Below are 243,793 nucleotides of genomic sequence, written 5' to 3'. Positions count from 1 at the left end.
GAGACAGGTGCAGGAGCCGTGTTGTCCCAGAGAGACCCAGAGACTCAAAAGCTGCATCCCTGCGCCTTTTTCTCTCGCCGTTTGTCCCCTGCTGAAAAGAATTACGACGTGGGAAACAGAGAGTTGCTGGCTGTAGTGTGGGCTCTTCAGGAGTGGAGGCACTGGTTGGAGGGCACGAAACACCCCTTCATTATCTGGACCGACCACAAGAACCTCGCCTATCTCTGTTCTGCACGATGCCTCAACTCTCGTCAGGCCCGGTGGGCCTTGTTCCTCAGCAGGTTTCACTTCACCCTTTCGTACCGCCCTGGTTCCCGGAACACCAAGCCAGATGTCCTATCTCGTGTGGAGTCCCCTTCTCGTGATGTTCCTGAACCAGATCGGATTCTTTCCCCTGAATGTATCGTTGGTGCTGCTGTTTGGGAGATCGAGCAGACCATCTGAGACGCTCAGAGACTCCAGCCCGACCCTGGTACCGGACCTCCTAACCGCCTCTTCGTCCCGGACTCGGTCCGCTCTCCTGTGCTCCAGTGGGCCCACTCCTCCAAACTCACCTGCCATCCAGGGTTTCAGAGGACCCTTGGCTTCCTCCAGCAGAGCTTCTGGTGGCCTGGCATGACTAAGGACGCCCGTGAGTTTGTGGCTGCCTGCTCAGTCTGTGCCCGGGGTAAATCATCCCATCAACCTCCAGCTGGCTTGTTGCGCCCCCTATCCACCCCCAGTCGTCCCTGGTCCCACATCGCCTTGGACTTTGTTACTGGCTTACCTCCTTCAGATGGAAATACAGTCATCCTCACCATAATCGACCGGTTCTCTAAGAGCGTCCATTATATCCCTCTCCCCAAACTCCCCACTGCCCTGGAAACAGCTCATCTATTGGTTCTTCACGTCGTCAGACTCCATGGTATCCCCTGTGACCTCGTTTCAGACCGAGGACCCCAGTTTGTTTCACGAGTTTGGAAGGAGTTTTGTAAGGAGCTCGGCGCAACAGTTAGTCTGTCCTCAGGTTACCACCCCCAGAGCAACGGCCAGACTGAGCGGGCCAATCAGAGCCTGGAGGCGGCCCTGCGCTGCGTGGCCGCTCATCACCCGGTCACCTGGAGCTCACATCTCCCCTGGGTCGAGTATGCACACAACTCCCTCACCTGCGCCGCTACTGGTATGTCCCCGTTCATGTGCTGCTTTGGGTACCAGCCCCCCCTATTCCCAGAGCAGGAAGCCTCTGCGTCCGTCCAGTCCGTACAAGAGCATCTAAGGCGCGTAAGAGAGGTCTGGAGGACGGCACGAGCAGCGCTCTCACGCACGGCTGAGCGCAACAAACGACTGGCTGACGCTCATCGTAACCCTGCCCCTGAATATCGCCCGGGTCAGAAAGTCTGGCTCTCCTCCAAGGATTTAGCCCTCGAGACTGAATCCAGGAAATTGACTCCTCGCTTCGTGGGCCCCTTTGAAATCACCAAGGTCATCAACCCCTCCGCCGTCCAGCTCAAGCTCCCTGAGGCTATGAAGATCCACCCCACATTTCACGTGTCCCTGCTGAAACCAGTCGCGTCCAGTGATCTGAGCCCTCCAGCCGTCACCCCTCCACCCCCCCGGATCATCGACAACCATCCGGCTTTCACCGTATCTAAAATTCTGGACGTGCGACCACGGGGTCGCGGATACCAGTTTCTGGTGGACTGGGAGGGGTACGGTCCCGAAGAGAGGTCATGGATCTCCAGGAGCCTGATCCCGGACCACAGCCTCCTGGACAACTTTTACAGGGAGCATCCGGATAAACCCGGCAGGACGCCAGGAGGCGTCCATTGAGAGGGGGGTACTGTGGTGTTTCATGTTGTACATTTTGATTTATTTTGTTAACTTCCGGTTTCCGGAGTCACTCCTGCTGGCCGCTAACTTTCATTTGTGTTTCCTGAGGCAATTCCCCCTCCCCCCCGGGTGCTGTGGAGAGATCACACCTGCAGCGAGTTCTCATCAGAGGGACTACTTAAGATCGGCTGCAGCTCTCCACCAGCGCCTGAGTTTTGACTACCTTCCCTCGCGGTAACCTTTGCTCCAGGCTCACACACTCTCTTGAGAATCCTTCAGAGAAGTCTCCAGAGTTTACTATTTGATCTTTGAGTAATTTCCAGTGCTTGTGTTTTTGTGGACTTCTTCTAACGTGCCTCCTCCTTTCTTTTCCAGTGCCTCACTCCCCGCTCACTGCAGCCAGCTCCAGCACTCTCTCCCCCCGGACTCTTGGACTCACATTCCTGATTAGTTACCTGTGCTAATAAATACTGTTTAAACTGTTTCTCCGCCTCCGCATCCTGGGTTCTACTACACCACTCACACAACACCAAGAGTGGCAAGAATGGGCAAAATAGAGGAAACAAGTGGTATTTCATGGCAAAAGGTAGCTTAAATAGGTGAAAAGTAGTTAAAAAATTGTGAAAAAGGGCAAAAATTGAATAAAGGTGGCAAAAAGAAGTGGCTAAAATGAGCAAAACTTGGAAAAAATTGGAAGTGGGTGAAAATTTGGAGAAAAATTGTGGAAAAGGGCAAAAAAGGGGTAGAAGTGGTTAAAAAAATGGTAAAAAGTTGCAAAACAAGTGTCAAAAATGGGGAAAGAGTAGGGGAAAAGTGGTGTTTAATGGCAAAAGGTAGCTAAAATGTGATAAAAGTTGCAAAAAGAAGTGGCTTAAAAGGGCAAAAACTAGGAAAAAGTTGCATTTAATGACAAAAGGCAAATTAAGTGGTAGCTTAAAGGTAGCTTAAATGGATAAAAACTGGCGAAAAATGGTGAAAAAGGGTAAAATAAAGTTTTCCTTTTTTTAGTTTTTCTTGGGGAATAATGTTTAAAATCAAGACATTAAAGAGCCACATGTTGAGTATCACTGCTTTTAACATTGAACCTAAATGATGGTTTAAATGCAGACAAGGACCTTAAAAGCACACAGATTTATCCTCATGTGTACCCGCTCTGTGGATCCAAAGTCTACATCCAAACAAATAGGCTGCTTTGCAAACATGCTCTCTGAGCTGTTGTGTTGCTTCTCTCTGCAGGATTGTTGCCTTTAAAGTTTTTGCAATAATTCAAATATAAAAATGTTTTCTAAAACAGTGATCTTGGTTCTGCGTCATGTTTCTGCTTGTTTAAAGTGTTGGAGGATTGTCTTTGTTCTGTATAGTACTCCTGAATAAGAGTTTTCCAGGAGTTCAAGTTTGAGTCGATAAATCTGAGTCAGCAGCAGGGATGGATGCCAGACACCCCGGGCGAAGCAAAGGTTATCGTCCTAACTCAAATGTTTAGAGAAGTTCGTGTTTGATCAGACAGACGGCACGCTCTCATTTCACTCCGGTGGTGTTTTCTTATGGGCTGCAGTCATGAGGCTGAAGATCTGCTTGGTTTTCCTCCTCTTAGCGGTGCTCCTCGTACCGGCTGAAGTACGTATTCACTGTGTTATTAGAAATATGTGTGCAGGAATGTGCTGATGTTTAGGAGTGGAAAGACTGATCATGCACTTTGCAGTAAATAAAAAACATGTACTTATCGTTCATGTTGGTTTTGAAAAGTCTTCATTTTTATCATTATAATGTTTGATAGATATAGAAGGAATTCTACCATACAGCTGCACAGATTTGTTTTATTCTGACCTGTGTATTAATAACACTTCAGCTGAAACCTAAAAAGCACAAGAAGCATCGCCACGGTCATCGGCATCATGATCACGAGCACCACGGTCCCGGGCATCACGACAAGAAGAAGAAAGGCCGCTTCGAAGACATCATTCAAGGTAACTGCAGGCTTTTATTTCCAGGGTAAAGGTTTACAGTAAGGCAGAGATAACCCTCAGACCCGGGACAGGTCTGTGGGTTGTTATGAATGTTATTCATAACAATTTATTAAACTGCAGGATACTCTCAAGTCAATTATGGCAGGGGTTCTCAACCTTTTCAGCCCACCGCCCCCAAAATAAAGGTGCACGAGACAGGGGACCCCCACTGTACCTGAAGGTGGTTGAACACAGCCAAGAACATTCTAGCACAGTCATGTGGAGACAAGGCTGTCCATAAGGGGGGGGATGGCTTTCTGGCACACAGCCAAACATGGAGGTCAACAAACCATGGTCCATTTTAAAGTTAAGCTGTGGTATCCATATTTCATTTCTAACCTGAAAAATAACCACTCTTATAAAAAAAAAAAAAAAATCAAAAAATCAAAATGGCGGCATCCAAGGAGGGGACCCTCCCCATGTATGAATAGATCGCTTATTCTGAGTTAATATATAAAAAAAACCACACATTTTTTTCAGGTGGATAAACACTAATTAGGATAGACCTACCTATAGACATCATGTTTCGTTTTACCAAGTTTGTTTGTTTGACTAAATGCTACTGGGCTAAATTTTACACACTGCACCTTTAAGTGGCAAGAATTGGTTTAGAAGTGGCAAAAACAGGCAGAAAAAAGTGGTGGAAAGAGTTTAAAACTACAGAAATAGGTGTTAAATGACAGAAATTCGTTAAAATTGGTGGGAAAAAAAAATTATGAAAATGGGTCAAAATTTTACAAAATTGGTGTAAAGTGGCAACAGTGTCTTTTAAAATATATTCTTAGTTTTTTAAGGCATCTGGAGACCCTGTCTCAGTATCTCATGACCCCCAAGGGGGTCCCGACCCCAAAGTTGAGAACCACTGAACTATGGTAAAAACCTATGCTTTAACAAAACAAAATATATATATATTTTTAATCACGATTCAAATTTATATTTACAAACTCAGACGCATATGCTTTATTTAATCAGCTAAATGCAGAATCTAAGCTTTTTCAAGACATTTAACATGAAAGTTAGTGGTTATTTTAGTTCAGTCATTTTGCTCTTACTGCTGTTATTCATATTTGGCGGTGTGGCTGTTCTGGGACGCCCTGAGCTGAAGTGAAAGACATGAAGCAGAAACACGTTCCTGCCCCTCCTACGCCATTAAGGAAAGCATAAGGCAAGGAGAAAACCCCATCGGTAACCAAAGATGCAGGTTAAGGCCCCGTCCACACGGAGACAACAACGATATATTGCTGTTTCGTTTTGAAAAGGTTTTCTGTAAATACGGGACCATTTCAGGAAATATCCGTGTAACCACGGAACCTCTGAAAACAATTGGAAACGCTGTAGTATATATGCCAAGCCTGTTTGTGGCGCTGTATTGCTGCCATGGAAATGCACCAAAAGAGAGAAGAACATCACAGAAAACTGCCCCAAATTTTCTTCTAGTTGCCCTTCTGGTTGTTCTCCGCGGTGGATTTAAGAACATCTGGTATATGCTGTTCATGGTGGTGGTAATGGAGTGTCAGATTTTACTGTCAAAGCCATAACAAGCTCAGTAGCTTCTGCAGCACCAACACAACCCTGTAGTCCGCCATTGTTGTTTTGGTTTGATATGAGCATGCAGGATAAGTTGGCTATGGTTTATGTGACGTAATCTTTTCAAGAAAGATGTGGTTGGCCGTCCACATGGAGACAAAACGGTAGTCGTTTACAGATTTATGCACTCTGACTTGGACCCGGTTTCAAAAAGTGTTGTTTACAGTCACCCAAACACAGTTTCCATGTGGATGAAACGCCAATACGGCAAAACACTTTTGCGTATACTCCTGCTTTTGATTCCATGTGGCATGGACAACATTTTGATTTCAGAGGTGGGGTGGACACAACTGGTTTGACTACAGGGGGTATGATCAATAGACCTCATTTACATAAAATTATACCTAATTTTGGAGTAAAAATAAACTATAATGAGCTATAATAAGATATAAAAATAAGATTATCATTACCCTAACATTTGTCACAGTGCTCAATCTCATGACTAACATACCTTTGTTCTTTCAGCCTCACCTGTGAGACTCCAGCCTCTCTTGCTCTACCTCCTCCTGTATCTCCTCCTCCATCTCCTCCTCTACCTCCTCCATCTCCTCCAGCCTCTCTTGCTCTACCTCCTCCTGTATCTCCTCCTCCATCTCCTCCTCTACCTCCTCCATCTCCTCCAGCCTCTCTTGCTCTACCTCCTCCTGTATCTCCTCCTCTACCTCCTCCATCTCCTCCAGTCTCTCCTCCTCTACCTCCTCCTGTATCTCCTCCTCTACCTCCTCCATCTCCTCCTCTACCTCCTCCATCTCCTCCAGCTTCTCTTGCTCTACCTCCTCCTGTATCTTCTTCTGCATTTCTATTATCTGTCACCTGACAAAGATATATTGATGGATGACATATGAACAGTGGGACAATTTGGGATGCAACAATCATTGATTTTGATGGTGTAGTCTGAAGAAAAAACTCAGTTTCTCAATTATTATGTCTAATTTATTCACAAACAATATGGATGTATAAAATCACATTTATAATCCAAGGTTTTATTGTATTTTTCCCACAAACTTTCATTGTTAGTGTTTTTAAACAGTTGCTGCCTTTCAAAACACAAATAATTCATGAAAAAATAAAAATCAAAAAGTGTATCTCTTTGGCTTTAAATATACGCTTTTTTAAAATCTCTGTGTTGTTGAGGCTCTACAGTAATAATAATAATAATAATGGCAAACATAGGTTAAAGTGGCAATAAACTAAGTTAAAGGGGGCAAAATGGTCAACAAGTGGCAAAAAAGGGTGAAAAATGGCAAAGCAGGCATAAAAGTGTTAAGAAAAGTGACAAAAATGTGGATAAAAAGTGACAAAAGGGCAGAAAACTGGCAAAAACATGACCAAAAAATGAGTGAAAAGTGACTAAAACAGTCAGCAAAAGGTGGGAGAATGGGAAAAAGCAGCAGAGTGTCAAAAAAGAGAAAGAGTGGCAAAAGGCAGCTTAGATGGGTGAAAAGTGGCAAAAATAGCAACAAAGAGGATAAAAGAGTAAAAAACGGGAAAAGGGGCAATAAGATAATGGTAAATAAAAAGTGGCAAAAAGAAGTGACAAAAATGGGCTTAAAGCAGTAAAAATTGATTAAAAGTGGCAAAAAATGCAAATAAGGGCAATGAAAATATCCAGTAATAAAATAAAGGTTGACAATGAAAGCCAACTGTTTAAGTGCTGGAAACAAACTGATTAATGTGACTTGCAGTGGATAATTTCTGAGGTCAAAGTTTGTCTTCATAAGGGTTTTCTGGAGGTATAATTGTTCAAATTAATCCACAATAAACAAAAACCCTTAGCTAAGATTTCAATGCATTTATTTTAACCCTCAGGAGGGGCAAGATACACAGTTACACTCCGATTGTCCGTAACCAAAAATGGACACCAGAAATAAATAGAAATAAAATAATATGCATTTACTTTTTTAAACTTCTTTTGCACTAATATTTTAATATAGATATAGACCTGATTTATATAAAAGAAACAAAAAAAGAAATATTTTTTATAAACTACATGCAAATTGAATTTCCCTGAAGTGGCTCCTCCTGGCCTTGAATATGTTGCTAATGAGCAGCCTAGCTGTTGGTGCCAACTGCTAATTAGCTTGGTGTTTTGTATAGATGGAGGTTGGTTGTGTTGTTTTTGCACAGGTTGCATGTTTCATGATTTCTGTCATAACTTCCTGGTATTTAAATAAACACAGAATAATCCTGTATCTTTGCTTTCAGTCTTGCTGGTAGATTTTCTCATCCATGTTACTGGTAGCTTGTTACTGTGTGTAGTTAATTACTCATTCTGTGGTAAACTAGCAGTAAGTTTATGATTTGTCTCTGAGTAACCATGGCGATGTTTGCTTACCTAATGGCCTATATAATTATATTGATATGAATCTGTCTTGCTAACACCAGTGGATATCTCGCCGCTAAATCAGAAATATGAGCGGGCTTTATGTGTTATGACAGAAAGACATCATTGCCTTGTCCCTGTGCTTTCAGACGTCTGTGCGATCTCTGACGGAGCTGGCCAGGATGAAGAGGAGGAGGATGATGATAAAAATGAATGGCTGTATGATATCCAGGAGCCTACAGGTGAGAGAAAAGACTCATTCAGCTCATTCACATTGTTGTCTGTGAAGGCTTTGCCATGCCCTCTTTAATTTCATCTCCATCTTTCTCTCTCAGGCGTGTGTAACCAAAACCCCTGCCACAACTACGGGGTGTGTAAGCAGAAAGACGGACAAACTAGGAAATTCAAATGTGACTGCCAAGAACCGTTCAAGGGGAAGAAATGCAAGACAGGTTTGTTTAAAAAAAAATACTTAATCAGGTCTCCCTAAAATAAAGAGCTACAAAAACACTTCCATTGGTGCAGGAGTTTGCACAAATAATGCACATGAGAAATAATCTTGTGGTTTGCCCTCTCAGGTCCGAAGATTTGTAGGAGGGGGATGTGTGGGCATGGAGAGTGCGTGCTGACCTCGACCCCCCCGTACTATGAGTGCAAATGCAGAGCGCCTTTCCAGCCGCCAGACTGCAGAACATGTAAGTTCTCAACTAAACTCATTGAAGCACAAATTTCTGCATTTCCTAAAACGGTTTTCCTCTGCAGATTCAGTGTGTGAGCCGAACCCGTGTCAGAACGGAGGAACGTGCACCAGGGATGGGAACAACTTTGACTGCCAGTGTCCTCCAGGGTACAGAGGACGATTCTGCCAAGTTGGTAAATCCTGCTCACATTTTTTTTTCCTTTAGAGATTTGGGGATTTTTTTGTCTTTGTCATAAAATAGGCCAGCAGATAGAGTGGGAAACTGAGACCAGGAGGGGGCATAACATCCAAAGGTCCCTTCAGTGACGACCTTATGTCCTTCCTCTTAAGATCTTAACACACTGGGTCCGTTATGTTCGGATGTGTTTTATTCGGATCCGTAATCCGAAAAAACGTCAGGCACTCAGACCTTGCACACTGGGTCTGATGCATTTTTATTTGCCTTCAACTCAAAAATTCGTAGACTGTGGGGAATAGTTTCGTATTGTGATCATGTGGCTCTGTCACGCCTTTAAAATCCCACTGGATCCATCCTGACAGAAAGCTTCATACAGCACCCGCTCATGCATCAAAGCACTGAGCCAAGTTGGAGAAATGAAGAGTAACTTTTTAATTCAGCCTCTGCTATGACCTGTGAGTCGGCTACGAACTTCTGCTTTTGTCTGTTATATTTCCATATCTGATATCCACATAATAGAGTGGTGCAGTCGTGACGTAACTTTGTAGGCAATCCGGAAGTTCCCGTAGCATGGGTTCCCTCGGCGTCGAGCCTATGGGATTTTTCAGTGGGTTTTTGGATTATTGCTGAAAATAAGCTCCGTGTCCAATTGAAGTTTATAAAACTTACACGTTTTGTTCATACAGATAATCTTCATAAACTGATATTATAAGCATCATATCTAGATCGTTAATCCGTCTAAAGTGAAAAGCTAACGTCATGCTATATTGAACTACAACACGGTCGACTAAATTTAACGTCATCACATGCGGATACAACTGAACGGCAGGTTCAGTTGCTGCACTTCGGATGATGACGTATGTAGTCCTTGTTAGCTATCTTTTAGCAACCACCTTTATTAAGACATGAAAAGAAACACAATTCAAAAGTGGGGCACGTTTAAGATGTGTTTTATGTCGTAGGATAACATGCTAAACTCTCTAGAGCTTGTGTTCACCACAGACTTTATTTCAGGCATTTAACCGAAAACTCATTCAAAATTCCCAGAAACTTTCAGACGAGGGAACCAGAAGTGCTAAAATGCTAACTCACTTCCGCGTTTTAGGACTCATTCCTGCACCACTCTATACACCGGTGTAGGCATAGATATCTATAATAAAGGCTAGGTGTCTCGTCTGCACTGCCCGCCAATGGAGTCGCACGTCCGCACTGGCGGCCATCTTGCCACAGCCAGCTCGCTCACCCATAACATTGTGTAGTAGTGGTGCATGTACTTTTTAAATAACCATAACTTGCTCAATTTTCTACCTATTTTCAAATGGTTTGGTTTGTTACAAACGTCAGAGGTGTAGTTATAACACTGCACTTATGGATAATTATGTTACACTTATGGTCAAAAGTTTGGGATCACCTACTTATTTCCCCATTGGACTTCAGATAGGTGCAATGAATATACACACACACAAGGTATTTGTGTCAAATCAATATATGAGCTACTAAAACTCAGCGTACAGAATGGCAACATGAGATATGTATATATACTTTTATAATAGGAATATTACTAATATGATAAAATAATTTTAATTATTACTTGTTTAGTTTAAACAAGTAATAATTCTAAATATTGTATTATATTAGTGATATTTTATAAATGTGACATTTATTTGCAATAAAAAATAGGTACAAGATTTCTCTTTACAAATATACATCAAGAAATGCTGCATGTTGAAATCCCCACCCTCTAGAGAGAACTAGACTACTGTGGAGGTATACACATGGAGGACAAACGATTATCCTTAATATAGTCTAGTATTGTAATATCTTACAGACGTTAATAACGTTAGAAACCAAACCGTTTGTAAATCTGTTAAGATTTCAGCGAGATAAGAGTATTTACATTTGTGCAGATCACTCACCTTCCCTCAGGTGCCACATATTCCGCCAGAGAGCTTGCCTGTGTTAAGATGGCCGCCGGTGATGATGTCAGAGACTCCGCCATAAGACATCTAGCCTTTATTATAGCTATCTATGGGTGTAGGTACCAGATGTGCTCGGGTTGCCAGATCGGCTCGGGGTCCTGTGCCTGTCAATGACGTCACACTACGGCAACTCCACTCGGACAAACTACAAACTACAGATGTGCTCGGTTTAAAGCATTGCGCCCCATTTAATAAAAGTCAGATGTGCTCGGTTTAAAGCCCCTTACTGTTGTCTTTATTTCTGTTTGTTCATTCACTTCACCTCGAACCTTTGTCTCCATGTAGTACAGAGAATAACAACTGACTGTACTGTAATTTTGAGATGGCTTTAATTGTATATGTTAACTTTTGTAAATGAAAAAGAAAAAAAAATTCACCTCGAACCTTTGTCTCCATGTAGTACAGAGAATAACAACTTACTCTACTGTAATTTTGAGATGGCTTTAATTGTATATGTTAACTTTTCTAAATGAAAAAGAAAAAAGATGTACTCAGGATCTCTATTTATCAATAGATATTTTTGCTTTTATTCCTTTTTTCAAGTAGTGAGAGATTTCTTCGTAAAATTCATCCATGTTTTCTCCGAAGAACTACAAACTGTTTTGTAATTCATCTGGACCAACCACAATCTTCTGCATCATCCTGCCAACTTCCAGCCAATCATATAGCGTGACGTCATCAACAGGCGCAGCACCCCGAGCTGATCTGACCAGCCGAGCACATCTGGTACCTACACCAGCAAACTACTATTTGCAGTGAGGTTTAGGTGCGAGAGAGGGAGAGAAAGGGAGAGAGAGGGAGGGGCTGGGCAGGGGTGAGCAAGCAAGAGAGAATAAAGCAACAGGGGTTGATCTGAATTATCAATCAACCATCTGTTATATTTCCATGGTTGATATCCACATGATAAAAAAGCAAACTGGTGTTCAAAGTGAGATTTGGTGTAAGAGAGAGAATGGGGAGAGAGAGGAGGGGTTGGGCGGGGGAGGAAGCAGTGGGAACTGTTTTGAATCATCAGTCACGCATTTAAATGACTTGGACTGATGCAAAATTTTGCATAAAATCAAGCAACAAAAATCTGACAGATGAAAATTTTGGCGTCAGTGTGCAAACATGGTTAGAACAACATGAGCTCAATTTTCTTTTATGATGTACTTTCTTTTATAACGTCTGTTGATTTTGTCCTTTTCGGATGAAATCAACGGACCCAGTGTGCAAAGGCTCTAACAACAGCCCATACATCATCTGCAGGAATGTTATTTTGTCAGCTCTCTATGAACTTTAAAATAACTTAAATTTGGATCAGATGAAGTTCCACTGTAACCTTGCAAGCAGATGGATACACTCATTTCAGTGTTTTTCACTGGCAAATCCATCTTGCAAAGCTCCCGTCTGAATTGTTTGGGCCTGGTTAGAAAGTGACAGGACCAATCAGCGATGAGGGGCAGTACTTTCAGGCACGGCGGGGTCGTGACGTAAGCAAGCAGCAACAAGAGGCCGGTGCATTAATGCGGAACAGATTAGCGTGGATGCTGCAAAAGTGCCAGTTTTATCAGAACTTGACAACATTTCTTCATTAAAAGAAAAACAAAGTACAGCAGTTAGTTGTTTTCTTTTCAAAAACGACAAAAATCGTATACTGACGTGTACAGTCAACATGCTTTGGGTTACTCCTCGGTAGCTGTGCAACCGCATGCGCACCTCTGTCGCAGCTATGTCACGTGTTTTGTTGCTCTGATTAGCTCATAAAGATGTGACAGACAGAACATTCATCCAATCACACTCCAGGTTTTTTCTTTCAAATCCTCTGCTCTTTCCCAAATGCTTAGTATTGAAGGTTTTTCAGATGGATGTTGAAACAAATCCATCTGGAGTGTCAGGTTACCTCCTCTGAGGGTTTAATTCATGAAGTACCCCTTGCAGAATTTGCCAAAACTGATATCAGTCTTGTCCTTGTCTCATTCTAAAATTTTGTGCTAAGATTCAAGGCTCTACGAAAGTTTTAAGACTGGAGATAACTTCCTGTTGTGTGGTGTTTTTTTTTTTTTTTTTTTTTACTTCCCACAAAAGTAATAAATCCTTGCAAATGTAATAGTAATAACAATTGGAAAATCACATGAAATTCGTGTATGGGCCTTCATTTACATAAAAGGCAGGTCGTCACTGAAGACATACTCTTAATGCAAGGTGTGAACACAAACACCAATGTCTGGTCTGATTACTGAGCACAGATGTTGAAACCAAGCAGTATCTCAGACTGTTTTTTTTTTTGTCTCAGGCCCTGATGACTGCTTCGTGGACGATGGCGAGTCTTATCGAGGGAACGTGAGTGAGACCGACGACGGAGATGAATGTCTCCACTGGAACAATCACTTCATCCTGGACAGCGGCGTCAATCCCTTCAACTCCTTCGAGGACAAAGATGGACTCGGCCCTCATAACTTCTGCAGGTCAGGAGGAAATAAGACTCAAAAAATAAGAAATCAGAGTGAAAAATCTACAACATGGTGCTTAATCAGACATTTACTCTGACTCAGGAACCCGGACGGAGAGAACATGCCGTGGTGTTTCTTCAGGAGAGGATGCCGCCTACTGTGGGACTATTGCAAAGTCACCAAGTGCAGCGATACAACAGGTGGGCTTTAAAACCACAGACACCTTTGTTACCTTATTAACTGAAAAGAGAAACCCAAAGATTAGCTGTCAATAAAGTGATGGAATCGAGAAAGGATAAAAACAACAAAATAAATCACTTTAAAGTAGTCATTGACAGTGTTGGGTGAAAAGCAGTACAAAGTACCTGTCTGTAGCACAGTGGTGTTAGCGTTACTGCAGCTAACTTAATAATTATATAACTATTACTGTAAAAAAAAAAAGTCTCAGTACTGGCATTACTGTAAATCCTCCTACTACCTGTAAAACTCAACCGTCCCTTATAATGCAACACTTGTGGATTCAGGTGAGTGACACATTTGCTTGAGTCCGAGGAGGAGTGGACAGGAACACTACTTTGAATTTGTTGCATAAAAGGACAAGAATGTGATGGTGAAGTTTAAACTGAATCAAATCTCCACTACCGTGAACTCTACATCAAAACTTTCTAATCACCTGCAAATGCAGCAACACAAAGCTAGAAGCTAGAGATGCCCAGAGCCAGAGTGAGGCTCGAGATACCTGCATGACACCAACACGTACCAACAACAGCAACAAGTAACCACAACAGCCGGGATCAATAGGTTTGAAATCGTGAACTCGGTTGGGGGTCAGGAAGTTGTGGACAGCCATGAGGAATGAATGGAAATGGAGGAAAGTTAGTACTTCACAGCTCTAAATGGTTCTGAACACTGCAATTATCAGAAAATTTTAACTTACGTTCTACAAACATACATCCTAGCATCGTCATCCAATGAAGGGGGACCAGAGTCTGGGGGAGCTGAGAGGCTAGCGGAGCTCCTTCTACATATGAAACAGGGGTGTTGAACCCAATTACAGCAGGGGCCAGATTCTGGATTCAGGTATAACCTGAGGGCCTAACAGGGTCACCTTTTTAACCGTAAACTGTCAACCTCATTTTCACAGTAATAAAGGATGAAAAAAAAACCCAAAACAAAACAAAACAAAACAAAACTTTGCACTGATGATAAATGATTTTGAGGTTAAAAAGGTAAAAAAGATAAGTTTAAAGCTTCATAATCTGAGAAAAGTTAATTTATTGGTTAACCCCTTAACACCTGTTGTCACATATTTGATACATACTTTTATGAAACCTCTTTGTAATCAATATATTCAATAAATTACTCAAAAAAACTTATGAATACAATCTGATAAATGATAAAAATGCCCCCAAGTGGATTATCAGTTAACCAAAAACACCTAATGAATAAAATGAGATACTAAAAATGTAATTGTTAAATTTTATGGAAATTTTGAGTTTTTAAAAATTTAAGTAGAAAGTTAAATGAACATTTCAGTTCCAAAAAAAAAAAAAAAAGATTTTCTGGCTATTATTTGTGTTGTCAGGCGTTAGGGGGTTAAAAAAGGTCAAAACATGAAATTGAAATTGAAAAATAATGGTTTTTTTTACAGGCAAATATATTAGAAAGAAAGTCAAAAGTATGAGTTTAAAAGGTCAAAATATGAAATAAAACTTGTAATCATGAAATGAAAAGTCAAAATATGATTCAAAATTCTAAATTGTGAGTCTAAAAGGTCAAACTATGGGATTATGAAGTCAAGGTAAGAAATTGAAAATACGAGATAAAACAAAATAATTACTTGAAAAGGTCAAAACATGACTTAAAATTTTAAATAATGAATCTAAAAGCTTTAAATATATAATATTAACATGTTAATGCTTGTGATAAATCTGGAAAGCTTAACGCATTAAAAAAAATAAATAACGCAATTTAATCATATGACTAAGTTTGACCACAACTTTTTCCCGTAGTCCTCCTGCGCAGATGTTAACGTCCCTAGGGTGAAAAGATTAAAAGCTAATGTTTGCAAACAACAACACAGGCTCAAGCCATGATAGCTAATGTTTTAATATTAGCAAAGGCACAAACAACAGGGGATCAAGCCATGATAGCTAATGTTGCTAATGTTAGCAAAGACACCAACAACAACAGTGGGTCAAGTCATGATAGCTAATGTTGCTAATGTTAGCAAAGACACCAACAACAACAGTGGGTCAAGTCATGATAGCTAATGTTGACTGTTGCTGATTTTCTTGTGTTGACTTTGTTGTTTTTATAGTTTGTTTAATGTGATTTTATCTTTCTGCTTTGTACAGTGTCTTTGAGATTTATGAAAAGCGCTTAATAAATAAAATGTATTATTATTTTTATCAAGCATTATAGCTAATGTTAGCAAAGATGTTCACAACAGCAGGGGATCAAGCATGACAGCTAATGTTGCTAATGTTATCAAAGAAGCTAACAACAATGCTGGATCAAGCCATGATAACTAATGTTGCTAATGTTAGCAAAGACACTAACAACAGCAGGGTATCAAGCATGATAGCTAATGTTGCTAATGTTAGCAAGGACGCTAACAACAGCAGGGTATCAAGCATGATAGCTAATGTTGCTAATGTTAGCAAAGATGCTAACAACAATAGGGGATCAAGCCATGAGAGCTAATGTTGCTAATGTTAGCAAAATTGCTAACAACAATGCAGGATCAAGCCGTGATAGCTAATGTTGCTAATGTAAGCAAAGATGCTAACAACAGCAGGGGATCAAGCATGATAGCTAATGTTGCTAATGTCAGCAAAGATGCTAACAACAGCAGGGGATCAAGCCATGAGAGCTAATTTTGCTAATGTTAGCAAAGACACTAACAACAGCAGGGTATCAAGCATGATAGCTAATGTTGCTAATGTTAGCAAAGATGCTAACAACAATAGGGGATCAAGCCATGAGAGCTAATGTTGCTAATGTTAGCAAAATTGCTAACAACAATGCAGGATCAAGCCGTGATAGCTAATGTTGCTAATGTAAGCAAAGATGCTAACAACAGCAGGGGATCAAGCATGATAGCTAATGTTGCTAATGTCGGCAAAGATGCTAACAACAGCAGGGGATCAAGCATTATGGCTAATGCTGCTAATGTTAGCAAAGACGCTAACAACAGCAGGGGATCAAGCCATGAGAGCTTATGTTGCTAATGTTAGCAAAGATGCTAACAACTATAGGGGATCAAGCATGATAGCTAATGTTGCTAATGTTATCATAGAAGCTAACAACAATGCTGGATCAAGCCATGATAACTAATGTTGCTAATGTTAGCAAAGACACTTACAACAGCAGGGGATCAAGCCATGATAGCTAATATTGCTAATGTTAGCAAAGATGCTAACAACAGCAGGGGATCAAGCATTATAGCTAATGTTGCTAATATTACTAAAGACGCTAACAACAATAGGGGATCAAGCATGATAGCTCATGTTGCTAATGTTAGCAAAGATGCTAACAACTACACAGGATCAAACCATAACGCCAAGCTACACCAGCGCAGACCAGCAGACCTGGATTTGTCCCCAAACAACAACATCTAAGCTAACTTCTGCAGTTGCTAATGGGTCGCCAGAGACTGCAGACCATGGACATCGTTGACAACAAGGAGCTTCAAGACATCATCTGTGTCGCCTCGATGACCCGTCCTTCAGAACACCTACGAGAACTACTGTCACAAGAATCCCTGAACTGTATGACAGCTTAAAAGGCAACTAAAGCGGAGCAGCTGGCCTGAGCTACATTTATTACACTGACCAGAGACCACTGGACATCAGTCAGCAGCTTCAGCTACCTCGAGGTAACAGCACACCTGATCATTCACTTTACAGCACAAGTTACTTTCTACCTGATGTGTTTGTCTGCTGGGCTCTACTGCAGTTTATAAATATTATTGATCAGTGAATGAAGACACTCTGATTTACAAACCACAAATAAGTTAAGAAACTCTAGTTTGTTTAATATTTCTTCATTTAAACACCATACTTCTACTAATTTATCTCAAACAAAAATGCAAGTAAATGGTAGTATTCTAAATGTTAATTTATAGATAATAATACATTTTTAGTAAAAAGTTGTGCATGGATAACCTGACACACCAGATGATGGATGTGTTTCACACATCATCTTCCTTTCCACCATCCTTTTGTCATTATTTAATCCACATTTTGGAAGCCAAACTGGTACCAAATGAAGAGCCATTTGGGAGCCAAATATCCAGCTCTACCGATCTGGGTCAAGTTATCTGATCTCTAAAGAAAAGAGACGGATTTCCCAAGGGACTGAGCAATTAACAAAATTATATATAATGAAGGTAAAGTAGCCCGCTTCAGGCTAATAAAACTAAAAGGGCCAGGTCAAGACCAGATATAGTCCAGAGTTGATATCATCCAAGCTAGCGCTGGCCATCAGTTCCACCAACCGGCCAAGAGCGGTGCAAAAGGCTGACTTGACAAGCAATAAAGTACAGAAAAAAAAACTTGTGTTGCAAACGGCTCCTGTGTTCTAAAAACGTGTGTCACTGGAAAAAAAAAGGTTTGGGAAACGTGGTGTAAACCATGACAAAACTGGACAGAACTTTTATTTTTGCCTGAATATTTCACTACCTTTAGAACACAAAAGTAGTCTAAGAATGCATTTTTTTTTTATTTTTACACTTTTAATGCTTGGCATCATCTAAACAGCTCAAACATAGCCTTTCGGTAGTTTTTCTATGCAGAAATCATCTCTTGCACTCCACAGGGGGTCCTCCACTGCTGTGCGACGTCATCTGTAAAGATCCTAGTGGCTTGTTGCAGCAGACATGGTGGAGGAAATGTTTTCTACTGTGCGCTACTACTCCTACTCGCGCTCCCTTTTACCCTCACCCTTGAACAAGACGCCAAGATACTTGAACTCCTTCACTTGAGGCGGAGATTAACCTCACCTGGAGGGATCAATCTGCCATTTTCCAGCAGAGAACCATGGCATCAGACTTGAAGGCTTGGAGACCACTTTGCATGCAGCCGCAACCCCATCCCTGTGCCTGCTGGAGGACCTCAGCTGAAGAAGCGAACAGAACCACACCTTCTGAAAAAAGCAGGGATGAAATTCTGAGGTCTACGAAATGGAAACCCTCTTTCCCTTGGCTGCGCCTCGAGATCCCGTCCATTGAATAACAAAAGAATCAGAAATAAGGGGCAGTCTGACTGTTTGGAGAATGTGGGCACAGGGACTTGCAGCGATGAATGTGGATGTGTAATGATCCTACGTTTATAGAGCGTAGAATAATATTCACAGCATCAACTTCATACACACTATAAAAAGAGAGGTTCATATTCAACATTAGATGCCTTCCTTTCTAATAAACATGCATGCAAATCGACACAGACGGACACATCAGTTATAAGATAGTAAAAGATAGTAGGACAAAGTAGAAGTAAGATATTACTCGGTTCTACGTCATAAGCTGACTTTGGGGGACCTCTAATGGTAAAGACTGAAATTGGATGAACAAGCATTCATTGTTCTTTTATAGATCATTCCCTCTTTAGAGCAGCCTGATAACTGGAGAAAAAAAGTCTAGAATAAGACCTCCATGGATAATGAAGCCCCTGGCACAGTGGGTATTCTGGGTGTGGGGGGGGCTGTCCAGGTCCTGCTCACATTTGCTCTTTCGGAGCTACCAGCTGCTCAGGTTCCAGTGTGGGAACTGACTCTGTGTTTCTAAACAGCAGAGGTATGACAGAGATGACGACTGTGGGGACAGGTCTGACGAGGCCAGCTGTGCAGGAATAGGAAAATCATTTGCTCATTCATGAGGTCCACCATAGACGATGGTGGATGTTCTGCAGACAGGAAAAGCTGACTCTGGTCTTGCTCATGTTCACTCTTTTGTAGCTGCTCCAACCAGCGTCCCTGACTGCCCTGGGTTTACATGTACAAATGGACGCTGTATTCCTAAAGAGTGGAGGTGTGACAGCGAGGACGACTGTGTGGATGGGTCTGACGAGGCCAACTGTGCAGGTATAGGAGCAACCTTTGCTCAATCATGAGGACCACCATAGGTGACTGTGGATGCTCTTCCAAAAGGGAAGGTTGACTCTGGTCTTGCTCGTGTTTGCTCAGTCATAGACACCAGCTGCTATGGGTTCCAGTGTGGGAACGGACGCTGTATTACTAAGCAGCAGAGGTGTAACGGAAATGATGACTGTGGGGACGGGTCAGATGAGGTCAACTGTGCAGGTATAGGAAAATCCTTTACGCAATCATAAGGTCCAACATAGACAATGGTGGAAAGGCTAAACTCTGGTCTTGCTCATGTTTTGTAGTTGATCCATCCAGGGTACCTGACTGCACTGGGTTTATGTGTAAAAACAGACACTGTGTTTACATACAGTGGAGATGCAGCGACTGTGAGGACGGGGCTGACGAGGCAAACTGTACAGGTATAGGAACAACCTTTGCTTAACCATGAGGCCCCCACAGATAACGGTGGACTTTCAGCTTTTCAGGAAAGGCTGACTCTGGTCTTGCTCATGTTCACTCTTTTATAGCTGCTCTAACCAGGATCCCTCGCTGCTCTGGGTTCCAGTGTGGGAACACAAAGTGTATTCCTAAACGGTGGAAATGTGATGGAGATGACGACTGTGGGGATGGGTCTGACGAGGCCAGTTGTGCAGGTATAGGAAAATCCTTTGCTCATTCATGAGGTCCACCATAGATTAGAAAAGTGGATGTTCCACTGACAAAGGAAGCTGACGCCAGTCTTGTTCATGTTTGCTCTTTTGTAGCTGTTCCAACCAGCGTCCCTGACTGCCCTGGATTTAGATGTGCAAGTGGACGCTGTATTCCTAAACAGTGGTGGTGTGACGGAGATATCGATTGTGGGGAGCTATCCGACGAGACCAACTGTGGAGGTATAGGAACAACCTTTGCTCAATCTTGAGGACCACCATAGGTGATGGTGGATGCTCTTCCAAAAGGGAATGCTGACTCTGGTCTTGCTCATGTTTGCTCTTCCATAGCTATCACCTGCATTCGAATGTTCAATTGTGGGAACAGAACCTGTATGCCTAAAGAGTGGAGATGTGATGGAAAAGACAACTGTGGGGACGGGTCTGATGAGGTCAACTGTGGAGGTATTGGAAAACCTTTTGCTCAATCATGAAGACCACCATAGATGATGGTGGACTTTCAGCATTCAGTAAAGGCTGACTCCGGTCTTGCTCGTGTTTGCTCTTTTGTAGCTATCAGCTGCTCTGAGTACCAGTGTGGGAACGGACGCTGTATTCCTAAACAATGGAGATGTGATGGTGATAATGACTGTGAGGACGGGGCTGACGAGGCCAACTGTAGAGGTACAGGAAACTCCTTTGCTCAATCAGGCTGACCACCATAGGTGATGGTGGATGCTCTTACGACCTGGACTGCTGACTCTGGTCTTGCTCATTTTTGCTCTTTCATAGCCAGCCGCTGCTCTGGGTTCCAGTGTGGGAATGGACGCTGTATTCCTAAACAACAGAGGTGTGACAGAGCTGAAGACTGTGGGGATGGATCTGATGAGGCCAACTGTGCAGGTATAGGAAAATCCTTTGCTAAGTCATAAGGACCACCATAGATGATTGTGGATAGGCTAACTCTGGTCTTGCTCATGTTTGCTCTTCCATAGCTTTCAGCTGCTTTGGGTTCCAGTGTGGGAACAGACGCTGTATTTCCAAACTTTCCAGGTGTGACGGATTCGATGACTGTGGGGACGGGTCTGACGAGGCGTACTGTGCAGGTATAGGTACAACCTTTGCTCAATCATGAGGACCATAATAGGTGATAGTGGATGTTCTTCCAAAAGGGAAGACTGACTCTGGTCTTGCTCGTGTTTATCCTTTTGTAGTGCCTCCAACCGGGCTCCCTGACTGCTCTGAGTTCCAGTGTGGGAACAGACATTGTATTCCTAAACAGTGGAGGTGTGATGGGGATGACGACTGTGGGGACGGGTCTGATGAGGCCAGCTGTGCAGGTATTGGCTACTCCTTTGCTCAATTATGGGGTCCACCATAGACAATGGTGGCTGTTCTACAGACAGGAAAGGCTGACTCCGGTCTCACTCGTGTTCACTCTTTTGTAGCTGCTCCAACCAGCATCCCTGACTGCTCTGGGTTCCAGTGTGGGAACAGACGTTGTATTCCTAAACACTGGAGATGTGACAGAGATGACGACTGTGGGGACGGGTCTGACGAGGCCAGCTGTGCAGGTATAGGAGCAACCTTTGCTAAGTCATAAGCACCACGATAGGTGACGGTGTATGCTCTTCCAAAAGGGAAGGCTGACTCTGGTCTTGCTCATGTTTGCTCTTTCATAGCTTTCGGCTGCTCTGGCTTCCAGTGTGGGAACGAATTCTGTATTCCTAAACAGCAGTGGTGTGATGGAGCTGAGGACTGTTTGGACGGGTCTGATGAGGCTAACTGTCCAGGTATATGAAAGTCCGTTACTCAATCATGAGGTCCACCATAGACAATGGTGGATAGGCTAACTCTGGTCTTGCTCATGTTTTGTAACTTCTACATCCAGGGTCCCTGACTGCTTTGGGTTTATATATAAAAACTGGTGCGGTCAATTGATTAAAAGACTTAATCAAGTCTTAAGTTTCAGTAATTTTTTACATTTTTCAATGTTCTTTTTATCCAGTGTTTATTTTCATTATTTTAACTTTGTGTACAGCACTTTGAAAGTGCCTTTTATTTATTATTTTCAATAAATTAACATTTAGAATACTACCATTTACTTGCATTTTTGTTTGAGATAAATTAGTAGAAGTATGGTGTTTAAATGAAGAAATATTAAACAGAGTTTCTAAACTTATTTGTGGTTTGAAAATCAGAGTGTCTTCATTCACTGATCAATAATATTTATAAACTGCAGTAGAGCCCAGCAGACAAACACATCAGGTAGAAAATAAGTTGTGCTGTAAAGTGAATGATCAGGTGTGCTGTTACCTCGAGGTACCTGAAGCTGCTGACTGATGTCCAGTGGTCTCTGGTCAGTGTAATAAATGTAGCTCGGGCCAGCTGCTCCACTTGAGTTGCCTTTTTAGCTGTCATACAGTTCAGGGATTCTTGTGACAGTAGTTCTCATAGGTGTTCTGGGGTACAGGTCATCGAGGCGACCCCGAGGATGTCTTGAAGCCACTTATCTGGTGACCCTTTAGCGATCGCATTAGTTAGCTTAGATGTTGTCGTTTTGGGGACAAATCTGGGTCTGCTGGACTGCGCAGGTGTAGCTTGGCGTTATGGCTTGATACCCAGTATTCTGACTGTAACATTATAATTGTGACTTGATTCCCAGAATTCCGAGTGCACCATCATAATCCTAACTTTATTCCCAGAATCCTGACTTCACCATCATGGATTTGACTTTATCCCCAGAATTCCAAGGGTACCATCATAATCCTAACTTAATTCCCAGAATTCTAAGTTTACCTCTGCAATTCTGACTTCATTCCCAGAATTCCAAGTGCACCATCATAATCCTAACTTTATTCCCTGAATCCTGACTTTATTTCCATAATTCTGACTGTTCCATTATAATTCTGACTTTATTCCCAGAATTCCGAGTGCACTATCATAATCCTAACTGTATTCCTAGAATTCTGACTGTACCACCATAAATCTGACTTTATTACAGGAATTCTGACTGTACCACCATAACTCTGACTTTATTACAGGAATTCTGACTGTACCACCATAACTCTGACTTTATTCCTAGAATTCCGAGTGCACTATCATAATCCTAACTGTATTCCTAGAATTCTGACTGTACCACCATAAATCTGACTTTATTACAGGAATTCTGACTGTACCACCATAACTCTGACTTTATTACAGGAATTCTGACTGTACCACCATAACTCTGACTTTATTCCTAGAATTCCAACTTTATCTTTTTAATTTAAGATTTCGCTGGTACTAAATGCTTCTGATCTGAATTTTCCCAGCCCAGTCTTACAGTGATTCAGGTGAGTTTTAAGGAGACTTACTGAGGTGAACCTAATATAAAAAGACTGGACTGTGACAACACGGAGACACCGACCGTATGAAGGCGGGATGGTGTGAGCAGGGGCGGATACGCAGTAAACAAACATCCAGTATGAAACAGGCCGATTACTATTAACAAATACCATATGCCACAAAAATACAATACAAAAATACAGAAATACCCCTTTAATCTTCTCAACAGCTGATCACTTTGTTTGACTTCCTGATGAAAATGAGAAACCTCTTCACTGTCTTCATCTTCTCCAGCATCTCACTCACCTCCACTGTTGTCTTTTTTTTGTTTCCAGATGCATCATCCACTGACGACGACCAAGATCCCCCCTGCCCCACAGCTCCACCGCCCCAACCCACCCGTCCTCAACCAACAGACGCCAAACCCCCGACCACCGAAAGACCCAGCCAGGAGGCGCCCACTTCTGCTGCACCCACTGTTCCTGTGACCGACCCAATAACTCTGCAGTTCACCACGTGTGGTAAACCGCAGCCGAAAAAACCCATCACCAGGATCTTCGGGGGTCTGAAGGTCGCTCCGGGTGCGATTCCTTGGCAGGTTTCTCTGCAGGTGAGACCGCGGGGCTCCAACCAGGCCTTCCAACACATCTGTGGAGGCGTCATCATCGATAGCTGCTGGGTGCTGACGGCCGCACACTGCATGTAAGTACAAAAGCACCCATTAAATAACAACTCAACATAATTATTTATTTATCATTGTTGTAAATGTAGTAGTTGGAGTCAGGCAGGTCCACAGCAGCAGGTCACCCGTCCTGCTCCAGGCGGTTTAACATTCCACGCTGTTTGTGTTGAACAGCTTACCGAGGAAGGACATGCGTGTGTTGATGGGGTCGCTGTCTCTGGATACCACTCAACCTACGGAACAAATCATTAACGTCCAGGAGGTCATTGTCCATGAGAACTACAGAGAGACGCCTACAGCCGTCTACAACGACATCGGTGACATAGTCCTGTCATTCTCTCTCTCTTTTTTATATGAAACAACTATGGTTATTAGATTTATTACAAAGGTCTAAATTGGACCAGATCCTAGGATGTTTTAAAACATGAATTTTTATGTTGATATGATTCTAGTGAAAATCAAATCATGTCAACACCATAGCAACAAAACAGAAGACCTGCACTCCCCATATCAGTCAGTTATTTAATTATAAAAAATGTAGACTTACTTTGTACAACATGGACAATGTGCAGGGATTTGCAGAGATTTTTAAATGCTGCTGATGATTTTGTCCAAAGAAATTAAAACTGGACAATGTTGCACAATTGCACAAATTTCAGTATTGTGTAACATATTCTTCATGTCTGATGAAATTTACACACAGCTTAGACCAGTGATAGTCAATGTGTGGCTCTTTGGTGATTATTTGTGGTTCTTTTGGGTCTTAATTTTGCCAATTTTCATCCATCTAAGCTACCTTTTACCATTAAATACCACTTTTTTCCTACTTTTTTGTCCAATTTTTCCACTTTTGTTCCAATTGTTGCCACTTTAATCTCATTTATGCCCATTTAAGCTACCTTTTGCCATTAAATACCACTTTTTTGCCCATTTTAGAAACTTTTTTTTCCAATTTTTGGCACTTTTATCCCATTTTTTAAATACATTTAAGCTAACCATTTGCCATCAAATACCACTTTTTTCTCTACTTTTTCCCATTTTGACACTTTTTGTAACTATTTACCCATTTTTTTTTACCACTTTTATCCTATTTTTGCCCTTTTCACTGTTTTTTCTCCTCATTTTCACCAAATTAATTTACCTTTTTTCATTAAAATACCACTTTATACTAGTTTTTGCCCATTTTTGCCCACCATCTTTTTGCCACTTTTATCCCTTCTTTGTCCATTTAAGCTACCTTTTGCCATTAAATACATTTTTTTCCAATTTCTGGCCCTTTTATCTCATTTTTTACCACTTTTTAAAAATTTTTCCCACTTTCATCCCATTTTTTCCCCCATTTTTTTTGCCCAATTTGCCACTTTTTTTCCCCAGTTTTTGGCACTTTTATCCCATTTTTTTTTTTACCCATTTGAGCTACCTTTTGCCTTTAAATACCACTTTCTCTACTTTTTTTTCCCCAATTTTTGACACTTATTTTGCAGCTTCTCACCCATTTTTTTAATCACTTTTATCCCATTTTTGCCCTTTTTCATTTTTTTCTTCCCATTTTCACTCAATTAATTTACCTTTTGTCATTAAATACCACTTTTTCAAAATTTTTTGCCCATTTTAGCCACTTCTTTTTGCCACTTTTATCCCATTTTTGCCCTTTTTCAACATTTTTTCATCACTTTTCACCCATTTAAGCTGCCTTTTGCCACTAAATACCACTTGTTTCCTCTTTTTTGCCCATTTCTGCCACTCTTGACTGCTTTTCGCCCATTTTAGTCACTTTTCACTTATTTTTTTGCCATGTTTTTGGACCATTTTTTACTACGTGTAACTCATTTTTTTTGGCACTTCTCACCCATTGCTACTTTCTGACCCTTTTTTCTCTCAAACAACAGCAAAAATTGAATAAAGGGAAACAGTCTGATATTAGGTTGTCACTGAAGATGTGTTGTTAATGTAGAGTATGGATGCACAGGCTAAAGTTGCATCACTTTGTACTCAAATTCTTAAAAAGGCATTGTTAATCCCTGCATCCCCACAATGCATTGCCTTGAAAACTTCTAGACAGTGTGCATGAGTCGCCTGCAAAACACATAAAATCCACAAAATGCACAAAAATATGGACCATGCTGACTTTGAGCTCGTGTTCTGGAAACATGAATGAATTTCATACATCTTCTGGTACCATGACCTTTATTGTATCTGTTTCAGCTCTGCTGAAGCTGAGGGGTTCCAATGGCGTTTGTGCGAAGGAGACTCAGTTCGTGAAGGCAGCATGTTTGCCTAACGGCCCACTGCCTGATGGGATGGAGTGTACCATTTCTGGATGGGGAGACACAGAGAACTGTAAGACCACTTCTCAGAAACACTGCCAAAAAAGCTAAGCTGTCACTTTCCTTTTAGATATCTAAGCTGCAGAAGCCTGAAACGTGTGTGAGTTTTAATGAGGATTTGCACTGTTAAATGTCATTTTTCTGCAGCTACTTTTGGAACCAACCACCTCCTAGAAGCCAACGTGCTGTTGATAAATCAGGAGAAATGCTCTGAACCAGTCATTTACGGCAGAGTTCTGGATAATTCTATGATCTGTGCTGGTCACCTGCAGGGAGGAGTGGATTCCTGCCAGGTGAGTACAGGGAACACGCTGATGAGTGAATACTAACTCTAAAATAGTTAGCATGTCTGACCAAGGCAGAAACTTCTGACCAAAGTCGGCAGAGGCCTGTTTGTCTGAGGGAGATTCAAAGCCAAAGAAACAATGAAACCAATAAAAGTTGGGGCACTGAGTAAAGGGAGCCTGGATAATCCAGGTCTGGGAGCCTTAATAAACCAGGTCTGGGAGGCTCGATAATCCAGGTCTGGGAGGCTCGACAATCTAGGTCTTGGAGGGTAAATAATCCAGGTCTGGGAAGATCGATAATCCAGATCTGGAAGGTTAAATAATCCAGGTCTGGGAGGCTCAATAATCCAGGTCTAGGAGTCTCAATAATCCAGGTCTGGGAGGCTCAATAATCCAGGTCTGGGAGCCTTGATAATCCAGATCTTGGAGGCTCAATAATTCAGGTCTGGGAGGCTCAATAATCCAGGTCTTGGAGGCTCAATAATCCAGGTCTGGGAGCCTTAATAAACCAGGTCTGGAAGGTTCAATAATCCAGGTCTGGGAGGCCTAATAATCTAGGTCTTGGAGGCTCAACAATCTAGGTCTTGGAGGCTCAATAATCCAGGTCTGGGAGGCTCGATAATCCAGGTCTGGAAGGCTCAATAGCCCAGGTCTGGGAGGCTTAATAATCAAGGCCTGGGAGGCTCAACAATCTAGGTCTGGAAGGTTCAATAATCCAGGTGCAGGAGGCCCAATAATCCATGTCTGGGAGGATCAATAATCCAAGTCTGAAAGGCTTAATAATCCAGGTCTGGCTCAATGAGGACCTGTAATTAATCATGTTGACACCACACATCTGAGGATTATTTAGACTCATAATCTGCTGTGACGAGCCTCAAATGTGGTCTCTAAAATAGTTAGCATGTCTGACCAAGGCAGACACTTCTGACCAGAGTCGGCAGAGGCCTGTTTGTCTGAGGGAGATTCAAAGCCAAAGAAACAATGAAACCAATAAAAGTTGGAGCGCTGAGTAAAGGGAGCCTGGATAATCCAGGTCTGGGAGCCTTAATAAACCAGGTCTGGGAGGCTCGATAAACCAGGTCTGGGAGGCTCGACAATCTAGGTCTTGGAGGGTAAATAATCCAGGTCTGGGAAGATCGATAATCCAGATCTGGAAGGTTCAATAATCCAGGTCTGGGAGGCTCAATAATCCAGGTCTAGGAGTCTCAATAATCCAGGTCTGGGAGGCTCAATAATCCAGGTCTTGGAGGCTCAATAATCCAGGTCTGGGAGCCTTGATAATCCAGATCTTGGAGGCTCAATAATTCAGGTCTGGGAGGCTCAATAATCCAGGTCTTGGAGGCTCAATAATCCAGGTCTGGGAGCCTTAATAAACCAGGTCTGGGAGCATTAATAATCCAGGTCTGGGAGGCTTAATAATCTAGGTCTTGGAGGCTCATCAATCTAGGTCTGGAAGGTTCAATAATCCAGGTGCAGGAGGCCCAATAATCCATGTCTGGGAGGATCAATAATCCAAGTCTGAAAGGCTTAATAATCCAGGTCTGGCTCAATGAGGACCTGTAAATAATCATGTTGACACCACACATCTGAGGATTATTTAGACTCATAATCTGCTGTGACGAGCCTCAAATGTTGTCGACAATGGTCCCATATCACCTGGTGTGGATCCAGCCTTATATGGGGTCAGTTTGTGAGTTTGCATCTGTTTTTGTCTTTCAGGGCGACTCTGGAGGACCTCTGTCCTGTAATGACAACAACTCTCACATTATCTACGGTCTGGTGAGTTGGGGCGATGAGTGCGGACTGAAGAACAAACCCGGGGTGTACACCAGAGTCACCCACTTCATGGACTGGATCAGGTCAAAAATTCGAGCAGCACAAGCGTAAAACAACCTTTATTCTCTAAACATGGCTGCAGGAGCCTAAATCTGGTTTATGGAGCAGGAGTTGGATTTTTAAAGACTTTTTGATTCTAATTCTGCCGTTACATCCCTCAGACATTTGTGTTACTGAGGATGGAATGTGTAATCTCATCTCAGATTTGATCTGCTAGAATGACAAAACATGTTTTTACATGTATTCAGGACCAAAGCTTTAATTAAAGATACACGACAGTCCATAAAGAGTAAATGTCTTCTGTTCTTATTAACGAAGCTAACACGATCATCTGTGATGGGAAATGTTGTGGAATAGGAGTGAAATGGTTAAAAATGCTTTATTTGTTGGAGATTTATGCACATCAGTAAGACAGTATCATTTCAAAATTTCAATCTCTTTCATTATGAATTCACACGTTCACGTCTGTTTGAACACTGGAAAAAATTACAGCAAATTCATTTTGCTTGAACATTTATGCTCAAAGTTCTGATTTTGGGGGGAAATATTCCTTACAAAATCAACACAAATTACCTCAAATTTAAAAGAAATTGTCTGAAAATTTTATGAGAATTTGTAAATGTGTTTAAAGGATCCCATTAAACAGGCATCCAAATTTCTTCAAATAAATAAATTATCAGAATGCCTAAATATACCCATGAAAACTTCACCAACGTTCCATGTCAATTCCTGAATATTCCCGAGCAAAGTCCAAAAAAAAAAAAAGAACCAAAATCTCCCTAAAATGTCTTTTAAAATACACAAAATGTACAATACAGACCCCAAAAATTCCATGAAATTGATGGAATATTAACCACAACATCCAAACAAATTCCTGCAAATACTTGTCAAAGTTTTAAGAACGGCATCCCCCAATATTCCCAGTTAAATTCCTGAAATTTACAAATACATTTCCCAAATTTTAATTAAAATGCCTGAAATTTTCAAAGCAAATACCCTAAAACATCTTTTCCCAGATTCCAATGAAAAACTAAAAAATTTAAAAGTAAAATTTTTCCAAAGCTTCCTGTGAAACTCTCTAAAACATGCAAATAAATTCCCCAAATTTCCATGGAAATCTAGAAATTTTCAAGAAAAGTCCTAAAAATATATAAAAAATTCCCCAATTTTTTTTTAAGATACCCCAAAACTGCACAAATGCATTCCCCAAAATTCCATGAATATTATGGAATATTAAGCCAAACATCCAAACAAATTGCCTTAAATTTCTGTTAATATTCCTCAAAATTCCTCTAAATTTGCCAACAAAATTCCCAAATTAAAATGCCCATTAATATGCCTGAAAATTTCAAAGCAAAGCAATGAAACATCTAAATAAATTTCCCAGATTCCAGTGAAATGCTTAAAAAATTTAAAAGTAAGTTTTCCCAAAAACTTCCAGTGAAACTCTCTGGAACGTGCAAAAAAATCCTAAATCCTAAATCGTATCTTCAAATTCCAAAAATGTATAAATGCATTCCCCATAATTTCATGAAAATTATGGATAATTCCCTTCTAATAAATGCCCTGAAATTTTTGTAAAAATTCTTGAAACCTTCTGAGGACATCCCTCAAAGTCCCTCAGTTAAAATTTACAAGTTAAACTAAACTAAATGAACATGAAAATATATAAAAATTATCAAGCAAAAAATCCAAATCAAATTTCCAAAAATTAGAAATAAATTTGCTTCAAGATGCCAAAAAAAATTTAGAAGCAAATTTCCCCAGTTAAAATACTCTCATATTTCAGCATTTCCATGATAATATTTAAACTTCAGAGGAAATTCTGGACAATTATCTCAAAATTCCAACAGCAGAAATGATTTCGATGTTGTAGGAAAGCCAAATGAACATCCTCATGGACATGCAGGGTCTAAGGATCGCTAGAAGGTTTGGTCATGTTTTAGATATTTTGGTGAAAAATTCTACGTATTGTTCCTTTAAAAAGGGTTGAATCTTAACACATCCTGGGAAGGGTCTGGTCTGTACCTGATTCTTTCTGCTCCACATAGGGACCGTTGGATATTTAGTGGTTATTTTTATTCACAGAGGAAGACCAGATCCTCCTCCTCTCCAGCTTTTTTGCACCACGCTGTCAACGCTGAAGTTATTTGACCTCCCTCTGTGTTTTCGGAGCTGCAGGGCAGAAACTCTGCAGGCCGCTGACATGTGACGAAGGCACGCATGTCCTCTGTGGTCTGCTGAGCTGTGTGGACAGAAATTTACACTCGGGTCATTTCCTCTGTGATCCACATGGAGTTGGAGAGAAGAGGAGAGCTGCTGAGAGACAGGACCCACTTTACTGCAGAGCAAAAGGCTGAGGATGAAACTGACTCCAGGTTTGGGGGCGACGAAAGTCTGGAGTGAAATCAGGGCATGGACACGAGCCATAAAGATGAAACTGGCTCTTTAAATGAATAAAATAGGAGAATATCCATGTATCTCTGTCTGATTCTGCTGTCACAATCTCTGTTAGACTTATAGAGAAGGAAGGTGCTCTTACTAAATCCTTGACTTATCTCCCACCAAGAGTTGAATCCATTCTTATTAGATCAGTGATACTCAACGTGTGGCTCATCTGTGATGATCTGTGGCTCTATCATGTCTTCATTTGAATCATTATTCCCCCAGAAAACCTTCAAAAGGAAAATTTGACCTCAGAAATGTAATTATCTTTGCATGTCACATTAATCAGTTTGTTTCCCACTCTTACACAGAAGGCTTTAATTGTCAACCTCTATTTTTTGTCTGCATATTCCCATAACCCTTATTTGCAATTCTTTGTTACTTTAATTCCACTTTTACTGCTTTTAGCACATTTTTTACACTTTTATCCTGCTTTTTTGCCATTTTTTGCCTCTATTTTTGCCTTTTTTTGCCAAGTTTTGCCCATTGAAACAGGCTTTTGCAATTGAATGCCACTAATTTCCCATTTTGTCACTCTTTCCCCCCTTTTTCTGATTTTTGCCCATTTTAGTCACTTTTCACTTGTGTTTCTCTACTTTTTGCCACTTTTGGACCATTTTTGCCACCTGTAACTCATTTTTTGCCACTTTTCTCCCAGTGTTTGCCGCTTCAAGCCCATTTCTGCCACTTCCTGTTGTCACTTTTTTCCCCTTTTTGCCCCTTTTTCACACCTTTTTTCTGATTTTTGGCCTTTTTTTTATCACTTTTTACTCATTTATTGTAACATTGTTGCCAATTTTAACTCATTATTTGGTCACTTCCCACCCATTGTTGCCACCCTTTGTGACACTTTCATCCTGCTTTTTGCAATTTTTTGCCCCTTTTTGCCACTTCTTGCCCATTTACTATAAGCTGCCTTTTGCAATTCAGTGCCAATTTTTCCCAGCTTTTTTCTGATTTTTGCCCATTTTAGTCACTTTTCACTCATTTTTTGCAACGTTTTGTAGTAACACAAATGCTAAATTAGACGACACATAACAGTAAAAGTTAAGGAGAAAGTGACTCTCACGGTGTGCGACGCCATTTTGCTATCACGTCATTCCGACTGACTCAGGCTGCTTGGATCCCACTCAAAATCCCGAGTCGGAGTCCCGAGCTCAAGGGCCGTTCTATTGCACTTTTCCAAATCGGAGGTCAGATTTATCTGAGTTCCAAGTACTGTCGAACGCAGCAGTAGTGTCTCGCGACCCCAAAGGGGGTCCCGACCCCAGTGTTGAGAACCACTGGTGTAGGTGATCAGGTGCTGATACAGGTGGCTGTGGCTGATTGGATCATTGAAGAGGAAGGTGCTGCTGCTGATTGGTCTGACCACTCCCCCAGCCTCTAAATCTCAGCTGCTGCTCTCCTCTTCACCAGCCTCTTCCAAAGAAGCCAGCAACTCTAGCTTTTATGACTTTGTGAGTTTTGTGACTTGAGTATTTAGACGTGGAAATTAGCTTTGGTAACTTGGTACTTAGATTGTGATTGGTAAATTTGTGAAGATTTGTGTTAACCATTTAGCTCCTGGCAGCAGTGAGTAACCACTTTTGTTCATTTGTTTGTTACTCTTCCTAAGACTATTAAACTGCTGCTTAACTTTGCTTCACTTGTAATACTGGCTATCATGTGAGTGGGATGAGTGAGGCCACACGTTATGTTCTGTCCAGGTTCCCCTAGACTGGGACGGTGCCATCGTAGACTCTTTATGCAACCTCTGCAGTGCTGCCATTGGTCTCCCTCTGTCTAAAGCAGGGCTGTCAAACTCAAGGCCTGCGGGCTAAATCCGGCCAGTGGTGCAGTTATACCCGGCCCACCAGATCATATGATATTTTTATTAGAACTGTCCCACCAGTATGAGGTCTGCAGGTTTTCTCCAGTATGAAAATGGAAAACTTAATCTTGATGATTTATAATATCCTTGTTGAGTCATAAAAATTAGGAAGAAATGAGTGTTTTCTCTAAATTTTCAATTTTGCATTTCAAAGTTATGACTAAAAGTTATGGTTTTGACTTTTTATTTTATATTTTAACCTTTACATCTCATAACTTTGACTTTTATCTCATATTGTTACCTTCATAATTTAACATTTTAAATCCTATTTTGACCTTTTAAAGTCATAATTTTGAATTTATCTCATGTTTTGACCTTTTTCAACTCCTAACTTTAACTTTAATCTAATTTCTTAACCTTTGAAACTCATGATTTTTATTTTTATCTCAATTTTTTGACCTTTCAAAATCATGATTTTTAATTTTATTTCATATTTTGACATTCGAAACTCATGATTTTGATGTTTACCTCATATTTTGACTGTTAAAAATCATGATTTTGACTTTTATCTCATGTTTTGACCTTTTTCAACTCCTAACTAACTTTTATCTCTTTTTTAACCTTAAAAACATGTTTTTTAAATTTTATCTCAGTTTTTTTTACCTTTAAAAATCATAATTTTGACTTTTATCCCATGTTTGACCTTTTTCAACACCTAACTTTAAATTTTTTCTCATTTTTTACCTTAAGAACTCATGATTTTGATGTTTACCTCATATTTTGACTGTTAAAAATCATGATTTTGAATTTTATCTCACATTTTGACCTTTTTCAACCCCTAACTTTATATGATTTTTAATTTCATTTCATAAGTTGACACGTGAAACTCATGACTTCGATGTTTACCTCATATTTTGACCGTTAAAAATCGTGATTTTGAATTTTATCTCAGTTTTTGACTTTTTAAATTCATGGTTTCAGTATTCTATCTCATATTTTACCTTTTAAAAACATTAGTTTGACTTTAAATGTCATGTTTGTACCTTTTAAACTTCTTAGTTTGACTTTTTATCTCAGATTTTGAATTTTTAACTTATCATGTTCACCTTTTAATCACAAAATCATTTATCACCTATAATTAATTTCTGGTGAAAATAAGGTTGACATTTATGGTTAAACATCGACCCTGGTAGGCCCTCAGATTAGACCCAAGTTCATGCTGTGATTAAGTCTGACACCCCTGGTCTAAAGTCTGGACACGTCCCTGCTCTAAAACACAGATGATGATAATTGTCTTCATCCCGGTGTTTCTTTAATTGATGATTGGTCAGTAGTGTATTATATAACAGCCACACATCATTTACAGTGTGCAAAAAGAGGAATTAAACATGCAAAGTGTTTGACATGAAGTCTTTGTACATAAAAAGGAAGCTGAGGCCGTCTTTGCTGCTCTTTAAATCCGGTCTCAGGGGTCTTTAATGTAAAACAATGTCAGTGGCTGCCTGTTCAGTCCGTTCACATCGATGCAGGGGTTCAGCATGGGGAACAGCGGCTCTGCACACTGCACACAGAAGGAGTGAAGCAGACTCATCGAATCAGCGTCATAGAATGACAGCTCCCCCTTCTGGAGGTTCACCAGTATGCCCAGCTTCCTCACTCTCCTTCCCACTGACAGCTGCTTCTCCTGGGTGTCATGGCATGCCAGGTACTGGCCGTCCCCGTGGTAGATGCACCAGGATGTGCTGTTTAAGTTAAGAGTTGATGAACTCTGATTGGTGCTCTCTTTTCTGACATCCACCCCCGTGGTCACCCCGATCAGCCAGTACGGTTTCTCCTGAACTATGACCTCCCAGTAATGTTGACCAGTAGTGAAGCTCTCCTGGGCGAGGACGCTGTACTGGGAGTCATAAGGCCGGAGGCTCATAGCTTCACCGCCCGGCTGTCTCCTCCAGAACACCCGCCTCATGTCACCGGATATTTCCAATTTAGGATGAGCCGTGCTGCAGTCCAGAGATGGAGAACTCAGATCTGCAAATAAAACCCCACATTCAAACAGAGATAAAAACATCATCATGAATCAGAGATAACAAGAGCTCATTTTAGATTAAATACGGGCCGATTCTTCACTAACATGACCACATTCGAGGGAAGTGTTGGGACAGAGCCACAGAGAGGTCGTCCACCAGCTTCTCCACAGTTCTCATCTTCTCAGGGTCACACAGGGATTGGTCTACTTCCTGGATCGGGGCTAAATCTAAAGGGTCGCTGCAGAAACAGAATCAGCGACATTCATTGCAAATCTACAGACAAAAAAATAAACAATGCAAAGTGATGCAAATAAAACAAAATCCCTGCAGACAGAATAGAACGCTAATTCAATAACTGAAACCATTAGAATGCAAAAATCTTCTAAAATAAAATGCAAAAATAAAAACAGACATTGCACTCACCAAAGTTTCTGAGCTGTGATTTGCTGTCGAACACAAACAGGTCATACATTATTGTAAATACTGCATCCAAAATGAACAATGAAGCTGCATTTATCAGAAGAAAGTCAAGAATCTGCATGATTGCAACAACCCACTTTACATTTACACCAATAGTTTTCAAGGGTTCTAGCCTCGAGACCCAGTCCTGTATCCTAAACTATAATCAGGCCTTATCTACTTCTACACACCACTTTTAATTTATCTGTATAAAGATGAATTGATTCAGTATTTGAACTACTCTGTTTTTTTTCCTAATATAGTAGGTCAGGGTCAGGTATGGGAGCATATGTCAGCACTTCGTGGCTCCACATTTTCTCCCAGCTCACCCCTCCACAATGCACCAGACCTGCATCACGGCCTGGCCCGCCAAGCTGGATCTTGTCTGGGACCCCAGGTGCCCATAGAAGCTCAGCTGCTGTTCTCGCTGTGTCATATCTTTAGATTCCCTTTTCATAAACAGAACAAGACAAGGTTCAAACCTAGTCTATGGTTGACCACAATTATCTGGGATGCCTGTTGTAATGCCGGACAGGGGAGAAGAGTAGCTCCGCCTACTCCCTTGAACAAAGTAGACACGCCATATACACTGTTTCATATATTCATCACATGAATTTATTTCACATTCATCTTCTGGGAAAGCTCCCATAGAAAGCATTTGGGAAAAAGAAGGACTTTTAAAAACATTCTTGGAAGGTGATTGGATGACCATTCTGTCTGTCACATTCATGACCAACCAATAAGAGTGACAACACAAAATGATGTTGAGCCACCAGGCTATCGCTGCTGTGGATTGTTGATGGTGTAGCTTTTGATGGATAACATTAATGCTGAGGCCGTTTGGGGGACGTGCATAATCATCTTTGCCAAGACAAGTTTCCGTTGCGGTTCTTTGTTCTTGTTTCAAAAAGAAATGTGGTCCAGTTCTGATACATCCGAGCTAATGGCCACCGCAGCAGCAGCCACTGGATACAGCGGCTAACCCCTCCTTAATGATCATGAACCCATGCTGAAGCAGAGTGGGACGAGAGCTAAAAACATCTTCTCCTTCATGAAAAGCTGTCAGTGTTACTCTCTGCCCTTGTTTTAATGAAGACACATCGTCCAGTTCTGACAACACTGCCGCTGTGGCTACGTCTGAGCTAATCACTCCACTAGCAGCTGTTGTAAACAACCACTCACACGACGACTAACTCTTTCCCTGTAACTCTCACAAACTCATGCTGAAGAAGGCTGGCAGAAGAGTGAAAATATCTTTCAAATCATGAAATGCTTTTAATATTGTTTTTATTCTTTATTTCATTCAGAAACTTGGTCCAGTTCTAGTAAAACTAACTCCATGCTAAAGCTACATCTGAAGTAATCACCGCAGTGCAGGCAGCTATTACAGTCAACTTTGGGTTCAACTAAACCTCACCCCTGAATGTCAATGAAGTATAGGCACTCAGTTCATCAGTCACACACACACCTGTGTACTGCTGACCTCGGCTGATTTTACCTGCAGGAATCTGAGCTGGTTTGTTTCTTGCAGCAGAGATCTGCTGGAGGCTCTGAGCCGGTCGATCTCTTTAATGTGAGCCTCCATGATTCCCCTCTGAGCCTCCAGCCACTCCGTCATGTACGTCTCCTCAGCATCGATGATCTGCATCATCAGACGCTCGTCTCCATCCAGAACCACACGGATCCTGCTGTACTTATCAGACACTCTCTCCCTGAAGTCTGCGGCAGACTTCTAGGAAATGAAAAGAAAATAACTGGTAAAAAGCAGACAAAACCGGATAATTAAACATATTCTACATTGGCTGTACCACTGTTTCTGTGTAGAGAGACTCCAGGTCTTCGATGGCGTGCTCAGCTTCTCCTCTTCTCTTCAGCAGCTCTGTCATGTTTCTCTCCAACATGCTCTAGACACCGAAATACAACACGCCTCCAAATAAACACACGGGCAGAGAAATAGAACGACAATGTTGGAGAAAAATCAACCATACATGCCGGTAAATGATGAATATTCACCTTAAATCAGAGATGTATTATATATATATATAGTTTTGAAGATATCAATTTTAATACCACAGTATAAATGTAATGCAGACCCAGATCTAGTTTTTAGACCAATATCAGCCAAAATATTTCAGATAATATAATCTGTCCCTTTACTTCACAGTGAAAAACCTTTTATTCTAAATGTGGAATCATCAATTTTATTTTCTCTATTCAATTTTAGTGGCATTTATATTATTAATGAAAGTAAAACTTATAGCTGTTTGATACCTTGGAAAAAAATCTGAAGAACTAGGCACCCACTACCAGGCAATTTCTTGCTTTTAATGATAAAAACAGCAGAGAAACTACATCTAAATCATCTACAAAACTATTGCAAAGATTTCAGAACTGAACCATTCTGTGTTTTGTGCAATTTAGGGGAAGACCTGCAAATGAGAAAATCACTGAGAATGCTGCACAAATTGCAAACATTGCCAATATGTTTGTGCAAATTAGACAGTGATGAGTTAAGGCTGTGTGCAGGAGTTTGCCCTCAAACAAACAAAAATCATCTGCAATTGTATGAATAAAAAAAAAAACAACATAGGCAATGTTTGTGCAGTTTAGACAGTGTGCAGGAGTCTGCTTGCAAAGCAAAGAAACAAACATTAGCAATGCTGCAGGCTGCACAGTTGTGCAGTGGTTAGTACTGTCAACTCACAGGAAGAAGGTTCCTGGTCTGAACCATGGACTGTAGAAAGAATTAGACAAAGCCTGTTGCCTGTTGTCTGCTTACAATTTGCAGACTCAAACAGCCCTTGAAGCCAATCTGCGGCGGCTTCTGTATTGAAATCACTGTCTCAACTGAACTTTGGATCAACTAACCGCGACTTCCTGTCAGCTAGCTAGCTAACATTCTGGTTGACAGCTTCTGCCCGTCGAGCTATTTGTCAATCAAATGAGATGCGCCAATCAGTCTGCGGTGAGGTTTTTCCTAAATATAATCTAAACCATTGTGGTACAAAAAAATTAATCCCCCTGTACAGTGAGAGCACATGAGGACACTAGCTAATGAGACGCGCTTGGTATTTTGAACCAGGCTGTAAATCAGTTTATTTCTAGTGTAAAAACCGGCTGTTTAACAGGTCTCCAAATGGGACTACCAGTGTTCCTGCAGCCAACCTCAAGTAAACACTCGTTGTATTGCAATTGCAATTGTATTGTCTGCATTTGCTTCATTTTTCAAGACTAGAGGTTCCTGCTTGGTCTGAACCCCAGTTGGACAGTCTTTTTATGTGGAGTCTGCAGGTTCAACCTGTGCATGTATGGGTTCTCCCCTCCCAGAGTCTAAATACGTATTCATGAGGTTGATTGGCGACTCTAAATTGGCCTGTATGTGTGATTGCAAGACCGCCTGATCATCTTGATATATCTCAACATGCCTCAACATGCCTCTAGTGGTGAGTCCAGGGTGTACCCCATCCCTTGTCCAATGACAGACATGACTGGCTGCAGACCCCTGCGACTCTGACTGAGATTGGTGGTGTAGATCCTGAATGGATGGAAAGCAATGTTTGCTAAGTGGGAAGAAGTGGCAACAAAGAAAAAAACATAGTGTCAAGGTCGTTACACACTGAGTCCATTATTTTTGGATGCGTTTGTATTTGCCTTCACTGCAAAAATTTGTAGAATGTTGGAAATTGTTTTGTACTGCAAGACTCTGTCACTCCTTTAAAATCCCACCAGATCCATTCTGACAGAAAGCCTCATACAACACCTGATCATGCGTCATAGCGCTGATCCAAATTAGAGAAACAGGGAGAGCAACTTTTTAATTCAGTCTCTGTCATGACCTGTAAGTAGGTTACAACTTATGCCTTATCTGTCATATTTCCATGGCTGATATCCTCATAATGACTGAGCAAAGTTTGGTGTTTGAAGTGAGGTTTCAGTGCGTGAGAGAAGAACAGAGAGAGGAGGGGTCCGGCGGGTATGAGCAAGCTAGGAGGAAGCAGCGGGCACTGCTTTGAATCATCAGTCACCCATTTAAATGACTTGAACTCATGCGAAATTTTGCATAAAACCGAGCCTGTTCCAAAAGAAATATGATGGACCAAAATGTCAGTGTGAGTGTGCAAATGTCATTAGAACAACATGAGCTCGATTTTATTTTTTAACGTGTGAAAAATTAGGACAAAATAATCGCACCCAGTGTGCAAAGGCCTTAAGTGTGAGGGATAACCTTTTCATCTTTGGAGTTTTAAAACAAAAAAACTTCCTATCACCTTGGTGATGTGCATATAATCCCCCCTAGAACTGGCAAGAAGCTGGTTTTACTCCTCGCCAGTTTCATACACTTTTCTTAATGTTGCCAATAAATAGTTTAAACGGTTCACCCTCTTTCGATTAAAATATGGCAGAATATTCCTACGTTTCTGTGCTTTGTTTTTACCACTTTTGGTACTCCCACAACCCAATGTGGAAAGCATCAAGCAGGAACAGCACGCATTCCTGCCTTTCCTGATCCTACAAGAAAAGCCAGAGGAGGCCAAAATGACATCGATTAAGACAAAGCAAAATAAAGAAGTAGCTTGGGTGGAGGAGTGTTAAACAAATGGGCTTGCAGAGGGAGCGGCGGAGCGTAGAGCAGTTTAGATGTGGCAGCATGAATGGAATCAGTCAGTAGTGTGCTTAGAAATGAACACTGAACGAAGAACTTGAGCTAAGTTTTATGCTTAATATATGGAAATGTTGCCAATGCTACAGTTAAAAAGTATTAGGTGCCTGTAGGACTTCAGCGTATCAAAAAGGTTTCAGTATGGTTTGAGTTTTACTAGAATCATTGCAAAGTTTAGAATCATAAGATTGTGAAAACCATTTGTTAATTCTTTATGAGAAAAGAGCGTCATATCGCCCAGCCCTACCTTGAAGTCGCTGCAGGCCTCGTGCAGCTGCAGCGCTCGGTGGTTCTTGTGGGAGCCGACCAGCACGCACAGACAGCACACGGAGACTCTGTCCTCCAAGCAGAAGAGTTTGAGCTCGTCTCGATGCTCCCTGCACTTCAGAGACAGAGGATCCTGGGTCACCTCCACCACCGTGTGCTCCCTTAGAGCCGACCTCAGCTGGTGCTGCAGGGCGTGGGCGTGGCACAGAGAGGCGTCACACGTCAGGCATGTCCTGATGGCCACAGACGGGCTCTCGATGCAGTGATCGCAGAGAATGGGAGAGGACTCACTCTGTGTCTGTGCTGCTGATGGTCTGTTTGACAGGAAGTCCTTCACTCTGGTCTGAAGATCGCTGTTTATCTGCAGAGAGGATTGTCAACACTGTTTATACTTTAATATCCATGACACCATGTAAACAATGCTCTCTCTTGTATTCTATTGATTGGTAGTATAAAAAAACTATATTTCAGAAATCTGCATTTCATAGGATTGTGGTAGAAAAGGAACTGCAGGAAACCTCCAGCTCACTGTATAAACTGCTCAAAAACACTGGACAGTTTTTTGGTGGCAAATGTTCCTGATGTGTTTGAACATTTTAGGCAGTGTGCTGCAGTTAGCCTTGAAGTTAGCTTTGTTTGTTGTTGGGAGACAACTCCTTCACTCAGTCTGAATTACACAAAACCATCGACCATGTCTGACTACAAGAACACTGTCAGAATTTTTTTGCAATTGGAGCAATGTTTCCAGAGTTTGTTTGCCTTTTTCATAATTTAAAACAATATATTTCCAGATATTGGCTGCCCATGACTTACATTTTAATGCCATAGTATCAAACATGTACCAGTATATGATGAGATAGTATCATTTCACAGTTTTAAATCCTGAAATCATGACATCCCTACCTGTAGCTTGAGGTCAGAGGGTAGAAGGATTTGACACTCGGGGCAGAAGAGAGGGCCCTGACGGTCCGACTCATCTGTCTCCCACACGGTCTGGATGCAGCTGAGGCAGAAGTCGTGACCACACGGCAGCGTGACAGGATCTGTGAAGACGTCCTGGCAGACGGGACACTTCAGAGATTCCTCCACAGTCCCCATGGCTCCTTTCTCTCTCATGGTGCAGCTGCTCGGCGAGCTTGGAGCTCCTGGCCTCCAGCTCATCAATGTTTCACAGCAGCTCCTGGGCCCTGGAGTCAGATTACTAAAGAGGAGTTGATGTTTTCCAGCAGCGTTTCAGGCCATTGACTCTCAGGAGAACAAACAATGAAGGGAACATTTCCAACACACTGGATTAAAAGATTTAAAATACCAGCTCTATGCAGAGCCATGAAAAATTCAAACACAATGAAATGAGGATCTTTCCATGCTGTATATACTGCATACTATCAAACAACAGCTACAGCCATACCTGTATAAAACATGATCATACTTCAGCAGATCGCCGCCTGATGCTACAGTGGTTTAAATTCTTCTTTATTCTCTAAACCAGTGTTACTCAACCCTGCTCAACCAAAGAGCCAAATTGTTAAAAAATACCTTTGCAAGAGCCAAAATCTAAGAGGTGATAAGTGGCAAAAACAGCTTGAAGTAGCAATAACAATAAATTATAGGGGGCAAAAATGGTCAAGAAGCAACAAATATGGGTGAAAATTGGCAAAAATGGGGAGGAAAAGGTGGAAAAAGGGGTCAGATAGTAGCAAAAATGGATGAGAAGTGACAAAAAATGAGTTACAGGTAGCAAAAAATGGTCCAAAAATGGCAAAAACATGGCAAAAAATGAGTGAAAAGTGACTGAAATGGGCAAAAAGCAGCCAAGAGTGGCAAGAATGGGCAAAATAGAGGAAACAAGTGGTATTTCATGGCAAAAGGTAGCTTAAATAGGTGAAAAGTGGTTAAAAAATTGTGAAAAAGGGCAAAAATTGGATAAAAGTGGCAAAAAGAAGTGGCTAGAATGGGCAAAACTAGGAAAAAAGTGGTATTTAATGGCAAAAGGTTAATTAAGTGGGTAAAATGGGGAAAAAACTGTGAAAAGGTCGTAAAAAAATGGGATAAAAGTAGTAAAGAACTGGTAAAAAGTTGCAAAAATGTGTCAAAATGGGCAAAAAATAGGAAACAAGTGGTATTAAATGGCAAAAGGTGGCTTAGATGGGCAAAAAGTGGGATAAGCGTTGTAAAAATTGGAAACAAAAGTAGCTAAAATGGGCAAAAACTAGGAAAAAAGTGGTGTTTAATGGCAAAAGGTAAATTAAGTGGGTAAAATGGGGAAAAACTGAGAAAAGGGCCAAAAAAAGGGATAAAAGTGGTAAAAAAAATGGGGAAAAAGTTGCAAAAAAGTGTCAAAAATGGGAAAAAATGTCAGAAATAGGTGATATTTAATGGCAAAAGGTAGCTTAAATGGGCAAAAATGGGATAAAAGTGGTATTTAATGGCAAAACGTATCTTAAATGGATGAAAAGTGGCAAGAAATTGTGAAAAAGGGCAAAAAGTTTCCCTTTTTTAAGATTTTCTGGGGCAGTAATATTTCAAATAAAGACACAAGGCTACGTTCACACTGCAGGGATTAATGCTCAATTCTGAGCTTTTCTCAGATCTGATTGTTTTTGTTTGCCTGTTCACACTGAAGTCAACTTCCAAAAGATCAGATACATATCTGATTCAGAACCACACATGAAAGTGGCCTAAATCTGATTCGAAAAGGTCAGATTCAATGTGACCTGCGTTGTTCTCACTGTCAGAAAGGTATGTCAGGTACGAGTCACATGTGGCTCCAGAGCCATATGTTGAGTATCGCTGCTCTACACTCACTACCCCTCCCTGACAAAGTTAATACAGAATTTTACAAGTGTTTGGAAATGTTTAAAACATTAAACAACTGAAATATCACACTGGCATGAGTATTCAGACCCTTTACTCAGTACTTTCGTGATCCAATGGCAGTGGTTTCAGCCTCCGTCAGGATGGATGGGTTAGAAAGGCTCTGAATCCTCAGGTCACTATGATAATTCATTTATTTATTTATATATTTACAGATGTAAAATATGTAAAGATGTCTACACCCCCACAGCATGATGCTGCCACCACCATGCTTCACTGTTAGGATGGTTTTGATTACTATGACTTTTTTGTCATTATTATTATTTTTTTAATGATTAAAGACTTTTTAGCTTATAATATTATTTTTAGTTAGTTATTATGACTCTATTCCTCATAATTTCAATTTTTACGTCTCATAATAACGACTTTTTAGTTCGTTATATTTTTTTATCTCATAATAATGGTTTTTAATCATTACTTTGACATCTTTAAATCTCATATTTAAGACTCTTTTCTTCATAATTTTGACTTTTAAATCTCATTACAATGACTCTTTCCTCATAATTTTGATTTTTAAAAATCTTATCATTATGGTTTTTCCCCCATAGTTTCGAATTTTCAAATCTCACGAGGATGATTTTTCCTCTGCATAATTTCAGCTTTTAGAGCTCATAATCATGGCTGTTTCCCTCAAAATTTCAACTTTTAAAAAATATCATAACTGTGATTTTTTTCCTGACATAATTTTGAGTTCACTATCCTGATTATCTGACTTATTTCCTTGAATTTTGACTTTTTAATCTTATCACCCTAACCTAACCCTCATAAACTATGACTTAGTAGCTATTACATCATTTTGACTTTCAATCTCATACTTTTGCATAATTTTACTTTTTGATATAATACCGACTTCTTATGATAACAACTGTCTATCTCAGAACCTCGACCCTTTACTTCATAATTATGACTTAACTCCAAATTTTTTTTTTTTTTTTAATTTCAGAATTATAAAATTTGATCATATCATTTAAAAAATTTCAAGATTTCAAGTTTGTTCTTTCTCATTATTTCAACTTTAGATTCTTTTTATAATGATCTAGATTTTTCTTTTATAAGTGGCGGAAATGGGCTTCCACAGTTTTCTTTACTAAATATGTTAATAAACTCAGAAACGTCATTGTTGTGATGATTTCCCCTCCATCCATACGCTCGTCCTTCTCACTGCTACCTATGCTGCATTCAGGTGCTCCTCGGAGGCTCCGTTCCGTTCCTTCCAAGTAGTGAAATCGTTCTCCCACAAGCTGCGGGGCTTCTTACGGGAACAAAATGTTCGCCAAAGAAAAACAAACAACCGCGGACGTTTTCGTTTCTATTTTGATTATTTTACGTGGACAATAACTCGCATTTCCATAATAATTTAATACAATAATTTACAAATGAGAAAACATGTATTGAATGCTTTAACTTTTGAAAAACAAACAAACAAACAAAAAACTATAAACATCTGGTAGAGAACCAAAATATACGTTTATGTGCCTTTGGTTGTCGACAGTCAACTCGGGAATTTTTCCCTCAAACTTCCAGAGTTGTTTTTCCAGCTTTAGAGAGAATCCAAACTTAGTTTTCCATGAGGAAACTCAATAATCCGGCGTTTCTATCAACACCTAAATACAGCGAGTGTGTCCTATTTGACGCTCTCTACGTACGTAAACACCGTAGAACTGCATCCACGTATGAAGAAAACTTCCGTATACTTTGTTCGTGGATAGCTGACATACGGCACTTCCCACTCAACGTGGGCTGTGGATGTGGCAGCAGCGCGGCAACAGTCCGGCTGAAGACGTGTGTCCTCGGCGCTCTCACTGGTCCAGCCGAGCTAGTTTATAGATTTTAACTTTAACAGGTAAGGAGACGTTTAACACGGAATATTCAGCCGTAAATAGCAGCTTTGCGTGTCAGAGTTAGCTCACAGATGCTAATGCTAGCTAACGTCAGTTAGCTCTGGGTACGTTTTGACAGCAGTGATGAAGCTCCAGTCTGTTAGCTTTAGTTATTAACTTAAACACTTCACATATGACATAGTTAATCTGAATAAACAACACATGACGGCTGTGTTTTAATGCTACTACGGAGATAACCTGTGCTAATCTCAACGTCATGTTTACTAGGTCAGTGTGTCAGACACCAAAACAAAGGTGATAACCTCAGAGGAGATGATGCAAGAGTTCAAAATGAGACACATATGTTATTAATATGAGCAATACTTGGAGCTTTTCATGTAATATCTAATGTTCTTTGCATGTCAGATTAAAAAAAACAGTCATATAGCCTGTCAGACAGATAGATGATTAATGCTGAAAGAAGTCCGATTTTCATCTCTTCCATCTGCATGTATAACACAGACATGAAATACAAAAATAAGGCATTTTGGCAATAAGTGAAAGCATATTTTTAAGCAGGTATATATACTATACACTAAGGCTGAGCAATTTTTTGAAATTTAGACAATATATTGCAATATGTCCTTCTGCAGGTTGAAGTTGAAGGACATATTGTGTTTCTTTAACCTGAAATATGTGTCCAAAAAACAGTTTAACCCTTTACCTACTGAGTCTAAAAGTGGTCATTTGGACATGTTTTGTTATTCTGGCTTTTAAAATAGTCAGGAAATGCCCTAAGTCTGAGAGCTTTGCTCCCTTTTCCCAGGAGTACTTGAACTTGACTTTTCAACATCTGGTTAATGATTATTGCACATTATATGGAATTGTCAGCAGTTTAAAAGAAGAAAAACACAAAAACAGATTTGTTTTTCATGGCTTCAATGAGTAGAAATGTTGTTATTGCTCATGAAGTTTTGATTTAACATTTGAAATGTGAACCTATACATGTTTAGAACAATCACTAGTCATTTTTTGAGTCTAGGACTCTGGGTGTGCAAAACAGTGCAAAAGATAACTATATACATAGGTGACAGCTAGTGCACATAAAGGTGGAAAAATGCATTCTCAACATTCTCAGTAACATATTGTTATTGCACATGACAGACATGCACAAATGCCACTATCTAACGCTATTTTTTGAAAAGAAAACACCACTCTCACTCGCTCTCCTTTTACTCTCTTCCTTCACTCTCCTTTCTCACTTGTCTTCTGCCAAAGCTGCCGTTTTCGTGGTGCTGTTTGACATTACCATAATTTATATATCACACATCATATATTGCTGAAAAGCACAGATTCTCAGCTCTCTGTCAGCGGTGGAAATTTTTAGATTGAGAAAACTTTCAAGGAGTTACAGTGTTGAGAATCCGTGTAGCGGTCTTGCGATACTTCTGGTATTTTGCTATGAATGCCCACGTCATATGGTTGTGAGCACTGTTATGAACCATATATGTGCGCATGCCCACAATTCTCAGCTTTCCAACACCGTTGAAATTTTTCTGATCGGACAAACTTTGACAGAGTTACGGTTAGAATACTCCAGACATATAAAACACAGCGCCGGTGCCGGCTCAGTAGGTAAAGGGTTAGTGTGTTTTTTTGCAGCAGATACTATGCTCCACATGTCGTGCAGATATTTCAAATACTATTTTTAGGTATGTACCAAAAACATCCTACTTGTCTCATTTTTGTATGCTTTTCTTCATCAAAATGAGTGAAAAAACAGGTTGTTCCCTTCAATACAACAATTCATACTGCAATTCATATGTGTCAAATTAATCAGAATTAGATGCTTTAAATCTTTAAGCCCTATTATGTATCTGTACAAACTCAATGTTTTAAAGTTGTTACTTGGAATAAAAACACAATACAGTCATTTGCTTTATTCTCAACCTATATACAACTGAATACAACACAGAAACAAGGTATTTAATGCTCAAACTTGTTTCCTCCTGAAATGTGCACACATGCTAAATTTCATGCCTGGAATATGTTCTAAAAAGTTGGGACAGGAGCAAATAAACACAAGGAAAGTTGTGGAATGGCCCATAAACACCTGGAACATTCCACAGGGAATGGTAGTGGTATTTAACAGTCATATTGTTCAGCTTTATTTCACTAATTATTAAACACTGATCATTTAATAAAAAGTGCGAGTATATTTAAAAAAAAAAACAAAAAACAATGTAGTCAGGACACGATTGTAACCACATCTACACTCCTAAATGCATTTGGTTGCTGCCTGGTGATTGGCTGATTAGATATGTGCATAAATGAGCAGTTAAATAGGTAAATAAAAAAGTGATTGGTGAATGTATAAAATCAAAAGTGGGATTCTTAATCAGTACTGGTTGAAGACTGGCGCATGAAAAAGCAGAACCTGCTATACTTATCTAAATAAATAAATGCAAATGATGACAGAAAGGCAAAAAAGGATGAATACATTTGGACTCATGAAAAGAAAATGTGGAAAAAGCAGAGAATATTTTAATGTTCTTAGTGCTGGTGACTGTTGTGGATTGTACAGCTGTGAAAGCGTCTATTTTTATTGGTGCCGCTGCGGTAAATGGACACTCTCACCTCCACCTCTGAGAAAACGCTGTCATTGGAGGTTATTGTTCTGTCACAGTAACAGGACACGTATGTTCTTCATCACAGGTGTCCACAGGTGTCTGTGCCATGTTTGCCCGGCTGGCCCTCTGCTCCCGACTGCCATCCAGAAACAGGCGGACCAATGTCTGTCCAGTCTCTATCAGAACTTTCTCCCAGGCCAAATGTGAGTACTACAACATCTTTGACCTAAATAATGCAAAAAAACCTCTTCTGTTGCTTCACATACCTTAGACCAGTGGTTCTCAACCTTGGGGTAGGGACCCCATTCGGGGTCGCGAGACACTGAGAGGTAGTCACCAGATGCCTTAAAAAACTAGGTATTTTTGTAAATAACACTGTTTGTACACCAATTTTACCAAATTTTAACCAATGTTCATCACTTTTTAACACAAATTTTGCCAATTTTAGCACATTTTTGCCACTTAAAACCCATTTGTGTCAATTTTATACCTTTTCCAACACATTTTTCTGCCTGTTTTTGTCACTTCTAAACCAAATCTTGCCACTTTATGTCTATAATTGCCTCATTATTGCCACTGTCAACCACTTTTTACATCCCTTTTTGCCCATTTTAACCACCATTATCCTATTTTTGCCTGTTTATACCAATTTTTCATCCCAGTCCACCTAATTCCCCCCAATTTTTTGTACATTAAAGCCATTTTAGCCATTTTTTAATCCCCTTTTACCACTTTTTGTGCCTATTTTTGACAATTTAATGTATTTTGAGTTATTTTTTACCAATTTTATCTAAAATTTGCCACTTTTAACCCATTTATGTTCTTTGAAAAATCAGATGTTAACACCTTTTCCACATTTTTTGCCATTATTAACTAATTGAAGCAATCTTTCCCCCATTTTAAATGTTGCTAACAAAAGTTATTTTCATTTTAAGAAGGCTATTTACTACACAACTGAACAGAGAGATATTTTTTTCTTTGATATGGGTGGTTATTATTTAGGTTAGATATTAAGTATGGTTTTCACAGCTTAGCTTCACAATGCTCCATGATTTTGCTGACCTCCATTGGCCCCCAGTTTGGTTCCAGAAACCCTCCCTTTTAACCCTGGATGGCCTTGTCGGCACATGACTATTCTTGATGTTGCATGGTTGTGTTCAACCACCTTCAGGTACAGTGGGGGTCCCGGTCTCTGGCATCTTTATTTTGGGGGTCGTGGGCTGAAAAGGAGGAGAACCACTGCCTTAGACTAGAGATATGCTTGGTGATAACCTTGCAGACGTGAATGCATGATGGCTGCAGTTGCAGTATGCACGTTGTTTGGTTGTTCTCATGTTTGCTTTTCAGTCCATAACAGGTTCTTTTTTCTGTGGCTAAGTTTATGTTATAGTCTCTACAGTTCTACCCAAAGTTCCTTATTTTCTTTCATGATAAAGCAGGATTGTATCCAAACAGAATGTAAATTACTCTTATTTTAAGACAGTATAGAAACCCAAAATGAAACAAAAACAGTTATCAATGGGGCACATGTAGCGGTGTGGTTGCGCCCCGTGTATTTGGGCAGCCCAGGTTCAATTCTCCTTTCTGTTTCCCATTCTATTAACTGTCCTGTCTCTAAAGGAAAAGCAATAATAAGACCCAAAAGACTTAATTTCAAACAAAACTGCATAGGCAAAGTTGTCAATTTCAAAATGCAGCAGAAGGGAGGACTGATGGAAATTAACAAAAGAAAATCTGAGACTAATTTAAAGTCTTCAATTGTTTGTGTGACAGCCCTACTTATTATCATTATTATTATAATTATTATTATTTTTATTATTATTATTATTATAAATTATTATTATTATAATTCGTTATCTATTTCTTGGGCTTTTTGCCATTATTTAGATAAGGCATTAGATAGAGATGCTACCTCTGAAGTAGGATTGGGTAGATAGTCAGAAACTGGGTGGCGAATGACACATTGGAAAGGAAATCCTTATGTGTCTACTTTTACCTTTCGCTAACATTATGTAATCATTCAAAAATTCCTGTTGTTTTTTTCCTTTAAACCTGGCAAAATCTGAATTTTAATTTTGAACTTTTGTTTTTGCTGCTCATACGTTTGGTTTCTCTTTGGCGCTTTTTGTGCTTAATACTTGTAAAGAGCTGCTACCTAAGTAAAATTAAGTACAGTTTGCTTTAAACATGCTAATGATGTGTTCTAAACCTTTCTGCTTTTATTATTTTATATGATTATTTTCTGCAGTCTCTCTCCCACGGCCCCATGGGAAGTCTTTTGCCCACCGCAGTGAGTTGAAACAGGCCAAACGTATCGTGGTGAAGCTGGGGAGCGCTGTGGTGACCCGGGGAGATGAGTGCGGGCTGGCGCTGGGACGCCTGGCCTCTATAGTCGAGCAGGTAACACCATGTTTTTTCAGCTGATGTAGATGAGAGAGTGTCTGTGTTTTAAAGGAATGTGTGTGATTTTATAGACGGTGTTATGTTGGTAAAAACAAGACCAAAGGAACTGATCTGGACTTGAATGATAAGTTTGGTGTTTGTGTTTCCAGGTGGCCGTGCTGCAGAATCAAGGCAGAGAGATGATGATCGTGACGAGCGGAGCTGTGGCGTTTGGGAAGCAGAGACTGAGACATGAGATCCTGCTGTCTCAGAGCGTCAGACAAGCCCTGCATTCAGGACAGAACCAGCTCAAAGAAATGGTGAAAAAACAGCTTTGAACTCAAGATTTTTGACTAATCTTTGAGAAATGTTCTCACACAAGAGACAGTCTGTTGACTTTCTTGTCATAGTCTTTTGTTTTTTGGTGAAATCTCTCCTTTTTAGTCAGTACCCGTTTTGGAGGCGAGGGCGTGTGCAGCTGCAGGACAGAGCGGTCTGATGGCGTTATACGAGGCCATGTTCACCCAGTACAGCACCTGCACTGCACAGGTACAATACCCCTCTGTCTAACACCATAAAAACACGGCCTACATGTGTTAAATATCACGTCTACATGTCTGTCTGCAGATTCTGGTCACAAACCTGGACTTTCATGATGAGCAGAAGCGTCGAAACCTGAACAGCACGCTGCACGAGCTGCTGAGGATGAACATCGTTCCCATCATCAACACCAACGACGCCGTCGTCCCTCCGCCTGTTCCCAACAGTGACCTGCAGGGGGTCAATGTGAGTACTGTGTGAAGTGCATGCTGGGAATCCTGAATGTGGTCCAGTTTTTGGGTGGTAGTTACCTTAAATGAAAGTTTAAATCCCTCTCTTTTCTTACATTTCAATGCTATTTTTGTTGTATTTTGAATTTTCATTTTAGTGCCAGGCTAAGTGTTATTTCAGCAGTGGTCATCTGTTTATTGTCCCAGGCTTCCTTGTTATATCTCTGAAATATTGGAGCATGTGTTGTTTACCTTTTATGGAATAAGACTAGAGGGCTAGCAGTTCTGTCTAACCTATTTAACAGAAGATTACGCTGTTTTCCTTTTGATTTTAGTGACATTTCTGTGCGTTTTAGGTCATAAGCATCAAAGATAACGACAGCTTGGCGGCACGGCTCGCCGTAGAAATGAAAGCAGACCTTCTGATCGCCCTGTCTGATGTTGAAGGTAATAAAGTAATGGTTCATTTCATACCTAACTATCCATCCATAGTGTAGAATGTGTTATATTTACTAATTTAATACTAATCAGTTCTAACAAGTCTCAAATCAAGCCAAGACCCCTGACATGAGCAGGTAAAGACTCGAGCTTTAAGTTGTTTAGTGTGTTACCAGTCGTATATTTTAACATTGTAAAGAGAAGGAGAAATGAGAGGTCAGGACCTGCAGTGCCTCATAGTTTTCAATTAAAGCTGCTCCTTTCCTAAACGTATATCACCCTCCAGGCCTGGTCACATCAGTCAGAGGCAGCTGATCCTGGATATCAAGCATGTTTGATTTTTATGATTAGAGACCAGGGAGGCTCCAGCTCCACCAGGAGCAATAAAAACAATCACATTGACACACTCTTGAGGATAATTTGGACAGATAATCAGCTGCAAGAAATGGGCTCATGCCCTGATTATTGCTGGGGTGAAGGCTTAGCTGCAGGCTGGGGTGAAGGCTTAGCTGCAGGCTGGGGTGAAGGCTTAGCTACAGGCTGAGCTGCAGGCAGAGCTGTAGGCAGAGCTGCAGGCTGAGCTACAGGCTGAGCTGCAGGCTGAGCTACAGGCTGAGCTGCAGGCTGAGCTGCAGGCTGAGCTGCAGGCTGAGCTACAGGCTGAGCTGCAGGCTGAGCTGCAGGCTGAGCTGCAGGCTGAGCTGCAGGCTGAGCTGCATGCTGAGCTGCAGGCTTACCTGTAGGCTGAGCTACAGGCTGAGCTGCAAGCTTACCTACAGGCTGAGCTACAGGCTGAGCTACAGGCTGAGCTACAGGCTGAGCTACAGGCTGAGCTGCAGGCTGTACTGTTCCAGAAGAAGTTGGAGAAATTAAAAATGCATTCCAAACAATAACGCAGGTCTGAGGAGGTTAAACTGGTATTTTGTTACAAGAGTACTGCACCTTCTGTAAATTAAGGAACTGTAGTATGATTAATTGCTCAACCTTAGTCATCACACTTGTTAAGCAAAACACCACAAAGGATGTAGAACCATTTTTAAAACAGTGTTTTCTCAGATAGCAACTGAGCAGTGGCACTTTCAAAATAAAGTACCATTTCTGCACCATTTTGTTCATTAATGTCTTATTTTTGTGAGTTTCTGTTAAAAGAGACTTTCTGTAGAGTGCCCAGCCTCTTGCTTATTAATCTTTTCCGTGGCACCCATACTGAGGTTTGGCTTTTTAATGGACTGAATAAATAAGTCTGGGTTGACAGGTTTAGCTGGGTTGGTATTAACAGAGACTCCAGTTCTCTATGCACTGGTTACAGGTCTGAAAAAAAATCTTGGTGCTGTTTAGTGCATGCTCTCTCACTCTTTCTCTGCATGTTTCCTGTGTCTCTTCTTCTGTCCTGTCCCTGTTGAATGTTAAAGATGAAAAATAAATGGATCTTTTTCACAGGTTTGTACGACAGCCCCCCAGGAACAGACGACGCTAAGCTCATCGACATTTTTTATCCTGGAGACCAGCAGTCCATCACGTACGGCACAAAGTCCAGAGTCGGCATCGGAGGCATGGAGGCCAAGGTCAGCCTGACGGACGGCGATCAATCTCAGAGTAAACAGGGAAAGGTCAGTTTGATGATGATTTTAACCTTCTAATGTGGTCTGACCCAGGTGAAAGCAGCGCTGTGGGCGCTGCAGGGTGGAACGTCTGTTGTCATCGCTAATGGCACGCATCCTAAAGTCACCGGTCACGTCATCACCGACATCGTGGAGGGGAAGAAAGTCGGCACGTTCTTCTCTGAAGTTAAACCTGCAGGTACACGCTGCTTCTGTCTGATGTGAATATTACACTGCTTTAGTTTTGTGTCTTTATGAGTTTGTGTATTTTTGTCATCACCAGGTCCGACTGTTGAGCAGCAAACTGAGATGGCGCGACATGCAGGCCGGACTCTAGCCTCACTGCATCCTGAACAGGTGAGTTTCCAGTTCTTTCTAAATGATCCCTGAAGATTATCAGTACTCAGTATAATGATTTAATTAACTCATGTGATTTAAATATTTGAGTTTTATTTCAGTCCTGTCATATTTAGATTAATTGAGCTTAATATTAACATTAGAGTAGGACATTCTTTTGGCTACACCGGGCAAATTAGATAAATTGCAAACAGGCAAACATTGGATTATTTTAAAATCAGCAAGTAAGGAATAGCTGTATTTTTAGCAGCCTAATTCTGGCATTTTTCGTCATATTTGTGGATGTCTTTTGTGTTTGTTTATCCAGAGAGGGGAGATAATCTGCTGTCTTTCTGAGCTGCTAACAGAAAAGAAAGACGAGATCCTCAGCGCCAACAAGAGAGACATGGAGCTCGCTGCAGCGTCAGGTACTGACCAAAAAGACTCACACATTCAGAAACTGGCACATCTAGGAGTCCTGAATCATCTTTTTTTAAGCTGCAGTCTGTTTACATCTTAGCACTGGTGTGAAAAAGCCCTGTCACTATATGAAATCCTAGAAGTGTGATGAGATTCACTTTAATGTCCCTGTAAGGATCTTTGGCTCAGTTGCATTTTTAACTTTCACACCTACCCCTTGATTTCCACTGCTGATTTCTTGCTTCTTTAAATAGAATTACAAAGGAATGAGGACCCTCTAGTCCCTAACATGAATGTGCAAAATGTAGAGCTGCTACCGTCTTTTGCTTCTTTCACCATAGCATAAATCGAAAGTCTACTTTGCTATTCCTTTTACAGTGAGTTTATGGACTTTGTCAGGTTTGAGCAGACAACGATCCTCCCAGTGTTGGCCAGCTTTTATTATCTGTTTTGCATGACACATTGCCAAAAGTAAGAGAATCTGGCAAATTTTAGATCATAACAAAAGTGGGAAATGTTAGCAGGGGATTAAAAAAGTTGGGGTGAAACCTGAATGGTCATTTGAAACTTTAACAGGATAAGCAGAGTGTTCGCTTTAGTTCTTCAGTGTTCTATGTGTATTCTGCGTCCTCACAGGTCGCTTGTCCCAGCCGATGATAAACCGTCTCAGTCTGTCCACTGCCAAGCTAAACAGCCTTGCCATCGGCCTGCGTCAACTCGCCGTGTCCTCCAGAGACAGCGTGGGTCGAGTCCTGAGGAGGACCAGGGTGGCTAACAACCTGGAGCTGGAGCAGATCACCGTCCCCATCGGAGTCCTGCTGGTCATCTTTGAGTCCCGCCCCGACTGTCTCCCACAGGTCAGTCAACACAAATTTCCCTGCTTGTGGATTTGATGCAGATTTAAGTAAAGGATCATCAGGACATTTTCCATTTTCAGAAAATGTATGGGCCACACACTGAGCGATTAGTTCTGCAGTCTTTATATACTTAAAGTAGAGGACACCTCAGAGGAAATTATCCACATTATATCATGGCCATTGGCTAAAGAAAACATGACTTTTTATAGGCTGGAGTCTTTTCTGGTCAAACATGTGAGGCTTAATCAAAAACTAGAGATTCACAATGTTATAAGCATAACATTGGTATCAGAAGATAAAAGCCTAGGCAGAAATTTCTGCAGCTATTTACAGTCAACAAATCTCGGGATGTGCACAGTTTTCTAGCTAAACGGTTAAGACTGAACCCCTCAGTAGTAATGCTAATTTCCCATAGGCCGAGCCTATATTACAGTAGGCCATGCTAGAAAATGAACCTTGAAACTAACACAGATAGATTCCTGCAAGAGTGATCTAAACCAGTGATACTAAACGTGTGGCTCTTGAGCCACATGTGGCTTAGTGTTAATTTCGTTGACTAAAATTTGACTAAAACGACTCGTCGACAGCCTTTTTCCATGACAAAAATAGATCTGTGATGACTAAAACTGACTAAAAGTAAGTTTAGTTTTCGTCAAGATGACTAAAACTAGACTAACATGTAAAGTAGTTTTCGATGGACATTCAAAATCCATGGTATTTCTCTACTGATGGTAAATCTTGCAATCACAACGCATCTGTATCTATTCTGCCTCTCAGCTGTAGAAAGCAGGGACCCCAGGTTTGGCAGAGGGCAGAGAACACACTACCATGATTTGGTACCAGATTTAGGCAGGAAGATAAATGCTTGGACTAAAAGTAAAGACTTAAACGTGAGGAATTTTTATGGACTTAAAGTAGACTAAAGTGTTTTGAGTTTCCGTCGACTGAAACTATACTAAAACCAAAAGGATAGAAATGACTAAAATGTGACTAAAACTACAAAAAAAATTTGTCTTAAGACTAAAATTAAAAATAGCTGCCAAAATTAACACTGATGCTCTTTTATGATGATTTGTGGCTCTCTTATGTCTTAATTTAATATATTTTACCCCAGAAAACCATAAAAAGGGAAACTTTGACCTCAGAAATTTTCCAGTGCAAGTCCTATTAATCAGTTTGTTGCCCACAAATATCCATTGGCTTTATGTGCCAACTATTTATTTTTTTTCTGAGTATTTCCATTGCCCTTATTTGCAATTTTTGCCCTTTTTTTCCATGTTTTGCCAATATTAATCCATTTTTACTGCTTTAAGCCCAATTTAAGCACTTCTTTTTTCCACTTTTAACCCATTTTTGCCACTTTTATCCTGCTTTTTGCCATTTTCTCTCTTTATTTAGCAATTTTTTACTAAATTTACTTTTTCCCATTTTTGCCACTCTTTGCTGCCCTTTTTGCCACACTTTGCTGCCCTTTGCCCATTTGTTGCACCTTTTTTTGCTGCTTTTTGCCCATTTTAGTCACTTTTCATTCATTTTTGCCATGTTTTTGCTGCTGTTTGACCTGTAGCGCCACCTTTAACTCTTTATTTGGCCACTTCTCCCCATTTTAGCCACTTTCTGCCCCTTTTTGCCACTTTATACCTACTTTGACCCTTTTTAACCATTTGTGCTACTTTTTTTGCTGCATTTTAAACTTTTCTGCCACCTTTAAGTTGTTTTTATTGCCACTTTTACCCATTTTTGCAGCCTTTCACCACTTAGATTGTGGCTCTTGCAAAGGTATTTTTCAAAAATCTGACTCTTTGAGCAGGGTTGAGTAACACTGATCTAAACTATAGCTTTCCCTTCACTCTTTTTAAGGCTAGCAATTTTCTTTTTTTTAATAATCCCGTTGTGTAAAAGCCTAGAGGACAATACTGAGGAGTAGAATATTTAGAATTTGACACTAAAACCCCCAAAAGTCCTCCCACTTCAGGTTCAGCTGTCCTACTCCAGAAAGGACTATGTAGGTGAGCTCTGATCCCAATTCTGGACATTTTCATACTAAATATTGGAAGACAGTGCTCTCTGGTGGCAAGGTGTCATGACTGTGACAACCAACCCTGCTCTCCCCTATGACCTTGCTAACCAGCCCTGTCATCGTATAGTTGATCATTTTGAATCTGTAAATGCCAGTGTCATGTTTTGTATTTCATGTTTCAGGTGTCGGCACTGGCCATCGCCAGTGGAAATGCTTTGCTGCTGAAGGGCGGAAAAGAAGCTTCAAACACCAATAAAATCCTCCACCAACTCACTCAGGAAGCTCTTTCCATTCATGGTGTCACGGACGCCATTCAGCTGGTAAAACTGCAATCAAACGGTGTGATGTTTCCCACTTTTACAGCTTAAATTAAAATATTGATTAAAAATGTCTGTCACAGGTGAGCACACGTGAAGAAGTGGAGGATCTGTGCAGGCTGGATAAGTTGATTGATCTTATTATTCCACGCGGCTCGTCTCAGCTGGTCAGAAACATTCAGAGAGCGGCGAAGGGAATTCCTGTTCTCGGTCACAGCGAGGGCGTTTGCCACGTTTATATCGACCAGGACGCCAGCATCGACAAAGCTATTGATGTTGGTATGTAAAAAGAATGTTGTTTTCATTTTGATTCTTAAATTTTTATTCCCTTATATGGTCCAAGAGGTGTGTTTTTTACCATAATCTCAAAGTATACACAGAACTGACATCTACATAAGTGCATCTTTGGTTTATTTTAGTCAAAGACTCCAAGTGTGACTACCCTGCAGCCTGCAACGCCATGGAGACTCTCCTTATTCATAGAGATTTACTGAGAACGCCCATATTTGACCAGATCATCGACATGCTGAGAACAGAACATGTAAGAAACACAAATACACTATTGGTTCTTACAGAGGTGCTACATAATGATTTCATTTATTAGAGGAAAAAAGCTTTCCAAACCTGGCCCCATGTGAAATGATCATTTCTCCCCTTGTTAAATCATGAATTTAAAAAAATCTGCGAAGAAGAGTGTGCCACAATTCCTCCACAATCAGTTATCACAAATGCCTGCTTGCAGTTGTTGCTGCCAAGGATGGAACAACCAGTTATTAGGTTTAGAGAGCAATGACTTTGTCACATGGGGCAAGGTAGGTTTGGATGTTTTCCCTTATATGCAAAAAAAAAAAAACAAAACCAAAACAAAACAAAACATCAGGAAGAGGGCAAATGCTTTTTCACAGCACTGTATGCCTTGGGAGGTATTCAACCATCAGGTCATAGTTCTAGTTAAGAGCAGAGTTTTCTTGTTTCCCTCAGGTGAAGATTCACGCAGGCCCAAGGTTTGCGTCCTATCTAACCTTCAGCCCTTCTGAGGTGAAGTCTTTGAGGACTGAGTATGGAGATCTGGAGTGCTGCATCGAGGTGGTGGACAGCATGCAAGACGCCGTTGACCACATCCACAAATATGGCAGCTCCCACACGGATGTCATCGTGACTGAAAACGAGGAGACAGCCGAGCAGTTCCTGCAGCAGGTGGACAGTGCCTGTGTTTTCTGGAACTCCAGCTCTCGCTTTGCAGATGGATACCGCTTCGGATTAGGTATGTACAGAATCAGACATGGCTGCTCTTATAAATCAGGAATGTAAATCCATCAGATTTGTGAAAGGATATAGAGAGGGAAAGGATGGGGGAGCTGGTGGAGTTATCAAGACTGAAAAAAATCTTTCTAGGTATCAGTAGGATGCTTTTTTGTACTGGGATTGTCATGATACGCTGTAAAGGTGGTTTCACATTAGGGACCTGAATCTGAGTATGCTTGGTCCTAAAGGCTGGCTCCAGCTTTCCTCCCTCATTTTATCGTAAATATGCTTTTGATGGAAATGCTGATATACTATTAAGATGTAAAACTTTGTGGGGTACTAGTTAGATTGGAATAACAACTGGGGGCTAAGACCAGCCTGCAAGCAACAAGCAGTGGAGAGAATGTTTATAAAGGATGACATCATCTTCAGAGGCAGAGGATGGAGTGTTTTATAAACTTGAAAGGATGACATCATCCTCAAAGGCAGGGGATGGAGTGTTTTATAAACTGTAAAGGATGACGGTTTAATGGCAGAGGATGGATTGATTAATAAAATTTTTAGGATGACATCATTTTCAAAAGCAAAGGGTGTAATGTTTTATAAACTTCAAAGGATGACATCATCTTCAAAGGTAAAGGATAGAATGTTTTTTTAGACATTTAAGGATGACATCATTTTCAGAAGAAAGGGATGGAATGTTTTCTTGCCATTAAAGGATGCCATCATCTTCAAATAAAAGGGATGGAATGTTTTATAGACTGTAAAGGATGACATGATCTTCAAAGGCAGAGGGTGGATTGTTTTATAAACTTTAAAGGATGACATCATCTTCAAAGGGAGAGGATATAATGTTTTATAGACCATAAAGGATGACATCATCTTCAAAGGGAGAGAATATAATGTTTTATAGACCATAAAGGATGACATCGTCTTCAAAGGGAGAGGATGGGATATTTCATAAACTTTAAAGGATGACATCATCTTCAAAGGTAAAGGCTGAATGTTTTATAGACACTTAAAAATGAAATCATCATCTTCAGAAGAAAAGGATGGAATGTTTTATAGACTGTAAAGGATGACATGATCTTCAAAGGCAGAGGATGGAATGATTTATAGACACTAAAGGATGACATCATCTTCAAAGGCAGAGGACAGAATGCTGGTGAAGCTGGGGATGTTGGGGGCGTTTCCCCTTCATTTTTGCCAAATAGTAGGACATGGTTGGCAACTTTTGTTAAACAGCCAGGGTTTCCTTTGCCTCACTTTTTCAAAGCTTGCCAACAAAGGAAAGTGAATATAAGCGACAGATTGTTGGTATATATGTTTGAGAAACACATTTTTTTCTTTATTGCCTGAATGTGTCGCCACTTTCAGGACTTAAACGTGGCTCAATATTGCATTTTTTTCCACAATTTGAAAAGTTGGCACAGTCATGAATTGCTCAAGCTTTGGCATCTTGATAGCATTTTCCTAGTTCTTTGCACACCTCAAGCTCAATTTGCTGGTTTTGAAAGACAGATGTAAACCATTTTGTCTGTTTCCATGCTTCACTCCCACTTCATTTTCTAGGAAATAAAAATAAACACTCATCTGTAAATGGCTCTCATCACCATTTCCTTTAAAATGTGTCCAAAAATTTAATTTCTTGTCTTTTCCAGGGGCTGAGGTCGGAATTAGCACAGCAAGGATCCATGCCAGAGGCCCCGTGGGTTTGGAGGGGCTCCTGACCACTAAATGGGTCCTTCGAGGGGACGGACACACGGTGGCAGATTTCTCTGAGCAGGGAAGCATGAAATACCTTCATGAAAACATCCCTGTTCCCCAGGGTAGCTTCAGTTAGGAGCCCGACTGAAGAAACATCATCATGAGTGATATCTGCAGAGTTTAATTTACAGTTTAGCACTTCAGCTTCGTAGCTGCTGCTTCATCACAATCCACTTCATCTGCATGCAGGACAGACGCTCAATAACCGGACATGAAGTTCATGTTTTTGTGAACAAATTTATCAAACAGGAACTCAAAGATTCATGCCAAATCGTGAAAATAGAGATTGTTACAGGACTGAGAGAGAACGAATCATGGAAACTAAACAGTTAAATAACCTTTCTCTGTTATGTGTGTGTGAAAACAAAACTCTTTCCTCGTTAAGGTCATTTTTATGAAACTATCATTGTCCAGCTGTGGTTTTCTAACTTATTTTTCTACATTTAAAAACTCTCCTTCTGTCTTTTTGTAATTTACTGTAAAAGGTGTTGTGCAGGACCTTGGTTCATTTATTTTTGGCTGGATCCTTTCCTCTTTGCACACAAGAGAAATAAATATACTGTACAGTTCTTTAAACAGGATTTTGTGTTTTTATGTCACCAACTGGAAACCAGAAAATATGCATCACATGACTGGTTAAATCTTTTTACAGTAGAAACTTTTCTTACTGTAGGGACAGACGGCGGTCTGTCCCTACAGTTGAGATGGTGTTTTTTAGACTTAATAAAACCCAAACCGATTTAATTCAATTTCTAAATTATTAGATTATTGATTTTTATTAACAGGAATAAAGCTGATTAAAAGATTGGAGTCCTTTAAAACGGAAAAAATATTGATTCATATTCATTTTATTTCAGTTTTTCCTGTATGGACATTTTTCGTCACTTAACAGTTTATAGGGAACTTTTTGTTACTGAGGTCTATGAGTTTAAAACTGTTTTAAAACTAAATAAAGTTGCTCAATTATAGTGGTTTAAATAAAAGTAAAAACCGCAGTTATGTTGTCATTTAGAGTAGTAGGATACCACTGTCAATAAGTTCATGGTGTGTTTAAACGACATCCTGACGTTTTACACTCAATATTATTTTGTTAGTTTTGTGTTTTTATAGCCAGTGCAAGAATAACTGAATGAGTGGTGTGGACAAATAAATCCATAAGACCTTCTTTGTCATCACTCCCCCCAAAAAACGCCTTTCTTTGTCAGGGAAAACGGAGAACCCAAAGTCACATCATCGAATGTCCCACTCCGCTTAAACGCATCACTAATGACGCAGCGTGGTGGGCGGGACTTGGCAGGCAGTGTTGGTTAGCCCGGACACCGGGTAAACGGAGCTGTCAGAGCCGAACGGCAACGATGGCTGGGAACAAGTCCTACACTATAGTGGAATATTTCGGCGGAGATGACGGCTACCGCTGCGGCTACTGTAAGAACCAAACCGGGAACTTTTCTCACGGTAAGTGACTGATTGAAGAACCAACGAAACGAGGCTAATCAGGCTGGTCGGTGACCTAGCTTATGCTAACGATTTAGCGCCGTCTAGTTGCTGGGAAAGTGAACGGTGTTACGGTGTAAAGTGTGACCGTGTCAACTTGTGACTTTCAGCCGAACGTTTTTACCAGTTGATAATATTAAGCGTCCTTGCGAATTTCTTATTTGTCCTAATTGTAGTTAAAGATTAATCTGAGGAATATTTTTGACATTATCGTATATACGAAACTCAAACGAGTCTTTTTACGGACTTTATCAGTCTTTAATATCGGTAGTTCCTCGACATATTCGGCTGAAAGGCACCAGATACCACGGTCACTGTTTACACCGACACACTAGATCTGTAGTCTGCTAGCTAATTTTGAAACTATAATCCTAATGTCAACGAGTTTGAGTCACTTTAATTCGCCGTTTATTTACTGTATATAGGTGATTACACATTCGGCCTCACGTTAGTTAGCATTAGCCTGAGGTTATCTGAGGCTAGTCTCAGGTTATTATTAACTCTGGTCTTAGCCGTTAGCATCTTCCAGCCAGTTCTCCTTCATGGTTGTAAACAAACCCTGAATTTCTGACAATAATATTACTTTATATTATTGATAAAGCTTTATGCCGCTGATTTCTCTACCATAATAATAAAATAAAGCTGACTGTCCTGTTTTCAGCTCAGCTTTTCACGTATTACATCCTGTGTTAGCATCGAGCTAACTAGTAGTGAAGCAGACAGGATCAGAGCTCTTCTCTGCTCTTTAAATCCTCCTGTTGCATCAAGGGGTGCATAACTTTGTCAAAGTGTCATTGGTCCAGAAACCTGTTTAGAAATGGCATGCACACACCTGTTTGCTAAAGGTGACGTAAGTCAGGCTCAGTACAGGTGCATCTCAAAAAAACTGGAATATCATGCATAAGTTCATTCTTCCCCTGTGATTTAGTTTATTTATTTATTTATAAAGTTTATTTGTTAGGGACAATGCAAATTACATTGTAAAACTTCAGCCTGTTACAAACAAGCTAAAAGTAACTGATGTTACACATCTAGAGATTATAGCTATAGCTAGTTTCCATCTCCTGTCCCTAGTTAGGCGTTTAGAAAATGAAAAGGAAAGAAGGTAGAAGTAAAGATTTACATATAAATTGTGTAAAGACAGTTACAATTGATTAAAAGAGCAAAGTTAAAAGACAAAATAGTAAAATTTTACATCATAGTTACATAAAATTACAGCAAAACATAGAGTAGGCTATTTAAAAGTGCTCACATCTCTGATTTTGTTTGAGCCACTCTTTAACATTTTTGTTAAAAGTCTTTGTGTCTTGTGTCAATTTCATATCAGTCGGTAGTGCATTCCACATTTGAGAGCCTGGTATAGAAAATGCTGACTGCCCCAGGGAGGTCTTACGGTGGGCAATTTCACAGTTACCACTGGCTGAGCCCCTGGTGGTTCTGCCAACAGTTTGCCTTTTAAAAAGTTTACATAACATTTCTGGCGCTGAATTTTGTAAAAATTTAAAAACCAGTTTCAAAGAGGAGAATTTTATAAAATTATCAAAGCCAAGCAAATTATACTGCTTTAATGTGTGACAGTGGTGCCACCTCCTGGGTTTTTTAGCCATTATTTTTATTGTTAGGTTATACAAAGATGAAACAGGCTTAAACACGGTCAAGGAGGCTTGGCTCCACACTGTGACACAATAAGACGTGTGAAAAAATCATTACATGCATATACAGCTGTGCTGCTTTTATTGGTATATGGTGCCTTGTTAATTTGAAGCATTTGAGATTTCTTTTTACTGTCTTTGTGACCTGTTTGACATGTTTGTCAAATTTAAGTCTGGAATCAAGTTCAAGAAGTTAATCTTCTGTATATTTTAGATTCATCAATGATTACACTTTCTCTAAGTATTATAATATCATAGAACACCAATCAAAAATATGACTTATAATACAGAAATGCTGCACCTCTTGAAAAATCTGAATTGAAGCACTCAGTGTTTAGTTGGAGCTTCTTATGCATGAATTCCTGCATCTCCTGCGGGTTTTTATTTCAGAAAAAAGTTGTGTTTTCTTTTAATGTTAGAAAGCGGCTTGTTGCTGAAACTTTTTTACCTGTTTTAGATTATGGTGATCTGTTGTACATGCACGCCTCTGCACAGTGTCTCCATATGATTGATACAGTCTAGCATGCATCCTTGAGGTTCATTACAAACTGTAAAGCTCTGATTCACCATTGTCAGTTATACTCTTGGGTTGGATGGCCTGCTTTGGCAACCCAGAGGCTCATTCATTGGTACACCTTTATTTATAAGGCAATTCTTCATCTGCTTGCCCTCTATCTATGTGTTTTTATCATGCAGAGAAGTACTGGACAGTATTCTTTGCGTTCTCAGGACCTCTTTATGCTCTCTGTCCCAAATGCTTGGACAGAAATTGGGAAAAGGGCTTTTGGGTACTCTGCGCCCTCAGCCTGGAATCAGTTGCAGAATGACTTAAAGCTCAAGGAACTGGTGTCCTTAAATGTTTTTAAATCTAAAATGAAAGACATGGAACCAGATTCTTTAGGATGTCGATGTTTTAACTCGGCTGTTTGAACAATTGATTCCTGGATATGACTTATAGATGGTTTTAATCCAAAACATTGTGCTTTGTAAATTGTACTTTGTCAGTCTTTGTATTTCCGTCTGTCTTGGCCTGGTCTCCCTTGAAAAAGAGGTTTTTAATCTCAATGGGACCAACCTGGTTAAACAAAGGTTAAATAAATAAATAAATCTCTGCTTGTGTCAGTCTCTGGTCCTGCTGGACTGTTGTGGAGCCCAGGTTGCTCTGATAGCAGCCCTCAGCTGGTCTGGATTGTTGAGTCTGGTGTCTCTCATCTTCCTCCAGAGATCCTCTGCGGCCGTGGCTCTCAACTGGCGGGTCAGGACTAGAACCCGACCGATATGGGATTTTTGAGGCCGATGCCGGTACTGATATAGGGGGCTAAAAAAAGCCAATATCCGATATATCGGCTGATATCCGATATATTGGCCGATATATGAAATAAGAACATTGATATACAAAGGATATGTACTGTACATGAACACAAATGTGGACATGTAAATTTACAGTTGCATTTATCTTTGTTTGTTTATTTCACAAAGACACAACTTAGACGACAATAAAACGCTGTATAATAGTCTTTTATGTTGGCTGTGGACCATATTAGACAGGAAAATGATAAATGGAGAGCCATTTTTACATCGTTGTGGCGAATATGCACATAGAATATGTTTACAATGTGTTTCTGTATAACCCTGAGGAAGGCCACAAGCTTAAATGCGCCTGTTTTATAAAGTTGTTCCCTAAAGATCTACTATTAGTGAAACTTTCTGTGTCCACACTGGTAGAATATGTCACAGGAAAGATAAACACCATATGAATGCTTTTCTGGTTTGTGCTTTTCAAAGTAAAAGCCCGGTTTGGCATTTCTATAGAGAAACTCTGTTCACTTGTACAGAATGCTTTTATTTTGAAAAATTACCAACACACTTCCTCTGTACACTGAATCAAGTCACTTTTATAAGGGGGGTTTATTGAGGTAAAACTTATGAAGGAGGACAGGGCTTTGAGAGCAGGGAGATGTGGCTGACAGGCAGAAAACTCGCGCCCTGTGTGAAAGCCGCATTGGCAGGAACCGGAACTGACGCGCGGCTTGTGCGGCACACGCAAGCAGCAAAACAAGCCGAGTGAGTCCGACTGCAGCAGGGATTGGGCTGCCTGTGAGTGCTTAGGGACGTGGACGGCAGCCCCCGCTGCTCAGTGTGAAGAGCATGAACGATAAGTGCTTTCACGTCAAAGTCTCCAAAAGTCTCCAATATCACCAGAAAAAGTCGCTAGATTTGTTGCTAGTCGCTTTTTTAAAAAAGAGTCGCTAGAGGAGTCTGAAAACTCGCTAAATGTAGCGACAAAGTTGCTAAGTTGGCAACACTGAGTGGGGGAGAGCTGCTGCTGCTATCTGCATCTGATATGAGGGGGAGGAGGAGCCAGGTACTCGGGCTGAGTTCTGCACGGATAGACAGAGCGACAGGAGCAAAAAGAGAGAGAGGCAAAATCCCCACGTAGCAAAAAAAGTTTATCAGCTACATATTGGCTGATGTTGATTAATCTGTGAAACGCTATAATCGGCCTGATTAATCGGCCCGCCAATGAATCGGTCGGGCTCTAAATTGGCAAAAATTGACACATAATGATGGGGAAAGAGAGTATGTAAAAATGTTTCAGTTTTGTCCCTTTTCTTTTTTATATGAGGTGTTCTGGTCCAATAATGCTCCAAACTGCAACATGTTCAATTTAATAAACATGCGTAGTTGAAAACTTTTTTGAAACTTGGGTCGCGATCCGTCATAAGACAGACTGGTGGGTCCCAAGGCCAGACAAGTTGCGAACCACTGCTCTGTGGGGTTCAGGTCAGTGTTTTGCCTATTTTTTTGACTAATTGTTTTTGTTATAGTTTTCGTTAATAGCCTTTTTTCCCCTGATGAAAATGAGACAGTAACTAATAAAAACAAGTTCACATGGACAGAAACTAAAACGAAGTTAATTGACACTTTAGTCAACAAATAAAAACAAGACGAAAATGTCTGACAGAGACTTTATCCAATCAGACCTAATTTCGTCATGTAGAAAGTAGGGGCAGGTTAGGCATATATCCAATCACAGCTACTTTGGCTGTGTGGTGGCGGGGTAAAGGCCCATTTATGCTCAACGTTAAATATGGATACGGATATGGTTGGAGCCTTCTGTCGGTGCGCCGCATTCATTTCGTCTGTATTTCTGCACGTTTCCATACAGCTCACGGATATGGGCCAAACGGATCAGTACCACTGGAAACCGAGGGGGCAGTATTGCTGTCACTACCCAATATGTAGCTCTAGTGAGACACGAAGAAGAAATAACAACGGCATAACTTTTTCAGGAAAAGTTGCGAGTTGGTCAGAAACACTGCCTCCGTTTTTGTCTTTTATCGAAGAGGTACATTATCCATTCCTTCTCCACAGTCACCATGTTTGTTTTTGAGTTTGTTGTTGTCATAAACTTTTGACTCTGGGCTGTCCCCCTCTGGTGGATGTATTGGTGAACATCCATGCCAACGTAAAGGACGCATGGAAGTATGTGAGCAGTGACGGTAACATCGTTTGAAAAGGACGTATACATTTTCGTACGTAAAGGGAGTATAAATGGGACTTTAGTTGGGGAGAGATCCAACCAGCCGGCAAAATTTACAAGAGCTGTGAAAAAATATCGATACGGCAATATATCGCGATACTTTGACATCCGATACAATATCGATACTTCAACTCTTAATATCGATTTTTTGGTAAAAAATAAAAATTCATATTTTAGCTGAGTTATTAGTAAAATACGACTTGCTCACACGTTTGTGTGAGCACAAACAGCGAGTTAAAGAAAGGAAATACCGTTTGCAAGCTCGGTCTTGCTGCCGTGAAATATAGTGGGAACACCACCAACGTATTGTGTGATTATATATACATCATCTCTACATTTTTCTTAGTTAACTGTGTAGAATATCGCAATATATCACAATATTGTGATATCCTGATATATCGTGATACCATCGTATCATCATATCGTGACCCAAGTATTGTGATGCATATCGTATCGTGAGGTTCTTGCCAATACTCACCTCTAAAATTTACTGTAAATTTTGTCGACTAAAATGTTGGGAAGTTTCGTCAACTAAAACACTTTAGATGACTAAATTATGACTAAAACTAAAAGATATTTTTGGCAAAAGACTATAACTAAAACTAAATTAAAAAGTGCTGTCAAACACTGGTTCAGGTCGGACCAGTCGGCTGGCCAATCACAGTAGTACCAGGGTCAGTAAACCAGTTTCTGGTAGTTCTGGTTTCACTGTGGACAGGTGAAAAGGAATTCAGTGTCTCCATAAAGCTTCTCCTATTCAGTGTCTCCATAAAGCTTCTCAGCAGATAGAAGCATGAAGGGCTCTAAAAACTCCTGGTAGACGGCTGACAGCGTGGACTCAGGACTTGATAAAGACCAGTGGAACAATAGCAGCGGATGACATGGACCCAAAACCACTGACTGTGGAGACTGGACTTTATCATTGCATGGACCCCATAAACAAATAAAACTGCAGTGAAACTTGTGCCTAACGGTGAAAGGTTGTTTTTTTTTGGCTGCAGATGCAGCAGTAATGTGCTGTCAGGCTGTTTTTTCTGTAGTCCCCCCCCCCCCACACACACACACACACACTCTCTCTTCATTCACAGGCACCTAGGTTTCAGTGTCAGAAAGTGTACATTCTTCGACTTCTTTCCAATGCTGTTGTGGTTCACTACCAAAAAAACACCTGTGATCTGCCGGCTCACTGATAGATGTTTTTATTCATACGGAGAATGAAAAAATGCGATTATTTAGGTTCCTCATTTTTTCTGTTGTTCAACAAACAGCAAGAAATCACTCTATATATTAAAAAAGTACAACATTAGAAAAAATAAACTAGGGCTAAATTTAGAAAAAATATCTGTAATTACTGCAATTTTGGCTCACACAGCAAATTTGATATCAATTGCTTTATTGAAGGGGATGATCATTTTTCATATTATTCACATTTTGATGAAAAAAAACAAATGCATGCGTACGAAAAGTAAGATTTTCGTAAAAAAAAAATTAAAGGTTACTTGAAGGTTTGAAGGCTTTTTTGCCCATTTTGCCACCGTTTTGCCACTTTTAGGCCATTTTATGCCAACTGTAAATCATTTTTTTGTCACTTCTCACTCATTTTTTGCTACTTTCTGACCCGTTTCCTCCCCATTTTCACCCATTTTTGTTGCCTTTTGAGCATTTTTCCATGTTTAACTTATTGTTAAAGCTACTTCAAGCTGTTTTTGCCACTTTTCACCACTTAGATTATGGCTCTTGCAAAGGTATTTTTCAGCATTTTGGCTCTTTGGTTGAGCAGGGTTGAGTAACACTGGTATAAAGCATGAAAAAAGAAAACAAGGTTGTATCAAACTGATATTTTTAAACTTGTCTGGTTAAAGAAATATTGCACTGTCTGCAATTTGAAAATTACAGCATGCCATATTGCGATTTAATCTAATTTGCGATTAATTGCCCAGCCCTATGCACAACGTTCTATAAATCTAAATTATTCTGGGTTTTGGCGTACGTGCAATTTCAGTGTGGATTCTACACTCTAGGGACGGGTGGCAATGTGGTAATGTTGTATCCCGGTTATTAAAATAAAGCCATGGTATTGCTTTGATTAACATCATGAAGAAGGTGCTGCATAATGAGTGCACAATGAGACGCTGATGATGTTGTCTGTGGTTCAGGATTGGCCCCACACTAAGAACACCAGACTTAAAGTCCATACCCTGGACCCGTCTGTGGTGGTGATCCACTGACTCCAGTCTCAGTCCAGTCCTTGTGAAACTCCTCTAAGTTCTTGTATCTGCTTTGTTTGACAATCCTCTGAAGGCTGAGCCCATCCCTGTTGGTTGGTCTCCTTTTCTTACCACTTTTCCCTTCAGTCAGCTTTCATGAATCTGCTCTGATGCAGACTCTGAGAACAGCCTGGCCTTTCAGCAGGGACTTCCTGTGGCTTACCCTCTGTGTGGAGGGTGTCAGTGATTGTTTTCTGCGCTATAGTCCAGTCAGCAGTCTTCCCCATGGTTGTGGTTGTGTACTGAACCAGAGTGAGAGAATGAAGGCTCAGGAAAGCTTTGCAGACTGGAATTTTCCACAAAATTCAAATATTTAGAGATAATGGATATTTGATATTTGTGAGCTGTAAGCTGAAATCATCAATATTAAAACTAAAAGTCTTGGAATATTTCATTTTGTAATGATGAATGTAAATTATATGGAAGTTTAACATCTTGAATGAATCAGAAAAAAATCATATTCTGTTTTGTTAGACGCTCCTGTTTGTGTTTTGTATTTGTGGGCAATGGCAGGTGTTTTTGATAAATTTATCTCATTAACCCGATAATAGAAGCCTTTCTTTTTATCGGCATAAGGATTTCATAGATTTGATACTTCTAACCCCAGTTTTAAAAGGAACCCTACATGATCAGAAAAGTTCATCTTGTTGGATAGATATTTGCATCTCTCATATACATAATGAACTAAAAAACTCACAACATATCTGCATTTTGAGTCATTTGAGGTCATAAATTCACCAGGAAACCGCCATGTTTTGGTCCCGTTTGGTCCGCGCTGGCGCTGTGACATCACAGTTCCGTGGTGATCCTATGCAGTAACCTGTTTCAGACTGGCAGCCAGTGTTAGGGCTGCATCTCAGAAACACAGCACATCTCACGCAGGGAAAATTCAAAAATTAGAGGTCTCTTCTATATTATATTTGCACCACGAGCAGTTATCTGTTCATCTAGACAGGAAAATGATCAATACAGAGCCATGTTTACCTTGTTGTAGCAAACATGTACGTCCACATGGGTAGAAAATGTTTGAAATCTGTTTCTTGATGAACCAGATGAAGGCCACGAGCTAAAATGCATCTGTTTAATTAAGTTGTTCTCCCAACTTCTCTTCTTTATGAGGCTTTCTGTTTCCACACGGTTCAGGTAAAGATAAACACAATATGAAAGGACTTCTGGTTTGCGCCTTTCAAAGTAAAAGTCCGCTTTAGCATTTCTTTGAAGAAACTCCATTCTATGTACATAATACTTTTATTTTGAAAAGCTCCCGGCACACTTCCACTATACACTCAATATAGTCATTTGACGGAGGTTTACTGAGGTAAAACTTAGGAGGAATGACAGAACTTTGACAGCAGGGAGACAAAAACAACACGCAGCACTCATGTCAGCAACAGCTACAAGCAGGAACACCGTCTGAAAAACGGTTACTGCTTAGCAATGGAGAGGAGCGCTGTGGAACTGTGACGTCATACTCCTTGACGCAGATGAAAACATGGCGGTCTCCTGGTGAGTTTATGAGCTGAAATGTACTTAAAATGAGATATGTGGGGTAGTTAGTGAGTTTTTTAGTTTAATATACATTTGAGACGTACAAATATCTGTCCAACAAGACGAACTTGTCTGATCATGCAGGGTTCCTTTTAAAAAAGCTGGGGCGCTGTGTAACTATAAATAAAAACAGAGTACGGTGATTTGCGAATTTTTTTATTCACAAAAGAACACAAACCACATATCAGATGTTGAAACTGAGACATTTTACCATTTTATGAAAAATATAAGCTCAAATTGAATCTGATGGCAGCAACAGATCTCAAAAAAGTAGGGACAGGGCAAAAGAAGGCTGAAAAAAGTAAGTTGTACTAAAGAAAACCACCAGGAGGAGCGTCATCCAACCATGCATCCATCCATCCATCCATCCATCTATCCATCCATCCATGCATCCGTCTAACCGCCCGTCCGTCCGTCCGTCCATCCACGCATCCATCCATCCATCCAGCTGTCTGTCTGTCCGTCTGTCCATCCGTCCATCCACGCATCCATCCATCCATGCATCCGTCTAACCGCCCGTCCCTCCATCCATCATCCATCTATCCATCCATCCATCCAACCAACCAACCATCCATCAGTCTATCCATCCATCCATCCATCCATCCATCCATCCATCCATCTATCCATCCATCCATCCATCCAACCAATCAACCATCTATCCAACCATCCATCCATGCGTCCATCCATCCAACCTTCTCTCTGTCCGTCCGTCTGTCCATCCGGCCATCCATCCATCCAACCAACAACCAACCAACCAACCATCCATCCATCATCCATCCATCCGTCCATCCATCTGTCCATTCTTCATCCAGCTATCCATCCAACCAACAATCCATGCATCTATTCATCCATCCATCTATCCTTCATCCAAACATCCATCCAACAAACCATCTGTCCGTCCCTCTGTCCATCCAACCAACCAACTAACCAACCATCCAATTGACCAGACAGCCATCCATCCATCCATCCATGTATCCAACCAACCATCCATCAGTCTGTCCGTCCGTTCGTCCGTCCGTCCATTTATCCAACCAACCATCCATCCGTCGGTTTGTCTGTCAGTCCATCCATCCATCCATCCATTCATCCATCCATCCATCCAACCAACCAACCAACCAACCAACCAACCATCCATCCATCCTTCATCCATCCCACCAACCCACCAAGCAACGGTCCGTTCGTCCATCCATCTAACTGTCCGTCCATCCATCTATCCAACCAACCAACTAACCTGGCTGAACCTAAAACATGTCAGGACGTGGTTGTAGATTTAACCCCCTTGATCCTATCCAATCAATCTCCTACTTTTCCGTTGCTCTTCTTTGAGCTCCTGCCAGATATCTGAGCTCCTCACCCTATCTCTGAGGCCGAGCCCAGACATCCTACTGAGGAAACCTCATTTCACTCGCTTAGGGTCATACTTTTATGATCAATAGTATTGAACAGGAATTAAAGCCTGGGTCCTCCGAGGTTGCCGTAGCTGCATTTTTAGCCATCCTGTTTTGATGCAGAGCTATAAAAAAGCCATGAGCGAAGATGGGAAGGGATTTTCTGTGTGGGACGGATTGGTGTCATTAAGAGGAGGTGAGTAGGGGCGAGACAGGTTGACTATAATTAGTGTTTACACCACTTCCTGAAGCAGCCAGGAAGCTGCAGACGGGAGCTGTCCACTTCACTAAGTTGAGAGTTAATCTGGATGTGTTACATCATGTGGGCATGCTGGATTCAGGGAAGACTGAGTAAATCTCTGAGGTGTTTAAAGGAAATGTGCAATTCTGTTGATCCTGGGCTAAAAAATCCATTCGACCTGCAAACACCAATAGAGAAATAAACTCAGGGGCTGTTCAGGGAATTTATTATCACAAATTAACAATGCATTCTGGGCATTCACATACCAAGTAACTGCACTTTTGCACATGCATCCATACTGTGCATTAACAGTACATCTCCCGTGACTACCTGATACTTATTTGTCAGGGTGCAGATAGTGCTTAGGTCGCTCTCCATGAATGCAGACGGCGAGCTCAAGTCCAGCCTGTGGCTCCCTTCTCACACCTCTTCCCTGTTCTCTTGTGCCTGTTTCCAACTATCCACTGTCCTTCTTTCTAAATAAAGGCATAAAAAGCCCCAAAATAAATCTGCCCTCCCTCTTATTTTAACAATAGCCAACCTCATTTCTGTGGCTCTCTTACTGTAGCTTGGCATCCCTACATGCTCTGCAGTGAAGATGCTGATAAGGATGAATGAGGACCGATTAGCCACAAGATAAGAGGCTAGCGGTGCCTCTTTAACAGCTTTTCTCCCTCATGTCGTTTTAAACATGCTTTTAAAGGACATGAGGATATCCTATTTAGCTAATCAATCGTACCAGCTAGATTAGAATGACGATTCAATATGAGAAGTTACAAGGAAGTCATGCTGTGTGTCCTTCATGGATGAGCTGGTTCTGACCACTTTTGTAAAGTTTTCTTAAACATAAAAAACCCAGAATGGTACCAGATTAAGAGCCAATTGGAAGCACAAGACCAGCTCTTATAACTGAGCTGAGATAAATGATCCAGATCTCCAAAATGAGCTACCATTCCCATCACTCTGATTGAGGCTGGATTGACATGCCTCTGTTTTCTCCCTCAGAATACAGCTGATCATGTCAGTTAAAGGGGACATATTATGCAAAAGTACACATTTTCAGGCTTTTCTAACAAGACAGTGTGCCCCTGGCCTGTCTACAATCCCCTCAAGTACCAGAAAAATCCATTCCCTTCCCCCCTCTCTTTCTCCAGCTTTCAGAAAATGTGTGCTGAAACAAGCTGTTTTCAGATTTTCCCCTCATGATGTCAGCATGCAGCTGAGAGGAGGATCACGAGAGCCACAACCATTAAGCCACATCCATTTCCTGACAGGGGCGTGGTCGGGCTGGAGTCTAACAGCTCAGTAACATTTAAAGCCACAGACACAGAAACAGCTTGTTCTGAAACAGAGGGGTTTATAGACATTCAAAAATCCAATACTGGAGTGTTTTTTCAACAACAGACTTCACAGGCATGTTTTGGGGACCTCTGAGACCGATATAAACTTGTCTTAAAAGGGTAAAATATGTCCCCTTTAACCCTTTACCTACTGAGCCGGCGCGGGTGTCCAGAGTATTATTACTGTAACTCTGTAAAAGTTTGTCCGATCAGAAAAATTCCAACGGTGTTGGAAAGCTGAGAATTGTGGGCGTGCGCACATATATGGTTCATCATGGTACTCGCAACCATATGACGTGGGCATTCATAGCAAAACACCAGAAGTATCACAAGACCGCTACACAGTTTCTCAACACTGTAACTCCTCGAGAGTTTGCTCAATCTAAAATATTCCAACGCTGACAGAGAGCTGAGAATCTGTGCTTTCCGGCAATATATGATGTGTGGTATATACAGTGCTTAACAAATTTATTAGACCACCCTAACCCTAACCAAAGTAAAGTTTATGCCACAGCTGCCCTAAATTAACAGCATTGGTAATTACCAAATTAATTTTTATGTTTCTGCAATGGTTAATGCACCAATATGTAGAAGCTCTTTAACCCAAATGATATTTTTAATGCTGAAACATAATTATTATTGTTATCCATGAATATTCAAATTTACTGATTTACAAAAAAAACTGAAAAAATAGTAAAGCACATTAATATTTCTTGATTAATATGTCAAATTATAGTTACTTACTTGCATTCCTGAACAGAAAAATGAGTTTTAGTGGTTGAATGTTATGCTTGATTCATTTCTGACTTCTCAGAGAAGCCCAGTGAGCCGGCTCAAATTTGGGTGAATTCAGTTTGAAATTCCTCATTCCTGTTCAAAATGATAAAACATGGAGAGCTGACTGAAAATGAAAGAGTCATTAAAGCACTTCATGATGCTGGATGGTCTCTGAGACAAACATGACAGGTGGTCTAATACATTTGTTAAGAACTGTATATTACGGTAATGTCCAACAGCACCGCGAAAACGGCAGCTTTGGCAGAAGACGAGTGAGAAAGGAGAGTGAAGGAAGAGAGTAAAAGGAGAGCGAGTGAGAGTGGTGTTTTGTTTTCAAAAAATAGAGTTAGATATTGGCATTTGTGCGTGTCTGTCATGTGCAATAACAATATGTTACTGAGAATGTTGAGAATGCATTTTTCCACCTTTATTTGCACTAATTTTCACCTATGTATATAGTTATCTTTTGCACTGTGTTTTGCACACCCAGAGTCCTAGACTGAAAAAATGACTGCTGATTGTTCTAAACATGTATAGGTTCACATTTCAAATGTCAAATCAAAACTTCATGAGCAATAACAACATTTCTTCTGATAAAAGCCATGAAAAACAAATCTGTTTTTGTGTTTTTCTTCTTTTAAACTGCTGACAATTCCATATAATGTGCAATAATCATTAACCAGATGTTGAAAAGTCAAGTTCAAGTACTTGTGGGAAAGGGGACCAAAGCTCTCAGACTTAGGGCATTTCTTGACTATTTTACAGCCAGAATAACAAAAGATGTCCAAATCGCCATTATTAGACTCAGTAGGTAAAGGGTTAATGGGGGAAGGTCTTTAACACATTCCAGTATGCATTGTGCCAACCAATCCAAGCTGGATTAAGACCCCCCAGACCACCTCTGTATGCAGTCTGAGCTGCTGGATATCAAACCGGTGCTTCCACACAGAGCATGAAGGATATCATCTTGGTGTACGAATGTCCAAGTCAAAACTAAATTCCTGTTAATGCACTGTGTAAACGGGGTCAGAGGTACCTCCGTTCTCACAGTACACCTTCTTAAATCTACATGTAATGAATTTTTCTCAATTTGACAGTGTTTCCATCCTGTATGTCCTGTATTCTGCTGGTTTAAACCATTTCTAGATAAATACACGGAAATCTGTCTTTTTAACATCAATGAATGCATTCTAAAAGTTTAGACTTCAGCTAAAGGGAGCATCTCAGGGGTTTTCTTTGTATTATTTTCCACGCAGATGTTTGGTAACATCATGTTTTCTTCTCTGTGATTGGTTCACTGATGTTATCAACAATGTTGCTGCTGAGTAAATACAACCACACACATGTCAGAGTCAAACATCTGCCCATGTGTGTGTGTTCTTCACACCTGAGTGAGGCTGAAAAGGTGGATCAGGTGTGAGTGATGGCGACGCTCTCATTTATGATGACAGCAGATGTTTCACTCGCAGCTAGGGTTGGGCATCTTAGGTATGAGGCCGATATGATGTGCATCTCGATACAATGTCTCCGATCCAATATATTAAAGATACATATGTGGCATTTTGCGATGGGATAAGATACGATTCACACCCAAATCATGATACAGAGCAATTCAGCACGATCTAATTCAACACAGTTCATGTGGTGATGTAAAAGAAGATGCTGTGCAATTCTATGAGCTTGATAATTTATTTACCAAATAAAACCAAGAGCTTTCACTAACTGGCTTTTCTCTTAGAGCCTGAGTGTCTGTTTAAGTTTACAGTGCAGTGCCATTTCTGAACACATGACTCACATATTTAAGTATGCTCAAGATATAAAGGAAAATGTAAGTGCAGTATAAAATATATGTATATAAAAAAAACAATTTGCACTCTTTTAACAGAAAGAAGGCTCACCAGTGAGCAGCTGAAAGTGATTTCTTTCATGAACTATGAAAATAAGTTCTACAAAAGTGTCTTTTAGCGCTGAATACACATTCAAAACATTACATCAAATAACGTTAACTAGTATTAGCAGTGTTATGCTGCTTTTACTTTAAAACATTACTGTCACTCTAAAAACAATAACAGCCATGACAGTAAAATAGCTTCACTGTGGTAAGAATTTTAAAACAGAAAAAATATCTTAAAACAAATAACTTGGTCAGGAGAACACCTTGTGGCCTTTTAAAACAGTGCACATTGGTCAGTCACCTTCAGTTCATTCCTCTCTGGATCAAATCCAAATGCCCCACTTAAAGGTTTTTCTTCAGAAATATTAACTGATCGACATGATCAGGGTGAAGCAAGCTGCACTGTGCTGTAACTATGTCACCAGCTGTGCTAAAAACTCTTTCAGATGGTACACTTGTTACTGGGATGGACAGATATCTCTTTGCATAAGCTGATAGTCGTGGAAGATCTACTTGCAGTCGCCACCATTGCAACACATCCCCACCCAAACATAAAGAATCTCTCTCTCTGTATTTTAAGATTTCATCCTTAGCTCTCTCCCTTGTGGTCTTTGCCGGTGGTCTTGAAGTCAGGAAATCTCCAAACATCTGGTCCATGGCTGTCTTTTTCTTTGGAGGGACATCATCCAGAGGGACAGAGGAGAGGCTCATCAGCTGTGCTGAAAAATGATTTCTTTCATTAACACAATCTGAAAATCACTTGTAATATGCAGGACGTTTATTTATTACAATATAAAAGTTGCATCCTCACTAACATGCTTTTGAAAATTTCTGGCATTGTCTCCATTCAAACCAACCTCTCTCGTCCTCTTTGGAGGGACTCTGGTCACCTTCTGTTTCAGCTGCCTGGTTCTCCTCCAGTGTGTCTGTTGCCTGGTCTTCATTCTGTGTGTCTGTGTCACTGCCTCCTTCCTTAATAAATGCAGCCAGAGAAATCAATTAGATTTTGTTTTAATTTAAACAACTAAAAAGCTTAGGTGTGTTATTTATTACATTTAAGATTTGCATTATCAATATATATATAACCCCTTGTTTTAACAAACGGCAACTACTAAGCAAAATGCATGAGGTTACAAAGGTAATGCAAAAACAGCTGGAAAAAAAATATGTAAAATTACACATAAGCAAACATTTTTAGTTCTAAACTGAGAATAGTGTCAGCTGGAATGGCTGTCTTACTTTAAATGTTCTTACCTCGCCATTCATCTGTGCCACCTCTATTGTTATCTTCATGAATACCATATCCTTGGCATCACTGTCATCCAGAAAAGCCAGGTCTTTAAAACGAGGATCAAGTGCTGAGGAGCAGTGGAGAAGGTCTTGAGGATATGTATAGCGACCATCAAAGTCCTGCCTGAATCTTTCCTTCATCTGGGAAATAACTTGTAGATCACTCTCATCCGGTTGGAAATGGCTCTGTAGTTTGGCTTGGATTGGAGAGATCATGGAGATGGTGGGATTTTTTTTCCTCACTGAGGAGTGTGGTTGCCACTTTCAGAGGGAACATCAATTTGATGATCTCAGGGATCAGTGTCATGTCATCTTCTGTCAAACTGACCATAGCTTCTCCCCTCTTTATCTTCCTTGACAGCAGCGTGTTCAGCACAGCAGGCTGCTGCTCCCAGAAACGCTCCAACATATCAAGGGTACTATTCCATCTTGTGGGAACATCATGGATGAGCTTGTGGTTGGGCAGGTGTAACTGGGTCTGTATTTCATGCAGAACTTCAGATGCTTTGGGGCTTTTGTGGAAAAAGGAGACAAGCCTCCTAACTTTAACCACCAGCTCTGACACACTGTCCACCTTCAAGGTTTTTTGAGAGGCCAAGTTCAGTGTGTGAGCATGCATGTCACATGTGGGTCCATCTTAGCACCAGCCAGGATCATATTTCTGGCATTATCCATGACTAACGCAGGGCTCTTCTCTTCAATCTTCCACTCGCGGCAAACATCCTGCAGTAAAACTGCAAGATTATTCCCTGTGTGAGTCTCGTTAAACACTCTGGTCTGCAGAACGTGGTTTTTTAAAACCCATCCGTCATCTATGTAGTGTGCTGTGACTGTTACATATGATGCTGTGGTGCAGGATGTCCACTGTTACAGCAACTCTTTGAGCTTTGCTCAGTGACTCCGCTATCTCTCTTTTAACCTTGTCTTACAGGGCAGGGATCTGTTTTTCGGAGAACAGCTTTCGGTTTGGTATTTTATAACGAGGCTCCAAGACATGGAGGAGGTGTTTGAAACCTTCGTTCTCTGTGACGCTGTAAGGCTGAATATCTTTGCATATGAAGAAAGCTATAGCATCAGTTATTGCTGTTGAGCACGTGGAGTTGTTAGCAAGCGGAGCATTGGAAAAACTTGAAATACTTTGCTCACCATTTTTGGAGCTAGCAGCTGCTGGCGAGCAGGGGAGGCGGGGCGCTAGCAGACGCCTCCACGACAACACCGTGGCGCCGTTTCAAGTGAGTTATTGGATTAGTCGTACTGCCTGTGTATTTTACAGCAGTGTGGCACATTTTGCAAATTGCATCTGTCTTGTCAAGTCTTCCGTCTCTCTGGTAAAATCCGCAGTGTTGCCAAACTTTAGATTTAAAACTCAGAGGAGGATAAATTTGCTCATGGTCCGCCATGTTTGTTTACCTTACTCCTCACATTGCCCTGACTACAAATATTCATCCGCGGCACATGTATCACGGTGCATCCGCAGAGCTGATACTTTAGTTTGTAGTGTACACATCCGCAAGGCCGCTCCGTTATGTGGGTCGAATAAATAATCCACCCAAAATGGGTTGGTATCAGTTATTAATAAATGTAAAAATGAAAATTCTGTATTAAATGGATCGTACTGTATCGATACAAATATTTAATAACCAAAGCATCTCGATATGCTTCCAAAATAGCATTCACTCTCAGCTGCTCTACCAGTGCACTCGCATCGTGCACGCGCACAACCGTGTATCGATACATATCGGTTAATCTTCTCATCCCTACTCGCAGCAGAATAACATGGCATGAGTTATTATTTACCCTAAGACCCTGTTGCACATTAGAGGACATTCTGGCTTTCTGGCACTTTTGTAATAAAGAATTTTTGGTCTGGTGTGAGCGAGGCTGTCTCTGAATGCTCTCCGTCACCCTCTGTGTCTCTGTGGACTAAACATGGTCCTTCTGGGACACAAAAATTCACTCCCAGTTACAGACTGGTGAACCAGTTGGAGATTCCTCTCTGCTGTTTGGCTGTAAACTGATAGTGGTGGTGTCATAGAGGCTGTAGTGTGTACATGTTTGTGTGTGTGTGTAGGTATATGTGTATGTTTATGGTTGCAGAGGAGAAGGTCAGAAGTCGACTGTTGGAGCTCAGATCTCACTTCTGGGAAGGACGACAATCTGAGCTGCTGTAGGGACAGATAATGAGTGTTTTCATCGGGGGCTTAAAGAGCCGTGGGAGCATTCTTTAGGGGTCACTGTGATGAAGGCTAAAACTCAGACCGGACACAGTGAACGGCTCCTGAACATAAACCTTTATGTAGACCCGTCCAGTCTGCTTTTCTGTTTAAATGGAGTTTGGAAATGAGAAATTACTGCTCCTTTTATTGAGGAATCTTTTAAAGATGTCTTGACGCTGTGTTAGGGGTTGAGCAGTGTTGATTTTTCTTGGCTGATGCACTAAAAATGAGCCACTAGTATCTGTACTAGGTGGACTGTGGAGAGTGAAAACAGAGCCAGAATGGAAGACACAGCTCACAGCAGAGCCACAGTAGTTCCCTTTTATTTTAGTCATTTTATCAGCAGTCTATGAAATAAAATTCTCATAAGGATAACCAGCCAAATTCTGACTCTCAGCCCTGATAAACAGTCAAACCTTACACTGTCCACTAGGGCTGAACAATTTGGGAAAATAATCTAATTGCGATTTTTTCACCCAACATTGCTATTGCAATTTAACGTGATTATTCTTCAGGTTCCTAATCTTATAAACCATTCTATATTATAACACACAACGCTGTTTCCCCCAGAAATTTATATCCAGTCTCCAAAAATCTAGAAATAAATGTTCAAAAATTCTAAGAAGGTAACTAAAAATTATAAACCTGCCCCCCCAAAAAAAAAACCCAAATCAGATTCCCAAAGATTTACAAATAAATTCCTCAAATTTTCATAAAGATACTAAATAACAATCAATGAAAATGAAAAACGAAATTACCTAAAAGTTTCAAGCTAATTCTCCCGGATATTTGAATCAAAGCCCCCAAAATTTACAAATGTTAAAAATTTCCATTAAAAAAAAAAGAAATTTCTAACAAATTTCCAAAGAAATTCAAATCAAATTCCCCATAATTTTCAAATAAATTTATCAAATTTTCAAGAAGATACTTTAAATTTCAAAGCAAATTTCCCCCTCAAAATTCAAATCAAATTCCTAAAAATGTCAAAATACATTTCTCATTTCACTTTCCGCAAAAATATCAAAAAATTTTTGAGCAAAAATCCCCCCAAAATCCAAATCAATCAAACAAAAATGTCTTATTGCAATCATTTTGTCCTATATTGCAAATTTGATATGAATTGTAATGAAGGGAGTGATGATTTTATGGAGTTCTTCTTTTGAAGAAGACAACAATATACAAAAACAAGGAAAGTAGGAACCTCTGTCAGTTATTCTAGAAAATACTGGCACTTGAATGTTTGCATGATGTGTGGAGCAAAACACCTCTGCTTAAAAATGTATTAAACTGGTATTTCAAAAACACACGTCAGGTCAAAGAAGTACTGCACCCTCTGTGATTAGAAAATTGCTAAATGTCACATTTAATCTACATTTCGATTAATTGCCCAGACATGCACAGTCTCTTAAGTGAAAACTGATGTATGAAGTCACTTACAAGTTTGACCTCATGGATGCTCCTTTCTCTGCAGGAATGTGGTCTCACACCATGACCGTTCAGGATTACCAAGACCTCATCGACCGAGGATGGAGAAGGTAAGGGGTTGCCCTCTCACAGGGTCACTGAACACTCAGGCCTCTCTTTAAACCTCCGTATGTAGGTGGGTATGTTGTAGTTTTGTTGCTCAGCTCGGGTCTGAAGAAAACAGAGAGCTCCAGCCACACTTACAGTTTGTAGAACAACTTTATTAGAATGTCATTAGGCCAGGGGTGTCAAGCTCGATCACAGCAGGGGCCAGATTCTGAATTTAGGTCTAACCTGAGGGCCTAACAGGGTCCACATTCAGCCATAAACTGTCAACCTCATTTTCACCATTGATAAATTATAGGCAAAAAAGAAAGAAAATTGAGATTAAAAAGGTCAAAATGATAAGCTCAAACAATGAGATAAAAATAAAAAAATGTATGTGTTCAAAATGTCAAAATACATTATTAAAAGTCAAAAAAATGTTTTTAAAAAGCAAATATATGAGATAGAAAGTCAAAATCATGAAATTAAAATGTCAAAATATCGGTTCAAATTATACATTTTGAGTCTAAAAAGTAAAAATATGAGATTAAAAGTAAAAACATGAGATGAAATTGGAACTATTTAGTTAAAAAGGTCAAAATATGATTTATAATGTAACAGTTTTAATCCAGAAAGGTTGAAATATGCGATATAAGTGAAAACTATCAATTTAAAAGGTTAAGATATTAAATAAAAAGTCAAAATCAAAGGTTTAAGTCATAATTCTGAGATGCAAAATTGAAAATATGAAATGAAAACACATTTTTTTTTTCCCCCACATTCCTGTCTTTTTATCCGACACATTTTTACTTTTTAGTTGTTCCATTTTTATGACTTCACAAGGATATTTTTAATCATTGGGGTTAAATTTACATTTTTATTGTGGAGGGAATCTGTAGACCTTATACTGGTGGGCCAGTTCTAATAAAAATATGATACCATCATCTGGGCTGGGTATAACTGTTCCACAGGCCGGATTTGGCCCCCGGGCCTTGAGTTTGACACCCCTGCATTAGACTGTAGGATAAGCTACAAGTGTTTCTGGAGCTTTCTGTTCCCTTTAGGCTTTGCTCCCCCTCCATGCACGTGGAAAGTTGGTGAAGTTGTGACAGAAATACCTACTTTAAATTTCAGCATTTGAGTAAAATTCTAGATTTTATGTTAGAGATATGCACAGAGAAAGATTGCAGTGCAATGGATTTTTTAATTGGCTGATCTGTACTGCCAATATATTCAGCTGACAGGCAGATTTTTAAGGCTGAAATATCAGTTGGCATAAACTTTCATATTCCGATAATATCATGTACCCCTTAGTGACCTAATGCCTTGGAAGTGATGCAGCGGGCTGCAGAAAGACATGGGTGTTGTCTCTTTCTTGTTTTCCTCTCTCTTACTTGCATTGACAGGGATGAGGAATGAGGAAAAAGAGAGATGACAAGACACCAGGAGTCCCTGACAGGAAGAATCTTGAATTTCTTTTACTTTCCTCTAGAGTTCGACTGATACTGCCAAAACCAAAACTGATTATTTGTAGTTGTCAGACCCATACGCGTTTATCATGATATGCGAAATGCACTTAACCCTTTACCTACTGAGCTGGCACTGGCGCTCTGTTTTATATGTCTAGAGTATTATTACCGTAACTCTGTCAGAGTTTGTCCGATCAGAAAAATTCCAACAATGTTGGAAAGCTGAGAATTGTGGGCATGTGCACTTATATGGTTCATTACAGTACTCCCAACCATATGACATGGGCGTTCATAGCAAAACACCCTAGCAAAACACCAGAAGTATCACGAGACTGCTACACAGATTCTCAACACTGTAACTCCTTAGAAGTTTGCTCAATCTAAAAAATTCCAACGCTGACAGAGAGCTGAGAATCTGTGCTTTCTGGCAATATATGATGTGTGGTATATATATTACAGTAATGTCCAACAGCACCGTGAAAACAGCAGCTTTGGCAGAAGACGAGTGAGAAAGGAGAGTGAAGGAAGAGAGTAAAAGGAGAGCGAGTGAGAGTGGTGTTTTGTTTTCAAAAAATAGCGTTAGATAGTGGCATTTGTGTGTGTCTGTCATGTGCAATAACAATATGTTACTGAGAATGTTGAGAATGCATTTTTCCACCTTTATTTGCACTAATTGTTGCCTATGTATCTGGTTATCTTTTGCACTGTTTTGCACACCCAGAGTCCTAGACTCCAAAAATGACTGCTGATTGTTCTAAACATGTATAGGTTCACATTTCAAATGTCAAATCAAAACTTCATGAGCAATAAGAAAATTTCTTCTGATAAAAGCCATGAAAAACAAATCTGTTTTTGTGTTTTTCTTCTTTTAAACTGCTGACAATTCCATATAATGTGCAATAATCATTAACCAGATGTTGAAAAGTCAAGTTCAAGTACTCGTGGGAAAAGGGAGCAAAGCTCTCAGACTTAGGGCATTTCCTGACTATTTTACAGCCAGAATAACAAAAGATGTCCAAATCAACATTTTTAGACTCAGGAGGTAAAGGGTCAAAATAGCACAAATAAAAATGCATAATCAAAAAATCAAGGATAATAAACAATTTAGCTATAACTCTGTCTGCTGGAAAACAGGAAGTGATGTCATACGCTCACTGTGTCATTGATACCCAGGCTTAAGTGTTGATTGGCCGGTACCCATGTGACATCTAGCCAATCAGATCGTGTTGTATACTCCAATGTAGAACCATAAAAGACGCTTTATTGTTGCAGATCTTTGGTGGTGTATTCAAGTGAAGCTAATCTATTTTCTGTGTTTCTTTGCAGAAGTGGGAAATACGTCTACAAGCCCATCATGAACAAAACCTGCTGTCCACAGTACACCATCAGGTAATCCGCCTCTCAGGAGGCTAGATGATTTTAAACCCTAGAAACACTAAAGACAGACAGACAGGAGGGTCGAATATGATTAGGATGTGTTTAGTCATCTAAACATACAAGGTTTGTATGGAAAGCAGGGTTATGATTGGAGATCTTGCTTATTTCCAAACCTGTACTTTTGCACTCTCTATCCAGATGTCATGCTCTGAAGTTCCAACCTTCCAAATCCCACAAAAAAGTCCTGAAGAAAATGAGCAAGTTTATTTCTAAAGGAGAGTTACCAAAAGGACAGGAAGATGGTGAGTACTGTAGTTAAAAAGGTGTACGTGTTGCTGATAAATTGTGTGCATTTGTGTCTTTTTTAAGCCAGAACATTTATTTACAGGGAGGAAAAAGGCAACATACTTAGTTTGATGATTATGTGTGAAAAAAATCTGAAACCAAATCTGGTTTTATCCCTAGGGTGTAAATTATTCTCAGAATGTCACCTAAACACTCTCAGACTCTCCTGGCATCTTAGTAAACTCCTACCCCAGTTCCTCCGACAGAATTCTCCAAAGTGTGACAGGGTTGATTTGGAAATGCCTCACCACCTCCTATCTGAATTAGAGATTCCCTGTTTTCCTCGTAGGTGAGCCGATGGACTCGGTGTGTGAAGACGCCGGTCCACGAGAGCCCAGTAAAGTGTGCCACTCAGAGCTGAAGTGTGCTTCCATCACAGACATTGAGAAAGAAGCAGCAGAGAGTCCGTCGATCACAGAGACTCAGAAAGACGTCACTGATGCTGCACCGACCAGCTCAGAAACTTCCAGAAAGGATCCGGCATCTGTACCTGATGGAAGAACAGTGGCCTCTGCGCCTAAACCAGGTGAGAAAGCTGAGGAGTTTCCATACTGACGGCTGATTTCACTCAGTTAGCCAAACAGCTATTCTTATTGTCGACTGGCCAATGACTATTGAGGCAAACATTCGACTTTTCAGATTGATTTTCCCACGTCTGCCTGATAGCTCTTACTGAGGTAATATGCTAAGAATCTAAATTCAAGCTATATTTTTGTCTTGGATTTAAACACAAGCAGTGATGATGTGGGTTGAATGATTTTCTTTTTGTGTAGTCTGGAAATGTAAGAGTAGAAGAAGAAAAGATGAAAAGTAGAGAAAGTAGAGAGAAGATGCAATGTTTTAGGAGAAAGGAGGTGAGAGGGTTCAAATGTAAATAAGAGAAAAAAAAATCACTGCGTGGCTTTAACTTTAACATTTTTAGATATGGCTATTTCCCAAATTTCACATGTAATCTTTATGTTATAGAAGCAGCGTTGAGTTTGTGATCAGCTGAAAGCAAGTGAGGAGTGTCACACACCCACTGACACTTGCTGTGTGAAAGAGAGGAAAAAGGGACTGACACAGAAAAGATGATCAGGGGAATCTTCCATCCAGACTCAAGCTGAGCTCCTGTGTCTGCTTGTAGCTCGATGCTAATGAGTTAAAACAGTGGGGTTAGCCCTGAAGTTAGCTTCAGCAGATGCATCAGTCTCCCCTCTTCTTCTTGACTTTTGCCAGGGCTCCTGAGCAGGAAGTTGAACACTTTAACCTGCAGCGTTGGGGCTAAATGCTCATGAGTTTATACAGTTTAGGACTCAGTGATGTTGCATCGGACTTACCATGAGGATTTGTTTTATTTCTGTGCAGGGTCGTTGATTTGCATGCAAACCTTGCAAAGCCGATAAATTGGACAGACTCCATGTCTGTCATCAGGCAAATTCATCTTGCAAAATTCTCGTCTGCAATGCCTGTGGCGAACCAGCTGCTGTTTGGACCGATCAGCATCATTTGAGGAGAACGAGGTGATAGATACAGGTGGGGTTTAGATGTACTCTGAGCCAACAGCAACTTCCCATAAAGAGCAGGAAGCAGCATTGAAAGCTTTTCAGGGCAGAAAAGATGTCTACCTTTCTGCCGACCTTCTTCAGCGTGAGTTATGGGGGAAGGGAAGCAGGGATGTAGAGTGGGTTTGTATACACAACGTGAGCTGGTGGGTTGCTAGAGGCAGTGAGATCAGAACTGGACCGCATTTCTTTATGAATACAAGAGCAGAGCTGTAAGCTCCTCTTGGTGGAGAAGATGTTTTTGCTCTTCTCCCGACCAACTGTAGCGTTTAATCCACATCATCATCCACAGTTCTTAAACTTTGGTAGCGTTTTTTGCGCATTCGTGCCACAACATCATGTTTTGTCGCTCTGATTGGCCTGTGATGAATTTGACAGGCAGAATGTTCCACCAGTCCCCTTCTGAGATTTGTTTTTAAAGTCCTGCCATTCAACACTTTCTGTGGGAGCTTTCTCAGATGAATGTGAAAAATATCCATGCTATGAATTTATGATTCAGTCTGTCTTGTGTGTCAGGTTATTGCATGCAACTCAGAACAAAGATTGTGTGGAGGTGAGATGAATAATTTTGGAAAACATACAGTGTACATGCTCGGTAAAGCCGTCAGCGATAATAAATGCTTTCAGTGAGTCAAAGACTCTTTGGATTCCTTCTTAGAAACAGCATATTAGCTCTAATTTTGCCCAAAGATACGCAACACATTTCTGTTCCTCTGTGCCAGCAATAACCAAAACAAAAACACAAGGCATTGTGTTTTTAGGATGTCTGTCTTGGCCATTCTTGTAAACGCAGTGTTTAAAAACACACTGACTGATTTCCTTTAGACTTTGCACAAACGCGGAGGATATACTGGTTAGATTTGTGAGTGATTATCATGTTTACATTTTTATTGCCAAGGCCTTGGGTCTGCTGTATCATTATTTTATTTCTAGTCATGTATTAGTTAAAATTCTTGTATTAACGGATTCTTATGGTATGTTTTTTAATGACTGTAGCTGTTTTACCAGAACAGTTTAGAAATTTGCACCTCAGTGAGACTTTGCTTCTTAATAAATAAAGGTTAAATGTAGAAACACAGTTGGGATAGCTAAAAAGATTAAACTTCTTCTGTTAGTCTTTCATCAGTGCAGCTCTGTTTTTGACCACAGTGTGGCACTGTTGACTGTGTTTCAGACTGCACCACCTGCTAGAGCAGCGTCCTTCCTGTGAACGAGGCTCTTTCTGCTGCTTTGTCCAGCGTGTCTGCTTTGAGCTTATCTTTCATTTTCTCTTGTTACTGTCCAGAACAGGAAATCCTCACAGCCAAGCCTGAGTGATGAATAAACAACACTCCCAGAGAAGAGATGATAAACTCCTATTAGACACAGGAAGCACCTCCTTAACAACTTCTCATGTTTCAAAACTCAACAAATATTTAATGAGCGTGGGCTTTACTGAACTAATTACTTAGAAGACAAGAGGAACTCTGGAGCAGGAAGGATGGGTGTCAGACTCGCACATTATCCTGAAATACAGCTGTCAGGGGAGAGGAGTACGGCAGATAGAACTGTACTTAGGTACCACTTTAGTAGAAATCAGACGATTGCACAAGTACATCAGCAATGTTTTGGTGCTTCGATTGTACAGAATAGAGGGTGTCTTCTCCTCTCATCTCCCTGTAATTCTCCCTGTGAATTATTGGACCATTCCTTTTTCTGTCTAGCTGGCTGCACTAATTTCAGACCTTAACCAACTCTAATGCCAGTGCACAATTGATCCAAAAGTTTCTAATTTTTATGCTGCATTTCTAACCAGTCTGTCCTAAACTCAGCCAGGCAAAACTGGACAAGAGCAGCAGAGAACGTTTAAGAAGAATTCTGGATTTTCAAATCTCCAGATGTAGATTTTCCACAATTTTTTTTATTGATAAAATGTATTAGCGCCCAGGTGTAGCTGCCGGGTGTGAGCTGTGAAAGTGTGCAGCATCCACTTGGAGATGCTTACTGGTATGCTTGCTCTCATTGCGCACGGTGAAATGGACTTACAGCACCACTTTCTGCAGGCTGTCAAAAAAGCCTATTTCCCCAGGATGGTCCAAGATGGCTAGTGCTTGTTCTGGAGTCAACAAATGACGTGGAAAGTAAATCAGGCCTAAAGTCGTCTCGTGTTTTACCAGATTTACTCTTGCTGCAGCTTTCAGTTAAAATAAGACTGAAGACTGAAGTAGATTTTAAAGTTTTAAAGTTCAGAGATTATTTTGTTTTGAAATAAGTGGTCTTGAAATTTTGACATTCTCAGCAAGTAGAAGGTAAATGATGGTCCAGAACAATGTTGGCAATGGCATCACCTCTTGGGTCTGGAGGTTTCTGTTGGTGTTGGTGCAGGACAATCAAGCTGCAGAAACAAACATGAAGGTATAACTTTGACTGTCAGAGGCTGCAGCCCTTCTTCAGGAGGTGAACAAAGAGGAAGCACAGAGGATTTATAATCTACTGGTCCTCCACTCCCCCCTAATTCACCTCCAACACAAAACACCTGGACAGAAATCTTCCTCCAGCTTTATGATGGAGAGCTTTATGGCTTTGGGCAGGTTCCAGTTTGGGCTTTAGAAAACATGGCTCCATCTGCAGAGCAGAGTTCACTAAGGCAGTGGTTCTCAACCTTTCAGCTCGTGACCCCCCAAAATAAAGGTGCCAGAGACCGGGGACCCCGGCTGTACCTGAAGGTGGTTGAACAGCCATGCACAATTGAGAATAGTCACGTGCGGTCAAGGCTGCCCATAAGGGGGCATAAATGAGAGAGCTTTCTGGAGCCCAGCCAGACTTGGGACCCATTTAACTCAGCAAAATCATGGTCCATTGTAAAGTTAAGCTATGATATCCATATTTCATATTTAACCTGAATAAAAACCACACTTAACAAAGAGCCAAAAATATATTTTTAAATCATTTGTGTAGTAAAAAGCCTTCTTAAAAATGTAAAACCCTTTTGTTAAAAAAAAGAATTGAAATGGTTTAAAAAAAGCTACAGTGGGTTAATAAGGGCAAAAAAGGGTGGAAAAGCTGGTGAAATTGGATTTTAAAAGTAGCAGAAATGGGTTAAAGTGGCAACAGTGGACATAAATAGTGGTATAAGAGAGTTAAAATGTGGCTGAAATGGGTGTAATTGGCAAAAATGTGTGGAAATTTGGTGAAATGGGATGAAGTATTGATATAAACTGGCAAGAAAAAATTAACTGATAAAGAAAAAATAGGCACACATTGACAGAAATTGGTTAAACTACCAAAATTGGGAATTTTATTTAGTGAAATCTGGTTACAATAGGAGAAATTGGGTGTCAAAAGTGGTTAAAAGGGGTTAATAGTGGCAATAATGGGTAAACAGAGGCAACATTAATCTTAAGTGGCAAGAACTGGTGTAGAAGTGGCAAAAACAGGCAGAAAAAAAGTGGTAGAAAGAGTTTAAAACTGACAAAAAAAAGTGTTAAATGGCAAAAATGTGTTAAAATTGGTGGGGAGAAAAATGATGAAAAGGGGTAAAAATATTGACAAAATTGGTGTAAAGTGGCAACAGTGTAATTTAAAAGTTTTTTTGGGGGCATTTGGAGACCCCCTCTCAGTGTCTCACGACCCCAATGGGGGTCCTGACCCCAAGGTTGAGAACCACTGCAGTAAGGTATCACACAGGCTCCTCTTCCATAATCATTCCAGGTGATTACCTGCACTGTGCAGCAGCTGCAGATGACACCCTCACCAGCGAGTCAGCTGTAGAGTGTGGCTGCTTGGGCTGCACTCATAGAGGACCTGGTCTGATGAGAGAGGGAGACTTACAGCCCGTTATTATAATGCGCCGGATCTACAAAATAAAATGACTGTTTTAACCTAGGCCTTTGCATCACTATCCATAACACCACATAGTGGTAAACGGTTAACAGCATAAATTTACAGCTTACATCTGCCTGCATCAGCACAAATACTTATTCTAATAAAGACGACAGACAGCACATCTCTCACTTACATTTTTGTGGTTCATAGGGTGACTATGAACCTTTCTGTCTTGTCTTTTTATATCTCTGTCCTGCAGGTTTAAATGTTGTGTCTGTGTGTGTTTGGTAAGCAGAGAGGGAGAGTGTCTTAGTTTTTATGAAGTGTTAACTGCAGGAGTGGAAACACATGTCGTCCACAGGAACTGATCCATCAGACTTTATCTTCACCGTGGCTGTACGCGCTGTCCTCCAGAGTACCTGCGTTTGTGTTCGGAGAGAGTGTAATAAAGAAGAAGAGAGGCAGGTGGACAAGGCGATAAAGGTTTGATGGCTTTGAGTCGGTGTGATGAACACAGCACAGACTTCTTTGTGTTTGTTTGGACAGAGAGAAACCGTCACGCTGCTCCTTACGGCGTCTATATGAATCAGAGGGTTCAAGGTCCAGGAATCTCTCTTTACATCATAAGTCATTATTTTAATGAATGAAAGAGGCCTGTATTTTCCTCTGGGGGGTTTCTCTTGCACCTAGAGCATAAAAACATAAATGACAACAAAAAGCCTCAACATCTACACAGGACAGTATATGACAACATAAATAAACCATTAAACTAGAAAAACAGTAGGTAAATTTTTACTTCTCACAGGGTGAAATCTGCCACTGAGAATAGAAAAACTATCAGGATTCAGCTGCAGATGAACACTGCCAGAACCTCCCCCCACAAGGATCCCTCTCCCCCTCTTCCCCCCCGTGACGTCGACTCCAGGAGAAAGTAAAGAAAGTGAGCTGATGGTGGTGGCTGGCACTAGGACAAGCAGGAAATGGTTGTCGTTTCCTTATTGCTCCAAACAGGATGTGGGCGTGTAAACTGTTGACATGGGACGCCCGGAGAGCTGCGGGGCTTGGCAGGAGCTCAGGAGAGGAGGAGGGGGGAGGAAGACTGGGATTCAGGAGAGATTCAGTTGCCTCGTTTGTCTTGTAGAGAGAAAAAAAGAGGAAGTGTACCAGTGTGTGCTCAGTGAGTTATAAAGTTAGGTATGGTCTGCAGAGCTGCTCACAAAGATCTGGACGGAATTAAAAACATTTCTGTTCTTACAGCTTGGAAAGGTTTTGGCCCTATCAAATATAGAAATAAAGAACATTGTGTCGTCTGAAGCACCTGTTGTTGAAGAACATGTCAGACTATCAGAAAAATATTGACGTTTTCAGGCAAGCCAGCCATTCTTTTTGTGTTTACTGGGATAAATTCAGACTTTTATGACAGGTTTAGTTTATAAGCTTCTATTATGATCAAGATATAATGCTGATTTATGCAGCATGCCATATATGAACATAGATACATGAACAAGAGTTGCAAACTGCTTGATTTTGAAACAGCTTTGCTGTTTTATGCTTCATCTGCTTCTGCAATTGATTAAGGTCCATGATAATGCATTAGTTTTTTAAGTGGAAATTAATCTTACTATTATTGGCCCTTTCAGCACACTTTGGTTAATCCATGTCAGCATCTCCCTGCAGCCACAGTGATGCAAAATAAGTCCAGCACTGTCCTTAATGTCTCATTTCACTTTAAAAACTCACGGACAGCTCAGAGGACAAGAGAGAAGTAATCCAACATTTACCTTTTTACTGTCCATTTATTTGCTTTCCAATCCATAGCAAATTCCTTTCTCCATGGTTAAGTCCTGTTGGAATCTTCACAAGACTGTCTGCTGAATGTTTGATAAAGCTGACTGAACAGTCTACTGACTGAATAAACAGCTTGACCTCCATGAAAATGTTCTAATCTAGCTAACATAGATAAGGCTAAAGCTAACCAAGCTAAGGCAGCAACATGAGCTACATAGCTAATGTAGCTAAAATTTTACACCTTTTATAGTTTCACAAAAATCATAAACCTTTATTTAATTAATGTAAAATAGCTTTGTACAGTTGCAAGAAAAAGTATGTGAACCCTTTGGGATTTCTTGGATTTCTGCATAAATTGGTCATGAAATGTGTTCTGATCTTCATCTAAGTCACAACAATGGACAAACACAGTCTGCTTAAACTAATACCACACTAAAATTGAATGTTTTCATGTTTTTATTGAACAAACCATGTAAACATTGACAGTGCAGTGTGGAAAAAGTATGTGAACCTTTGGATTTAATAACTGGTTGACCCTCCTTTGGCAGCAATAACCTCAACCAAACGTTTCATGTAGTTGCAGATCAGGTCAGGAGGAATTTTGGACCATTCCTCCTACGGCTGGGCAATATATCGATTAAATCGATAAATCGGGTTTTTAGAAAATCGAGATTTTGAAAATTGAAAATCGAGATACTGCTGTTGTACTGAAGTAAAAGCTACTGTAAGAAGCTTTAATTTTATGTTAGTTCTGGCAATCCTGTAAACAAAATGATCCATTTTTTTTCTTACATATTTATAATGTGTAATCACAGTGTTCCCAAATAAAGAAAACATCCTGCTCAGTTTTAATAATCAGATTCATTCTGAATACTTTCAGTAGAAATTGAAATCAAAAGAAGTTTTGGTCTGCTTGCCAACATTTTTATCTGATGCTGGTTCTGTAGCAGAGATGACAAGGAATCAAATACAGAAATAATCAGTATTCCTCTGATGCTCTTGTTTACTGGCATACATCATGGAGAGACTTTAGCATTACTTTCTGTCTGCTTCTTAGGCAGTTAAAAACTTTCAGAGTCTGAATGTTCATGTAAATAACCCTCCATAGTGCACTTTTAAAGAAAAGTTTACAGCTCACACTTTGACCTTTAAAGGAACATTCAGTTCAATTTTGTTACAAATAAACATTATAAAAACATTATTATTATTGTTGTTATTGTTGTTGATAAAAATAAAAGAAACTGGTTCCAATATTTTTTCTTTTTCATTTGAAAACAAGCAAACAAAAAAAATTGATTAAAATTGTAAATTGAGTTTGGTGTGAAAAAAATCGGAGATTCAATTTTTTAACCATATCGCCCAGCCCTAATTCCTCTTTACAAACCTGTTTCAGTTCAGCAATATTCTTGGGATTTCTGGTATGAATCACTCTCTTGAGGTCATGCCACAGCATCTCAATCAGGTTGAGGTCAGGACTCTGACTGGGCCACTCCAGAAGGCGTATGTTCTTCTGTTTTTCCGTCAATGACAGCAATCCGTCCAGGCCCTGAGGCAGCAAAGCAGCCCCAAACCATGATGGCCCCTCCACCATATTTCACAGTTGGGATGAGGTTTTGACGTTGGTGTGCTGTGCCTTTTTTTCTCCACACATAGCGTTGTGTGTTCCTTCCAAACAACTCAATTTTGGTTTCATCTGTCCACAGAATATTTTGCCAGCAGTGCTGTGGAACATCCAGTTGCTCTTTTGCAATCTTCAAACGTGCAGCAATGTTTTTTTTGGACAGCAGTGGCTTCCTCCGTGGTGTCCTCCCATGAACTCCATTCTTGTTTCATGTTTTACTTATTGTAGATTTGTCAAAACAAATGTTAGCATGTGCCAGAGATTTCTGTAAGTCTTTAGCTGACACTCTAGGATTCTTCTTCACCTCATTGAGCATTCTGCGCTGTGCTCTTGCAGTCATCTTTACAGGACGACCACGCCTAGGGAGAGCAGCAACAGTGCTGAACTTTCTCTATTTGTTCACTGTCTTACCGTGGACACATGAACATCAAGGCTTTTAGAGATACTTTTATAACCCTTTCCAGCTTCATGCAAGTCAACAATTCTTGATCGTAGGTCTTCTGAGAGCTCTTTTGTGCCAGCCATGGTTCACATCAGGCAGTGCTTCTTGAGAACAGCAAACTCAAAACTGGTGTGTGTTTTTTATAGGGCAGGACAGCTTTAACCAACACATCCAATCTCATCACATTGATTGGACTCCAGGTTGGCTGACTCCAATCCTGGCTCCAATTAGCTCTTGGAGAAGTCATTAGCCTAGGGGTTCACATACTTTTTCCACCCTGCACTGTCAATGTTTACATGGTTTGTTCAATAAAAACATGAAAACATTCAATTTTAGTGTGGTATTAGTTTAAGCAGACTGTGTTTGTCCATTGTTGTGACTTAGATGAAGATCGGAACACATTTTATGAGCAACTTACGCAGAAATCCAAGAAATCCCAAGGGTTCACATACTTTTTCTCGCAACTGTAGCTAATGTAGCTTAAGTTTTACACTTTTTAAAGTTTCACAAATCCCATAAACCTATGTTTAAGTTATGTTGAATAGCGGCGTAGCTAATGTAGCGTAAGATTTGACACCTTTTATAGTTTCACAAATCTCATAAACCTATATTTAATATATGTAAAATTGCTACGTAGCTAGGGTAGGGTTACAATACAACACCATGCACAGACTCCTGATGGTAACTCATCACTATGTCAACATTGCATCTCATCCTGTGGTACAGGCAACAAGTCACTGGTTGGTCAGTGGATCACAGAGCTAGTATGGCGCCACTGACAACATAAACCTTACTTCCTAATGTGCTCATCCATCATAGATGCAAAAATAAATCATAGAGTAATTTCAAAATGCACAGCAAATCAACCTCAGAGGCAAAATAGTTTGTTCTTTACCTACTCTCCCAATGTGAACTGGTAGTTCTCCAATGATCTTGTGATCTCTGGTCTCCAGTGCTCCAGAAATGCTTCCACTGGGCTGGGCTGTGTGCTGCTGGTCTGAGCAAACTGTTAAGTGCTGGAATGTGGCACAGGTGGAGTATGTGGAACTTGAGGGTTAGGGCACACTCAAACGAGCCCAGTTATCCATACCGTGCTGAAGCATGATTGTACCCTATTGGCCTGCACGATGAAGAAGTACACAGACAACATGCTGCTTGCCTTCGTCCCTACTTTTTAGAAACATCTACTGTTTCAAAAATAGGTTCTGTAGAGTTGATTATTCTGTCTTCTCTCTGCTGCAGGTTTGGGAGCTGACGCGAGCAGGCCGCTGTGTCGGAAGGCCAAAGAGCTGAGGAAGGAGCGTCGTCTTCAGAAAGAGCAGGCGAGACAACACAATGACGGAGCCTCGCCTATCGTCTCTCCGACCCCCACCACCCCCGCCCAGACCAGCCAGGCCAAACCTCTGGAGGATTTCATTAATGAGTCGTTGCCTGAGAACTCCTCTCATTGCCTTGAGGTGAGCAGAAACCCAGAGGAGGGACTTCTTTCTTCCTTTTCTGTGTGACTTGGACAATCATTAGCCTATTGTGATGTTTCCAGTCGTCATTAAGATGCGGTGTTTTTGGTGGAGCATTCGGTCTCCACAGTGTTTGGATTCAGTTAGCTTAAAAATTACATTTCATGGGGCCCTCTTCCAGTGACTTCACTGTGTGTTCATGTGTGCGTGGAGCAGAAATGTGGAAAAAACCACCTATTCCCAGTTTAAGTTCAACCAAACGGCAGGAACACCACAGACCGGGTCTTATTACCTCGATGATGACATGAAAACCGCAGCTTCCACCTCTGCCGGGACGAGACTGAATGAAGTTTTGGTGGGAGAAAGGGGGTGAGTTATGAAGAAAGATCTCTGAGGTTTAGCTGGACCAATGATGTCATCTCTGGTCTCAACCCAGATTTGAGCCAGATGCAGCGATGAACCCGACCGCGTCTGTCTCTTATCTACAAACCCCTGCAGACTAGAACAGCAGGACCCCCTCCCAGACGGCTCTTCACAATCCAATTAATTTGTTTCCTAGCAATTATCGACCATTTTCACTAAGTGGGCATGAACACAAGGTCGATGTCTGCAGAGGAAGGTTAATTATATCTTTACAAGGCGAGTAATTGAGGGACGCCTCCATTTAGACCATTTAGCTGTTTGTTACACATCACAGGCAGCATCAGAAAAAAGCCGAGGTCATTGATCTCATCCTGACTTTAGGACCCACTGAGCTGCAGGCCTGATGAGTTTTCACACCAGAACTAGAATATGGAGCAAGGCTGTCACAATTTTAGATCATTTAAAAAACCTCATGATAGATAAAAAGATCATGGCAATGTAAGATTAAAACACTAGTTCTGGGATGGGAAGGAGCCTAAGTTCACTGTTAATAAATATTCATGCTTTAGCAGAACATCAGTTAAAATTAGGGCTGAATGATTCGGGGAAATAATCTAATTCAGTTTTTCCCCATTATTGTGATTATGGAAGCCCATTTCCCCCAGTTAAAAAAAAAATAAGATAGGAAAAGGAAAAAATAAAAATTGTTAAGTCATAATAATGAGATACTAAGTCATAATTATGAGAAACTATCTCATTATTATGACTTAGTAAGTATCACATAATTATGGCTTTTGCAAAAATCCCCCAAAAATTCAAATCAATCTAACAAAAATGTCTTATTGCAATTATTTTGTCCTATATTGCAAATTTGATATAAATTTTAATAACGGGAATAATGATTTTTATGGATTTCTTATTTTGAAGAAGACAAAAATGTACAAAAACAAGGAAAGTTGGAACTTTTGTCAATTATTCTAGAAAATATCGGCACTTGAATGTTTTCATAATGTGTAGAGCAAAACACCTCTGTCTCAAAAAAATGTATTAAACTGGTATTTCAAAACACATTTCAGGTCAAAGAATTAATGCACCCTCTGCGATTTAAAAATGGCAGTAGGTCACATTGCGATTTAATCTACATTTCGATTAATTTTCCAGCCCAAGCAGGATACCATAATAACTAATACCATAATCACTGATAACCAGGTGGCAGACTCATGATACTGTTAATGGATTATATTGTAATTTCAATGCTATTGTCCAGCATAATCACAATGACACATTATTATCAACTCCTGCAGCTCTGGTGACAGCCTTAGTAGATATCAGTGTTTACCCTGCAGCATTTAAATTCAGTCCAGCTGGATTTCATCAGAAAACACATCTGCAGAAGATGACATGCTTTTCCTAAGCAGGTCATGTAGGATATTATTAAAAATAAATATCAACAGGAAATGGAAACAGAGATGTTTTGTTCTGTTTTTGGATGGACACGAGCTCAAAGGAACATCCTCTGAAACTCCTCGGCTGGTTCTGTCTCTGCATGAAAACGAGATTCTAAAATCTTTACATGCATTTTTAAGACCCAGTGATAAAGAAGAGAAGATCACTGTTTAGATGTATGAAATCAGTGAAGGAGCCCTGCTCTGGTATTAAAGTCAGCCACCAGGGGTCAGCGTGAGACCGTGACTCTCAGCCCCTCAGGGCCTCTGGGAAGTGTGGAACTGTTTAACACCAACTTTCCTCCTCTTGCCACACTCTTCACCCATTCCTAGAGGGTTTTCTCCCCAGCCTCCGTTTGATTCCATGAAATTATTCAGCGGTAGCTCATCTCAGCTTTTATATCTGTTTAAAACTCTGTACTTTAAAGTCTTTTCGATCAGATAAAGCTTCTGTAATCATTCTTTTTAATGAAGCCAGGAGCATCATGAGGCTTTATTTGAACGGGGGTCTCAAAGAGGTCAAGTATCAGCTGTTGGTGTTGAATTTCACGACTGTTTGGAGAATTTTAAGAACTTCATTTCCACGCCGTCCTCATCTGCGGCAGTGTTGGTTCACCAAAATGATCCCAGCCTATCAAAATATATCTTCAGACTTAGAACAAAATTAAAACGGCTGAACTTCAGCGCTGTCCTTTTATGAAAGAGGCCCGACGTGTCTGTTTGAAGAAAGGATTTAGATGCCAAGCGGTCATATGAGAGAAACACGCTCGGGTCCAAATCAAACAAACCGCCGGATCGACTCCTCTGCCCTGTCCGTCCAGGGGATTGTTCAGGCTCCGCCTCTGCAGCCAACAAAAGCTTCAGAACGTACGGACGGTTAATTAAAGAGGCCCAGGGATGTGGAGGTTGGATTCTTCTTTAGTTAGTGTGAATTATCAACATGCAGACTCAGAATTTCTCCTTCTATTAGACTTATCGCAGTTTGATGCAGCACTGCAGTGTACATATCTTTGCATGGGTTTATTGACTTATTTACAATTCGCATACTTTCTTCTTCACTTGGACATAAATTGTAGATTGTATAATCATTTTTAGTCCAATACTGCTCATGAAATTTCTTAAGGTTGTGCTTTAGACACTGTTGAATCTGTGGGATTGGACTAGACGTAAGGTGCGTCCGTGTGCGTCATGGAGATGGCTGGAAGATGGCCATCAGGACGCCAGAGCAGTACAGGGTCACGGTTGACTGGCATATGCTCCCATGCCTAACCTAAACTTGTAAACAATGGTTGCCTAGCTCGGATTTAGCTCAGATTTTTCACGAGACTTTTTTGTCTTTGTCAAGAATTCCGGCCATTTAGAACAACTACCGGACATTTGCTTTAAAGTTGTTTTGCTGCATTTAACAGCAGCAAAACCCATAAATCTGAGACTTTGTGATACAGCAGGTCTGCGCTAAATGGGACTAGGGTCACATTTTTATTTCCAAACCTGACCCGAAACCGAGACTGTAGAAACCGAGCCAGGGTAAACCAGAGTAACCGTTCCCCTCTTATTGCAGCCTCATGTGCGGACACATGGCCAGTAGGAGAGGAGTTTTCCATGCACATCCAACAAAGGTGGGCAGGTGCTGAGCCGTAAATGAGACAACTGAACAGAAAAATGTCTTGCACACTGCAGGACTACAAAATCTGATTATTTATTGCACCTAAGTAGTAACATTTGGAGCACTGCTGCTCTTCATCAGACTAAAGTGACAAGTGCATTGTGCCTCATTATATACAGGTGGATGTAATCACACTGACAATCACATAATTAAGTTTAAAGTGAGCTGAGTAAAATAAAATAGCAAAGGCTTTGGCCTACATCTTTTCAGCTATATTTGCATTAAATTAGTGTTCATTTATGATATTCTACATGTGTGATGAAGATTTGCATATTCAGTATGACCAAAACGATTTTGGAAAAAATCTTATTGCGTCCCCCCCCCCCCCCCCCAATATTGCGATTGAGATGTGATTATATCTCAAGTAACTCAAATTGTGTTTTCTGTTATACAAAAGCAAAAAATAACAATATCATAACCAACACATTATCAGATTAAACCAAGCCTGATCAATTTTGAAAAAAAAGATCTAATTGGGATGAATTCGACTTGTATTGCAAATTGGATATGAATAGTTGTATTAGAGGGAGTGAGTTTTTAAGTCACAGGTGTCAAACTCATGGCCTGGGGGCCAAATCCGGCCCACAAGATGATCTCATACTTCTGTTCTAACTGTCCCATCAGTCTGAGGTCTGCAGATTTCCTCAAATATAAAAATGTGAACTTATCCTGATGATTTAAGATATCCTTGTTAAGTCACAAAATCTGAAAAAGTAAGGAGTAAAAATATTTAGATAAGACGTCAGGAATGTGGGGAAAGAAATTAATTTGTGTTTTGATTTCACATTTTCAATTTAGCATTTCACAATTAGGACTCAAACTTAAGATTTTGACTTTAAATTTCATACTCATTTCAACGTATAATTTTGACTTCTCATATAATATTTTGAGCTTTAAGATTCATAATTCTAATTTTTAAGCGATATTTTGAACTTTTAACCAATTATTTTAACTCATGTTTTCAACTTCAAACATTGACTTCATAATCCCACAGTTTGACCTTTTAGACTAAAAATTTAAAATTTTGAATCATATTTTGAATTTTAATTTCATGATTACAAATTTTATTTCATATTTTGACCTTTTAAACTCATGATTTTGACTTCTTTCTAATATATTTGCCATAAAAAAAACATTATTTTTCAATTTCATGTTTTGACCTTTTTTGACTAATAAATGTACTTTTCTCAGATTGTGAGCCTTGAAACTCATCTTTTTAACTTTTTAAATGTCAAAATAGTTTATCATCAATTTTTAGTTCATGTTTTATTACTGGTGAAATGAGGTTGACAGTTTATGGTTGAAAAGGTGACCCTGTTAGGCCGTCAGGTTAGTCCTGAATCTCAGAATCTGGAGACTATTCTAAAAAAAAAGGCACTTGAATAATTGCACGGTATGTAATCCATGCTGCAAAAAAATAAGACAAAAAAACTTCAGGTTAAGAAAATATTGCACCTTCTGTGATTTGAAAATTGCAGCGGTCCATATTGCGATTTAATCTAATTTTCAATTAATTGCACAGCCCTAACCAAAACAAACTAAACCAAAAAGATGTCTGGTGTGGACAGGAAATACCTGTCCAGGTGTGGACTAGGCCTCAGATACACGGTGAAGCACTGGAACTGGGTTCATACATGAGTACGAGTCCCTGACAGTTAATAGGCTAATGATTGTTTCTGACTGTTGTTTCTAACTCTGTCAGTGAATGTTTTTAATCTTTTATCCTTTATAACACCTGAATGGAGGCTGACGTAACACACCCTCTTTGTTTAGTTTCTTTAGGCTCCAGCTTTGGTGAAATAAGATGATTTATAAAAGGAGAAAATAAAGCTTTTAAATGAGAAAGCCCTCTATTTTATTAGTAATGTGTTTTAAATATTAACTGGTGAATGAACCAGCCAGGAGAGGGTGTGTTTGTGTCAGCTCCTCTCTCATCTTTCACACCTTTTCTCTCTTTGATTTTTGAGAAAACCCTCTTTTTTAGAGCATTTTAATCACCACTTATTTCATCCTCTCTTCTTTCATCCGTTTTGATGTTAACCTTTTTCTGCACGTTATTCTTTTTGAAGGTGAGGCTAGTGCGCTCCAATCCCCCTAGCCCGCAGTTCAAAGCCTCTTTCGACGCCTCCTACCAGGTGTACAAACTCTACCAGATGGCCATTCACAAGGACCCTCCTGACAAACCCTCCGAGAGCCAGGTCAGAGGGTGGGGGGCGTAGGTCGACCTGGGGAGGGAGGGAGGGAGGGGGTCTGCAGGAGAACTCAGAGGGATTAATCCTGATCTTATGAAGGGTATTAGATTTTAGAGACATGCAGAACTAGTGATAGTTTAGGGCATTTGAACATGGAGGTGGATGGAACGTCTGCTGCTTCTGCTCACAGCCTCTAGTGCAGCGGTTCTCAACTTTTTCAGCCCGCGACCCCCAAAATAAAGGTGCCAAAGACCGGGGACCCCCACTGTGCCTGAGAATGGTTGAACACAGCCATGCACAATCAGGAAAACGCATATGCAGACAAGGCCACCCATAAGGGGGGATAAAGGGGAGATCTTTTTGGGGCCCAACCAGACTGGGGGCCCATGGAGTTAGCAAAATCATGGTCTATTGTAAAGTTAAGCTGTGAAAACCATATTTTATATTTAACCTGGATAATAACCTCTCTCATCAAAGTAACAAATATCATTTTTTTGCTGTAATATATAGTCATCTTAAAAATGTAAATCCATTTTCTTAAAAAAGGGTTTTAAAAATGAGTTAAAAATGTCAAAAAATGTGGTGGGATAGGCGGTGAAATGTAGTGTAAAAGTAGCAGAGATGGATTAGAAGTGCTAAAAATTAGATAAAAGTGGCAAAAAAAGCAAAAAATGGCAAAACAGGCTCAAAGTGGCAAAAAAACAGCACAAAAATTGGTAAAAGGGGATTAAGAAGTGGCAGAAGTAGGTGAAAAGTGGTAAAAATGTGTGGAAAATTTAGTGAAACTAGATTTAAAGTGAGATAAAGTGTTTTAAACTTGCAAAAATTGGCATTACAAATAGTGAAATGTGGTTAAAATGTGGTTACAATGGGCACAAATTGGCATAAAAAGTGGTTAAATGGGGTTAAAAGTGGCATTAATGGGTCAGCAGAGGCAAGAATAGCTGGAAAGTGTCCAGAATTGTTTAAAATTGACAAAAATGGTTTTAGAGTGGCAAAATGTGTTAAAATAGGCAAAAATTAGTAGGGAACAAGTGATGAAAATGGGTTTAAATTTGGCAAAATTGGTGTCAAGTTGCAAAAAGGGGTAAAAAGAGGCAAGAATTGGTCCAAATTGTGCTGAAATTGATGAAATGTGGCAAATACTGGTAACAAAATTGGGTGGCAGAAAATCTTTTCAAAAGTATTCATATTTTTCTAAGGCATCTGGTGACCCCCTTGAAGTGTCTCGCAACCCCCAATGAGGTCCCGACCCCCACATTGAGAACCACTGCTCTAGTGGACGCTTCAGATTTCAGCCAGAGTTAGCCGCTCAGTTTAAAGTCACGTTTCTGACATTGCACGCCCTGCTATGTTACTATCCTACCTGGGCATCCTACAGTGGAAAAATGGTTGTCTACTCCTAGTTTTAAGCACAAGTTTTTACTTATAAAAACAGGATTTTGAACTAGAAAAGCAGCCGAAGCAGCAGGGAGGAGAAACTAAATGTGTGTATGAGCTGAAAACAGTGATGGTGTTCGTCTTAAAGAGAGGCTGTAAAGGAGAGAGAGAGAGAGGAAATGGAGGGGAAAATGTTTCCATCCGCCGTGGTCGAGAGCAGTGTTTCTCCAGGTGTCTGACTTGGCCCTCGGTCGGGTCGTTAGTCTCGAGCTGTGTTGGGTTTGGGGGGGGGGCAGCTTGGCCCAGCTTGGCCCTCACACGTTCACCTTGTCGGTGCCCCCCTATACATCACCCTCAGGAAATTTCCCCAACTGTGGAGAGGAGCTGATCTGAATTTTGGTGACTTTATGGGTGCTGTTGTTTTGGAGAAGTCTGTGGTGTTAGAAGCAAGTTTGTGTCTCACTAGTAGAGATCACTGTGACCTTAAACCAACACTCATATTCAGCTGATTTTATTTACATCAGAGTTTGTCCAACAGCTCTCTTCTGCCTGATCTGCTCCTGACGGTTGTTCATGCCACACTAGCAGGCTGGGGTCACAGATACTGATGTTGAACCCATGCTTCGGTGCATCCCTACATGCTGGAACAGCTTTTTTTCCATAGTGTCACTACCTTTGCCACCATCAGTCTCTCTTATTTAAATCTGTGGTTCTCCACTGGCTGAGCCTTAGGACCCGCCATCAGCTGCTCAGGGAGAAGTTTCTACCTAAATCTCAGATATGTTTGTTTAATGAGAGCTGGCACAGTTTGAACCTCATATGATATTAGGCATGACAGATGCAACAGAAGGACAAAATAATCATGTTTTAAAGGCTTTTAGGGATTTTCTGATGTAGGTTTTGACTCCTGAAACACGTTCATGACTCTGTGACAAAGATATGCAGAACAGAGGTGGGAGAAAAACATTGATTCTTAGATGCATCGTGATGTGGAGGTGTAAGATTCTGAATCGATTTATAAATGTCCAATAAAAGATAATCGTAAGTAATTTAAATATTTAATACTGTGGAATAGAAGGAACAAAAAGGTGGAAGTCTGACAAGCAGCGCGTAACAGCAAGATTTAGATTACCAGGTGTTCATCTGTGGAAAAAAGACATTTTTATGTCTGTAATTTCAGATATGTTTCAATCTTCCATTAGAGGATAGTGGAAATTTAATTTATCTCTATTTTTATAAACACAAATGTAATGTTTTTATTATCAAATCATACACAGCAAAAACTGTATTGTTGAATTCTCAGTGATAAATATTTCAGTGTTGATTTTAACACTCAGAGTGTAATTTTAACTCCATTCAGAGCAAATAGCCTTCAGTGTTGGAGTTATTCGACAGTGTTGATCCTGCAGAGTTAGTCCAACTCTGTAGAGCACCAATTGATCCAAGCCCCGCCTACTGCAATTTCAAATCTGGGGGGCAGAGTTTTCCCATCATGCCCTTGTGCAGGGTGTTTAGATGTGTTTTAGATATTTTAGATGTATTCAGATGTTCTGCTGTGTTTAGATGTTGCCTGTTGTACAGGGATCACTGCTGGGATTCACATGCACATGTTTCTTGAATTATCTTGAGTTCTTAAGTTTTTGACATTTAACACTTGTGCACCATGAGTGTAGTTGTCTGCTAGGTTGGTCACCTCCTGACTGTGGTAATGGCACCCTCAAAATAATGGAGAGAGTGCAGTCTGTCAGCTCAGAGCATGTTCCAGCTCTGTGTCTGCCTCTTTGCTCCATGATTGCCATAAAATACCTCACAATGCTATAATTACACAATGCGAGGTGGCAATCAAAGGGATCAAGAGTACCTGATTTTCAATATTCATTTTATTACTAAACTTGCATGTCTTGTTTCTTGTAGTTAAAAGATAATATTGTATACCCACTGGAATTAATAGTAATCCACTCATCAGTGTTTTCATACCAGAGTTACGTGTAGTCCGGTAGAGATGATTGTTTTAACACTAACAACAGTGTAGAGTACTATCAACACTACTCAGTGTTCACCAGTGTAAATTTTTAACACCATACTGTGTTGGAGTAACATTTGTTCAGTGCCAAAAAAGTAACACTTAGAAGAGTGTTAAATTAACACTCAAAAGTGTGGACACATATAAACACTTTTCTAGTGTTAGATTTAACACTCTCAGTGTTAATCTGTAAGACCCTGTAATTTAAAATAAATTTCCCTTACTGGATGTGCACACCTTCAGTTTTTGTGCTGTGATATCAAACAGGTGGTTTGATTTTTACTGGAATCATAGTTAGCTCTGAAGTTTTGGTGTCTTTCTGGCTTTAGTTTGTGGGTGTATTTTGCTTCTTTTCCTTCCCAAGTCTGTGAAGTCATGTGCCATTGGGATGTGAAAGTTTAAAATCTCTGCGATAATTCTTTGTATAATTTTTTCTGCGACCCGTAGTCAAAGCTGGGCGGTGCACTAGCCTCATCCTCAAGTTCTCCTGACATCTTTTTATTTCTAAAACACATTCTCAGTCTCCTAGAGCCCCGCCGTTTGCTTGCATTCGTGTGTTCAGCCCTCCGATAAAAGCAGTGAATCAATGCTTAAAGTGAAAACAGGCGTGCTGTGTGAGCATGCTGCCCCGAGGACTAGGAGACTGAAGTGAACCCTGACATGCTCCGCTCTTGTATAACTCTGTTTACAACTTCTGTTGTTGGATCCTTCACCGTGCATTCCTGCAGAGCTCGCTCTGCTTCTTTTCTAACTCCTCACACTCCTTGTATTAATTGTCATCCCTTTGAAATCCCTCCCCCACCATATCGACCCCTCCTGCCCCCCCCCCCCATACCTGAAGGTGAGGCTAGTGCCGGTCAGCTTTGAGGACCCTCAGTTCACGGCGTCCTATGTGCAGTCGGCGGCGCTGTACGCCTGCTACCAGATGGCCGTTCATGGCGATGACCCCAGCGAGTGTAGTGAGAGCGAGGTACTGCATGATTACTCTACTGCACCTACTGTAGGGCTCTACTGCACATGCTCAGATCACCACTGTGTTTATTCTGCTTTTACTAACTTATGGATTTGTGGCTCTTTTATGTCCTAATTTGAAATATTATTCCCCCAAAAAAACCTTAAATAAAGGGAAACTTAGGCCTGAGAAATTATCCATTGAAAGTCACATTAATCAGTTTGTTTCCCACACTTATACAGTGGCTTTAATTATCAACTTTTAAATTTGTCTGTATATTTCCATTGCTCTTATTTGCAATTTTTTTGTCATTTATAATCCATTTTTACGGCTTTAAACCCAGTTTTGTCAATTCTTTTTGCCACCTTTTGTCCAGTTTTTGACTCTTTTATTCTGCTTTTTACTATTTGCATTTTTTTGCCCATTTTTGCCACTTTTCACCTGTTTAACCTGCCTTTTTCCATTAAATTCCACTTTTTTCCCCAAATTTTGCCACTTTTTGCTGCCTTTCACCCATTTTAGTAACTTTCCACTCACTTTTGTCATGTTTTTACCACTTTGTGACCATTTTTGCCCCCCCGTAGCTCATTTTTTGTCATTTCTCACCCAAATTTGACCACTTTTTGCCCTTTTTTGCCACTTTTCTCCCTCATTTTTGTCACTTTTCACACATTTAACCTGATTTTTGCCTTTAAATTCCACTTTTCCCCCCAAATTTCACCACTCTTTGCAGCCTTTCGCCCATTTAAGTAATTTTCCACTCATCTTTTGTCATGTTTTTACCACTTTGTGACCATTTTTGCCCCCTGTAGCTCATTTTTTGTCACATCTCACCCAAATTTGACCACTTTTTGCCCTTTTTTGCCACTTTTCACACATTTAACCTGCCTTTTGCTATTAAATTCCACTTTTTTTCCAAAGTTTTGCCACTCTTTGCAGCCTTTTGCCCATTTTAGTAACTTTCAACTCATTTTTTGACGTTTTTACCACTTTTTGCCCCCGTGGCTTATTTTTTGTCATTTCTCACCCAAATTTTACAACTTCCTGCCCTTTTTTTGCCACTTTTTCTCCCCCATTTTTTTCACTTTATTGTATGTATTTGGCATTTTATGCCGATTTTGCCCTTTTTTTTTTTACCCTTTTTTGCTGCTTTTAGACCATTTTGCCCCCTTTAACTTATTTTTATTGCAACTTTTCACCACTTAGATTGTGGCACCTGCAAAGGTATTTTTCAACAATTTGGCTCTTTGGTTGAGCAGGGTTGAGTAACACTGCTTTAACATCTTTGTTTATGATTGTGTGCCTCTTTTAAAATATCGTAACAGTAAAAAACAGAATTAAAACTCTAATCACAGAGACAATGAGGAATTTTTGAATCAGGGCTGACTAACTCAAACTATTAAACTTTTAATCATTTTTTATCTCAGAATGTCTGTAGTTAGTCACAGTTAATCTTCCATTAAGAGAAATTAATTTCATAAGCATTCAAAACAGTTTTTATTTTGGATTTTTGCTCTATCTTAAAGTAAGGGCAACTGACTTCCTTTGGATGCAGACCTGCTTTTATTTTAAAGAAAATAAGAACTTTGGGTAGATTGAAGACAATAACATGGATCTAACCACAGAAAGAGCAACCTGTGATGGATTGTGATGGTATGGGAACTATAAAATGTTAAATATTTGACCTGTCCGCTGAGCTGTCTGTGAGTTTTTAAATGAGACATTAAGGTCAGTGGTGAGCTTATTTGAAATCACTGTGGCTGCAGAGAGACGCTGACGTGGATAAATCAAAGTGAACTTATAAAGATAGACAAATGAGAATTATTGGATAAATATATAATTATGGAAATAAGTTAATCCCGTTTAGTGAATCAACTCTAAAAGCCTGAGTTTGAATTTACTAAAAAATGCCTAAACCTATGTTATATATTTTTTAGTTGAGCACTTAAATTTCCTAAAATATATCCAACAGTTCAAATCCAGAGGAATGTTTCTCATTCGTAGCTGTTTTTTGGACGTGTCTTTTCCTCCATAACAGCTACGGCATGTGGACATGAAAGCTGCCGCTCTGTTGCTGTATCACATTCACTTTTATGCTGCTCACTGTGATCACCATCAGCTGCACGCTCCGCCATTAAAACACCTGCTGTTTGTCTTGACTGGAGTGCATTTGGAGTTTGTTTTCATCAGGAGTTGAGTAGCAGGGCACTCTCCCATGATGCCCTGCTGCAGTTGAAGTCATCTTTTGTTATTGTTGATTGAGAGTCTTCTGGCAGTAGGATCAATCATAAAATTAGAACCGTAAGATAATGTAAATACAAGCTTTTCGAAATCTCCCAAAGGGTAAAAAGAAGAACTGTCAAAAGATCAGAAATTTTAATCACAATTCATCTCAGGATTTCTGTAGTTCATCGCAATTTATCACCCCCTCGTTGAAAATTCCTGACTTTGCATTTAAAATTGTTTTTGTGTCATTTTGTACTTTCCTGTCTTCTGTCTTATATGAACCTCCAATTTCCACATACAATGACCGCGCCGTGATCCGCCAGCGAATCGCACTGTGGAGCATATTAGAGCCTGACTAATGTGGGATTTTTGGGGTGGACATGTGAATTAACAGTTGCATTTATCATTGTTTATTCTCTACTCCTGCGTCTCTACTCCTCTGAGCAGTAGAGATGCAACTGGTCATCTACAACTCCCACAATGCTTTGCATGTCAAACAAATATGGCTGCCCACTGAAGAAAGTCAAAGTACATGATCAAAAATGGATTAAAAATGGATAAAAAGATGCTTATTATCAAATGTAACGCTGTGGATTTAATCTCAAAAGACCCCGAAAAAGTCACCAAAGTTCCGGGCTCACTACAACAGCGTCCTTTGGAGCTATAGAGACATCAATGGTAGCAAACGAACGGCAAAATGGTCAGCTTTCAGAGGAAATAAAGAGTAAGTTTCTATGACTTGTAGTTCAAAAGTTATCAACGTTTTTATAAACTGTGTCACGTATTGTTGTATAGGACAACACTGTCCTCAGAGACTCCAGATAGTCAGCAAAGTTCTGGGCTCACTAGCAAATGTTGACTTACGGTTCAAATGTTACTAAGTGATTTATAAAGGGATGTGCCCGCTGTACGTATCCATGCTGCGTGACCTCTAAGGGTTAATACATCTTGGCTGATATTGATTAATCTGTGATACGCTATAATCGGCCCGATTTATCTGCCCCCCGATCAATCGGGCAGTTTCTAGGCGCTCCAGTCTGGCAGCAGCACATCCCCCCACTCCGCTGCTGCTGAACTGCGTCAATACCTGTCGATCAGAAAGTTCCAAAAAGGAAGTCACAAGCATAAAATATTCAGTTCTTTCAAAATTCAACACAGTGCACGGACTCCCGATCGTAAATAATCACATATCAACATTACGTCTCATCCTGCAGCGAGAGCAAAGGGTCACCAGGCGGTCAGTGGGTCACAGAGCTACAGCGGCGCCATTGACGAGGAAAAGTGAACTTTTGAGGACATTTAGCCAAAGAGTTTTAAGTAAAACCACAGATCCTTTACTCACCCAATGGTGGAAGAAATAATCTCATGGACTTGTACCAGAAAGGATGATGACAGTATTCCAGCTCGCTCTGAGCAGTCAGGCTGAAGAAGCTGCTTCTTACATACAGCGAGTTTTTAATCCGATTAGGTCTCGTCATCCTGTGACGTGGCTGCAGGCCCTTGCCATAATGATGTAGCATGTCTCAGCATTTTGTACTGGTGTATGAACTGCAGCCAGCTTTTTAGATGAAGAAAAGGCATTAAAAATGTATTTACCTGAGGCAGCATTCCTCATAAGTTCTTTTATTCTTTCTGTTTAATCTTCTCGCCTCTTCTGCTGATATGGTGAACATGTTCAGCTATAATGCATACGTCATTGTGTCAGACTCTGCTGCATCCTTCTTCTTTTTAGTATAACCTCCTTTTTCCCATCTGACAGGGATGGTGGGCGTGTGAGCAACCAGCTGCACAGTAGACCGTTTTAGGCCTGATCCCAGGTCAGACAGATTACCTGTAGTAGCCAATGAGAGCGAGTCGGCTGGGAAGCTTCAGGCACTGGATGCTGCATGCTTTTACAGCTCAAACATGGCATTAACATGGCAAGGCTCTGCAGCCAGCGCCTTTTTCTCTAGTTCTAGGGAACTGAGCTCATATCTGTGGAATCTCCACTGTGAGGTCATTAACATGAGGTGTGTGGTCTCACCGTCTGGATGACTCGTGCTTTTGGACGACTAGAATGTTAAAAAAGATCTGTGGTCCTTCACATTTTAAAATTGCTTTCTATTTGAAAATGGTCTCATGTGTAGGCAGCCTTACCTGAGAGGCTCTTTTGTCCCTCAGGGCTGGAAAAAGAACCTCCCCCTCCTCCTCATTCTACCCCCCGTCTCCCCCCCGTCTCCCCCCGTCTCCCCCGTCCTCCTGCCAGCCAGCAGCGTCAGTAAATTACTGAATTCTCCAGCTCGTAAAGTTAGGTAATTAATAAATAATAAAAGCTGTCAGATTGGGCAGACTGGGGCAGATTCTTTCCTAGTGCCATAACAGCCCCCCCCCCCTTACGCCCAGTGTGGGTTTATAGGTGTGTATTTTTGTGTGCCTACCTCCAGCTCTGGTTCATAACTCCTCTGGGGTTTGATGGGTTCAGTACCAGAGGAATAACGTCTAAATAAAAAGAAAGCGTCTGAAGTTGTGCTCTCACTGCTCAGCTGCCAGAAAAATAAAGTTGTGTTGTTAATTGCTGTATTTTCCAGGTTGGACACAGAGCGAGTGTTGTGTGCTTTAATAGCACAGAGTCATTTTGTTTGGGGGTAAATTGCTCTTAATACGAGCCCATTTATTGTAATTCACTCTGACATTTCTACCTCTGAGTAAGGTAGTAACACACAACTGGACTCTGTATTGTTATTGCTCTTTATTTTACTATACCAGAGTCTGATTTATGACGATTATACGCAGCAGGGAGGTATGCACACATAGTATTACTCAGAGAACCTGCAGAGGTCATCATTAGAGAAAAATAGACCGTTGCCCAAACTCTCCGACCCCCCTGTCACTCACTTCAGTCAAACACAGCCAGAAAAAGTCCAGTTATTGTAAGCACAACTACAAAAGTACTTTTAAAATCAATGTGAACATGTTAGTCTGACTGAAACTGTACTAATCCAGATTACTCAAAGTCAAGCTAACAACCCTGATGATGTGGTTGGAGATCGATTCTCTTGATGCATGTATGCATGCAGTCAGAGCCACGCGTTTAGTGCAGAGGGAAAGTTATGTAAGGCATGTGACTTAAGGTTGTTTTTAAAACAATGGGAAAATACTACGTTACAGAGACAATCATGATCATCAATGGTCCAAAAACCAGCAACAAATGGAAAAAATGGGTCAAGAGGGGCAAAGTGGGCATAAAATGGCAAAAACTGGGTGAAAAGTTACAAAAATAGGCAGAAAAAGTGGCAGAATGAGGGCTTATAGTGGCTAAAATGGGTGGGAAGTGACAAAAAATGAGTTAAAGGTGGCAAAAATGGTCAGAAAATGGCATAGACATGGCAAAAATGAGTGCAACGTGAATAAAACAGGTAAAAAGCAGCAAAAAGGTGTGAGAATGGTCAAAAAAGGGAAAAATGTAGCATTAAAAGTGGGCAGTAAAAATGGATTAGAAGTGGCAAAAAATTGCAAGTAAGGGCAGTGAAAATATACAGACAAAAAAATAGGACTGACAAATAAAGCAAACTCTAAGTGTGCAAAACAAACTGATTAATGTGACTTGCAATGGATAATTTCTGAGGTCAAAGTTTCCCTTTTTTTAAGGTTTTCTGGGGTGATAATTTTTCAGATTAAGACATAAAAGAGCCACGCGTTGAGTATCACTGGTTTAGAAATGAAGTTACTCTCAGCTGTTTGCAGAATGAGCTCATTTAAACAGTTAGCTTTGCTGGGGTTGGTGTCAACACATGAGTTTGCAAAGCATGTGCTCTTATTTACAGATCCTTGTATGTCAGACTGCTGCAGAAAGCTCTGGAGGGGTTGGACTTCAGGATGGAAATTTGGATGCTGCTGCAGCATTTTATCAGTAAATCTGAGTTACTGAAATCACTCAGCACATTTCTGATTCATAAATGCTGAATTAAAAACAACCAAAAGCATGCTGCTGTTTACTCACTTTAATGATTTAGTCGTCCTGTCTGTCCGTCTCATGCCTGACTCACCTTTTCTCTTCCCAGCAGCTCCCTGCTCTACTCTGACATTCACATTAAAAAAACGATGCGGTCTGGTTCCTGTCGGTGCCTGCTGCTGCTGCTTGGGAAGTTTAGTCATTCAGTATCTGTGGAGGTTTTTATGAATCCATTAAAGTATTACCCAGAGACTGAATGGAGGATAGCGTCAGCCTGGACCACAGCCAGCCGTAGGAATGATTGTGTGTGGAATTACTCTGCTAAAACTGTGCTACCATTAGACAGTACCAGAGGAGAGCAGCTCTGTTTAGTAAAGGATGCATGCGTTTCCTGTCGTGCAGGCCTGGAAGAGAGCCAGACGTTAGCCCATCCTCGTCCAATCAGGGTTTCCTGACAGCTTATACTTTCTCTTCTTTAGACACATGCAGACATGTGTGTTCAAACACATACATGTAATGGTCTTAAGTGTTGTGCTGAACCATGACTCTGTGTTCCTGCACATGTGGCTTTAATTTAACACAAAACAAATCCTGTTAAACGTGTATTTACTCTCCGTGCTGGCTGGGACTTTAACCAAGACGTGTGATTGAAAAAAAGTGTTTGGAAAAAAGCAGAGAGGCGGTCGTAAAACTTTTCAGTAAAATGGAAAAAATGAACCAGGAAAAATAACTTTTGGCTCAGAGCTTTTTGGTACATGGTTTACAAAATAACGAGATTTTCAATAAAATGTTCCATTATGTTTATCATCCTTGATCGACTTCCTCTTTCTCTGAAATCAATCTGTGAGTCGTTGCTCATTCCCTAGAAGCTGCTTTGTTTTACAATCTGAAAGATGCAAGTCATCGATATGATTCTAGAAAAAATCACATGATGCCAATACCTGTTTGTTACCATGGCAACAAAAATGAAACTCGTTGAGTTGATGTTGTGGTCAACCTTACCCAAAGAAGACACTTTTCTCGGTTGAGATGCGGCTTAGGAAAGGGTAAAAAATACATCCCGTCGCCCAGACTCTCAGGATACCTTGTGATGGAGTCGCATGTGTTCCATGAACACTGTTTGACCATTTTTAAACTTAAAATCTAAAAGAAATACCAAAAAAAACTGACTTTCTGCAATGCATTTCAATGGACGTCCAGGCAGAGAATGTCCGAGCATATGGGAATTGCTATACGCACTGTGATTGGCTCATCGCGTTTGAGGGCAGGACTTAGCCATAGGTCAGTTGTCCAAAGAAACGTTGGCAATGTTACTAAATAGAAAAAGTTGCTTACAAACCTCTGTGCATTGTGTTGAACTAAAGGGTTGGCAACATTTCCACACAGCACTACTGCAGGCAACCTCCTATGCACTGTCCAACAAAAACAAAGGCAGTGTTCTGGTCAAGAAAACAACAGCAGATAATCTTCTACACACTCTCTCTGTTGTGTAGGGCTGGGCAATTAACCACAAATTAGATTAAATCGCAATATGGCCTGCTGCAATTTACAAATCACGGAAGTTGCAATATTTCTTTAACTTGAAATTTGTCAAAATACCAGTTTAATACATTCATTTTTTGCAGCAGAGATTTTATGCACATTATGCAATAATTCAAGTATCTGTTTTTTGAAAATTGGCTTTGTTTAAATAAAAAAAGTAACATAAAAACGATGATCTCCTTCAATAAAGCAATGGGCTATAAAGGAGCCAGCTTCACCTTCTCCACCCCAGCTGCCTCCTTTATAGCTTAAAGCTTGTTGCACCTTCATATTCAGATTCATGCTACTGTGGATTAATTGCTTCTAAAATAATTTCTTTGTTTTCAGTGCACATTGTCATTTATGCATCTATTCATATTAGGGCTGGGCAATTTATCAATTTAATTAGATTAAATCGCAATATGGCCTGCTGCAAAATTCTAATCGCAGACAGTGCAATATTTCTTTCACCTGAAATGTGTCAGAATACCAGATAGTTTTTTGCAGTAGATGTTTTATGCTCTACAACCCTGCTCAACCAAAGAGCCAAATTGTTGAAAAATACCTTTACAAGAGCCACAATCTAAGTGGTGAAAAGTGACAAAAACAGCATAAAGCAGCAATAAAAATAAGTTAAAGATGGCAAAAATGGTCAAAAGCAGCAAAAATGTGCAAAAAGGGGCGAAAATTAGGAGAAAGTCAGAAAATAGCAAAAATTGTCCAAAAGTGGCAAAAAAAAAAAAAAAAAAAAAAAAAATTAGTGAAAAGTGACTGAAATGGGCAAAAAGCTGTCACAAGTAGCAAAAATGGGAAAAAAAATCGGAAAGAAGTGGTATGTTATGGCAAAAGGTAGCTTAAATGGATAAAAAGTGGCGAAAAAATGGGGAAAAAAGGGCAAAAATGGGCAAAAAGTGGCAAAAAGAAGAGGTAAAAAAATTTGGGGAAAAAATGAAACAAATAGTATTTAATCGCAAAGGGTAGCTTAAATGGGTAAAAGTGGCAAAAAATGGTAAAAAAGGGCAAAAATTGGATTGAAGTTTAATAAATGGGGAAAAAGTAGCAAAATAAGTTGAAAAAATGGCCCCCAAAAAAAGAAAAAGTGTTTTTAATGGCAAAAGATAGCTGAAATGGGTGAAAAGTCGCAAAAATGGTGAAAATGGCGTAAAAGTTTTTTTAAGGTTTTCTGGGGGAATAATTTTTCAGATTAAAAAATAAAAGAGCCACATGTTTTTTACAAAAATCCTACTTTTCTCCCTCATGTGTGTGTTTTTCTTATTCAAAAAAAGCATAACAAGAAAAGATATGAATCAAAATGCCTTTTCTTTTTTAAAGTTATTTGTAGTTTTGTTTATCTAATATGGTGCTCTTTTTAATAAAGAGTGTTTTATTGCTTGTGTTTGCTAAACAACACATAAGATGGGGAACCTAAAAATAATCACACATTAAATCTCAATATTGGAAAAAATAATCACAATTAGATTATTATTATTATTTTTTTTTTGCCATGCACGCCCTGCTGACTAACCCAGGAAGAATCTTTAGAGCAGAGCCTCCTCCGCAAAGTTAAAATGTAGATCCATTTTGCAATAAAATGGTCAAATGTTTGATGGGTGTTCCTGACTGATTGTAGGTTATGATATAGAAAGATTTACTGCATGAATTTGTTGAAAAATGCTTAAGTTGAGGAGCCTAATAAGAATTGCACATTAAATCGCAATATTGAGGAAAAAAAATCGCAATAAGATTGTTTTTGCTACTGTTGTGCAATAATGTTGGTGACGTTTCTGCAGGAATAATATTGCAGACGAACTCCCACACAATGTCAAAGTTGCACAAAAAATTTTACAACATTTCCACACAGTGCAACTACAGATGAACTCCCTCATAGTCTAAATGCACGAACATGTTGTGGAGGTTTCAGGAGGGATAATAGTATTTTTTAGCATCTTCTGCACACACTTGCACACAGAAATGTTGGCAGCAACTCCACACAGAATAAAACGGCACTCTCCTGGACGTGCTGTCAATTGCACAAGATCAGAGTCTGAAAGTTTCTGTGAAATATAGTCAGAGTTTTTTTGTTTTTTCTAATGCATAATTTTTTCCTCTGTCATTTAAAATCACTGGATTTTCTTTAATATTTCATACTTTTTGACAATATCAGTTAAAAAATGGAATATTGAAAATTAAGAATGTATATTTTTGATGTTTTATCAGTGGGATATTTAACTCAGGCACCTTGTTGGTCAGAAGTTCATCAGTTTGAGTGCGATGCCCGCGATGACCAGAGGTCTAAGTAGCGGTTATGTTTAAGCAGATGTGGTTGTTTATGTGTGAGCGGGCTGCTCGCCCTCCTAATCGTACACAGATGGATGTTTACTGTTGGAAAGGGAGAGTTAGAGGAAGAGATGGGCTCCATGTGCTGTGGTAGAGAACGTTCCAGAAATTCTGCCTTATTTACACACGTATACGTCGTCGTTATATCAGAGAGAGGAAGCCTCGTGTGAATTAAGGCGTGTTTTCTGGCCGTCTGAGTGACTCTACCTGCAGACTTGCTGTGCTGCGGAGTCCGTGTGTTTGTGTTTGTGTGTTTGTGTGAGTGTGAGCCTGGCGGGCCGTGTGCCGGGTTGTTTGTCGGTGGTTAGAGCGGAGGGTGAACCCTGCCAGGCTCCAGGAGAGCGGCCTCTTCATGCCAGGCACAGTTGACACACAGTGGAAAGCTTTGCTGCTCGTTTCTCTGGGTTTGATTACCCAGCAGCCCCGTGATGACACACACATACAACAGAGTTTGTGTCCACATAAATCAGCAGAACCTTCGCTTAGAGCAGTCGTTTTTAAACGTCTTTGGCCCCAAGGAACGAGCAAGATCACGCCAAAATCTCAAGATAAACCAAATCCATCTCCATCAGCATCAGAGTTACTAAGAGTCACTCTGCTTCATCAGATTATTATCCTTTATATAAGGTAGACTTACTGTAAGCTACCTGAGAATGGGTGGAAGAACTGCATGTAAATAAAAACAGAAGTCAATGACTGTCAGATCTCATAAACCCATATTTTATTCACAATAGAACACAAACAACATATCAGATGTTGAAACTGAGACTTTTTACCATTTCATGGAAAATATTAGCTCATTTGAATTTGATGGCATCTCAAAAAAGTAGGGACAGGGCCATGTTTACTGTTGTGTATCTTCCCCTCTTCTTCAACGACAGTCTGTAAACGTCTGGGAAGTGAGGAGACCAGCTGATGGGCGAGGAATGCTGTCCCATTCTTGTCTGATGTAGCTGCTCAACAGTCCTGGCAAAGTCCAGTCTTTTCTGATGCTCCAAATGTTTCCCTTTGGTGAAAGGTCTGGACTGTAGTCAGACCAGTTCAGGACCCAGACTCTTTTTCCGTGAAGCCATGCTGTTGTGACAGATGTGGTATGTGGTTTAGCATTGTCTTGCTGAAATAGTCAAGGCCTTCCCTGACAGAGACGTTGTCTGGATGGGAGCATATGTTGCTCTAAAAGCTCTCTCTACTTTTCAGCATTGATAGTTCCTTTCCAGATGTTAGAGCTGCCCACGCCATAGGCACTAATGCAACCCCATACCATCAGAGATGCAGGCTTTAGAACTGAGCCAGGAGAACAAGCTGGATGCTCCCTCTCCTCTTTAGTCCACAGGACACGGTGTCTGTGGTTTCATCTGACCACAGAACAGTTTTCAATGTTTCCTCAGTCCATGTTAAATGAGCTTTGGTCCAAAGAAGACGGCGGTGTTTCTGGATCCTGTTCACATATGGCTTCTTCTCGCCATGATCCAGCTTTAACTGTCATTGGTGGATGGCACGGCCCTAGCAACACCCTTCATAAATGGAGGCTAATGCTGAAGTTTGGCTGTGATTCTCAATTTCAGAGTCATTTTTTAAAACCATAGATCGGCAGCATCGACCAATCAGTTGCAGGATTTTATCTCTAGCAGGGCTGTACAGTGCGACATATATGTCGTAAATGCTACGAGAAAATGGGTCTGTGCTAAGAGGTTTTCACTCCTCATCGCACAGGTGCTGTGACAAAGAGAGAGGTGTGTGCATGCCAGATGTGCAGATAAGACTTTCGGTTTGACTAGTTTCCCCAAAAACTTCACTCCACTTTGATTTGAGATTTGAAATTCATGCCCAGTCCATTTATTTCTTATTTCTGGTACATTTTGGACTCAAGCGGAATGTTTTTTCCTCTTGTCATGCACAATCGTGTGCGTCTGGAGCGCGAGCGGCCACGCTCCGCAATGGTGAGAGAGTGCCCTGCTGCAGCTCTTACAGACAGGGCAGGCTCAGTACAGATGTAGTACAGGTGTCATTATGTTGAAGAGGATTTTTCTCAGCTAATATCGTAGTTGCTGTTTGGTTACAGCGGAGTAATGTGATTAAGATGTAAACATTGGTGGGTGCTGTTCAGCTCCGTGTATGGCCGCCAATCTTTCTCTTCCCCTGTTATTTATATAAAGATAAATGTTACAGACCACCCTATCGATCTTATTGCTCATACAGTGTCATAATGGGGATTTCTGTTAAAAACAACACATGAAACCCTGTCTGGTAGAGATGGCAATTCAACCACTGCTCTGACACGATTTTGGAGATAAGGAAGCCATTATTTTATTCACTCTTTTAATCAAAATATGAATAATAACAATAACAGTATAATACGATGACATTTCTCCTTCCACACTGACGTTACATTAAGCCCTTACTAAGTCTTAACTGCTGCCTCCTGCGTGATTCCGATGTGATGAGAAAGGCAGCCTTGCCTGTGAGCCTGTGCTGAGGGCAACAGTCCCAGCCTTCACACTTACAGATCTCAGTACACGCTTACAGATCTGAGTACAAATCGTGCGTGGTACAACTGTTGCAAAAGTCACGTGTGTATGCAGCCAATTGAGAGGCCGATTCTGAACCAAAATGAACTAAGTCCACAATTACAAATTGGGCTACATGTTTGCAGATTAGTGCACACATTTGTGGATCTTTGTACAAATTTTTTAAAAACTTTGCACACATTTACAAATCTTTACACGGATTTGCAGATCTGTACACGCATTTGTGGATTCGTGCACGCATTTGTGGATTTGTGTGCAGATCTTTGTACGCATTTGCAAATACTTTTGCAACAATAATAGCTCCATAAACTGTGGCCCTTGATCCTTTTGAATTGGCCTGCAAGAAATCCATTAAAAAGGCCCACATAAGAACAAAAAACTTTATTGTATTTTTTAGTTTGACTAGGAATGCACAATATTGGGGTTTATGCAATATGGGGATATTTACAAATTGAATTTAGCTGATATCAATACCAATATCTAAATGACATAAATGTCATTTAGACCTAACACTTCAGTCCTTGAAACACAGTTTATGGATGAACAAAGAAACATACTTCAGTCTCTAGAGCTCACTAAAATTTAAGTAATAAGGATGAACACAACGAAGACTTCAGCTGTCCGTTGGTCCTGCCAAAAGCAGAAAAAAAAAGATGAATACAAACAAAAGGATTCCAGCAGCAAATAGTAGCTCAAACTGAGCTAGTTTGAGCCGATGTCTGATCTCAAAGTCTGATTTCCAAATCATACTGCTCTGATCATCTTCAAGCACCACACTTCTATAAAGTTAGTCAGCTTCCAGCAGGTTGCTCTTGTTTTGTGTCTGAATGTGGAGATGAACCATCAGTGTATCTCTTCTCTGTGATTGGCTGTTTGCTTTGGTAGACATTAATGAGAGCTGTAATTTCGGCTGTTTTGGTTTTGTTTTTCAAGTACTTTCGCTTACTAAGCATACATTTTGGTTACATGTTGGTTTTAGAGACGTAACAAACATTTTATATATTGTGCTAAAGTTTTTTTTTCTGTGCTACAAGGTTGTCAACCTCTGTAGCACCAGCGCTATGGGCAAAAAAAGTTAATGTACAGCCCTGTCTAGTCTCTGAGGTTAAATGCCCCAGTCTGACATCAACCCTCAGCACTCATTTTCCCTCCTATCTGAAGCCTGTTTCCTTCTCTCCTCTCTGTCTAATAAAAGGCAGAAGCCCCTAGAACGATGTTTAAATGATTAAACCCTCCTAATCATTAATGGTTCTTCACTTAATGTCTGTTGGAGTTTTGCACACAGCAGCCTGTCGTAGCCTCATAAATGATGTCATGAACATCTGCAGCTGTTCTGTCCGTAACCGTTTCATTATTTTTGTGAGTTTAAAGCAGATTTTAATCCGTGCCCCTCAGCTCTATCACACGTTGGGAGGCTGTGCTGTTGGTATTTAGTCGAGCGGTAGCTCAGAGCGGGAAATTACACTTCACTGTTTAGTTACACAGGTGGGAACCTGATCAGCATTTTTTATGGGTGAGTGAAGATCATGCGGACTAAACAGATGTGTTCAACACCCTCTCAGCATTAGTCATTTTAAGTTTTCATGCTGGTCTCAAAGCTGGTCTCCTGTTTAGCAGGTGTGTATTATTTTATTAACTTTAGGGCTCATTAAGCTTGAATTAAAGAGTGTTTATTAAAGATACAACTATACAGTCAGTACGTACCAGAGTTTTCAGCTCAGTTCACTTCTGCTCTGATGTCTGAGAGCTTTGTTTATTCAATTATTTATTCTTATCCATCCTAAGGTGGCTATCTGGTCCTGGATCTGAGTACTCTTGAGCCTAAAGTTCAGTTTGTTTTGGTCAGTGTGAACGCAAACGAACGGCGCCTGGGCACTAGGGGTGGGCAATTAATCCAAAATTAGATTAAATTGCAATATGGCCCGCTGCAATTTTCAAATCGCAGACGTTAAATATTTCTTTGACCTGAAATTTAGTCAAAATACCAGTTTTAACCTTTTTTTTCTGCAGCAAAATTTGTTATGCATGATATATCATTCTATCATTCAGGTGCCATTTTTTTTAGAATAGTCTGCAAAAAAATCCTATCTTCTTCATTTTTGTATTTTTTTCTTATTAAATAAAAGGATGGAGGATACGAGTCAAAATCATCAGAATTAGATTTTTCTAAAGAATTGTTCAGTCCTTGTTTAGGAATAAAAAATCTCAAGGAATAACCGCATATCAAATTGCAATTCAATATTGGGGAACAAATTGCAATTTGATTATTTTCCAAAATCGTTCAGCCCTACCAGGCACCGTGCCCTGGCCCACATCGAGGGGTGGTCTCAGGTGTGGCTCAAGTGGATTCTGGCACAGTTTTTTCCAGAAAAGTTTTGGCACTGTTTCTTTAAGGAAAACACAAACCCCTGCTATTCATGCAACATGTCCAGCAAAATTACAGGCAACCTCCTACAACTGAAAACATTGGCAATATTTCAGTCTGGAAATCAGTAGTGAATAATCCACACACTCTCTGATGCACAATAATATTGAAGATGTTTCTGCAGGACAAATATTGCAGACAAACTCCTGCTCAGTATCTAAATTGCACATAACACTGGCAACATTTTCAAACAGTAAACTTGCAGACAGACTCCTCTACAGTCTCTAGATCACACAAAAACACTGGCAGTGTTTCAGTTTAACAGTAATGGATAATCGTCTGCTCCACCTTAATTACACCAAATTGTTTGCAACAGCTCCAAACTGAAGAATTGCGAGAAAACTCCTACATATTGTCTAAAATGCTGAAGAACTTTTGCAATATTTCTGTATGGAAAAATGCTTTCCTTTCTCAGATGTCCATGAACTCTGATAATATTACTATCTGTTAAACTATCAGAGACAGGCTCTGCAGATGATGTTGAACAAAAGGCATTGACAACATCTTCATTCAGGAAAATTGCAGGTGACCTAATACAAACTGTATAAATTGGACAGAAACATCGGTAATGTTTCAGTCTGTCATCACATCTCTGCACAGTAGATACTGCAGACAAACTCCTGCTCAGTTACTTAGTTGCACGTAACATTTCCAGCATTTCCACACAGTAGAATTGCAGACAAACTCTTTCATAGGGTCAAAATTGCACAATAATATTGCCAGTATTACAGTATGTGTACCAATAGCAAAGAGAATCTTCTACACTCTCTCAATCACACAGAAATGTTGTCAACATCTCCATACCGTCAATCTCCTGGTCACAGTTTACATTGCACATAAACGTCACACTTACACTCTGAAACTTTTAGTGCAATTTAGATGCTGTTCAGGCTTTTGTTTGCAGTTTTTATGGACTACTTCCTGTCCAGTTTAATGAAATCGATGGCTGTTCTTCATTTGTGGTATTTTGAGATCAGCCATGCCTGTCATTGGCTGTTGCATCTCGAAATATAATCGTCAGTCATTTTGACCCCACTCTGTTAAGGATTACACCAATAATCAGTTGCATATAACTCAGTCTCAGTCGTCCAGGAAAGCTTTGTCAGGGTTCCTAAGTCTGATTCGGGCCACCCCCCCCCCCCCAGTAGTCAGGGCGTCACATCAGGCCTCAAACCCGTCCTAGAATCATCCAGCGTGTAGCCGACCTTTACCACTATTTAGTCATCTTTTTATGACAGGATTCCAGCTGCAGTGGGTGAGTTTGAAATGCAGAGAAACCTGTTAAGTTGAGGAGGAAGTAGATCAGAGCTGACAGGGCCTCATTCTTTCTCTCCTCTCTGCCCAAACATCCCCTGTGAAGATGAACGCCACATTAGTGTCAGCACGCTCAGACAGACAGAGAGGAACTGTTGGGGATGATTGGAGGCTACTGGCAGGATTTGAAGTCTCCTAATCCAGGAGCGTCCCACCCACCGAACCCTGCCGTCAGCAGTTGTCTCTGTTACCGGCGCTGCCGTTCAAAAACACTCAGATGGGTTAGTGGGAATTTCCAGTAAAGGAAAGCGGTTTTCATAAAAAGGAAGGACAGGTAGATCCCTCCCTCTGCGGGGCTGAACACAGCTGCTGTCTGTGTCTAACAGCATGATTTATCGGATTATTTACCGAGAGTCTTCAGGAGACGAGTCCTCCTCCAAAACAAGAGGAAAATGAAAACCTGATGAATGAAATGTCTGTTCATAGTCTGAATGTTTTAAAGAAACTGCAGCAGAAGAATCGAAAGGTTGTCTTCTTCTGTTTTTTTTAGCTTTTCATTCCTTTATACTAATTATAATCTTTTTTATCTCCTAAAATTCACATAGAGAAAGGCCGGTTAAACTCACAGAGGGCTTTCTGCCAGTCTGCTGGCCAACTAGTTGCTCACGTACAGCCGGCTCCTTCGTCGTTTACACAATGAAATAGTTTAGCCAACAAGTCAGGATTCGCTTTTCCTGTTCTTTTTAGAAGTTTTAGAACCCTTACCTTTACTCAAATCTTCTGCTGATGAGAGAGATGCCTTTCTTTCTGTCAGCCTTAGCCTGGAGAGACAGTTTCATCCTTTTGCACAGAGATGGCTGTTGCTCTTACAGCCCCGTGAGGCCCCCTGCAGCTCACCTTCAATGGGCCCTTATATAAAGATATAAATTTATATATATTTGAAATTTTATAATGTATTATAAGTCTGCTTCTCCTCCATGCTAACACAGCTGAAGAGGTGCAGAGATGAAACACTAATCCAAAATTCTGATGACACACAGATGACTTTGTGTTTCCAGGATGCTTTTCTCCTTTCGTTATGGGCATAATGCACACTCAGGCTCACTCACTTTTTCTCTCGCTCTCTCAGACTAGACCTTTTTAAAGTTATTAAACAGTTAGAACAGCTTTTTAAAAACTATGCCAACTGTAGGCATCGTGACGAGCACACAGCTCTGCTAAGTGAGAAGCAATTAAGCTGCAGCATGGCATACAAGAAACAACGGTGACAGCATGCAGAATGCAAAAAGGGGTTTCAATGTGCATGAGTGGAAATGTGGGTCTTTTGCTGCTGCACATACTAATAACACAGAAAAATAACAAGTATGCACTTTAAATCTGATAACCTGATTCAAGCCTATGAACAGCAGGGGGCGGCTCTACACCAAACTAGCACCTCTCAACTCCCAAACATGCATGAAGGCAGAATAAACTCTTATTTTAACAGTACAGACGCATCCATTGCACACCTACCCGTTAGACATTTACACCATGAGCTCAACGCCCCTGTTGTCTGGGCCTGTTAGTCCTCTGTAGATATCACCAAAGATGCTACAGCTAGCATCCGTCAGGATTGGAACATTTCCTGGAAAACTAAATTTCAAAAACTTCTCTCTTTTAGAAGTCCTTCCTCTCAGATAGTCTCAGTTATTTGGACGTGCTGCCTCTAACAGCTTATCCTAACTGTGTAAACAAAGTTTAGTCTGGTTTGTGTCTATAAAGTGGGCTGTCATTGGCTGGAGAGTTAAGGCGAGAGGTGGGGATTGGATGAGGCTGTAACTGCTGATTGATTGACAGATCTGTCAGCTGATCATTGTGCTTACGGGAGGCAGACTGCTCCAAACATGCAGAGCTGCTGTTGGTTGCTCTCTATATCGTCTCATGCATATGACACCCTGCCACTGTGCCACTCTTGTAAATGCCCAGTTCTCCAGGTATACTGTGTGCATCCCATAATATAGCCCTGCTATATGAGGGCCCAGCATCCTCACCTTTTTACATTTGAGAAGAGTTGACTTTTCGTGTCATTCGTCATGTCATTAGCACTTTGTCCTGGCTGATCTTTAGAATCAGAGCTAAAGTAGCTGTTTTTATATCACTACTATGAGTTTAGATATCAGATATCGGTAAGAATGCAACATCATGCATCACTTTTACAAACCAGCTATTGGCTGGCCATGAGTGCTTTTATATCAACTTGCTGTTTGACCCGAAATCAAACCCTGTATTTGTTCCTTTGTCTTGTCTAGAGCTCCTTGGTCCAATCTTAGGATGTGTACTGGTTGTAAAGAACCACTAGAACCAAAGTTTGCTGTGTTTGCACATCATAAATCAGCTGATTGAGACGTTTCTGTCCTGCAGTGAGGCTTCAGAGTGAGACATGCTGGGAAACAGATCAGTTTGTCTCTTCTGCATCTTATTCTGGAATAGTTTTACTTTGACCTGATATAGAAATGCTTATCCTTCTGCTCATCTGTAAACACTGCTTTCCACCGTGGCACTAAAATGAAAGCATTTAAGGAAAAATGAAGGGAATGGAAGACAGATTTAGAGTTTCCACGGGCCTAAAGCGATCCTGTAATGGATCTCTGCTGGTCATTTTAAAGTGTGCTCACAGATCGGCTATTTTGACACAGGATTATTAAAGCTGTCATTGTGTCCTCCTCACTCTGTGAGCCTCTCATGATGGGCTAAATGTTTTCATTTGTGTAAACACGCTCTTCCTCTTTCTGCCCCCGTGGTATCTGACACCTCAGAGGAGAGAAAACAGGGGGGCGAAATATTTAGGACAGAAATGGAGACGGGCATGGTTTTCATTTATGCTTTTCAATGAGAGAGAGGGACTAGGGCTGGGGGACATATCCAGGTTTCAGATACTGTAGGTCCACTAATCTTCACAGATAATACACAGTAGACTGTCTATGTTGATGCTGACTGAAAGAAGAGGCTGTTAAAAGAGTTTACAATCATGTTTGGTCCAAATGGGGAGCAGTTATATTTGCAGGAGAAATCAAAAGATACAGAAACCTACTTACATACCTTTTTTTGTTTTTAATTATCAGAGAATGCAGACAAATCCCCGCACAATATCTAAATAATGGGCTTTTTTTTTTTTTTTACTGAGAGCCACATCCATATAAATACCAGGATTATTGGGCCACTTTGAGATCCCTCACCTTTAGTGTGTAAAAGTTAAGATAAAGTTAATGATTAACCCTTAGGCATCCCTTTAAACGACTACACACATATGTCCCAAGGGGACATTGTCTGCACCTACTTCAAATGTTAATATTTATAATTTGTGTATATATATATATATATATATATATATATATATATATATATATATATATATATATATATTTTTTTTTTTTTAAACGTCTTGTTTTGTTTAATGTTATCACCTTCAGCTCTGATCATGACATGGCAAATTTTTGGTCATTTTCAGGATTTTTTGTGTTTTTAACCCTTCAAATGCCAGTTTATTCCATTTTCAATTCAGCAAAATGAGATATTTTCCATCCATCCAACCATTTTCTATATCGCTTATCCCGTCCGGGATCGCAGGGGGTGTGGGGGGTGGAGCCTATCCTTGTTGCCATTGGGCGAGAGGCGGGGTACACCCTGGACTGGTTGCCAGTCAATTGCAGGGCTGACATATAGAGAGAGACAACCACGCACGCTCACACTCACACCTAAGGGCAATTCAGAGACACCAGTTAACCTAATGAGCATGTTTTTGGTAGTGGGAGGAAGCCGGAGTACCCGGAGAGAACCAACGCATGCACGGGGAGAACATGCAAACTCCACACAGACTGGCTGGGAAGCCATTAGATATTTTCCATATTAAAAATCCTAAGTGGAATTTTTTTATAATTATTATCAAAGATGGTCATTAATCATCAGTTGCCACCAACATCAAGTTTTATGCATTTTCATTTTTTTGTGCAGTGAGAAATTGGTGGAAATTTTGCAAAAGATGGAACCCTAGGAAACTTTTTGACCCCTACTTTATATGGTTATATTCATATTTTTTTTTTTTTGTTTGTTTTTTAATTGATTGATTGATTTTTTGTAATCACCTCTAGATCTAATCATCATCGTTTGAAATACCTGATAAACCACAGGGGCCAAATCTGGCCTGTGGAACAATTAAATCTGGCCCGCAGGATTATCTCCTATTTCTGTTCTAACTGTCCCATCAGTCTGAGGTCTGCAGATTTCCCCAAGTATAAAAATGTGAATTTATCCTGATGATTTAAGATATCCTTATTAAGTTACAAAATCTGAAAAAGTAAGGAGTACAAATATTTAGAAGACGTCAGGAATATGGGAAAATAAATTAATTTTTGTTTTAATTTCATATTTTCAATTTAGCATCTCACAGTTAGGACTCAAACTTAGGATTTTGACTTTTAATTTCATACTTTGAGCATTTCAACTCACAATTTTGACTTCCTGTACAATAATTTGTTTTTTAAGTAATTATTTTGTATTTTATCTCATATTTTCAACTCCAAACTTTGACTTCATAATCCCGTAGTTTGTACTTTTACACTTAAAATTAAAAATTTAAAAATCGTATTTTGACTTTTAATTTCATGATTACAAATTCTACTTCATTTTTTGACATTTAAACTCATGATTTTGACTTTCTTTCTAATATATTCGCTATTAAAAAACATTATTTTTCAATTTCATTTTCATGTTTTGACCTTTTTGAAATAATAAATTTACTTTTCTCAGATTGTGAGCCTTTAAACTCATCTTTCTAACTTTTTAAATGTCAAGATTGTTTATCATCAGCGCTAAGGTTTTTTTTTTTTCATATTTTATTACTGATGAAATGAAGTTGACAGTTTATGGTTGAAAAGGTGGCTCTGTTAGGCCCTCAGGTTAGTCCTGAATCCAGAATCCGGCCCCTGCTGTGATTGAGTTTGACACCCCTGCTCTAAACTTTTGACTTCCTGTTTGGAGATTTCTGATCAATGGATTTTGATGTGGTTTGGCAGCGCCGGCACTGAACATAGACCTGCAGCAAATCCCCAATGAAGTATGTTGGAGATGCAATTTCTCATATCTAACATGCAAAACTCAAGTTTATATTCATATCAACACCTACAGACAGTATTTATTTCATTTCTTTATGCCTTTATTTCTCAGAGCTATGAAAAAAATCTCTCTGTAAGTGTGTCTTTTAAGTGCTCTACGGATACACGCTTGGCCCAAAAAGGATAATGGTGCCATCTAGTTTTTAGTGGTAAAAATTGCTAGTCTAATCTTCGCCTTTAAAATTGCGTCTCAGATAATGGCGGTAACAGTGATACATGGTATTGCAAATTTGCAGTTAAAATAAGCAAATATAATGGGTTTAAATGGGCATATAGATGTGAGTATTTTTCCTCTGCACAGTACCAAACAGGTCAATGTAATGATTTGCCTTAAAAAATTAAAAATGAGCAGAAATACACATCTTTGTGCAGGTTCAAGCCAGTCGCATCAGCAGAACACAACCTGGGTCAAGAATTCCAAAACAGAATGCAAAGAATGAGCCGAGGTATACCGAAGGGTTAAAGAATAAAAAACAGCCTGGATCACAGCTTTGCATTAATGGCTGACGAGGGAAACAGCCAATTATCGTTAAGGATTTTTTTTTTTGGGTTGGTCAGGATGAGAACGCCCGTTTAGCAGAGCGGGGCGACGCTGTAGGCTCTTCTCCACATTCAGACACAAACGTCAGGAGGCTCACAGACTTTAGAGGAGCGTTGGAGATGATGAGAAAGAAAGGATTTAGAAATTAGAGATGGAGCTGATAGAGGAAAAAAAGAGTGCAGAAATGTTTCTCATGTTTTACCCTTCAGTAAATGCATACCGTCTCTATCGCCCAGCCCTACTCAGAGCAGAGAAACCAGGGGGAGTAGTATATTTAGGACAGAAATGGAGACGTGCATGGTTTTCATTTATGCTTTTCAAAGAGCTGGTGACCCAGAGAACTAACTGTTTTTCTCTCTCTCTCCCCTCCCTCCACAGTTCCGGAGATTTCTCTGTGATTCTCCACTAGAGGTATGTATTTCCTTTGGCCTGCTGACAGTTTAATAAAACCTCTCTTTTCATCCATATGTATTACCTGTAATGACCGGCCCCGGCCCCGAGCAGGTCGTCCTGCTGAAATTACTGTCATGAAGAGGAGGATAATGGCCTGAATAATGTGCTGTATTTTAGTATTTAAATAAAAGCACTTAAAAAAGGAGGATAAATGGACACTAGCTTCAGTCATGGAGCACATACCTACACAAACACCTTCACTCCCTCGCTGTTTCAGCCCTGCAGCTGGATTCAGGGGGGTTAAGGGATTCAGGAAGGGAGTTTTTGTTTCATATTTCAGGGTTTTAATTTAGCCAGACTGAGAGGAAGGGGCTGTTCAGGGAGGGAAATGTGCAGTCCAGATTGTGTTTAGACTACGTTGGATACAAGGTCCCCAAACCAGGCCTTCCTTTGGCCTTGACAGAACGAGACATAACTACTCTGTAGTTTTAGTCGTGTGGTAAAGATGTAAGGACGATAAGTCTACTCTGTTGGCTCCTTTTAAGACCTACAGTAGCAGATAGTTAGAATAAAGTCTGTATTATGTATGTGAAGTAATTATTGCAGTCACACAGTCAATCCATCAAAGGTGCACGGTCCTCTTATTCTAACAGATTCGAACATTCATCATTTCTGTCCCTCCTCTTCCTGTGGTTCAGCATCCCTGCAGGCTGTCATTGTTATCGGCAGGCTCATGTTGTTATCAACACGCATTGAAAGGACATGCTGATATTATATTCAGGAAATAAATCTACTGGTTAGACTGGAATGACAACTCAAGATGAAGGTAGGTTTGGAGTCTCGATGTGTCATTCGCAAAAACAACTGGCTCCTGTTTGAGAGACAGCTTCCTTTTTTCAGTTTTTGTTGTTTTAAAGACCAAAAAAATGCTAAATGAAGAGCCGTCATGAAGCTGAAAGAACGGCTCATTCGGGAACGACAAACTGTCTTGTAGTGTGATATAATTAACGACGCGCCCAAGACTCCTTACGATTCCTCACGACCACGATTCAACAAGACTTAGCATGTCAGAATTTTTCATACATTGTCGTCTAGTTTGACACACTGACCTGACGTTAACGATGTGAATCCTGATGCCTAACAACAACAGAACATTTGCTCATTATCTTTGCATCATCATTTACTAGATTTACCACTTTTATCCCCTTTTATTCCCTGAAAGTAATGTATTTTATTTTATTTACATTATCACATGCATACCTTAAGAATTAAAATGAGTTGAAAATGGAAAAAATAGGTTGGAAAGGTGATGAAATGGGATTTTGAAACCAGCAAAAATGAGTTAGAAGCGGCAAAAATTTAGTAAAAGTTGCAAAAATAAGCACGAAATGGCAAAGATGGGTTAAAGGGGCAAAAACAGGCATAGAAATTAGTAGAGGGGGATTAAAAAGTGGCTGATATGAGTTTAAAGTGGAAAAAATGGATTGACTGAGGCAGAAAAATAGGCAGCAGTGGGTTAAACTGCCAAAGATGGCCATAATAAACACTGAAATTTGGTTAAAATGGGTTGAAATGGGCACAAGTGGGGAAAAAAGGTGATAAAAAGTGGCTAATAGAGGCAATAATGGGTCAACAGAGGCAGAAAGTGGCAACATTTGGTTTAAAAGTGGCAAAAACAGGCAGAAAAAATTGGTGGAAAGGGTTTAAAATGGACAAAAATGATTTTAATTGGTGGGAAAAAATGATTTAAAAAAAGGTGAAAATTTTGCAAAATTGAAGTTGAGTGGCAAATGTGTAATCTAAAAAAATATTATGGGTTTGTTTTAAGGCATCTGGAGACCCCTTCTCAGTGTCTCGTGACCCCCAATGGGGTCCCAACCCCAAGCCTAAGAACCACTGCACTAGAGGACCCTCCAATGTTACATCAGAGATTGCGATTAAGAAATAATGAGCTAAAAGCAAAAGTAGTTCATGTTAATTTTTATGTACTTTTTTAGTGCAAACAGCCACCTGCACCATTTAGAGGCCTTTAACAGCTATTCTGGTTCTGATGGTCACCTTTAAAACAAACGTGTTAAAAATTAAATATCAAACAAAAATAAATTTAATTGCCCTGCTTACGGCATTGATGGCATCATGTTTATAATAAACAAAATATTTTTAAAATGTTGGTACTATCTTGTTCCTACATGTTTTTACCTCAAAACACGAGGCAATCCCCGTCTTCTGAATCAAGAACAGAGCGTTTTTGTTCGCTATCGTCCCAGCCGTGGAGACAACTCTCTCTGCCCTGACAGAGGTGCCCGGGATGCACAGGTAACAGGAGGCTGTTATTTGGTGCTCCGGTGTCCAAACATGTTTGATATGTTTGGTTTTTATTAGTATCCTATCAAAAATCTGCTTCTATGACAGCTCTACCTGTGTTTTAGGTGAGTTGTAGTTGCAGCTTCTCATCAGTGAGCTGCAGCCTTCACTCAACACCAGTGGACCTGTCAGGTCAGCAACAATTAGAGCCAGGACGGGTCCCGTTTAAGAGGATTGAGGTCGACTGACACAGAGACACACAAACACGGGGACTCTGTGCGGCCCCTGGGCCCCCTCAGGTCCGCTCTAATGAACATCATTAGTGTTTATAGGAAACAACCTTTTAGCACCTCGCCAAGGCTAGCGGCCAGACACACCAGATTACTCCAGCTGCCTCAGAAACCGTCCCGACTTCACCGTCCTGTCCTCTCAGACCACTCTGAGGCCTCGTCCCCTTTAGTCCGGCCTCCTTTCAGTCCACTTGTTTTTTAATTTCTTGCTCTGATCTCCACTGTCCTCGCCGAGAATGTTCCCCATTTATACGTGTCTCTCTCTGCCTCTGCGTGTCGGCTCCATCTGTGTCCAATCAGAGCGCTATTAAAGCACACATTCACCCACATGGACCTGCATACTGTGTGGTTCATCAGCGCTCCTGTTAGGCTGCATTTGTACTAATGTATGCAAACAACATGAATACAAACCAGCGTGCAGCCAGTCAGGTTGTGTGACTTGTTTGTTTGCTGTGTTGCTCCATTTGAATAAAACTGCAGACGATTCGTGCTGAAGCTCAGAGCTAATGAACATCAGCTGTCCGCCTCCTCCATGTGTTTTTAGACAGTGAGTGGAACACATGGTGATGTGATAAACAGTGGGATGTCTGTACACATGTCGGGCAGCAGTCATGCAGGTGTTTGTCACTGCGTTTGACCTTGTTGAGGTCTGAGTGGGTGAGGAACTCGGTTTATGAGCTGGGTGGTTCATGGACTAGTTCTGTTTCTTTTTAGTCGTCTTTACAGCCTCTTGATGTGTATAACCGAGGGCCAAACGCTCATTAACGGGGCGTGGGACAATTAGTCACTAAGGTTTTTACAGCTCAACCCTCGGAGTGTTACAACGGTGTATAAGGGCTGCTCTAAAATCAATGATGTCTAAAGATCGGTTAATTAACGAGGAGAGACTTTAAATACTCTGGTTTAAAAAGCTGAAAATTTATAAGAACCAGACTGAGGATTGTCAGGATTATGAAGTCAACAATTGCTGATAACGTGGAAGAAAATCACACCAGACCAATGACCTTGTGTGGCTTACCCTCCTTGATTATGCTTTGATACAGCCTCTGAGAACAACCTGTCCTTACTCTAATGACACTCTGTGGCTTAACCTCTATTATTAAGGTTTGATACAGCCTCTGAAGGCAGACTGCTCTTTCACCAGTGACCTTGTGTGGCTTACTCTCCTTGATTATGCTTTGACTCAGCCTCTGAGAACAGCCTGCCCTCACTGTAATGACACTCTGTGGCCTACCCTCCATTACTTACCTGTGATACAGCCTCTGAGAACAGCCTGCCCATACTCTAATGACACTCTGTGGCTTACCCTCTATTATTAAGGTTTGATACAGCCTCTGAGAACAGACTGCCCTTTCACCAGTGACCTTCTGTGGCTTACTCTCCTTGAATCTGCTCTGATATGGCCTCTGAGAGTGGCCTGCCCTTTGCTCATGACCTTCTGTGGCTTACCCTCCTTGAATTTGCCCTGATAAAGCTACAGAGAACAACCTGCCCTTACACCATGACCTTCTGTGGCTTACCCTCCTTGAATTTGCCCTGATAAAGCTACAGAGAACAACCTGCCCTTACGCCATGACCTTCTGTGGCTTACCCTCATTGAATTTGCTTTGATTCTGCCTCTGAGAACAACCTGCTCTTTCACCATGGCCTTTTGTGGCTTACCCTCCTTGAATCATTTTGATGATTCTGAGAGCAGTCTGCCCTTTCATCAATGATCTTCTGTGGCTTACCTTTCTTGTGAAGGGTGTCATTGAATGCCTTCATTTATAAAGTCAGCAGTCTTCCCCATGGTTGTTGTGTGAAGTGGCCCAGTGTGAAAAGAATGAAGGCTAAGGAAACCTTTGTAAATTTGAATTTTCAACAATATTCTAATATTTGAGATGGTGGATTTTTGATTTTTGTTAGCTTTAGCCATAATCATCAAGATAAAAAAGTGTTTATTTCACTTTTTTAGATAAATCTAGAATACATGGAAATGTAACTTTCTGAAGTAAATTACTGTGAAAAAGTGAATTTGTCCTGATATTCTAAGTTTTTGAGATGCACCGGTACATGTCACTTAAAGAGCCAGCACTGCTTCTTCTCCTTCGTCTTCTATCGGCATTGGAAGACCTCAGCTGTCACCAGCATGGAGGCATAAAAATAAGAGTTAAAGGTTTGAAACTCTGTCTTCAGCTGCAGCTTGTGTGCGACTTTCTCTTCATGCATGTTTGCAGGTCTGTAAAGAGAGAGAGTTTGAACTCTTGTTAACATCTGTTATTGGTCAATAGCAGGATAATAACACCATGTTAGCGTCTCACATCAGCTGAGGTGAACTGAGGCAAAACAGAGAAAAAAGGGATTTTTAAAAACTCATTTTACATGAATTTAATCCCCAATAAAGTTATAAAAACCATAAAGAGCTGATGTTATTTAGTGAAACCCCGACAATGAAGCCTGTCTGACTACTCAACATTAAAACAATAGAACTATCAGCATCTATCTGTCTGTGAGGACCAGTCCTGGATGTTTGCTTATCCTGTTTGCCTCCTAATAATCAGACTCTCATGTGACCAGATCAGACTGATATATGCAGCAGGTTTGCTTCGATAAAGCAGACAGAGTCCATCAAAGATTGCTCTAACCCCCCCGTCCTTCATGGCACTCTGCTGCTCACATGTTCATGTGTTGAGGCCATATGTGAGCGATTTGGGGCAGCGGGGGAAGCTCTGGGGTGGTTTGAAGCGATCCAGAAAGTGTTTAGATTGTTGTCACGGTGGCAAGGACACGACCATTAAGCTGTCGTCTGAGGTGACGCGCAGGTCAGTCAGACAAGATCAGCCTTGAACAGCATACGAACTCATAAACAAACCGCCGCTATAACGGTGTCCATGTTCATAATTGTGCCAGCGTGTTGGCTCGGAGTGGGGTAAGAAAAATCTCACTCCCAGCCATCACCTCGCTCTCTTTTCCTTTCAAACGACACCGAGGGGCCTCCGACAAAGCCTGCAGTGTTGGTGAGGAGCCGGTGCCAAGAAATAACGGGCTGCCTTCTTATACGGACCGACACATGGAGAGGAGAGAGGGAGGCGGACTCCAGATGTGGAGCCTGTCACCCTTCAGCACCCCAAACTCCACATAACAGCTCTGTATTTTCTTTCTTCGTCCCTCCTGTATGCCCGCCTGTCAGCTTAGGTGAAGAACACACTAAACATCTCGACCTCCGATCAGATATCCTCTGATGTGGGGCTGCATTCAGATTAAATATCACCTATTCTAACAGAGGGCAGAGGAACAGATTCAAGAGAAAGTACTGACATTTGAGTAAAAAGACCCTCAGCATTATAATATAATTATCACATTTTCATCCAGTGGTCCAGTTTGGTACAAGAAAACCAGATTTCCCATTAATTTCTAAGTATGGGGATATTTTATGGCCAGATCATGATCTCGATTTTATCACAGTTTTATTTCATTAAATTTCCAGAACAAATTTGTGAATTAATGATCTGAAAAAAAAACAAACTTATTCCCCATATGATGATACGATTATCCCCATATGATATGATTATTTTTTATAATACCGTCTTTCCAGTCAAGTCTTTTTAGTTTTTTCTCTATCTTCTGCAGCGTGTCGGTCAATGCATGAAAAATTCAAAGGTTTCATTGTTTGAACCGTCAGGTAAAGGGGGTCTGGAGCTGAGTTTCCATTAGCCGGTGTTTGCCAGTCATTGGCCAGTTTCAAGAGTGGATGTCTGGCAAATAAAAATATAACCGGTCAAAATGTCCGGTAGAAAACATGCCAATGACCAGATAAGTAAATACTGAATACTTGCAGATTATATTTGTGTAACCTAGAAGATATGTTGCGAGAATCCTTGAATATATACTCAAAGTGGCCTAATCTTACAATACCTATGTCCTGCAGTGCTGGGGTTGTTTATCTCCTCAGACAGCAAGCACATGGCTAATTAAAAATATTTTTAAAAATCTATTTCAGTGTTTAACAGACAAATTTTGACAATGATTTTCATTTTAAAACATGCTGTCTATAAACAAAATTCCTTCATGTGTGGGAACTAAATGTTTTTTCTGTCTATTAAAGTACAGATATGTCTAAAACTTTAAATGAAAAAAATTGTCAACAAAGTGAGATTGTGATCTGGCCATTAAAAAAATAGCAGGATGGATGAGGACAGAAGACATAAAGGAAGAATAACTCCCGCCTTTTTCTCCTCTAATGATGCTGATTGATCCAGCCAGTCTCTCACCAGGAACAAGTGAATCAGCTTGAAGGGACGGGCTCACCTGATGGCAGTCATGAATCTGAACAATCCACTGACTTTGAATCAAGTCGCTCCAGAGGTTTTCTCTCAGTCCTCTGTCCAGAGGCTCAGGGTGAAGGTTAACAGATTGATCAGGGCACTGCTGTGTCTGCAGTGGAACAGGAGCCTTCTCTCTCATTATTCATCTGGATCTGGTTAGGTAGCACAGGTGCTGCTAGTTATCACAGCACAGAGAGCTGGGATGATGATCCATAGAGCCACAGGGCCCGGACTCTGACCACTTTAAATCTGATCAAACTACGCTCACAGGCGTCCTACTGAGACTCATCAATGCTCTGATGTGTTTTTGATGCAGCCTGTTTCAAACCAGTGAAGCCTCAGCTATGGTGACCATCAGTAATATCAAAATTTACCAAACTCTAATGATAAATATATTTCTAAAGTCTGATGTACATAAAGAAAAACTGGCACCCTTCTGTTTGGTACCAGACACGCCTATCAGACCAGGAGCAGAGCCGGACTCACTGCTTTCTGATTGGTTAAAACAATCTTTACTTCCTGTGGCAGCAGTAATGATGTACAAATGCTAAATGAACCAAATGTAAACAGCTGAACAGCTTTTTCCTCATTCTGTCTGAAAAGCTTTTAAAGAACACGGTGATGTTCTCTGTGGGAACAAACCTCAGGAGAGCTGCTTCCTTTAAATGACAGCTCAAGTCCACAGAGCTGTCCTTGAACGCATCAGTCTGTCCCACCATTCATCCATTCATCCATTCATCCAGCCTTCTTTCCTTCATTCCTTCCTTACTTCTTTCTTTCCCTCCTTTCTTCTTTCCTTCTTTCGTACTCCCCTACCTTCTTCCCTCCTTCCTTCTTTTCTACCAGTCCGCCTTCTTTCTTTTCATCCTTCCTTCCTACCCTTCTACCTCCCTTCCTTCCTTCTTTCCTACCCCTCTACATTCTATCCTTCCTACTGTCAACCTTCCTTATTTCCATCCTTCCTTTCCACCCTTTTACCTTCCCTCCTTGCTTCTTTCCTACCTGTCAACCTTTCTTCCTTCCTACCGTCAACCTTCCTTACTTCCATCCTTCCTTTCCACCCTTTAACCTTCCTTCCTTCCTTCCTTCCTTCTTTTCTACCCGTCAACCTCCCCTTCTCCATTCTTCCTTTCTACCCCTCTACCTTCTTTCCTTCCTTACTTCCTTCCTTCCTTTTCACCCTTTTACCTTACTTCCTTCCTTCCTACCATCAACCTTCCTTACTTCCATCCTTCCTTTCTACCCTTTAACCTTCCTTCCTACCCTTCTACCTTCCTACCATCAACTTTTCTTACTTCTATCCTTCCTTTCCACCCTTTTACCCTCCTTCCTTCCTACCCATCAACCTTCCTTCCTTCCTTATTTCCTACCTGTCAACCTTGCTTCCTTCTTTCCTTCCTACCCTTCTACCTACCTTTCTTCCTTCTTTCCTACCCATCAACCTTCTTCCTTCCTGCCTTTCAGCCCTTCTACCTTCATTCTTTCCCTTCTTTCTTCCTTTTTTCCTTCTTTCCCTCCTTCCTTTTTTCTTTCCCTCCTTTCTACCCTTCTACCCTCCTTCCTTCCTTCCTTCCTTCTTTCCTACCCATCAACCTTCCTTCTTTCCTTCCTGCCCTTCTACCTTCCTTTCTTCCCTCTTTCCTACCCATCAGCTTTCCGTCCTTCCTTCCTTGAGTTCTTCCCTTCTTCCTTTCTTTCTACCTTCCTTCTTTCCCTTCTTCCTTCCTTTTTTCCTTCATTCCGACCTTCCTTTTTTCTTTCCCTCCTTCCTACCTTCTACCTTCCATCCTTCCTTCTTTTCTTCCCGTCAACCTCCCCTTCTCCCTTCCTTCCTTCCTTCCTACCTTCTATCCTTCCTTGCTTCTTTCCTACCTGTAAACATTTCTTTCTCCCTTCCTACCCTTCTACCTTTCTTCCTTCCTATGTCAACCTTCCTAACTTCCATCCTTCCTTTCCACCCTTTTACCTTCCTTTCTTCCTTCTTTCCTACCCATCAACCTTCTTCCTTCCTGGAGTTCCTCCTTCCTTCCTTCTTTCCTTGCTTCCTACCATTCTACCTTCCTTCTTTCCCTTCTCCATTCCTTTTTTCCATCTTTCCTTCCTTCCTTTTGTCTTTCCTTCCTTCCTTTTTCCATTCTTTCATTCCTCTCTTTCCTTCCATCTTTGCAGGCGGCTGGAGCTTATCCCAGCTGGTAAAGGAGGGGTGTTACACCCCGAACTGGTGTCCTGTCACTTACAGGGCTCACATACAGAGACAAAAAAAATATTCCCTAACACTCTTATGGGCAATTTAGAACCACCATTTATCCTAACACTGTGGAGGAATTCAGAGAACCCTTGTATGCACAGGGAGAACATGAACTCCTCTTTTCCAGTGTACAGACCTTCTAAAAACGATTTATATTTAAATATCAGATGGTCTCTGATGACTATCTCAGTAATAGAGAGTTTTAAACAGCCCAGTACTCTGATAAACTGTCAGAGGATCATTGTTTTATGTAGTTTTATCAGACAGTTATTTCTATTGTCTACAGTAGAGCAAAGACATTAAAGATTTGAGTAAAAACTCATTATTTAAGAGTTGCATGCTCTCTTGTGTAATTAAACAACTTCTTTAAAGGTGCTGAGTCAACACATTTCACTTTACGGGTCTGACATGTCCAATATTAAATGTTGGGCCTCTTAGCCAGTCACTTTTTCAAACCTTGCCTCTCTAACAGAGTAATTGAATATTCCTGCTGTAGTATGGGGGGGGCCTTCACCTACACCCACATTCTTTAATGCCACATGTAGAGAGCAGACGCAGACGTATAGGAGCGTTTGGCAGCTCTCCACCACCGCCTGCTGAAATGGATTTTAGTCATGCAGGGTCCTTTATTAAAAAGTCCTCTCCTGGAGTGTTTCTGTGGCCACAAACCCCCCCCTCCGACCCCCCACACCTCCACCCTGCTGCTGCTCTTGCTCCACATTTGGGAGCCATTAGCAGGCTGAACTGGAGGCTACTGTACACCCCCACTCATAATGCTGCGTGAGGCCTGGCAGGGAGACCAGGGGCTCATAATCCACGTTCATACATGGACCAGAAATCATACTTCGACACGTTTAGACTAAACGGTAATACACCATAAATCTGGACTTTTTATCCACAGAGAAAGAACAGATGATGGTCACAACACTAGAATTATAAACTAAATCTAACCGTATTAGAGCCTGTTTGATATCACAGCAAAGAAAATAGAAGACTAGACTTCCAATATTGGACATTTTTTTGTTTTAATTATCAACTAGAGCTACCGCCTGACGTTTTTTTCTACCGCTTTGTTTTAATCCTGATAAATATCAAAGACTCTGCCTATTTCCAGCCCTACTGCATGTGTGTTCTTCTATTAAACCACACAGTTTCAGTCCTTTGTGATTTATAATTCCTCTTTATTACTCACCAGAGCTCTCATTGTTTTGAAGGCTGACCTCCTCCTCCTCCTCCTCCTCCTGCAGGCTGAATATTCTCCAGATGGGCCTGAGGTCGGGTACGGATCCTTCCACCAGCAGTACTGGCTGGACGGGCGCATCGTGGCGGTGGGAGTGATCGACATCCTGCCCACCTGTGTGTCCTCTGTCTACCTGTACTACCACCCAGACTTCGCCTCGCTGTCTTTGGGCTCCTACTCTGCTCTCAGGTGGGTTTTCAGGTCACACATGAACCCCTCTCTGCTTCTGTAAGCTGTCTGATGATGATGATGATGGTGGAGACAACTGGAGCGCCCATTCGTAGGGCTGGCTCAGGATGTCTGTCTACCTGGTGATGCCTGATAAAGCCTCAAACATTTGAAACTGATCCCAAAGCTTTGCTTAACAAAATCCTTCTTCTAAAAACAATAACCAAGGCACAGAGTGTATCGTAAGGAAAGATCGGTTTATTTCTAGAGCATCACTCAAACCACGGGCAATTAAGCTTGCTTTGCACAGACTACAACAAGGCATCGTTGTGAAGAAATAAGGCATTAAAAACTGAAATATCTTCAGATGAAACACAACAGCCATTGATTATACAACCTTTAAAATGTTGTAAGCAGCACTGCTTTAGCCCAAATCTGGTCTATCCTGCATGCTCATTATTTCCTCCTCATTCCTCAAATCTTTGCACATTATGGCTGGATCTAAACGAAAATAAAAAATGGCTGAGTAAAATCATTTTTGTGTCTTTTAAGATTTTTTTTAGCCTTTATAACTAAAGAGAGACAGGAAGTACTGGCAGAGGGTGTGAGGGTTAAAAGGCATTAGAACCTTGACCAGTGCACTGAAGTCTACAGCCTCTGTATTTGGCCTCCGTCTTCAACAGCTGAGAGACACTGGCATCCAAACGAGGTCTTTAAAGCTAACTGTGCAGCAAAATCATATGCATTATAAATAAAAAATGGATTTGTAATGATTTGAAATAATAGAAGAAGAGACAGGGGCATCATATGTGAATGTTGGCTAGTACACCTCAGTCATAGCATTCAGTAACAGCTACGTTGACCACTACGTGGAGCTGCAGCACCAAGCATTTTAATGTTTATCTCTTTAAAACATTCATATATGCTTGTGCGTCACTGCATAGCATCGCACTGTAGTCAGTAGCTGGGTTTCCATTACAGTTTTTCGAGAAATGAAAGTGATATTTTCTTAAATTTCAACTAAGTACAATTGTGCTTTGAATGTGTTTCCATTGAATTATGTTTCATGGGTTCAAATCTGGCCTAAGGGCATGCCCCCCCATCCCTGTTTCCGACTAGATCCACTGTCTTCATCTATCAAATAAAGGCACAAAAATCACAAAAATAAATCTTTAAAAAAAAATCACATTTTCTGTGGAAGCTTTCAGCTTCAGGAGTTTTGGGAGTGCGTTTTTTCTTGCGTGGGTTTTTCACGCATCACTACACAGCGTATTAGCATCAAACCCAGCAACAGACAGCATAGAAATATTCAGCTAAAACAGGGGTGTCAAACTCAGTCACAGAAGGGGCTGGATTCTTAATTAAGGTCCGACCTGAGGTCCTAACAGGGTCCAAATTTAACTGTCAACCTAGTTTTGTGCCGGTAATCAATTATGGGGAAAAATGTTAGCAATGGTGATAAATGATTTCCAGATTTAAAAAGTCAAAACGATTAGTTAAAAGGCTCAAAACCTGAAATAAAAAGTCAAACTTATTTGTTCAAAAGGTCAAAACATGAAATTAGATGATTTTGCCCCTGGGCCTTGAGTTTGACACCCCTGAGCTAAAATATCTCAGTCGCCCCCTTGTGGCTGGCTGCGATATAGGAATCAATCTCACTGTTAGAGCCTGAAAATGACCAACCTTTGAAAGAAAATACAAATATCTAAACACAAATATGTCAATTAGAGCAGGGGTTTTCAAAGTGTGGGCCAAAGTGGGCCTCCCCAGAACTTCAGGGGAGGTGCAGAGCCATAAACCACAAAAAGTGATTTTCTTTGCTAACTTCTGCTGTGCATGGAGCAAAATGAATAGACTGATAGTTACTTTAGGGCAGTGATACTCGACATGAGGCTCTTTGATGTCTTCATTTTGAATATTTTTCCCCCAGAAAACCTTAAAAAAGGGAAACTTTTTTGCCCCTTTATACCATTTTTTGACATTTTCATCCATCAAAGCATCTTTTTGTCATTAAATACCACTTTTCCCTACTTTTTGCCCATTTTTGCCACTTCTTTTTGCCACTTTTTTCCAATTTTTGCCCTGTCTCCCTGTTTGTTTGTTTGTTTGTTTTTTTTTGCCATTTTTCGCCCTTCAAAGCATCTTTTTGTCATTAAATACTACTTTTTCCTTCTTTTTGCCACTTTTTGCCAACTTTTGCAATTTTTCACCGTTTTTTATTTTATTAATTTTTTTTGCCATTTTCCACAAATTTAAACAGTCTTTTGTCATTAAATATTACTTTTTCCCTACCTTTTGCCCATTTTTGCCACTCTTGACTGCTTTTTTTTTTTTACTCATTTTTTTGCCTTATTTTTGCCACCTTTGGACCATTTTTTTGCCACTTGTTGCTCATTTTTTTGTCACTTCTCACCCATCTTTTTTTACATTTTATCCCCATCTTTGTCCATTTTCACCCGTTTTTGCTGCTTTTTGACCATTTTTCCCATCTTTAACTTATTTTTATTGCTACTTTAAGCTGTTTTTACCACTTTCTACCACTTAGATTGTGGCTCTTGTAAAGGTATTTTTCAACAGTTTGGCTGTTTGGTTGGGTAATGCTGCTTTAAGGATTATCAGAGCAGAATAATCAGGTAGTATTGGCAGTAAATTCATTACTGAAACCAAATAACTGATTACCTGGTAAAGACGGATGTTTAAGAACATTTGCAGACCAAAATATCAAAGATATAAAAATGTTAAAAATATTTAAAATTAGACATAAATGTTTGAAAATATGGTTACGTTTTTTTTTTTTTTTTTTAATTTGAATCTTTATGTGGGTGGGGGTCCACTGAATGAATAATTGTCTCTTAGGGTAGGCTCACTCTACCACACTTTAAAAAAAAACCTGAATTAGAGCATTTTAGAAATTTCTTTAGTTTAAATGAAAGTTCGGCCTTTGTAGTGCCTGTTTAGGGAAAACTGGTCCTTGTCCAAATGTAGTTGATGACCTCTGCTGTACTGGTTTCTTTAGGTGGCTGAGGGAGTTAGGCTGGGGAGCTGGTCTGTATGTCTGTGCTGTGCTGGTTGTCTTGCAGTGTTCTTTGTTTGATCCATTTCCTTATTTAAATGAAAATATTCAGATATGAGGATTATTTAGCATTCTTTAAAGAACAGACGGATCTGTCAGATGTAACACAGAGCTCCTCTAACAGAAGAATAGTCGGTGACTCCCATCTTTGTTCTCACTTTCATTCTTCCTCCCTCTGTTCCTGCCCTCCTCTTAACCTGCTCTCCCTCTGACTTTTGATCTGTTTGGCCCGCCCACTTTTTATCTTTCCTTAGAAGTGAATACGATAAGTGCCGTAATGCTGCAGGACAGGGAAAATTCTGCTTTCTCTCTTTCTTCCCCGTTGATTGGTCGAGGCAGCGCCGTGTTTGTGGTCGGGCTGACGACAGCACTCTGTGCCAAGATGAAACAGGAGAACGCACTCAGAGTCGAGGCGTTTCCTGTCAAACGTAACCCAATAATGTGAGAAAGACTTTTTAAAATATTTCTGTGCAGATGTGGGAGTCTGGGGGATCTGGGCTTCAAAGATGGTGTGTTCAGGTGTGAGTCTGAGAGTTATGAGGGTATGTGAGTGTGATTTAATGGTTGTGATGGAGGGAACGCCCTGGTCATCACACCCACGGCTCCTGATCCAGTTTTCCAGGACGAGTCCAGCAGTGAGACGGAGCACTAGGAGAGGAGGACTCAGTGAAAAGATCCTCCTTATTACAGACATTGGAGTCCAGCTCTTTGATCCAGTCTGGACCCTCCCAAGTCTGCTTGGCTGAGCTTAAACTTACTGTATGAAGCCACACTTTAAAGCTTGAGCCAACATTTATTAGAGCAGATGATGTTTCTCTTCTACAGAAGGCCAAACCGAGCTCTCCTTAAAAAAAAAAAAAAAAAAAAAAAAAGTCACAGAGGAGAGACGTGCACTTTAAACAGGTCACACATCCTGATTCCCTCCTTTTGACTAGATCAGCAAAGGCCCAGTTAAAGAACACTTCTTGAGATTATCTAACCAAATTATCCAACCTGAGATCATGAATAACAAACATGCTCAGTATTTATGACCAGAAATCCTGTTGTGTGTGGTGGGCACCGAGGACAGCTGAGGAGACATGAGCAAGATTTCAGGTACAATGGACAAATGTCAAATCAGAAAGCAAGCTGGCCAAAGGAGGAAGCACAACAAACACAGCCATGGCAACTAAAGGCTCATTTATGCTCTACCTTTGAAATGCCTTTCAATCACCAGTCATTTCTTGAGTCTAGGACTCTGGGTGTGCCATACACAGTGCAAAAGATAACTATATACGTAGACGACAATTAGTGCAAATAAAGGTGGAAAAATGCATTCTCAACATTCTCAGTAACATATTGTTATTGCACATGACAGACACACACAAATGCCACTACCTAACGCTATTTTTTGAAAACAAAACACCACTCTGGCTCGCTCTCCTTTTACTCTCATCCTTCACTCTCCTTTTTCACTCATCTTCTGCCGAAGCTGCCGTTTTCGCGGTGCTGTTCCACATTACCATAATATATATACCACACATCATATATTGTCGTAAAGCACGGATTCTCAGCTCTCTGTCAGCGTTGGAATTTTTTTAGATTGAGCAAACTTTCGAGGAGTTACAGTGTTGAGAATCACAATACTTCTGGTGTTTTGCTATGAACGCCTTATGGTTGCGAGTACCGTAATGAACCATATATGTGCGCATGCCCACAATTCTCAGCTTTCCAACACCGTTGGAATTTTTCTGATTGGACAAACTTTGACAGAGTTACAGTAATAATACTCCGGACATATGAAACACAGCGCCGTCGCTGGGTCAGTAGGTAAGGGTTAAAGTGGCAAAAAAGGGCACTTTGAGTGGTAAAAGGGGATTAAAAAAGTGGCTGAAATGGTGTTAAAATGGCAAAAATATTTGGAAATTTGGGGAAATGGGATGAAAAGTTGGTATAAATGGGCAAAAAAGGCTTAGCTGAGACAGAAATAAGCAGAAATGGGTTAAACAGGGAAAAATGGGCATAACAAATTGTGAAATGTGGCTTAAAAAGCAGTAAAGAGGGGTTAATATTGGCAATAATGGGTCAACAGAGCCAACAGTAGGCTGAGAGTGGCAAGACTTGGTTTAGAAGTGGCAAAAACAGAAAGAAAAAAGGGGTGGAAAGGATTTAAAATTGACAAAAGTGGCAACAATGTGCTAAATTGGCAAATTGATGGGAAAAAAGTGATGAAACTGTTTAACTTGGCAAAATTGCTGTAAAGTGGCAACAGTGTAATTTAAACAATATTCTTAGTTTTTTTAAGGCATCTGGAGACCCACTCTCAGTGTTTCGTGGCCCCTAATGGGGTCTCAACCCCAAAGTTGAGAACCCTTACACTAGTGTTTGTAGAGAGAGGCAGGTAAAATAAGATGTTTTTTTATTTCTTCTTGTCATTTCTGAGGATCTATACAGCTGAAGAACAAAATGAGCCGTGATTCAGAGCAAACAAACTATCCGTCTGAAATCTTTTTTTTACCTTTACCTTTTTTACCTACTCATAGCTGTACTCAGGATCAGATAGAGCTTGGTAAGCCGTGAGGAGGACCTGCGTGTGATTCTGCAGAGGGGACAGGAGAGGGAGGTGTTGAGAAGTTTCCATCAGGAGTTGAGCTCCTCTGCCTCAGGCTTTGAGGAGGAGGAGGAGAGAAGAGGCTGGTAATGAGGAGCCTGAGGCGCTGCATGAAGCAAACACAGCTGGCGTCCAACACGGATCACTTTCAGTAGAGGGATGTCCTGGTGGAGACGGGACTCTGATCTGAGTCTTTAGATATTCACTTTCACTGATAACGCTGCTGATCAGTAATCTGTTCATTTGCTCGGACGGTTTGTGCCACCAGACATTTTTATGGTACAAGATGCTAAAATATCAAATCAATACTGTTATTAAGTTAAGTGAAAATATATTCAAACAAAGTTGGTGCCATAGAACAGACCGATTAAAGGAGATACTGGATTCAGACAAAAATCTACGTCTTGCCACTGACCGAGGCTTTCAAAACAGTTGGTACACTCCTTTAGTTTTAAATCACGATGAATCTTCTGCATCTCCCGTGTCTCACCATGCATGCTCTACCTGGCTAACCCCCTCGTATTAATGAAATGTTCCTGCATGCATGCGCGGCTGCAGAAAGCACCTTGTGGTCTGCTCCGTTTTGGGCCCTTTGTGAGCACATCAGTATGAGGGAGCCGTGCCGGAGCAGAGGCCCTGATAATTGGCTTGTGCTGGAGTGTCAGATGGCTGAAGAGGGGATAATGGTGGACTCAAGCTGCTGCCATGGGGGAGGAGGTGGGGGTGTGAAGGGTGATTGGGGGGGGCTTTTTTGTGAATGGGCCCCTCGCCTCTCTTGACCCCCCCTCCCCCGATTCAAGCCTGCCGGGTGCTTTTGTGGAGAGGGGATGGGAACCCAGGAACCTGGCAGCGAGTGGGTGACCTTCCAGCACCTCGCTCTCTCTCCGTCCTTTTCTCTTTCTTGACCCTCCTCTTTTATATTCTCCTCCTGCTCTCCCCTCCTCCCCCCCCTCCTCGCTGGCCCAGCCCGCTTTGTCCCGTGTCTTATTTTTCAGTGCATCCATTTTATTTTAAGGCCTCTTTCTCTCCCTCTTAAGTTTTGGAAGAAAGAAAATTCTCCCCCTCGGTTTAAGCGGGTGAAACACGGAGGGTGGAAGGAAGAGAGAAACAAAAAGAGGGAAAAAAGCCGAGCTGGAATTTAGTTATGGAAAAGTGAAGGAAACGACGGAGAGAAAGGGAAAAATAGGCTTTTAGAAAAAAAAGGATGCAATTAAGGAAGAAACTATTGGGGAAAAATAAAGCCGGCCAGACATTTACTGTATTTGAAGAAGCAGCATAAATCTTCCAAGTCCTAAATCTTTATTTTACACGCTCTCTCTCTTTCTTCACCTCTGTCTTTCTGCTCCAGGCTGAATGTGGATGGAGAGAGGAGCCGCTTGTTTTTGTGTAATGAAATGAGACGGAGAAAAGCTGCTTCTTTCACAGTGGGTGTTTACTTCCTCCGCTCAGCCTCAGCCTCAGTCAGGACTGGTTCAACTCATTTTATTACTCAGTGCACTCATTTATTCACTGAATACACACCCACATGTTAGAGCACGGCATTTCAGACTGCAGATAAGATCCCTACATGTTTAATTTTCTACAAATTGTCCACACTTATTCTGGTTAATGTTTTTGGTGAGGATCAAACCTCCAAACTGCTGTGAACTCTTGGTTGTTGTTTGGTTGTTGCACTTGAAGTGCAGAAGTTCAATTGCATGCACATAATCCACAAAGTTTCAACTGTTAGACCATTTTTACAAGAGTTAGAAAATGTTAGGGGAGACGTTCAAAGTAAATGTTTGGAAAAATTCAGGTAGCTGTAACTTTGAGACGGGTATCTCTGCAGCTTAGAGACCTCTCAGATACAGACCTCTTGCCAGTGTTCTTTACGGGGGCTTTGTGTTTTTTTATTCCAAAAGTGGAGTCTGAGGTCTGTTAGTAGTTGCAAATCAATATACATAAAGTTTGGCGCTATCTCTTTGCACTATTCAAAACCCGATGTCTAACGTCAGTTTCCAAAAGGTACCAAGCACGCCAGCACCAGCAGTTCAAAGAGAACAAACATATGTCATATTGAACGGTTCAGAGAGTGTTTACCCAGGTCTAGGGCTGAAACGATTCCTCCAATTATTAGAGCGATTCGATTAAAAAAAATCCTCGAAGCAAATAATCTGCCACGAGGCTTTGCTTAAATCAGTCCTTAATTCATTTACGCCCATGCTGTAAGCCTGGTGACAGCACGGGCGCTTGGTGACAGCCTGCTGTGTTTCGCATGGACGACTTTTTCGCTGTTACTATAACCTAACATGCATGATGCAAGGCGTGAAATTCATGAGGGAAGAGAAGTTGATCCGGTGATGTTTACAGACACTCGTCCTGCGTTTTTACTTATTCACTGACTGTGGCTTCGGTCATGCTTCTGTACATTTTTGAAGGAAGTTAAAATGGAATAAAAATCAATCAGTTCATTCTGTAATTGATGTATTCTTTTGGTCTTCTTAACAGCAGAATGTTCCACATTTCTTGTTTTAACTTCTTAAATTTGAATATTTCCTTATTTTCTTAAACATTATTGCAAACAAATAAGTGGTTGTTGGTTTTGACCTGTTGCTCTGACAAAAGATGCAATTTCAAGACTTCACTTTGAGTTTTGTACAGTTTAATAGTTGTTTTTAGACCTCCAAAGTATTCATGACAGATTTGAAAAGTTTCTGGACAATTAAAAAAGTTTTCAGTCGCTCACCTGACTCTATGTAGACAGTTTAATTTGTCATGGCTGTTTTTTACATTCATCTGGGAATCTCCTAGACAAAATGTTTGGGAAGGGCAGCGAACACTCCATCTCTTTTATTATGGACCAATCAGAGCAACAAGACAAAATGAGGTAGTAGACATGCACAGCTCCAGTAACCTGAGCTTGGCAGACAGGTGCTGTCATATATTAATAACGGTGGAACTTGTTGGTGGATAAAACACATCCTGAGGCTGGTTGAGAGAAGTTCAAAAACATCTTTAACAAGAGAAGCTTCCAGTGTGGCTGTTTGCTCTGGTTTAGATACAGAGACGTAGTCCAGCTTGGATTAAACGGCCACTGTACTACAGATTTATCTGAGCTGTACGTTACACCAGTGGCAGCCATAACTACCAGCTTCCAGTACAACTGACCCCACCTGTAGCCAGCGCCTCGTAGAGTTTTGAATGGTGGATTTTCCTGACGGCAGACGTTGAGTCTGGCCAATCTGCTTTGCAACGTTCATCACTGGCTGCCTGAGCTACACGTGTCCCTACAGTGTTTCCCACCAGGACTGGCGGGAAATTTTGAACAGCTATGAACCCAAATCATATAAACCGTTTCTGTGTCTGAAAGCTTTTTCTTACAGTTTCTGGAATTGTGTTTCTTTCTTCTGCAGGGAGATCGCTTTCACTAGGCAGCTGCAGAAACAGTCTCCGAAGCTGTCCTACTACTACCTGGGCTTCTACATCCACTCCTGTCCCAAGATGCGCTACAAGGTAGGCTTTCATAGAGTGAAGGAGATATCAGTAAAAAGACAAAAAGCTTAATTTCACATACTGCATGCCAGCGTTTCCGCTAGACTTTTTTGTTCCCGGTCAAAATGACCGGCAGTCCTCAAGAATTCCGGCCATTTGAAACAACTATCAGACATTTGCTTTAATATTATTTTGCTGCATTAACAGCAGCAAAATGCATAAATATGATATATTGTGATACATCGATACATACAAGTCGGCGCTAAACGAGACTGAGGACACATTTTTATCTCCAGACCTGACTCAAAACCGAGCCAGTAGAAACCAAGCCAACAGTAAACCTGAGTAATTACTACCCTGTTATTACAGACACATGATTAGACCCTAGAACTGACTGCACAAAGACTTTCTCTGATTTTTCTTTGTGTTAGTGGTTTAAAGTTTCAAAATAAAGGCTACGCACTTTTCCTTACACACGCAGTCAGTTACACACAATATACACCTACGTTAAACTCATAAACGACAACGGTTAGCTTCACATTAGCACCATTAGCCTGTTAGCACATAATGAGTCTTACAGTCAGTTGCTAATGATGATATAACTGTAAGCTGGAAATCCCACCATCCTGGTTTATTTGGACTAGTCCCGAAAAGACAAAAACTCCAAAGTAGATAGCCCTCATCTCATTAATGGCTTATCCAAGTCTACTTCTGCTAATTAGCCAGCATAGACCTCTCTCTCTCTCTCTCTGCTGCTGCATCAGTGTTTATGACACTCAGCAGTTCCCTTCCTTTCAGCCTCTTCACTACTCGCTGCGATGATCAAAATCCTTCCATACCGCTGATGATATTAAACCTTTGGTTAACCAGGAAAACCTCACTTAGATTAAAATTCTGCTTTACAAGAAAGCTCTGGTCAAACTTTCCCTGCAGAGTCTCCAGCTGTACTGAGCATGCTCAGAGACATAGAAGTACTTCGATGTCATTGTGCATACATAATTAGCCATGTGCTTGTCGTCTGAGGAGATAAACAACCCCAGCAATGCAGGACAGTAGATGTAGTAAGATTAGGCAACTTTTAATGTATATTAACACATTCTCACAGCATATCTTCTAGGTTACACAAAATGTAATATTCAAGTATTCAGTATTTACTTATCTGGTCATTTGCATATTTTCTGTCAGACATTTTGACCGGTTATATTTTTATTTGCCGGACTTCCGCCCTTTTTACTGGCCAATGACCGGCAATTGCCAGCTAACGGAAACTCAGCTGCATGCTAAAGAAATGATCTATTTCATCAAAAATGACTAAGACAGATTTCGAGTTAAATACATTAATTACGGTGCTAATTCTGTTAGCACCTAAATGGAAGTTCCCCCTTTGTTTTAGCATCAAGCTAACATTTTAAGATTCCTTGCTCATGGAAGAGGAAATTATTAGCTCGAGTCAAACATTTCATTTTAATGTGTTTATGGTTTTAAAGGATTCACTCTGACTTCTCATTTTAAAAACCTCCTTCTCTCCATATGTGAGATTTAATCCACATATCCGTCTTGTGCCGTCTGTCATCATCTGCACATATGGTAAAGCTTTAAAGTCTGACTGGTTTATGAGCACATCATCGGGATGCTGCAGGTCCAGTTTCATGAAACGTTCCCTCTCTCCCTCTCCGTCTTCATCCTTCCCTCCTCAAATTGGCCTTCTCCTCTCAGACAAGTGACCACACTGGGCTGTTCCTGCCTTTACCTTGGCATGAACTCTTTTACTCCACTCTTGTTATTATAGGTGCAGATACCTCAACGTGGGGCTACCTGTGTGCTTTATGCTCCTGTTTTAAAATGAATCATGGCACCTGTGGAAATTTTTCTTGCTTTAAAGTCTGGAGTATTCTACTGTTGATTCACTTCAACATAGTGATGAATATTGAGTGGATATTTTAGAAGGAGAAAGGGGATTTGAAAGGTCAACACTATAGATTTTACGATTGCTTTAAACATGCTGATATCCACCATATCTCGCAACATCCTGCACAGACAAATACCTTTTAAACAGCTGGTTCATGCATGGAAAATCTACTATAGGACAGAGAAAAACAAGGAAAAAATAGCATGAGTGAATGTTTGGAGAAAAAATGGATATAGGGAGGTTCAGGCAGGAGGAGAGAAGGCGGCTGCTGAAGACATTAAAGGTTGAGAGAAAGGTCATGGTGTACACGCTCAGATATATGCATATTTTTACACGAAGCAGAGGATGAACTGTCTGAACCCGCTCAGAAATCTATCATGCATCTGCACCAACATGCGCACAGGAGCTGCTGCCTCCACAGTCCAGTCCAGGCCAAAGATGTGCAAAGCAGCAAGACTGATTCGGAGCATTGCAGGGGACAGTTGCTGGAGTGTGAACCGGGTTGTTGCAGCCTGAATCAGGCCTATCATGTGTTCCAACAACCAATCATGGCCTTCGAGCCCAGAGAGGAGGAAAGCTGGCAATTTAAATAGTTGAGTCTTCCCTCTTTTCCTTGCAGAGTGTGCATTGTACCTATATGCTTTTCTATTTATAGTGTTATCACCCAGAAAAATCACAGTCTCCGTGGTTCATATTTGCTCTGCTGATTCATAGGTTGTTTGTGGAAGATGTCACATCACAGCAGAGAACTCTAGATGGGGCATTTTGATAGTGCTTAGAGAAGTGCTATCAAAATGCCAAAGTTTTGTGCATTTCCCGACTGTGCCAACCTTTCGAACTGCAAAAGAAAACATTATTGAGCACCTTTTGAGGCAAAACGTGGTGACTCATTTGGGTAAAAAAGGCCCACAGAGGAACAGCAGCAGCCATGGATAAAAACCTCTGTCTAAGGCCTGGATGAATGTTGTCGTCCATGGTACGATTCAAAACAAGCAGTCCTATTTGGCTAGGTACAGTTTGTCACTGTAAAACCTGATCTTTCTTGACTTTCCAAAGCTGCTGTCCATCCAGCCTAACTCATTTTGATAGAGAATCCATCTCTTTTTAGAGAGCTGGATTGTTTGGCTCAGCTTAGTAAGGGAGCTGGGCTTTGGTTTCTCCTGGCTGGCTCGTCAAAAAGTGATCACAACCAAAAGACTCCAAAACAGCTCTTCATTTGGTACCAGTTTGACTTTTAAAATGTGGATCGAATAACAACAAAGATGGAAGAAAGGAAACTGGCTTTTAAACAGGAGCCAGCTACCATCTTCCATAGAAAAGAGCTGGCTCATAGAACTGGCTTATTCATGAACTTAAAAAGTCTGGAGGGGCGGAGTTAGACTATTAGTGTGGTTAGGCACAGTTTGTCAAGGTAAACCCTGAACAACCCACAGCCTCACTTGTTTTGATTGACACATCCATGTCTTTCAGAGATCAGTATTGTTCAGCTCAGCTCAGTAATAAGAGCTAGTCTTTTGGCTCTCCTGGCTGGCTCACCAAAAAGAAATCACAGCTGATGGTCCATCCTTTACAGAGTCTTTTGTCCATAGTCATCCTTTCTAATTTCAAAGCCCAGTGTCCCTACTCCTCCTTAACTCCCTTTTGTCAGTCTGCAGCAGCATGTTGCTCACTCACCTGCTGTTCCTTGTCTAAGTGAAGCATCTGATTGGATGAGTAGCTTCCTGTGTCTCCACTTTATGTCAAAAAGCTGCACAGGTTGTGGCACGAGTGCTTATCAGAATGAAAAAACAGGCATGCAGGGTCCGGAAGGGACGACACACTAGCCACCAAACTGTACACCCTGAGTTATATGCAGCTACCTGACAGGCATGAAAAGAGGAAGTGGAAAAAGTAAAGAGAGATGATTGCATTCTCTGGTTGCAGCGGGTGAACTGACAGTTGTTCAGGATGTTGCAGAGCGGCCTGCTGCAGTTGCAGATTTCAGTTTGTCTTTTCGCTGATTTGTGATCTAAACTGGGCGTAACACGCTTGCATTCTCACCAAACAATCTGAGATCCACAGCTCCATGAGGAGCCTTTCCAAGTCTATTAGTTTGGATCCGATTCTCCATTCATCTTTATTTTCTCTCATTCATCGTCTAATTCCTCTTTCTCTCCGTCGTCTCATTCAGAAGTTCCCAGAGAATGCTCTCGCTCTCAGACTGATGTCTTGTTGAGGATTATGGCAAAGTGCCACACCTTTCTCTCCTTTACATCTTGTTTTGTGCTCACTTTGAGGCCATGGATGTGAGCGTGTTTGCTCCGTTTATGTGTGTTGAATCTCGATCACGCCGTTTCCACGGCACCAAACCCCCCCCTGCAGAGGAATTTACCCCCCTGCCCCCCATATCTGTTTGTCACTGCAGCGTCTTGTTCACAGCCTCCCCACTTCTTCTCTTCGGGGGTTGAGACAGAAGAAGGGTGAGAAGGTTGCCCAGTTCCCACCTTTTCTCTCTCCCACTCCCACAGAAACACACCGGCGCTCCAACACGCTCTCAGCACATGCTCGCTGTCTCGCTGCATTGTCTGATTTGCATACGAGCCCTAGCAGTTCATTAATGCACAGACATACGGGGGGGATTGTTCTCCTGATGGGGAGCCTCTAAACAGCGCGGTGGTTTAAAGTTTCTGCTTCTCAATCCTGCTGCTCAGCCCCTTAAAGACCCAAACAGCAGCACTTGAACTCTGCTGGACACCACTCAAACCGCTTTAACGCCTCCTCCTCTATCTTTTTTATCCACCTGCCCCCCTCATCTCCCTTCAACACCTCAGGGAACTCTCTCTGAGAATGTACGTTTAAAAATATGTCTCTGAATCTCCATCTGGGCCTTCTGTGCTGCTGACATAATGATATCCACTCTCAGAATATCTGAAAAGCTTCTTTAAAGTTTGGAGATCAAATATGAGACATATCCTCTCAGTCATGAGAGCTGTTCTCGCCGTCATTGTATCGGATGTAGGATCAGCTGACTGGACTCAAAAGACTGAATCATCTCAAACCTGTTTCCTCTCTGTGGACTTCTCTCAATTGTTCCTTCAGAGTCTCGTTCCCTGAGGAGCAATGAGCTGCGTTATTTCAGTAACTGACACCAGGAGTGTTTTAAAGGCAGTTTATGGTGATTCTGTGTTCTCTCCATAGTTTATTAAAAGCTGCAGTAATGGTAAACCTGCTTAAATCTCTGCCTGAGCTCTTCCTTTGTCCGTCCTGTCCCTCGTTTCCTCTGTCTACACGTGAACAGAGAGTCTTCTTTCCTGTTCACAAATATAAATCATGGAAATGTCAGGATGCTTTAGGAGGAACTGGATGTGCGCTCAACTTGGTAAGTAAAAATCAAATGTTATCACCAGGACAGAAATGGCAGAAGAACCTCCCCAAACAAATACGTGGCATTTATTTCAGACAAAAGTGGAAAAATGTTCGCTCTTCAGGAATTAATGACCAGGAGACATTGTCTTTTCACTCCTCTGCTCTCTGTCTGTCTATAACAGATAACAACGCTGATGATAAACAGACAAAACCACGCACCACAGATCGGTGAGTTTAACAGGCCACTGGAGTCAGGGCCAACATCCTGCATCCTCCTCATCAGTTGGGTGCACGGCGGAGCGTGCAGCTGACTGAGCAGGAGAGAGAGAGCAGGGCAGTACAGGCAGAGAGGCACACAAAGAAACATGGAACCTGTTTCAGATTACTTGGAAACACTTAAAATCTTGATGAGAGTAGATCAACCAACCATCCGACCAATGGAGTAAAAGGTGTCAGCCCTACAGATCATACAGTATCCTACCCTATCCTGTCCCGCCCCATCCCACTGTACCTGTTTTTATACAAATGTATGCTTACAGTTGATTAAATGTCAAGTAAAAAGCATTCGGTCTTTCTTAAATTTGCAAAGCTGTGATCAACTATACCTCACCCACCTTCAGGTACATTAGGGGTCCCCAGTCTCTGGTACCTTTATTTTGGGGGTCCAGGCTGAAAAGTTTAGAAACCCCAATCTTTCCAGTCATAACATGTTGTAGGTAGAGTACAGAGGCCTAATCCGCATTTTCCCCTAAGTCCATGTCCACAGCATTCTGCCGATTCTTCTTCACTTCATGTCTCATCACCATTTGAGTTTATCCCGATATACCACAGTGAGTCCAAACTTTGGATTAAGGCTGAGTCTGTTTCCAGTGAAGCTGCTGCTGATGTGTCTTGCTGAGCAGAGCAGATCGGCCCAAACAGACAGTCGGAGAGTGGAATTCACAGATTATCTTGTCAATTTCAAAATTAAACACCCGTGCTGGCTGCTGATCATATAACCCATAGGGGGACTTCATCATGAGACTAAGGTAGGCAATTGCCTGGGGCCCTGGACTAGGAGGGACCTGCTAGTTCATAATATACATTACCCTTTCCCCAGCACTGGTCTGTACTGTAGCAGTTGGAAACTTTCAGGGGTTAAACAATCATTAAAAGTGTGAAATGTCAAGTAAGTCATGTTAGAGTCATGTTAAAGTCAGAGTTCAGAAAGTCATTTCATGATGATAAAATAAATAAATATGCAAATTTAATGTTACGTATCACTGATGTCATTTGGTTACCAAATGTTTATCTAGAGTTTTCAAATGGATATTTTGAAATGCACCCATTCACCCCAAAACATTGTTAAAATAACAATAATTAGGGGGTGGGGGGGGGGGGGGGGGGTGGGTATGCCTGTGTTCGCCTAGGGCCCCAACATTGCTAAATCCGACCCTGGTTCCCCTAAAACAATACTGTGAATAGAAAACATTTGGGAATTCTGAGTAAGGGAAAAACTATCTGTAGTGATTTTCCTAATTTTTCTGTTATCAATCATGTCATTTCCAGTTATTTTCCTGAGATCTTGACTTTTATTTCTTTACATTGAAATAACAGTGCTTGTGTTCTTGTGATTAAGAGGTTGGTTCTCTGTATCAGCAGATTAAAAAATGTAATGGACACTTGTACTCTCTGGGCTTCCATAGAAGAGTAGAGGCTTTCTCTTTAAGTTCGACTCTTTTTGTTTTTATTTTGGAGTCTGGTCTTTCCTGCCAGCTCCCAGCTCTGTGAGCTCCATGTGTGATGGGGTTTTAACTCCTCAGCTGTGCCAGATCCTGGACTCTGGGCCTGGATTTGGTCCTGCAGAGCCTCTTTAAGAGTCCTAGAAGACTTGGAGTGCAGCCATGAACAGGGGGCTGCCCGGCCGGTGTCAGACCCTCTCCTTTGTCCTCTGAGCTGGGACGGGGTGTCCCACTGAGCCATGCTGGTTTGGCTGGTGGGTCCAGGCTCAGACGTGACATCCTGCCCTCCTGGCTGTGGGCCCCGGGGCCTCGGAGCCCTCAGGTCCTCAGACCCTCCCTCCTCCTCTGATAATTGTCTGCAGAGAGCAGAAGGTGACGCTGTCGGAGGCTAAATGAGACCAGAGGTCCTGGCTCTTCTGCCACTCGTCTTGTTTTCCTGTTGACTCTAATGTGAGACTAAAAGTCGTCTGAATTAAACATTCGTGACTTCAGACTGGACTCACCAGGACTTTGTTCCTTTAAGAGCTCAAATCTTATGCCTGATAGGTCAGCAGAGGCTAAAGAGAACAGTCGTTTACTCACTAAGAAATGTAGAAACTGGTCTGAAACCTGAATATAGAGAAAGGCTCAGTAGTGATGCATGTTGTCTCCTGCAAGTGTTGATCAAAGATGTCTCTGAAATGTGCTTACTGTCTCCGCCTTTGGAGGAAATTTCTAGTGTCTGCATGTGGTCAGAGTTAGCTGAAACTCATTTCATCTAGTAATTCAGGATACTTCATCTCTCTATCATTGTTAGCCCAAAAGAACCTGCTTCACCAACATTCTGTACTCTGCCATTGAAGAGGATGTCATCTTAAGAGCTTATAGAACATTCCATCTTAACCTTTGAAGATGAGGTCATCTTAAAAACTCATAAAACATTCTATCTTTACTTTTGAAGATGAGGTCATCTTAAAAGCTCATAAAACATTCCATCTTTACTTTTGAAGATGAGGTCATCTTAAAAGCTCATAAAACATTCCATCTTTACTTTTGAAGATGAGGTCATCTTAAAAGCTCATAAAACATTCCATCTTAACCTTTGAAGATGAGGTCATCTTAAAAGCTCATAAAACATTCCATCTTAACCTTTGAAGATAAGGTCATCTTAAAAGCTCATAAAACATTCCATCTTTATTTTTGAAGATGAGGTCATCTTAAAAGCTTATCAAACATTCCTTTTTTAATAATAATAATAATAATAATAATAATAATAATAATAATCTATAATTATGTAACATTACGCACACATGAAGCAAATACTCGGAACTATTTCTTGAGTAAACCACTGGGCGGAGTGACACAGTGCAGCCATGTCTGGAGTGTAGTTCCGGCTCTGCATTTAGCTTTAAAACATCTCCGTCTCGTAATGTTTGATGGTGATGTCATCTAAAAAGCTTATAGAACATTCCTTCTTTACCTTTGGAGGTGATGTCACCTTTCATTCCATCCTTGCCTTCTGCATCCAGGTCAGTCTCAGCCTTGCCTTTTTCACTGTGAGGTCATGCTGTTGTAGCCTGTGCAGAATGTGGTTTGGCAACAAACAAAGTGTGCTAATTTAAACAAAGAGTTCACTGTAAATTTGTTAGACCAGGAAACCCTCTCTGAGATCATGATTATTTATCTGAATGTTCTTGCCATGACAGGCAGCAGCACAGTAAACAGACTTACAGACATGAAACATAAAAACATGTGGTGTTAAAATTACTGCAAACTCTGACGACCATAGAGATGTTCACATATGCAAAGACACTGACACAACACCTTAAAGTACTCCCAGTGACAAGACTGCACACATTTTTGTGGCTTTCTGAAAAAAATCATGTTGCTGCTTGTTAATAAATCCTGACTTTGAGCAGCAGACCTGAGTCTGCAGCATGCCATGGTTGAACCATCTTCACACACTGCACTTCAGCTCATGTTTTTCTCAACATATTTTGCTCTCTAGTCCTCCCATTCTCCCATTACTCCAGCTTCAGCAGCTCGCTAAGTGTTCCCAGGTTTTTATTTAATTTAATTTGGTACATTTCAGCTTCTTATTTGGACCAAAGGAGGTGTGACACTTCAACCACGCTGCAGGGACTTTTTATTTCCTTGCAGCAGAAGGCATGTAAACTCTTGTCTGTGTATGTTATTTTAATGAACTGTCGTGGCAGATTTTGACGATAACAAACCAGGTGGATGAACACTTGTCTTCACTGTTCTGCAGTACCTGGTTTTTGCAGATGAATTGTTTTAAAGAGCGGCGTGCACGCACAAAAACACTTAGAAAAAACAGACAGAACAGAGGAGGGAGAGAGTAACATGAAGTGGCTCTTACTCTTGTTGTTATTGTTCACAGTGAAAGAATGTCTCGCTCTGAGCCCAGGAAACCATTAAATTTTCCACAGAGAGAGAGAGAGAAGGAAGGAGTGAGCAGGGCGAGTGAAAGGAGGAGGAAGAGGGCAGATGGAGGGAAAGAAAGGAGTGAATAAATGTGTGCCAATTGAGAAAAGGAGGCAAGATGAAAAGGATTATTCGTTTCCCGGTGCTACTTCTCTGACTTTTAAAGAGCTCTTTGGAGGCAGCTGCACCTCCGCTGGCTTTCAGGCTGACTCCTCCTTGTCCACAAACAACAAACAGCATCGGAGAGCCGCTCGCCAGTCTGCACACGGCCGACACACAGCGTCAGAGTCCATGAATCCATCCAGGTGTCTGATGGTGTTATGTTAAAATTGGTTTCCATCTCGTTCTGCTGGTCTTATGTTTGTCTCAATTAGGGCTGAACAATTTGGGAAAATAATATAGTTGCACTTTTTTTCACCCAACATTGCGATTGCAATTTAACATGTGATTATTTCAGGTTCCTCATCTTATAAACCATTCTATATTACAACACACAAAGCTATTTCCCCCAGAAATGTACATCGAATCTCCCATAATCTACAAATAAATGTTCAAAAATTCTAAGAAAATAACAAAAATTTAAAAAGAATCAAATCTGATTCCCAAGAAAATTCAAACAAATTACTCAAATTTTCTTAAAAATACTGAAAAAAAAATCAAAGCAACCCCCCCCCCCCCCAAAAAAAAAAATTCAAATCTACTTCTTAAAAATTTACAAATAAATTTCTCAAATTTTCATGAATTAACTTATAGGTTTCAAAGCTAATTCCCCCAGAGATTGAATCAAATTTCCCCAAATTTACACATAAATGTTAAAAATTTCCATTGAAATACCTCAAATTTTCTAAAAAAAAAAAAAAAAAATCCAAATTTATCAGATTTTCAAGAAGATACTTTAAATTTTCCAAGAAAATCCCCCTCAAAAATTTATAATCAAATTCTCAAATATTTACAAATAGATTTAACAAATTTTCAAGAAGATACTATAATTTTCAAAGTAACCCCCCCCCCAAAGAAAATTCAAATCAAATTCCTAAAAATGTCAATATGAATTTCTCAAATTTCTGCAAAAATATAAAAAAAATTCTAAGCAAGAACCCCCCCAAAAATCAAATCAATCTAACAAAAATGTCTTATTGCAATTATTTTTGTCTTATATTGCAAATTTGATATGAATTGTAATGAAGGGAGTGATGATTTTATGGATTTCTTATTTTGAAGAAGACAAAAATATACAAGAACAAGGAAAGTGGGAACTTTTGTCAATTATTCTAGAAAATATTGGCACTTGAATGTTTGCATTATGTGTGGAGTAAAACACCTCTGCCTCAAAAATTGTCTTAAACTGGTCTTTCAAAACACATTTCAGGTCAAAGAAAAATTGCACCCACTGCGATTTGAAAATGGCAGATGGTCACATTGCGATTTAATCTACTTTTCGATGAATTGCCCAGCCCTAGTCTTAATCACTGAGTGCCTGCAAGCGTCTCTGTCACCTGCTGCAGCTTAGACCTCATGACGAGCCTCACACCCAAACCGTACCTGTGCTGCAGAATGAGTTAAATCAGCCCAGGTCTCACTGAATCATGTATAGTCTTTCCCCCAGGATGCAGCAGCAGGTCCTGACATGCTGAAGTGCTCAGAGCTGCAGTGATCAGGACTCTGCATGCATGTTATTTACCATGAAGAAGCTCGCTCAGGCAAAATCTGACGTGTAGATGTGTGACCTCACATTCTGTGTGTCACTAGTTTTACATCTGGGCAGATTAGGAGTGACACTGAGTGAGTCTGAGGCATGCAGAGGGGGAGTTTCCTACAGAAGCCCTCATCCCTGTGTACAGTACACTGAAATATCAGCACTCCAGTTTTTACTGCGAGAGTATGGAGAGAGAGACAGGACTTGGACACGCACAAGGGGTGCAACTGAACCACTTAGCCAACTGCACCCCGGGTGTGAAGAATCTTTAGAGAAAATGCTTGAAACAGGAAAATGGCCTGGATTTTAAAAGCAACAGAAATGGGTTAAAAGTGGCCAAATAAAAGGGGCAAAATGTGGCAAGAAAAAGTGATGAAAACAGGTTAAAATCTGGCAAATTTAGTGTTAAGTGGCAGAAAAAGAAGCAAAAATGGGCTCAAATTGTGCAATTTATTATTATTTGTGCTGTGGTATATAGCCATCTTAAAAATGAAAATCCTTTGTTTTTTTTTAAATCAGAAATAAAATGAGTAATAATAATGAATAATGGTGGAAAAGGTGTTGAAATGGGATTTTAAAAGCAACAGAAATGGGTTAAAAGTGGCAAAAATTTGATATTAGTAGCAAAAAATAGGGAAAACTTGGCAATTATGGGCATAAAAAGTGGTAAAAGGATTACATGCATTAATATTGGCCTAAAAGTGGCAGAAATGAGGGGAAAGGTGGTGAAATTGGATTAAAAAGTGGGAAAAATTGGTTTACACTGGCAAACTGGCGTGACATAATATCTTGAAGTTATATAGTGCCTTTCAAGAAACCCAAGGATGCTTTACAGGAACACATAGACATGGACAAACTATGTGAGGGGTAGGATGAGTGTAAGGGGTGGTTTAGCGAAGACTGTAGGCTGTGGTGAACAGGTGGTGCTTAAGAGGGACAATAACAGGACAACAGAGGCAATATAAAGTGGGAAAGTGGTGGAACGGGATAAAAAGTGACAAAAAATGTCTTGAAAGTGGAAAAAATGCACAGAAAATGTGTTGAAAGTTGATGAAGAAGTGGCAGAAATGGGAGTAATGTAGCAAAAATGTATAAAAAGGGACAAAATGTGGCAAGAAAAAGTGATGAAAACAGGTTAAAATTTGGCATTAAGTGGCAGAAAAAGAAGCAAAAATGGGCTCAAATTGTGCAAAAAATATTCTTAGTTTCTTAAAGGGATCTGGCAACCCCCTCCCAGTGTCTCACGACCCCAACGTTGAGAACTACTGCTCTAGATGTATCTGCGTATTACCACGGGCATGGGGAAATAATCTGTTGAAAAATAAAGGCATAAAGGCCAGGACAAAGGAGATGCCATCGAACTTGACCCAGGCTGCTGCCCCCGGTTGTGGCATGCCGGGGCCCCGTGTTGAATCATTTGCACCTACATGTCTAAAACTTCACACATCACATGACTGCAGACGTTTAATCCAGCACTGGTATCAGACTGGATCAGTGTTGGCTGATACCCAGACCCAGGTATGGTATTGTCGTCTGGATTACTTCATAGTGTACAAAGCAGAGTGTGAGGAACTGCAGGCTTTCAGGCCCAGGCAGAGTCCTGCATGCTTTTTTGTTTCCGTTCATCTTTCAGTGACTGTTTTTATAAAGACGCCTCCATGCTGGTGGGGACGAAGGATTGATGGAGACAGACAGACAGAGATCGGACTGAACAAACTCTCAGCTGATTTCATTCAGAGATAAAAGACGTTTTTGTGCATTTAGCTGAACATTTGCACATGAAGGAGGCCTTATTTTTGGGTGATGAACCATGTTCTTGAGTGTCATATCTGCACGCTTAAATGCTTTAATGCACGACGAGTAAAGTTACCGTTACCGTGCTGAGTTCAGTGTCCCATGTTAAAGCTGCATGTCTTTGAGTATTTGATTTTATAAAGTATTTTCTTCTCTGCCAGCAGCCTTACTTTCCAGCAGTCTTCATGTAACAAATGCTGTTCCCATCAAAATAAGATCAAACCCAAACAGGCCAGCTTTCATTCTTTCTGAGACATTTATAAGCCAAAGCAAACCCCCTTCTTCTGCCTCCAGCTCTCCCCCCTTCGTATTAATCGGAGCTTTTCTGACAGAAACAGTTCAGTCGACAGGAGACCACCAACACAGCAGCTCTCAGCAGAAACATTTGTTTAAAGGTTTTCATAATTTCTCTTCATTTTTGAGCCACATCGTGTCTTTTTTTTCACCTCCTGTGCTGCCACAGTTGTGTTTTTAACAAATCATTAACAGGCTGCAGCCCCCCCGCTCTCTGAGGAGCGCTGACAGGCCGAGGGTCTGAGGGGGGCAGAGATCAGGAGGTCGGGTCAGACGATTCAGTCTGACTGTGTGGATGGATGGATGGAAGGGGGTGGGGGGGGCGGAGCCTCATGATTGTGTGAAGGTCAGGAGGGTGAAAGCGAGAGTTAGTGATGGTGTCACGCTGAACTGATCCAGAACTCTCTACCTGCCAAAGCGATGTGTTTGCCTTCACATTTACTTCTCCAATATTTATTTTAAAAGCTGCAGCAGCCGAGGCGCTTCGTCTGAAACGCTGCTCTGTCTGCAGAGAGGGAGCACGCTCAGACCCTGTTTATACCTCACATTAATAGCCAGTTTATGCCGACTGGTAGTCCTCAATGCTAGGTGTGGCTGCACCTTCATGCACCTTTAAAGTGCAGCACCGCACTTTTAGGTATGGTTTCAGTTTAACTTAAAAACACATATTTAACAACAGCTGACAGCTCTATCACGGCTCCTGTACGGCACTAAAAGCCCACGAACGCTGCTGGCTGTGTGCTCGAGGTGGAACATGGTCTTCTTTCTGCTCTCTAGAAACAGCAGGGAGAAGTTATGGACGTCAGTTTCTCCAGCCTAACTCTGGTGATCGGCACATCTGAATGATTCTGTCTGATATTCACTAGCATATTCACGTTTGCAAAGAAAACCCACACTACCCGCCTGAAGAGTCCCTGCTGAACTGAACAAAGAAGCTGATGGACTAATAATTACAAACTAGCTACCAAAAAAAGGTTATGGTTTCAGGCTGAAGTCATCTTCAGGTAAACGTGGAAACATACTGGCATAATCCAAAGCACGTCCCAGCGAAAGCCCCCCTTTATTTTCTATGAACAAACCTCCACCAGCAGCAGCCGGCTGTGGCTAGCGAGTGTTTTCTGAGAGGTCATGAAGGAGAAATGTAGCGCCATCTACTGTCTGAGGTGGAGAATAAGTGGTAGGCCTCAGCCACTGTTGAAATATCTCCCAGTGAGGCGGGTTCATGGGCTCAAGCATGTGGGGTTTCTGATATGTAGCACCAGGCTGGCTGGGAGTTTGACCAGCGTCGCACTGCTGCCGGCGTGTGCTCAGGTTAACATTTGATGTGCATCAAATGACGTGATGCTATGGCAGCCCGAGAGGCACATCTTAGCTGTGGCACAGCTTGATTTTCAGTTTGTTTGCATGTTTACAAGGCTAGATAAGAACTTACTTTTTTAGCCTCACAAGGGGAAATGCCAGAATTTACTGCATAAAGTGGTGCAGACAATGCACGCCATTAGCGACAATTAGGATTGTCCCCATCAGCATTTTTGGCCTCTGATCCCGATCCGATTTTTTAATACTGAATATCTGCCGATACCGAGTCCCGATCCGATACTCATAATTACCCAGATAACAGTTTCAATTGTTCCTACTAGATATCTCAGACTTATTCCATTTAACTCAGTACAGCCAATATTGTTGTAAAAACATAAAATCACATTTCTGCTCAGAATGGTGTAATAGCTCTGTTTCTCTTTAACTATCTGTCAAAAAATAAACGTACATATTCACTTAGTGCAGTGTTTAGAATTCAGTCAGACGATCAAAATCCACTTAAAGTGGTCAGCTGAACGACCTGAGCAGTCAAAAAGGTGACCTCTAATAACCTCAGATTCACTTAGAGCTGGTGTAACAGAGTCAATAGTCACAATAACATATAAATTCAGTAAATGAATTTTAAATATTATAATTCCACTTAGAAGTTAACTTGCCTCTATTAGTCACAACAAAAACTGAACTAAAAATGAATTTAAAACATCCCAACTCCACTTTAAAGTGGTGTAAACAGTTTAACTTGAATAGGATCAAAAATGTATGAATCATACAGATTCAGAACGACAATCCTTATTAAAAAGTAGCAGCTTAATCTGAGATGTAAACCAAAACATTAACCCTGGAATAAAACCCAAATATCAAATACAAGGCCATTTTGTAATTCCAGTGCAATTTCTAAAGTGCAACTAGAGCTGCTACATCACTTTTATTTCTCAGACTCAGCAGTGACATGTGCAAACATCTGAGCTCCAAATGTCTGTAGTGAAGCTAACAGCAGTGAAGTTTCTCTAGTATGCTATCACATACTTTGTTGTACAACTCCAGTAAAGCAGTGAGTAATGTAATGTCGAGATGGCAGGGCATAGCGTGGGTCCAAATTCTCTACAACGGAGACGGGCTGGTTGTCCAAAGAGATGAACTCGACCACTTTTTCTGTTATCTTTTTTTGCCTTATCGCTCCCTTGAGGGTACTTGTCTGTTCTCTTAAAGTCCAGAGTGTGTATCTTCGGTGAAGCTGCTTGTTGCTCTTGTAAAGTTCTCGTATTCTGCTGCATGTTTTGATCTGAGATGACAGATCAAATTTGTAGTGTTAAACGCAGCTCTGCTGCTACCACCTCGAGAAACAGTTGTGTTACAGATGCTGCAAGTGGCCGTTGGACTGTTTCCACACTACTTACATTTTTAACACACAAAAGCTAATGATGCTAATGCTGCTTTGTTGCTACTGGCACGTTTGCGGCTTGTCGTAAATTGTACTCGATTTACAACTGACGTAAATGATCGGCTGGGCTGATCGGTTCAAATTGCCAATTGCCGATCAATTAAAAATACTTAGTATCGGCCCCGATCTGGAACGTGTGATCGGGATCAGGACATCCCTGGCGACAATAAGTAAATACAATAATGTAAACAAGAGCATGCAATTAAGGACAGTGACTAAATACAAAATATGAAATATAAGATATGACTGACATATCATAAATGGTATTGAAAAGCTGTTCTGAACAGGTTGGATATATTACAGATGCAGTACGAGTCACGGCTTCCAGACTTCCCGGTGAGCATCGCATCTTGCATGCAGAGAATCTAGAACAGTGTTACTCAGCCCTGCTCAACCAAAGAGCCAAATGGTTGGAAAATACCTTTGAGAGAGCCACAATCTAAGTGGTGAAAAGTGCTAACACGGCTTGAAGTAGCAATAAAAAATGGTGGCGTAAACTGTCAAAAAGCAGCAAAAATGGGTGAAAAGGGGCGAAAATGGGGAGAAAAAAATTAATACAGGGTCAGGAAGTAGCAAAATGGGTTCGGAGTGACAAAAAATAAGTTACAGGTGGCAAAAATGATCCAAAAGGGGAAATACATGGCAAAAAAATGCGAAAAGTGACTAAAATGAACAAAAACCAGTCAAAAGTGGCAAAAAAATCTCAAAAACTGCAAAAAATGGGATAAAAAGAACAAAAGAAGTGGCAAAAAATGGCCAAAAATAGAAAACAAGTGGTATTAAATGGCAAAAGGTAGCCTAAATGGTCAAAAGGGGCCAAAAAATTGTAAAAACCAGGCAAAAATAGGACAAAAGTGGCAGAAAGAAGTGGCAAAAATGGACAAAAAATAGGAAACAAGTGGTATTCAATGGCAAAAGGTAGCTTAAATGGATAAAAAGTGGCAAAAAATTGTGAAAAATGGGATAAAAGTGGCAGAAAGCAGTGGCAAAAATGGGCAACAAAATAGGAACAAATGGTATTTAATGGCAAAAAGGGGCAAAAACTGGTGAAAAAGGGTAAAAATGGGATAATAGTGGCAAAAAATGGAAAAGTGGCAAAAAGAAATAGCAAAAATGGGAATAAAGTAGAAAAAAGTAGTATTTAATGGCAAAGGTAGCTTATATAGGTGAAAAGTACTAAAAAAATGTGAAAAAGGCATAAGAGTTTCCTTTTTTTTTTAAGGTTTTCTGGGTGAATAACAAGGTAAATTTGGCTCTGTATTTATCATTTTCCTGTCTAGATGGAGAGATAACTGCTTGTGGTGCAAATATAAAACAGAAGAGACCTCAAATTTTAGAATTCTCCCTGCATGAAATGTACTGCGTTTCTTAGATGCAGCCCTAACACTGACTGCCAGTCTGAAACAGGTTACTGCATAGGAACTGTGATGTCACAGCACCAGCGCAGACCAAAACATGGCGGTCTCCTGGTGAATTTATAAACTCAAATGACTGAAAATGCAGATATCTTGTGAGTTTTTTAGTTCAGCATGTATAGGAGAGATACAAATATCTATCCAACAAGATGAACTTGTCTGATCATGCAGGGTTCCTTTTAAACCTTTTTGTTCATGTAGCCAGTATTTACAGCTGGTAGATTTTTAGAGCCAAAATATCAGTGCTAAATATTGGCAGAAATGTTCACATCTGCTGATACTGATACACCAATAATTATCGTGCGTCTCTAGTTTTCACACGATCACAGGTTGTTTTCAGAGCACTAAGATCAGTGCTTCTCAGATGATGCGAGGCGAGTCAAGACCACTTTGTCAAGAGACACACATAAATTGTGGTCATAAATGTTTTTTCTTTATTGGCAGTTGTAAATTTGCACGTATTGCTGTTATTCATATGTGGCTGTTCTAGGAAGGAGGAGCTGGGGTGGAGGAGGGTTGTCAAAAGTGGCTTGGAGAAGGTACAGCAAAGCATAGCCAGGTTAGAGCTGTTTAAATATGGCAGCATGAGTATGATTAGCCAATAGCGTGCTTAAAAGCAAATCAGCTGGCCTTCAGCTGATTTAGGCTTGAGTGAGATCAGCTGATCTCAGTTATATAGCAGTGCTGGACCCCGTGGCCTGCCTGAACTAATGCTATACACTCAATTCACTGTAACATGTTTTAAAAGGCACTTTTTATAGATGTAGATTTGGTGTGCCTTGAAATTTTAGCTTGATCTGAGTTGTGCCTTGGACATAAGTAGGTTGAAAACCACTAAATTAAATCACTGAAACTGACTTCTTCCTTCCTCAGAAGTGTCTGTAATGTCATTTTAATAATTCAATGTGCCTAAAATTCTGTTTTTTGCGAAAATCTAACCAAGAAAACATGAAAGACATAAAGAAATCCTGTCCTGGTGTTAGACTCAAATCCAGATGATGAGCCAGATCAGTCCCCCCCACTTCATTGCCATTGATAAAGCTGGTCCAGCGCTGCCCCTTTTTGGTTCTGGTCCTGGACTTCACTGTTTTTTAGTGAAAAGGAGAAAAGCCAGGTCAACAAACAGCAGCTGACATGGACCTGAAGCTGATATCATGACAGCCCCAGTCCAGGTTATCAGAATCTCTCTGGCTGAAGTAAATAAAGTGTTTGAACATCCTCAGTGTAAGGGCCGTGCTGGGAAGACCGTCTCATAAAACCGTGATACAGCGTGGGTGGAGGTCCTGCAGTCAGCGGTCTGAGGTGGCATTTTAAGACCCAGATTAGGCGCTGTGCAGTCAGTGAGCTGTGGTCTGTGTCAGACAGGCGTAACAGTTCGCTGCCCACAAAGACCGGAGCAGATAAAGAGATAAAAGTGCCCGCGAGCTGATGCCCATAAAAGCTCCGCCATTGGTTCTCAGGGCTTGGCCGAAACGCGATCCTAGAAAAATATTTTCTCCTCATTAACCTGTCAGCCGTGGAGCCGTGACGCATAGCTGGGAGAGGGAGGGAGGCAGGGTGGGTGTTTTATCTGAAGGTCGTCCTGTGGTAATGTGTGGAGGTGGGTGAAAGGTTCTGGAGGGCCCCGAGTGTTTAAACGGCAGCAGTTAGAGTAAATCACTTAGACCCCCAGACGTGTTCAGGGCTCTGACACTAGACCTGGGCTGATTCCAGAACTTAAACTTCAGTATGACTTTAGCACCAGCCAGACAGGGAGAACTGTTTTTATTCCAGAATAACAAAAATCAAAGTCTTAGTCTCACAGTACCTGATCATGTCTTGTTTTTATAATAAAAGCTCCCGCTAACTGAAACATTGCCAGTGTGCCGTATTTGAACAATGAACGCTCGCCTGATAGATCACATGATAAAGACTCACTTTTACTTTAAAGCTCAGTATTGACACCCAAGAATTTCTGGTCTCCTGTTTAATCATCTAAGTTTAAAATTCTTTTGCCTCTGTGAGAGTCACAAATATCTGGGACAGTTTCATATGTACACCATAACTTTTTTATGAGCAGGTCAGAAACTGTCATGAGTACACAGCACTTAGGGATGATTATCAAATAACCAAATAACCACAGATTTATCAAGAAAATGAAAAGGTTTTAGATGACTTTAATCACTCCTAAAACCGTTTCTGTGACCACCATGGAGTCTGACTGTAATGCCAGGATGTCTGTAGTGTATCTGAATGCTTTTAAACCCTTTAAAGCCTGAAACCACAAATAATAGCCAGAAATTTTTATTTTTTTAACTGAGAGTTTTTTTTTTTTTTTTAACCTTTCTCCATCCATTCATCCATCAATCCATCCATCCATCCATCCATCTTCCTCCGCTTATCTGAGGTCAGGTCGCGGGGGCAGCACCCTAAGCAGGGAAGCCCAGACTTCCCTCTCCCCTGCCACTTCTTCCAGCTCTTCCCAATGGATCCCGAGGCGTTCTCAGGCCAGCCGAGTGACATAGTCTCTCCAGCGTGTCCTGGGTCTTTCCCTGGACCTCCTCCCAGTGGGACCTGCCCGGAAAACCTCACCAGGGAGGCATCAAAGAGGCATCTGGACCAGATGCCCAAGCCACCTCATCTGGCTACTCTCAACGTAGCTGAGCTTCTCACCCTATCTCTAAGGGAGAGCCCAGACACCCTGAGGAGGAAACTCATTTAAGCTGCCTGCATCCGTGATCTTGTTCTTTCAGTCACAACCCACAGCTCCTGACCGTCCTCTTAGCCTGGTTTCAGCCTTGGTAATGCCCGTTCATCCTCTATGCCTGGTTTCAGCCTTGGTTACATCCGCCCGTCCTCTCATCCTGGTTTCAGCCTTTGTTATGTCTGTCCGTCCTCTCAGCCTGGTTTCAGCCTTGGTTACATCCGCCCGTCCTCTCAGCCTGGTTTCAGCCTTGGTTACATCCGTCTATCCTCTCAGCCTGGTTTCAGCCTTGGTTACGTCTGTCCGTCCTCTCAGCCTGGTTTCAGCCTTGGTAATGTCTGTCCTCTCGGCCTGGTTTCAGCCTTGGTAATGTCTGTCCTCTCAGCCTGGTTTCAGCTTTGGTAATGTCTGTCCTCTCGGCCTGGTTTAAGTCTTGGTTACGCCCGTTCATCCCCTGGCCTGGTCTCAGCCTTGGTTACATCCGCCCTTCCTCTCAGCCTGGTTTTAGCCTTGGTTACGTCCATTCGTCCTCTCAGCCTGGTTTCAGCCTTGGTTACGTCCATTCGTCCTCTCAGCCTGGTTTCAGCCTTGGTTACATCCGTCCGTCCTCTCAGCCTTGGTTCAGCCTTGGTAATGTCTGTCCTCTCGTCCTGGTTTCAGCCTTGGTTACATCCATCCGTCCTCCCGGCCTGGTTTCAGCCTTTGTTACGTCCGTCCGTCCTCTCAGCCTGGTTTCAGCCTTGGTTACAGCCGTCCGTCCTCTTGGCCTGGTTTCAGCCTTGGTTACATCCGCCCGTCCTCTCAGCCTGGTTTCAGCCTTGGTTACGTCCGTCCTCTCATCCTGGTTTCGGCCTTGGTAACGTCAGTTCGTCCTCCCAGCCTGGTTTCAGCCTTGGTAACGCCCGTTCATCCTCTATGCCTGGTTTCAGCCTTGGTTACATCCGCCCGTCCTCTCATCCTGGTTTCAGCCTTTGTTATGTCTGTCCGTCCTCTCAGCCTGGTTTCAGCCTTGGTTATGTCCATTCGTCCTCTCGGCCTGGTTTCAGCCTTGGTTACGTCCGTTCGTCTTCTCAGCCTAGTTTCAGCCTTGGTTACGTCCGTTCGTCTTCTCAGCCTGGTTTCAGCCTTGGTTACGTCCATTCGTCCTCTCAGCCTGGTTTCAGCCTTGGTTACGTCCGTTCGTCTTCTCAGCCTAGTTTCAGCCTTTGTTATGTCTGTCCGTCCTCTCAGCCTGGTTTCAGCCTTGGTTACGTCCGTTCGTCTTCTCAGCCTAGTTTCAGCCTTTGTTATGTCTGTCCGTCCTCTCAGCCTGGTTTCAGCCTTGGTTACGTCCATTCGTCCTCTCAGCCTGGTTTCAGCTTTGGTTACGTCCGTTCGTCTTCTCAGCCTAGTTTCAGCCTTTGTTATGTCTGTCCGTCCTCTCAGCCTGGTTTCAGCCTTGGTTACGTCCATTCGTCCTCTCAGCCTAGTTTCAGCCTTGGTTACGTCCGTTCGTCTTCTCAGCCTGGTTTCAGCCTTGGTAATGTCTGTCCTCTCGTCCTGGTTTCAGCCTTGTTTATGTATCTGTGAGTGTGTGTGTGAGCTGACTTGTTTACATGTGTCTATCAGCAGTGGGGCCCCCCTTGTCGGGCCCCTCCTCAGCATGTTAGAGGGGACAGAGAGTGTGTATTGTGAGAGTGGGGTTGTGGGGATCAGGCTCCGTGTTTATTGGTGTTTGACTTAGACGGGCTGGACGTGACCCAGGGTCAGAGAGCTGGCCCAGGCCGGCCCCGGTTAGGCTCTGCTCAGCTCTGGGTCACACTGAGGGTCTTTGTGAGCGCTCGGAGTTCAGGATCATCGAGTGTTGGAACAGATCGGATAAAATACAGCAGAGACGATAAACGTGACACGGTGACACTGTTAGTGGGTTTGGGTCAAATGTTCATGTTCTCTGAGAGCTTCACTAATAATCCCACAAAGTCTCATTCACTATTCATGATAAAAGGCTGGAACGAGGCTTCAGCTGGTTAGGAGGCAGAGGGAATTAGACCTGCACGATGCATCAGAATACTGCAATAGTGAAGAATAATGTTTAGTATTGCTAAGACGACATCATTTGCTGTAAATAAACCAAAATATCACTTTGCATATGAGCTTAAATCTGCATAAGGGCGTCAGACATCCAGCTGTGCTAGGGCAGTGGTCTTCAGCCTTTTTCCTTGAACCTCCCAACTTGCATCTGATAAAAGCTGACCCCCACCACTGCCCTTCCCCACAAGCTCCACACAAAACGGTGACACATTAATCTCCCAATTCAACATAACTGTGATTGTTTCATTGATAAATCCCTCAGATGTTAGACTTGCACACTAAAAACCTTTGAAAAAACTATTTAACCAGGATTTTTGGTTCATAGGTTTTTCTTTAGTTCCAAATCCAAATGTGACAACCTCAGAGCAGTCAAAGCCCACACCCCAATCCTGATCAAAGAGGTCCTGGACCCCAGGTTGGGAGCCAATGATCTCAAACTTTGGTTCACACCCGAGGGAAGTCCCAAACAGAGGGTGGTGAAGTTATTTTCAGTGGATTGTGGATGTTTGCTGTAAAAAATGGTGGAAAAAAGTCAGTGGTGTGCTTTTATTTTGAAGGATATCTTTATTTCTTTGTTCCATTAAAACTTTTGTTCCTCCTCACGTCCAATGCGCCCCTTTTCTTATTATAAACATTTAGTAAAAATTGAAAATCAAAAAGAAAGAGCATCAATATACAGATCAGTGGCTGTCCTGGCATAAATATCTAAAATTGTGTCATTTGCCCTTTGTATTTAAATGCCAGTGAATCAGTAGAAACTGTGCAGTCGTCATACAGGGGTTTTCTTTAATTGACAGTTTCTTGGCTGATGTAAAATTTGGATTTTTAAAGGGGACATATTTTATGTTTTTAAGACAGGTTTATATCAGTCTCAGAGGTCCCCAAAACATGCCTGTGAAGTCTGTTGTTGAAAAAACACTCCAGTATTGGACGTTTACATGTCTAAAAAGCCCTCTATTTCAGCCCTGCTCAGAACGAGTTGTTTCTGTGTCTGTGGCTTTAAATGTTACTGAGCTGTCTGACCCCGCCCTTCAATCTCCCAGACCAAAGTCAGCATTATGGAAGTAAATCAGTGCCATCTGAGTTTGAATTTGAATTCCTAAAACTGAATTTTTTTAGCTTTAAAATTGGATTTTGAATTTGAAAAACCATCAAATTAGCACTGAATTTTTTTTGTCACTGAATTTTTTTCGATGTTGAATTTTTAAAAACTATATTTTTTGAGACATTGAATTTTTTCACACTGAATTCATTTTCACATTGGATAAAAATTCAGTGGCAAAAAAAAAAAAAAAAAAAATCGGTGCCAATTTGATGGTTTTTTCAAATTCAAAATCCAATTTTGATGCATCTCAGCTGGCAACTGAGAGAAAGATCAGGACACAAGGGTGGAACTTCCTTCCAAACCTGGGGGTGGGGCTAACTCCCCACATGACATCATGAGGGGTAAATCGGAGAATGGCTTGTTTCAGCACTTATTTTTTGAAAGGTGGTGGGGCAGGGTGGGGGTTGGGGGGATTTTTCTGGTACTTGGGGGGATTATTGACAGGCCAGGGGCACATTTTTTTGTTAGAAAAGCCTGAAAAGTGATTTTTGCATAATATGTCCCCTTTAAGTCTGCTCAACTTTTCCTTTGCAGATTTATCTTCATAGTTCTACAGCTATGAATCCCTCTGCAGCCTAAGGGACAGACAATGTTAGTACTGTTCCACTTGTGATTTAAAAAAAAAAATCACAATGGGACGCGCCAGTAGTTGAGTGGTTAAGGCACGCACCATGTACGCGGACAGCCCACGTTCGAATCCAGCATGAGGCCCTTTGCTGCATGTCTCTCCCCCTCTCTCATCCTGTTACCGAGTCTATCCAATAAAGACACGAAAAGGCCCAAAAACAAATCTTCAAAAAATAAAAATTTAAAAAATCACAGTGAGCAGCTCCTCGCTGTGACCTCATCACTGCATGTCCATAAAAGAGTGTGAAAATTCAATTTCCCCCTGAAATCAGATGCTTTTAAAGTCAGGTTTTCTTGACTTCACACCTTCCTGCCGTGTAGGAGGAACTTCTGCAGAAGGTAAAGCAGGTTTCATCTTTCATGAGGATTCCTCCTCTGCAGCGAAGCGCTCCATTTATGTGTCTGATTAACGACTTTTCATATAAATCATGAGTGGGGGCCTGGGGCGTCACTCCTCCTATAGGTGTGAGAAAATAACACAGAGGTGTGAGGAGAGCAGCGCTGAGTCGTTGGTCATAAAGTCGCTCTGACAGCAGCAGGGCCTCTCTGTCAGAATGAAGGAGGGATGCTCCATGTGATGTGACTGCATGTGGAGATGTTTACTGCTGCTGCTGGAGGTTGTGTCATTGTTTACTCCGTATCAGCTCGTTATTCAAATGAGTAATCCTCCTCTGTCTCGTTAAAGTTTATTTTACTGGGAAAAATGCACTGACAGGGATTGCTTTCCAATAAACAGTGACCTGTGAGCTTTAAGAGGCTGTCATGGTGCAAGAATTTTAAACTTTCAGATGATTTGAGTAAAAATCAAACAGAACTGATATCTGTTAGACACTGCAGCAACAAAAGTAAAAGTCCTAGACTCTTTATACTGTAATGACTCCTGATGCCTGAACTTTACAGAAGCGCTGGCAACATTAAAACGCCCCAGAGGTTCCCTGAAAATATTTGCTCGCGCCCCGGCCCCTCATTGGACAAATCAACACATAAATGTTTACTGACACAGAAGAATCGATCTCACACAGATGTGATCGTTAAAATGCCTTCCAGTCCGGCGCCGTCGTACATGACAAGAAGTGACACAGTTTATCAAAAGTGACATAGCTTTTAACCATTAATCGTTGCCTCTGACTTGTTTTTTTTCCTCTTGAAGCTGGCCGTTGTGTCGTCCGATTGACGTTATTGATGCCTTTGAATCCCTACAGCAGCATTTTCAGGAGGCCTGGAACTCGTGTGACTTTTGGGGACTGTAATGATTAAATCCACACCAGTAAACCCGATACTGAATGCCTTTTCATCCATTTTAATGCGATTACGATCATTTATTACTGCCAGCTTGAATGCCAACCATCGTATTGTTTACCCACTGTGAGGGTCTGTCAGCCAGTTGCAGGCTGTTCTGTAATCATGTGATGCTGCCTGAAAAAGCACAACAGAGAGTGAGATAGAGAGCCTGTGCAGCAGTCCCCTGTATTATTGTTATTTTAATATTTAACAGTAGAGATGTGACGAGACACACGTCTCACGAGACAAGACAAGACGAGATTTTACACTTTTTAATTTTGGAAAAAAATGTAAGAGTGGAAAATATGCCCTTTTATATGGCTGAAAGTTATAATCGCGAAGCATTCAGGTCTATTCAGAAATGTTTAAACTAACTCCTCCTGGACTGAATAGGCTATCAATAATTACACACAGTTTGTCTAACTCTGACTCAAACTGTACTTTTTAATGCTCTTCAGATCAGACCTTTATTTTAATATTCTACTTTATTTTACTACACCATGCACCCATTGCTTTCATTATAATAATAATATTAAAAGCATTTAGACGTTTTAAAAGTACTTCAAGCACTGTTTACAAAGGATCTAAATATAAAGAGCTGCATCAGTAAAACCAAACTATTTCTCATCCTCTTTAAGGACATCCATATTTACACTCAAAAGATATATTTCTGTCAGTAATCATTTTGGGTTTTTTTATAGTAATGTAGGGAAATAGCTTTAATTATCATTTGTGGTCTTTTTTTCTGATATGAGCTTTGACAGTGTTGGACACGACACTCAGATGAGGGTGTGTGTTAACGTGTGTGCGTTGGTGAGCGAGTGTGTGTCTCTGCCCTGCCTGCTGTCAGACAACAAACATGGCCAATTTAATTGGGGCTAGATCTTCTCTTTTTGTAGCTAACAGTGCACTCTATGGCGGTCAAACAGAGTTTGTTTTGCTAAGTTTACTCCTGCAGTAACCAACAGCCTGTTGTGCTACACATCTTAAGCTTCTGATTGATGATACACGCAGCCAACAGCTGATGGATGAGTGACTGACAGACGGTGAGAGGAGGAGGAGACATGATGAAGCAGTGGCTTAATCAAAGATACAAAATCACAAGCAGCGGTGTGTCTGCGCGCATACACAACCTCACGGAGAGTGCACAGGTTTCCAGAAGAAGCATTTCATCATTTTGGACTGTTAGGATGAACTTATCATGCATTGACTGATCATGTATGGCCCTGAGTAGTGCATGCGGAGGAGGGGGCGGGGGATGGAGCGTGATCTGAATAGGTCACGGATCAGCTCCGTTTCTTCGTTAGCTGTCAAACCAACATTTTTAAAGTGTCCAGGGCATCTTTGTGAATTTTTGTAAGTAACAGTTATGTGTTTTCTGTCAGGAGAGCTGCTGCTCCTGATGTCAATATTGATCTCGTGAGATGATTTTCACCTCGACGAGACATCTCGTGATGTTTTATTCTCGCGAGATCTCGTGGTCACACCCCACTTTAGCATAAAACTCAATAATCAGCAGAAAAACAACTTTAGGGTCAGAGATGCTGTACATGAAAACATCGGGGAACAAAAATTTCCCCTCTCTTTAAATGTACAGTTACATTCTCTTTGTCCTCACTGGTGCACAGCTTTTCATTTTTTCCCTCTTCTCCTCTCTTCTGAGCTCTTCTGTCTTTTTCCAGCCCTTGCTCTCCGCTGGGCCCCCTCCATGCCGGCTGCACCTATCACTCCCATCAGCTCTCCTCACTCCATGTCTCGGTGACGTTAAAAACCATCCCTTTAGTCATCTGCACCTCATTTTCCCCCTCCTTTCTCTCTCTCTCCTCTGTCTGCAGAAGTTTCTACATGTTTCCTTTATCACCCCTCCGTCTCACTCTCTGGTCCTCTCTAAACGGGCCTTTCAGAGGATGTCAGTCATCGGCGTCACCTCCGTATCCGTCTGAACATGTGAGCGCAGAGAGGATGGAGGGATGGTGATGGATGCTTTGTGTAGGAGGAACAGGAAGTATGTCCAAATAAAGACGATTTGTAGCGTCTGGAAAGGCTCATCTTTGTCATAAGTCAGACGGTGGCGTAAAGTTCAGATATCACATCATCTCTCTTACTTTGATAATGGATGGTCTCAAAGCTTCCTCTGTTACCTCTTTATCCTTAGACAACTGTCTGATTGGTCAGATTTCTACTTATTGTAAGAAAATAGAAAAATACTGAAATAAGCTGCAGTTTTATGCAGAATTATGCTGGTGTAAAAGCTTGAATCGACTGGGTACAGGCTTGAAAACTTACATTAACTCCATGCAAATAAAATGCACAAAAAGAGCACGTCTGGTGTGCAAAAGCCTTTAAATCTATCAGTTTAAATCAATAAATCTCAGTTGCTTGGTAACCTGGATTATTTTTGGTTTCTGTGTTATCTACTGTGTGTGGTCTACCTTCAAAAAGAAATCCCTGATCTGAGTGGGACTAACCTGGCTAGATGAAAGTTTAATAAATAAATAAAGATTTTCTAAACGAGTGGAAGCAGGAATCACCGTGCTGCAGAGCTACAGAGAACCTTCAATGAAAAAAAGAGATAAAGATGACAGAGAAAATCCGCTCCGTCTTCACTTTCAGTCCAATAAAGAAAAGGAGCTGACGGATAGTTTGTGGTCAGCCAAGCATTTCTCTCCTTCTTCTTCTCTTCTTTTCTTCCTCCTCCGTCCAGACCACTAATAGCTGCGTGCGTCCTCGCCTCCTCCTCCATCGCTCTCTTCATCCTTTCCTCGTTTCAGAGGGAGAATTGAGGAAATGTGTCTTTGCCATGACCACAAGCTGTCTCTCATTCTGATCAGTGAGGCCTCACTTTCTGCTGAAACTTCACAGAGTACAACTGGGTTCAGGATTTAGGACTGAAGACTTAAAGAAGTCAGCATGGTATCAGTACTGGCAGATTTTAGCACGGGTTAAGTCAGTGGTTCTCAAACGGTGTGACAAGGCACACTAGTGTACCTTAGGGCAAGTCTAAGTGTGCCGTGGGAATTTGTACCATACATTATTACCACAACTTTATGGCAAGTACTGTAACCAGGTCTGCCCACAGAGCTGGACCCCTGAAAAACCCCAGAGAATGGGCCCTGAGCCTCCCTAGGTGGGATTTATTGATGATGTCACTGTATGTGTGTTGGATCAGTAGCATCGGTGCTAGCATCCTGGCTAACAGCTACCTCATTAAGAACTGAAAAGCATGGCAAGCTATTACTGAGTTGACACTGGTGTTGAAATGATTAATTCATGCTATTTTTGAACAGGGTAACCCATTTTTCTACACATTTTTGCCACTCCTTTAGACAACTTAAACTATTTTGCTACTTTTTTTTGAGCATTGCTGCCACTTCTTATTACTATTTTTGACCCATTTTTGCAACTTTTTTGGAACTTTTTTCCACATTTAACCCATTTTTGCTACCTTTTTGCCTAATTTTGCTATTGTTTGGCCATTATTTGCCATTTTCCCCATCACTTTTAACCCCTTTTACCACAACTTTATCCCTTTTTGCCACTTTTCTGCCACTCGTGATCTATTATGCTACCTTTTTGACACTTTCAACCCATTTAGGCCATAAAGGTAGGAAAAATGGGCGAAAAGTGGCATTTTATTGCAAAAAGCAGCTTAAATGGGCAAGAATTGGCAAAAAGGGGGAGAAAATTGCAAAGAACAGGATAAAAGTTTCAAAAAGGGGAGAAAAAATGACAAAAAGAAGTGGCAAAAATGGGCTTAAAGTGGCAAACACTGGGAGAATAGTGGCGACAAAGGGCAGAAAGTGGCAAAAACGTTGCTAAAAATGAGTGAAATGTGACTAAAATGGGCAAAAATCAGAATAGAGTTGGGGAAAATGGGCAAAAATCATGAATAAGTGGCAAAATGGGAAATTAGTGGCATTTAATTGCAAAAGGCAGCTTAAATGGGTGAAAAGCTGAAAAAAGGTGCAAAAAATTGCAAACAGATGAATAAAAATGGCAAAAATGGGCTAAAAGCAGTAAAAATTGATTTTTTTTTTTACCAGTTTTTGTTCTCTTTTGCCTTTGTTTGACTCGTCTTTGGCCCAATTTTGAATAATTTTTATGCCCTTTTAACTTTTAACCCTGTTTTACCACCTCTTTGCAACATTTAACCCTTTTAGTCCACTTGTAACCCATTTTTGCCACGTTTTAGACACTTTCAACAAGATTTGCCAATTTCAACCCAATGTTTGGCCACTTTTTTTTTTTTTTGACCAATTTTTGCCCATTTCTGACTTTGTTTTGCCACTTTTTGCCCACTTTTCCCATCTCCATGATTCCTCAGTCGGCTGGGCCCCAGAAACCTCTCCCCTTTATCCCCCCTTGTAGGCCACCTTGACTGTAACATTATTTAAAAAGTCTATTATGCATCGATTTAAATATGGTGTGCCTTGAGATTTTGGCTTAACCTTAGGTATGCCTTGGGCAAAAAACATTTGAAAACCGCAGGGTTATGTGTACTGAGATCTGGGCCCTGAAACCCCCCTTAAAGACCAGCTTCTCCTGTAACATCTCAGTTTCTGCTCTTCCCCTCTTCCCTTCTGTCTTTTACTTCCTGTTTAGTTCAGGTGCAGAGTCAGGGTTCAGAGTCCTCTAACAGGATCTAAGTGAGTCTCTAGACCAGGTGTGTCTGGGTTCTGTGTTTGGAGGCGTGTCTCTGCGTGGTGTTGAAGGAGTGCATAGAGGTGAGGCGGACTGTGAGAGTGTCAGGCTGACTGTGCTGACAGTCTCAGACGGCTGCAGGTTGTTGGGACACGGAGAGAATCCCATCCATGTGTGTGTCCGTCCCAACGACGGATTCATGGCATTCCTCCTCAGCCCATCTGTTAGCAGGAGCACTTAGAGCACGCTCCATCCTTCAGCTCCACTCACACTTTAGTTCTGAACATGTGGATTTTACCGCAGTCTCTGTCTGAGTCACTCTACAGCAGTGATACTCAACCTGTGGCTCTTTTGTGATTATTTGTGGCTCTTTTATGTCTTAATTTAAAATATTATTCACCCAGAAAACCTTAAAAAAAGGAAACTTTTTGCCCTTTTTCACAATTTTTTACCACTTTTCCCCTATTTAAGTTACCTTTGCCATTAAATACTACGTTTTTCCTGCTTTATTCCTATTTTTGCTACTTCTTTTTGCCAGTTTTCCATATTTTGCAGCTTTTATTCCATTTTTGCCCTTTTCACCAGTTTTTTGCCCCTTTTTTGTCAATTTAAGCTACTTTTTTGCCATTAAATACCACTTATTTCTATTGGGTTGCCCATTTTTGCAACTGCTTTCTGCCACTTTAATCCCATTTTGCCATTTTTCACAATTTGTTTTTTGCCACTTTTCAACCATTTAAGCAACTTTTTTCCATTTAATACCACTTGTTTTCTATTTTTGGCCATCTTTGCCACTTCTTCTTGCCTTTTTATCCCATTTTTGCCCTTTTTGAGATTTTTTTTGCCACTTTTGACTGCTTTTTGTTAATTTTAGTCACTTTTCATAATTTTTTTTCCATGTATTTCCCCTTTTGGACAATTTTTGCCACCTGTAACTTAATTTTTTGTCACTCCTCACCCATTTTTCTACTTTCTGACCCTTTATTCATTTTTTTCCCCATTTTTGCTGCTTTTTGACCCCTTTGACACCATTTTTTATTGCTACTTCAAGCCATGTTTTCCACTTTTCACCACTTAGATCGTGGCTCTCTTGAAGGTATTTTCCAACCATTTGGCTCTTTGGTTGAGCAGGTCTGCTCTAAAGCCTTCACACACCTGACAACAAGACCTGTGTCCACAGGTGTATTAAATCCTCACCTAGCCATGCAGTCTCCATTCTCAAACATCTGTGATCCTGGGTGGTTCTGAAGCATGGCGCTGTGATGATGCCACCTTTGCAATGAGACGGTTGGTGAAACTTCATCCCTGCTGGATTTTCTACAGTCAGCTGTCAGTGATATTATTAGAAAGTGGAAGAGTTTAGGAACGACAGCAACAAAGCCATGAAGAGGAAGACCACGTAAAATCACAGAGTGGGGTCAATGACTGCAAAGGTTCATGGGTAAAAGTCTGAAAGTCTCTCCTGATTCCTGAAGAGTTCTGAACTTCCTCTGGCATTAATGTAAACTAAAACTGCAGCAGGAGCTTCATGAATGGGTTTCCATAGCAACAGTTGCATGCAAGCCCCACATCACAATGTCCAATGCCAAGCGCCAGATAGAGTGGAGTAAAACACAAGGACAGTGAGCTGTGGAGCAGCTCTGTTTGGTAGCAAAAAAGAAATCTCAGACACATGATGGCGGGCAGTTTATTAATGTGAGTTTATTAATGCGTATTAATGGGTTTGGTGGATGCTGGGAGAAAGTTGCCTGTCTGACTGTGAAGTTTGGTGGAGGAGGGATAATGGTATGGGGCGTTTTTTTCAGGGTCTGGGCTAGACCTTTTACCTCTAGTGAAGGCCAACCTTAATGCTTCAGCAGACCAAGACATTCTGGACAGCGCTATGCTTCCGACTGTGTGGCAACAGTTTGGGGAAGGCTCTTTTCTATTCCAGCATGACTGTGCCCCAGAGCACAAAGAAAGACTAGAAAGACTGAGCCCTGACCTCAACCCCATCCAGCACCATTGGGCAGAACTGGAACAGAGATCGTGAGCCAGGCCTTCTGGTCCAACATCAGAGCCTGACCTCATAAGTGCTCCACAGAATGAATGGACACACATTCCCACAGAAACACTCCAGAATCTTGTGGAAAGCCTTCCAAGAAGAGAGGAGGCTGTTAGAGCTACACAGAGGGGGCCAGATTAAAGTGCATGGATCTGGTTATAACAGTCCGTGTTGGTGGAATGGTCAGGCGGCTGAATACTTTTGTCCTTGTAATGTACCTCAGTTGACCTGAGGATAATGCAAACAGCACTGTAGACCAGTGCTACTCAGCATGTGGCTCTTGAGCTGCATGTGGCTATTTGTGATGATTTGTGGCTCTTTTATGTCTTCATTTGAAATTATTCCCCAAGAAAAGCATAAAAAATGCAAACTTTGACCTCAGAAATTATCCATTGTAAGTCACATTAATAAGTTTGTTTCTCACACTTATACAGTTGGATTTAAGTGCCAACCTTATTTTTTTTGTCTGTATATTTCCATTTCCTTTATTTGCAATTTTTGCCTTTTTTTCATTGGTTGGCACTTTTAATCCATTTTTACTGCCTTAAACCTGCTTTTGCATCTTCTTTTTCCTCTTTTTGTCAATTTTTGCCACTTTTTTCCTGTATTTGCCACTTTTTCACCAGTTTTTTTACCTCTCTTATCTTGCTTTTTGCATTTTTTTCTGTTTTTTTTTTTTTTTTTGCAACTTTTTGCCCATTTAAGCTGGATTGCCATAAAATGCCACTCTTATCCCCATTTTTTCCACGTGTTTTTTTTTTTTTTCTTTTAACCATTTTTGCCACCTGCATTTAAATTTTTGGTAACTTCTCACCCATTTTTGCCACTTCCCCTCCCCATTTTTTAAAACTTTTTACCCATTTTTTGCCGTTTTATGTCTACTTTGCCCTAATTTTTGCATCTTTTTGCTGATTTTGACCATTTTTGCCACTAACTATGTATTTTTGATGCCACTTTAACGCTTTTTTTCCACTCTTTCACCATTTTGCCTCTTTTATCTTGCATTTTGCAATTTCTTCTGTTTTTTTTGGTCACTTTTCACCCATTTAAGCTGGATTGCCACAAAATGCCACTCTTTTCCCCATTTTTTCAACTCTTATTTTTTTCCTTTTTTCATATTTTTCCTACGTCTTTGCCCGCTTTATCAACTTTTAAACTCCTTTTGCCCTGTTAATGTTGTTGTTGTTTGTTTGTTTGTTTTTTACCATTTTTGCCACCTGTAATTTTCATTTTTGGCAACTTCTCACCCATTTTTGCCACTTTTCCCTCCTTATTTTTTAACTTTTTACCCATTTTTTGCCATTTCACATCTACTTTGCCCCTTATTTGCATCTTTTTGCTGATTTTTGACCTGTTTTGCCACCATTAATGTATTTTTAATAGCACTTTAACCCTTTTTTACTACTTTTCCCCACTTACCACTTACTTGCATAGGCATTTTTTAACAATTTGGCTCTGGTTGAGCAGGGTGAGTAGCACTGCTGTAGACTATTTTAAAATGGTGTATGGTATATTTATAAAATTCAGTTGCCCCTGATGTGAATATGAAGATGCGTGAAAATTCACATTTCAAGCTGTTTGTTCGCACCATCCTCTGTGTGCAAAGACCCTGTGCTTCATACTGGAGAATTTTGATCCGGGCTTTAGGCCAGAATGTCACATTTTCTATTGCATCGTAGATGATGCTCTGCAGTTTACATGCTGAATATATTTCTGTGAGATTTTAATCTTAAGAGACTTCTTGGCTCAAAGAAGAGAAACTTTATTTGTAAATATATTAATATCAGCTGCTTCTTTATCTAATTCTGCTGCAGAGGAACATGAGTCTGTCTTTGGTTTTTCATTTCTCAGAGCCTCATTCATTCCCAGCATCCTGTCCTGCATGTACAAACATGCAGCATATTTTCCATATAGAGCTGATGGCAGACGGGTCACGGTCGGAGCGATTGTACACCAACAGCAGGATTTCTTTAGTCATACATATTTAGACTTCCTAATGACATTTGTGTTTCTGAGTTTAATCATTCAAAGTTTTCAACCTCGGTTTTGTTTAGAAACAGTTTTTATGACATGTTGGAGTCTTCAGCTGGTGTGAGCTGAGATGTTGCAGCAGCGGTGTGTGAGGTGCCTGCTTGTTTACGGATCTGCAGTGTGTGTTTGTTTGGAGTGTGTGATATAACGCAGGTTTCTGATAATCGACTCTCTCTCTCTCTCTCCACCTCCTCTCTGTTCATTCACCCCCTCGCTCGCTCTTTCTTCTCCCCCTGCAGCTGTTTTTGTTCAGCTCGGTTTACTTTCCATCCAAAATGTTAGGTCAAACACTCGTAGCTGTTTCACAAGCACGCATTACAACGTGCAGCTTTGTTTACATTTCCTGCTCCACGCAGAGGCATGACTCGAACAAAAGACTGGAACAGAGGCGAGTCTGACTCAGGTCTAAACCCTGATAGTGACCCTGAGGTCTGTTTACAACCTGTCAGACCTTTAACCCTGGAGGTCAGCGGTTTCATGTGAGAGGACGGTTCATAGGCCTGTGATGAAATATGTGCTGCATCTATTTACTCATGCCAGAAATAAAGGCTTTCAATGCTGACAACTCTGCCACAGTTAATAAGGATGTTATAATCAGCTGTTTTTGCATGTTTCTGTTGATTTTATTACCAAGCAGAGGATGTAACCTCCTCTTTTCTCCTCCTCAGGGACAGTACCGGCCTTCAGACCTCCTGTGCCCAGAAACCTATGCCTGGGTCCCGATCGAGCGATGCCTTCCTCATCTGGAGAACTCCCGCTATGCTCGGTTCAACCAGGATCCTGAAGCAGGTACAGTTCTGCAGAGCTGCAGGTCCCAAAGTGCAGGGAGCCACGCACTTTAACATCCATCCCGTTAAGAAACAGACATTAGTAATATTACGAAAGTTTGAAGAATGAGTCCAGGAGTCGACAGTTTTCTACTCTCTGCTGTAGTTTCGTTTCGTAGCCACAGCATTGTAGAAATCATTCAGAGGATTCTGAAAATCAGTTTTCCTGAATTTTTAACAGAGGCAAAATTAAGGCTCATTTTTTAAAGCCAGAGAACAAAAACTGAAGTTGTCCCTGGGGTCTTTCAAAGATTCAAAGATACAGAATAAAAACAGGAGCAGCAGAGACTGTGCTAAGTATCAGGGCTGTCTGGTAGCCTGTTTTTGCTCTCGTGGTACTGGTGCCACAGAGCTTGATCGTTTTGGAGCACAATAAATATCTGTTAAAGCTTTAAAACCTACCAATAACCAAAGAACATGCTCGTGAAGTAAATATATTTTAAAAACAGCCTGAATCACAGTTTTCCATCAGTGGCTGGTGAGGCAAACAGCTGATTACTGTTAAGGATTTTGGGTTGTTAAATCAGATCCATCTGGTCCTGGTCTTGTTCAGAAAGAGGGGATGCTTAGGAGACATCATTGGGATTAAAAAACCCTCCATGTTACCTCTAGATTAGTCTAATCAGTCACTCCTCATTTCATCCTGGTAGTCTCAGGTCGTTTTCACACCTGATGGTTCAGAAGACTGGGTTCAGCAAACACTGTAGCACTCTTATTTTTGGTTTGCTTTCACATCGTACCAATCTGGGTAGCGTCATGCAGTTCTACTTTTGTGGTGCTATTGTCCCAGTCAAACAAGGGATATTCTGTTTTCCCATTCAGCTAAATGTCAAGTTAAATCCTGTTTAACCAACTAGTCTAAAGAGAGGAAAATTCTGAGGTCGTTTTCACACCTGATAGTTGGGGGACTTGGTTTGGTTTGGAACTCAAATAGCAGCATTGCTGCAGTTTCCTCTGGTTTGGTTTACATTCACATTGCCCTTGGTCAAACAAACAAAACCATGAAAGGTGTTTCATTGGATCTACCTCACAGCAGTGTTGTCGGACTCAGACTCAAGTCCGACTCGAGTCCTGATTTGGAGGACTGGTGACTCAACTTGGACTCAAGCCCTGATGACTCGGACTTTGACTCAGACTCAAGCTTTCACTGCGTCAGGACTCAAGGAGGACTCAAACTTTTTTTGCTGAAGACTATTTTATTCTGTAATACTTGTTGTTTTTGTGTGAGAAAACGCCTCATAACTGACGCAGCGCCCGGTGTGCGTTCACCTGCATGCGCATTCACATGAGTCTAACCTGCTGTCTGTGAAACAACTGGAGAGAGAGAGAGGAGTGGGCGAGCTGATAGGTAGCTTAAATCTGTGGCTCTTCTCTGTATTCCCGTGGTAATCTTTACAAGAAATCAAGAGTCCCATTAGTTAAATAATCAATCCACCGCTGAAATCTGTGTTAACATTAGCGAGAAAATGCTGAGTAGTGAGCTAAACGAGGTGACATATGGTAAAATTCTGATGTGTTTAATGACAACCCAGACTTTGGAGTATCGAAGGGGGGACAAAGTTAAGACCTTTTTATGATGTGTTCAAATGTCCCATGGAGAAAATTGGAATTTCAGTTATTAGAGAGAAATCTGAATAAATCCAGTCGTTTTAAAGAAGGAATATTTAGTATAAAATATAGGCAAAGCATGAGTGCAGTTAAGAAACATTTATCATTTTTCCACCCTAAATGCTCAAATTGTGTGAAGAAATTCATAAATTGATGAAACACATCAGCGTAGCCCACCTGTAAAGCTGGAATAGCTTAAAAGTAATTGATCATTTAATTTAATTTGGCTCTAGGTTTTAGGTACTAGGGACTTGTCTAGGACTCGAACATGGGTAATGGGGACGCGACTCAGACTTGGACTCAGGTACTAAGGACTCAACTCGTACTCGCCTCAGACTCAATTTGGACTCGACTCGGATTTTTCTTTGGTGACACGACTCGGACTTGAACACTAGGGACTTGGGACTCGACTTGGACTCGAGGTTTGGTGACTTGACTACAACACTGTCTCACAGGTAAACCCAAGAAGGGAACTGGAGCACACATATCACTTCATGCAGTTTAATCAGTTGCAGAGGACTTAGAGTCAGAACCAGACCATGAGTTTGTGGCGCTATCATCTCAAACAAAGAACGGCGACGTAGAAGGCGACGAAACCAGAAAACCATCTCCTGCTGCCAATCTTTGTTTTCTGCATAAACAATAAAACAACGCCAAATTTAAACGGTCTAGGGATTTCTGCTTTTTGAAAAGGCGGGCAAACATGCAAGTGAAAGACTGTGAATTGTTGCTATGGCAACACAGACGCCCAGCGAGGTACCAGCATGTATTTGAGTGTATTAGATCACAAAGATGGATCTGTAAATTATTACACTTTGTGCCAACTTGTGCCTTCACTTCACAAGTTGCTCTGCTTTGCTTTCACACCTTAAACAAACCGCACCAGGGATTGTTTGGAATCAAACCAGACCCCCGTTTTTAAGCAGACCAGAGTCCACTTGTTTGGTCCACACCAGAGTTGATATTAGCTTTCACACCACTCCAAATGAACTGGACTATCCAGGACAACGGACCAGAGTTCGTTTAAAGTGGACCAAACAGCTCTGGTGTGAATGTGACCTTAGAAAACAGTCACATTCATCACATGGTGGCTGTGTTAGCAGGTGTGATGTGAGCACTGATATACTGTGTAGAGCATAGCTAGCGTTAGCAGCTAGCATCGCCAGCCTTCGTTCTTCTTTGCAGATTAATACCGAGCTTTGATATTTGACCTCTTTCACTTCGGTTGAGTAGTTCTACATGAGTTCAACCCTCAACAGCCCACATCCAACTTTATTTCCATTTACTACTAAACAGTCATACTGCACTGTTCCTGCTACACGCTAACTGCTAAGCCTCTTATATTTACATCCAGTATCTACACACGGTGCTGGGCGCTCTTTCTCTCTGTGTCTGACTGTTGAGATTTTGATTGGGCGTGAGCTCATTGACCAGCTAATTTAACTAAACTGATTTTTATGTTGAATTATGGAGTATATAAGTAGTTAAAGATTGACCATTTAAACCATAAGTTCTCTTCCTTTCATGAAAAACAGACTTAGCAGTCTGTTATATTAGTAAAACCTTTCAAGACAGTCATAAAGAAGCAAGTTAGCATAAATGTGGTCTCATGAGTAAAACATGAACTAACATGAAACAGAGCTGAAGAGAAAGAAACAGGAGAGAAAGCTTCATCAGATAGATTTAACCTGCTACCATGAGCCTGATTCTGGATCCTGTCGGTCTTTACTCTCCATTCACTGGATGAACTCCTGAACTCCTACATTAACGTGATCAGGTTTAACTGTGATGCTGTACTGAAAGCTGTGGGCAGGCTGGACTCAGTACCACGGCCAAACGACGGTCTGCTGCTCCATTCTCACAGCCTTCACTCCAAATGATCCGTCAGCTCGGTCAGAGCAGAGCCAGCGTGGTCATTATGAACGGGGCTGTGTTGGTATTAGATGAAGAGTGATATCAGCAGAATTAAACCACATAGAGAAGGTAGACTGGCTGACGCCCACTGCTGGGACGGCCGGGCTGAGAGATGGGGGCCAGACAGAGGATTTATTAGAGTTTATGTGGGTTAGAAAGTTTAAAAGTTGAGTTTTAGATTTTGCAGCTGTGCAGAAAGACTGACACATTTCACACTTCTGTGGTGATTCTGCATTTTTGTGTTATAACTAAATAATAAATTCCTGTAGCTCTCACACCAACCAAACTGGAACAGGAACAGTTCTGCAAGCTCAGCAGACACACTCACAGCTGCTGTTTGGACACAAATTAACAGTGCGTTTCAGACATTGTGATCACCAAATGACAGCACTGTAGTCCATGCATCCATACTATGCACAACCCACACATCAAGTCTGTGGCTCTCTCAGCAGGGCTCAGAGTCCCCATGTGCTGTGTGCAGGGAAACTGCTGCTGATGGGAATGAATGGTGGCCAATTAGTCATGAGCTAAGAGACAAGTAGCTCTTTATCAGCTTTTCTCCCTTATGTTGTCATAAAAATGTTTTTAAAGGACATGCTGATGTACTTTTTAAGATAATAAACGTTGTTGGGTACTGGCTGACAACTGGGGGCTGAGACTGGCCTGCATGCAAAAAGGCAAGGAGAAGAAGTTTTATCAGCTATAAAGATGACACCAACTTTCTGTAGCCCAGTAAAGGCTTTAAAGATAACATCATCATATATTTTAATTTCTTTTATTACAATTACAGGGCTTGACGCTAATTTTTTTTCCCAAGGAGCACATGTGCTCCTAAATGTACGGAAAGGTAAAATCATTAAGTTTTGAAAAAGTATTGCAATTTAATTTTGTCTTTAATGTTGTTAATTTTTAGGCTATCTTACAGTAATCGTACGTACAAGAGCTCCATCTATCCTAAAACATTTTCCAGGTCCTCTGAGTAATAATAATATATAAATAATTATAATAATAATTAACTTAAGTAGACTTCTGTCCACGTCCTTAGAATGGTCATGGAAATTATATCAATGGTCCTTGAGAAGTCATGGAAATGTTTTGACATTTTATTTGTGAAAATGTGTAGGAACCTTGGAAAGTAACAAAAAAAAAGTCTGCTCAGTCCACTCAGACACCAAGGATATCTCTGGTCCAGCAGCTTTTGTACACAGGTCGTCTGGCCTGCTTTGAGCTCAGCCAGTTTTGTTGCACGTTTTGTTAACTAAGATCGTTTTCACACCTGATAGTCCGGGGGACTCAGTCCGTTTTGGAACGGAGAGTGAAACATTGTTGCACTTTCCTTTGGTTTGGTTTGCATTCACACTGCTCTTGGCCAAACGGACCAAACCGTCTGAACACCTACAACCTCTGGCCGCTAGAGGTGTTGTCGTCACAAACAAACAGCGACCGAGAAGAAAAGCGGGCATAGAAGAAGATGAAGCAGGGAAATCCAGCTCCTTCCGCTGGTCTTTTTTTCACATAAACGATGAAAAAACACAAAATTTATGCTGTCTTGGGGGTTCTGCTCTTGTAATGGGGCATGAGGAGCAGCCAGCGAGACGCTGAGCTGCCCAACATGTTGTTCTTTACACGAGACAAATAAATCAGCACCGACTACGATGTGTTGCTATGGCTACACAGACGCCAAGCGAGGTACCAACATGTATTTGAGTGTATTAAATCACATATAAATCCGTATATCATTACACTTTATGCCACTTCCTGCCTTTGGTTCACAAGTTGGTCTGCTTTGCTTTCACACCTCAAACAAACCGCACCAGGGTTCGTTTGGAAGTGGACTGAGACCCCCATCTTCCTTCTCTCCTCAATGGATCTCTCCTTTGGCTGCTTCGGCTGATTTTTTTAAGCGCACATGCACCCCTAAATATTTTTTACAATTCGCACAGACCTATTTTTAGGCGCAATGCAATTGAAACACTCGCACTGTCAAGCCCTGAATTTATAACAGAATATTGAAAGTTATTTATTTTTAATCATACTTTCAATCAGGTCTAAATTATTTTGCATGTTATAGGTCAAACAATAAGACTTTGCAGGAGTTTGTGTGCCATTTGTCGACTTTTTTGTTGCTGTATTGAAGCATACATAAATGTTGTTCTATTTTTACTGGTATCTTAATGGTGTTTAAAATTCTGGTATTATGACAAACCTTGTTTATTTTGGGCAAAAATCCCCTCTGACTTCATCTGCATCAACAGACCAGTGGGACTATAGAAGGAAATGTGAGGACAAGAATAAGATTGTCAAGAAGACTGAGACTGGTGGCTGGAGGGAGGGGCAGTATTAGATAAAACCATTTTATAGAGATTGTTAGAGAAAAGGAGGGAGGCTGGTGGGTGTATGCTGGCAGAGGAAGAAGGAGAAAAATAATAAAATGGAAGATAGATGGACAGGGAGGTGGAGGAGGAGAGAAGGATGTATTATGTGCAGAAGGAGCCTCAGAGTTTGCTGTAGTGAGGTCATACTTGGCCAAAAAGACGCAAAAACCAATAGGAGTGATAAAGTTAAAGAAACAAACCCTCCCTGGTATAGAATCGCTGTCCTTTGTCTGATATTTTAAAGGTCAGATTGTGTGATGAGGTACGTTTGTAGGCGTTAAAAATAAAATATCAGAATGTCAAGAGAGAAATAGTTATTGATAGCTGAAAGAGTTGGAAGGATGAATGTTCAGTCCAAGCTGAGTGATAGGACGCTGTTGCACTGGTGTTAAAATGCCCACACCAATGAGCATAAGACCCTTTAACAGACCCGTAGTATGCCGGTCATTCACTACAATGCCACTGAAAGATCAGCCAATCATAGGTCTGAATTTTCCTGTCAATCACACCTTTAATCCCTTTGTGGGCACGTTTAACCAAAGTCAAAACCAGTCTCACCCAGTCTCAACCTCAAAGACTGAGGTTGTGGTGCCTCCGTTCCTACTCGGACTGTTGATCTTGTACCAGTCCTGCCTTTTTTTTTCCCACTAGGCTTTGCTGTCCAAACTCATTCATTACGTCTCAGTGCTCGCCGTGTTGATGGTGAGGCCCTCAGGGTGTAGCCAGGCTGTGGGATGTGGGTGGTTTGGAGCGTTCCGGTGGTCAGTGGGTCAGCGTGCTCTCCATCACGGTCAGGTTAGCAGCATGGCACCGTGGACGTCTGTGGCTCGGTCATAATTGGCAGTTTGTTTATGTGTGGCTTGTTTTGGACACGTTAATCTGTTTTAATGTGCTGGGGAAGTCCTGACCCGGTGTCCTGGTTGGAGTCTCCACAGACCGCATACATAATGGACATGACTAGTGTTATGTCACTTACTGGCCTGGAGCCTCACGTGTGGCATTAAAACCAGCACCATGTTGGTTTACTGGAGCCAGGAGTGACCATATTTAGACCTGGCCAATAGAACGACTCAAATATTCTCAGGTCAACACGTTCCAACAAAGCCCTGTTTTTTGCATGGTATTTATCTGGATGATATTTTTATATGAAGAAATAATTAATAGTTGTCCCAATACCAGAACTATAAACTTTGATATGTTTCTAGTAAAATGAAGCCACAACCATTTTATTTTGCCAAATCAGTTAAAGATTTTCTTTTAACATTAGGTACAGGTCCCTCACTGTCAAAAACTGTAACAGACTGCAGAGTATTATTTGCAGAAAAAAATCATAAACTAAACCCTAAATGTCAACACGCTTGTGCAAAGTTAGAACTCTAGAAAACCTAATCGATCCTGCCTGACCACAGCCGTCCGGCCTCAGATTCAGCCTGGAGGTTTCAGGACAAAGAGACTGAGACTCTGTCCCAGCTGCTGTTGGCTTATTTAATAACTAACTGTGCTCCTGTGTTTAATTCTTATTACTTATTTTGAACTTGCTGTATTGAGCGTCTGTTTATCATCTTTTCTATGCTGTCATTATGTTGACCTGATGGACATACAGTCATGTGCAGAAGTTCTAGGCATGCAGGGCACTAAGAAGTCACCTTGGGGCTCCATTTGCCACAGCCTGGGGCTGAATCAAACTCAATGCATGTCGACATGCTCAGTGGCATCTCTTTTGTCCGGGCCTTTTCACACCTGGTGATATGCCCTGAGATCACCTGCAGTTTTCAGGTCCTTGGGCAGGGATGGACTGGCAATCTGGCAGCCCGGGTATTTTCTAGGTGGGAAAACGAGCTTTTGGGCTGGTATGATTTGCACCGGCCAATAGAACATTGGTAGTTTGCAGGGATGTCCCAATCCCGATCACATGTATTGGATCGAGTTTGATCCGATCAGCCCAGCCGATCATTTGCGTCAGTTGCCGTAAATGGAGCACAATTTACGACAGGCCGTTAACGCGCCAGTAACAACAAACAGCTGTGGCAACATTAGCTTTCGTGTGTTAAATTGTCAGCATTGTGGACAAACTTCAAACGTGGGAGCAAAAACAGTCCAACGGCCACTTGCAGCATCTGTAACGCGACCATTTCATGAGGTTGTAGCAGCAGAGCGTTAATGTTTTGGTTCATGTCTCAGATTAAGCTGCTACATTTTAAAAAGGATTGTTTTTTGAAATCTGTATGATTCATATGTTTTTGATCCTATTCAAGTTAAAGTGTTTATACCACTTTAAAGTGGAGTTGGGATGTTTTTAATTCATTTTTTGAGTTCAGTGTTTGCTGTGACTAATAGAGTCAAGTTAACTTCTAAGTGGAATTATAATTTAAAACTCATTTATTGAATTCATCTGTTATTGTGACTACTGACTCTGTTCCACCACCTCTAAGTGACTCTGAGGTTATTAGAGTTCACTTTGTTGACTGCTCAGGTCGTTCAGCTGACCACTTTAAGTGGATTTGGATTGTCTGAACACTAAACACTGCACTAAGTGAATATGTACATTTATTTTTTGACAGATAATTAAAGTGAAACAGAGCTATTACACCATTCTGAGCAGAAATGTGATTTTTATGTTTTTTTACAACAATATTGGCTGTACTGAGTTAAATGGAATAAGTCTGAGATATCTAGTAGGAACAATTGAAACTGTTATCTGGGTAATTATGAGTATCGGATCGGGACTCTGTATCGGCAGATATTCAGTATTAAAAAATCGGATCAGTATCGGAGGCCAAAAATGCTGATCAGGACAACCTTAGTGGTAATGCTTACCTAAATCAGGCTGTGACGTAGCGATAAAAGGAGAGTCCACTCTTTGCGTGACCTTTGGCTCAGTTTATAATACCTTTGTGTGCACATAAGACAAGCCAAGGGAAAAATACAAGGATGCATCATTAAATCATCTGAATCAGAATAAAGGGAATGAGTTATTGGTGTAGAAACACCCCTAGACACCAGATCTGTAAAAATCATGGTTTATCGTCTTTATTCAAGGAATTGACTGAGACTTTTGTTTCTTAAAAATGACCAAACATCTCTAGTTCCATCTCACAGAGGGGTGAATGAGTGCTGGGATGCCGGTTGTGTGTTCAGATTGTTATGAGCCATCCTAATGAGGTGTCTAAAGAAGGCTAATCTAAAGTTTACTCCATCCACAGCACGCTCACAGTGATTGCAGTCTGTTCATGACACATCCAGGGCCCCGGGGCCCCGTAGGGTCCTCTGATGCTCGTACATACAGAACCCTCCTCTGCACGACACATGTTATCTCTCACACACTCATAATCAGTGTTTGTCTGACAGAGAGAGGAGTCAGGGCATTGTTCGCTCAGTAGGATAAACACTCAGAAAAGGACGAGAGCGCTCAACCCTCCGACCCTCGACTTTATCCTGCAGGCGCCAAACAGACGCACAAAGATATGATGCATGCACGCCACGGCTGCTGCAGGAGTATAATCCGGGTGCAATGCTAACTGTTTGGCAAAGCAAATTAGTGACACATTATTGCACAACAGGAGAAAAAAAAAAACAATTTAATCAGCTTCAAAGTTCAAATTAAACCGTGCAGAGCTTCTAGTCATGGTTCTGGACCTTTTCAGGTTAAGACCCTGATGATGGCAGATTTAGTGTGCTCAAAGCACTACGACATGTAACACTCAGAAGTGTTTCAGTGGATTCTTTCTCTCAATCTAAAGAAGAAGCTGGAGCACACAAGCCACTTTTATGCATTTCTATCAGGTGCAGGGGAGTAACGTTTCAACACACTCTCCATCTTCATCACAGTCAAACTCTGATGCATGATGCTCATGCTGTGATTGTTTTTCTCCAGATGGAACAGATGCATCTTCCAGAAAGTTCCGCTTTTGTCTGGTCAGTCAACAGAATATCATCAGGATGTTTTTAATCAAATGTGAGACAAGCCTTCCTGTTCTTTTTGGTCAGCAGTGGTTTTAGCCTTGAAACTCTCTCATGACTCTCCCATGGCCTGCAGATCTTTAGATGTTCTTCTGGGACCTCCTGGATGAGTCGTCCATGCGCTCTTGGAGTAATTTTGTACACCGGCCTCTCCTGGGAATGTTCATTACTGTTTGCAGTTTTCTCCATTTGTGGGTTATGGCTCTTTGCAAGATTGGCTGGAGTCCCAAAGCCTTAGAAATGTCTTTGTTACCTTTTCTACTGAGTGGGCTGTTTTTTAAATTTCTTTAGATGGCTCCATGATGTGTTGGAGATCTTTTAGCCTGCTTCGCTTTGTCAGACAGGTTCCTTGGAGGTCACAAGACACTGAGAGGGGGTCAACTGATGCCTTAAAAAACTAAGAATATTTTTTAAAATCACACTGTTGCCACTTTACACCAGTTATACCAAATTGTCACCCTTTTTCATTTCCTAATTTAGCAAATGTTTTGCCACTTAAAACCCATTTTTGTCCATTTTAGACCCAGTCCACCTCTTTTTCTGCTTGTTATTGCAACTTATAAACCAATTCTTGGCATTTTCTGCCTTTTTTTGCCTCTGTTGACCCATTATTGCCTCTATCAATGACTTTTAACACCCCTTTTTTCCCATTTTACCCACAGTTAATCCATGTTTGCCAGTTTACATCCATTTTTTATCCCATTCCACATAATTTCCACCTGTTTTTTTGTACTTTAAAGCCATTTCAGCCACTTTTTAATTCCCTTTTGGCAATTTTTTGTCCCTGTTTTTGCCACTTTAACCTATTTTTGGTTATGTTTTGCCACTTTTAACCCATTTATTTTCTTTAAAAATCCACCTTTTCCACCATTTTTTGCCAATATTAGCCAATTTCAGACATTTTTAACCTGTTTTAATGATGTTTTTAACAAATCATATCATTTAAAGAAGGCTGATTGAATAAATAAAGATATTTACCTCCGCCAAGGAGGTTATCTGATCGGGTGGGTTTGTTAGTTAGTTTGTTAGCAACATAACTCAAAAAATAGATTTTGTTGACATTTTCAGGAAATGTCAGAAATGGCATAAGGAAGAACTGATCAGATTTTGGGACTGATCTGGATCACCGTCTGGATTCAGGAATTTTTTTAAAGGATTCTGTACTGTTGGGAGATAGGGCTAATGACAGAGGTCTACATTGTTACCACTTTATACCAGGAGATGGCGGACATGAGTAACTTCAATCCAAGCAGCATTTTTGGGTGTGCTTCTATTCAAAGTTTTGGAGTATATAGAGTTTGAAAGACGTACGCCCGGTCGAGGAGACGAGTCAGAGCGTAACAGAGAGAAAGACAGCGAATTGTAGCGAGAACACTCACAATGCTGGGAGGAATAGAGGAATATTCACCCTCTGCCATGACTTTCAGTCGTCCAGAGAGACCATGGGTGAGACTGTCAGTGCATCTGTTGGCACCGGCAGGCAATGCTTCTGCCATGACAGTCCACCTGTAGCGAAGTCAATGCTTTGCCTCACCGTGTTCCCACCCCACCGGGGAGGGAGTAATTGGCGAATGCTGTGGTGGGGGGTACATAGGGATGGATCCAGGAATTTTTTAAAGGATTCTCCACTATTGGGAGATAGGGCTAATGGCAGAGGTCAACAACTTTTCTAGTTGTTTCTTTGGTAAGGGTAGTTATTCTTTAGGTCAAATATCAAATATGGTTTTCACAGCTTAACTTCACAATGGATCATGGTTTTGCTGACCTCCATGGGCCCCCAGTTTGGCTTGGTCCCAGAAACCTCGCCCTTTATCCCTCCTTATGGACGGCCTTGTCTCCACATGACTATTCTTGAATGTTCATGGCTGTGTTCAACCACCTTCAGGTACAGTGGGGGTCCCCGGTTTCTGGCACCTTTATTTTGGGGGTCGTGGGATGAAAAAGTTGAGAACAACTGCCTTAATAAATTAAATCATCAGTTAAAAATTGACTTATTTTATTCGCCCAGGTTATCTTTGTCTAATATTAGAATTAGTTTGATGATCTGGAACATTTAAGTGTGACAAATGTGCAAGAAATAAGAAACCAAGAAGGGGCAAAAAGCTTTTATTTCAGCACTGTTAGTGAACTGCTGCATCCTTCCTCACATCCAGACATCCTCCAGCTTCCTGCCTTCTTCCTATCATTAACAGAACAAACTTTCATATTTTGTCTCATCGTTTGAGCCGCTCTACTCTTCTCATCCAGTTTTCTGCTTGGCAGGTCCTAATATTTGTTTCAAAGTATTGAAACTTTTCTCGCTGCAGGAAGTCCTTTTCTTTTGGACTCTGCTGCACTTTTAATACCTCAGAAAGAACCTTTCCCTCCCTTTAAATAAGAATAATAATTATAATGCCTTTCATAGTTCAGGAAGTTCTTTCAGCGTCTTTAACATGGAGGTCAAGATTCATGGTCAGATTCAAAGATTTACGCTTTGAGCTGGACGGATGTGAGCTAACATCGGAGCATGATCCCAGGTCTGCCTGTCAAAGAGTGTCCATCTAACTACACAAAGTTTGAGCTGTCTTCTTTCAAACATAAACCCCTTTTTCAGATTTGTAACATTAGGTCACAGGAAGTGGTCATAACCCGGTGGCCCGGCTCTGAACGGCGTCCGGTGTTGTCGAGTGTTCAAACTTTGAGATGGATGTGAAGACAGAGGGGAGTGTGGCGAGGTGTCAAGGCCCTTCACCTCCTCCCTGACCCTCTCACTCCCCACGCCGACCCCCGCCACTCCTCCTCGCCCCAACCCCAAGGAGCCGTGACCTCAGAGCGGCGTGAAGCTGAACGTCCGGTGGGCCTGGTGGGTCTGGATCTCCTCAGAAAGACGAGGAGGAGGAGGGAGTGAGAGCTGTTTATGTGAGGAGCGGATGTTTGGAGTCAGAGAGCGATGAGGCCTCTGCTCCATGGTACTGCAGAGGTTAATAAACCGAGGACTGTGCAGAGACATACAGTTCAGAGACCGACTTTAAGATCTGCTCAGGGTTAACAAGAGGACGGAGAAGAGTTAGTTAATAAACCAAGGACAGGGGAGATTCAGGCAGTTCAGAGACCGTCTTTAGGCTTCGAGTCAGATCTGTTAAGAGTTCAGAGGATGACGAAGATTCAAACGATTAATGAACCGTCTTTTAGCCTAAAGAGCCACATTTGCCTTGGCTTAATTAAAGGAGGCTGGAGATTTAAATGGTTAAACCCCTCAACAGCGTCGTCCAAATATAAAATACTAGATTATGTACTCCTGTGTAATTGCACTTCCTAACCTGTTTTGGTTTTTACTGGGCTGTCTTGAACCGGTCATCATGTGCTTTCTTTTATTTTCCATTTCAGGCGGATTGCCATCTTGCACAATGGGCATGTGCAATATATTTCAATCTGCTAATCTCAGTGAGGACGGTGCAATGATGCAGGACAGGTGCATGAAAACTTTTACCTCTAACTTTCTTCTTCTTCGTCTGTTTGTGGGATTAATGTGTGGACTGTGAGCAGCTAAGCTGCACTTTTGTCCATGACAAATTTCTCTCAGAGGACGATAAAGTTTATCTGTATGATTTTGAAAGTATGCTGTCTTTGTTAAATGTGTATTTTTCAATACACATGGTCATAAATGTATCCATCGGTATGGGGGTTTCTGGCTGTGCTCTCCCTGAAAAGTCAAAGCATGTTGACTAACCAAGGGAGCATCTTTAGAGCAGAGCCTAATAAAACTGTTCATGGATTTGGCATAAAATGGTTAAATGTATGATGAGCATGTTCCTGACTGAATGTAGGTTATGATATAGAACGATTTATTGCTTGAATTTGTTGAAAAATACATAGGATGAGGAACGTTTTAATAATTGCGTATTAAATTACAGTTGCAATACTGGAGAAAAAAAAACAGCTGTTTACACTGTTTTAAGAGGAATCGCTGCATCGCTGGGCCAAAGTCAAACTGAGACAAACTAATGCAGTTCACAGTGCGGGTTAAAGCCTGAGACAAGCGTACACAGACACTCTGCAAAGCGAGAAAACTTGCTGTATGCTGCTGATGTTACAGCCAGGGTTAATTTCCTTGACTAAAACTCTGACTAAAAAATTTCGTCAACAGCCTTTTTATCATGACAACAACTAGACTAAGACTAACGAAAATTAATCTGTGATGACTAAAACTTTTCTTCGAAATGACTAAAACTAGACTAAAATGTAATGTAGTTTTCATGTGACATTTACAATCCATGTTATTTCTCCACTGTGGGTAAATCTGTAAAAAACAGTGCATCTGTATTTCTTCTGGCTCTCAGCTGTAGAAAGCAGGGACCCCAGGTTTGGCAGGGTGCAGAGAACACACTACCATGATTTGGTATCAGATTTAGGCAAGAAAATAAATGCAATACAATACAAGAACTTTATTTATCCCCGAAGGGAAATTCAATCGTCTGGGAGTCTCATCTGTTTACTTTAGAATTATACAGTCTAATTGCTGATGGTATGAAAGATTTTCTAAATCTTTCTGTCCTGCAGCGCAGGGATAGGAGCCGTCCACCACCACACAAATGCTTGGACTAAAAGTAAAGACTAAAATGTGAGGACTTTTATGGACTAAAACTAGACTAAAACTAAAATGGATAGAAATGATTTAAATGGTAATAAAACTAAAAGATATCTTGTCTAAAGACTTAGGCCGGCCACACACTACAGGATTTTAAGCCCGATTTGGGGCAAGATTTGCCTCCCCCGATGATCGTGGTGGCGTATCCCGAGAGGAGCCTCGTCGCAAACGACTGTTTGTCTGAGTAGTCTACATGTGTGTGGTGTCAACACAATTGTTTTGCTTCTCCAAACCACATCGTAGCCTCCAAAATCCCAAATCGTAAATATCAAACACACAGTTGCCTCACAGCCAGATCATACGTACTTTCACCACTCACAACCATGAACACAACTTTAACTTAATTTCAGCCAGGATTTCATCCCGAGGCTTTCCCTTGTATTATGATTTTTGCTTCACCTGTAACGCATGCCAGGACAGCCTGTTGTGGAGAAACAGCAAGAAGGTATCAACAGACATCTGTGTTTTGTTTTTGAAGTCATGTGATCACACGAGGTCGTAGGCAGGTCGGCAGGTGTGTGGTCTCCAGTGATCTGACAGTCTGGCTGAGTCATCTAGTGTGTGCGTTCAGAGGATTAAAGATGAAAAATCTTTGGAAATTGTCCTGAAGTCTGTGGTCTCCCACAGTTTTAAAATCGTTTCAGATTTAAAAATTGTGTAGTGTGTGGCCGGCCTAAGACTAAAATTAAAAATAGCTGACTGCAGCCGTTAAACTTGGAGAGGAAGGAGCATGCTACCCGTTTCCTGTGCGTAATTATAACGGTACGAGTGGGTGGCGTTTTGTCAGAAACCCAGCTGCTCTCAATGATGGAGCGAAACATGCTCAGAATGAGCTGTTATCTATCATATTTCTGTGCTATGTAGCAGTGGCAGCACTTTGACCTCTAGTGTGCACTACAGCACAATGCACGCATTTAAACCAGTGATGCAAAAATCCATGCTGTGGCAGAAATTTTACTGGTGATGATACTGATACCAGTTTACCATCCAGCAACACCAAAAACTCCAAGGAGAAAAACATATTTGTAAAAGTGCAGTCTAGATGTGTGATTGTACACACATTTCTCTGCAGTTTTTGGCTTTTAGCCAGCCAGTTATCATTGGGTGTCATTATTTTCAGTTCTTTAGTTCTTCTTAGCTTGATTTTGCCTCCCAGTGACTGTGTGGGCGTGTCATCTAAGGCTTTTTGCTGATGATTGCTGGCAGTAAGCCTGAAGAGTTTAGAGTCAGCATCATTATTTTACTGCTCTCAGTCTCTTGGTGGTATCAAACAGCCTCCAGTGTGAAGTGCAGATGGTCTAGTGCAGGGGTTCTCAACCTTTTCAGCCCGTGACCCCCCATAATAAAGGTGCCAGAGACCGGGGACCCCCACTGACCCTAAAGGTGGCTGAACACAGCCATGTACATTCAGGACACTGAGAGGGGGTCTCTGGAAACCTTAAAAAAACTAAGAACATTTTTGAATGACAGTGTTGCCACTTTACACCAGTTTTGCTTAATTCTAGCCCATTTTTATCAGTTTTGTCCCACCAATTTTGCCAATGTTAGCATACTTTTGTAATGTAAAACCCATTTTTTGTCAATTTTAAACCCTTTCCAGCACTTTTTTTCTGCCTGTTTTTGCCATTTCTAAACCAAATCCTGCAACTCTCTGCCTATTGTTGGCTCTATTGACACATTATTGCCACTGTTAATCCCTTTTAAAGCCACATTTTATAATTTTATTGCCCATTTTTGCCAGTTTCTGACTATTTCTACCTCAGCTAACCCTTTTTGACCCCTTTATATCAATTTTCATCCCGTTTCACCAAATGCCCACCTATTATTGCCACTTTAACATCATTTCAGCCCCTTTTGAATCCCCTTTTACAACTTAGCATGCCCATTTTTGCCACTTTAACCCATTTTTGCCATTTTTTGGTTAGTTTTTGCCACTTTTATCTCATTTCTGGCATTTCTAACCCATTTCTTCTACTTTTAAAATCCAATTTCAACACCTTTCCCACCATTTTTTGCCATTATTAACCTGAGTTGCGAGTTGCAAGAGAGTTTGGTTTAGAAAACAGGCAGAAAAAAGTGATGGAAAGGGTTTAAAATTGCCAAAAAATGGGTTTTAAGTTGCAAAAATATATTACAATTAGGCAAAATTGGTGGAAAAAGTTGAGAACCCCAGCGTTGAGAACCCCTGTCTAGTGCAGGGGTGTCCAAACTTTTTCCACTGAGGGTCGCATACGAAAATATATAAGGATGGTGGGGCCACTTTCATATGCCTCACTTTGGGGATAATACAGTTAGTGAAAAATAATCTTATGATGGTTAAGATATTCTTAGTGATTGGTTATGCTTAACTGGCTAAATGTCTCTGGTTGGCCTTGGCAAATACTGGTTCTGCCTCTAAAACACTATTGGCACTTCTAATGGCCTTTGTAATCCATCAGGGCATGGCCTGGAGACCAAATGCGGCCCAGCAAATTCTAAACATTAAATGAAATATGGCCCTCACGACCCTCTTGGTTTCAGCACACGGCAGGGCTACCATGTTAGTTCTGTAAAAAAAAACATTTCGACAACAAGGATTTTTTGATTGGAGTTTTTTGTGACTTAATGAAGCCCGGTGTTTAGTGCTAAGGCCAAGGCCCCATGTACATGGGGGGCCTGGGTTCAAGTCCTTTCCTGCACCAGTGCACCCCCCGCTCTCTCATCACCATTTCTGACTCTATCCACTGTCCTCCTCTGTCTATAAAGGCATGAAAAGCCAGAAATATATCTTTAAAAAAACAGGCACCTGTCCTTTTATTTTACTAGGATTGAAAATCGATGACAGCAGGCGTTTGGGTGAAAGTTTGTCTAAGTACCGTGTAAGTGTCCGTCTCTGTGATGAAGAACAGGAGGAAGACAGAGGAAGCGTACTTTCACTTTCAGGCGTCAGGATGTTGGTTATGATCCTGCAGCGGTTATATAACATGTTTACATCTTTTAAAGCTGTTTCCTCTAATCTACCACGGTACATGCTGCTGATTTTTCCTCATTTAAACGCTTGTATCATGACTTCTGTGACTCAGCAGTTTTCTGACAGCGGTTAGGGCAAAACTGAGCGAGGAAATGAAGCCAATAAATAAAACATGAATCCACCGTGTGGTTAGAAAATAAAAAAAACAACGTAGGAATATGAAAATATCTGTATGATGGTGGAGGAGTGAGAGCTACGGGGGCTCTGGGATTTATGTTTGCTCTCCTCTTTCCTCTGGCTTGGTTTTTTAGTTTGAGTCTCTGCAGGCTGAATGTGTTAGTGGTACCTTAAAAGTTAGGACGCTCTCTTACAAAGGAGGGATGTCAAACCTTAAGGCCTTTCCTTCAAGGTCATCCAGAAATCTGCACTGTTGTTTTCCTCAAATTCATTATTATTCAGGCTGTAAACATCACAGAGTGAATCCCATGGATAACATTAATGCACAACTGTCTCTACTTTGCAGTGTGGGGTCCCTCAGGGCTCACTTTTGGGCATATTCAGTTTGAACTTTATTTAACCACCAAGGGAAGATGATTAGTCAGTTCAGTGGTGTTTCTTACCTTTTTATACCGATGACATTCAGCTACGCTGCTCTTGGTATATGCAAAAGGTCTGGACTGCAGGCAGACCAGTTTAGGACCCGGACTCTTCTCCTGTGAAGCCATGCTGTTTTGATGGATGTGGTATGTGGTTTAGCATCGTCTTGCTGGCGTTGTCTTGATGGGAGCATATGTTGCTCTAAAAGCTCTCTCTACTCTTCAGCATTGATAGTTCCTTTCCAGATGTTAGAGCTGCCCACGCCATAGGCACTAATGCAACCCCATACCATCAGAGATGCAGGCTTTAGAACTGAGCCAGGAGAACAAGCTGGATGCTCCCTCTCCTCTTTAGTCCACAGGACATGGCACCTGTGGTTTCCTCTGACCACAGAACAGTTTTCCGTGTTTCCTCAGTCCATGTTAAATGAGCTTTGGTCCAGAGAAGACGGCGGTGTTTCTGGATCCTGTTCACATATGCCTTCTTCTCTCCATGACCCAGCTTTAACTGTCATTGGGGGATGGCACGGCCAACTGTGTTTTAGAGCTGGGCAGTTAATCACAAATTAGATTAAATCATAATATGGCCTGCTGCAATTTACCAGTTGCAGAAGTTGAGATATTTCTTTAACTCGAAATGTGTGAAAATACCGGTTTAATAAATCATTTTAAGCACAGTATGCAAACATTCAAGTGTCATTTTTTTAATAATGGTTTACAAAAATTGTCCTTTTTGTATTTTATGTATGTTTTTCTTAATCAAAATGAGTGATATAAAAATGCTAATGTCCTTAAACAAAGCAAATAACATCACATTTGTAATATAAGCAAAAATAGTTAGCTCATTCTAAATAAAACTGATGAAGCCTAGTGTTACTTCACGGAATTCATACCCCAGCTGCGATTAGCTTGTAGCCAGTTTCACCTCCTCCACTCCAGCCTCCTAACCTGACACGGCAGATGGATGTGTTTCACACGTCCATCTGGAAAAGCTTCAATAGGAAACATTTGGGAAAAGGCAGAGGCTTTGAAAAAAGCTCGGAGTGTGATTGGACTAACGTTCTGTCTCTCACATCTCTATGGGCCAATCAGAGCAACAAAACGTGACGTAGCTGCTATCCAGCTGCATGTGCGCAGCTACTGAGGAATAACATGAAACATAGCGACTATAGACATGTAAGTGCTCAACTTTTGTCGTTTTGGAGAGAAAACAACTCACTGCTGTTCTTTGTTCTTCTTGTAACGAAGAAATGTCGTCAAGTTCTGATAAAACACGGCGGATTATGGCGGAAGAGCAGCGTCCATGCTAAGCCCTTCCGCCATAATTGCACTGGCCTCTTGCTGCTGCTTGTTTACGTCACGACCCCACGGCGCCTGAAAGTACTGCCCCTTGTCGCTGTTTGGTCCTGTCACTTTGTAACTGGGCCCAAACGGTTCAGATGGGAGCTTTGCAAGATGGATTCACCAGTGAGAAACAAGGAAATGGGCGTATCCATCTGCTTTGCAAGGTTACCAGCCTCCTCCTTTATAGCTTAAAGCTTGTTGCACCCCCATATTCAGATTCATGCTACCATGGATTTACTGTTTCTGAAATAATTTCATTGTTTTCAGTGCACATGGCAATTATTTATTGCTTGAATTTGTCAAAAGATACTTAAGATTGACTGAAGAATAATCACATATTAAATCGCCATTGCAATATTGGAGAAGAAAATCGCAATTAGATTATGTTTGAAGATCGTTCAGCCATGTTGTATTGACAAATAATGATTTCTGGAACTGTTCCTGAGCCCATGCAGTGATTTCAGTACAGAATGATGCCTGTTTTTAATGCAGTGGCCCCTGAGGGCCCCTTTAACCTTGTCCCTCGCTCACAGGGATTTCTCCAGATTCTCTGAATCTTTTGATGATATTATGGGCTGTAGATGGAGGGAGATTCAAAGTCTTCACTATTTAACATTGAGGAACATTCTTCTGAAATTGTTCCATAATTTTTAGACTCAGTTTTTCACACATTGGTGAACCTCTGCCCATCTTTACTTCTGAGAGACTCTGCCTCTCTAAGATGCTCCTTTTAAACTAGGGCTGGGCAATTAATCACAAATTAGATTAAATTGCAATATGGACTGCTGCAATTTTCAAATCACATTTTTTTTTACCTGAAATTTGTGTCAAAATACCTGTTTAAAACTTTTTTTGCAGCAGAGACGTTAGGCATTGCATATCATGCAATCATTCAAGTGGCATACTTTTGGAATAGTGTACAAAAAAAAACTATTTTTGCTTTATTTTTGTATTTCTTCCTGTTAAATATAAGAATTATATAAAATGATCATTCCCTTTAATTCAGCAGTTCATATCAAATTTGCAGAATGAGTCAAAATCATCACAGTTACATATTTTCTTCAAAGTTGTTCTGCTCTAGTTTAATCTAATATTGTGTTGGCTATACTTTAGAATTAATTATTGTTTGTGTTTGTTTGAAAATACATGGGATGAGGGATTTAAGAAATAAACGCGTACTTAATCACAATCGCAATATTGGGTAAAAAAAATCGCAATTAGATTATTTTCCCAAATTGTTCAGCACTATTTTATACCCATACTCGTACTCCTCCAGCTGTTTTTCATCATTACCACTTACTTTTCCAGCCTTTTTTTGCCCCGTCTCTAATTTTTTGAGATGTGCTGTTGCCATCAAATTCAAAATTAGCTAATATTTTCCTGGTAAATGGTAAAATGTCTCAGTTTCGACATCTAATATGTTGTTTATGTTCTATTGTGAATGAAATGAGATTTAAAATCATTGATTTTTGTTTTTATTTAAAGTTCACACAGCAACCCAGCTTTTTTGGTGTTGTGGTTGTAGAAACAAGGTGTTGTGGTCAAATGCTGTTAGGATACTTGAAAAGGAAATGATGGAGGATTTTCTGCCTTTCTAGCTGGCTGATAAGATAAGATCAGATTTAGCTCAGATTTAGTGAGAGATTAAAGTAACCTTGCTTTTAAAGTGTTTTGACAGTTTATGACAGGAAACGAATGCTTTTTGATTCTGGCTGCAGTGGACAGATAAAACATGTTTGTTAAAACTCTTCAAGGTTTCCTTAGAGGAGCTAAAGTAGAGAAATAAATTCTCATAAAAAGAGTAAAATCAGCACCAGGATTAGAAACAACGAGGACTATTATGAATATTTGTGTACAGCAGAAAACAAAGAAGGTAATGAAAATGAGACTAAATGCCCCAGCACTCTCTGCTCAGCATATTTGGTCTGGTCTTTCTCGTTGATCCTCCCCGCTGCGTTCTCTTTGCATGTCCTCTCAGCGCCGGCTGTGGGCAGCTTGGCTCTGCCTCTCTCTCCTGGAGGTGGCGGTTTTACTGTCAGGGTGAGGGTCATCGTTTAGTTTAAACTTTCTCCATCCAAATCTCTGGAGGATGGCTCTTAGCTCCTAAACATGCTCACTTTTTTAAATTAGTCTGGTTTCTGCGAGTGCTAATGGGAGCTGGCAGAGAACGACACAGGAGCCCAAGAAATGCTGAGTTTGGCGAGCCAGCGAGGAGTGAGGCCGCGTAAACAAGGCGGACTAACGAGCCCGCTCCACCGTGGCACCGCCGTGACTCCAGGTTCAGGGCATAAAAACACTCTGTGCTCCTCCAGCAGCTTCTGGGAATAATGAAGCATCAGTGCCAAGTCAGTCTGAGGTTAAAGCGTCAGAAGGAGGGAAAATCAGGACAATGTTTACCGAGCCTCATGCGGTTACTCTGCTTTTTATTATCCTCGCTGTTTCTGTGTTTGTGCAGGAGACGCTCGGCTGCTGAAGGACGTGGGCCGGGCTCTGGTTCTCTACAGACGCACCGTCATGCCGTACGCAGCCTACTCCCGTAAACGTAAAGGACCCAGCGACGAGGCAGAGGTGCAGCAGTACGCTGGGCTGGTGGGTCAGGACTGTGCCGAGAGGATCCTGCTGTACCGAGCCTGAACATCCGCACTCATACTCACAACGTCTTCACCTTTTTTAATGTCTGTAAACACTCACACCACCCAGCCACGTGCATCTGTGAGTCTGTTAAATGCTTTCTGCTGCCTCTCTCTAGTCTCATGTTAAGCTTCACACATGCAGGAACAATGAAGGAGCCAATCACTGCTCAGGCTGGCTGCACACTGGATGATGTACAATCTTCAATTCAGAAATATCACAGACATAGAGCTTCAGCTCATTTGCAACATTATAATCCTCTAAATGCTCTTTCTAAACAATCCAGTCAGACATGGACACCACAGTTTTACTGTCATAAGTCCAGTTCAGACCAAAGATTCATGACGCAGCAGGTTAAAATTCATACAACAAACTGCCCTGCAGCCTCCCAGTTCACAGTGCTGCAACTGAAGGAGACGATGCATGGTTTCCAGTGCAACAACTCTGAGCCACTCAGTTTAAAGAGATTTATTTCTGAAGTTGATGTGCAAAAATCTGTCTCAACAAGAAGGATAGTACTGTACATTAACTGCTTTTTTAAAAATCATCTAATAATGTGTAGCATCAGGCTGCTTTAATCCCACTCATCACTGACTCATTTGTCATCACTACTGTAGCGTTGCTTCACATATGAACACAAAAATGCTTTGCTTGCTCAGTCTTGTCATAACAAAGATATATGCTGTGAATAATTAATTTTCCTGCAGCTCTACAGCCTTGAATTTCATGTATTAATATGATGCATAAATACATGCATACTCTTCTTACATGCACAGCTGACAGAGAAGACAAGATGGTTTATGGACTGAAGTTTCCATGTGCAAAGTTTGAAAAAAAAGTCACCCTTTCCAAAATTCACAGCAGGGTTTTACCTTATGAAATATTCTACCTCAGACTAATATTTTAAGGCAGGGGTTTTCAAAGTGTGTGAGAGTGATCCTCTCCTCTCTCCTCTCCTCTTTACCAGGTAATCAGTTATTTGGTTTCAGTAATGAATTTATTGCCAACACTACCTGATTATTCTGCTCTGATAATCCTTAAATCAGCGTTACTCAACCAAAGAGCCAAACTGTTAAAAAATTACATTTGCAAGAGCCACAATCTAAGTGGTAATAAAAGCTTGTAGTAGCAATAAAATAAGTTGAAGATGGCAAAAATGGTAAAAAAAAACAGTAAAAATGGGCAAAAATGGGGATAAAAAGTGAAAAAAGAAGGGTGGTAAGACAAAAAAGTAACAGATGACAAAAGGCAAAAAAAGATTGTAAAGAAATGAGAAAAAAAGCAGTCAAAAATGGGCAAAAAGTGGTAAAGAAGTGGTATTTAATGACAAAAGGATGCTTAAATGAGCGAAAAGTGGCAAAAAATGGTGAAAAAGGGCAAAAATTGGAAAAAAATGGCAAAAAGAAGTGGCAAAAAGTAGGAAAAAGTGGTATTTAATGACCAAAGGTAGCTTAAATGGATAAAAAGTGTCAAAAAGTTTCCCTTCTTTAAGGTTTTCTGGAGGAATGATATTTAAAATTAAGATATAAAAGAGCCACAAATAATCACAAATCACACGTTGAGTATCACTGCCTTAAAGTTACTATAAGTTTATTCATTTTGCTCCATGCACAGCAGAAGTTAGAAAAACAAATCCCCTTTTTTTTCTGGTTTATGGTTCCGCGTCTCCCCTGAAGTTCTCTGCTGAACTGAACTGGAGGAAACATCCTGAAATGGCTCAATATGAGCTGCTCCAAGAAGATATCATACATGCAGTACATCATTTATGGATGAATCAAATATAGCTTGTATGTTTGCAAGTAAGAGGAAAGACATTTTATATGTATCAGTATTGGCTAAATGATTGGCGGCATATCTGGCAAAAAAATGGTGCATCGCTGCTTTACAGAGTAACAGAAAAGAAAGATGATGTTGCATCCTGAAAACACTATAAGCTTGGTTTTTAACTCTGCAATGCAAGCTTTTATGGCTTGTGTTTCTGTTCTCTGCTTTGTTTATGAGCTGTAAAAGGATGCAACATCTGCTTGGTGACACTAACTGGTCTGCACGCTCTTAATGGCTATTGTGTGAATTTTCCAAAGGGTTCCCTTCCTGGAATTTTGTAGGGATGCATGATAATATTGGCACATCTGTATCTGCAGATATAAGCTGAAAAAGTGGAATATCTAAGCAGCAGATATGAGCATTTCTGCTGATATTTACAACCAGTATATTGACTGCAAATATCAGTTTTAAAAATCATACATGGGCCTTAAATATCGGCTAAATGTACGACCAGGTATAGGTGGTTGTCTTGGGTGCCACACATGCAAGGAACACCACATTTTTGAAAGGAACCCTGCATGATCAGACAAGTTCATCTTGTTGAATAGATATTTGTATCTCTCATATACATATTGAACTAAAAAACTCACGAGACATCTGCATTTCGAGTCATTTGAGTTTATAAATTAACCAAGAGACCGCCATGTTTTGGTCCGCGCTGGCACATTGACGTCACAGTTCCATGGTCTGTTCATCTAGACAGGAAAATGATCAATACAGAGCCATATTTACCTTGTTGTAGCAAATATGTCCATCCACATGGGTAGAAAATGTTTGAAATCAGTTTCTTGATGAGCCAGATGAAGACCAGGAGCTAAAATGCGTCTTTTTAATGAAGTTTTTCCCGAACTTCTCTTTTTTATGAGGCTTTCTGTTTCCACACGGTTCAGGTAAGGATAAACACAATACGAAAAGACTTCCAGTTTGCGCCTTTCAAAGTAAAAGTCCACTTTAGTATTTCTTTGCAGAAACTCCGTTCGTATGTACATAGTACTTTTATTTGGAAAAGCTCCGGGCACGCTTCCACGCTACACTGAATCCAGTCACTTGTAGGAGGTTTACTGAGGCAAAACTTAGGAGGAATGACAGAGCTTTGACAGCAGGGAGACAAAACCAACACGCAGCAAACTCATGTCAGCAACAGCTGCAAGCAGAAAAACGGTTACTGCTTAGCAACGGAGAGGAGCGCTGCTGAACTGTGACGTCAAACTCTGTGACACGGATCAAAACATGGCGGTCTCCTGGTGAGTTTATGAGCTGAAATGTACTCAAAATGCAGATATGTAGGGTATTTAGTGAGTTTTTTAGTTTAATATACATTTGAGAGATACAAATATCTATCCAACAAGACAAACTTGTCTGATCATGCAGGGTTCCTTTTAAAGCCCCAAACATTAAACAATCACCAGACTGTCTACTTCTCCTTTCCTCTCTCAGCTTTAACAGACTTGGCCTGTCTTTGACAGGAAACACTTGTTTTTATCATAAATGTTGTGTAACTATATTGATAACAGCTAAAATACGTTTTGGAATTATCGGCATATTGCATATGTGTAAAACAACAATATGGTGCATCCCTAATAAACATCAAACATGTTTGTGATTTACAGTTTGAGATCAGTGAGGCTCTGATTTGATTGGGAGAGTTAAAATGATCACATTGACACCGCACACTTGAGGATTATTTGGACAAAACATCGGGTGTGACAAGCCTCAAACTGGTCATGCCCATGTGACTGCTTCAGGGTTAAAGTTGGACCAGAGACAGAGCTCAACAGCTGCAGCCAAACATTTAAGCAGTTTTGGTTATTGATTTGAATTTCTGTTTTTAAATCAGACATTTTTACCGGGAATCCATCCAACCAGAGTACTTGTGATTGTAAAACATTTGACTCAGCACAGGACCAGCCTACACTTGAGGAATAATGGGACACCAGCTTCGAATCTTTATTATTTGGAGGTCAAATCAGCCTAAAATGGTCCAGTGTGTAGCCAGCCTGAGTGTTTGCATCCATTTATATACTTGCTGCATTGATCAGCTGTCTTTCACTCGCTTTAATTCACAGTATGTATCTCCATGCATCCACTTTCATTTCATTCCTGTGCATTTATCGCTTGATTTTTTTCCAAAGAATAAGGTTGTCAGAATTTTTGACACATCATCTTTGCAAAATAAAAGTTTAATGAGACATATGTTTATGAGAGGAATGAATCATCAAAAATGTGCAAGTACACCCACAGCGTGTCCTAACAGCAGAGAAAATGTCAGTTTAAACTGTTTTCAGCCCTAGTATCTGAACCATTTTTGCAAATCAGCACAATATGAAGCACTGTTTACCACGATGCCTGGATTCTGTTTTCCTGCATAGACATGGACGGGATAGTAAGGATATCTACGCAGCATTAGGAGGAAAAACGTATTGAATTTCTTTCACTTTGCTCACTCACGGGGCTTGGTAGCTTGTTTTATGAAGATGGGACAATAATGCATTAAAAATATCCATAACCGTGTTTGAAATGTGCTGACTCATGTCAAAATCAGGAGCAAAACATTTCCTCTGCCTTTAAATTAAAAGCAAAAGATGTCAATCTGTTTGAGGAGAATTTTAAATAAATTTAAAGGAAATATTTCATGGATGCAGTGCTGACAGAGCGTCCAGTGCTGCACATACAAAGTAATATCTGATGCTGGAATGCTGTTAGGATGCTGTCAAAAATGCACAAATGTGCAGTTCAGTCTACGTTGAAGGGTTTGCTTGCACTTTTTGGTGATTAAAAACAAGAAATGACCAAGTCTGGGTTGTTTGCAGTGTCGTTTAATCCCAGTGAGGAACTCCAGATGGGCGGCAGGGTGTAATTTGCAGAGCAGGAGTTTCAAAATGCCAGTGTTATGTGTTGTTTATGTCTTTAAGCTGAGATTTAAGTTTAAAAAGCTCACAGACAAGCAGCGGCAGACATGGATTTAGAGCTGATGTCCATCCAGCCTCACTCGTTTGATGGGAAATCTTTTAGAGATCCGGATCATTTGGCTTAGCTCAGTAATAAGCGCCGGTATTTGGTTCTCCTGGCTGGCTCGCCAAAAAGAGATCATTTTTGTTTTGGGTTTTTTTGCCTCCACTCCACTTTTGCCTTGTTTGGTACCAGTTTGGCTCTTTAAATGTGGTCAACAACAACAATCTTTCCCATTAGTGGCCAACTATGGCCTACTATTTCGCAGAAATGGAAGGGAAAAACCCCCAACATCCCCAGCTTCATGATGAAGATGTCATCAAAGCATGTGAAACATCCCATCCTGTTTTGGATTCCTTACTGCTGTTTTTTCACTTCCTGCTCCCCATCTAGCCTTCAGCCAACATCAGGATCACGTGACTGCAAACAACCTATCAGGTTCTGAAGATTTCTGTAATTGTTGACAAACAGGATCCAGTATTGTTTAATTTTACTGCAATCATATCTGAAGCTAAAATGTTATCATGACGTCCCTACCACGGCTTTCAGTCTTATTTTGAAATCATCGTTTTGACATTTCATGATTTTAAACCTTCAGTGCTGCAGAGATGATGCTGTAAAACGCCTCACACATTTCTCCTCTGAACCCAGAAAGCTTTAGATTTCAGAGTTTCCACTTTACATTTTTCATCTTCATTCAGTCGCTGACTCGCCACATCAGCATTGTAAAGATTTCCATCAGAGGGTTACTGTGAAGCTAAGAGTGCTCTGTCTTTATGTGTCTGTCTGATATATTTATGGCTTTATTTGCTTTCTTTTATTATTGTCACTGTTCTTTTGGTTAAACCAAATAAAGGGTCATATTCTCCCAGCTTTGCTCGGCTTGGTTTGTTTCAGGATTAAAAGAACAAGTCAATAACAGAAGAGGAATCCTCTGCTGGCACAGTCTGTACATTCTTCCTCATACAGTAGTTAGATCTTGTCTCACAAACACGCTCCAGTTAGGCCAGACAACAGGTGTCAGATATACGATCAGGCCTGTCAGCCCCCAAACACACACAGCGAACAAATCTCTGCTGAATGGGCATCAGTGGGCTGACTTTAGGTCCTGACGTATGGAAATGTCCGCACTTTAAAGCAGATAATTAGCAGAAAGCCTTGCAGTGGTAAGCAATATTATTACTAAGTACATTCATGGATGAAAGTATTGGCACCCTTGGAATTTATCCAGAAAATACACCATTTCTCCCAGAAATTGTTGCAATTACAAATGTGTTCGGTATCCACATTTATTGCCTTTATGTGCATTGGAACAACACAAAAAATCAGAAGAAAAAAGCCAAAATTGACATAATTTTACACAAAACAAAAAATGGGCTGGACAAAATCATTGTCCCCCTTTTAAAAACTGTGGATAAATCATTTTATTTCCAGCATGTGATGCTCATTTAAACTCACCTGTGGCAGTAACAGGTGCTGGCAATCTAGAAATCACACCTGAAGCCAGTTAGAAAGTCTAAAAGTTGACTCGACCTTTGTGTTGTGTGTCTGTGTGTGTCACACCAAGCATGGAGAAGAGAAAGAAGAGCCCAGAATCGTCTGAGGACTTCGGAAACAAAATTGTGGAAAAATATGAACAATCTCAAGGTTTCAAGACCATCTCTAGAGATCTAGAAATTCCTTTGTCCACTGTGTGTAATATAATCAAGAAGTTTATAACCATGGAACTGTGACTAATCTCCCTGGACGTGGACGGAAGAGAAAAACTGACAAAAGAATGAAACGCAGGATAGTTGGAATGGTGGATAAACATCGTCAGTCAACTTCCACACAGATTCAGGCTGTCCTGCAGACTCAGGGTGCAAAAGTGTCAGCTGGGACCATACGTGGTCATCTGAATGAGATGAAGCGCTATGGCAGGAGACCGAGGAGAACCCCACTGCTGACAAAGAGACATAAAAAAGCCAGACTGGAGTTTGCAAAAATGTACCTGAGTAAGCCTCAATTCTTCTGGGAGAAAATTTTGTGGACAGATGAGACTAAGGCAGAGCTTTTTGGAAAAGCACGTCATTGTACTGTTTACAGAAAACAGAATGAGTCCTACAAAGAAAAGAACACAGTACCTACAGTCAAACGTGGTGGAGCTTCAAGGATGTTTTGGGGTTGTTTTGCTGCCTCTGGCACTGGGTGCCTTGACTGTGTGCAAGGAATCATGAAATCTGAGACTATCAAAAAATTTTGGGCCGCAATGTAGGGCCTAGTGTCAGAAAGCTGGGTCTGGGTCAGAGGTCATGGGTGGTCCAGCAGGACAATGACCCCAAACATACCTCAAAAAGCAACAAGAAATGTTTGGCGACAAAGCTGGAGAGTTCTGAAGTGGCCAGCAATGAGTCCGGATCTAAATCCCATTGAACACCTATGGAGAGATCTCATAACTGCTGTTGCAGGAAGCACCCTTCAAATCTAAGAGACCTGGAGCAGTCTGCAAAAGAAGAGTGGTCCAAAATTCCATTTGAGAAGTGTAAGAAGCTTGTTGATGGTTATAGGAAGTGATTGGTTTCAGTTATTTTTTACCAAGGGTGTGCAACCAAATATTAAGTTGAGGGTGTCAATCATTTTGTCCATTTGTCCATTTTTTGTTTTGTGTAAAATTATGTAAATTTTGTCTTTTTTCTTCAGATTTTTGTGTTGTTCCAATGCACATAAAGGAAATAAACACATGTCTACCAAACACATTTGTTGGTGTATTGTAAATGGTGTATTTTCTGGAAAAATTCCAGGGGTGCCAATACTTTGGTCAATCACTGTATGTAACGTATTTTTGGGACTTTAATGGAAAGCCATATGTGTACAGCTAAGCCCAAAGTTACTGACACCCCTGTCACTTTTAAGTCTTTGATTTTTCTAACTTATTCAAAAATCACTCTGTCCAAATGTACTCAAACCCTCTTGTAATCATGACAACTAACCATTAAATGTACCGACAAACTGTTTTCTGAGGCATGAATGTGTTAAATAGCATTGCAAATGTTTCTTGCACGTTCCAGACCAGTTTTCTGCCTTGTACAAGTTGAGTAGCTCGTTAAACGTCAGCCATTTTGGAATCAACACTGCAGCTGTCATGCCAAAGACCAAAGAGCACACTGAGGACTTCTGAGCAAGGATTACTGATGCCCAAAAGGAAGGAAAAGGATAGAAAAATTGCCAAGCAATTTAAACTGCCAGTTTCAACCATGCAAAGTATCATCAAGAAATGCAAAAAGTCTAAGAATTACAACAAAGGCTCTCCTGGCAGAGCTGAGCTCACTGGTGTGAATATATCAAGGCAGACACTCAGCGAGGCGGCCTCCATGGATGCTGACCAAGAAAGACTCCTCTTCTTCAACCGAGGCTTGTGAGAGGACATCTAGCCTATGCAAAGGCTCACATAGATAAAGCTGAAAGCTTCTGGTCTAGGGCTGAGCAGTTAATCCCAAATTACATTAAATCGTAACATGGCCTGCTGCATTTCACAAATTGCAGAATGTGCAATATTTCTTTAATTTGAAATGTGTCAAAATAGCAGTTTAATGCAGAAATTTTGTGCACATTGTGCAAACTTTCAAGTGTCCATTTGTTTAGAATGGTTTACAGCAGGGGTCATCAAGTACATTTACACAAGGGCCAGATTTAGTCTCAACAGAAACTCTGGGGGCCGGATTTTCAAATACACAAATATTAAATTAACATTTTGGTCTGATTGAAATATTATTGCAGTAGTATTTGTATTTTCCTTTAAACTACAGGACATTTTTATTCATTACCAGTGAGATCTGTTCCTATTATCTACAATGCAGCAGACATGAGGAGACAGGCCTGACAACAGGATTGGCCGGACCCCTGAAAATCCAAGGGAATGGGCCCTATCTAATTGTCATTTAGCACCAAGATTAACCCCTTTTTCCCACTTTTAACCTATTGTTGATCATTTTTGCCTCTTTAACTCAATTTTTTCACGATTTTAACCCCTTTTAAACCATGTTTCCTGCGTGTTTTATCCCTTGTGCCACTCTTTTATCCATTTTTGCCACTTTTTTAACCCCTTTTATTATTTTTTACAATTCTTGCAACTTTAAAAGCATTTTTTCCTACTTTTAACCCATCGTTGATACTTTTTGCCCCTTTTTTGCCTCATTAACCAAATTATTGAAAGATTTGAACCCCCTTTAAACCACTTTTTCTGCATGTTTTATCCCCTTTATGCCACTCTATTTTCAATTTTTGCCACTTTTTTACTATTTTTGCCACTTTGTAACCCCCTTTTTTACTTTCTTGTACTATTTTTTTGTCATTTGTAACCAGTTTTTGATATCTTTTGCCCCTTTTTTCTCCTTGACCATTTTTGACACATTTGAACCTTTTTTCACAACTTTTTTTCTGCCAATTTTTGCAACACTTATGCCAACCTTAACCCTTTTTTAAATATCGGCTAATTTTGACAGCAAATTTATGTAAAAACAGATCAAATGTTCAGTCATTCTAAAACTATTTCAATGTTAATTGTCTGTGGGATGGATTTAACAGCTGCAGACATTTAAAGCAAAAGATACTCTTTAAATCTTCTTTTCCTCCTTTTCTGAATTTAATGATCTTTCGGGGGTTGGACAGGAAGCTTTGGGGGGCCTCATCTGGCCCCCGGGCCGCCAGTTGATGATCAGTGGTTTACAGTAAACCTCCTTTTTGTTTTTAATTTGCATGTTTTTCTTAATCAAAACGAGAACATAGCTGTGTTTTTAGATGTGCGTTTCTAAAGTAAGTATGACGTACTTATCATTAATCCCTGCTTGCATTAATGCTGATGCATCATGCTGCTGCTTCTGCTTGGAAAGCTTCACTTCCTCCACCCCAGCCTCCTCCTGTATAGCTTAAAGCTTGTTGCACCCTCATATTCAGATTCATGCTACTATGGATTAATTGCTTGTGAAATTATTTAATTATTTTCTGAACATATTGTCATAAATGTATCTACATGGGGGTTTCAGCAGCGTTCCCTGAAAAGTCAAAGCATGCTGCTGACTAGCCTAGGAAGCATCTTTAGAGCAGAGCCTGCTCTCTACATTCATGTGACTGAATTTAGGTTAAATATGGAAGGATTTATTGCTTGCATTTTTTGAAAAATACACGAGATGAGGAACCTTAAAACCTTTTAAAGGCACTATACCTCTGTTATGTTAGAGCCAATCAGCAGCTCTCTATGTGGCTCAACGGTCACTTGGCCGTCATGTTCAACAGTTTCTAAATTCCATTCATGCATCCATTAAATATTTTCCAACACTCTCAGGCCAACTTGTTCGTGCATCACTTCAAACCCACCCAGTGAGTATCATCTTCTGACGCCCACATAAAGACATCTGATCATTTATTGACCTGGATAAAAATAAAAGCACAGATGTTCGGTGTCAGCCTGACCCTGGACCGGCCGTTTGTTTGTGCAGAGCGGTCCTACCTGCAGCCAGGCCTCCTGTCTGCACCTGATCCTGAGAAAACACTCCCAGCGCCGCTCTCTCTGCAGTTTAAACTCGGCCTGGTTTAAAGAGCCGCCTCTGTCCGCTGGAATCAGGACGCTCTGATGGATAATTTCCCAAGAAAGGAACACTGATGCTGGCGGGCGGCCATGTTGGATTCGCTGTTTCTCTCCCACATTAGGCATGCTTTCCCCCTCTCACACGCTCTCTCTCACATACACACTCCTGGCAGTGTCAGCTGCAGTTAGTCTTGGTGTCCACTCATGAGAACATGTGCCAGGCCTGTGGTGGACCCTCTCTGTCAAAACAAGTGGCCCGGGTTTATAACGAGCCCTTAATGCCACAAAGAGGCAGCATGGCAGAGTTTGGACTTCACTCTGGTCCATTATAAAGTCACTGCTCATGTATTTTAATGTCACTGCTCATAACTCTGACTAACTAGCTCTGATCGGGCCGTTTACTGCTGCAGAGACTTGTTCAGCCAGAGGTCAGACTCAAGGTTTTATCGTCAGGTTGGACCTGAGACATGGACTCGGGTTAAATCATCGCTGAGGGTTATTTTAGTCCAAGCAGTGCCCAGAGGGAGGAGTCCGACTAAGTAGAAAATAAAGAGGCATCCAAAAATGTTTGACCACGACAACATTTAGAGCTGGATGAGCACGCTTTGAGGAAAGGTAGTATTCTCACTTAAAACTGGGAACCTGGATTAGTGTTCAGGTAACAACTCTACAAAAAGAGTCACTTATGTAACTAAGTCAGTGTTGAGATACCGGCTCTTCAAAAAGAGTCACTTATGTAACTAAGTCAGTGTCGAGACACCGGCTCTTCAAAAAGAGTCACTTATGTAACTATATAAGTGTAGAGGTACCCACTCTAGAAAAAAGATTCACTAGTGAACCTAAATAAGTATAAAGGTAACGACTCCCCAAACCGAGTCACCAGTGAACCTAAATTAATCTTAGGTACCAACTCTCCAAAAAGAGTCACTTATGGACCTAAGTTAGTGTAAAGGTAACGACTCCCCAGAAAGAGTCACCAGTGAACCCTAAATAAATATTAAAGTACCAGCTCTACAAAAAGAGTCACTAATTAACCTAAATTAGTGTAAAGGTAACGACTCCCCACAAAGAGTCACTAATGAACCTTAATCAGTGTTAAGGTATCAACTCTCCAAAAAGAGTCACTAGTTAATCTAAATTAGTGTAAAGGTAACGGCTCTCCAAAAAGAGTCACTAATGGGCCTAAGTTAGTGTAAAGGTAACGGCTCTCCAAAAAGAGTCACTAATGGGCCTAAGTTAATGTAAAGGTAACAACCTGCCAAAAAGAGTCACTAATGGACCTAAATTAGTGTAAAGGTAACGACTCTCCAAAAAGAGTCACTAATGGGCCTAAGTTAGTGTAAAGGTAACGGCTCTCCAAAAAGAGTCACTAATGGGCCTAAGTTAATGTAAAGGTAACAACCTGCCAAAAAGAGTCACTAATGGACCTAAATTAGTGTAAAGGTAACGACTCTCCGAAAAGAGTCACTAATGGACCTAAATTAGTGTAAAGGTAACGGCTCTCCAAAAAGAGTCACTAATGGGCCTCAGTTAGTGTAAAGGTAACGACTCTCCAAAATGAATATATTTTTAAACATGATTTTATTAAGCAAAAATTCCTGTTTTGTGGCTTACATACTTGCCAAATAAATGAAATCTGCATTCAAAGCCATTTCTGAGGCCATAAATCTGTGGAAGATTGAGGCTAACAGGTCAATGAAAACAGGAAAATGTCCTAAAGAGTAACAGAAGTAAAATTATTATATAAACTGCATGCTCATTATTGTAAGTTTAAATGCACAAGTATGTTGAAATGATAGGATGTGTCTCCTTTTGGTTTCTTCATGTTTTGTCACCATGATTAAAAAATAACAGAATAAAATCAAAACTATCAAACATTAGCTAAAACTAAATCAATATAAAGAGTGTGTGAATGCGCTCAGGTGTGCTCTTTAGCAGTAGAAGTCATTCTTGGTCAAATATTAAACAGTGGTTAAAATGGGAGTTTATTTTGAGTCTTAGCTCTTTACCTGCAGCGTTCTCAGGCGTTTTACAGCTGCAGGAAAAAGGACCTGACTCTGAGATCAAGGATATAACAGCATGAATGTGAAGGAGAAAGAAAGGCTGGTCTAAAATGAGGAAAAACAGACGTTACTCCTGATATTTTCCTTTTTATGAATCCAAACCTGCATGTCAGAGAAAAGTGGAACAATCTCCCTCAGCTGTTTCTGTAAACGTCTCTTTTTTTACTTCTGTGGAAAGAGAGAGGAAAATATTTTTAGATTTTATCGCTGTAAAGTTCATTTTCTCCAAACAGTAGCAGCAGAAAGACGTCAGAGGATGGAGCTGAAGCATCGTTCTCCAGCATCCTGTGGTCACATCAGTAGGACGAGCTGTCGGGGTTTCCCAGGAGCCTGTGAAGGGGCTGTGTCATGTCACTGATGTCCTGTTAGTAATCTCAGAGCTCATGGTTTGTTTCGTCATCACCATGTAAACACCGCCCCCAGTACGCAGCGTGTTTGTGTGTGGATGTTGTGTTTGTTCATGCCAGGCCGTGTGGGCTCCATGTTTACTCTGGCGCTTCACTGGAACACTTGTTATGGATAAACTGGTGTTTTTGACGCTGACCCTGTCCGCTCTGCTGCTTTCATGTGTGTAAGGCTGGGAAATGTGTAAGATAAATAAGTGCGATATTTAATATAATAGGATAATAATGTTTCTATTAGAAAAAATCTACTGGCTGTTTCAGACTGGGTGTGTGTTTGCTGCATGATAACTGCAGCGTGTCAGCTCTGGATCACGTCCTCACAGCTTTCTTGCCCGGCTCTTTGATTCCTGTTGTCTTTATCTCCCCGTCTACGTTAGTTTTACCCCGGTAAATCTCCCCACAAGTGACGTGAAAACAGCTCACCACCGCCCAGAGAATCATCAACTGTCCATCAACAACCACCACTGCCTAAAGACCGCCCCCAGCATCCTCAGCGCCCCATCCTACTCAGGACTCTATCTGATCTAACGGCTGCCCACACTCTTAACCCCTTTTAACCACATTTCATGATCATTTTTGCCAGTTTAACCACATTTCACTATTATTCACACCCATTTTTGCCAATTTGAACCCATTTTTCCCACTTTTTAATCCATTTTCACCACCTTTCCCCCATTTCTGCCACTTTTAGGCCAATATTGACGCTTTTGACCCTTTTACCACTTTTTCTGCCTGTTTTTGCCAAGTTTTCCCTAATTTTTTTCCACCATTATCAAATTTTTGCCACTTTTAACCCATTTTTGTTGCTTTTAAAATAACATTTCAACACTTTTTCACCATTTTTTCCACTCTTTTTTATTTCTAATAAAAAAAAACAAAGGATCTACATTTTTAAGATGACTACATACTACAGCACAAATTATTAAAACCTCCCACAACTGTAGCTCTGCTAACAGTGACAGCAGCTTCATGGCTGGGCCCCAGAGAGCTCTCCCCTCTATCCCCCTTGTCGACAGCCTCGTCCTGACTATTCATGACTGTTCTTGTGCATGGTTGTGTTCAGTCACCTTCAGGTCCAGTGGGGGTCCCCGGTCTCTGGCACCTTTATTTTGGGGGTGCAGGCTGAAAAGGTTGAGAACCCCTGGTTTAGATTATGGGACATTTCAAGACATACAACATATGGAAAGGTTGGCAGTGTTTCTGTTTGATTTTGTGTGAAGTTGTTTCAGTTTTCATTCTTAAAATTAAAAATGGTTTGGTTTTCATGACTTCTATTTTATTGCTGTGGCATCCAACAGGTTTCAGAATGATTTCATTTAAACTAGAATCATATCAAAGATGATCATTCTAGTCAATAAATGACTGTTGGATAAATACTGTCACCATTCAGCTGAAAAATATCCAGATGGGATTTTTGGTTCTCCAGCTTTATGCTTCTGCGTTGAAGCACCGCCGCAGTGACCTTCATCGTCATCATCACTCCACGGCTGTGTGTCATGTCTGAGTTTCTCTGTAATTCTCCACCCTGATATGACTTTGGTCCCCGTCGCCCAGCCCTGATGTGTTTGTCTCTGTGTGCTGTAGCTTGTTTGTACTGCCCCCCCTTCAGCGGAAGCTCCCAGGCCAGAGGAAGTGTTGGCCCCTTTGTGAGCGCGGCCCCGCAGGATTAACCGTATCACACCCTAAATGCAGAGCCTTTCTCTGGGGGATTATCCGAGGGACCAGGAGGACGAAAGGGGGGGTCCCCACTGGGGCCCTGTCACCCAAATTCAACACACCATCACCAGACCCCCCCCCCCCCCCCCCACTGTGATACAGGAGACGAGGGGAGGCTTTGTGCCCCCATGGACAAAGCTAAAGTGATTAGCCTGAAGATATTAAAGGAGAGGAGAAAATTCATCCTGACGCTGTGTTTCAGCTCAGCGTTAGGAGAGGAGGAGGGCGGGGCCAAAGAACAGCAAACTTTATCACTGTATTTCATTTTTCTCACATATTTCCACCATAGTGGGGAAAATGTGTTTTTATGTGTCATAGACTCAGAAAATCAAACTTTAGAGTGCTTTTACTGGAACAGAGACTTAAAACCCTTTTAGCCTGTAGCTGATAGTATGACTCTCTTAGACCAGGGGTTCTCAACGTTGGGGTTGGGACCCCAATGGGGGTCGCGAGACACTGAGAGGGGGTCTCCAGATGTCTTAATGTCTTCAAATGTCTTTCCATCACTTTTTGTTTCCTGTTTTTGTCATTTCTTAACCAAATCTTGCCCCTCTCTGTTTATTGTTAACTCTGTTGACCAATTATTGCCACTTTTGACCCTTTTTACAACTTTTTAAGACACATTTCACAATTTGATATGCTCATTTTTTGCTAGTTTATGACTATTTCTGACTATTTCTGCCTCCACCCTTTTTTGCCAGTTTATATCAATTTTCATCCCATTTCACCAAATTTTCACCTATTGTTGCCACTTTAACACCATTTCAGCTACTTTGAATCCCCTTTTACCACTTAATTTGCACATTTTTGCCACTTTACCCCATTTTTGCAACTTTTTGGTTATGTTTTGCCAATTTTATGTAATTTTTGGCATTTCTTACCCATTTCTGCTTCTTTTAAAATTTAGTTTCACCACCTTTCACACCATTTTTTGCCATTATTAACCCATTTCAGCTATTTTTATGCTTTTAAGAGGGCTATTTACTACACAAATGAATTCAAATGTGTTTCTTTGCCAAGAGTGGTGATTATTCAGGTTAAATATAAAATAACACAGCTCAACTTTACAATGGACCATGATTTTTCTGGCCCCCAGTTTGGCTGGGCCCCAGAAAGCTCTCCCATTTCCCCCCTAATGAACGGCCTTGTCTCCACATGACTATTCTTGATTGTGCACGGCTGTTTTCAACCACTTTCAGGGGGGTCCCTGGTCTCTGGCACCTTTAGTTTGGGGGTCACGGGCTGAAAAGGTTGAGAACCACTGCCTTAGACTGTCCACTCTCTGCATGTTTCGGCCTTTATTGGTCCACCCTATAACAGAATAACAGACATGATAAACTTCTCTTTAATAATCTGACAGCAAACTGGGCAGAGGAATACAGCACAGCTGGTATGAAGTCATGTGATCTGAATGATGCACTAAAATCAAATCGGGGTCAGGAAGTGAAGAACAGCAGTTAGGAATCACTGTGAGTGTAGGAAAGTTAGTCTGTTAAAGCTTTAGCAAGCGCTGCAGTTATCACAACACGCTGACTATGATCCTTACTTTTAAAAAGTGAATTTTCTTTGTTTTTTCCTGCTGTGGAGGTGACTAATATCTCAAACTACACACACATTTGGGTCACAAACATCCAATCATACATCTGAGCCTAAAGAGCAACAGTGTGACATCACATTTAGGGCGGTGAACTGGGAGGCAGAAACCACTGGGTGGTGTTGGAGTTCATGCTGGGGTCATTCTACTCTGCTGTCCACAGAAAAAGACAAAATTGTCAAAAATGCCCTGCCTACTCTATTTAATCATGTTTGAACCATGTTTTAGATCAGTGGTTCTCAACCTTTTCAGTCCCAAAATGAAGGTGCCAGAGACCGGGGACCCCCATTGGACCTGAAGGTGGTTGAACAGCCATGCACAGTTGGAATAGTCATGTGCAGACAAGGCCATCCATAAAGGGGGATTAATGGGAGAGCTTTCTGGGGCCCAGCCAAACAGGGGCCCATGGAGGTCAACAAAACCATAGTCCATTATAAAGTTAAGCTGTGATATCCATATTTCTTATCTGAAAAAAGAACCACTCTTATCAGAGAAAACAACATCTTTTAGTGTGGTAAATAAAAACTGCTGCCATGGGTTAATAATAGCAAAAAATGGTGGAAAAGGTGGTGAAATTGGATTTTAAAAGTAGCCAAACTGGGTTAGAAGTGGCAAAAAATTTAACAATAATGGCAAAAAAGGCAAGAAATTGGTTAAAGTGGCAACAATAGGCATAAATAGTGGTAAAAGGGAGTTAAAAAGTGGCTGAAGTGGCTTTAAACCACAAAAATGGTTGGAAATTTGGTGAAATGAGATGAAAAATTGAGTAAACAGGCAAAAAAGGGTTAATTGAGAAAATAAAAAAATAGGCAGATATTGGCAGAAATAGGATAAACTTGAAAAAATTGGCATGTTAAATAGTGAAATGTGGTTAAAATGGGCAACAATGGGCATAAAAAGTGGTAAAAAGGGGTTAATAGTAGCAATAATGGGTCAACAGAGGCAACAATAATCTTAAGTGGCAAGAATTGGTTTAGAAGTGGCAAAAACGGGCAGAAAAAAAGTGGTGGAAAGAGTTTAAAACTGACAGAAATAGGTGGTAAATGGTAGAAATGTGTTAGAACTGGTAGGAAAAATAATGAAAATAGGTCAAAAGTGGACAAAATTGGTGTAAAGTGGCAACACTGTAATTTAAAAAAGCTCTGGAGACACTCTCAGTGTCTCGCTACCCCCAAGGGGTCCTGACCCCAGGGTTGAGAACCACTGTCTTAGATGACTGATGAAAGCCACTGGCTGTTGACGGAAACAGGCTCGTTCATGCTCTACTGTCCAAACACACGTGGATATGGATGGAGCTGTCCGTCATTACTTTGCACACATTTTGTCTGTATTCCTGCATGTTTATGGAGCTATTAATGTTGCAAAACTATTTGCAAATGTGTTTCCAGGCCTGTACGCAAATCTGCAAACGTATAGACCAGCTTGTAATTGTGAACTTATTTTATTTTGGTTCAGAAATCTTACTCTTTCTTTCTCTGAGTTGTCAAACTAGTCACAAGCTGTCAATAACAACTGAAGTCTGACTTTTGATTGGCTGTCGTCGCTGCAGACCTCTGCAGATGCCCTTGCAGAACTACACACACATTTGTGTGTTTGTGTAAGCATTGGCAAATCAATCTATACATTTGCAAAAGTTTTGCAACAATAATAGCTCCATACATGTTCTGATAAGGACCAATTAATACAATAACACTGGCAATTAAAGCTGAACGCAGCAATAACGGGCCCTCGCAACCCGTTGCATGCCGAGGTGTTATGCAAAAGCGGATACGTAGCAACTGCTGCATGCTAGCATCAAGGCGCGCTGCACCCATGGGTTATGTGAGCTTTGCAATACTTACACTGTCACAGAAACAGAGGGTGATACCGGTCATTAATTTCCAGAGCTTGCCATAATTTTGGCAGTAAAACTAATGAGAAGGAGGCGTGCGCCCTGAAAATTTTGAATGCAGCTCCAAATTATGAAAAAATCACTGTGTAGTCATTTTCACAGCTCCTCTTTCTGCTCTGCTTGGCTCAGCCACTGTTTCTCTATCTCTCTCTCTCCTGCATGCTTGCAGCCTCACTCCCTCTCCCTCGTGTGCACACTCACTCCACAGGAGAAAAAAGACAGAGTGGCTAAACGCATTAACTGAATGTTCCAATCATTGGTGATGAAGATCGACCAGGAGAGCAAATAGAGAGCTCAAGATGAGTTCAAGTTTGTTTTATCATTTTCATCAATGCTTTTATATCTATTTATATCTCCTCTCAAGTATGAAAATGGTCTTCAGCAGCAAAGATCATCACTCATGGAGATGTGCAACTCCAGTATGAAAATGGTCTTCAGCAGCAAAGATCATCACTCATGGAGATGTGCAACTCCAGTATGAAAATGGTCTTCAGCAGCAAAGATCATCACTCATGGAGATGTGCAACTCAAGTATGAAAATGGTCTTCAGCAGCAAAGATTGTGGATCGTAGAGATGTTCTACTAAGATGGGGAGTCTCAGAGAAAGTGCAGCTAGCTTTAGCCTGTGTGTTAGCTCAGTGGGACAGGTAGCTGCCCTGGAGTCATGAGGTTGTTGGTTCAAATCTTCTGTGGATTTTTGAAGCTGCTGGTGTAAATCGCTGACTCAGGAGTAAAGAGGACTGTTATAGAGTTCAAAGGTTGTGGATTTGATTCTTGTTACATTTATAAGTCCAGTCCCCAAAAAGCAGAGACCAGATCCTCTGAGTAACATGAACAGGTGTGTGTCTCAGTGGATCAGTGGAAAAGCTGACTGACTGTGAATCAGGAGGTCACATGTTCAAATCTTACCATGGGTTCATCTGTTTTAAAAGTCTGAGTCCAAATCTAGACTTCAGGAGACCTGGACAGGGGGCTGGCCTTTCAAATCTATCTAATCTTTAAGTTTTCAAGATTTGAGTCCAGATAAAGAAGGAAAAGCCCCTCTGAGGCTCTGCTGCAGGTCTGGCTCTGTAGCCTAAAGAGATAGTGGACTGACTCAGAGTCTGGAGGTTCCAGGTTCAACTCCCATCTTGATCTCAGTGAATTTTAAAGCCACATCCTGAACAAAGAGGATAAATGCACCAGGAGAAGAGATGGTAGTGTGAAAGGTATGGCGGCGGTGGCACAGAGGACTGGACTAGACCAGTTCTGCAGGGGATGCTGGGGTTCAAACCCCACTGTGGCTGGTACCTGGATCAAGGCATGCCTGATGGAGAAGGGGGGACGCGGCGCGGCGCCCCCCTGGGGAGCCGTCAGAGGTGTAAGTAGGGGGTTATGCAACAAAAACGCAGACACAGCTGGAGTTTTACAGGATGGAGTCTTTATTTACATGCATGGATGATCACTGAGCCCCCCCACGGGGACTTCATCTCCTCCGCTGTACAAACAGGAAATACTTACCAAGCTCTCCTCCAGGGACAGGGTACCAAAGTATCTTTTATTTTGAAAGGGCATTTGAACGTACAGAAATCAATAAAATGGACAACTTCAGTCATTTTTTGATTCTGAACAAAAATCGAAAAACGAGTGAAGTTGTCTGTTTTCTTGATTTCCGTACGGTCAAATGCCCTTTCAAAATAAATGGTACGTTGGAACCCTGACCCTCCAGGCCCTTCAGGCCCTTCAGGTCTGCTCCCTCTGCTCATTCAGCAGCCTGCAAACAAAAACCACATTAACTCACATTCCACATAAATAAACGTACGGATGAGTCCTTTACTCACATGAGTTTCTGCAGCTTAGCGTCCTTCACCTGCTCTTCAGTCTTCAGTCTGTCGTTGTCTGACATCAGCCTCTCCTGCTCCCGCAGCAGACCCTGGTTCAGACTGAGAGGAGACGCTCGCTAAGCTCTGATTGGGCGATTTTGAACGGCAGAGTAACTGTCTGGAGAAATGTCAACAAACCACATCAACATATACTCATTTTGTTCATCTGGTTTCTGGAAATTTCTCCAAACAGTTATTTGGCTTAAAAAATGGTACAAGGCAGAACATTTCTGAAATGATAGAGCTTTACATCAGTGGGTCCCAACCTTTCTTCTTTGGGGTCCTTCTACTCTAAACACTCTAAAGCCCCCCAGGACAATCTCTGAAAAAGTAAACATCATTTTAAATTGTTTTATTGACTAAATCCCAGCATAACAGGCCTGCATAAACTAGTTCTTGATAAATATCTGCACATAAACTATCCATCATCACAACGACATTTAGAGCCACCATAAGAATACCAAAATGAGAGGGTTCAGTCAATTTTTAAGTCAAATCTCAAAAATTTCTAATTTAACAAGTCATAAATTTTCTAGAAAAAGAAAATTGGAAATTTATGTCAACTAAAAGGTAGAATTTTTTGACATTTTAAAATCGAAAAGAGCCGTTGAAACAGAAAACGACAAGAGAAGAAGCTGTTTTCCTTCCATAAATCCTACAGTTGATCGTCTAATCAGGAGATTTTTCTTAGTAGGATTGATCAGTGAGGAAATGATCCAAGAATGATCACATCATCATTATTCCCCAGACTCTGAAGAGACATTTCTATTCACTGTTTTCAGTTTGGATCCTTGTAAATTCACTAGTTAAATGTGTTCAATTCTGACATTACAAACTTGAAATTTTAAAGTGCATGATGAAATACTTTAGGACTTTTAAACTAGAAAATACTGAGTTCAGGTTCTTGAAAAATGACAACTTACTCATCTCAAACATGTACTTTTAAATGTCAACTTTTTCCAAGAAATGTACAGATCCTCTTTATTTTCTTAGACATTTCAGAAGGCTCTAATAGTTCCTCTTACATTTTCAGTCATGACTCTTTAAATAAAAGTTCATTATAGTCCCCCCCCACCCCCTCCACCCAGGGGTGCCCAGACCTTCATGTGGGAACCTTCACATGACAACAATGTAACAGGTGTGTGTAGACTGTTAGAGCCAGTGTAAAGCCAGACTAATGTAACAGGTGTGTGTAGACTTTAGAGCCAGTGTAAAGCCAGACTAATGTAACAGGTGTGTGTAGACTTTAGAGCCAGGGTAAAGCCAGACTAATGTAACAGGTGTGTGTAGACTTTAGAGCCAGGGTAAAGCCAGACTAATGTAACAGGTGTGTGTAGACTTTAGAGCCAGGGTAAAGCCAGACTAATGTAACAGGTGTGTGTAGACTTTAGAGCCGGGGTAAAGCCAGACTAATGTAACAGGTGTGTGTAGACTGTTAGAGCCAGGGTAAAGCCAGACTAATGTAACAGGTGTGTGTAGACTGTTAGAGCCAGTGTAAAGCCAGACTAATGTAACAGGTGTGTGTAGACTTTAGAGCCAGTGTAAAGCCAGACTAATGTAACAGGTGTGTGTAGACTTTAGAGCCAGTGTAAAGCCAGACTAATGTAACAGGTGTGTGTAGACTTTAGAGCCAGTGTAAAGCCAGACTAATGTAACAGGTGTGTGTAGACTTTAGAGCCAGGGTAAAGCCAGACTAATGTAACAGGTGTGTGTAGACTTTAGAGCCAGGGTAAAGCCAGACTAATGTAACAGGTGTGTGTAGACTTTAGAGCCAGGGTAAAGCCAGACTAATGTAACAGGTGTGTGTAGACTTTAGAGCCAGGGTAAAGCCAGACTAATGTAACAGGTGTGTGTAGACTTTAGAGCCAGGGTAAAGCCAGACTAATGTAACAGGTGTGTGTAGACTGTTAGAGCCAGTGTAAAGCCAGACTAATGTAACAGGTGTGTGTAGACTTTTAGAGCCAGGGTAAAGCCAGACTAATGTAACAGGTGTGTGTAGACTTTAGAGCCAGTGTAAAGCCAGACTAATGTAACAGGTGTGTGTAGACTTTAGAGCCAGGGTAAAGCCAGACTAATGTAACAGGTGTGTGTAGACTTTAGAGCCAGGGTAAAGCCAGACTAATGTAACAGGTGTGTGTAGACTTTAGAGCCAGTGTAAAGCCAGACTAATGTAACAGGTGTGTGTAGACTTTAGAGCCAGGGTAAAGCCAGACTAATGTAACAGGTGTGTGTAGACTTTAGAGCCAGGGTAAAGCCAGACTAATGTAACAGGTGTGTGTAGACTTTAGAGCCAGTGTAAAGCCAGACTAATGTAACAGGTGTGTGTAGACTTTAGAGCCAGGGTAAAGCCAGACTAATGTAACAGGTGTGTGTAGACTTTAGAGCCAGGGTAAAGCCAGACTAATGTAACAGGTGTGTGTAGACTTTAGAGCCAGGGTAAAGCCAGACTAATGTAACAGGTGTGTGTAGACTTTAGAGCCAGGGTAAAGCCAGACTAATGTAACAGGTGTGTGTAGACTTTAGAGCCAGGGTAAAGCCAGACTAATGTAACAGGTGTGTGTAGACTGTTAGAGCCGGGGTAAAGCCAGACTAATGTAACAGGTGTGTGTAGACTGTTAGAGCCGGGGTAAAGCCAGACTAATGTAACAGGTGTGTGTAGACTGTTAGAGCCGGGGTAAAGCCAGACTAATGTAACAGGTGTGTGTAGACTTTAGAGCCAGGGTAAAGCCAGACTAATGTAACAGGTGTGTGTAGACTTTAGAGCCAGTGTAAAGCCAGACTAATGTAACAGGTGTGTGTAGACTTTAGAGCCAGGGTAAAGCCAGACTAATGTAACAGGTGTGTGTAGACTTTAGAGCCAGGGTAAAGCCAGACTAATGTAACAGGTGTGTGTAGACTTTAGAGCCAGGGTAAAGCCAGACTAATGTAACAGGTGTGTGTAGACTTTAGAGCCACCGTAAAGCCAGACTAATGTAACAGGTGTGTGTAGACTTTAGAGCCAGGGTAAAGCCAGACTAATGTAACAGGTGTGTGTAGACTGTTAGAGCCGGGGTAAAGCCAGACTAATGTAACAGGTGTGTGTAGACTGTTAGAGCCGGGGTAAAGCCAGACTAATGTAACAGGTGTGTGTAGACTGTTAGAGCCAGGGTAAAGCCAGACTAATGTAACAGGTGTGTGTAGACTGTTAGAGCCGGGGTAAAGCCAGACTAATGTAACAGGTGTGTGTAGACTGTTAGAGCCGGGGTAAAGCCAGACTAATGTAACAGGTGTGTGTAGACTTTAGAGCCAGTGTAAAGCCAGACTAATGTAACAGGTGTGTGTAGACTTTAGAGCCAGGGTAAAGCCAGACTAATGTAACAGGTGTGTGTAGACTTTAGAGCCAGGGTAAAGCCAGACTAATGTAACAGGTGTGTGTAGACTTTAGAGCCAGGGTAAAGCCAGACTAATGTAACAGGTGTGTGTAGACTTTAGAGCCAGGGTAAAGCCAGACTAATGTAACAGGTGTGTGTAGACTTTAGAGCCAGGGTAAAGCCAGACTAATGTAACAGGTGTGTGTAGACTTTTAGAGCCAGTGTTAAGCCAGACTAATGTAACAGGTGTGTGTAGACTTTAGAGCCAGTGTAAAGCCAGACTAATGTAACAGGTGTGTGTAGACTTTAGAGCCAGGTAAAGCCAGACTAATGTAACAGGTGTGTGTAGACTTTAGAGCCAGTGTTAAGCCAGACTAATGTAACAGGTGTGTGTAGACTTTTAGAGCCAGTGTTAAGCCAGACTAATGTAACAGGTGTGTGTAGACTTTAGAGCCAGTGTAAAGCCAGACTAATGTAACAGGTGTGTGTAGACTTTAGAGCCAGTGTAAAGCCAGACTAATGTAACAGGTGTGTGTAGACTTTAGAGCCAGGGTAAAGCCAGACTAATGTAACAGGTGTGTGTAGACTTTAGAGCCAGGGTAAAGCCAGACTAATGTAACAGGTGTGTGTAGACTTTAGAGCCGGGGTAAAGCCAGACTAATGTAACAGGTGTGTGTAGACTTTAGAGCCAGTGTAAAGCCAGACTAATGTAACAGGTGTGTGTAGACTTTAGAGCCAGGGTAAAGCCAGACTAATGTAACAGGTGTGTGTAGACTTTAGAGCCAGGGTAAAGCCAGACTAATGTAACAGGTGTGTGTAGACTTTAGAGCCAGTGTAAAGCCAGACTAATGTAACAGGTGTGTGTAGACTTTAGAGCCAGTGTAAAGCCAGACTAATGTAACAGGTGTGTGTAGACTTTAGAGCCAGTGTAAAGCCAGACTAATGTAACAGGTGTGTGTAGACTTTAGAGCCAGGGTAAAGCCAGACTAATGTAACAGGTGTGTGTAGACTTTAGAGCCAGGGTAAAGCCAGACTAAAGTCGTATGCAGCTAAAAGTTCCTGGCTCAGTAAAGAGGAGAGGTATGAGGATTTATATCCTTCCTCATGAGGATCACACACAGTAGACAGGTGTAATGTCTGTCACTACTTTGGTTTGAAAAAAAAAAAACACAAACTTTAGGATCATTTAAACCAGCATAAAGTGTTCAAATGAAAACCAATCAAATCTGTGGAAATATCCTAAATCTAAAAAACATCAAACATCAATAGGTTTGTTTATTTTTCTACTGCTTCATTTGTCTCTGTGGACTTGAACTAAAAATTTTAGGCCCGGTTTAGACAGTTTCAGACTAAATTCCTGATCCAGTTCAAGTCTGGTCACAGACAGTTATTAGTCTAAATGAGTCAAACTCAGCGTGTGGCTTCATTGGGATGGTTTGTGGCTCTTTTGTGTCTTCATTTCAAATATTTTTCCCCAGAAAACCTTAAAAAACTTCAGGAATGATCCATATCAAGTCACATTAATCAGTTTGTTTCCACTCTTATACAGGAGGCTTTAATTGTCAACCTTTATTTTTTCTCTTAGTTTTTTTCATTACTCTTATTTGTAATTCTTCTCCTTTTTTCCTCTTTTTTTGACACTTTTAATCCATTTTTCCTGCTTTAAGCCCATTTGTGCCACTTCTTCTTGCCAGTTTTGTAGTTTTTGCCACTTTCATCCTGCTTTTTTGCTATATGCAATTATTTCCCCTTTATGGCAATTTTTTGGCTACTTTTCACCCAATTCAAGCTGATTTTTGCCATTAAATGACACTTTTTACATTTTTGTCACTCTTTGCAGCATTTTGCCCATTTAGTCACTTTTCACCAATAATATAACCCATTTTTGACTATTTAACTCACTTTTCACCATTATTTTACCACCATTTTCTGGTGGTAAAATAATGGTGACCATATTATCATCTGTAACTCTTTTTTATGTCGCTTCTCACCCATTGTAGCTACTGTTCACATAGTGTTTGCCATTAAATGCCTATTTTTCACCTATTCACCAATGTTTTTGCTGCTTTTAGCCGTTTTAGTCACTTTTCACTATTTTTACCACATTTTGCAGCTTTTTGACCAATTTACTTACTTTTATTTATTTTTTACCACATTTTTTGCTGCTTTCTGACCATTTTTGTCATCTGTAACTCCTTTTTTTATGTCACTTCTCACCCATTTTTTTGCGATTTAATTCCAAGTTTCATCTTCTCACCCATTTTTTTTTTGCTGCTTTTTGACCTTTGAAGTCACTTCTCACTATTTTTTTTACCATTTTAGTCACTTTTCATTTCTTTTTTCTACATTTTTGCCACTTTCTGACCATTTTTATCATCTGTAACTCCTTTTTTAATGTCACTCACCCATTTTTGCCATTTTATTCCAATTTTGCACCTTTTCACAATTCTTTGCTGCTTTTGGCTGTTTTAATCACTATTCAGTCATTTTTACTATATTTCTCCATCTTTTTGCCCATTTTAGTCACCATCCACTATTTTAAACCACATTTTTTGCTGCTTTTTGCCCATTTTAGTCACTTGTTACCATGTTTTACCACATTTTTGTAGCTTCTGACTATTTTTTATCATCTAAAAACCCTTTTTATATCACTTTTCCCAAATTTTTGCTACTTGTCAGCTAGTTTTTGCCATTTAATGCCTATTTTTAACCTTTCACCAATCTGTTTCCGATTTTGGCCATTTTAGTGACTTTTCACTATTTTTAGCACATTTTTGCTGCTTGCTGACCATTTTTGTTATCTGTAACTCCTTTTTTGACACAACCAGTTTTTGCCATTTTATTCTAATTTTGAACCTTTTTACCATTCTGCTTTTTGACCATTTATACCTCTTTTAATCCATTTTTGCCACTCTTCACCACTTTAGATGTGCCTATTGCAAAGGTATTTTTTAACAGTTTGGCTCTTTGGTTGAGCAGTTTTCAGTAACACTGGTCTAAATAATTAGTATACTTATTTTACTGCAGACTTTGATTCAAATATCTCATGCCATGTGTTTCTTCTTATGTCTGTGGTCTCTAACACCTCTAAAAATGTAGTTTGATTTAAAGCAGTCAGACTTACTCTGTGAGCTCGTCCTGCATCCTCTGCTCGTCTTCGATCTGGTCTCTCAGTGGGCTCAGCTGTTAGTGGTGAGCCTCTCTGTGGTTCTCCAGCTGCTCCTCCAGAGTTTTCTGTGCCACAGACACAAAAACATTCAGCTATTTCACATTTCTGTGACAGAGATTCTCAGTGACGTGTTTCCTCCTCACCTTTATGTCCCCGTCCCCATCGTGTCTGTTGATGTCCTCCGTCTCCTTCTCCTCTCCAGACATCTCGTGTCTTTTCTCTGATGAAAAACAAAGAGGAAAGTACCATCAAGATAGCCTGTTTTTACTTGAGCTAAGATGTTTTAATGGTTAATATAAATGTGCGAACCGTGAGCCTGCAGCTTAGTGAGCTCCTCGGTCAGAGCGTCCTGGCTCTTCTCCAGCTGTCTCTTCTTCTGCTCCACGTTCTGCATGTAGTCCTTCAGAGACTTGATCTTGGCCTGGTGCTGCACAGACCACACAAAGATGTGCCGTTTGTTCATGCTGCTCACCTCCTGCCAACATTTATATATTCCCATTTTTTAAATATCTATTTATTTTGTGGTTGACTGTCACTAGGAAGCAACCCGACTTCATCTGTCCACACAAACATTTGTGTGTCAGCCATGTTGGTCTGTTGACACCAGCAGGAGGAAGGAAAGGTGTGCGTGCATGTGTTTCATTGTCAGTCACACTGCCAACTACTGGCCTGGCATGCATACTACAGCAGTTTCAGGCACTTTAGTGGATCTGATTGTTTTCTAAGGTTTGGTGTTCAAATGTCAAACAAACAAACAAACAAACAAACAAGAAAACAAAAACAAAGAGGAAAAAGGATTCTGTTCTCAGAGGATAGTTTTTGTGTAAAAATGGCTGTCGTGATAATTATGCTAAATGTGCTGCTTTTGCTTTTTTACAGCATGGGTCCAAGAGGCTTTTTTGTAGAACTTAAAATGATGTATGAGCTCAAGAATTTTCAAAATCCTCGGATAATCCTGCTGCAGGGGCTGAATTTTCAAATTACTCTAAGTTTTATGGCTTTACAAGTTTTGTATGCACTACATAATTCTACTTCCTGTTACATGGCAAATGAAAAATTGTCACCGCCACACCATTTTAGGTAAAGGACTCTTGATCTTCAAATTTGAGTAATATCAACCTTGAGGGATGTGCCTGGGCTTATTTCAGCAGGATCTGGCCAATCTTGTAATAAATGGAATTTATTAACACCAAAGATTAAGTAGTTTGGATGAACGCCCTCCAACTAGTTCGTTCAAATAAGACCCCTAAAATATGCCTCATTTTACCAAAAAATTCAAAATGGCTAACTTCCTGTTTGACTTACGATATGGGTCCAAGAGGATTTTATGCGTCCTGACATGACACATCTGCACACACATGTTCAAAATCCTAGGTAAAACCTGCTGGGGGGGCTGAATTTTTGAAATGTTCTAGGGGGTGCCATTGAGCCAATAGGCCATGCCCACCTACAAAATGAACATCAATCATCTCAGCATGCCAATGAGATTTTTTTGTCAAGTTTCATTGCTCTAGATGTCTTATAACCATTTGAAAAATCTACTTCCTGTTTCATGGCAAACAAAAAAATCGCCATGGCCACGCCCTTTAACGCAGATGTTTGATCATTGTATATGTGTAAGGCCAACTCCTTGGGAACTGCCTGAGTGAATTTCAGAATGATTTTTCCAACCATGTAGGTACCGCAACGTGAAATTCAGGAGTAGTGACTTTCTGTTGCCAGAGGGTGGCGCTGTACAATTTTTTTAAATTTCAAGTATGGATTGTTCTGGCCTGGACTGTTATCAAGCACATGAAATTTGTCTCAGATATGACAATGTATACTAGAGTTATGACTGTTGAAAATTTTTTTGCGAGACAAAATGGAGACTCTTGACTTTGTCGCCCCACCGAGGCCACGCCCTCTGACGAAAAGTCAATTTTATTTTTCACAAAGCTAAATCCACTTCTTTAGTCCTTCCTGACACAAATTTGAAGTGGATATCTTGGACAGTCAAACTGTAGCTTGCACCATAAACCTCAACATTTCCTGTCATCACTAGGTGGCGCTTTGATCTGTAAGAAATCTGACCATATGAATGGGTGCAGGCCATGGCCGTCAATATACCTGAGCAATATGAGTCCAATTGGACAATGCACAGCTGAGTTATAAACTACTTCCTAGTGGATTCCTAGTGAATTTCCCTTCGGGGATGAATAAAGTTCTTGTATTGTATTGTATTGTACTTCCTGTTTACCAAAGAAATATGCAAATTTGAGGGCTCGCAATGGCCACACCTTTTGACTAATGAGAAAACCCCGAATAACTTTTCATCAGCCATGTGTCATGAAGCTCTGTGCCGAAGTACAAGTGGATCGGATGAAATCCCTCGGAGGAGTTAATCCAGATATGACCCCTGGAAAAGGCCAAAAACAGCCCCTTTTTGCATACTTATTCAAAATGGCGGATTTCCTGTTGGAGATAGAGTGTAAGCCCAATAAGCTTTTTTGTAGATCTTCCCAAGCCGCACCTACACACAAAATTTCATGAACCTACGACAAAGTCAAAGGAGGGGGCTTTAACTTTGAAAACTGTTAGCGGGCGCTTTTTTTTGCAATTCTGAATTTTCATGTTGGAGACCCAAAAAATTTTCACGAGACTGGATGTACGTGCAAAGTATCCCGCGAATTCAGAAATGTTAAGGGCCTCAAAAGTCCATGCTCGGGCCCTAATTATTTTGTGCAATGTAAGCAGCAGTTTAAGCCAGAGCAGCAAAATACAAGAAGAAGAGAAGCAGAACTTCACTGAAATGTTCTTTTTCTTCACCCAGCCTGACAGATGTGTGGGTGTGGGCAGTGATGTTTGTACAGCTTAAAGGCCCATCCCTTTACGTACAAAAATGTATACGTCCTTTTCAATCAATGATACCGTCACTGTTCACATACTTCCATGTGTCCTTTACGTCGGCATGGATGTTAACCAATACATCCAAGGGGGGGGCAGCCCAGAGTCAAAAGTTTATGATGACAACAAACTCAAAAACAAACATGGCGACTGTGGAGGAGGAATTGAGAATGTACCTCTTGCATAAAAGACAAAAATAGAGGCAGCGTTTCTAACCAACTCGCACAGCTTTTCCTCCAAAGTTTCCACCATTGTTATTTCTTCTTCGTGTCTCACTAGAGCTAGTGAGACGGCAACACTGCCCCCACGGTTCCCAGTGGTACTGCTCCGTTTGGCCCGTATTTGTAAGCTTTATGGAAACGTGCAGAAATACGGACGAAATGAACATGGAGCATGGATGGAAGGCTCTGTCCGTATCCGGATTCGTATTTAATGTTGAGCATAAATGGGCTTTGAGATGGAGAGCAACTTTTAGGACGCGGTCACACTAGGCAATCCACACCGTGCCTTAATTCAGTGTCTGTTTATCTAGTATAACCATGGTTGATATCCACATGATAAATGGAAAAATCACTGTGTTTAAAATGAGGATTCGCTGTGAGAGAGTGAGAGGGAGGGAGGCGAACAAGTAGGAAACAGTGGGAGCCGATCAGCCATGCTTGTTTTGTTGATTCAGTTAGCTGCTACCGATGTCATTACTCACATGCGTGCAATGGCATGAAAAAATTGACTACTCTTTCACTCTTTTGCAGTCACAAGGATGCGTTTAGGTACCGAAACATGGTACCGTTTGATTTTACGTGAATCGGTGCTCGGTAGTACCGATGGAATTCGTTCGGTGCCTATAAAAGTACCGAATTCAGTACCCATCCCTACAGACAACATCATGCCAGTTTATAAGAAATGTCTGTTTTCTGTTCACCTGAACACGGAGGATAATAGCAGGTGTATCAATCAATGTGATGCATTACTTTTTAAAGAAAAAATCACATCAGTTCTTTGATGGCTTACTTGGTTATGTGTTTCCAGATTTACAGCAGTGATTTTTCTGTGACTCCTGATAATAAATCAGGTTTTTAGTGTAAAGGTGAATCAGGGTGCACGCTCATGCAGACTGATCCCCTCTGGTGTGTGAATACTGCTGCATAGGCATGAAAATATCTGCAGGGAGATCCTTTAAAACCATGTCTTTCTGTGTTGGGGCCTCTTTCTGCAGCTCTTTAACACTTTAATGTCTCTTTCCTCCCCATCCTCTCTCCCTCTCCCAGGCAGTCATACATATTCCCTCTGTCATTAGAATACTAATGTGTCAGTGTGAAAGGAGGGAAGCTTTTAGGCAGCGTTGGTCGGCCCACCCCTCAGTATGTTTGCTGTCTCTTCTGCAGACTCTAAATCTTCTCTCTCCTGCAGCGTCTTTGGCTTCATTCTGATTTAACTCACCGTGGAAACTTCCCTCCCTCCCTGTGTCTCCTCTGTGTTTTATTGGATGTGTGAAATATATTTTCCAGAAGTTTCGAGCAGGTAGAGGTGAGAATCAGCTCTGACAGTTCCCCCCTCCTCTGAAAGCGGAGCAGCCGATGTTTGCAAAGCTCTAAATCTCCGCCTGTTGAATGCGGCTGTTGTTGTGCGCGGGGGGGGGGGGCTTGGCATCGCCACAGCAACCTGCTGGGTCCGAGGGGGAGCTGGCCTGTGGACGAGAACAGAAAAATGTCTGTATAATTAAGAAAATAAAAAAAGCTGGATATTTACAGCTTGCACAGACTTCCACTGAATCCTTCTGACGCTGTTTTTCCTCACTGTGACGTTTATGGTGTTTCTACAGGTGGAGCTGCAGAATACACTTCCTGTCTTTCACACAAACACACAGACGTATTTTCATGCTTTTTCAGAGGAAATCCTACACACATTTGTGCTCAATCTCTGCATGAAAGCAACTCAAACTACAGCCTGTAGGGGCTGTTTTCTGTGGTACATGATGTTATAAGCTAGGGCTGGACATGAGGCCCAGTGACCTTAACCTTTGACCTCCAGCATGAAGTCAGTTCAGCCTTTATTGAGAGTGAACTTAGGTGCAAAGTTGGAAGAAATTCCTAGAAAAGCGTCGTTGAGATACAGCATTCAGAGGCAAGGGATGCACATGAGCCCTCTGGACTTGATCTTTGACCTTTGACCTCCAAAGCCTTCTATATCCATGCTTGAGTGAGAGTGAACATCCCTGCAATGTTTGAAGAGAATCTGTAAAGCATTCCTGAGATTTTGCATTCACAAGAATGGGACGGCCCGGGCCTGAGTAATAATTGGCACAGAGAAGTTAAAGGAAGATTCCCACAGCATTCAGCATCCTGTCACTTACGCCTCTGGCTCCAAAAGTAGCCAGATTTTAGATCTAACCAACAAGTTTTAACTCCTAAAAACTTTTCATATCAGATCATAGAAATCGTCCTGCTTTTGAGCCCACTGGTTCAAGTCAGATTCATGGCAGGGTCCCTGAAAGGCTGAGAGAACAGACTCATTGCTGATGACTTTAAATTGTCCCCATGCATGGTGGTCCAGTTGCCTCCTCAGTATAGCTCTAATAAAAACATGTTAAAAAGATATTTTTTTAGAGTCAAATGTCCAAGCTTCTTTTCTTTCTGGCTTCCTGACTTTTGCAAAGTCCTAGATGTGGCTACAAACAGTCTGACGTCACTGGCGGAGGTTAGAAATAATCAGTTATGGGGCACACAGATGGTCAAGTGGTTTAACCTCCAATTTCCACATACAGCAAATGTGCAGCAAACAGCCGGCGAATCATACTGCAGAGCACATCACTCCCTCTCTAGTATACACTCACAGAAATATTTACGTAGACCTATTCTGAAGATTTATGTATTTCAATTGCATATAAAATTTCCACCCATTTGAATCACTTAGATTTGACATAAACGGGCTTTATGTGCTGCATATTTGTCACTCAAATGTAAATGAAACAATTAAGAATGAGATTTATGTAATAATACCAATAAACCCAATGTGTTTTGAATAAATAATGACAGATTTATGTATTCAACACTGATAAATCCAATTTGTTTCAAATAAGAGTGAGTGTATGTATTCAATATGCAGCACATTAAGTTTATTGGCCTGTTTATGTTAAATCTAAGTAATTCAAATGGATGGAAATTTCAAATGCACTTGAAATACATAAATCTTAAGAATAGGCCTAAATACTTCTGTGAGTGTATCAGAGCATTTCCAGAGCCGGTGCTCCAGACCGGCAGCAGCGCGTGCCTGGACCAACACTTCGCTCCGCTTCGTTCAAGATTCGCTGCAGTTCTCTTTTCAGCGCTGGCAGCTCCTCAGCCTACTCAATACCCATCGATCGGAAAGCTTCAGAAAGGAAGTCACAAGCGTAGAATATCAGTATCTTTCAAAATAAAACACAATGCACAGACACAGACTCAGCAAGAGCAAGGGGTCACCAAGAGGTCAGTGGGTCACAGAGTTAAAACAGCGCCATAGATGAGGAAAAGTAATGTACTCACCCAGTGGCAGAGAAATAATATCACTTATACCAGAAAGGATGATAATTAACCCAAAAAGGTGAACTAGACTGCTGTTGACATACTAACATACTATTCCTACGTGAACTCACAGTTCTCCCGTGATCTACTGCTGCTGATCAGGACTGCGCGGCGCGGCGCTCTAGACTTCCAGTGGGTAAGGTAGCCTGCCTTTGGACGGAACAAACTTGTGGCGATTCAGTGCGAGGTGTAAGCCTGATTTATGGCTCTGCGCCGCTGTTGACCACTCAACAGAAATCAACAATTGCAATTAATTTTGGTCCTAGAATGCTTTTGTACACTTTTGCACCGTGAGTGTGGTCACTGACTCAGTGAAGTTCCAGAATATGAGGTGAAGTAAGGTGAACTTTCATCCTGCAGTTTTGTTTCTGTGTCACGTCACGGTCACTGATTTACAAAGATAGTAAGGATGCGCGATGGCTCACTCCACATCAATCTCCACTCCAGAAAACAATGCATTGTCAGAGTGTGTAAATGGTTTAGCTCTGTGATGAATAACGCAGATTTATGCTCTCACTGCAGGGCTGATAAAATAACATGGACATAAATGGCCCATTTACTTCCAGATTAATCCAATCACTCCCAGATTATCTGCAGAGCTTTACCCCCATCAAACATCTTCTACAGCTGTACAGCATCACCCCCCCCCTTCTCCTCCCCCATTAGAGGATCCTCCACACATGCAGCCATTCCTGATTAGCCACACATTCGAGAAATGTAAGAAATGTTTCATGCAGCTCGTCTCGGCCTAACTGGAGCAGTCAGACGTCTGAACAGGGCCGATAAAAGCCGCATGTTGGGGGGCGGCGGAGGGCTGCATGCCTGGGGTGTTTGGTTTGTATCAGTCCATCCGTTTTTAGCTGTTTAGCCATCAGATGAAGCCCCAGTCCGAGTCTGCTGCTGCAGTGCTTCTAGAGTCTGCAGTGCCTCTACATCCAGTTTGAAAAAGTGGAATTAATGTTTAAACCAGACTGGACTTTTATAATCCATGTTAGCATGTTGGTCCCACTGAAATCTAATCAGCTAAAAGTAGCCACACAACCTCTTCTTGAGTCCCGTTCCACCAATGCTGGTCTAGATAAAGGCCAGGTTTACCACCTGAGCTCGAGACCAGGCGGTCAGTCTGGCTGGGGCAAGATCCCTGCCACTCCAGTTTGAACTGGCATGAGTGGAGTCAAAAACTTTCTGCAGTTTCTCCACACATTCTGACTAGCGCCGTGGTGACCAGCAGAGCCTGAAGTCATACGTTTTTTTCAATAAAAACTACACACAAACTGGTTTATCTCAGTGTTACCCCTGCTCAACCAAAGAGCCAAATTGTTGAAAAATATCTTTGCAAGAGCCACAATCTAAGTGGTGGAAAGGAGCAATAAAATAAGTTAAAGGCGGCAAAAGTGGTGAAAAAGCTGCAAACACTGGGAGAAAGGTGGTAAAAATGGGTGGGAAGTGACCAAATAATGGCAAAAATGATGCAAAAAAATGAGTGAAAAGTGACAGAAATGGGCAAAAATCAGAAAAAAAAGGTGGGCAAAATGGGCAAAAAGTGGCATTTAATTGCAAAATGCAGCTTAAATGAACGAGAAGTGGTAAAAAGAGGCAAAACATTAGCAAAAAGCAGGATAACACTGTCAAAAAGGGGAGATGAGTGGCAAAAAGAAGTGGCAAAAATAGGCTTAAAGCAGCAAACACTGGGAGAAAAGTGGCCAGAAAGGACAGAAACTGGCAAAAAAATGAGTTACAGGTGGCAAAAATGGTCCAAAAGTGGCAAAAATGTAGAGAAAAAATGAGTGAAAAGTGACAAAAACAAGGGCAAAAACCAGAAAAAAGGTGGAAAGATGGGTAAAAAAATGGCGTGTAATTGATAAAGGCAGCTTAAACGGGCGAGAAGTGACAAAAAGAGGCAGGATAAAAGCAGGATAAAAGTGTCATAAAGGGGAGATGAGTGGCAAAAAGAAGAAGCAAAAATGGGCTAAAAGTGTCAAACACTGGTGGAAAAATGGCAAAAATGGGTGGGAAGTAACCACATAATGAGTTCAGCCAGTAATCTCACGTAGAAGTTTGTTTTACCATTTATTATGCAACATATTATGTTTGGCGCCAAGCTCTGACTTAATCACTCCTCACAGATTTTACATACAGAATTTGAGGAGTGATAATGTAACAGCTTTAACCCTCAGTCGGAGCCAGCAGGTGGATGCTGGGGTGGAGGACGGTTGCAAGCAAGAGCACAGCGTTGATCCAGGCACAGCGTTGCAGTAGAGGAAGAGAAAGAAGATCTCGCAGCTTAAGTAGCCCGCTAGTTTAGGAGGATGAGTCATGTGATTTGATTAAGATTCATGTCAGGTGTGAATGATTGACTCGAGATTCTGGCAGAACTAACCCGTAGGCTTCGTTTCATTTAAAAGTGATGAAACTGGGCAAAAACCAGAAAAAAGTGGCAAAAATGTGCAAAAAGTGGCATTTAATTGCAAAAGGCTGCTTAAATGGGCAAGAAGTGGAAAAAGGAGGCATAAAAAAGACAAAAAGCAGGATAAAAAGGGGAGGGGAGTGGCAAAAAGAAGTAGCAAAAATGGGCCTAAAGTGTCAAACACTGGGAGAAAAGTGGCCAAATAGGACAGGCAAAAATGTGGAAGAAAATGAGTGAAAATTGATGAAAATGGGCAAAGATCAGAAAAGAGTGGCAAAAATGTGCAAAAAGTGGCATTTAATTGCAAAAGGCAGCTTAAATGGGTGAGAAGTGGAAAAAGGAGGCATAAAAAAGAGGCAGGATAAAAGTGTCAAAAAGGGGAGGGGAGTGGCAAAAAGAAGTAGCAAAATGGGCCTAAAGTGTCAAACACTGGTGGAAAAGTGGCAAAATGAGTGGGAAGTAACCAAATAATTAGCAAAAAGTGGTGAAAATGGGCAAAAATCAGAAAAAAGGTGGGGAAAAATGGGCAAAAAGTGGTATTCAATTGTAAAAGGCAGCTTAAATGGGCGAGAAGTGACAAAAAGAGGCAAAATATTGGCAAAAAGCAGGATAACACTGTCAAAAAGGGGAGACAAGTGGCAAAAATGGGCTTAAAGCAGCAAACACTGGGAGTAAAGTGGCCTAACAGGGCAGAAACTGGCAAAAAAAAAGAGTTACAGGTGGCAAAAATGGTCCAAATGTGGCAAAAACATGGAGAAAAATGAGTGAAAAGTGACTAGAAAGGGGGAAAATTATAAAAAGCAGGATGAAAGTGTAAAAAATAGGCTAAAAGCAATAAAAATGGAATTAAAGTTGTAAAAGCTGCAGATGAGGGCAATGGAAATATACAGAGAAAAGATAGAGGCTGAAAATTAAGTTTGACAATTAAAGCCTACTGTGCTAGAGTGGGAAACAAACTGATTAATGTGTCTTGCAATGGATAATTTCTGAGGTAAAATTTTCCTTTCTAAGGTTTTCTGGGGGAATAAGGATTCAAATGAAGACATAAAAGAGCCACAGATCATCACAGATGAGCCACACGCTGAGTATCACTGGCTTATCTAATACATGTTAATGCAGTGATTTTTTAAATGCATGTTTTGTTGCCATCATAAGGTAGAAAAGCTGTTAAAAAGCAGTGCTGCAAGCCTGCTCGACTCTGCAAACACAGTGAAATAGTGCAGTGAGCGAGTGAGGAAGAGGGTGTGGCGGCTCTGTGTGGATTAAGGTGCTCTGCTGATGGAGAGTATCATGAGAAAAGCAAAGTGGAGTGGTGCCGCTGACACACACCGGACTACAGCGTCTCTGTGGAGCTGCAAGGATTGACTAGAAAGGAGGCAATTTGTTCCAGAGTCTGTGGGTCAGAGCTCTGGTCTGTGATACTCAGTGAGAAAAGGCTGCACAGCTGTGTGATGAGATTTATTAGCATGAAGACGTATAAAATGAATGCAGAAAGTATAAAAATGAGATATGACAACAGAACCATGCACAGTTCTTCTCATAAAGTCTGAGCGAGACTCTTGAATCTGTTGGAGGAGTTCAGAGCTGAGAGCTCAGGTGACAGCAGATAAATCAAAAGAAGCCATCCTTGTATTAAATACTTTGGTTCATGTGGTTTCTCCAGGCAGTGTTTGCAGGGAGAGAATCCATGTCTGGGATTTGACTCTGTGGTCTCTTCATGGCGCCGTAAAACTAACCAAATAAGGACCTGGGCCAGAAATCCTGCTCGCACTAAACGCCGGAGCCTTGGAGCCATACGGAGATATGAGCAGAGATTCGCTGATCCCAGAAATCCCGAGTGGCACGCAGCCTGGCCCGCGTTCATCCAGCCACTGTGGCTGCTGGATCAGAGCCCGTCAGAGCCGATCAGCCAGGCTAGAGTCAAATGGCTCCTGGCTGCTGGGGTCGCCCCGTGTGCGTGAGTGTGGGGGCTTAAAGGTGCTCTGAAGGTTTACTGCCGGGTCTGCAGATGCATAATCGAGGTCCTTTTCTTCATACCTGCACTCATCCAAAGATAAATAAATACATTTTCACTTCTTTTTTTTAGTAGACTTTTCAACTTTAAGAGAGAAATGGCTTTGACTGATGCTGCAGGGTTTTCAAATCCTGAAGGACATGAGAAACCACGGACAAATGGACAGTTTAAATCCTCTGAATGCATTCTCTAGCACCAAGACCACCTCCTAGAAAACATCCTAGACCCCAATGTCCTATTTTTGTCAATCATAACCACATGATTTTAATGAAAATGGAGATGCTGGACTTGGAATGAAACAAAAGATTTGACGAAACAAAGAGATGGAGACTTATCCTTCAAAATAAAAACATCTTAGACTTTTTGCCACATATTTTTCCCAAGCAACGTCGAAAATGGCTTTGTGCAACAGTCTGTTTGGGGCTCACCTCCCTGCCTCACCAGGTAAGTGAATGAACGACCAGAGCAGTGGTATTTTATCATCGCTTAAGGCCCAAACATACTCGGACAGAATGTACGCAGAATGGACTCCGCGGGGGTCCGCGTGGACTCAAAGTGGACATCTGCAAGGCCCGTGTGCGCAAAGCTCAAATTTTAAGACCGCGCAGACTCTGCTCCGCATACTGGTGTCACACAAAACACTGCTCGGCATGTATTTTTCACAAAGACTCGCATTAAATGTGACACCAACCTGCATTTTGCACTTTTTTTTCCACGTCAATACTTCGCATGTCCTTCGCCAACATGGCGTACTCCCCTTCCTCCTCTCTTGTGGCATTTAATGGCCGTACATACCACCGTCTCTTAATTTTATTGCTTTGCAAAGCCAGCAGGCAGAGCAGCTCCTCTTCTTCATTGTCAGTGTAGGACGCCATGACAGAAAAATGTAAACAACGTGCAAGCATCGTGAGAAATGTAGGATTTCATGGAAATTTCACAGGAAACTACTAGGCGGCGGTGTGCTCGACTATGGAAGCTCTGATCACTGCGTACATTCCACGTGGAGTCTGCTCCGCTCACAGTACGCTCGCGTGTCTTCAGGCCTTTAATCTACACTTCAAAAGAAGATGGAACCAAACAGAGATGCTACTAAGGCAACCGAGACGTAAAAACCAGCTGTTCTCTCAGGAAAACACTCGCCAGCATGGCTGGCTGTGTTGGGAATAGAGGCAATGGCGTTTACTGCTGCGTATGGCTGCCAGCGCCGTGGTTTTGTTTACAGAAAATCGTTTAGATGAGGTTTCAAACTCAGGCCCTGTCCACATGGAGATGAAAATGATATATTGTCGTTTTGTTTTGAAAAAGTTTCAGGAAATATCCGCATAAGCATGAAACCACTGGAAACAACTGAAAATGTTGTAGTGCATATGCCAAGTCTGTATGTGGCGCTGTGTTGCTGCCACGGAAATGCACCAAAAGAGAAGAACATCACAGAAAACTGACACAAACTTTCTTCCAGTTGTCCTTCTGGTTGTTCTCTGTGTTGGATTTAAGAACATATGGTGTGTGCGTTTCCTGGTGGTGGTAAAGGAGCATCAGATTTCTCTGTAAAAGCCATAACAAGCTCAGTAGCTTCTACAGCACGAACACAACTATGTAGTCCGCTATTTTTGTTTTGGTCGGACCCGCGCAGGCACCTTAAGGGAGCTATGCTGTCTGTGACGTAATCGTTTCAAGAAAGATGCGGGTAGCCGTCCACACGGAGATGAAACGGTAGTCGTTTACGGATTTATGAACTCTGGGACCCGTTTTCAAAAAGTATCGTTTACAGTCACCTGAAATGCTGTTTCCGTGTGGATGAAAGGCTGATACAACAAAAAACTTTTGTGTATACACCTGAATTCGTCTCCGTATGGACGGGGCCATAGAGCATAAACAAGCCTTTACTCTCACACCTGACTCTCCATCACCCTTCATTTCCTGCCTCATTTCAAAGACCCCCTGTGATGTTTGTGATCTCTCCTCTCCAGGTTGTCAGAGCTCCACTCCACCGCACTCAAGAAATGAATTTAGTCGTGCATGCTGTAGAAGTGAAACACATAGAACGCTGCAGATGTGGAGTATGTATAATTTGCAGGTTCGTGTTCCATAGATATCTGTTGGGTCACCAGAAAACGAGACGGTCTTGATCAAACCAGGGTGAGATGGTGGCCCTATCCTTAGCAGAAATTCAAGCATTGGGGTCAGCAGTTGAGTTTGCTCTGCAGAAAGCCGCTAACAGAGGGGATTTCTCAGAAAATATCCCCTCCACTGCTTCACAAGCCACAAATCCTTCTCTGGCCAGGAGTCTCTGCTGAATGTGCAGGAACAGGACGGAGGGTCGGGACGAGAAAGAGGGGGAAGAAAACAGTGAGCTGCCATGAAAATGAAAGGCAGATTCTGTATATGTGATTTTTATGTCCCAGCGAAAAAAAAAAGGGAAAGATGAAAAATGGAGAGAAATAAACATCACGGCGCTGGCGGGGCCTCTTGTTTCATTTGGCGGATTGAGGCTCAGAACCATTACAGGCCAGTCATTACCCAGGAATCCAGAGAGAGGGAAAGAAAACCAGGCCTTTCCTTCCTCTTTTTCCTCCTCATTTCATCTTTTTCTCTCCTTTACTTCTCTTTACTTTCCCTCTTTGTCATCGCCTCTTTTTCCTGTCACCTCTGTGGTTCATCCTCTCACTTTTGCTCCCCTTGGAGGTGTTTGAGTTCTTTTATGAGCCCCAAAAAGACCCCGATGAAGCTGCAGAGAGGGAAAGATTCAGCCAGTTTGGGGTTAGAATAAATCCTCCAGTTTGGACTAAGAAGATTTTAAACCCTATCTCTTTGGAAAAGTGCTGGAAGATTGTAGGTTTGTGTTTATGTGGGGTACTGGCAGCTTCTTCTGTAATATGAAGAATAATATCACACAAATCTGCTGCAGGGAAGGAAGCTTTCTGGTTTTTGGTCTCATTATTAATATTATACTTTATGAAAATGTTCCTCTCTGGTGGGAACGAGCGACCAAGGAGAGGAACCGTCGGTCTGCGGCATCGAGGTTTTACTGTTCAGCAAACAGAGCAGGGAAAAGACGGTACATGCCACACATGAAGAAACCAAGAAAACTCCAGGGCTGGAATCAAAAACGTCTGTGCAGGAAAACTCGGGATGCTCGCTGCCAGATTTACCACACCGGAAACACCGAGAGGAGAGGAGAGGAGAGGAGAGGAAAACATCATTTATGTTGGTTTTAAAAAAAATCTGAGAGATATAAAGCAGAGGGAAAGCTGCTTTTGGCACCAAAGCGCTGGTTTTTCACAACCCAAATATTCAAAAACATGTAACCAGAGTTTTTGAGCTTATATCTATATGCTGATGATATTCTGTAACCCTTAAGTTGCCTTAAAGTAAACCATGGCCTCAGAACAGTTGAAGATGGCAGCTTTATGTAAGGACATTTATAACCCTCTGGTATCACTTCAGTTTTCATTACAGTATGTCAGAATTCGAAATGGAATGTGGAAGTTGCA

At 41.0% G+C, this 243,793-nt stretch overlaps 4 protein-coding genes across 10 annotated transcripts; 3 read left to right on the top strand and 1 right to left on the bottom strand.

Annotated features, from left to right (window-relative positions):
• The first annotated feature begins 3,298 nt into the window (after window positions 1–3,298).
• On the top strand, window positions 3,299–28,496 carry LOC121511567 (low-density lipoprotein receptor-related protein 2-like). 4 transcript variants are annotated; one of them, XM_041790317.1, is made up of 25 exons: window positions 3,299–3,426; window positions 3,659–3,776; window positions 7,875–7,967; window positions 8,061–8,177; window positions 8,304–8,420; window positions 8,488–8,598; window positions 12,858–13,029; window positions 13,117–13,214; window positions 18,973–19,098; window positions 19,201–19,317; window positions 19,404–19,520; window positions 19,629–19,754; window positions 19,866–19,991; window positions 20,100–20,213; window positions 20,322–20,432; window positions 20,541–20,651; window positions 20,744–20,854; window positions 20,963–21,088; window positions 21,197–21,322; window positions 21,431–21,541; window positions 23,411–23,777; window positions 23,932–24,074; window positions 25,963–26,097; window positions 26,232–26,377; window positions 28,091–28,496. In XM_041790317.1, the coding sequence occupies exons 1-25, from the start codon at window positions 3,367–3,369 to the stop codon at window positions 28,256–28,258; spliced, it is 3,267 nt and encodes a 1,088-aa protein (XP_041646251.1). In that variant the 5' UTR covers window positions 3,299–3,366; the 3' UTR covers window positions 28,259–28,496. The 4 variants fall into 4 exon arrangements, with proteins under 4 accessions (XP_041646251.1, XP_041646252.1, XP_041646253.1 ...); XM_041790318.1 differs by lacking the exon at window positions 20,100–20,213; XM_041790319.1 differs by lacking the exon at window positions 21,197–21,322.
• A 5,272-nt stretch (window positions 28,497–33,768) lies between these two features.
• Window positions 33,769–34,681, bottom strand: LOC121511538 (nuclear factor 7, brain-like). The gene is made up of 2 exons (XM_041790279.1): window positions 34,594–34,681; window positions 33,769–34,490 (listed from the first exon to the last, which is right to left on the bottom strand). Exons 1-2 carry the CDS (start codon window positions 34,664–34,666, stop codon window positions 33,928–33,930), a joined length of 636 nt encoding a protein of 211 aa, XP_041646213.1. The 5' UTR covers window positions 34,667–34,681; the 3' UTR covers window positions 33,769–33,927.
• A 9,805-nt stretch (window positions 34,682–44,486) lies between these two features.
• Window positions 44,487–60,005, top strand: LOC121511551 (delta-1-pyrroline-5-carboxylate synthase-like). Its single transcript, XM_041790289.1, has 17 exons — window positions 44,487–44,592; window positions 47,285–47,402; window positions 49,448–49,599; window positions 49,752–49,901; window positions 50,026–50,130; window positions 50,209–50,367; window positions 50,708–50,798; window positions 52,230–52,354; window positions 52,445–52,589; window positions 52,674–52,747; window positions 53,055–53,154; window positions 53,783–54,003; window positions 56,206–56,343; window positions 56,424–56,619; window positions 56,760–56,881; window positions 57,322–57,604; window positions 59,247–60,005. The coding sequence occupies exons 2-17, from the start codon at window positions 47,306–47,308 to the stop codon at window positions 59,426–59,428; spliced, it is 2,340 nt and encodes a 779-aa protein (XP_041646223.1). The 5' UTR covers window positions 44,487–44,592; window positions 47,285–47,305; the 3' UTR covers window positions 59,429–60,005.
• A 664-nt stretch (window positions 60,006–60,669) lies between these two features.
• LOC121510693 (arginyl-tRNA--protein transferase 1) lies at window positions 60,670–204,305 on the top strand. Of its 4 annotated transcripts, XM_041788860.1 has the most exons (13): window positions 60,670–60,807; window positions 80,475–80,538; window positions 83,308–83,370; window positions 83,557–83,660; window positions 83,993–84,229; window positions 94,145–94,359; window positions 99,903–100,031; window positions 104,270–104,398; window positions 126,672–126,704; window positions 137,080–137,261; window positions 146,296–146,395; window positions 180,884–181,004; window positions 202,872–204,305. In XM_041788860.1, the coding sequence occupies exons 1-13, from the start codon at window positions 60,708–60,710 to the stop codon at window positions 203,048–203,050; spliced, it is 1,656 nt and encodes a 551-aa protein (XP_041644794.1). In that variant the 5' UTR covers window positions 60,670–60,707; the 3' UTR covers window positions 203,051–204,305. The 4 variants fall into 4 exon arrangements, with proteins under 4 accessions (XP_041644794.1, XP_041644796.1, XP_041644795.1 ...); XM_041788862.1 differs by lacking the exon at window positions 99,903–100,031; XM_041788861.1 differs by lacking the exon at window positions 104,270–104,398.
• Window positions 204,306–243,793: the final 39,488 nt, after the last annotated feature.

Source organism: Cheilinus undulatus, linkage group 6 (genome assembly GCF_018320785.1).
Source record: "Cheilinus undulatus linkage group 6, ASM1832078v1, whole genome shotgun sequence".
Taxonomy (NCBI): Eukaryota; Metazoa; Chordata; class Actinopteri; order Labriformes; family Labridae; genus Cheilinus; species Cheilinus undulatus.
This window is presented reverse-complemented; position numbering and strand designations above follow the sequence as displayed.

What these genes read in the sequence shown, in the direction of transcription:
- LOC121511567 (XM_041790317.1), top strand. Translation starts at nt 3,367, where the DNA reads ATGAGGCTGAAGATCTGCTTGGTTTTCCTCCTCTTAGCGGTGCTCCTC. An exon ending in TGACGAGGCAAACTGTACAG is followed by an intron (nt 19,521 to 19,628) that starts GTATAGGAACAA and finishes ACTCTTTTATAG; the next exon opens with CTGCTCTAACCAGGATCCCT. An exon ending in CTGACGGCCGCACACTGCAT is followed by an intron (nt 23,778 to 23,931) that starts GTAAGTACAAAA and finishes TGTGTTGAACAG; the next exon opens with CTTACCGAGGAAGGACATGC.
- LOC121511538 (XM_041790279.1), bottom strand. Translation starts at nt 34,666, where the DNA reads ATGAGAACTGTGGAGAAGCTGGTGGACGACCTCTCTGTGGCTCTGTCC. An exon ending in CTTCCCTCGAATGTGGTCAT is followed by an intron (nt 34,491 to 34,593) that starts GTTAGTGAAGAA and finishes TTTTATTTGCAG; the next exon opens with ATCTGAGTTCTCCATCTCTG.
- LOC121510693 (XM_041788860.1), top strand. Translation starts at nt 60,708, where the DNA reads ATGGCTGGGAACAAGTCCTACACTATAGTGGAATATTTCGGCGGAGAT. An exon ending in TGTCCACAGTACACCATCAG is followed by an intron (nt 83,371 to 83,556) that starts GTAATCCGCCTC and finishes CTCTCTATCCAG; the next exon opens with ATGTCATGCTCTGAAGTTCC. An exon ending in GTCCCAAGATGCGCTACAAG is followed by an intron (nt 146,396 to 180,883) that starts GTAGGCTTTCAT and finishes TCTCCTCCTCAG; the next exon opens with GGACAGTACCGGCCTTCAGA.
- LOC121511551 (XM_041790289.1), top strand. Translation starts at nt 47,306, where the DNA reads ATGTTTGCCCGGCTGGCCCTCTGCTCCCGACTGCCATCCAGAAACAGG. An exon ending in ACAGCACCTGCACTGCACAG is followed by an intron (nt 50,131 to 50,208) that starts GTACAATACCCC and finishes GTCTGTCTGCAG; the next exon opens with ATTCTGGTCACAAACCTGGA. An exon ending in TCGGAGGCATGGAGGCCAAG is followed by an intron (nt 52,355 to 52,444) that starts GTCAGCCTGACG and finishes GGTCTGACCCAG; the next exon opens with GTGAAAGCAGCGCTGTGGGC.